Consider the following 218,515-nt stretch of genomic DNA (forward strand, 5'->3'; position numbering starts at 1 on the left):
GAAATAGTCTTTTAATAAAAGAGAGGCTCCGTGATCGCAAGCAGGTACTTTCTCCCACCTTCCGGAGGCATATTTTCCCCACTTCTCCCCCCCAGAAACTAGTGGAGAATGGTTCCGCCCGAAGCGGCAGAACGCTGGGCAGCGGGGGCCAAAGGGCAATGCGCCTGCGCAGGGGCCGGGCGGTCGCTACGATAAATTACCATAAACTTTTATAAAGAGATGGTGTGAGATGGGAGGCGTTGTGACGCTCACTCGCTCGCAGGCTCTGCAGAAAGGGCTTCCTCAACCAGCCGTGCCGTAGCCAGCTTCAACAGGGCCCAGTGCCGGGTCCGGCACCTGGGTCACGACACCCCCCTGCAGCGCTACAGGCCTGGGGCAGAGTGGCTGGAGAGCTGCCTGGGGGAAAAGGACCTGGGGGTGTTGGTCGACAGCCAGCTGAATATGAGCCAGCAGCGTGCCCAGGTGGCCAAGAAGGCCAACAGCATCCTGGCCTGTATCAGGAACAGTGTGGCCAGCAGGAGTAGGGAAGTGATGGTCCCCCTGTATTCGGCACCAGTGAGGCCCCACCTCAATTATTGTGTTCAGTTTTGGGCCCCTCACTACAAGAGGGACATTGAGGTGCTGGAGTGGGTCCAGAGAAGGGCAATGAAGCTGGTGAGGGGTCTGGAGAACAAGTCTTATGAGGAGCAGCTGAGGGAGCTGGGGTTGTTCAGCCTGGAGAAAAGGAGGCTGAGGGGAGACCTTATCACTCTCTACAACTACCTGAAAGGAGGGTGTAGGGAGGTGGGGGTTGGTCTCCCAAGTAACAGGACAAAAGGAAGTGGCCTCCAGTTGCACCAGGGAAGGTTTAGACTGGATATTAGGAAAAATTTCTTCACCAAAACAGTTGTCAAGCATTGTGACAGGCTGCCCAGGGAAGCGTTTGAGTCGCCGTCCCTGGAGGTATTTAAAAGACATGTAGATGTGGTGCTGAGCGATGTGATTTAGTGGTAGCCTGGCAGTGCTAGGTTAACGGTTGGACTCGATCTTAAAAGTCTCTTCCAACCAAAATGGTTCTATGATTCTAGTGTCACCTCTGACACACACCTTTGCGATCTGGCTCCACACAAGCTCACATCCAGGCTGAATTTGAAAGCTGAGATGTAAATAATGTGTTTGTATTAATAGTGTTTCACCATATCTGAGTTCTTATTTCTTGTGATGTGACATTCTAGCTGTATAAATTATACCAATGCCATGTAGCATGCCTGTGCACAAACACACTCCTTAAAAAAAGTATGCTTGGTATTTTAGGAATATGATGTAAACCATTCTGTTACATTTCGAAAAGAAAGTGTAAAACACAGAAGGGAGCAGTTTCTTCCATGTGCATATAGACAATTAAAGCAGTAACAACTATGGAAAGGTTGTTACTGAAAATTAAGAAATAATTAACCACGTTATGTGTGTATATGTATGCAGCTAAATGTATATGTGTATTTGAGTGGATTTCATTGTTTTCCAGTAGGTGTCACTAAAGCTTCAAAAAACCCCCAGATTTTCAGTGTTCTGGCGATTTTTTTCTAAAGTCTTGCATGTTTACCATCAAGTTTCATCATATCACTCTCATGGAAGCACATAAACTAATCTGGTCTGCTCCATCAGTTGAAATGACTCCTGTGCTCAAATTATTCCTGTACATATCTGCGCAAAGGCTAGACCTTCCTTTCCCCTTCCTTCCTAAAGGTACATGGCAGGTACCTTCCATCTGACGGTTGTAGTACACACCTCGTGGTACAGGAAGGTTAGCAACCCTTTGACTGCATGCTGTGAATGGGTTTTTCAGGACTGCACCTAACAGGAGCAACTCCCTTCCTATAGTGTGTCTATACTGCAAACCCAGTGTCAGGTGGAATAGCAGAGCTAGCTTTTCACAAGGTGACTAAGAGCAGAATCACCCAACTGTTAAAAATACAGTGCTTAGCATTTATACGTGGGGTAACAAAGTAGATTAGATGCTCCTTATTGCTTCCAGGTCCCTAAAGTAGCTCTGGCATCAGAGAAGTGCAAAATAGTTGTACACAGACTTGGTAACAGGATTGCCCTTGACAGTCCCCTGTGTCTGGAGACCCCCTATCTAATAGTGGTGGTGCTGTCATTCTGTATACCCCAAATCTGGTCTAGGAGCATCAACGTCAGTCTGGAAGTGGGAAAAATTAGCTTTTGCTCTCAGCTCTGTTGCTAATAATCTGTTTCACATGTGCAAGTTAGATTTTACCTGTCCAGTTTTGTAAGTCTCGGGGTTTTCCGTCTTGCTTTAATTCACATCCCCACCCTCTATTTCCTGCTTAGATTCTAAGTGTTTAAGGGGAAGGATCTGTATTATACATTCACACTGTGATTAAAACAACAGACTCCCTTATCACAGAAATTGATAATGTATGCCAACAGCAATACACCTGGAGATTAGCTTTAAGATTGAGGGATTAGCAATAGTAAGTATCATATTGCCTCCTTTGTTGATACCTAAGAGCGAGTCATCTCCTTCCAACTGATTTATGATATATCAGAATTCAAAATCGAGTATTACATGTATGTGAAATGTGAATGAGAGAGTCTCTCAGATGGAGACTCCACTTAAGCTTCTAATTTCATCCAAGCCTTACAAGACCATCGACCCCACTGTACAATCATTGTGTTCTCTGCTGAGACACCGTGCAGTTTAAACTCAGGAAAGAGCACCTACAGAGACTGAGGGGAAGAGCGCTCCGGTCACTTACCTCTTTTTTTATGCTTACAGAAGAGGAATGGTTGGTATTGGAATGGTCTCACTGTTGAAGCAGCCACTTGAAAAATAATATGCTGCAATAATATGCACACGTTTCCTTCACATACTCAACAACTTGCCTTTCATGTGAGGAACTTTTTCTCTTAGTTCTTGCAAAGCGGAAGTTATTACAGAGTAATTAAAAAGCAAAAGTTATTGTCAGTCACTTTGTACTGTTAAAAGATTGGCAGGCATGCTGCAGATTAGGTTGAACCCTCGGCTGTGCACATCAGTTTTGTCCATGTGCAGTAGGTGTAATTTTGTAGCAAATCTGCTGTCAGTGAAAGTGAAGTTAGTGAAAACCACTATCTTGCTGATAAAAAAAAAAAAGGGAAACTTGGAGCATAAATTGGGTCTCTGAACCATTGAACTACAACACTAACTTTGTATTTTTAAAACAGCTATACCTCTTTGAACACACCTCTGCATGAATACACCACCCACAGGAGAGCTACCAGATTTATTTGAAGGACTCCCAAAATTCAAAGGAAGGTTTCAGGAACCTTCCTTCATCTCATTTCCATGAAGAGGGACTTTTAATTTTGTCTCTAGAGGCCGCTTTCCAACAAGTAACAGCTCTCTGAAGTTAACTCAGTTTTACATGTCCATGTACTTGCTAGAGCTTCAAGAACAAAATATTTTCTATAAAGTTTTTCAGAACAATTTTATTGAGGTAATTTTCTTCATTTTATGTTTTTATATATATTCATTCATATATATCTATAATTCAAAGAGCTAAACAGTTGCCTAAGGCATTTGGAACTGTGCACAGCAGAGTATCCTACAGTTCTGTACAACTAGGCAGCAAACATTTTTTTTGCTTGTTAAATAAAAACACCATAAAATAAGCATAATACATGCACTGTATAAAAAAGATAACACATATTCTACTTTTCAGATGACAGTAGTGCAATATATTTGTCTGTGTATATATATAGGTATATACTACAGGACGGATAAAACCCCAAGAAGCAGCTATCATTAATTTGTAACAATTCCAGTTATCTACATTCACAGATGTCAATATACCTATGTAAAAAGCGGTATCAGATCAGCCACTTCTTTGTAGTTACCATATTCAATCACACTGAGTCAAGCTGCCAAAATACAAGTAAATGCATTTTATAATTGTTATGTAAAATACACACTGCATAAACTGAAAAGTTATCAGTATTCTCCACAGCCTCATATCTTTTGAAAATCATTAACCATGTGGAAAGTACATTTTAAAGTACCAGCATTTCTAAGCTGATAATATTTCAGATAGTTTTTTGTATAGTTATCAATAACTATCCAGCACGATGGGCAGTGGGGAAGCAAGTCTTGAATTTTGTTTGCCTTACTTTCCTTATAAATAGGAACATTTAGCGAAAAATCACACAAGTTACTTTGAAAAAATTTGTTTCTATTTTAACTCAAATTAATAGAGACAATAATGTCTAAGAACTGGCCCAGTGCCTGTTAATAGGTGACACTCTCCATTATGTGCTGCAAAATTTTGATTCCAATGAATTCATGTGAAAATTTCATTTCAGGTGATTGTGGCCCGCTTATAGTATATTCAGCTTTTAAGAACCTCCGGACTTCACTGAACCTTCATAAGACCCTACTGGAGCTTCACCGCCTGCGCTGGTGTGGATGGGTTATCAAGCCCTCCTCACTGGAGTCATCTCTCAGAGGTGTCCTTGCAGACTTGATCGGAAGATGCATGTGCACAAGGATTCCTACTGGTGAGTAGTACCTCGCCCCAGCATATTGCAGCTCTGCCAGGGAAATAAACATTCTTGAATGACCAGTGTTTAAGGTACAGTTGGGTCTACAAAGCATGGCGTACTAATATTGCCACGTTTTACGGTTTGAGCAATTGTTCCGTATAAGCTGGGAAGGGACGCAAACTTACTAGCTCCTGAGTGTACAGCAATGTGGTCGCCATGACTCGTGCTTCTACTCGTCGTGACGCTCTTAGCAGGTTATATACTAAACACAATTAAAAACAGAATCAAAAAGAACCCTGCTAAGGCAATAAATACACAGATTCTTAAATTTAGTCCAGAAAATCAATTTTTTGGATTTCCACGCGACAAATCCTTTTGCAATGTTTCAAATGCATTGTGGTTCATTAAGTCTTGAATCTTTAATATTTGAATTTTTAGTTGATCATGTAAAGAACGAATATTTTGTTGCAACGACATGTCAAAAGCACCTTGGAGGTGGCGTTTGACCATTTCCCAGCCACGTAGTGACACATTCCAGTGGAGAGATGTAACACAAAGTCTTCCAGAGTTGTACTCCCAATCACAATACAGAGAAAGACATGTTTTTAACGCATTTTGCCAATCCCCTATCCATATTACTGCTGCTTCTAAGGCTTGTAATTTGGTTAATATTTCTTCATCTATGTGTTCTTGCTTATCAGTGTCATACCTATGGGAGGGGGAGGCAGTCACAGCGCTTCAGGGCGTCCCCTGCATCTTCAAAGTGCACTCATGTCTCTCTCCCTCTCTCCAGGCCAAGACAGCCCCCTTATATCCTGCATCAGATTGAGTGGAAAAGTACAGGCTAGAGTCGCTACATGCATGGCCAGCACATGCAGGGAGTCCCACCAGACTCTCCTGCACTGTATTGAGTAGAAAAGTACAGGCTAGAGTCGCTGCACGCGTGGCCAGCGTATGCAGCGCGTCTCACCAGACTCATGATCCAGCTTTGCTAATAGCAGCTGTCTGATACGTGACTACATTGCTGTACACCCTTCTTGTTATTTACTTCTTTGAAGGTCAGGTTCTCATGGATACATGCATAGTTTTTACAGCAACATATTCTACAACTTGTACAAGGGTATGATGCAAAGCGGCATCTACAACTGATCATATAATGCTTATTAAATAGGGCAGACAGCATACTAAACATAACTAATTCTTCAGTTACGTTAGATAAAGTTTCTCCTACAACCTTAGCAGTCTGGACAGATTCAGTAAGCGCAAAAACGGCTACAAAAGCTGAAGTTAAAATAACAATTGCAGATACTATTGCAAAAATCACGAGAAGTACAAATCATTACAGAATCTTCTTGCTCACAACTTCTATTTGTTGTAGTATTATCTATGGTTAGCTTATGAAGATTTCTGTTTACAAATACAAATCCCATTCACCAGCCCTCAGTATATAACCCAATATACAAAAGAATCCACACGAGACAGAAAAGAGATAAGCATTAAAAACTGAAAGATTAATAAAAATACCCATCCTTAGGTATGCCTGCTTTCCTCGTTGATGGGCTCGACTGGTTCCAGGCCTTCCTTTTCCCGTACTGGACTTGGCTGATGAGCCGGCTTAACGAATTTTGCAGGAATCCAGTATGGACCTGAGGATAAAGACACACAAGCATATCCTCAACCCCATGTTATCAGGGGACTGGTCCTTCCCAGCGCCCCAATTCAAGGTGCTTATAATACACCTTCGGTTGTTCAGGCCATTCAACAGTCCGTCCTAAATGTTGCTCTACTCCTGTGGATGACAAAGAAGACAAGACATGTTTAGAAAATTTAAAACATAAGTTGCTTTATACAATCACTCGTGAGGTGTCATACCTACGGGATTCCCCCTTTTTTGTTTAGCAAGCATGGTTTTTAAAGTATGATGCATACGCTCCACAATTGCTTGCCCAGTCAGGGAATGAGGAATACCGGTGACATGTTTAATGCCCCATGTCTGTAAAGAGGCCTGTACTTTAACGGACACATAAAGTGGTCCATTATCATTTTTTATAATTTTTGGTACTCCCGTGACTGCAATGCATTGCAACCAATGTCGAATAACATCACGAGCTTTCTCTCCTGTATGAGCAGTAGCTACAACAAAGTGAGAAAACGAATCAACTGAAACATGTACATAGCGCAAATGTCCAAATTCCATAACGTGTGTAACATTGGATTGCCAAAGTTCATCAGGTGTAAGCCCTCGCGGGTTAACCCCCACAAATGATGGCAGAGGAGCCAGCTGATGACAATCGGCACAAGTTCGCACAATATCATGTGCTTGTTGTTGTGTTAAAGAAAATTGCTTCCCCGATGCCTTCGCATTTTGATGAAAAAAATCATGCGACATTTTAGCTTGCTGCATAATGTCCGGAGTTGTTACCGACAGAGCGTGATAATCTGCAACTGTATTTCCCTCAGTTAAAGGACCAGGTCTTGAAGTTGGATGGTCGGTGCGTCGGGGACAATTCCGTTTAATATGTCCTTCCTTATCACAAAGGAAGCATTTAACAGCTGCACGGGCTACCGCCATCGGTTGAGCTAAAGCAGTGGCTAACATTTCTGCTTTATGTTGCTCAGAGCCCACGTTTTGATGGGCTCTTATTAGCTCTGATAGAATTTTGGTCTTACTTCGCAACGGCTCCAAAGCGCGCTTGCAATCCACATTAGCATTTTCGGTTCCTAATTGAAACGACAGCAGTTGCTGCGCCCCTTCAGGATCTCCATGCGTTTGGGTAGCAGTCCGCAAGCTGTCTAAGAAGGGAACATAAGGTTTTTGTCCTGGCGCACAGCCGCAAAAGACGTTTCTCTTCTCCCTGCATTGGGAACTCGCCGCAAGGCTCTAACAGCCAGCGGTGTGGCCAGACTAAGAACTCTTCCGTCTAACTGGGCTTGTGCCTGCGCAGTGGCGTATGGCCCTTGTCCCAGCAACTCGTCCAGACCTATATTAATACCTTGAGTAAGATTGTCCATAATTTGAGCGGTGGCAGCGTCACGGTACTCTGTGCCCTGGACTGCAAATTTTGCTGCAGTCAAGATTAACCTCAAAAGAGAACGCCAATCATACACTGTCATTGTACACGAGCCAGCTATGGCATGAATAAGATTCATTGTCAAGGAAGATTGCAATCCGTAACCTCTGGCAGAATTTCTTAACTCTTTAACTAACTCATAATGTAAGTGCTGATATTGAGGAGGTTGGTTAGGTTGGTTTATAGATGCCCGTCTGTAAATTACAGGCATCGCTTGTAACATCTGAACATCTCCCCTGCGCAAAGCCTCCCGCCGACATTCTGACAATATGCTGCAATACCCCGATTCCGGCTGCACACGTATAAGTGGTTGAGAAGAAGGAACAGATGCAGTACCTGGTGCAAATGGAGGAGGGTTAAGAGTGGAGAAGCACAGTAATGACTTTCGTCACTGTTGCTGTAAAATCTCCTCTGCAGTTGGAGCAGATGCAGGCATAGCTTTAATTGGGGTTAAAGGTGGATATAAATCAGGTTCAGTCTCTGGGTTTACTGGACCAGGATCAAAGGGATCTTCTGGCTCTTCGCCTCCCGAATTCTGCTTTTGGTAATGTTCTGCAGGATTGGAAATTTCAGCAGATTCAGGCTCAGGGTCCACAACTGGGGGTCAACAGACTGAGGTTAGGAACCTGGGAGACCTTGTGGTGCCCCTCCAGTAACCCCTTGCAGGGCTTGTTCTGCGGGATGCAGTGTTCGTATGGCAGTGTATACAGTTCGCCAAAGTAATTATTATTCCTTCTGGCAAGGACAAGCGCAGCATCTCCCGCGTTTGCAATTCCTCCCCCACTTTTTGCCAGTGAGCTAAATCATAGGACCCCCCCTTCAGGGAACCATGAGCAGTAATCACGTATCCGTACAAGCAAAGTTACTAATTTGACAGGGGCCACTTTAAAGCCCTGTTCTGTTAAAAGGCGCTGCAGAAGTTTAAGTTGCAATTTCTGTTTTCCAGTAGGTGTTTGTCCCATTTTTAATATCAACCACGGCTGCTCACCTTTTTCGTCCAGAGAACAGTGATGACAGTAATTGCTAGAGAGCTCTCAGTATGAATTCCTCCATCCAGCCGTGGGTACACCACCGTATAATTAGTACTTCATATCTCTGTTCCTTTTAATCCTTGTTCTTTTAAACCCTGTTCGGGCACCATTTGTGGTGTAAGAAGGCACAGACTCCGGCTGTGATAAGCACGAAATCGTTTATTGCTTCTCAAGCCTCAGCTTTTATACCCAAGCTCTAAAACTTATCATGCACCTGCTAGGCAAGCAAACATATATTTCAGATCGCCAACCCAGTTGCCTTATTCAGTTCCCACTAAGATAAGCAGGAAAGGCTGTTTTCTTGTTCCATGTTTATATTGGACCAGTTCCTCTTCATTCCATCCACATCAACATCTGTGTTCCTGTTTCTGTGTGCTCTGTTCACTGTGTCTTTGGCCATACGCAGGCCTCTGCTCGTAGATCTGCCACAATACCTGACAATTTAATGCAAATGTAGGCTTTTAGCTTGGTTTACTTTATCATTAAAGCACTGACAGACATTAAGACATGATCTCATATTCTAGTCTCTACTTAGGATGCCAGCAGTGCTGAGCCAGACCTGTCCTATTGGTGCAGTCTGCCAGGTGACAGCAGAGGTGACAGCGTGGCTCTCCCTACCCTGGCTCCAACCCGCTGCCAGCTCCGGCCCATGAGCGGCTTTCGGTTGATTCACAGTCTGCCAGACTAGGTAGATGTTTTTAGTCTGTGCTGTCTGGATCTTCCTCCCATTTTATGATGATGCAAAATTGTGGCTCAGACTCTATTTATTCTCAGGTTAAGTGACAGCTCTTTTGCAACAAATTCTCTGATGTAGCTGTAGCATTACTAGTCACAGATCTGCGTTTGAAGCGTCTCCACTGGAAACAAAGCAGTAATCTCACCTGGAAGGCGGGGTCTAATTTCCATAACATTCATCCCTTTGTTTCATATATTTCATTTGGTTTTCAAGGAAAAAAAAAAAAGTAAAACAAAGTGGTCATCTGATACATTTTTTACATGTCAACACTGAGGTTGTGGTGCTTCTCTAAGAGCTCAGTGTGGCCAAAGCAGAAGGTGAAGCTGTCCTGCCCCGTACCACATCAGAGGCTGGTAAAGTCCACCACAGCACAGGACATGCAAAACTACATAAATGCTAAAACCATCAAATAAATACAATCTTGTAGACCTACAAATGGCTGTGAACACTTCCAGTGATTTTGAAAAGACTCTGCTCCTGGTCCTACCTTGTTTGAAATCACCAGTCGAAATGGTATTTAGCTTAAATAATGGTTAGTCTTTAGCTGGTTTTTTTTTGGTATTTGTTGAGTCAACACATACATCACAGTTCAAGGATATTCAGATAGATTATTTTTCATTTGAAACAACTAATTTCAGTTACAAGGACTAATATGTATTACCTGAACGAAGACAGAGATGAGAGACATTCTAGAACAATTTCAATTTGTTATGTGAAGAAGAAATTAGGATTTGATTAAGCATCCATTCTTCTGCACCCACAGCAACAAGCTGTGATGCGTGATCCCACTGATAAATGTGATATGTGAGGTAATTTTAGAAACCACTGCTTCAAGCTACTCATTTTCTCTTTGTGTGCCTGTAGACATCTGAGTTCATATCTGACTCTGTGGAACATAGGTATGTGTGTCACATTTGTCGTATGTTGTGGATGACATTTAAATGATTTGTCCAACTTGATAAAAATTAACACGATCCCTTTTCACCAGTTGGACTGTACTATGTGTTGCATGGAAAGTGGTATTTTTAATTTGCCTTTTTTTCTTTTTCCCCTCAAGGATTACTCACTCGGGAGTTTCTCAGGACTTATCCTGATTTTTTCCCTTCTAACAGGCATACAGCAGCATGGGCAGTTAGGTACATGATGTATTATTTCCAACAGGCTGTTGCAGCAACTTGGAGACATTTGAAATCATCAATACAGAGGACTAGGAGAGACAGCAGAAACTGACTTCAGGCAGCTCAGTAAGGTAAAGCAAACTTGCTTCACTGCACATAGTGATATACCAAAATCGTGTTATTTTTTATTGCATGGATAACACTTTACAGCTGTCTTTTTTCTGCCAGTTGATATTTGGAATATAAAAATAGTGTATACAATTTTGTGTGTGGGTACAATACACAATGGACAGTTTATAGTTCTAATTCTTCAAGTATACCACATTTTTACATAACTTCCAATAAAGGCAACTCTTTTTGTCCAGTTACATAAATTTGCTTAAGAAGTTTGCTGTATTGTGGGACAAAGAATGCATCTGAGTACTTATCATCAAAATAATAAGAAATTACATAAGAAATTAAAGATTAGCTCAGCATCTCTATCCAGACTAGTATTCTGCCTCTAGCAATGGCCTGTAGTGAATACTTTAAAAAAAACCCAAACCCAGAAGGACAGGGGAAGCCTAAGTGATACCTCACCTATGTATCCTCATGTCTTACGGCAAAATGCAGCTTGAGGAAGTCTGAGCCAGAAGTCGTGTCCTCATCTTGGTGTTTCAACTCTTAAAACAAGAAGGTGCCACGTGTCTTTCCATCCATGCTCCAGGCCTAATATAGAGAAATGTCTTCTTGCAAAGTAAATTCGTCAGCTTCATCCTGAGAGTTTAGCAACTTTTAGTTTGCTTGTGTAACCGTATGTGCCCTGGTACGTCAGTGGAGCTACTGCCTTATATATAAAGTTTACATAGTCTGATCTTACCTTTGTCCAAGTTATTCAGCCTGTGCAACAGCTATCTTTCTGCCTTTAGTATCTTGGCTGCTTTCAAATGTTCCAAAGTGATTAAGGCAGCACTGAGGTCTATTTAATTGCTCCACTTGTTTCCTTTGAAGTGAAATACTGTGGTTTATACTTCAAAGTCAACACAGTAGGCCTTTATAGGATTTGGACACACATTTCTAAATTTGGCAACAACAACAACAAAAAGTTTAAGCAGTAGAACTATTTATTAAGTACTAGCGTTAAGTTTTAAGTTTACTCTTCAAATTCTAAAAATAAAAATTAGGATTCTACCAGAATTGCTGACAAACCTTAAGTATAATGGCCTGATCATTCCTGTATGATTTAGTGCCAAAGAATACATTTTCACTGTTTCCTTGATGTCAAAGTGGTGTTTCTATATTTATAAAATGATGGGCCTCACAGAAGCTAATCTGTTTTCTGCAAATAGAATCCTAATGGCTCTTATTGATTCCATTAAAAAAGGAAGGTGCTGCTTCCTTTTCTTTGCTACAAGCATGTAGATGGTTATTTTATTTGGTTATTGATATTTTGGGCTCTGTACGTCATTAGATTTTTACTAAAATGTAAGTGATACTAACAGTCATATAAATCTATCTTTTTTAAAAAAGGTTTGTCAATCTCTTTAAAAATAATAGTGCCAGCTGTTGGAAAGCACTCTTCTGTTACTAGAAGTGCTCTTTACTAAAATAATCCACCCCATTTATGCAAACCTGGTCTTGTTGTAGATATCTGTAAAGAGGGAGATCTAATTTTATCCACCAAATTGCCTTCCTGCCTTTAGGCTGACATCTAAAACAACAACCTTCAATTTTATAAATGAAAAACATTCCACAAGAGTCTCTTGCAGGTTCTGAGGTAAAAATCACATCTACACAGATCTTTTATTGCCTGAAAAAGAAATACTTACACTTCATAATTAAAAACTAAACAGGGCACATAAAAGACAAAAATAAATTGTAATATGTACACACATTAGAAAGGATAAATAGCAAATATATTGTAATACTGCATTAAATGTATGCATATGTGAATTCCAGACCCCCCCCCAATGTTGTGTACATTAATTCAAAGGATAAATAAGTGCTAATATAAGACAGAATTTCTTAGTGTAAACAACGCCACAGGCTTTTTAATAGGCCTTTGGGCCAACTTAGAAAAACCATGTATTGCCTTTCACACTCCATACCACTTAATTTTAATAGTACTGTATTCACATGTACAATTTCAAGATAGTATAAAAAATTAGGAATCTATGAAGCATTCTTCACGCTCATCAAAAACAGGCTGCAGACACTCTAAGGATTTTCCATTCACTTTTACAGGACCTATGGCTGAAGACATACTCATTCATCTGTGAGTTCTTCCTCAAAGCAGTGCAAGAGTCCTTAAACATAAAAAGTCACATTAGTAATCACTGCTCAAGCCTACTAGTAGAGACTTTTCTGTCTAGTTTCAATTCTGATTTTGGATTTACACTAGCATGATGTCGAAGTTGTCACCACTGCCTGCCATAGGTGAGAAAGATAATGATCCCTCTGGTTTAAATGGCAAGTGACAGACAGCAAGGAGTGTTTCTAAACATGAAGCATTTCATTGCATTCATAGTGTCACGTTATTTGTCCTTCAAATCCTGTTTATGTATTTATGAGGATCCAGGGTATGTCAACATTAAAAACCAAAAAACATATGACTTGTTCTGTATGGATGTTCAATGTATTTTCTTGAAGCATGCTCATTGGGATTTTAAAAAAGACAGCTGAGTTATACTAGGACTAATTTCTGGCAACTGTATTTACTGGCACCAGGGAAAATTACAGTTCTTCACTAAAGTAATGATGACGTGAGGACTTGTGGCTTGCTGTCTTTCTAAGACAGGCTGCGGCCACCAAAAGAAATACATGCACAGTTGCTCACACTCTGTTTTTTTTTTAAAAAAATACTTCCTACCACTGGCCAAGTGCATCATTAAGCAGTCCCATCCGTTCCACTTTTCTCTGTGGACCGACAATTGAGTCCTTTTCACAATCCCCCCTCTCAGTTACCCTCAGTCTCAACGCTACGAAGTCTGATGAGATCCTGGTAACAGGCTCTCAAGCGATTGTCTTCAGCTCTTCCTGACTTGTGGAGCTCCAATGAACAAGTCCACCAACTTGTTTGTGTGGGCTAGCCACAGAACCGCTGTCTGTCTTAACAATGACAAACACTTCATGTGGGTTCTCCTCCTAGACAAATCATTTGTCCGTTGATAAAGACGAGGGCCACATCCTTTATTAACCTCAGGGTAAGCTGTAGCACACGCTCACACAGTCAAGTCCCAGTGCAATCTCAGGTCATCAGGACGCAATGATTTCCCCAAAGAAAATTGTTACATGAAATATGGGATGCGGTCAAACAGTTATGGACGATGAAACCTGAAATGATAAAACATTAAAAAACTTAGAATTATACTATTTCAACTGACAATGACACTGATCTTCATCCTGCTCTCATAGCTATTTACTTTGGTTGCCTGAAGAGAATTATTCCTGATTTTCCCGGTCTAAGTGGGATTAGAGTCAGCTCCATTATCCCCCGCTGTCTGTCTGTCTCTACTAGAAAACCAAACGGGTCTATGGTGTGGCTTAGGCACTGGCGTATGTCTCTCTGTCCATATCATTAACCTGTTAACTGTGGTCCCTGGCACAGTTTTGCTTGGGTCAACCAGCGCTCTTCCAGATACTGCCTGGCCACGGCTGGGATTAGCACAGGCCAATAGGCAGACTGTGTATGGGGGGACATCACCCTGTTTTGGGATTGGGGGAAGAGGTTAACTGTACGAATTCAAGCTGTGCCAAGCCTTCTGGCCTCAGGGCTGGAGAAAAGTCTCCACTCTGTTTTGTATACCAATATAGATTTAGCCACGTTGCATTTACTATTTGGAGACACTGTAGATAAGTCAGGAAAGCTTTGCTAAACCATAAAATTTAACATTCTTGTTTTTTAATCCTTCCGCAAAATGAGGCTAACAAAAATTTTTGATTTTTTTGAAGTAAGCAACAAATTTTATAGCTCTGCTGGTGCTTTCTTCCTATTAACAGCAGGCAACTGTGGCACATGAAGGCCCAAATACACCTCATTTTTTCTTAGACTTTTAGGTAGGGCATGTACATCACTCCAGATTGCCTGTATGATGGATAGAGAGGTGGGTTGCTCCAAAAGGTGTTGCCAACTTTTTTCTAGAATAAATTAGGAGCCTACAGCAATTGAAATTCTAAATTAGCTTAAATACAGTGAATCCAAGCAAAAGGGTAAGAAGGGCACCAATATCAGGTGTTCAATGTCTCTATCACCAGACTTCTAAATCTCTGTTTAAATGGCTTTAAAAATATATCCATGAAGTAGTAAAAGATGCAACAACTTTAAAAAAGCATAGGTAACGGTGCACCTAACAGAGTACATTTACATAAGTTTTTGTTTGACACATCTTCTCTTAACAGTTCCAGAGAAGAGAAAAGAAAACAAGCCCCACATTACCCCTGTAATGTGGTTCATTACAATACAGGGATGCATTTCTCAAATAAAGGAGGTGTACGCAAAAGCTGACATTCACAAGTACACAGCTCATCTGCTAAGGGAGGGTACAGTGCACTGCAAAAAAGACACAGGGTTTTTGTATTTGTGTAGAACAACAATATCTTGGACTATATCTAGCTTTTCCATTAGAAGCACTTTATAAACTTCTACTAATGTCCTCTTCCCAAACTTTTATTTATTTCTCTATTTTTAGAAACTCAGTTTCTTGGATTCTGTTGTGAAATAACAGACGGGATCAGTCTGAGTTCCTAGGAGTAGAGAAACAGTTCAACTGACAGTCATGACAGTAAACGAAGAACAATGAAAACCAGTGTTTTTCCTTTCCCAATTTTAATATAAAATTTTAACAATTCGAAGATATTGTAAATATTCATTATAATATTAAAGCATCTTATATTGAATATCTAATAATACAAGAAACCATATGCTATAAGCTATTATTGTTTAATAAGCAGCTTCCTTGTCTCATTCTATCACAGAACTTCACGAATCAGTCTGTTAACCAGCTGCCAATGCAAGTGCCTTTTGGTTTGTATTACCTCAGTGATCATCCTTGAAAAAAATTAACAGGTGAGTAATTCATTATCTGGCCAGAAACTTTACCTGTCTTTTTCTTAAAACAAATCATTTTTGTTGTATCAATCCGAATGTAGTGGTGAACTACATGATTTTTAATGAGAGGTCCCGGAGGAAACTGAATCTCTTTTTATTTTCAAAATTGCAATCGACTTAAAACATCTGCATCTAATTAGCTTTTTCTACAGTTACTCTGCTGACTTCTGTGCAGCGGCTCCACAACATGACCAGTAAAAAAAACAGGGTGGAGAAGGAATAGAGAAAGCCTGATTTCCCTCAGGTTGAAATTCTTTCAGGACCATGTATTTATCACAATTTGTCTGTGCCTATTTTTGAATCCATTTTCCAAGGCCATCCTCAGAAAAAAAAAAAATCACTTTTTAACTGGTTTGTCATTCCATTGGGTCCCTGAGATTTTTGGTTCATCTTTCAAGAATCCAATTGTAATCAGTCTCAACTGTTTTCAATTCTCATGAAAAAATAACCAATTCTTTTTGTATGACTCATGCCTATCTGTACTTATGTTTCCATACTGCAGTGCAACTCAAAAAAACGTAACAACATAAGCAGGGGGTTGCACTCCATCTCTCTCAGCACACAGCCAGGTTTCTAATCCTGCTGATTTACCTTCTCTCCCTTGGGATGTCCCATCTTTTTAAAGTAGTATTTTTATGTATTCTGAAAAAGGTATACTACCTACTGCCTAAAGAGAAAATGACATCAGAAGCCAAATGAAAATATACAAATCCATGTTTGAAAAGGACCCTACCCTGGTTCATCTCCTTGTTCAGTTTTGCTGTCTGTGAAACTAGTTTATTTTTTTTTAAATTAATTTATTCATGTCATACATAAATAAATACTACACTGAAGTGGGTTTATAGTATTATAGAAAAATCCATGTTTTGGTGAAAAAAATCACTGAAGTTGTGAAATCAAGCACTGAACTAGGAGATGCCAGAAATCACCAAAAGCCCATCTCCCATGGTGAATTTTCCTTGTGACACTCTCATTAATTAAAGGAGTCACACTCACCTGTGCGGATCCTAAGTTTGATTGAAACAGTAGCAGGAAAAGGAAGGGACAGAGTCATAGCCAATTATTTTTATTTGACTTAACTCCGTGTGTAAGTGAAGACAATAATACTATGTATGCCATGCTGGCTGATCCTAACAGCAAGTTCTGCTCAGCCTTTGTAACTTCAAAAGACACAGATGCCATGGGGATGGCAGAAAGTGCCTCCCTCCTCCTAGGAATAACTGCCAAATTTGAAGTCTTGCTAAAAACTGTGGACACTTCAGAGCTCTTTAAATTGTAATGCTTCAGACAACATCTTGGTGTTATCCAGGACAGAGAATGAAACAAATCCAAATTAAAACATTAGAAGTAGCAAACAAGGAATATTAGAATCTGTCTTTTTCCCCTGAAGCTGCTGCCAGGAGCCTAGAAAGCTCCCCAAAACACTGATAAGCTTTTCTGAAGTTCAACACATCATCTAATTTTCACTTACCAAATGCATCTACAAAAATGTATACTTTCATTACCAAGGGAGTACTGCCAGAGAAGGATATCCCTTTTTTGTGCTTGAGGACTGTTAAATTATATCTGGGACAGATGCTGAGTCCTTTCAAGGGATTGGTTTTTTAGATTTCCCAAAGAATGTTTTTCCCTTTAGCAACTGATCCACTGCAGTCACCTTCACTGCTGTATCAACTACTCAGCTTCAGGGATGGCATCAGCAACACTGGGAATCCCAACACTGGTTCCGGGGTTCAATGGGACTCACAGTAGGAATCTACACAAGGAGCCAGTCATGACACAGCTGCAGAGGACTTGTAGAAAGGCAGAGGGTTAGGGTCATACTCACCTTTCCGACTTATGCAAGAAGAGGGATTCACCTACCTGGTAAATTGCCGACTTTCCTCATGTACTTCCATTTCTGTGCTTTTAAATTCATTCAGTTCTTTCCGTATTGCTGCCTAATAAACAATAATGACATAGGCAACCATAAGAAATAGGAATCTTAAGGAAAGCAAAGAGTCTGAAAGGAACCTAGCCCTACTCTTGCAAGTTCCCTTGCAGTTCCCATTTTCCAGTCTCCCTTACTGTAATCCATAGCTCTCACACATTTCGGATCATCGACATGACTGACTTTTTTCAATTACAGCAATTTGGAGTAGTAATACACTACGAAGAAGCTCAAAGTGTCAAACACCAACAATAAACAATGAAACACCAGATCTACTGCAGTGAGCAAACCAACCCCCTCACTGAAATATGTCACTTGCTACGGAAAAAAATGGGTAAGAGACTGGGTTATCTCGACAGTCACCTGCTGAGTATGCAGCCGCGCGTGGATAACATCTGCGGGGGCAGCCCCCGAGGAGCTGGTGAGTCACGCTGCCTGGACAGGCACTGTACACACAGCAGGGGCCCTGCACCTCCCCACTGGAGACAGGGCTTCAGGAATGCAAGATGAATAGCAGTTTTTAATTGGGATTAGTCACTTGGTTTGATTAGTTTTATGTAAATTTACATGAAACATTTGGACAGTTCAGGCTTGTGTTTTCAGCTGGCAGATACTGAAGAACAGCAGAAATTCAGTGCACTTTGTAAATGCCTTGTTACTTATGTTAAAAGAGTGATAAGCAATTTACTTCATCAAGTAATACATATAATTTCTGAAATATATTCTTATATATATACTACAACGGGCTTTTGTTTCTACCCCATATGCTTTCCTGTGAAATAAAGCGTCAGTTTGTTCTTACTCACTCTTTTCTTTCACCATTTTAAATAAAAGCAGTATCATTTCATTACTCCCTAAAGAAATTTCATCTGGTGTGTGTGCCTTTCAATGCAGAACAGACAAGCAGCAAGATAAAATTATAGCATCACCAGACTGCGGTCTCATAAATGAGAAACTTCATTTTAAGCAGGGGATGGTTCTGTTTAGCCACAACAGCATGCTTGCACAAGGCTGCTGGAATAGCTAGGAAGGAGACAGCTATTTCTGAGCACCAAATGAGCAGCAAAGACACCAGAGCTCCAGCTCCATAATACAGTTATAGTAAAATTTTCTGCTCCCACTGGAATTAGAAAAATGACTTCCCTGGGAAAAAAATGGGCAAGGGAGTTTCCAGGCAACCTGGGGTCTGCCTTTCTTCTGAGGCCAACAAACATGGGGATCACAGAACTAGCCTTGGGCACCTGCTCATCACAAAATCAATTGAGATTAAAAACTGCTACCCTAAAGTAGATAGGAAACTCTACTGTTTTCTGTAGTGCAGTTTACCGTGGTTGAACCTAGGTGAAAGTTGGACCTAAGTGAAAGTTGGACCTAGAACCTCTACTACCTATTATGTGAGGACTAGAGAGAGCTCAGCATCTCCCAGAACCAACAGCTACGAACGCTTCTGGGTACATTTTTAGTGTCTCCACCCTGACTTGATATGAGATTCTCCTCTGATTTTCAGATGAGCTGGCATTAATATTAAAATACAAGCTGAAATAAAATGAGCCCTTCATAGTCTTTAGCTAAAAGACAGTGGGTTCTTGCATGTATCACTTTTCACACCAAGCACATCTCAGGATTTTCATAAAAGCTGTTTCAGACCCAGTGCTAAAAGGGCCAGCACTTTTTGATACATGTATCCTACAGCTTTCCTTTTATGAAGTGGAATAGGAGGAAAATGGAAGAGTATTTTATAGTAATCTTTGACTGATCTGTTTTTTAGAAAAGAATCACGGAATCATTTGTTAGGCAGAGGAACTATTAACTGCAGCGTGTTGGGGACAAACTTCCCAAAAAAGTGTGCTGCATGCATACGGTCAGCTCCTGCACTGGGGCAGTTGTACCCAAGAACCCTTATGAGGATGGAGCATCTTCTGCCTTTTTTCACTTGAATGAATTGCAAAAGTAACTCTTGGTGGCAGCAACGCAGGCTTCTGCCTGCGGAAACCTTGCCTGAATACAGGAAAGATGGGGAGGGACTCTTTATCTGGGATTGTAGCGGTAGGACAAGGGATAATGGTTTTAAACTGAAAGAAGGTAGATATAGATTAGATATTAGGAAGAAATTCTTTACTGTGAGGGTGGTGAGGCACTGGAACAGGTTGCCCAGAGAAGCTGTGGTTGCCCCATCCCTGGAAGTGTTCAAGGCCAGGCTGGATGGGGCTTTGAGCAACTTGGTCTAGTGGGAGGTGTCCCTGCCCATGGCAGGGGGGCTGGAACTAGATGATCTTTAAGGTCCCTTCCAACTCTAACTATTCTATGATTCTATGAATTCCATGGGTTGTGGCCATCTTTGCGAACAGTGTGTGCCTGGTTTAGCAAGGCTCTAAAAATCCAAGAAATTATGGCCTGAACTGCCATAAAGGAGGTAGCAAATATGCTCTTTAATAGGCACCTGAGTGTGTTTTCTTAGCTGCAAGCAGTAGATGCACAGTAGTACCATGACAATCTTGCTGCCTCCAGCAGAAGTCATTTGTGATGCTGGCGTCAAGAGAATGTAAACCAGAGGAAAGCCCCCCAAAAGTGACAGGCGCGAGCATTTTTTTATAATCTACATTCATCCCTTGCCTTGTCTGCGGGAGTTAACCTGGCCCAAGGCTTGTCGGCACGACGGTCGTAATCCGGAGAATCTGTGACCTCCACGTACTCATTAAATCGAAGGATTCTTCTTGCTTGAAGTTCAGCCACTGTAGGCCTCAGGCTGAGCTGTTAGTGGAAGGCAGAAAATAGTATGTTTAATAAGATGAAATAAAATAAAATAAAAGCTGAGGGTATGATGTAATCTCAAGAGAACTTTAATGGTATTTCTAAATAGGGTCACTTTCAGGTGTCTAAAAAAAGGCACCATCCTGGGAGTGCTGCACGGGAATGGGGAAGCAGTGCAACCTAATTTCTTCAATTACAAAAATAGTCTTTGTTGGGCAGGTCACAGAGAATCTTGACAGTTATCCCTGCAATATTAATTGTGACTTTGCAACTGTCACACCATTTACCCCACTAGGCAGTAGGTACATTTTGCGTTAATGATTACACAGTCTGCTGTGTTCAACTAATATATTGAAAATAAGCAGCATTTGGAGGTGCCTGCCTAACTAAAAAAATTAGCTTTGAACATCTAGGGGTCATTATGATGCCAAGTTGTTTCAGTCACCTCAAACAATATTCACTTTAATTAACTAAGGACAATCACATGAAGGAAATTGCATTTTTGCAGAGAAGGGCAGACTAGGCATACGTATGAGAACTTCCCCCATCCTCTCCCAGAATGAGCTCCCAAAGTCAGGGCAGCAGATCCATAACTGCTTTACTTCCAGGGGCAATGAGTGCAATCCCACCTGCAGCAGCCAAGACCACTGATGTGGTTAGAAGAACGGTGAAGGGATTTCTTAGGGCCCACACTGCTTTGCTGCTCTAGGGAAGAGTGGATCTACAGATGTGGCTGCCCTTGAACATACATGACAGCAGTGGTCATGCTTTCAGAGGAAACGTGTCATTTCTCTCCCATGCTAACACGGACAAATCTTAAGCACAGCCAGAACTCTGTATGCTTTTCCAGGTATGTGAAATTGAGTTTCCCCCAAGACAGACTTGGCGTGTACTGCTTTTTAAACAGATTTCTAATCTGGGGGCATGACTGATGGACATTTGCAGTAATGTATGCACATTGATTTTTAGAATAATTCTATAATCTTATATATTCTATAAATCTATGTACACAAATACACAACACAAAAAACATATCATCACCTTTCTACTGAGTCTACGTTTAATTTCTCTTTTGGCTTCCTGTTCTTCTTCTTCATTCTTTTCTGTTTTTAGAAGAGATAAAAAGGAGTGAATATTTAAGTATTATAATGGCACACACTGTATTTCTCTTGGTTGAAAGCTTCAGGACTTCAAGTCCTGGCTTGTGTTTCCTCATATTTCTGGGTGATGCTGCATATGCTGTCTGCTTTTTGGATTTTGTGTGCTCTCATTTCTTTTCCCTATCCTCATTTCCCCCGATTCTGTAGACCTCTCAAGTCACCGTTGTGGCTCAGGAACACAGCAAAGAGTAGATAGTGCCAGTTGTTTTCTTTCTGTGTAACAGCAAATAAGAAGTACCCTGAAAGAGCTGCCTAATGTTTCAATTACTTGTCCCAACATTAAAATCACTCTTGCTCTTACTTCCAACATGCCACCTATTGACTTTAGAGTAAGAGTCTAATTATTCATAAGGGTCAAGAAAAAAGTTTGCTCTGAGTCTCTGAAAGGGGAAGAGGAACAAATGATAAAAAAGAAAAAGAAGAAAGTTACAGTAGGAAAAAGGCGATGCCAGTCCAAGACCTGCTCTGTCCCAACACCAGCCCCAGGTTTCCATCAGCAAGATGCAATCGCACAGGCTTGCTGCCAGGATTAAGTTGGATCTAGTGGTGATGGTGATTTTACTGAGATACTGAAATGTGAATGTAATTTATCGTTTATTAATAGCTTTTCTCTTAAACAGTGAGGAAATGGATGGCCTCTTTCCATAGGGGAACTGTAAGCTGACTAAACCTGAAGAATGGAGAGTTAAAGATTGATCTACATTATAAGAATTTTTATTAATATATCTATCAATAAACAAGTTGAGTGCATTTAAGGACTTATATCTTCAAATGAGAATTCTTTTAATAACATCTTCACCTAACAAAATCAAAAGCTCTCTAGCTGTTTTAGGACAGGTAGATCATTGGTAGGCTTTTGTTTAAACATACAGTCTTTGCAATCAATAGGTGAAGTAACTGAGGTAATTAAACACAAACTATTAATTTGGGGTTCCAGTCACCTGGGAATGGTTTGACATAAAAAAATCTGTCCCTTCATGAACTGAGTTGCTTAAGTCTCAGGAATTCTCCAGCAGCAGACACAGCAGAAAAAATGCAGCTGGATATACACATCACTGCCTTTTCCTTAACTTAGTTTGCAAAATACATTCTTCATTATTCATACCGTGACATTTCTTTGCTATCTAAACCACTGTACCTCCTAAGAAGCAGCAATAAGTTGCCCGATGTAAGAAACAGGGGCTCACACTGCTTGATTCTTACTTTAAGAAACAATTACCAACAGCACCTGAAATACCGTTTTTCTATAGTTTGGGGGAGGATAAAATAACTCAAAAAAGTTGAGCTGGACTTCTAGGAAGGTCGGAGGTTAGCTGCCTATTCCAAGCTGTGAAGCTGCCGCCCTGTGGGCTGAGGACCCAGCATGCAGATGACTGCACGAAGGGATGGCTGGACTTGGGAATCCACCTAGAAATGGGAGATGAGCAAGGCCATCATCTTAGCTGCTGGGCTAAGGGTCCAGGCACGTCCTGGAGCAGGCCATCAAGGAGAGCTGGAAGCCCAGCTTTTGGAGGACAACTCCAACAGGAGGCATCAGGAGCTTCCTTCACTCCTGGACAAAGAAGGTGGGGATCAAAGCCATGGGGAACAGAGAGTCTTCTGCATGAGAGGTCAGGGGGCAGGACGTGGTTTATACATTCAAGTTTAGTTTTATTCAAGGAGGAGACTCAAGAGCTAAAGGAAAGGGACTGAAATCTGGTGGCTGCTGCTCATATACTGAATCTGCTGTTTGACAAACGGCCCTCCGTCTATGGCCTTTAGGTACGCTTGACTCATACCTAAAGCAACTATTTCCCACCTCCAGCCTACTGGGCAAGTGTTGCTTTAAGCTGGGTGTTACAGAAACATTGCCCTGATACAAATTCCTATCAACAGTAACACCTACTATGTATTTTTGGTCTTTTAAGGCAAAAGTTTTGAAAGTTGCCTTAATAAGTTAAGAAGATGTGTGGTGCTAAAAATAATGGGTCTGGTTCTCCTGCTTCCTTCAGGTGGTGTGGAAGATTCCAGCTGGAGGGCCACGTTTTAGCTGCAGGTATGAACTGAATCGCTTGCCCAAACAGGAACACGTTAATGCACGGGAACACACTTCTGACTGCTTTCCACCTTAGAAGCAGATCTCATCTGTGTGATGTGGAGAAAGAAAATATAAACACAGCGTTCCCAGCTGCAAGTCCCCTCCTCAGATGTCCTGCTGCTGCCGTACTGGCAAAGGACGAGCCCAGCAAGCGTCCTTTGCTTGCAGGAGTCTCCAGTTAGACCTCTGCAAAGCTATGGTTTCCCTCCATCCCTGCCTGCAGCTCCTAGGAGGTCAAACTGGGATTTGACTCCTAACTGGAACAATTTTGTTTAGCACCACTTCAAATTAAAACAATCCACCAGTCAAAGCCAAACAAACAGCTTCCCTGGCATCTATACATTACTGCTCCTGCAACTTTTGCCACACTAAATCTGGTCACCTTCTGTTCTGTGGGACGTTTGTTTCATAGCAGAAGGTGAAAAGAGAAGAGAGAAATTGTTCTGCCTGAGGACTGCTCCGTTCTTGACCAGAAAGTACTCCTGGAGCGTAAAACCGAACTTTCCATTGTGTCCCTATGGGATTAGCTATGTTTAGACTTCTCTGTGGGCTTGCTAGGGAAAGAGAGAGAAAAGACAAACAAAGCTCTTGCCTCTTGCAGTGCTCTGGAACACACAAAGCGGTTTCTCTTCCCTGGTTTTACAGGCAAAGATTAATATTCCTTAACTAGCATCAAGAGCTAAACCCTGTTTTTCACAAAGCCATACTGGCAGGCATGCAGGTGCACAGTACAAGACGTTCACTGCCCCTTAGAAATCCAGGAAAAAATACAGATATCTTAATCCGACATTCCTGGAAGAATAAAGTTTCTTTGCCATAATGCAATACTATAAATACTACTGGCTTAAAACCAGTACACGGGAAACCTGTCTTTATTAAAAACACAGGGCTTTATCTATTCCTTCAAGTGGACTCTTGAGTTATCGTAACTTTATTTTAGTGTGGGAAGACTCAGAAGTCTGGATAGTTTTATCCAAATTGTTTTTATATAAATCCCCCTGCAATGTCCTGCGATCGTGCTCAGTCACAGGATTTTCAGTAACTGGTTTATCTGGAAATATTATCAAAACAAAACTTCTTGCAAGACAGATTTCCTCACTAACTGGAAATACAAAAAAAAAAAAAAAGAAAAAAATAGGGACTTTTTCTGAACCTCTTAAAAGATTTGGGCTGAACTTAATCCTGAAAGAAACATTTAGACCTTTACCACTTAATGTAACCTTGAAGTCTGATAAATATTACTCAAAACAATACTTTCCCTTAGCTGCAGTTTACATACATGCAATAATATAACCCCTTCTCCCCATCCACTGCTTAAAAATAGGAGGAAGGAAGCTTTATGAAAGAAATCCCAACTTATTCACAAAAGCTGCCTACAACACCAAAGGCATTTAAGAGATGTAAACATTTTCTAATGATCCACAGGAAGGGAATGTAATAACTTTGATAAATAATATGACTGCCTTAGAGCTAACTTGCACCCTGAAAGGGCTTTGAGTCAGGCCGCCACCACAAACCTCGGCTTGCTTTGGTTCGCTTTGCTTTTTACCCACCACTGTCAATATTTTATATCTCGGTGATGAGCAAAATGCAGTTTTGGATTCTCAACGACGCTGCCATTTTTTTTGTGATTTATAATGCTGCTTCCCAGCCTTCCTTTCTTGCTCTCCTTTGCCTCTTTAAGACAGCCCCCCGTCAGCAGCAGGAGAGGACGGCGGGAGGCATTGAGTGCAAAGCCTGGTACGCTGCCAAAAGCTTAAAGTAAACAAGCTGAAACGGGAGAAGAAATCTATTAACTGCTTTCCAGTCTTGAGCTACTTACTGCAAAATCAGTGAACGGAATAAACAATGGCAAAAGGGATATTAAATACATCGCAGGTTTGTTGCTAGATTAGTTATCTAGAGATTAGCCAGACAGAGAGGGCAGCAAGGAAGCCCAGCTGGTGCTCCCAGCTCAGTGGCGGTATCCTGGCCCACCAAACATGTTTTGGAATTGCCGTCCTCACATAGGCCAGCGTGAGCAGTTTATCATATAAAAAACTGTTCATATTTCAGATTTTATCTTTATTTATCTATGCAGTCTATAGGTTCAGAAATTATAGTCTTAGAAAGTCTGTTCACATTACGAATTGCACAGGAGTCCCTTGAACCTTCTCCTGCACACCATAATGCATGAACTGTAGCTTCACTTTTCGATAAGACATGGCACTATTTGGCTTGTGAGAGCGTAGACAACAGCAGTAGGATTTCATTGGCATGTATGCTTGCCTGAAAGCCAATAATTTCTATGTCTCCTTGATTTGCTGGCCTGAGCAGGTGACAGAGGGATCAGTCCATGGACTTTGTCAGGTAGACAGACCATTTTCTTTCTTCCATTAGCATGCTGTGCACCAGCGTGGCACAGATGAACTCCAACTGTTCCGAATGACTCTTGGAAATAATGGCATTATACCTGCTCTTTCAGTTACATCAAGCATGGAAAGTTCTTATACTTTAAGAATAGATGGGGTTTTGGATTTGTTGCTGTGTGTGAAATGCTTCCACGTGCATTTTCTTCATTTATTTTTTCTACTTAAGCATCAAGTACTAGCTACCCATGCAGAATGAACACAGGGTTGGAGGAGCTGGGCATAACAAATGTTATGGTATCTGCTTAGGTAGCATCCATATTATGGAAAGATTCGTAAAGGAAGACAAAAAATGCCTGTTCTGAAGTGTTTGCCAGCCTAAGAACAAACCCAACATAAGTAAATGGGAGAATAGGTATAGCAGGTAAACATCCATTGGACTTCATTCCTCTGCCCCTGACTATTTGAATTATATACCTAAATTTTTCAAGAGGGATACTGAGGAAGGATTAAATCAATAGGAAGATATTCAGTGAGAACGTCTCATGCAAGTTTCAGTACAGCAGATGTCAGAAGTGGATATGGAGGCCATCAGGCTGAAGTAGTTGGCATATACCTATTCACTTTCTCCTCAACAGTTCACCTTTCCTCTTTCTACTCCACCTTCCAACCTCTGCCCTTATATCCCACCTCTGCCTCCTACTGATATTCCCTCCTCCTCCTCTTCCTCATAAAAATTAGGCGAAAGTTTAAACAGCCTTGAACTACTTCTAAGGGGTATCGAAGTCATTCCTGGTCTTTGGGACCAGCTTCAAGAAGTGGGATTAAGACAAGCAAAATTCAGCATCTTGAATATATGCAATTGTCACAGCTACCGTTACAGGTTAGTATATAGACCTAGCGTTGACACGTTATTTTCTGTAACATAATTTCACTCCAGTTATGGCTCTAACACTAGAGCAACAATGACAGGCTTCCATATGAATCCAACATATGCTCACTTTCTAAGTAAATACTAGCTGAAACCTGAATAAAATACTTACGCTTTAGGATATTTCTTTGCTCCAGCTCTTCAGTTGTAGGCCTCTGGCTAAGTCTCCTGTAAGAACAAAGTGATTGATTTAAAACCAGATCCAAAGAACACATTTTGATTTGCAATACAGCTTAAAAGGTGTTTCTCATATGGCCATGCTATTCTTTGCCATCAGAGGTATTCAACAACACAGGTAATTTCCAGACACAGTTATAATAACTGTGCCTGCAACCACAGTACCGAGGGGCCATTTGTTTTAAAAGGTGTACTATTGCCACTCCAACACATAAATAACTGAGAGTTGCATAACATTACAGAAATTGTACCAGCAAATTAAAATTCCTCATTTACAGGTAGAATTTTATGAACGAGTTCATAAACCCTTTTTGTCCCCTGGCACCATAATTATGATAAATTTTGCTATTGTAAGATTATTCTCAGATATTTTGAATGCAAATCCTATTCTTTTTTTTTCTTTTTTTTTTTAACACAACATAAGCTATGCATTCCCCACTGATTTGTATATACAGTACAACTGGGAATTTTAATTGAAAGTTAATTTTAGTTACCTATATATAACAACTGCCATTAAAAAAAATATCTCGAGACATTAATTTTCTGGTTTGTATAGCGGAGAACATAGTTGATATTCTCTGTGTTTACTAAACGGGTTCACTTGTTCACTCGAGAAAGAGAGCGAGAAAAATTTCATCAATAAAATTAATTTTGCACATGAATAATGAAGGAGTCAGGGAGCAGGAGGAGGATGAGGAGGGCCGAACGCGCACAGGCATGCTCTGTCTGTCAGGAACTACTACTCCGTCCAAGATGGGGATATTCAAGTGCAAGTCCCTGCTAACCAACGTGAGAAAAAGCTTGAACCATGGCATTGATTATTCTGGAGTCACTCTTATTCTCTTCCTCTTTTGAAAAACAAAAACAAAAAAACCCCAGAACCCAGAAGCTCTCAGATCTGTTTCTTGCAGAATTGACATTTTAAGTTTTTTGAGAAATAAAAATACTGTTTTCCAGGCAGTTGTACCACAAAGATCCTGCGCCACACATTGGGCTGCATTTAAAACGTGAACACAGTGTTCTGGATTCTCTTCCTCCACCTCCGCCCAGTGAAACCACATTTACCCCACCGCTGATACCTCACTAGCTTCGTTCCAATCTGATGTCTGATTTCCTGCCTCTCCTCTTCAGATGTACGCTGCAAGATGTTTTTGTCTTCTAATTCTTTCTTAGATGGTCTGTTGCCAAGTTTGATAGCAAGAGTATCCCTGCGACGAATTTTACTTGCCAAAGAGCCTGAGGAAAGGAGGAGAAGGGTAGATTTAGTTCATTCATGCTTAGGTTACAGACACAATCTCTGAGTAAGAACTTTAATACCTCCCCAAAGCAGCCTCGTTCCCACATGCAGGAGAGGAATTTTAATTAACATCAAAAGAAAAAATAGTTTTAGCTCATTTCACAACAATAAAAAAGCTGAAAGGCTTGGATGAAAAAGCTACCAGCCAAATTGATAGAGGAGTTTTACAAACATCACTTGTCATCTCTGAAGTGATGGGATAAAAATGACAAAAGTGTCTTTGAAGTCTGATACATTACAGGTTGGTTTATTTATCTACTTAGTATATTTAGCAACTTGCTGCTCTTTTTCTTCAGCCTTAAATGGTTTAGTCTTGTTCTCTCATCTTTTCCCTCATTCTTTCAATTTTATTTTTTTTTTTATCTAATACCACTTAGTTCTTGTATAGTGCTTTTCATCTTTAACTAATTTGTAAATTAAAGGAAAATATACACTTTAGAAAAGGGCTCTGAGTGCTTGTAAAGTAACCTAGACAGGACCTCCCCGGCACTGAAGCATCTGTTTGTCCATAAAACAGACAGAGAAGGGACAAGGGCCATGCAATTGGGCCAGTGTTAGCTTCATCCAGCTGTGGAAGGAAGAGTATTTTCATCTTTAGTCCTCCCCTTGTGTCTTGATATTCTGACTGAGGGTGCTACATCTGTCCTTGGTTGGCAGGTTTTCATGACATTAGACAGTCTGGGAAGACCACAGGCTCTGAGCTCACTTCTCATCAGCCACCGTGCTGCTGTCTGAATACATGAATTTTTGGTTGCTACCACTTTGGATCATATTCAAACCAAAAGCAGAACTGCAGAAGACTTCAGCTTCTCGATCTAGGAAGAGTGTCTAAGGAAAAATGCATCCATCCAGTGTCAAAGGAAAAAAAGAACCATTCATTTTCCCTCACCCCTCCTTCAGTACACAGCACTTTCGTGTTCAGGTCTTCTTCACTACGCACAGAGAAGCACCTGCTCCTGAACATCTGTGGGCAAGGCTCTCAAGCCATGGTTTGATGGTCATTTTGTTCTGACATAAGGCCACCCTGCAGGTGGTAGGGGTAGGGTTGCCCTCCTCTCTAACCCTGACAGGTTGTTGCTGCCACCTCCTTCACTCCAGCAAAGGTGCGACCATGCGGCAAGCTGGATCAGGGAACTGGTTCTACAGAAAATCAGCCACCACTGCAAAACCAAAAATGAGCGCTGGCCTAAGGAAAAAAGGAACAGCTGGGAGCAGGGATGAGGCAGAAGGCAGGCAGCACAACCCCCTTCGTCAGCAGCAAGGACTTTTGCCAAATGATATATGGTGATGATACAGCCATGACCCCAGATGAAATTTCAAAGCTGTAAACTTAGAAGTAATCCACTGGGATCTGCTCTGTCTGCTAAGGTGCTCCAATGCTTAAAAACGCCCTGATCAAAGAGGAACAAATGACTTTCAGATGGTGAAGCTGCTGACTGATGGGCCTCCTCTGTTGTCCACCCCTGCCTGTTACTCCCACAAGAAACTCTGGGATTTCTAGCGCAATTCAGCTGAAAGCTACACTGGTGCTTTAACAGTAGAGGCTAATTACATGGGCAAACCAAATCAATGGCTTGCTGATGCACTAATGTTGAGACCTTGTTCCATCCTCATGTTCTCCTGAACCTGCTCCTCCCACCTTCACTCCCATCTGTGCAATGCTTGAGCTGCTCCCACCATTGCATGGGCCCCAGCAGGTTTCCCATCACAATTGTCTGGGAGAAGTGGGACACATTTCTCAGTAGTGGTAACATATTAAATCATCTAAAACCACCCCGTGCAGCCATACCCTTCTCTCTTCACTTTGCACTAGCATGGGTCAGGCATGCTCACATAACACAATGTGCAAAAGGTAGCCTGCAACTTCTTGGTGGGATGCCCTGCCAGAGAACCAGATCCTGGAACAGAATCACCCATGGACTGATGTAGCAGCTCCATCCCAAAGTCTTTGCTCTCCTGAAGGCCACAATTTAATGGAGGCAGCGGCACAAAATCCTTCTGGGTGCAGATGTCTTTGGACTGCACCCAACCAGTAAGCTCCAGTTAACAATCTGGATGCAATCACAGCAGCTTACTAGGCTCTCTCAGCCAGCCCAGGCCAAACATGTATATTAGATATACCCAAAGGTGGCCACCCCTTCCCAGTACACCCTTCTTGTCAGGGGCTTACTTTCAGCGCTCGCATTATCATCATCGTCGTCATCATCATCATCTGTGTACAGTATTGGTCCATCAGAGTCTGAGTCACTGCTGTGGCTCTCTCGGCTACTTTCACTCTCAGGAGGGGCAGCAGTGTCAGAAGCCTCCTCCGACGGTTCAGAGTGAGCCTGGTCGGGTGCCTCCGCTTCTTGGTCTTCTTTGGTAGCCAAGCTGTTAATTCAGAAGCAGACACGGCGTCACATTAATGCAAGCAGCACAGAACACAAATGGGAGAAAGGCTGTATAACCACATACGAAAACAAAAGTTCTGTTACTCAAACTTCTCTCTTTCTAAAAAACATACATACATAAAACATATACAAAGTATGTGTATGTATATACATATCTGTATGTATGTACGTTAGGAAAAAAGATGCAAACAGTCTGGGATGACATGCTGCAAAGCCTGTATAAAGAAAAATCCTAATGTCTTTTTTATTTCTTGTGGGATGGGACCAATAGTACATAAAAGCTACTAAGAAGAGAAAAACAACTCATAAAGTTGGGGGTGAGAGGAGCGAGCTGAGGAGTGGATGGGAGTGAAAAGCTTCATGTTCTGGAAGCCTAACTCTGTTTATTGTAAATATAGTTTTACTGCTGTCGAGTCCAAATGTTCATGTCCATCACTGATGAACATGGAAATCAGCAGCAGAGTGCCCTCTGTCTTGGGAAAATCTTTATGTAAAGGAAGGGAAGAGTAAGGAGAGAAGCAGCACAGGAACGTAATGCTGGTACAGAGACACCAGCAAGAATTTAAAGGAAAGTCTCTGGGACACTGGCATCTAGACTAAACTCTCTTGGGTTGTTACGAAAGATGCTGGTTCTCGTGGCAGGGAAAAGACAGATTGATAAGCCAGTTTCTTTTTCGCTGACAACTATTTTGCTTTAAAAATGTACTTATGACTTGCTCTTGACTAGATTTTATACTATCTGACACTTAGACAAGCTATTAGGCAGTGACAGACCGAACACCTACTAACCAAAGCCTGAAACTGTCATTTTCAAGGCTGCAAGTAAATTCAGCTATTGAACCGAGAGCTTTAGCAGTGAGATATTTAATGATATCCCCACAAAAAGTAAAACCCTCTTGTAATTCAGCATCTTTTCTTGTTTGCCTTTATGAGAGGGAAATAAAAATGTTATCAGCTACCAGCTGAACTGCTGACTGCAGTGGTCACAACAAGCCACGCAACGATGCAGGAGGCAGGTTATGAGCAATGACCTTCTGGGGAAACATGAGGTGCTGCAGGTGAATGGCTCAAAGACATTGGCAAAGAACAAATTGTGCTGGGATGCAACGCTGCCCTGGGCCTCCAAGAAAAGGACACAAACTGTTACCAGTCAGCAGAAGAAACAGAAGAGATCCCCACGCACCCAGTGTCCCTTATGAGAAGAAACGTGGCTGCCTTGGCTGCGGGTCTTACCACTGACCCATGACAGCCATAACATCTTACCTTTTTGTGTCTTCTCCACTAGCATCCGGGCCGCTGTCTGGGGCCGTACTGCTCAGGCTTTCGTCTGTGCCATGCTCAGTCTGGAGAAGAGGTCTAGCATCTGATCCGGGGACAGCTGGCCCTGCCACACAGCCGTCTGACACATCTTGGGCGTCTGAGGAGACAGTGGGCTGAGCGGCCGCAGCGGGACAAGGAGGTGGAAGTGGAGGTGGAGGAGGAGCAGCAGTGGGAGGAGGGGGCACGACGAGCTTGCTCGGTTGCTCTGTGTCCTCCATTTCGGAAATCACTATGGAAGGTTGCTGAGGCTCAGGTTTTTCTGCCTTTGCTTCCGACCTGTTGGCTGTGGCACCCGAGGGGGAAGCAGCAGCCCCGTCCGGCGCTGTTCGTGGGGCTGACTGTTTCCCAGGTTTTTTCTTGCCCCTGGGAGTCCCTGATGTGCCCGATTTGCTGGAAGTCTCCTTAGAGGCTTTGGGATGAGATGATGTGGACGAAGGAGATGGTGATGAAGAGGACTTGGAGACTGGTGGTTTTTTTGCATGAGAGGAACTAGCTAAAATAAGGAAAGATAAAGCATTTTACAGTCTTGGCAACTATATTATTTTTGCACTGTTCTTTCTGCACGGTTTCACATGTGCTGATATTTTGAAAATGAAAAAGTCACACTTGATACTTCTACAACCCTTCATCTATACGCCTGAGACGAGTAAATGTTGCAGCTCAAATTTCACCTTTGAGGTGGGAAAAACTGAAACGATGAATACTTGCCCAAGAACAGCAGAGGGGATCAGCCTCACGAATGGGTGAGTTTGATTCTAGCATTCTGCATTGGCCCTTTACAACTTGCCTGGACATCATCGAAAAAGTCCACTACGTGCTTAGTGCCCTGTTTAAAAAAAAAGTGCTACCAGACAGAGAAAGCTGCCCAACCTTTTCTGTAATGTGAATTTTTGGTATAAGCTCTAGGAGAACACCATGATTTTCCCTATGCTTTTCAATAAACACCTCAGGACCATTAAGGATATCAGTTAATTACCTTTCACAATGTTATTGCAAATGGTGTGCTCCTAGTTAATGCCAAGCAGCAGAGGACAGCAAACCAAGATGTACTTGCAGGTCCAGCTGGGCATGTCCATAAAACAGAGGCAGAAACCACTGATCTCACTCTGCACAAATGATCTCCAGAAGGAAGGAGGCACTGGAGGTCTTCATCTTACCAATAATCAACTCAGGTAGCCTTGAAAACGTAGCGACACAAGGTTTTTAGCTGTACAAGCTGGCCAGTGATGTTGTTTTTAATCCTGTGCTACTTACTATATTGAAGCATGTATGTCTCAATGCCCAAGTTTGCAAGAGATTTCAGCTAGCCTGCATGCCCATGTGCATTCCAGTCACATTTCTCATTGCTGTGTTGATGTGCCCATCATCTGGACTGGGAGCTTCAGACTTCTGACTTTCATTTAAAAAGCAATAAAAATGACAACCGTCTTAACGATTCAGTCCTTTTCATCAAAATGCATCCAACTCAAACACTTCTGCTGTAGTAAAAACGCATTAGCCTCAAGAGAACAAATGAAAGCATTATAAAGCTGCACAGCAGCCTTGCGGCTAAGCTTACTGAGTAAAACAGAAAGCTGTAACAGAAATCTGCTGAAAGGCCTACTTTACTTATAAGCATTTAAATAAAAACAAAACCCCAGCAGATTAGGATAGAACCAAAATACAGATACTGGCCATAAAAAGCTCACAATATAAAAATAGCTTTCACAGTGAGACTGTTCTCAGCCTCAAAGAAGATGGAAAATAATTCAGAAGACACGTTACACTGTTCTCTTCTGTAGCTGCGTGTTACGGTTTATAAACATTTAGAGTGCTGTGAGGGCTTTCAGTACATCTGGAAAAATCCACAGAAACTCATGACTTCAGGCAAACCACTGTCCCTCTTTGTGCTGCAAGGTAAGAGTAAAAGGCACAGTACAGAATCCACTGGTAACTGCACTAATCATCCACATCAACTGCAAATCACTGACTTAACTTACCGCCAAAACAAAAGGAAGCAAAGAAATGGTATAGGCAGCAGCTCGTAATTGCAGTGGAAATAGATGGTGGCTCCAACCTGCACATTATTTAGCAGAAACCTTACTGAGTAAGTGGATGGTATTAAGAAAGGGCTCTGGTTCTGATCCAGCAAAGCACTTAAACACAGGCTGGAGGTCAACAGAACCAGTTACATGCTTACACTTAAGAACGCCAACATAATACCAATATACAGCCACGCTATAATTGTTGCTGGGAAAATGTCAAAAGATGTTTGCATTGAAAAAAAACCCCTTGCATTATTCTCAGAACCCTTCTGGACCTGCAATTAGATACAGCAACTTCAAAGACTTCTCCCAGGGAAAATCCCCCCTACACTCTCACGTGGGTCAAAAGTGCTGTTGCTATTGTTGATTTTCACTGGGCTGGCTGACAATTTTCTGTCATGCCTCTTTTTCAGTAGAAGATTTGAATTTTGTTTAAATGAAAAATTTCATGGCTGTTACTTGCCTTTTGGCACAAGTCCATGCTTACGTTTAAGTCCCCCCTTCTCCCAACTCCACTTTTTCAGTTTGGAAACCTGCTGTGGTGCCCTCAGGAGAGCCAGGGCTCTGTTGTTACGCATATTCCTCTTTTCCTTCATGGGACTGGATCACTGGCTGTATCATGTGTTCACTTTCATGAGGATCTGATAAACCTCTTGTACTAAATACTGACCCCATCAGCTCTATTTATTAAGTATTGCCCTTCAAATGAACACAACGTGCCTAATGTTGGAAGAAATTGCCAGTAGAATATGTACTATTTTATATAAGGAATATATTGAAAAATTTCATACCCATATGGTCTCAAGCATCGCATAAAATTTCAGCACGGCTACTAAGAGACAAATCTGGAATCTGAATGTATTTTAATTTAAGAACTGAGATACCTGAGAGCTTGTTACCGACCATTGGTCTAATAATTTCTTTATGTGATGGGTTGTTTTATTTCTGAAAAGTCTGCTGTTATAAGGCTCCTTCACCTGGGAAGAACTGAGTTTTCCAGCTGAATGTGAAATACAAGCAGCAAATTCGGGGCTTTCAAAATATTTATTCTTGTGGTTGTCTGATGTAGTAGGGACAGTTAATACCAAGTTAATGGATATTTTATGGCAAAGTTATTATTGTAACTCTAGCAATGTTTTAAAACAGCCCTCTTCTGTGTGCTTCAAATACAAAACATGCCAAAATGTACAAGCTATGGAGGTTTACTTGGAGAGAAAACTGGAGGGGCTGAAGGGCTTTGAAAGACTGACAGAGGATCGAAAACATAAAGCTTGTATAAGTTGGCCACTGCATATATACAGTCCATTCATCATAATACTGCTTGTGCTCAAATTATATCTGCATGTTTTCATTTTGGTCATAGTCTAAATTACAACCATTCAAACTCAAGATCAGTACTTTGAGAACAGCTACCTATAATCTTTAATCTAGCATCACGGCTGAATTCTGGTTTGAAGGAGTAGTGATAAACACATCTGCTGCGTGCCTGATGGTGGACATTTTCCATTTCCAGTGCGTATTTAGAATCACAGTAAACCATCAACCGGCTCAGGCTGGCCATTTCCAATGACTTATAATTCTTATTTTTCAGCTAAAACAACTGCTACTCAACAGTCTTTAAAGACATCTTCATGATTTTATCCTTTACCTCTTTGAGATCCTGTAATCTTGTCAAATTAATCAGAATAGTACATATTCCCAGCAGAAAGTTACAGCAATACCAAGGTGGCTTTACTTTGGGGCAACTCATACGTTTGGTTTCAGAAGTCACCTTTTTCTTTCCTGCTGAGTCTTCAGCAGTTCTCTGAGTCACACTTGAGCTGGGAATTCAATATATGTGCTTGGTGTTGTGCATAAGTTCATTAAACAGTGATTTGTCCGCTCTCTGGGGTGTTTGCAAACAGCAAAACCAGAGCTCAGCGGGAAGGTAGCTACATCCACGGCATGCCCTTCAGTGACGCTGCTACGTACAAAGGCAGAAGTTATCGTACGACCAAGCCAAGCACCCCCATGCACATGCACCCACCATAACTGGCACTGCCTGTGCAGTACTCACCAGCTTCTCGGTTTGCACTGTGACTTGTTGGCTTGGGCGGTGGGAGAGGAGGCTGCTTAGCAGGAGCCTTTCCCTTTTTTTTAGCATGAGGTGCTTCGTTACTCTTATGGCTGGTGGTGGTGGAAGCGGCAATAGCATTTTTTGGTGGTAGCGGAGCTTTTTTAGATTTAGACTTAGGCTTGGGTAGTGGTGGAGCATGGGGTGCCGGTATTTCTGGGCAGGGATCGGTAGTGCTCTCTATAGATAAGAAAGTGAACAGAAGCCAACTGACACAGACATACGCCACGTACGTTCAACAGCAAGCCTGACAACAAATGACTACTTTTTGCTGCTTGAGCTTTTGGGAATCAGGAGAGACTTCTTCATCTTTTGCCTCTTATTGAAGTATCATTTCAGAAAAGAATTACTGCCCATCTCAATTCAGGTCCTTCTCATGGAAGATTTTTGCCCAGCACTTCTCTCAGTCTCATCTATTCCTGATGTCCAAGGATCATCCTTAACGCTCAGTATCCCCAACCAGACTGCTGGCTGCAAACTGAACAAGGGAAATGTCATTTACTCCTCTAACAAATTCCCTCGGCTTCTTTCCAGCCCTCTGAGATCAACAGGCTATAAAACTCAGATTCATGTGAATCTGAATGTGAACAGAGCCATTCTCTCAGATGCGGGTTCAAATACGGTTATACAGCTGAATTTTTCCCCTGAATTTTTCTCCTAAGCTGCAGATTATTTTGGGTATCTTCCCCAGGGTATTTTTACTCTTCAGAAAAGAGACAAAACTAAATCAAATAGGATATCATTTGCCATGGGAATGCGCTCCTCTCCTGAAAGCTCTTTGGGTGCTGTTACAGGACTGCGCTTTCAAGAATCAGCAGTTCCTTAGTCAACGGGCATTTGGACTGGATCTACATTGTGTTGTGCAATAGGAATGGCTCTGTAGAGTGAAAGAGGCAGCAGTGAGGACCCGATATCCACAAGGTGCAATTCAGGAGACTTGACTTTGGACTAGCTTCAGGCTAGTTCTGTAGATTACACGCCCAGTCGTGGTGGGAGCACAAGTTCCTGAATGCATCTTTTGGCTTAGCTTCACCCAAAAGAAACCTGGCTTGTGTGCTCTGCAAACCAAAGAAGGGTAAGTGGGGATGACCAGCAAATTCACTTCAAAAGTGCAGGCCTAATGCCAAATGTAATGTAGGTGAGCCGTTTATAGTCAACATAAAAATCTGCAACATAATCGCTATGGTTGTAAGACTGGCTGTTCTGAGATGGCAACAGCTAAGGTTCCCACATGGGAATCTTTATCTATTCAATTACACCAATTCTGTGCCCATTTGGTCTCAAGATAGCCTTCCCAAACCTTCCAGAAAAAGGATATTATAAAAGCACACCATGAGAATCATACGGGCTTTATTTGCATCTTACTCAAAACTACAATGGTTGGGGAAGAAAGGAGCCAAGCAAATATTGCAAGGACTCCTAACAGTCTCTTATAACTCAAGAGGAAACCAATTTGTTTTTTGCAGTATGTTCCTATTAGAGCCTCACTCTTACACACATTAAATGTCCGTTCCTGGATCTGGATTTCTGTTCCCTGCTCTCTTCCTTCCCATGTCAATGATTCCCAAGAGATAAGCAGCACCTTTTCACTTTGAGATTAGTAGATGAAAAACATATAATGTGTTGGACAACAATGACATTCTTCATCTCGGAAACAAAGCCTTTTCAACCTCTGGCTTAAGGCTTGTTAACATGAACCTAATGCATCACTTGCAGTTACTAAAACCAACATGCACATATATGTCTCCTCATGAACTGAAGGAATTAATATTAACTGTCCGGTGTCTTCCTCCTTTATTTCCAGCCTACTATAGATGAATATGTTTTTGCTGGTGTTTTGCAAGAAGCATTGCATAGCAACCTTTTACAGCTTTCAAACAGATTCTTTTGAGTACAGATTCTTGTACTGCCTCTTAGTTTTCCAGAGAAAGAATTCTGGACGAGAGAAAGACTTCGGAAGAAGAAAGAAACATACATATTTGTTACATTTTGCTCCCCTCTTTTATAGCAAAAAGCATCTCCTTGTGAAGTTCTACCTACCTTCATTCAAAGTTGAAAAACTGATATAATCCTGGAAAAGCATGACATTTTAAAAGTTTAATTCCACTAATAACGAACATTGCAAGAGAAGGTAAGATTTTGTATTTTGAAGATCTTGAAGCACATGATGATCAGAAACAATTGTGTAAACAATTCTTTGATATACCTTTTACTTATAGGTCCAGCATGCTAAAACTTTATTTACTAATAAGAATGAATTTAAAACTTGTGTACTTATATACCATTACTGTGTTTTGTTTCCAGTCATATTAGTAGACAAAATATCAAAAAGAGAATGTTAACCTAGTAAAAAGAAATACATCATTCACCATATCATAAAGTAATACAGTGCAATTATTTAGAATATCAGTCAATCTACATTAAACTATATAACTGATTATATAATGTGTATTAGAATTTATCTTCTGATTCATGAAAAAAAGTACAAAATATAAGGCTAAATCTTTACTTAGTTGCAAAGAAACACATCTTAGTGACAATCAAATAATTTTCAAATTTGTTTAGAGAAATAACTAAAAGCTATAAATGAAAACCAAAATTGGAACAGTTAATTTTCATCAAAGTTCTTGCTTGTAGACTTCAGTTGTGATTAAAATTGGCAATTTATGTAACATTGATTTTAACCGAAATACCTTGCCATCGCTGGGATATCATCTTTATCCAGGACATCTCTTTTCCATACTGTTATGTACATCATATCAAAGACTGGCAGACTCTTTCTGCACAGCAGCATCCTATCTGCTCAGACAGTTACAGCTCTCTTCGAGCCTTCACTGCCCCTTCATTACGTACATGCCCTTTTCTTGGCCTTGACCAATGAATCTTCTTTTTGCCATAGACATGAGGAAAGCTGTGGTGAAAATGACTGCCTTTGACCATATCATCCCCCTTGGCATCTTATTACCTTTGCTGTTTTCATCTTTGTTAGCTTAATCTTTTTTATCTCATCAGATATAAACTTGACTGCCTTCAGTGTAGTCTCATCCTGCCCAAACTCTTGTTTCTTATTTACTCTTGAGATTTCCAGTTCCTACCTGACCAGTCCATTATAGCAGCTTTTGCCAGCAACAAGCCAGGTTTTGAAGTAGATGCTTTTTATCACTTTTCCTCTGCTGCCCCTCAGGCTTTGTGAACATTCACTGACTGTCCTCCCTCAAATTCCCCTCTGCTGTGATGCCAAAGCCGACAATTTTTAGGTTGCCAGCACTGTGCTTGTTATCCTGCTCTGGTCCCCTCTTGTTTTTTAGTGTCTAACCACAGTGTCCTCTCTTTTACAGCAAGTCCATTGGAACCTTTTTGTGTTTTTCTGCACTTATGTAAGACACTACAATCAATTCCTGGTATATACATAAGTACTGTAGTAATACAAATAACCAATAATGGCAACAGTGGCTTGATCTTGAACAGTGACAGGGATGGTCTGATGTCTGTAAATGGCCCAATATACAACTATGTTGTAATTGTACCTCCCTAGCATGATTCTGCTTGAATATGAACCCTTGGACTTCATGCCTGCTCTTTTTTTTGCATCTTTTGCTGAAACAAGGAGGCATCTGAATCAGTTCAGACCCATCTATTTGTTCAAGCCAACCCCCCAGGTACGTCAGTACCAGCTGCAATGTATTTTTAATGCTGTTGTTTTCCTTAATGTAGACATCTGTTCATCATGAACTGACCTTTTAACAAAAGGTCTCCAAAAGACCATCAGATAGGAATATCTTTTATTCACTGCTGCCTTGATCAAGACATCTGCCGTAAAAGCAATCTGCCTATAAATTACTCTTTAAATAGGAAAGCAAAGCAAATGCTAATGCCTCATTAAGCATTTGGATCAATAATATGCTTATGTTTAGAATAAATTTTCCAAAGGCCAGATTTTCAGGAAAGCTCATTTTGAGACCAGATTTTCTCGTTCACAGAAATTATGATTGGGGCCAGACTCCTAAGAAAGTTGTGTTCTCGTGCAAACACCTAAATGATGGTCAGGGTTACAAAGTGCTCAGTATACAACGGCTCTTGTGGGGACCAATCAAATCTCAAAGACTTTCAGAGAGATGCCAGCGTGCCATATGCACTGGAAAATCAGATGACTCATTTTGGAAGCTAAATGTGGGACCTTTTGCAAACTCTGGACCAAATGGACCTATGAAAATCCTGGGCATAGTTTCAGAAGCCATACACGACTGGGTTGAATAACGCAAGAATTTTTACTTTATTTTTGTGAACTTCTAAGGAACCGAAGGCCAAAGCTTTTCTACCCTAGGACTTTGTCATACAGTACTGGTATTTTTGTTGCTACAGCTAGAGCAGTGACGTGAAGCTAGCTCATGGAAAACCAGTAGTGCTGGAACACGAGCATATAACCTACATCAACTGCAAAGCACCCTTCTCCTGGAAGACAAGCACAACTCAGTGGAATAACACTACGTAAAATGGAAGTTGGAAATAACATATGATTTGTTGTCTTTTGCGGGATGACCTCCTGCTAAATGAAACTCAGTAAGAGTTTTGAATCGTGAGTTTCCTTTCCAGCCTATGCAGAGAGCTGTGTTTTGATTAATCAAAACCCAGAAGCTGTCATTCAGAAACATGGGACACAATGCAAGACAAGCTGTCTTTTGTCTTGTTTTTTGACTCATTGACTGTGCTGATGCAGGTGGTCAACTCATACAAATCCTTTCAAAAACTTCAGACGTAACCAGCTCCATTTTTTGTTCCTGCTATTGCTACTAAAATTCTGTTCAAGAAAAGACCCATTCTAATTGTTAGAAAGCTTCCTTTAATTTCCAGTCTAAATGTATTTCAAGCCACTGTTTATTCCTTTCTACTTGTGCCAGCATTGTCCTTTAGCCATGCTCTCTCCTGGCTATATACCAACTTGTTACAATCATCAAACGCGCTCAGGCTCTCTCAGGCTCTGTTTTGCTAGGCTGAACAAGAACAGCTGTCTCACGATGCTTTTTGCAGCTCTCTCTGCAAGTTTGACTTCATCTTTCTTGAAGATGGATGAGCAGATCTGTACATCTGCAGACTTCCAGATCTTACTCTATGATTTCAACAGCACCGTGTGCAAGAGGTCTTGTAACACAGTGTAGAAAACAGGAGAGAAATGGACATGTGTAATGTCTGATGGAAAGCAACTGTGTTCAGATATTTTACATTGCTTCCAAGATAGAAAAGGAAAAAAACCACTGACTGTCATTTTACATCGCTAACTGTCCAACTTTTGTGTAAAAAGCAAGCTGTTAAATCAAGAAAGAATACCTAAAACATCTTCACTGTCAGCTGCATACCTTTACCATTTCTTGGTCTATGGGAGACTGGGAAAGCAAAAGGCATGTAGGCTTCTACATTCCCTTATACTTTCTGTATAGAGAAGCTCAAATAATTGAATGGTTAGTTCATTAAAATCACATCTACAATCTTATTTCTGGAGCCACATTAGGATATCTTTCTTATAAAAGAAAAAAACAAAAAAGCAGCTTTACAAATCAGGACTTTTCCTCTGCCACTCAACTTTTGTGGGTGAAAGCCTGTGCCTCTCACGTCAGCCTACTGGCACGAGCAGCCTGGCTGACTTTAGTGGACAGGCTCTGCCCAAATACAGCTTTATCTAGAGTAGCTTTCCTTTTAAGAAGATTTGGATTCAGCCTCATTTGCATAGTTCAGGTGATGAATCGAAGATATACTATTCTTAGAAGAACTGGGTTTAGCCAGCAAATAACTCAGCTGGAGTGAGAGATTCTTTGGGAGTCAGGCAAAAAAAAATCCAACCCTTTTATGTACGGTGCTCATATCAATGATCTACAGAGATCATGAGTGTAAGAAGCCAGCTAGGCACACAAGAGGGAAGAAAGTCTGCTTTGTCTCTCACAGTGAGTGGTTTGCAGGATTAGACTTCTCAGAGAAAGCAGGCTCTTGTCCGAGACCCTGGAAGATGAGGGTTACTATCTTAAATTCAACAAGGTTTGTTCCACTTTAGGGAAATAAAGCAAAGGCTTCTGAGAAGAGAGAAAGAAGAAAATTTGACTTTGATGAACATTCCTTGGTAGACAAACTAAAGTGTTGGTCAGCAGCAACGCATGCTCATAAGACCAGAGCTTGCGCCTCCAACCTTCTTTTTTTGTTACCCATGAGAAAAACAAAAGATTAAATTTAATGGCAGATTTAAGGGAGAGCAGGCAAAGTATAGAGGAAACGACCTCTGAACCCAGCATACTAAGACCTGTTTGCCAGCTCTCAGTTTAGAGTTATCCTGGGGGGAAAAAACCTTATGTGCATGTATCCTATAAATTCATTTGGAAACAGGACTAGAAATTTTTTCTTTCACTGAAGGACATGAGAAAACCTGAGAGGATCGGACTTCTGTAAACAGCATAGGAACACTTCAGAAGTTTATGCTCCATGTCACCCGCAGGGCTTGCAACAGAGCTCTGGCTTACTGCAATGCAATTATTTATCAGAGAAGCATCTAACCCACCTGACGGATGGTATGCAAAACAAAACTTACAACTTTTTTCCAGGCAGTATCTTGCTAACAGTCACTGAGCCTTTCACTTCTTCAAGCCCAAGGTAACAATGAAATGTGAAAGTATCTGCCAGAGTCATGAAAAGATTTAGCTTGCTGTGATAAAAATGAGTAAGACCTAAGTTTAAAAACGGAACTCAGATACAAATTCAGGGTTCTCTGGTACATCTGTGTGCTAGAGATATCCTGGGAGGGTGGAGAGGAGAAAAGCAGCTCTGATAAAGTACCAGGAGGTGTTACAACGTGCAGCATGCATGCTGCATCAGCAAGCTACGTCCCTATACATAGGGAGGCAAACAGCAACAATTTTGACACCTATTCTACTGATGTGGCTTTTGGTCTTCTCCAACACTGCTGTAGGGGGCAGGAGGCAGAGAGACTCCTTGGATCCCCTTTGCGAAGCTCATACCCAACCTGCGACCTGGAGCGCTGGGTTCTGCTGAAGCTACTGCAGACAAGCGCCACAGCTCAGGAGCCCTGGCATGATGGAACAGTCCGGTCTGCTGCCCAGACAACCAGGGTGTACTTGGACGTGCCACCTGTCTACTCACTGCTCTCTATCCCTTCCAAGGTGCTCACAGAGAATGGCTACAGTTTAGCTCTTTGTTTTCTGCAAAAGATGGTAGTGACTTTTCTTAGTCAAAACAAAACAAAACAAAAGAATTCAGAACTCAACTCAGGACAAACATAGTGTGAAAAAATGATCTAGGGAAAAGATTTCTCTGATTTCTCATCTGCAAAGCTTTATTCATCAATTACCTGTTTTATGTAAAACTGTCACCAGCTTTTTATTATCCTGCCATAAAGGAGAAATTTCCTTTTAAACACACTGCTTGGATGACTGACATCTCGTCATTACTACAAACAGTAACAGTTACACTATTAAATTGCCAAAGGGAATTTTTTCACCAAATACGAAAGGCACCTGTGAGCTGACAGGCAGCAGATGGGTACATGGTTTATGGAGCTGCCTGGCAGCAGAGGGAACAGCTCTCAGGGGTCGTCGTCTTCACTCGCTTCTGCTTAACTCCTCTTTACATTGCATGGCTGAGCCTATTGTTTGCCCTGTTGATTCTATACTTCTGTGGCTCATGCTGAAACAACTTTTTTCCTTTAACTTCTTTTAACTCCTAACATATTCCACATTCTACCAAGCATTGCTGCCAACTCTCACCATGTTATCACAAGGTGCCTGCATCACTTGTTTTTTTTAAGCTTCCAGCTCCAGTAGTCATCATCATATTTATATGACAAGGCCATTTGCAAGACCTGCTTGAACAAGAGAGCAAGTAAAGACTACCATTATTTCATAAAAGCATTTAAAAATTACCTCGTAACTTTCAGGGGCTGAGAGGCATGTTTTGGGACATTTTGATTCAGCTGGAGTCAGAACTGCAGCACATTGTGCTACCAAACAGCAGGAATTCATCCTGTCTTCAGGTCTTATAAACATGGAAAGTGTATATAACTTCCTGCAAGATTTACACATAAGAGTTCATGACTCTAAAAAGGCTAATGTTAGCCTCACTAAAGATGAATGCCTTGCATCCATTATCCACTATCTCAGTTCTCACGACGGAGGGTTGTGACCTGATACACCAGCACTTTTATGGTCTGAGCAGAAGACAGTGAGGTAGGTCTGATTTCTGCTTCAGGTCTGATTTTGAGGCTCTGTGAGCATTAGCGAACCTCCACTCTGCGGTTGTTAATTCCTCGCTCTGCCAGCAGGTGTAATGCATACCTGCTGCATCTACCGTTAAAAATCATGGAAGATTAATCTGTCGGGTGAGATGCATCTGTGAGATGCAGTGGGCCTTGCTCTTCCACTGAGTTCAACAGACTGGCTCACCTTTTTGCTTAACGTGCTATAAAGTAAAGAATAACTGAAGTGTATTCACAATGACTATGCAGTGAGTTGTACTGGATTTGCACTGTGTAACACTGTTGCTGATGGATGGAATTGATTCTTAACACCTTTTTTGGGGCAGACTATTCCTCTGCAATAAATCTATCCTGTTCCTTTACAGGGGACTCATGGGCAGAAGAACTTATGTTTAGATGTAAGAGGAAAGTATACTTGAAGGGTTTTGCGTCTTCTCTATGTCATATTGACATTCTACGAAGCCTAGAATACAAAGTTTGCTCATTTGTTGTTCTCCTTCTCCCCCCTCCCTATATACTTCATCCTCTGAGAGGGACTGGGGTGATAGCTATAAATTCTTCTGTACTGAGTCTACTCCTGTACAGCAATCATTATTAATTTCTCCCTGTAAGGTCAACACAATATATAGGGAGTGCAGAGTGTAATAAAGCATTTGAAATAGATATTGAACCTTTCCTGCTTCACTGGAGTTCTACATTCTGCAAAGTCAGCTAGAGGGGATTTCAACATAGTTAGAAATGTGTATTTCTAAAAAAATCCTATACCTTAGGAAAAGTTCCAAGACCTGACAGTTCCAAAAAGCTGTATTTAGGGATGCATAAAATAATAAGTGGTCTGATCTAACCCCAAAGTTAACCTGAACCATTTTAAAGGAGTTTTCCACGGCTTTTATAACTCTTTTCCCCTGACCCAATACACATCTGGTTCTAGTTGGCACCAAAAGATAGGCGTATTTAAATGTCATGAAAAAGGCTAATCTTGTATTTCTGTCTTGTTGGGAGACAGGAAGTACTAGAAATCTCACAAGAAAGGCAGTTCTCCTTGGACATTCAGCCACTTTTTACGTAGTCAAGTGATTTACATAGCTCAGAGAAGAATTCAAAGTTCTGTATCAGCCAAACTGACCCTCTCAACCTCCAGAGGCTCATTCATCACTAGGTAGAGGTTGCTAGAAGACACTGGAAAGGCTGCTCAGTCTAACAGCCAGCCATGAAGTTCTTGATCTTTTGTATCCTTGCTCTTTCCTCTAGGAAAATCCAATAAATGGAATAGTATTTAAGAACACACTTTGACAGGGAAAAGAAGTGGTGGATTATTCAAGGGGCTAGAGAAAGAAAACAAAACTGGTCCAAATCTTGTGATTCCACATTAATCTTTACTTTTTTTGTAGTCAAACTCTTGTTACCAAGGTAGATCTGAGTTAATGTAACAAAATGAACATGGTCTTTGGGACTGCTAAATATTTACGCAATTAATCTATAGAAAACCCTATAGTCATAAAGTAGATTGTCCACAAATGACCTAGGTTCGGTTTGTGGTAGTGATATAAGCCCTTGAATGTTTCTGACAAGCTGTACTGCAAGTGTTTAAGATTTAATGAAAACCAACAGGAACGAGCTCCTGAAGTTAATTTCAAAATGATACATGGTTTTTAAGTGGCTTAAACACTTTTGAACTTTCAACCCATGAGCCACTTCTACAATGATATTGCGAGGTGACACATATGCACTTAGTGTCTTCTTCCACAAAAGGAAAACCTGAAACCAAAGCTTGCCCATGTTTACAAGGAAAGGCCCACACTGAATTTAGATATTGAACATCCCTGCACGCATTTTCATGCTCAGACCGTGCTTCTCTTTATGACCTCATTATATCCACAGTAAAAGGCATGCCTACCAGTGACGGAATACTGATGTTTCAGAAGTCTTATCTTCTCGGCAGGTTCTGCTGGCATCCTTGTGGCAGAACAGAACTCACAGCATGTATCAGTGCTAATGGAAGGACATGTTAATGTTTTAAGCAGGCGAAAAACAATTTGTGAAGAATGTGTTCATTTACCTTTTTGATCTTCTTTTTTTCCTTCCAATGCTGATGCTTTCTCTGATAAAGTACCATTATCTCCACTGGCTTTTACCGCATTTTCTTCCTGTATGGTTTCTTCACCAACAGCTATGGTGTGTCCATTTGAAGTTTCAAAATTTACTGTTACGTCACCATCTGAAATGAAAATTAAAAAGCTATTGTTGAGTTTCACTGCTTCCTTAGCATCTATTTGCAACACACAGCATCCCTCTGCTTCCAAGTTTCCATGGAAGCAATGCAGAAAGACTTACTGAAATGTGAATCACCAGGCTGCAGAGCTGCTCTGAAAAGTTAATGCTGTAAAGGAACTTTATACGCTTCCGTGTTCTTTGCGTGGACATCTCTGCAGTAGTGGGCCTGGAAGTGCCCGTTGGTTTTCAGGCCCAGCTTCCTGTCTGTACACATTCGCATCCCGTTCTTTTTTTCTCCCCGCATCTTGGTTTACACAGCAAAGAACTGTGTGCATGGACCACAACGGAGTTGCAACGTGTTCCAACAGGTCCCAAATCTGGACAACTCGGGGGCAGAGTTGCAGGACTACTGTGGTGCACCCCAGTAGGTAAATCAGCCAGGAATTCAGACCGAAGTTCTCAGAATATGTGCCCAGTTAATGAATAAAATAGGTCACAAAGTCATCATCCAGTCTTAAGAACCAAGGCGAGGTCTTCCTGTATCATGTTATCGTACCATTATTGAATTCTGCAAGTCAAATTCTTTCCCAGCTCTGATGATAATTTACTCACTTACCCAGACTACCTCAGCTATGAGGTTGGTTTTTTTCCAATCCTGATAACAACGCCTTTCTCTCCCCTGTTTGTCTCTATATTCCTGAAAAATGCTACATGCTCTTGCTGGCTCAACAGCTCACTCTCTTCCCTTATTTACCGATTTCTGTCCTCTGTTCCATGCATTTTAAAATTGCTGCTGATTTTTTTCTCTGGCCATTTCTAAGGCTTATGTTGCCCACACCCCACCTGAAGTTCATATAAATGATTGCTTTCCGTCTGCAGGATTCTCTTGCTGTCCATCCAAACATTATGCAAATCTACCTGGTGTCTCATCTGGTTCTTCCCATTGATTCTTCATTAATTGTGGTAACTCCACTCTCCTCTTCTCCTCCTCTTCCTTGCTCTATGCTATCAGCTGTGGATATTTGGCTGGTTCCCTGGTTTCAACACAATTATGTAACCTCTCTCCTACCACCTTGGGCTGCTCCATAGGTTAAGCTGATGGTTTCATTCTCACCCACACACTAATTCAACTTGATGTGTAAAAACTAAGTTTTGCCCTCTTTACCTTGTCTTGTTCACTATAGCTGACAGTTGCTCAAGGCTTCTTTCTTAACTTACCGCAACATTCAGGTTCTTCATCTCCTTTCTTCCAGAGGTTCATATATCCATTCTTTCCTCTCTGCCTCCACATGTGGCATTCCCACCTCTTATCCATGTCATGGTTCTGCAAACACCTCCTGCCTCCAAGTGGCACCTTCCACTTGTTTCTTCTTCATCCCATGTGAAACTGTCACTTCTTCACAATTCTTACCTCTCACATTTCAGGGCTCCGTGTAATTTCCCCATCTAACTTTCAGCTCCACGGTCATTCCTTCTAGCTACCTTCAGAGTGCTCAGCCACTGTCTTTTCTGTATCTCTTTTTTTAGCACCTTCAAACCAATCCTGTATTCTTTCGAACTGCTCCTTGAGAACTATAATTTTCATCAGAAAGGACGTACAAAGTGATGAAGGCAACAGGGACTAGATTGATGGCCTTCTTAAGATGGGAGGAAGGGGAGAAAATTGTTCATCTTTACATCCTTTTCTCACTTTACTCAATTTCTGTGAGGGATCCAAAGTCCCGTCCCCTTTTAAGAGTGGAATAGAGGGTCAAAGACACTGATGGTGAAAGCATACACACTTTTAGCACAAATGATAGCATTTATGTTCAGAATGTTTGCAACCAACCTGAAATGTTAACACATTTCATTAACTGTCCCAGGAGTACAAATGCAATTTACAACCATCAACGGACAAACTCACACAGTTCCTCAGTAAAGCGTATAGCAAAAAAATGTAACAAATTCACAGAGGGACAAATCGAGGTATGGAGAGTTTTCATTTCTTGTTTTAAGTCAAAGACAGTGGCAGAGACAAGTTCAGAAGCCAGCTATGCTGAATGCCATAGCTTGGTAATTAGCAAAACACTGTAAAGACAAGTGATGTCACATGTCAACAAACAAGCCCTTTATTTCTAAATATCAATGTGTACGATACTAACCATACACATTGATACGGTCATGATTCTTCAGCTCAGCCAGAGTAACACAATTTCTAGGAGAAAAATATTTTTGGAGATAATGGAGTTCTTAGATTCCTTGATAAAATGATGAATGGTTTAATTTTAAGCTACAGAAAATTATTTCACTCACTTGAATTTTATTTGATCTAGATTTATAGAAGATCAAGAATATTAGAAAGAATACCACTAGTGACATAATCAGATGCAGCACAGAGGTGTTAACCATGGTTTACTCATGCTTTTTGAAACACAAATTCTGGTTAATAGCAGTTACTAAACCTTATAGCATTTTGAAACTTGTGGTGTCTTCCCCACAGCTTTACGGTTGTGCCATTTGTGAATGTGGTCTGTATGATAGCAGCGGGATCTGTACGATCCCAGCAGTGGTACTTTTTGATACCTGAAATGGATGCTACTGATTTGCTTGGGGGTCCCAAAGCCCCTAATTTTTCAACCAAAATTTCTCGTGTTATACTCCAGTTGCTTTAAACACCAGACCTTGACTCAAAAAATAGATTAATCACTACCTTAAAAAATCTGCAAACAATAAGTAGGAACCACAGGAGTCACATGATTTAAAGGGAACATCAAAATACTTAAGGATATGACCAGAAGTCAGATCGTGTACCTATGGCAGGAGCAGTTACAGAACACAAGTCTGTCGACTCCAACTTTAGTTGTTTGTCAGCTGGCCCAAACTATGTCTCACACTCATCAGCTTTGTCTCCTCATACCTATTTATACTATGTGGAAACAATACAATAGTAGCTTTATCATCCGTGTTTACAACTTAGGAGCTAAATTCTCAATGTTATCACCTTGCTCGGGCATTTCCTTCAGCACTCCCCTTCTTATCAGCTCCTCTCTGCTTTGTCTTGTCGAAATCTTCCTTTCCAACACTAAAGAAAAAGCACAGTTAAGAATAGATTTATTCTTGTACTGCTAATGCTTGTGGAAAATGTATTAAAAGTTTATTTTTTTTAAAGAAACCCTGAGAATTTCCTCTGATTCTGCAGGAGAAGTGGTCTGGGTTTTCATGGACGGTCTCTGAAAATATCGTCTCACAATTTCAGGCACAGAAGGGGGAATTCACCAGCCTTCAGCTAAGCAAGGCTCCATGAGGCTTCCTTTACAGCCAATGGAAAAAGTTACTTCCAGAGTGAAACTGAACTCATCCTAGCACAGGCATTTAATACGTAAAAGCACCTCTTTACCATTGACTCGGGTGAGCAGCTCAGCTGGAGATACTTCTGTCTGCTCTGTAGATGTTTTGAGTTGGGAGAGACAAATCCTGCTCAGAGCAAGCAACTCACAGTGTAGCCTTTATGACATGCAAACTGTTTTAAAGGAAACAAAAATAACCTTAAACAGAAGCTAGAAAGTTCTGTTCTTAAAGGAAACAACATCCTCATCCAGGCTGGTTGGCTTTCATGGAAAAAAATGCAGCATCCTGTTTTTTAGGTTAAAAAAAAAGCATACAACACACAAAAAAAAGACTGTGACATGAAACATTTTAATTATTATGTTTATTTCCCGTGGGAAAAATGCTAAATAGTTTTATAGGGAAAAGCATTTAGAGATAGCAAAATAGACTAACCCCCCACTGCACCCCACTGCCAAACCAATACAGTTTTGGTCAGTGATCTGGGAGGCCACTGTAACGATCCACTGAATCATGGTGCACGGTCCCCAGAATGTGAGCACCACTTGCAAAATCCTGTCTTCACTGTTAGGAGAAGTTAATCTCCCATCCTGATTCTGTTTACATATGGACATCAAACCCCAAGTGACATTTGGAGCTCAAGCTGAGGGCATGCGGCAGAGCTTCAGCCGTGCTGGACTTCATCCTATTAATGTTATGGGATAGGGGTATTTATCTCATCAACTAATTCAAACACTCTGGTAATCCAATTACTGGCTAGGGTCAGTCTAATTGCTGTTTGCAGATTAAATGCTGCAAGAAGTATTGTCAACCTCACTTGTGCCAGCCCATTCGGATTGAGCAGCCATACGGTGAAGTGACGGCTCCTGTGAAGGCGCCGAGACGCAGTTTGGTGCTTCTGAGAAATTTACCCTCTGGGCACAGCAGCTGAGAAACGCCTTTCCCGGCAGCAGGTAACCCCGGCTGCTGACTTGCAACCGGGCTGGCTGAACTCCGACGCCTGAAGGCATCCCTGCTCACAGCTTCCCGCTCCCCTTCGCTGCCAGGGGAAGGGGATGGTTGAACAGAAGACGAAGCAGATCCTGCGCTTCCCAGATTTACAGCACCGTGTTTATTTCTCACACTGCAAAGTGTGGGCATTCAGCAAATGCTCCACATGGGATGCACTTCCCTACCAAAAAAGCACCGACTCCCAGCAGAAGAACCAGGGGCAGTAACCATTTTGACCAACCCAGCTCAAGCCAACCATGCCTGGGAGATCAACAGCTCATGAATGCACACAGTACTGGCACAAGAACATATAAGTTGGTCTGCGTTTATATACGCAGGTACTTTGTGGGATTTGTCTGTTAAAGGTCAAACCTTCAAGGCATTCAAAATACATCTGACAGTATAACGGAGCCCGTGAGCGTGGCTGCAGACTCTCTATGTAAGCCACCCTCCTTGGGGAGAGCGTGGGAGCCTCAACGCAGACCAGGTTAGGTTGCCTTGGGTCCCGATCCTAAATCACGCAGGAGCTCTTCCAATTTTTCCCTGTTACTTTTTAAGGTATATGCCTTGCAACTGTGTGTCACACATGTTATTGGCATGGCAAACAAAGCACAGGAGCATGCCCCATTCTTGCAAAGAGTTTTTCATGTAGGTGAATATATATATTCTCTTATTACTTCAGCTTTGAAAGTATAATTTACTTCCTACTATTTTTCCGCTCTGCTTGCTCTTTACATCTGTTTTCTTGGGGACAGTGAAATGAGATGATCTCCCATATATTTATTTGTGGGAGTTAATCCAACACCACTTGAAAACAATGATGCTCTTTCCATTAAGTTCAAAAACATTGAATCAGACCCCCCATCAATGTCTCCCTCTAGTTTTCAGAATGACATATTTTTTCAGTTCTACAACACTGGATTAACATATGTATCAAATTAATTATCATGGAAAATGTTAATTAGCATTAAAAGATATTAACTCTTTACACTTTCACTGGAAGACCTCAAAGCATTTTATTAACATTACATAGGTTTCATAACTTCCCCTTAGACGTAGCTATCTCCATTTCACAGATTAGAAAATTTATGAACAGATAAGAAGCTTAAGCTCCAATCCTTCATCATCTAAAATACTAGCCATGAGTGGTGTTTTTATTTAAACTGATTAAGCTCAGTTAATTCAGCTTGAAAAGATAATTTATTTAAAATATTCTATGGCCCATGGAAAGAACATAAGAAATCATGCTAGTATTCACTATGAGTATCATAACTTTAATTCCTTCAAAGAAAAAGGCAGGATTTTAATTTAAATCAAAGCAACCAAAAATACGTCCCCTTGTTTAAGAGGAATGAGTAGCCTGTCTACTTATGAACCTATACTAACTGCTATATAGCCAGGGTGGACTCATCATTATAATTTATTGCTTATTACAGACTTTGGACCATACAATACATTTCATATTTACACAGTCAGGTATTCGGATTATCAGAGCCCAGTTGCACTGAGCTTTAAGGGTCTCAAACTACCCAGCTGAGCTAATCACATTTGACTACCGTTATGTTTCAATAACCTCTCTTGAAATAAGAGAGTTACAAAGTCAAGCATTTAGAAGTCAGGAAATGTTTGAATGAAGGTTGATGGGTGTGCAGATGGTACAGCTTTTATTTGCTTGTTATATATTTTACCTTTGCCATCCCTGCCTCATTTAGGATACAGACTGCACTGTGTTCAATGAACGGTTTCGTTACCCAAATTTTTAACCTTACCTTTCAACCTGGCGCCCAGACCTCATTTGAGGAACAACCTAAGCCTTCATTCGAATAGAAAACTCTTAGTTTTCCCAATCGTCACTCCAGCAACTAAGTGAACAAAAGACAATATGTTTTTCTCCTTGAAACCCATGTGAGATATGCAAAGGTGTTATCATGAATGTATAGATAGGACATAGCACAGAAAGACTGAGCCATATTATCAAACAAGCTGACATTTAAGTGTTCATTTGAGGTACCTTTCAGGTGTAATTTCCCACATTAAAATTGTAATAAATAAAACAAACAAACAAACAAACGACCCAAAGCATAGGAATTCTAGTTGAATTGCCTACTTCTGGTTCAAAATATCTAATCAATAGAAGTAAAGCTATGAGCACTGGCCATCTGCCACTTAGCTAATGGCTTACACAACTGTAGAAACAGTTATCATCTACCCGAACCACCTGAGATGGGTGTCACTATTTGTCACCTTACAAATAGTTCAGTCTCCTGAGTTCAGCAGAAGGAGAGGACTGTAGTTCGGTGCTTTCACCATTGTCCCATCTGGCATGCTCCCTCCTCTCACCACCTCTGTTGTGACTTCATCATCTAGCTCTTTCTCCTTCACTTGAAGGATTTTAAACTTCTTACCTTTGGTTTCCAGACCTACCTCTCTTCTCTTCCTTCCTCTTCTAGTAGAACTTGCCACAATATGCTACCCATTTGCTTCTCCCATAAAGACCCCTTTGTCTCTCTATGCCTGCTGATCATCATTTTTGCAATCTCTGATCTCTGATTCTTCACTCAGGAGTAGGTGACTAGTACTTTCCTGAACCAAATATATGATAAATACTGTTAGCTGTACCACCATCATGTGTACATTCTTACGCTGAGTGACCAGTGGATCTTAGTACTACAAATCTTTTCTGTATCTAATAATGTGTGTGTATGTGTGTGTATATATATATCTGTGAATATATATATCTTAACGTATCTATATGATATATAGATATATCTATATGATATATAGATATATACGTGTATATACAAAAGTGTGAATATATGTAACATTTCAACATTAACATCAACACATTGTTTATAACGTTAAGCAATAATAAAATGGAAATAATTTCTCCATCTGTATACATGTATGTATTGAGATCAATAACGCAAACAAGTCAGTCCTGACTGTGAGTGTAACTGGTTATCAGTCCTTGCCTGCTGAGGAATGCTGAGGTGAGGAAGGCTCCACTCTCGAACATCATGCTCCAGCAGACTCAAAAAATCCCATGTCAAAATCCTTCCCCTACTGCAGTCAAAAGCAAAGCTTGCCCTGACTTCAGGTGTAACTGTCAGCAAGCGCGTCAATTCATCACACTGTACGCAGCCCTCGTTTACTTGAGTAAATCTTAGTTGTTCAAGGGATCCCACAAACGTTTGTATTTTTAGCCCAATATAAGTAATAGTAACACTAATCATTAGAACAGTTTACCTCAAAAATCAGTTTCCATCCTTCCCTCCCTATCCCCTCCAAAGAGACTGCTTAGTGATATTCCGCAGCTACAAACCTCGGACAATCTTAAACCCCATTCTCTGACTCAGGGAGTGCTATGAGCTTCTGGATGTTCTCCAGTCTTTAGTGTTGGTCTTCCAAGTGAAGCACAAGAGAATTCTGATTTTTAATTTTTCTCTGACTTAGTGAGAGCTAAAATCACCTTCTGCTCCCTGTCTGCACATACTCTTGCAGTGGAGCTTTGAAGCGGCATCTACTTCGTGCCAAGACACAAACTGCTGCCGCCTTTTCCTTCATGGCAAAACACTGCAGAGGGGAGAAACCCTTGAGATGATGCCATCTTCTGTTTGTTTTTACTTAACTTTGAAAGCCCTCTAGGCAGAAAGTATACAACTGGTGCCCAGAGAACAGATTTTCTGAGATACAGCATGGAAAATATGTTGTTGCTAAAGGAAAAAGTTCCATCCATCATTCCCACGTTGGCACAAATACTTCCACATCTAGTCCTCCTTCTTCTTTTGATGTTTGCGGTATTTGCTGTTTACGAACATCTTTCAGTTGCTGGCATAGGAGAGTCACGTGAGATTTTGTCAAAGCACTGCATGGTACATGGTACCCTGGCAAGGCTGTAGCAAGAGCCTATTTCAAAAAGCCTATTGAAAGCCCAGATAAAGCAAGAAAAGCTCTTTCCAATAGCCCACATTCTGTCTGAGAAGAAACTCTTTCTTCAGCTGCACACAGATTTATCAAGTTGTAGCCCTGTTAAGAGAATCGGCAATAAATGTGACAATCGTCATACCATCCCATGGCCTCGGGCCAGGAAATCAGCTTCCTGCATGTAAGATGCACGCACACACACGCACATACACATACCCTGGTCTGTAATGTAAATATATCCCTCATTGAGTAGCCCGAGGAAGAGGATTTCCTGTAGGATTTTTATTTTGTATGGATGTTTTCCCATTTCCTTCTCAAGTTAGATAAGCAAGTTTCTTCGTGCAGTCAGCATGCATCAGGGGAAAACCAAGTAAATGCATCTTCTCAGTCTCTGTTGGTCCTGGATCTGTTTCCTCAAGAAATACAGGGATAACTATTTTTTAATACTTTTTTCTTCCCCCCTGAAACTACCATCTGAGACAGGATGAATGCAATCCAAACTAGTTTTCATTTCAAATTCCAGCCTCACAGGAAGCACATACACAAACGTAAGTCAGTAAGTAAGATTCCATACCTTACATACATGGAGTTTAGAAGCAAATTAATATCTCCCTACAGCTCTGTGGCTTCCTGACGGGGACACAGCCCTCAAGCATGTAAAGACGTACTTTCACTGCAAGCTAACCTGATTAGCACTGAAAAGCTACAGCTTATTCAAGATACAGCTGGGGCTGGCACCCTGTCTGTTTCTGGGATTTTTGGGGATGCAGCCCCTTACAGTTAGTGCTGCAGAACAGTACAATTTATCCCTATTATTCTCTTTAAGGAGATATGTGAGGAGGGCATCTGCATTTCTGGCTAAGACAGAGGAGTAACTGCAGGAGAGCACTGGAAGCTTCCTGGAAGCACTGAAGCTTCGTATGTAGATAGGAGGGCAAACGGCAATAACACCTAAGCAAGACTATGAAGCGTATTTGCCTTGAAGATGTGCTCCAAATCTTTGCTCTGCAGAGACTAATCAGTGCTTAGATACATTCTTCTTTCTCCACATAAAAGCTCTGGGAACTATTCTTCTGGGTTACATCTTAGAGAGTCGCAAGGGGTAAAACTCTCATATGAAATTTAGGGGGAAAATAGTTTGGGAACCTTTTATTTATGTTTAGAACTCTTACAATTCATACTACCCAGGTTTACTTTCTTCCTTTCTCCCTAGCTTAGTGAGCTGGTTTTGAGGTGAATGTCAAGATCTGCAAATATTACAGAACTCAGAGTTTCATTTTAAGGAAAAAACCCAAACCACTAAATATTATCATAGTTGGCGAAAAGCACATAAACTGGGACATAAAAATACAAGCTCATATATCGAATGTACAAAACATTACAAAAGTTTTGAAAATCTGAAATTAATTCCCTATGTCACTATGTTTGTATAATTCCATCCAAATAAATCAAATTTTACAGTGTATCAGGATGGAAAAGCAGAACTTTATTAAAAATAGAGCACATATACTCCTTAGAGAAAAAAAAAAATCTACCGAAAAATGAAAAAAATAAAAAATTCCCAAATTTCCTGTACAACATCTTAAGTTCTGTTCACCAAGACATGCATTGAATTTTGTATATTTACTCTTCACAAACCATATAGTTTATATTATTCAGAGCATTAGAATGGGTTTGTACTTTATTAGCTGGTTTAGGTTATGTTATTAAATATAATAACAGTCTTTCCTGCATAAGAGTTTGAGTATGTACCACAATTCTCTAGTAGAATGCTAGCTAAACAATGAAGTAAAAAATTAAAGGTTTTCAGGGTAATTTAAAAGCCTATATAGAAGATGATACTTCTAGATACACAAGACACATTAAGCACTTAGTGAATCAAGAACGTTAGTTGCTTTTTTGCCCCAAAGGACTGTAGATACAAAGTGTTGTGACTGGACTTAGAGCGGGGACTTCGGTTAGTCAGCTGTTTTCTCCTCCTCCTGCACTGAACTTTTCCCAAACACTGTACCATTTACAGAGATACTTCATTGTGCAGATAATTAACTTCCCCTTTTCAATACATAATTATATAAAATCATGTATTAAATTGACCAAAAGAGCTCCCACTTATATGATCTACAGACTATACTTATCTTTTACTACCTACCCTCCTCTTCTGCCAATTTGTACCGCAAATTCTCGTAACTTTTATGGATTTCTGCTTGCACCCTAGTGCTCTCCATTTTTAAGAAAAGATTGATCACAAAATAAAGCTTTAACTTCGAAAAAAGACAAGGAGGTCTATATTACTCTTTCAGTTTCCAGACCTAAATGGCAGTGCTGCAAAACCACAGCTGAAATGAGAGAAAAAACAGGTTGTCTAAATTTTAAGAAGTTATCCAAAAAAGTGGCTCTGTTTTTCCTCTCTGCTTCAGAGCACTTTATTGATAGCAGTCCAAGTGGTAACCTTCGCAGAAGAGTAAAAACTACTACTTCTTGTTAAATTTTGCTGGATTTGTTTTTAGCTGGATCAGGTTTGTGATCTGCTCTTGGCAAAACTGGTGCCAGTACGCAGGAGGCAGAGGAAGTCAACAGACACAGCTGACAGAACTGGGAAGATAAATTATCACTGGAAAACTAGTTCTGAGGTAGTTACAGTGGACACTGCTTCCCAATAATTACCTCTTTCTTAAGGGTAATAAATGCAGCTATGCATTGAGAGCACACAGTGGCAAAACTGGGCTCGGAATGTAAAACGTTACACAAACCCTGCTGTAGTGTCACCAGTACCTTAGCTCTGATGGTCTACGTGTATGACTGCAGCAAGGTCCGGGGAGAGAGATAACAACCCTTATTACAAACTACCGTAGCTGTATGGCACCTGAAAAAGATATTTTGTGGCTCGAAATTTGTCTGTTTGTATCTATAGTATAATTTTAAAGCTTGATTTTCATTTACTGTTCTGAAATTATTTAATGCTTTCTGTCCATTACACGTACTGCTACGCATCTCCATTTTTCAGGTGCTCACCTTGAGATAAATTGTCCATAATAACTCCATCGGCAGTCAGTGCCAATGGGAACTGTGGGTTCTCCACAGCCCTGAATGGACTTGAGGGACCACACCATCATAAACAAGACAGGCAAATTAAGTACAAGCAAGTAACTAGGAGGCATTTTTGGAAATGTTGACCACCTTAATTTCTTTGTGCCTGAGTTCCTCCTTTTGTAAAATAAATAAAAACACATGCTTTGCTTTGGTATTGTAAGAATTGATGCATCATGCGTGTAAGACTGGATTGAGGCCTCTGAAGAAAGACAGTACAACATAAGAAATACTGTATTTAACATGAATTGTTGAATTCATTGATTTGTAAAAAAATAACTGCAAAATGACACATGCATTATTATTTAATGATATAACAACTTAACACACGCTAATACGTTGTGACAGTTTGGGAAATCTCTGTATACACAGCCTATGAATGGTGATTATTCTGGAGAATTCACTGCATATAAAATCACATACCTGTCCAACAGTAGCTGCAGAACATTCAGGAGTCATTAACTAGAAATAACTTTGCTCTAGCAGTATGATAAAAGTACTGGAGAAGCTGAAGGAAACTGGAAGCAACGAAGGAGATAGCAGAGAGAGGATTTTTTTTTATCGCAGCAGTAGAAGAAATTGTGGGGGTTTTGTTGCAGTCTAACCAGGAAAGTTTAAAAAAAAAAAAAAACAAAACCAAAGAGAGAGACTGAGAGAAGGATTTGAGGATCTCAGAAAGATTGTCCAAAACTTCAGTTGGTATCTGGAGTCATGATGGCATCACAAAAGATGGCTTCTTTTTACCTTTTGTGTAAATAAAGCAAATTTTACAAGTTACACTGCAAAACCATAGAGTTCCTTGCTGTAATTGTCAAGGGTTGCTATGGGTTTAAAATGTCAAGCAGCATACTCCTAGGAGTTCAGGAAAGCCTAGTGAGGATACCTCAGGAGATTCGTTTTGGGTTTGTTGCCTAGAGCCATGGAAAGGGCTTGCACTGTGGTAATGAATCTGAAGAGCTCATAAACACTCCCTGGACTCTGTTTAGGCTCAAGTTTAGAGAAGCGCAACGTCAAATGTCTGAATTCCAAACCATAAGTTTGGGATTTTTCTGGAGAAATCTTGGCCAGAGCTGTGACACACAGAGACACACACACATATATGCAGGGTGGCATTCAGTTTCTTAAACATGGGTGCCTACAGCCACTTGAGGTGCCCCAGGGTTTTGGAGGTGTCTGCACAGGGATGGCAAATACGATGCAGAACCTTCTAGGAGAGTAGACAGGACACCCCAGAGCATCTCAAGTCGCACCAAGCAACTGTGTTTAGCTCAGTGAATCCCAGCCCTCAAACTTCCTCTTTATCAGAAGAAATGTAATTCAATCACAGCATTTTATTTCAGACCATTCTTCAAGCCTTCTCAATGGGGGAGTGAAGGGGCAGAGCAGCCTGTATGAAGGCAGTGGTCGCAAAGCTGATCCTTGTTCTTCTGCTGGGCACGGCCACGTCTGCTTCTCCCCTCTGAACAGACCAAACTTCTGTCCCCATGGGGGCAAGGTACGTTTCACAATCCAAGTCATGGACTATTAGGAGGACGTAGAGACATTTCCAACATATTTGAGGATATGTAACATAAAGCCTAGTGTTTCTTAGTTGAAAGAAGAGAGTACTGTCAACATCAAAAGAATACCATATATAATGTATAGTAAACAAATAAACTGCATATTTTTGGTGATAGGTTCAGGACAGAAGCTGAACAAGCTTAGGTTTTTCCTTGCCAAGGATCGAACTGTTTTTCTGTATGTCAAATACTGTGCCTAAATAATCCCTGCCATCTAACAACCTCCAAGAGCTTTTCAAATACTACTCTGCAAAGCCACCACAGTGTTTTCTACTATTTGCCCCCAAAGGGCCACAGACATACCTGCCGACGTTTCTCTGAATTTGTCACTAGTCTTCTTCTTCCGCCATTTCCAAGGTTTAAAGATTTTGCCAATGGTGGAGAGTTTGCCCTTCCTCTTGAAGGGGGGAGTTTGGGATCCTGGGGCTGGTCCATCCGAGTTAGCAATTGAAGCCTTATCCAAACCATCAACTGTATAAACAAGAAAAATAAAGGTAACTGAAGGATGCAAAACAAAATGGTACCCGACAGCTACACTCCTCCACTACTAGACTGCAACAGGCTGTGTGTGGGCCCACGTGTTTTCTGTTCCAGAAAGCAGCCAAAGGGCACTTGACTGCAGCCCGTGGTCACTAGCCAGTCCCCACCTCAGCTAGCCCTGGGCTTCACTGCTGCTCAGCACCTCAGCTGCAGCAGGCCAGAACTTGCTTCTCGCGACACGCATCTGGCACATCTGCATGTTTCTGCGGTTTTTCACCGCTACTGCAGAGTTTCTTTCAACACATGTTTGGGCGACTTTTTCTTATCTTTGGTAAAGCTGAATAACTAGCTGTCATCATATAGAAAACAAAACCCTTACAATGCAAAAACATAAACTATTTCTTTTGAGTGAAACAAATCATTTCTTAAACAAGCTCTAAAGATAACTGTTCTGGCAGCAGAATGGGAATAGGTCCGTTTGACATCCCTGGTAATCAGTCATTCACAGCACAGCCTGCCGTGAGTCAGGCTTCTTATTAACAAAACGCATTTAACAATAAGCTTCTGGGCTGTAGCCAAAATTTAATGAAGGATTACTTTTCTGCAAAAACATATTGAGTGATATGAAAGCCAATATTTATCATTGATGGCTGTAACATCAAGTTTTGTGAACCAAAATAAGACTCATTCTACAACATGCCATAGCATACAGTTAAAATAAATGTCCCGGAAATTTTCCTAAGGAGTCTACTATTATCTATTTCTATTTAAGAACTGAGGTTTCTTAGAGCCTTCCATTCGTGGTCCTGCAAACACTTCAGATATGCTTAATTTTATTCACGTGAGCAGCTTCACTGAAGTAACTGTGATTACTTACGTACATAAAATTAATCACAGGCTTAAATGTTTGCGGCATAAGGGCTCTGTAATTGCTTTCATTCATCTAAACATTCTAATTATAACCAATTCGGAACAGAGTTTCTGCCATTGTCAACAGTAATCATGATAATCATAGATGATTAAATCAGAAAGTGCTATTCAAAGAAGGAAATATCGCTGTCCCCATTTTACAGATGGAAAATATGAAGCACAGAATTGTTAAGTGCTTAATTTTATGTTTGCCAAATGGCTTCCTGAATCCTGGTCCTGTGTCCTAGCTGCAAAAAAGATACATATTCAGACATATAACATCATGGTGCAATCTTATTATTCTGCTTCTCAGACAAATGGCATTTAATGAGTCCTATATTTGTCCTAGACTTTAGATTGATCCAGGATGCTAAAAAAATATCTTTTCTGTGAGAAAGCTGATGTAATGCAATCAGAGTCCAAGAAACTTTATTTCCAATGTTTTGAAATAAAGTACTGGGAAAAAAGATCCATTGTATAACTTCATTGAAGTCTATGAAGTTAAAACCAGAGATAAATTTGTATGAAAACGATAGCATTTAAATCAATAAATCTGAGTGAGTTATGCCATAAAATTTAACAAATTCTGTACTGTCAGAGAGATGGAAAACTTCTCCAGGGTAAATTACTGTTATTCCGATGCATTGGAATTTAAAGATTTTATTTAAGTATTTTCCTTGTGTATGTTCTGGTCTATAACATGGAGATAAGATGGAAGAAAAGTGCGCAAATGGGCTTTCAATGTAAAACGCCAAGCTTTTGGCAAGGACACAGATACGTCTACCCCTTGCACAAGTACAAAACCCCAGCTTCCTCACTTGTGCATCCTAGAGAATGAAACAGGGCGATCTTTAGGGACACTTAAGCTGCAACTCCCTTAAAACAAACCAGCTGCCACCCTAGAGACCTTGCGAAGCCAGGTGAGAGGTGGGGATGAGAAGACCACCAGAGGCAGCGAGCAGCTCTGCAGAGAGAGAGAGGCGTGGCACAGCAGAAGGACCTCTGTGGGGCTGCCTCACCTGGAATTAGGGATCGCACTTTTGTCTATGCTTACGGTCACTGCCTATGTTGTACAATCCCTTGTGGAATACAGAAGCCTCTGCTGGAAACTGGATCTAAGGGAGAAGTACGTTTACCTGGAAGGTAGTTGCAATTCCAGTTGATATCAGAAGGGGCAAGGGCCACAGCTTGTGGCTGGGGAGAGTCAGCTTAGACGTAAGGAAAACACTTCCCGGAGGTGGGTGGCACAGCACTGGAGCAGGTCTTGGGACATTTTGGAGGTTCAGCCAGGGCTGACCTCACCTACTTTCGGTAACAGTCCTACTCTGAAGAAGGGACTGGACTGAGTGACTTTCCGAGGTCCTTCCCAATCAAGATTCCTGTGGCATTAACGGATGTGTAAAGACATGGTTGCTCTGTGAAATCTGTGCTAGTAAATCCAAAGAATCTTCAGTGAAGTGCTGAAGAAAAGAGACCAGGATCTGATGGCTGAAGAGTTTTGTCCTGGGACAGGAGCCAAGCATTATCTCACTGGCAGAGGCAGCCCATCAGCTCATTAGAGGGAAAGGCTACCCGCTCCTTGGAGGCAGCGGGACAAAACCCATGTTCTTGTCTCCACCAGCTTAGAAAGGCTGGGTTATTGATGTGAAGAGCCTGCACCGTGGTGACAAACAGCACGGTCTTTATAAACATAGCTCTGTTCAAATCCTCTTGGGTCATGGAGTCCAGTCTATTGCAGACAACCACTTTCACAAAAGCCTCATCTAAATTTTTTTTCTCCAGTGCCTACCAGCAGGAATGGAGGATTATGGCTCCAACAGCTCCGCACAGAGAAACATGGATTTGCATCAGTCCCTGCTTTGCCCTCTGCTGAAAATATTTAACTCTGAAATTATGATATTCATCCTAGCTCAAGAAATCTGCCTGCTTCAAAAGAGCTAACATATGAGAAAAGGGATCCATTTAGTGGTGAATAATTCTGCGCAGGAAGACTGTAACTTTTGAAAACAGGATTCAACATTAACTCCTTCCAACAATAGAAGATGAGGAGTTGATTTATCAAAAGAGTTCAACAAGTGCTCACAATTGGGAATTTAATAAACCATTGGCCTTGTACCAGTTCTTTCATTTGAAAAGAGGCCCCAAATATCTATCTGGGAAGGAGGAATAAGCATGGCCAAACACCATAGATTGATTTCAGAAACAACCTAAGATAAAGTAACATTTCTAGAAAAAAAAAGGACTTATTTATATTCAAAAGCAATCATAAGGTAGCACATTTTACCAATTAATAAATTTCCTAGGAAAAAAACAATTTCAGCAATGACATTCCAGAGCGTTTATAGAAAGATCTTTTCAAAAGCTATTACTCCCCATCTTTGAAATACTCAGCAGGAAACTGATGTTTAAGATTTACACTGTTTGCTTTATAGGTCATGTACTGTTCAAGAATAAAGCAGGGTATTTTTCACCTCAGAGAGCTTATGTACCTTCTATTAATCATTATAAATGTTATACATATTCACTGAGATGAAAGGAAACAGCCTTCCAAGATTAGAAGAGCTTGGTCACTTGTGTTATTCTTTTATTTGTACAGTGCCTTCAACTCCTGCCTTCTTCCCACCATCTTCAAAAAGCCCATGAGTCACTTCATCGACTTCAATAAATACCATTATTAAGTTCGACGTTAGGACTTTTGACTATACTACCTGCATAGTTTATGTTATTATATTCCAGTCCTTTGTGCTAGGTGCAGATTTTACACGTGAAGGATAAAAAGTGTACATAAGAAGGATAAGAAGTAAGTATACGAACCACACATGTTGATGTCAGCGAAGAGGAGACCTTGTTGGAAAAGACCAACAACAACGCTGAGACACTGTGAAGCCAAATCATGCCGGCATAGACCATGAGACAGATGAAGGACACAAAAAGGACAGCCTCCCCCCGAGCTTGAGGGCAGCCAGCAAAGATTAGATCCGTGTATGGATGACCCCAACTTTCCTATAAACACCCAAAGATGAAAACGCCTGAACACGTCTTATCCTAGGAAGGCTACTTGCAATAAGCAATGCTGATCTTTGTAGCTGCCGAGGAGACACTTTTCTGCTGTGAGTGAACTCCAGAGACGTGCGGCGGAAGCAGGTGTGTGAGTTCATCACAGTTTTCTTGGGGTATAATACACTTCAGCTCTGAGAACTCATAGTACACTGTCAGCACTGACACACGCTAACACCATCTTCAGGTAAGAACTTATAACTAACTTTACAAAAGCAAAATGCAACAAAAAATTATCCATGAGATCATTTCAAGCAAGCCTAATATAAATTCCTCTGAAGTAAACAGCTGTGATTCTGCTGGTTCTGGACCTTCGATCTGGAACGTGGTAAGACCATTTTTTAAAAGCTTTGACTCAAAGAAAATACATGATCAGAAAGAGGGCTACATTTATGCCGTAAGTTGTTCTGTATTCTTACTTCTGTATATTTTCACTCTTGGCAGTGAAAGTGGAAAGCCAGTAGAAGACCCTAACTTCACAACTGAATACTAGGAGTAATACAAGATATATGGAAAAAAAACCCCACACCACGATGCCCTTATGCTATTCTTTTTCTAGTAGAACCATAGTTTAATAGATAACAGATCAAATTTCCTTGCTTGTAGTTTACAACTAGTAATTTGAATCACTGATTATCTAAAAAAGGTCAAATCTGAGTAATTAAGTAGCTAGCTACAGTAGCAGTACACTTGGAAGATTTTTCTGCAGAAGAATCCTTTACTGAATCTGAATAGTTTTAAGATTCTTTCTCATGTTAGTCCACACTCACATTTAGTCCCACGCACAAAGAGTTTATTAGACAGACTTTGTTGTACTCTAGTAGGGAATATCTTATAAAATTGCTGTTTAATAAGTCTTATCTGAACGATGTTTAAAATGGAGTTTTGTGTTGTGTGGCTTGGCCAACACCACCACATGGTATGAAAAACATGAATCATTTTAATTTAGTCTTACAGAGACTCCAAGCTGATAACAAGTACACTGGAATCAATGCTAATAAATAAAGTTTAATTAGTTTATTCTTGTCACAAACATTCTTGAGATCCTGCAGTAAAAGGCACTTAAGGTGACATCCAAGAAAAGAAACATGGCAGAATTTAGGTGTGTTATGTCAAAAGTTGTGCTCTTGGGAGCATGAGAAACTCTGATCAGATGCTCCCTGACTCTGAAGGTACAGATGCCGTTATTCATGATATTAAAACTATCTGAAACCTCTGACTTGATGTACATAAAACAGCATCCCAGGCAGGAGTTTCACAGCAGAGTGGCTTTGGTGATGAAGTCAGCCTGGGAAGTTTCTTCTCTGCGCTTCCATCTGCTCATTCCTGACCCTAAAAAAATACACCATCCCTTCAGTTGTAAAAATACAACTGTTCACTGGGCTTCATCGCAAGTAGATCTCTGAATGATCCTGACCAAAAATGCCTTCCCCTTTCTGCCCTCTTTCCTTTTTAAAAAGGTTATTTTCAATCTGGGCCACTTCAGTGAATTAGTCTTCAGCACAATCATACGAACACTTGAAGTGTCCGGGCTGGGGGAGGAGCAGACTGTGGCCAGGGGGTGGAAGCCAGTGACTGGGCTGAGCAGGGAGCCTAAATCAGCTTCCCAGCTGCAGCTGGGACATCAGGACACTCCAACCACGAGCCTGGCAGTGCCACACAGCCTGGCACATACCATGTGCCTGAACCTGGGTAGTCCGCAAAATAGGCGTACTGTTGTCTAAAGCATTCACAGGGTAGGTGAAAGACTTGGGTTCCTCCCCCCTTCCCGAACAAACAGTGTTGAAATCTACTATCCTTCCCTTCCCAAAGAAGAACACCCTAACCAGGAGTGAGAGTCATGGTCCTCTGTAGAAAGCAGTTTTGGGGCCATTCATCCATGAGCAAGAGAGAGAATGCCAGGAGGAATGTGACGCTGCACTCGGGTAGCTAAGTTCACTCATTTACAAAGATACGGGAATTCATACACATCATGGGTGATGCAACGTGTATGGAATGGGCCTTCCGCGAGAAAAACAGTTGCTGTACTTTACATGAGAATGTACAATATCACCTGAATCTTTCTTATACTAAAAAAAATAATATTACAGGATTGCAATGCCACTAAACCTTCGGAATGAGTAGTCAGAAGCATTTTTTCTTTCTTCTGTCTCTCTACTCGCCTCACCAGCACCTTCTCCACAAATGACGTAATCTTGCTGGAGCACTGGGATCTATATTTAAGGGATTCTTTCTCATATTGGGGCTAAGTACAAGACGGTATTGGCAGAGCGGTAAATTATCTTCTTTCTCCACCTCTCTGGGTACTGCACCTTTCATGTTTTAGTCCCTTCTCCCACCCACTTGCCTCCCAAGGCTCACCTACCTGCACTGCAGTTCTGCTCTGGATCCTTGGCAAGAAAAGCAAGGCACAGAGTGGCCAGACAAAGCAACGGCCTGCCTCCAGCCTCTCCTCCTCCCCACCGCTGGGGAACACGACTGAGAGGGGAAAAGGCACAGAACCAAGTCCTCCACCCATATTGAGGTAACTAAGGTAGTACTGGCATCCAATACTTTCACTGGCATTGGGTATCTTGCAGTATGACCATGGCATCACTACATCACCCTTAAAGTGTGTGAGGGTAACCTTTTTGTTGTAATAGAGGTGAGTCAGGGCATTGCTGCATCTAACCATAAACGAATTAAGAAACACAACAGAAGATGCAATGGCTTCAGTTCAAAGCTACCTTATGTGTGGATTTGGGTCTGAATGATTTCTACGCTTATTAACTACCAGTTAGTTGGTACAGTTATTTTTTCCCTTCCTCTCACTGCACCAGGCTGCCCTGCAGGGATGTGCTGCAAAAGTCATCTTGGTTTATTGAGACCTCGAAACCTCTTCTGACAGTGTTATGGTTTTCTATACAGTCTTGCCAAAGGGCACAGAGTTGGAAGTCATAATTTTTATGCCAACAAAATCAACACGTTTATGCAGCTGCATATTATCCCCATTTAGCGACAAGAACAATAATTCATCGCCTTGATATAGAGTATGGTGAGCTGGAGCTCACTGGAAAAAAAAAATCAAGACAGTGCATGGTAAAATGTTTGATGTTGCCATTAAAACCCAGAAGTCATTCTGACACTATCAATGTCATTTTCAATAAATCTCTCGAATTCTGTAATGTTATATCGATTTTTCCTGACCAGAACCAGATGGAAAGACAGGTCTTTTTTCTTTCTCCCTTTTTATTTTCTACTTGGAAGGGAAAAAATGCAACTAATCCCCAGTGGATAAACTGACAAATGGGAGAGCTATAATCTACCTCTGAGCAGCACAATGAATTGGCATCTGAATGCTTTCGCCTTGCCATACATCTGGAGTTTAACTTTGGGGAAACTCTGTCATGAGCTAATTGACTTGATTGTGTCTTAATTAAATGAAAGGAAAAAGCTGAAGTTCAGATGTAGGCGGCTGAATGGTAGTTTCCATATGGAACTGCCAATGTTGCAAAATGTTAATTGGACCTCCTGCTGGCGATGAGCTAAACAGGCTGGGCAGCGGGTACTTCAGAGGGATGCTGGCTGCTGCCTTGAAACAGCCGGAGGGGATCTTCCTGGGACAACCACGACAGGAATGGATATGACTGCCCGAATGCCTCCGGGTTTCTACAGGGACACAACACCTTTCGGGTTGTTGGAGTCACGCATGGACCAGCAGTGCCAAAGCCCAGAAAGGGCTTCAGGAGGCTGAACTCTCTAACTCCCAACTTGCCACAAGAAAAATGTGACCTCACTGCATATAGTCAAACACTGCCAGGGGTGGAAAATTCAGCTTTGTAACGTCTGGAGACAAAAGGCCATACTCTGTGATCAGTCCCTGCCTCAGCTCTGCAACAAGCAGAGGTGCTGCCACCCAGGGAAGGAGGGAAGCCTGTGCTCCCCCTGACAGCAGCCACAGAGGTGCCCAGGGCTCCGCGTTTTAGACAAAAAGCCGCGTGGCTCAGAGGAACGCCCAGACACGCTGTCCTCATCTAGACAGCACAGAAGAGGCACGTGAGCAAAGTCCCAAGCAACTGCTGCCTTCCACATGCATTTATTCTTGTTCTCACCTGTACACCTGGGATAACTTGCCTGGAAGAGCTCGTTTAGCCATCTGTCTCTTAGGCAGGAAGCCCTCACCCTGCAAGACACTGGTCCCCAGCGAGCAAGGAGGAGACTTTACCTTGGCTTCCTACTACCTTACTCAAGAAACAGTAAATAAAACAGTGTCAACTCTAGGTCTTGAGATGTGTTTGGTGCTTCACTGGGGTAACGCACAAAGGATCTCTTTGCTTTAGTTACCTTAAGTGTTGCTTTTTCTTTTTTTTTTTTTTTTCTTTCTTTTCTGGTCACAATAATCACATCAACTTAAGTGCTGTTGGTTGTTTTGTCAAGTTACAGGCTATCACATTAGTAACTGCAAGTTGTCTCTTGCTAATGCAACCCAAATGCAGATAACGACTTGTAACATGCAGATTCAGAGTTACTTCACAGTATAGTTTTCACTCCTGTTGTGTTAATTCTACAGAAAAAACCCAAAGTTATGGTTGTAGGGCACTCTGTAGAGACACTGGAAATACCACAGGCAGTAACGGGGCTACCCAGCCTGGCTAAAGTACGCTTCTGATGCAGGAGCCTGTGCAGAGCTCTTGTCTGCTTCATCTGTGCTGGCATGTGAGCTGGGGGCATTCTACAGTGCATCAAGCACTGCAGTTATACCCCCACCATCACACCACCTCTCTTCTCACTTGGTCCTTGTGTCAAAACACACCAGGGATTTGCTTAAGGCCTGAATAAAAATCAGGACCTGACCTTATGCTTGCAATATGCCCACAAGCATGTGTTTGCAAATTAATTATTTACATTTCAGCATCATGCAGTCCTTATTAGAACACCTGCACTACTTCCTCCTCTTCAACCAAATGTTTAAATTCCATCATTTTGGCTTCCTACGAAAGGACTAAGCAAATGCTCAGCAATCCTGTTACACAGGTTTGAAAGTGATCTGGCCAAAAATCTTGCTACCTCCTCTCTGACCTGAACACAGCTGGCTCTGACCAGAAGGAAAGGGATCACAGGTTTAATGCAGGCTACTTATTCCTTTTTTCTCAACTCCAATACTTGAGTGAAAAGCAGCAAATGGAAAACATTTTCCAGATATATGAAGCATCAGGTCAAAGCTCAAATTCTGGTTCCAAGCAACTTCTCCACAACAACAGGGGGAAAAAAAACCCAGGCACAGTAACAGGGATGTGGGAGGACAGAAAAATCAACAACTAAAAGCAGTGTACATAAAAGAGCAACCAAACTACTTTGAACAGCTGAGGACTGAAAATTAATGCTTCTTGTGTCAGAATACTAAGGGATAAATCTTGGAGTACAATGGTATAGATTTATATTTATAGTTTGAAAATCTTTTTGGATAATTTTGTAATTCCACCTTAAGTAAGCTGCACATACTCATCTTCTTAAATTCTGTAATATGTTTAAAACGACTCATCTGAAAACCAGAACTGCAGAACTGGAAATATTTCCTTACTGACTTCTCTTGGTAGAGCCTTAATACAGGGGAGAAAAATAACTATAATAAGTTCACAACAAATATTTTTAGCTACAGGCAAGTGGTAGAACTTCCCAGCAGATAGCGGATAGAAGTGTGAAAATAAACTGAAGTGATTACGTGGCCCCTCTCCTGTGTGGTAATAAACAGGAATTAAAAGGAAACATTTTTGTGGTAATTAATAGGTATGTAATACTGATGCTGAGATAAAACCAGGCCAAGCGTGTCACAGGGAAGCCTTTGGCCCCGTTCGCACTTCTCCAGCTAGTGACAAAGTTACTCTCCATTGGCCCCAAAGGGCCCAGGAAACCCTGGATGCCCTGTCTGAGCACCAGTGATGGCCGCTGAGGAAAGGGAAGGTGGGGGAAGGTTCCTGGTTCTGGCTCCTCCCGACAAGAGAGCCGAGGCGATAGGTATGTCATGTCACTGCCCCACTGGAACGTCCCATCCCCAGTGTTTCCAGGAACTTGACAAGATGAGAAACATAGTCCAGAGGAACCTGGGGAAGGGGAAACCGAAAGACGCAAGGCAAACGCAAACCTTGTTGTCTGGTGCAAACTCTGATGAGCAGCCCCCATACCGTTAGGCTGCTAACTCCCGGCCAGGTCTAGATGCCTACGACTCCTCTTAGGAGCCCGTTTGCCTTCAGAGAGTGAACCAGCCCACTCTCAGATGGCCCCTACTACTTGCTATCTGAGCCAAGTCAAAAACCTAGCAAAAGAGTCAAAGCACGGCCAAAGTTATTCTGGGCTGTTTCTAGCTCCTCTCCTCCCTGTACCTAAGCAAACACAAGCTTGGGGCTGCTTCAGATCTCAGCTGGTTCCTCTGAAGGTGTACATCATCCCAAGGGAGGCTTTTACACCCCTAACAACCCGCCTACACTGCAGCACCGGCTAAGGGACCCAGCTGCTGATCCCTCTCCAATGTCTCTTGGCTGTTCCCTGGTGCACCTGGAAAGACAGAGGTGTTTCCCCGCAGCTCGCTGGATGTGTCCCCAGAAGCCACCACCTCTGTCAGCAGAGGCAGCACGCAGGTACGGCTTGATAGAGGTGTTGCCCACACAAGCAGGTTCCTGGTCATTTCAGCCAGTGTTTTCACACCACCAGGACAGAAACATCAGCTGAACCACCAACCATGCTGGTGACCATTTGTGAGGCTGCACTTTATTGCTGCACTGAGCCAGAAGAAAAATAACCTTTTCCCTAGGCTTTTAAAGCTGAGTCAGTTCCTACTCCTGATAGAGGAGGGTCAGGCAAACAGTTTTGCTGCCCAGGCTGAGCTGGGTGGTGTGCTGTGGAGCTGGGGCAGGAACAGAGCCGGAGGGGGTGGAGGAGAAGTTTGGGAAGAGGTGTAAGACTTCTGCCATGAGGTTTGCACCTGAGCTCACTGCCAGCGGGTGCGAGAGCTGCTCCTCACAGCAGCACACCCCGACCCCTTCACTACATCCAACATTCAAGCAATGATGGCCCAAAGTGCTAACACCGTTACCTGTTTTCCTCTTCTGCATAAAGGGAGCCGGAGAAGGAGGCACACATCTCTCCTCCCCATCCCACCCCATCCCAACTCATTCCAGATCACCCAGCACCCTTGCTAAATACAATTCTCTATAAACATTGCACATGTGCTTTTCCCTTTATTATTACTATCTTTAACCAAATCTTTCACAATTAACGTGTTTATACACCTGAGAACAAGTTTGATTTTGTGGGCTCCCATCCCCACACTTCCTCGTGCTTAAGTTCTTTAGCGAGGAGCTCTTGATCTACAATACAACGTTTACGTACAAAAAAAACCTTAGGAGCAATTTGATCAGTCATGTAATTAAATCCCCCTGTACAGGACAGCCCGGAGCTTGCTCTGCTGCCTTTTTAAAGTGACATTTTCTTTTACACTGTCACCATTTCAACACCTTTTTTTCCTAGTACAGGAAACAGCATATTGCACTTGTCCAAATGTGTGTAAGTCAAACTCGAAGCAAATAGTTTCTTTTTGTGACCCCGTTGGCCTCAGAACCCCACTGGGGAGGTCAAGGACACTTTTAAATCCAACCAGCAAATTTCTCAGTGTTGCTGTCATTGCAAATGTTTGTACAGCTATTAGCTTTGCAGTCTTTGTAGAGAAAACTGTGTTTATTTTTAAAGTTCAGCTTTTTAGCTGCCTTTAAAGTGTTTGTCTTTGTTGCTAGATACCAGCTTGGATAAACAATAATAAAACTCCAACACGCTCAGAAGAAACTATTAATGATTAAACACACTTCCCCTCACTCAAAATGCCAATTTGTCAACTCTAAAACCACAACCTGTAAAAACTGTCCGTATCACTCTGTACCTATAATATCACAATTCTGAACACAGTCTAAGTTGTCTTCTTTGCTATGAGGAAATGGGAGTTGCCGAGTTGCAGCTGACTTTTATTCCGCATCATGTTTCATTACTCTCTCCATCCCCGGCCGCACAGCAAACAGCTGTTTTATTCCCTGCATCTTGTTCTCTATTAGGGCCAGGGTGGGGAAAATCAGGCACAAGCTGACCTATCTGTTGGCCCAGCTGCTCTTCCTTTGCCCATTTAAACTCAGACCCTCAGGTCCATGTGCGATTTGTGACGGGGTTCAGTTATACTTTAAAAACCAGTGTGTTCCCTTTCCTACACAATCAAGAAAAAGTAATTCCACCAAGCCAGCTGGTAGCACCATAAATCACTACAGCAAAACCCAGTGGAATTATAGTACTATCTTTATATAGATTTGAAGGCTGTACTCAAATGAGTTTTGGACTTCAATTTTTCCATGGAATCAGTGTTTACGGAAGCGAGGCACAGATAACCAAAAGGCTTTGGTTGGAACAAATTGCAAATGGAAAGCTGTTCCCCTTCAGCACAGCGCACCGGGATGCTGTGCCAGGAGAGTGCCTGTTCGCGGCGTGCCCTGGGAGTGCAGATGCTCACAGAGGTGAGGCTGGAAACCAGGATCCCACTTCCCTGTGGGAGAGCCAGCAGCGCTCTCCCTTTAGGGCCAGGCACCAGCCCAGGATTAACCAAAGTATCAAGCCCCCCTGGGAGGGAAAAGGGTTAAAGAAAAGGGCTTGGTGAGGCCTTGGGTGGGGAGATGTCTTTTTGTCAGAGAAGGCACTGGGAATAAGCTTCGCTCTTCCAGCAGATTCTTCCCTTAGGGGAAAACAACTACTCTGCAAGAGCATCATCAACATGGCAGATACATAATTGATACCTTCATTTCCCCACTTGCTGGTCTCATGCTGTATTTGAGGTCCTCACTTCTCTGCTCTCTGTTAATAATGAATGACCGCGTTATCGCGGTGCTTAAGAGGGCTGGTCATAGATCAGGACCTCTTTGTGACAAGAGCTGTACAAACAAAATCCATAAAGACCATTCTTGCTCCAGCTCTAAGTATAAAACAAAAGAGAACAGCTTGAACAACAGATTTATGATTTTTCATTGCCACCTGCTCAGCTGTTGCATTTTTAAAAGTTTTTAGCTATTGAAAAGTCCATATGATTTTGTTTGCAGCACGTCCTTTTCTAACACCTCTCTCATTCAGACATTGGCATTGAGCAATCATAAAATATATCTTTGTCATCTGTTGGCTAAAATAAAATGCCAACTTGAACTTCTACATGCCAGTTTAAACTGAATTGTTTTAGCTGGAGCTGGATGCGCATCCCTGGAGCTGTAAAGCAACTACCCGCAGAAGAAATACCAGACCCCATCTTCTCCCTGCCAATCCATTTTAGTGCTATCCTGTCACAGACTAACAGTATTCATTCAGTACTTAGCTTCAGCACGCATCATTAATAAGAGTTTCAAATGGCACTGATGCCTGCTTTCCTGGTGGGGTGGGGGGGCGGGATCTGAGCCCACCCAGCTACAAGAGCCCGCACCAGTCCACTGCCGTGCGGCAACACCTTTCCTCTCCTTTTCCTACTAAGGCAGGCGCAGGTAGGAGTTAGCAGTCACTGCAGCCCAGTGAGAAATTTTAAACCTTCCGGTTACCATTAAGATGTATTCAAGCTTGTCCTGAATCAGATAATATATTGATTTATTTACTTTGTACAAAACCCAACGCAGATGTCAAGAAACATTTAGCCTACTTTAGCCAGACTAATGCCGACAAAGGTCACTCCCGCTGTATGGAACGACACACTTCACTGTATTTCGTATTTTCTTAAAAGACTGGCTTTAAACCCTTAACAAAAACCAGTTTTCATTAATTTTTTTTCTTTTTTCTGGCCTTTAATTACCCAAGGGTCATATAGCCTGGTTTACCTCTGTAGTCATAAGGAGTAATAAAAAAAAGAAATGAAAACACCAAAACGGTTTACTTTAAAAATTGAATGAAATTGACGCCCCTCTCATAATTACTGGGATTTCATTAATTTTACAATTACTTAAAATCTGTGGTGTCTTTGTGAGTGCCATGACCGTGCCAATACAGATGAACTGAACGCAAAAGCTGTGTTTAGCTGTGTGCTTAGAAGTGACATAGTAAGAAACTGATTTTAAAAAAAAAAGGTAGTGCAAAAAGCCCAAATATGGCTGGCAAGCCCTGCACCTATTGCTAGCAACTCCAAGCAGCACTAGAAATTTAAAATCCTCCTAAGTAAAGTATGTACAGCATCAGCGTTCACCAAATTCATCTTTGGCTTTATTTAAGCTCTGTAAAGTTTTCTTTTTTAAACTACTACCAAATGTTTTCCTAGAGAGGGAACATTTTGTGACAGACCGCTCGCCTGTTTCCAGAGGTCCCTGGGAAAGCGAGCCATCCCTTAGGAAAGCCCACAGGAATACTTCAGAAATTCCTGCAGGCAGTTTTTGCCTGTCCCCATGGTTTCTTGTGCTCTCACCCTGGGCTTTCTGCAACTCACGCAGCAGCTGATGCACCCAACAAGGGAGAGAAAGGGCTATTTATCTCCTCATTTAATAATAAGCCGATATGCGGATCGAGTCTCCCACAAAAAAATGAGCAAATGCCGAGTTTCTACTGGCGGTCTTTCCATGGGGGTCTTTCTCCAAGGGTTTGCCCAGAGGCGGGCAGCCTGTCCCAGCAGCCAGGGCTCGCCTGGGTCGCTGCTCAGTGACCCCCAAAATGGCATCGCTGCAGGGATCCAAGGAGGGAAAGGAAAGCAGAGAGCCCATGGAGGATGGATGCTCTCACCCCCATGCCAGCAGGCTGGCAACCAGGGGTGGAACCTAGTCCTCCTGCACTTCTGCGAGGCACAATGCCTTCACAGCCATCCCCCAGCGCTGCTCCGACTGCCTTGTTTGAAGCCCGTTCAGCTCCAACTTGGACCGAAGGAGCGGAAGGCCCTCCTGCAGCTTCTGGCAATTTACCTCCCTCTAGAAAATACCTCCTGGAAAATTCTCTTTGCCATGCTGAACAAAGCTGTTGCGTAACTCCATCTCCAGCAAAACACGCTTTGTATAAGAGCAGGTTTTGAAATAGAAAAAGGTTAATAATTATTCTTTAAAAGAGCGCCTTCAAGCAGCTTACAAACAAATGACGGCAACCTTCCTGAGCTTAGGGGAGTGGTTGTGCCATTTCGGAAATGAAAAGAAGTGATAAAGGGTTCAGTCACTTTTCTTGCCTTGAGAAAGGACTATAATTTTCCCTAAACCTCCCTCCCATTCTTGCAAACATTCAAGTACTCAGCACACATATTTAGCATTCATCATTCAACATATCATAACGTTATATGTCAATCCAGTACCTAAAGGGGGCCTACAGGAAAGATGGGAAGGGACTCTTTATCAGGGAATGGAGCAATAGGATGAGGGGTAATGGTTTTAAACTGAAAGAGGGGAGATTTAGATTAGATATTAGGAAGAAATTCTTTACTGTGAGGGTGGTGAGACACTGGAACAGGCTGCCCAGAGAAGCTGTGGAGGCCCCATCCCTGGAAGTGCTCAAGGCCGGGCTGGATGGGGCTTTGAGCACCCTGGTCTAGTGGGAGGTGCCCCTACCCATGGCAGGGACTAGATGATCTTTAAGGTCCCTTCCAACCCAAACCATTCTATGATTCTATTTTTAGACCCTGCGATCACTTTTCACCCTAGCTGTATGCTGAGCTCTGGAAGGGAGCAGCAATTTTCACCCTGGGGATGGACCCAAAACGGGACCAGTGCATCCCGCCATGCAGCTCCTGCCCCACACAGGTGTTGCTGCACGTGGTGGCCGCTGACCCAATGGCTGCCCAACACAACGGGACTGTCTTCTCCCTTACATGCAGGAAGTACAAAAGGACATCAGTGGCTTGTCATATTGAAGCTTTCACATGCAGTGCTCACACAAGGTAAGGTATTTCAGGGAAAAACCTCAAAACATGACAAAAACATACAGAAGCCACATAACTAAAATTGAAGACTTCCACATTATTCTTTGGTAGGGATTTTCTGTATTTCAATATAGACATATAACACAAGGAATGTAGGTAAGCACAACAGCACAGCCTGACTCAAGTTAAAAGAAATTGCTAGAAAAGCATCATTAACCTTCACTGAATATTTTCTTGTTCTAGAAGGAATAAAATGAAATTAAAACCAATTGTTAACTGGCTCCTGTATAAGAAAAGGAATAATGTACTAAACTTGAACAGTGGAGGTACGTATGATGGAACCAACTCAAAGGTTTTTTGGCACACCTCATGACATTTCATGCTTTTATGAATAGCGGTCACTGGGAACCAGTTCTCTAAGAATTTTCACTTTAACCAAAACTCCTCAGTATCACGTTTGTGAACGCATATATGGCCCATATCAACAGGGTTTGGACAGGCATCAGCATGAAGAAGAGCAGCCCAGCCAAGCACCCAGACGGAGTGGCTTGGAGATGCTGGAGCAGCCTACTGGAGGGTAGGATCCATGGACTGTGCTGGGGTACCAGGGAAAACGGGATCCTATTTCAGGCAACACCACAAACTCTGAAGAGGAGGAAAAACCTTTAGGTGTCATCCCAAAGCTCCCAATCCAAATGGCCTCCTTTCCATTGAGCTCCATCACCGACACTGCCTTCCCGCTCCAGTCAGCCCCTATGCTAACTTTAAACTTCTGTCTTTTAACACACTTGGGAATCAAAGGTTCAAGTGGACTGTTAATTATCTTTCCTCCCAATGCAGAATTCTAATGTATAATTGCAGTGTCTCAAAACCCTGCATGTTAAAAAAAAAAAAAAAAGCCAAAAATGGTAAGTGCAAAGATTGAATTGAAGAAATACACAGAGTAAGACAAAATAAATCTCTCTAGATTTGCAAGCTTTCCCCACATTGACATCTGGGCATGTAAGTAATCCCTTAAACCAGAAAGAATGGGTTCCATGCTGGTATTTTTTTTTATGAGATTGAACTGCCTGGTATTTATTTGTTTTTAAGAAATGGCTAATTTAATTAGCAGTGCTGCACCTTAGGGGGTTAAAAAAACCTGATCTGTGCCACCAGACACCCCTGTGCTGAGGAAAAGACACTGGCGGTCAGTTCTGCCCTGCTGGTGTATATCCCCTGAAACAAGCCTTCAGGGAAAAAACAGGCTGCCAAATATGCTAAACAGTAGCATTCCCAGGCAGGGACGGCCAGGGCGTAAGGCTGTTATCTGCTAAACCACAGGCAGGCAGGGCCTGAGGAGGCTGCTCCCCTCGAAAAGCTAAAGGAAGAGTTAGCCACAGCCACAGGGTTAACTAGCCAGCTGTCTTCAGCTGTATTCCTCCACCACAGTGAACTCACTTAACAAAGGACTGCAATATTTTATTTTGCTTTTGGGTTCATTTCATCTTCTGGGGATGCTTCTTGCAATGTTTTTCTTCTGTGGTTGAGGAAACCCCAAATGCACTGTAGGCTGAGCAAGAGAGAGATGTTTTCTCTACAAACAGATCCCTTCAGGATGGCTGGCTGAAAGGTACAAACACAAAAATCCACGGCCTGACTTGGTTCATTTGTACTTAGTTCCTTGGTCTATGGCGTTTGGGTCTGGCATACTCCATCTGTAGCACGGTGAAGGGATAACAATATTTCTTTATCACACAAGACGCAAACTCTTCCTCATCACGCCAGCATGATAACCCGTGGCCTTTATTCTTCCACACTAACAGATTTTGCTGAATTTGCACTCGAGCAGTTGGGAGAGACTTGTACGTGAGCAGGGCTGAGCTGAGGCGGGGGTAACTTCGTCTAAGGGAAGGGAAGGGAAGCGAAGCATCGGTGGGTGCATCTTCAGGCGCCGCAGCCATTTCCAAACTAATAATCTGTCTGTGCACTACAGCGGGCACTGCTACACACCAAATTTTGTGTCCAGCTTCTGCTAACTAGCGAAACCTGCAGAGTCCCAAACCTTTGCTTAAAATGTATTGAAAATAATGCTTAGCTTTTGGATGCCTTCTAATAGGCTAGCTCTGTGCTCTTAAGGGTTTTTTCATCGTTCATGGATGACGGATATTAAGGTATATTCTTTTTTCCTCCTCTTCTCCTTTCAAAAAGACATGGTGCTAGCGATCCATTACTAACATTAAATACGTTTCTCTTCAACACATTTTTTATTTTGCATTTCAAACTAAGCTACAGAGTTTCCAGGTGTGTTAAATGTTTCAGAAGCAAGCTGTTTCTCTTGCTGGGTCTGGCTGACATATGCCCTCCTCCTCTTCTCCCCCCGCCTCCCTTGCCTCCAGTAGTGATGGGAAAATTAAATCAGCAGGAGGAGCAGTGCCAGGGGGAGTTAAGAGCAAGGTGTTGCTGTAAGTGTCCAAGATACTTGTTTTTTCAGTTTCAGGTCTCTGTGAATTCCACCAAACTTTTCCAACAAAAACTTTCTTCCTCTCTTCAGAGTCGTGTTCACTTTATAACACGGCACAATTACGTGATGTTGTTGTCCAACAAAAGGCTTTAAAAGCCAAAAGTCATGGTCATGTAGTTTCTGCAATGCTTTGTAGTTAACATCTCCCGCCTTCTCCTGCTGGCTCATGTTCTGCTACTCTCCACAACTTTCTCCTCCAACTAAAGTAGAGGCCATTTTTCATTTCTGCTTGGTGCTTGTCCAGCACTTGACAACTTGGCTTTATCCACAGTCTTAGATGTCCATTTTATTGTTCACTCCCTTGCACAGACACAGTCTCTTTCATGTCTCACCATCAGGCCTTATGTATTTCTTCCATACGTCAAAAGCAGCAATATTCAAGTAAGAAATAACAATAGCACCTTCTTCACAAGAAATCGAATCTGGTGTCTTCTTTTATAAGAGTCAGACCAGCTTTCTAAAACTTTTCATTTCAAGAATTTAAGCACAGGAGCTACTCTGCAATTAGTGCAATTGTTTTAAATCACATATGGCTTTTTAATACTAGTATTTTCCTTCTTTTTATCGATCACTTGAATAAATCATCAGAAGAGAACAACCATGCATGGTGGTATAACATGTAGAACAAGAAAATCACTACACCCTCCCCTGTATCAACCTAAAAGAGGCCAGATTAGCAGTGCACTGAGCACTGCTTCACATTTTCAGAACAAGAATATACTTAGCATCCATGCCAAAACCAACACTTCCTTCCCTTCAGAAATGCAATAAATCTATAAAACTCCAAGAAACAAACCAGTAATCTTCAGACACACTGAATGAATTTACAGGAAAGGAAACGCACAGCCAGTTTTGAGTTATTACCAATGAGATAAATTATAACACATTATATATGTATAATTTAAACATGCCCAATTTCTTGGCAATGAACTGTTTGGGGTTTTTTTTCCTCCTTGTAAAGACAACTAGTATCTAAAAATCATTTCCTACCAGCTTATAACAACTTTAAGTGGTTACGTGAGTCAAACTACTTGATTGCATCCCACTGAATCTGTTTCACAAGCACACAATGAGAAGTGTCATTTCTTTGTTGACTCATCAAGGATCTGGGGGAGAAGAGAGCAAAAAAAAGCCCACAGGAGATTAGTTTTCAGCCTGGGTGACTTTATATTGCTTGTTATGACATAAATGCTTCAGGTAAGTTGATCTCTGGCGGTTATAAGTGAGGAAAGCAACTGGGAGAAAAGTCCCTCACTATTCACAGTCACACCACGTTTTTTAATCGAGGTGCTACTGTGTTGGTGAACTTCACTGGTTTGGCGCCCGAGCACTAGAAATCTCCATGCATCCCTTAGACAGTAGAGGGTGGGAGATCTACAAGCCACACTGAGGCTTACCAGGACCTCATGGGCAAATGCTGGCTAGGAGTAAGCATCTCAGGCATCTCGCTCCCTACGGTATCGGCAAAAACTGACTTGGGGCACAGACAGATGTAACCTAGGGCTACAGCATCGTGACTCTTCCATGAACTGCTATGCCTTTTGGCATCCGTGCAACAACACACATTGCCCTATATCAGTATCTGGATACATCAGCAGAGGCCGCAGTTTGCTGAGGATGCAGACACGGACACCGGCACATGGCACTGGCTTCACAGCTCCCGGTTTGAGAAGGAAGACCACCCGTGCATCCGACTGCAGCGGGCTGAGCTGGAGAGCAGAGCCCAGCTCCCATTGCTGTGGTTTGTTTCTTCAACACGCCATCTTCTCCAGCAACAAGCTGCCCTCCCGTGAAGTTTCCTGGGCATTCAGACCCAATTTCACTCATGACAAGTGCCATTTTACTTAGTTTGGCTGGCTACCAAACAGAAGTAGGGATCTGAATCTCCTTCTGTTGTCTGCTCTCGCTCTGCAGCCACGCAGGCAGAAGGCAAGGAGAAGAGCCCTGTCTTCTTCAGCAGAAAAAGTCAAGCAAAATTACAATAATTTTAGTGTGCATCAACAAAGCTTTGGGCTGTAAACCCCTGAAATACAACCAAGGGTGACAAATCCCCAGTCAAGAGTTAATTTTCTGAGCTGAAGCTTCAAGCATTAAAGAAAAATTCCTAAGCCTGGAAAAGAGCCTCTGTGCACCTCTAAGTCTTGTCCGTAATGGCTTAAGTTGGAAACGTAAATTATATGATCGCAGTGAAAACATCAAGTTTCACGGTCTATCACAGTTATTCTAATTGTGCAAATTACCTATGTATCTTAAATCAATAAACATTACAGACTACCTGTTTTTTTCATGAATTATTTCTAGACTATAAACTATGTGATTTGTTTGCGCAGAGCAGTAATAGGCCAGGCTTAAAAGCCCAACCAGCATTTAAGGTCCCTGCACCATTCTTGGACTTTTCCTGGGCAACACATTAAAAACATTCAGATGCAGAAAATACAAAAAAGATTAAATAACACTGAAACAAAGATTGCCCGTCTACACGATGAGGATTTGCTGACAGTTTGGGCAGTTGGTCAGAGTGAAGACATCCCACAACACTAATAAAAAAAGGACATTCTCAAGGGTGAGGGATGCAGGCTGATCTTTGGGAACAGAAACCACGACACTCACACAGTTTCAAATGTTAGGACAGCTGTATCACAGCCCAATTCTGCTTGACAAAACATCACTCTAATTCATATGAAACCAAAGCAGGAATCAGAGAAGAAAAAGGCAACAAATCCCCTGCTGTTTACATCTTTTCATACAAAACTTAATTTTCACAAAGCTATCATTGACACAGAATTCTGTACTAATACTCTGATTGCCAAGTAACAGTGTTATCACAATTTTTAGTATTATACAGAAGAGTATTATCCAACACACACTTAGTCAACCCTTTATCAACACAAAACAGACGGCAAGTCATTATCTTCACATTTTTTTTTCATTTTATGTGCATGCAACCTGACAGCATACCCTAGACTTCCATACAATGGTGAGGCAACCTAGGTCCTCATTTCTCCCTAGCTTTTTTCCCCACTAACACTGATCATCACAGCTGTTCAAAGCAGTGAGAGAACATCAAGGTAAATAAGATCTTCACTTTTGACAGAGACTTTATTTCCAAGTGCCCAAAAACCAAGTCAGGGACAGAAGAAATTAATTCCTATGCAGCGACCTTGTACAAAGCCTGCAAGTAACTCAAGTCTTAAATCAAATTTCCTAATAATGAGCCTCCACATGATGGACAGAGGTAACTGCACTGTCTGTACAGATTGTTAGTCCAAAACACCCTGTGGACTGCAGACAGGCAAGGTTAAATTGATTCACATATCGTACTATCCAGGACAAAACAGGGGAAAAAAACAAACCCAAAAGAGAAGACACTCAGCACTGTAACCCATGTGATTCAGGTCACAGACAGTGAGAAACCAGTCCAGTTCCAGTCACAGACAGTGAGAGACCTTCCTACCTAGTTCCTATTGAACCATTTCTATCATACAACATTGTTGGAAATAGCACATTCGGGAGCCCCACTGTAATTTTACATTTGCCCAAAAATACACTTGACAGTCTAAGGGTTGTAGAGTCCACCTAAGAGGGGATATAAATGACTCCATTTGGTTCTTTGCTTTTGGTTTTGTTCTGGGGGCATAAAATAAAATAAAAAAACTCTCACTGTCTGATTACCATCCCCGCTGATGGCTTGTACTCATATTTTATTTCTCTTCCTTATTTAGTTTTGCACATAATTTTAACATCAATATCTTTGCGTTGCTTGAAACCAGACCTGACTGGTGGCTTTTCACCAGCGTTGGCAAAACTGCATTCTGTTGACCTCAGGGGCACAGACAAAACCGAGCCACCTCTTCCCCGACACACACCTGCACCCTGGCTGCTGTCTCGGCAGGGGCGGCAGCAGCCAGCCTCGCTCTCTGGGATCTGCTGGGAGCAAAATAGACCAGAGCCACCTCTGCCTGTAACTAGAGACATTTTATCATCACCAAACTACCTCCTCTCTTTTTTCTGATGCCTAGCACTGGCCCTGCCCAGACCTACTCGAATGAAAATCCCTCTACCACGTTGTCACGATTCCCATTGGAAAACCCGCATTGGAATCCGCCTTACGTCAACTAGAGAAGGCAATGAATGGATACTTCAGAAATGACTTCTCTAGATGGGACTGAATGGCAGCTGGTTAGAGCATTGCTGCGGATCAGAAGTATTCTTCTAGCCACTGTTGCAATTTGAATACGATGGGCAGAAACAAGTTCTGGAAGCTGGCTCTTTGCTGAAGTATTTTTTTTAAAATCCATCACTGATTGATGCACAGCATTAAGCGCACTCTATTTTTTTAATCATCATCATTATGTTTTAAAACAATACACTAAAATGAAAAATAAATCCAAACCCAGAACTGATTCAGAAGTATTTTTCAGCAATGCTACTGTTTCTTCCTTTTTTAAATCTCAAAAACAAAGCACCAGCATCCAAAATGAGTAAAGGACAACTTTAAGTAGGTAAAAACATACAAAGAAAGATATAAATGTCCCTGCCTTTTCTGCTTTTAATAGGCGGGACTGTGATAAGTCTCAAACACCAACGAGGACTTGGGAGCTCTTTGGTTTCCTCCTGGCTGTGTCTTAGGTGCTGTCCCTCCTCCTTGTGCTCAGTCTTCCCATTTAAATCAACAAATATTATAAAAAAGACTGGAAAGTGTTATGAAATCTGTAATAGAAAACACCACCTAAGGACGAGGCACTATTACCCAGGAGCAGTAAGAAAGCCAAGGAAGAGGATCTAGGAAGGAAGGACAACTGATCCAAAGGGTGGCTGAGATCCATCAGAGTGGGATCAGTTGTCAGTGGGGCTTAGCACAGGGGGCCGAGGAGGAAACGAGATCTGCCATGAGCTTTTAATCTGGGGGAGGTGTCAGGGACGTCATCTGAGAAGACAACTCTACACAAACCCAGCCAGCCCGCAGAGCTCTGCCACGCTGCCCACACTGACCTCCCGGGAGCCAGCTCTTGTCCTCCTTGTGGCAGATGAGGAAGTTGATGATTAACACTGCGAACAGGTGATTAGTGGCTACCAAACACCAGTGCATGAAGGCATCTCAGCCAGCATGCCTGACACGAAAGGTCACGTACCCTGGTAGCTAAGTGAGAAGAATTCCCGGTAACCCTTGAAGCAGCCTCAGCATGGGAAGAGGTGAGACACCAACCTGGGACCTGTTGAGCATTAGGCTTTTATTTTCGCACACACGTCATCCTGCGGTTCACACGCGGTTCCTGTAGTGTGGCTGGTCCTCGTGTCCTTACAGGATCTCTGCTCTCGGCCATGCCCCGTAGCGAAGGCTCAGATTGCAGCCTCCTCTGCAGGGAGTTACCGCTGCAGCTGAGGAGCTCGGTCTGGGCCAACTGGCAGCAACTGCTAAGGCTCTGGCAGACCACACAGTATACGGCAGCACCCATGAGCATGGAAATACATTTCATATTTTACAAACCTGTTATATTTAAAATTTCTTTTCTCTACAGTGATTCATTCCACACACTCACGCTTGGGCCCTCACCAGCAGCACAAATCAGAATGGTTTTGGGTGCCGAGACCTACAGTTTCAGTAGTTGCTGTTACTTTTGATATTTCAGCTCAAGGCACACAAGGATTAATTTTTTTTAAAAGAGTTCTTACAGCTCCCATTAGTAGCAGCCAAACTTGTGGCTACCCATTCTGTCTGAAAACACGGGCTTTTTATGCCTTTGACTAAGTATCTAAAATATCCACTCAATCAGCCCACAGTCTGGGGAAAATTGCCTGCTTAAGTAACCCAAATTCTGGAGCTGTCATAATTGTAGTCCCATCGGACAATGCTGGTAGGATGAGGAAAGAGTTTGCCATGCTCCAGATCCACAAAAACTAAAAAGCTTTGGATGTAAATTTAGCAGCAACTGAAAACAGAGTTCCCTTTGTACTTATAACTCTTCCATAATTTACAAAAGCATAAAGAAGGGAAAAGAAGGAATATGATCCCCAGTGCAGTATTGCAAGGGTTCAGCCTCAAAGTCCTCAATCAATTTAATCCTTGGAAAAAATAAGCAAGATGAGGATCTCTGCCCAGAACCTGCTTGGTGGCTGTGGACAAGTCATTTAGGGCTTCACATCAAATGGGAACTTGACATCTCAGCTCAATATCTCCGCTTTCCACTCTTATAAAGTGCACCGATAACTGAAATGACCAGCTAACAGGTATGTTGTGAGTAGCTCACTGTGCCTGCAAATACTTTGAGATACCCTCCTGTATAGTGCAATGAATGATTTCAAAGTTCTTCCACTTTTGAAAAGAACAGAAGCTGGAGGAGAAAAAACCAACTTCATTTTTTTCTTCATTGACAATTACTACTGTGAGGGCTTGTCTGCACATAGTGGACTAAGTCAGGATGAGAATTTAAAGCTACCTCTGAGTATCTCCATGTCCACCTGCTCAGGAACAGAAGTGCTTGCTCCAGAACAGCACCCTCAGTAAGGCTCACAAGTAGCTACGACCAAAGAGCACTACTGGAATAACTTCTCTTCTGAGACAAGCCATGAAGTTGCTGCACTGATAACCAATTTGTTTGTTTACCAACACCTAGAGCTGCCAAAACAAATATTAGTTTTCCATTTCATTTCAGGATTAAGATAAGGTTGCCTTGTTAAGGCAATTACCATTCCTCTGCACAGACACAGGTGAAGCTGACGTTTCCTTGTCAATGAACAGGAAATCCCATAAAGCCAAGAGAGATGAGAAAGAGCAGTCTGAGAAACGTGCTCACTTCTGACCTACGATAATCATTTCACCAAGTGCCAAGGTCAACAAACAACAGGATCCTACCAGGGGCTGCTTTCATCTCACGGGGGGGAAGCTGGGTGGGAAATGGTTTTCCTGTGCTGTCAAAGCATGTTTTCATGCGCTTGGAAAAACTTTGGGTCTATAATAGGATGAAACACAAGCCTGACAATTTGTGTTCTGTTTCTGTAAAATGTATACGATGAGAGGAGCTCCCACCCACCCCAGAGTAAACAAGCCCATGGATTACGTACTTGGCGCTGCAGGTCAGCACCGGGATCTGATCCCAGTCTTCAACTGGCCCCTCTGAGCACCCTGACCATTGGGGCAGGAGGTTCCCGAGACCTTCCCTTTGCAGCTTGTCCTTCCCCTCCACAGACCCTCTGCTGTGCTCCACAGACTCTATGCTGAACTGACGGACCTCTTCCTAGGAACACCGGCAGATCTGTCTTTACCGCAAGTTTCGTTCTCGACAAGGCATGGCTATTCAAGAAACAACAAAAATCTTTTGCCACCTAACTAGGTCTGCTTTTAAGTGTTACCTTCCCGATATGCCAATCACGCTTCCACTTGAGGACTTGGCCATTTCCCAGTACTGTAGCTGGTACTGAACTACCCGAGAACAAATCCAAAAAGAAAAAAAAAGACTGAAGAAAGTACACAGCTCTGCTGCCTTTTGATGAGCTGTAGATCAGAAAGCAGAAATGATAGCTTTGCACACGATGGCTGATAACCCCCAAAAGCACTGAACTCCAGCCAATGAAGGGGAAGAGAGCAGTTAATCAAGTCCTGCCAGGCGTGGGAAAATCACAGAAGAGGAAGGAAGATGAACAAGGACAGTACTCACTCCTACTTTTCCATGTATCTGTACTGTCTATACTGTCTTCCCAAGCCCCTCTTGTAATCGCTGCTTGTTCACATTTGCTAACAATGACAAATAACAAACCAGCTTTAGAAAATTTATCTAAACAACTGAAAAGCTGGAACCAAGGAAGAGACGGAGCAAAGGATTGCCTGGTGGGTGTCCACAGGCAGCTAAGATGTGCTTTGCTGCCCATCTACCACTCATATTTATGGGAGATGATTAAAGCCCTCATCCTCCTGTCCAAAATACTTCAACACCCACTCACCCGCAGCTGACGGCAAACCCTAACGAGAGAGCATTGCTGCTAAAGAAAGTTACAATGCGGCATGAAAATCCGATTCTTCCTCTCTTTATAGGCACTCTAATCCAACTGGTATGAGCCTACATTTGCCCAGTCGAGAAGGACTTTGAGTTTTATGGTTAGGCCTCAGTCTTGCACTTAACCCAACGGGAAAGTGCCGTGAGGACCTTGGTCTGTGTAAGGATTTCAGTATATGTATTTCCCTTTCCAAGAGTAAAATGTTTCATTTAAAGTAAATCTTAAGAAAAAAAAAAAAACAAAACCTAAAAACACAGGACTTTGGCTGGGGTCTGTACTGAGTATTGTATTATGCATATATTTTATCTCTTCTAACACTCTGTAACTTTCAGGAAAAAACTTTTACTTTTTAGTTTTCTACATCAAACCGCATTCACTGTATCAGTCCAGCCAAAGACCCCACGGTGATTTACTAGCGGTGCCCTCCCCCTGCGCCCAGCCGACAGCCCCCCTGAAGCCTGCAGGGGTAAGAGCAGGGATGAGAGGGCAGGATCTGAGCCCCCGCAGGCTGCCATGGCTGGGGGAAAAAGAGGCAGCAAACAGGCAAGTAACTTCTCACAGCTGCTTTTGTGTGGCTCACTGGGGATCTGAATGCACTATTGATTCCTTCGCACTAAAACAGATTTGTAGCCCCTGCGTGTGCAAAACAGGGATCCCCTTCAACTCTAATCTCTAGCAGCTGTCAAAGACTTAAATGGCTTGTAGTTGGCCGGCATGCCAAAATCAACGAAGATTTTAGGACCCCTTGCCTAAGGGGCAATCCGTCTGAACGGGAGCCGATGGAAGTTATTCTCCTGCCCTGATCAGATCTGGATGGGTCTTCCCAAACTTTGCAATGCATTAAGCATTCAGACCATACCTGCGCAGCAGACTAGAGAAAACAAATGATCGCACACCCAAGAACCCTCGCCACCCAGAAACCTACTTGCATCCATGGTTTGTCGTCAAGGATATATTCTCCTGTTTTCAACAGGGCTGAACGCACAGTGGGACTGCTCTCCTGTGAAACCTTCCGGAGGCACTACTACCAGTGTCTCATCACAAGTGGGGTGCTCTTAAAATGGTGATAACTAGAATTTACTTGGCAATATTGAGGGAGCACCACCATAACTTACATCTTCAGATAACTGTCTCTTATTGCTCCTGATTGAAAATGTTGGTTTCAGTTAGGAAAGAATTCAAGGTGACTTTTTTCTTTTAGCTAAGACTAGAAATCCAGCCTAATTACTGCCCATTAGCGTTCTGCCGAGGGAACACAGGCACCACAGCCCCCTCCCAGGCAAAATACCCTCACAATAGACTTTTGCACATAAGAGCTTGGACACATTTTTGTACAGGAAGTTTAACAAAAACTTCTAACTTGTCCATCTGTTTCCTTACATCTGTTTCCCGATACCTACCTTGGTATAATTCTAATGTGCTGGCTGCTGGGTGAAACCTTCAGCAGGATGGTGAAATTTATTAGAAACGGTCAAATTTCTCTTTCATGCAATGTTTGGCAGGACAAGAAATCATCCAAGACTTGGACTGGGATAGTACGACTGGGAAGTTGTACATAATGGAGCTTTTCTGAAAATGTATGTGTTATTACTAGAACTATTCTTTGAAACACCCATGAAGAAAAGAAAAGGGGAAAAGGAAAGCCTGTGGTGCTGTCTCCTATTTGACAAAACATTCCCACGTTAACAGCAATAAGCAAATTAAGAATACAGCTTAGCCTTCAGAATTAAAGTCTACAACATGGTTCGTTTATATTTTTAAATGGATGCAAAGGAATCAGGCATTGTGGAAAAACATGCGTGCAGTGACATTTTCGCAGGAAACTTCGAACCTCGCTAGAGTTAATTTAGATTCTACATCCTATTATTGTGGGAAGAGACTCACTCTGTTTTGCGGTAACTAAAACACACCGGGTTATCCTAACACACCTCTAAACAGCATTCCCAAGTAGTTCGTACTATCTCCAAAAAGTTAATGTGCAAACAGCTAGGGCTGCTTTATTGGGGGGGGGGGGGGGGGGGGGCGTGGAATTCCGCTCACACGCTATTTATTTATTTTCAATAGGCTGCTTACACATAAAACGTCCCGGAGCCAAAAGCAACCAGATGGGCGGGTTACTGGCCGCGCTGCCGGTCGAGGAGCCAGAGCTCCTTTCCTTCTCCTTTTTCCTTTCCCCTTCCTACTTATTTATTTATTAAAGGGGGAAAACCAGGAGTCTCAACCCCCCGGGGGAGGTGGGAAGGGAGGGGGACACCGCGGAGCCCTTCGCCCGGGCAGCGGCCGTGCCTCCCCCGCCCCCGCCACCATCCCCGCTGCGGTCCGAGGGAACCGGCGGGCGGCGGCAGCGCCCCGGGGAGCCCCGGCTCCGCACCCCGGCACCGGGAGCCGCCGGCACTACTTTTACCTCCCCCCGGGGACCCCCGCCCCCTCCCCGCCGCCGCCGCCCCCCGCCCTCCCTGCACCCCGTCGGTCCCCCGGTACTCACCGCCGGGCGGCTCCGGCAGCGTGGAGACGGAGGTCTGGCCCATGGCTGGGCCGGGAGGCGATCACGCCGCCCGCCGGGCGCGCAGCCTCCGCCGCGGCTGTTCCCGGGGGGGCATCTCACTTTTCGCCGGGGCCGCGCTGCCCGCCGGCTGGCGGGGGGCGGCTGCTCCGGCTGGGGCTGGGGGCCGGCGGCTGCCTGTCATGCTGCCGGGCCGCCGGTCGGCCGCAGCGCAGCCCCTGTCCGTCCGTCCGTCCGTCCGTCCCCCTCCCCGGTTCCCTCCCCCGCCCCGGGGCGCCGCCTCGCCCCCACCCGGCGGCGATGGGTGGGGGGGACGGCGGGGCGCTCCGCCGCTCCCCACCCGTATCGGGGCAGGGGAGGGGGCGTAAAAGTCTTTAATAAATTAAAAAACGGAAAGAAAACCACCCTGAATTACACGGAGTTTGGGAAGGACGGTGCTTAATTGGCGACCTTTCTCACACCGCTACGGTCCCAAGCCCCCGCCCAACCCCGGCCCATTTCCAAAGTCCAAAAGGTCGCTCCAGACGGAACATTATTCCACCCCTTCTCTGCAGGTCCAGGGAAAAACGTGTGGCAGCTGCAGAGAGCAATCCCATCCCCCTGCTCCGAGGCACTTCCCCACTGGGAATGGTTTCCAGGGCTTTGCCACCATCATGAGTGGACGGGGAACACCTGGGCAGGGCAGCTGGTGGGGTCGCAACGAGCCCTTGTTTTGCTAGGACAGGGGTCTGAAGAAGCCCCCAACCCTTGGCTCTCTCACAGGTGCATAATCGAAGACAGGAACCACTTTTAGTTTTGAAAGAAAGATGATAATCTAGGACAGCAGCATCCAGGCAGTGCTCTGCCATCACAAGTGACAAGAAGGGACATAACCAGTTGGACACATTAATGGTGAAGATGGGGAGAAATAGAGATTGTGCATAGCACAAAGGCAAAATGAACAAAGGTTTATTTTTTTTTCTTAATGCATAACCACAATCTAAGCACTGATACAAGGTTAATGCTAGAGCAAACAGATAACTGTTGACAGTGATGCAAAAAAAAAAAAAGCTCAAGTGCGTAATAGCTATTACTACACAGTATCTAGAAACAAGTAGGGACATGCATATGCATCACAGGAGGACACTCAAGGCTTGTCTAAAGAAAACATACTAAAGAACATCTCTTAGCAAGACATATGGTGAAATTACTATGGTTTTGAGTGGCCTGGAAGTCCTAGGGGGGGTTGGATGAAGAGATTTCTGACCTGCTGATCTTAGTATGTGTTGGCACAAGGTGTCGTTTCAGGAGATGGAGAGTTGTGTTAGTGTGGGGCCCATACTCAGGAAGCAAATGGAGTACCACAGATAGCTGCAGCCTGACATCACTCATAGGCAGAAGAGATGTGGTCGTCAGCTAACACATGGTAAATGGAGAAGAATACAACTAATGCTAGTCTTCATGTTTTTTTAATAGAAAATAGGTCTTGGTAAACAGGTCTTTTATTTCCTCGTTTTATATGATTACACATTAAATTGCCAGACGTATGGGCTTGAGCGGAATAGACTTCCACTAGGTACTTGATTTAGTAAGAGGGAAGAAAGCGAGGACAGCAGAAAATTAATAAAGCACAAACAGATGAAGAACTAAATGAAAAGCAGATCAATTGTCCAAGTAGCGCTAACATTTAATGAGGGTGTTTCTGTTGGGGAGCTGCAGGGAGGCTCTTCTGTGTTTTCATCAGCAATCTAGAGAAGTATTATTTCAAACAGCTTTAAAAGACTAAATAAATCACCACCGGCAGCAATTTTAGATGGAGTAAATATTACCAGAGTGATAATGAGGACAAGGCAGTCATAGAGTTATCTGGATTATTTAATAAACTCAGCTCCTTCAAACAAGTTAGTTTTAATAGGGTCAAAAGAAGAAAAAAGTCAGACTTGCAGGATGGAACAACACAGCCTGCAGGGCCAAGGGATGTATCTTAGAAAGCTGTACATGGAGCTGCTCCATGCTTGGAGAAATTCAACGAGAGCTCCTAGTGACCTAGTGCTGGTACAAAAGGGACCTGATATTCCCATACAGATGTGCAAATAGGAAAGGGGTAGGAAGAAATTCCATTACATTGTTACCCCTTTTATCAGGAAAAAAGGCTGTCCCATGTCCAGTGTTGTTGTCCGCCCCTTAAAAAAGACACTAGGGGATGGGAGACAGCTCAAAAGAGATCCACAACATGAGATGGCAAGTGCAGAAAGTGCTCTCCAATAAAAAGCTTGAAGACTGGTGCCGATGCGCTCAGGAAAGACTGATGTGTTGCATTTTAACCTAAGAGTGCCTTTGTATTGCAGCACTCCTGGATGCTCGAACACTGAAGGCAAGGCTCTTTGCCTGGCACCTCCAAATCCCGTACAATGCCCAGAGTTGAAGATGAGGGAGTGGGGCTAATGCGGAGGGACCAGGCTGAATCACGCAGTGGGTGCTAAGGGGAAGGCAGATGGTCTCATGGTCCCTTCTTTAACCCAAAGAAAGGCTTTCAGAGGGGCAGTTTGTTGAATTACTGACTCCTGTCACTTTTTTCTCTGGAGTTTTTTTTTGCATCAATTCCCCACATTTATTTTTCCTACCTTGAAAAATTCTTTTTAAAGGGTTTGTTTTGAGAAACTTGAATTAGCTCTTTGGAGTCACTTGTAAACAGGAACATAAAAGTGTTCCTGTCTGCCTCTGGTAAATCTCATTAATTTTATCAAAGGAATTTGTGTTCCCCTGCTATGTAAAAGCCCAGTTTATGATGCAAAAGTATATATCACCTGCCTGCTGTGATTCTTGCGAGTAATAAACTCCTCAAGGTCAATTAGTAAGCTGATAAAATGGGTATAGTTATCACATCTTCCAGTGCAGTTGTATTAGTTGCCAATTTCTTTTGTTTTGGTTGTTGTGCTTGTTTGGGTTTTTTTCTTCATAAATAAACTGATGGCGGTGACTTTCTTTTATATGTTTTCTCCGCAGCCACCTCATTTTTAAGGGTCCTGTCTTCACACCTCAGCAATGCTTAGTGGTTTGTTGCAGAACTAATTGGATACGGTTACTACTTTAGAAAGTAGGAGGTAGCAGTTCTAGTTGGGAAGATAAATGTTAATTTATAGCACTAACAGATTACAGGCGTCATGTTGTATAGAACATGATAGGCAAAAATAAATACTCTCTCTTGATCCCAAACAGGGAATACTAGTTGAAGACATTAAATAGTACTGGTCCATGCAACAGTTATGTCTCTTTCTGCTTTATTTCCTGCCTAAAAAAGCTAAGGGGCAACGTATGCATTTCAGACTACTCACAATCATTAATGATGAAATTAGAAAACAAAAAAACCACAACACACTTTTCTGCTTAGTGCTGCTTTTTAAGCCATTTGATTTAAGAATTCAGCTTATGACTCACTGGTGGGAGGGAATAAACCCTAAACACTTTCAAAAAGACATCTACCAATGTAACCTGTGAGAGAAACTGGACTGTTGAAAGCAAAGATACATTACCTTTCTCCTACGTAGAGATATATTTATGTAATGGCCTCCACCCAGAAGGGATTCTAGCATCCTACTGACATTCCCATATGAGCATCCACACAAAATACATACATTCAGTATTCAGTTGTCTGTGGACTTTTATTCAGCAGTATGGTATATATATTTTAATCTGTGCAGTAAATTACTTGACATGTTGGTAGTTGGTGTTTAAGACACTTAAAAGTTTAAGGATACGACAATGTTTGATAACAACTGATTCTAGCAGAGATTTCAGATGGCAATTATGTAGATAAAATACATTTTTATTGGGTATATATATATATTTTTTAGGATTTAGATGACTTTATCTATGATGCGTTTGGATCTATATTCCACTTTGCCTTTAAACAACCGATAGGATGAGAAAAATGGACTGCCCAGCAATTTGTAGTTACTATTATAGTTTTCTGGGGTTTCTGGAAATCCACAGTTGCAAGCAAAGCGAAAATGGCCTGGGATGATAAAAGTAGAGAATTTCAGGATTAAAATTTCCACGATCGTTTTAGCTGGGGTTAATCTTGTACTGTAGGAAATGCCACAACACGATGCTAAAACATGAATATGACTTCTACCAGGTGGGGAAGCCGAGGTTCAGCTGATGGGTAGAACAGGTGCCAGTAAGTCGTGCCAGACTGTTCTGAGGCAACATCAGCATCAATGGGGTTCCTGGACCCCGTGTCCCAGTTAGATTTCAGTGTCAGTAGTAACAGTGTGGTTATCCAGCTGCCTCATGCTACGTGCACAGTCCTTCCCTTCTTGTCCCAAGTCATTGTGGTGGGTACTGTAGTGAGTACTGTTAAACAGATACTCTGTTGTCCCTCTAGAACTGAAATGTTCCAACGAGGAAGAATAGCTTCCTCGTGAACTTCAGCGGTGTTTGTAAAACAAGAATATTGCACTTGGCTGGTATGAGATCTCTTCATGGAACAGAATGTAAAACTTCAAGATTGTCCTTAAGTCAGGACGAAATAATACAAATGATAATCTATCATCTCACATATCAAAGAGCAAATTCCTTCCTACCAATAAAGCTTCAAAGACAGCTATATTTCAGTGCGTTTACTATACTGGGACAATGGTTGGCAATAGATGACCTACAACTAGCGGGATGCTGTTGCCCAGTCTTTAGAAATCTGTAGGCTCACGTAAAGTAAAAATGCATTTTAGAAAGGTGAATTTGTATTACTGTTCTTTCAGTAATCGAGATGAATTTATGGCGCTAAATATAACAAAAGCCATGATGAGGGGCTATTATATTTAATCCCAGGATTCATAATGCAGGACCGGCAAATGCGTTCAACCTTATAACAGGAAAAAAATATTACCTGAGTGCTTATCAAGATAAACCAAGAGGATGGCGCTGAGTCCAGAACAGAAATGATCCAGACAAGTCATTTCCTGTGTGGTCCTCCCACCCCCCCACACCCACTCACAACTGCTGTCGGTGCACAGAGCTGCTGGAATCATAGAATCACAGAAAGGTTTAGGTTGGAAGGGACCTTAAAGATCATCGAGTTCCAACCACCCTGACATGGGCAGGGACACCTCCCACTAGACCAGGCTGCTCAAAGATGGAAGAGGAACAGCACCGCGTCCCACAGGCTGCAGAGCGGTATGATTCAGTGAACAAAGCCAAGGTTATAACATGAGCAAGCACAAGCAAGAAGCTAAGTAATATTTTTAGTCATGGGTCATGCTAAGGTTTATAACAATGGCATTGAATTTGTACCTGTCCATAGAGAACTTGCAGTTACAAAGAGGAAGAGTTTGGGGAGGGCACCACCAAAATCCGTTTGCTTAAGACCAGAACATCAGCTGTGGTTGAGCAAAAAGCTAATTCTATTTTCTGGGAATGCAGTTCTTAAACAGGCACTGTCAAAATAAAATCACAGGCCATATTCATGAATTAAACTGGCATTGCATTGGGAATTTAGGCCATTTCCTTTCAACAACCAGGGAATTTTGTAATAACTCTAAATTATTCTCTCGGTTGGAAATATTTAAAAATATTTTTATGTGTCCTTTTTTACTTTTAATGGCTTAGCAATGCTATGCTCTTGCTGGTGTCACCTCCCATTTCCAACACACAAGTACAACACAAAAAAAGGAATGTGAAATGTTCTTATTCAAAAAAAAAAAAAGAGGCTGTTGTCTTTGCAAGTGATCATCACAAGTCCTCCTCCCTCAAAAAACCCCATTGTACCTACTATCCACATAGTAGAATGGAAGACATCTACACAGAATAACTAACTGAGAGGAGCTTCTGCTCAGACTCTGAATTTGGAAGCTAGGGCCAGAGGAGTCAACAGGCGAGTGAGGGCTATTCTAATTAAAACATATAGCAGACATTTCTTGGATGAGATTTGCCTGTTCAGATTAAGGCTGCACTGGGAGACAGGTAGCAAGGCCCTTACCTGTGGAAGATCTAAGGGGCTCAGGGTTGATTAGTATTCAGGTGATCTTGGTTCCTGCTTTGATGTCTGTTCTTATTTATCCCTACCAGCTCTTTGCCATCACAGGTGGGAGAAGAGCACAGCTAGGCAAAGTCATTCCCGGTGATTTGGCACAGACGGGTTTTCTTTCTGCTCACAAATTATCTGCGAGTAGGTTATGCACTTGCAGACTTGTTTGCTACTCTAAATTATTCACTGTAACAGTTTGTAAGCCAATTTTGGACACTGAGAAGCAGGTAAACAATTCATGGCAACCGCAGTTCAATAATTTATTAGCCAGGCTGCGTGCTAGGTGCCCTCAGCCATGGGCTTCTCTTTGTGTTCTCTGGCTCGGGGGTGCCATCTTCACCTAGAGGAAACTTCCACAACAGCTGCACCAATATGATTTTAAAAGGTTAGTAATGAATGCTTATAGATTTACTCATGTGGTTTTATCATCTGATCTGTGACTTTTGTTGTACCCTTTAACTTAATGTTACTCTTGCCTGTGTTAAGTAACTGCTTGGCAAGTTGTTCTAGGAAAGACATCTACGGACTTGAACATTGCAAGTACATTGAACTATCTCCATTTTCATTTTAATAACAGTTTGCGGTTTCTTGTGGTACTGTATGCACTGAGCTTTTAAAGTAACTTACATAATGTGTGCAGTTGAAAGGCAGAAAATAGAAAGTGGTCCCAACACAAACATTTTGGGAGTCACAGAGAGCAGATCTACCCTTTTCCTGCACGTGCTCCTCACCTTCAGAAACTGCCCTGCTCCCCCACTGCGCTTTCTTCTAACATTTCAGTTTCTACACACTTTGTCTCCATCGCAGTTCTATTCCACAATATCTTTCAAGTGTTTTCCTTCCCTAGTGTTCCTTGAAGGCAAATTCTAAAACTTTATATCTCTCTGAGTTCTTTGACTTTTTCTCCATCCCACGCTCGTTGCTAATGTTTGTTCACTTGCGAAGATCTGGAGTCGGTTCTCTTGCTTTGCTTCAGCAAGCCTGGCCTATACAGGAACCTTCCTTTTCTCACAGACCCAGAGTATTTCACTAATTATTTGGGGTATTATTACTTTCACATGTACTCTTTTAAAAGTTGTCGTCTGCCTAAAGACTTATGATATAAGTAGCAGAAGTGGTGTAACCCAGGTTTTGGAGAACTTCTTGTGCAAGGTTATGAAAGGCGAGCAAATGGAAGATTCAGACCCTGATTAATCAAGCTCTTCAGACGCTAACAGTGTTGGGCTTTTTAAATTTGAATTTAGTGAAAATTAATACACTACAAGAAATGTGTGTTTTTTATATCTTGTTGTCTTCTTCTAAGGGCTAAGCATTGTGCAGTTGATGCTGGAAAAAGCTACCTTCTGTCTTTGTTTAAAGCACCGAGCGGAACTGACAGACTGTATCTCATTGTGTCCCTAACCCTGGACAGGATATTCCTGAAAAAAGCTGAAGAACCCCCCAATAGTTGGCATGATGTAATACCCAAAGCCTGTAAGGTCCCACCCTAGTACTTAGTAATTTAAATACTACAGTCCTGGTTTATAATTTAAACTTTAAATTTTCAAAAACTCTTTTGCATGGGTGTGATTGTTAATAACAAGAACTCTCGATGTTAGTGTTGTTCATATGCGATCATTTCCTTTGTGCCTCATACTGACTGCTTGATCCCAGCACCTCCTGTTGCGCTGTGTGTGGCAGCGCTGTGACAGTGCAGGACAGCATTCCCTTTCCAGGCAGAAAATAACCACCAGAAATTTTCCAATCAAGCGCCTGTTTGTCACCAGGTATCAATTTTGTCCAGGGTTCCAGATTCACGATGAAAGACAAAAAGGACTACATAAAAAATTATAAATAGCATTCTGCCTGTCCTAGTTCAAGCCACTGGGGAAGAAGAAAGCAATGGCGTAAAAACGACATGCCAGAGCGTAGAGTTCCTCAAGAGTCAGGTTTCTGCCAGGTTTTCAAAGGCTTTAGCCGCTGCAAGTTCGTATCAGTAGTTACAACAAACAGGGCGGACTGGACCCTTCACTGACACAAGCTGGCGTGTCCCCAGCAGAGAAAATGAAGTAGTTCTGCTAAAAGCAGCTGGAGGTCTCTTCTTACTGCGGGACACCACCTTTCCTCCCTCCACCTCTTCTCTTAAGGCCTGTTGCACCTTTCACTGCATTCACCACGGCAGTGGTCACAGTAGTGGAGCTCCCTAATTCATCATTTCAAGGAACGACTCCCACCACCTGAACCAGCTCCCCTTGGGCTCCTTCCTGGGCTTAATGGCAGCCCCCGGGTGCCTCCTGGCTACTGCTATTGCAGCAAAATCCAATTATCCGGGAGAACTTCTGCATTGTGCAGCAGTGCCTCCTCGCTTCGGAGAAGTCGGACGTGATGCTAGTCCAGCTGCACTAAGCATTTTCCTTAGGAAAACACAGCTTTCTGCTCTTCAGGGCATGTGTGGTGGTTGCTGGCTGCGGCTTTCCCTCTATGGCTCCAAGCTCCTTAATGAATCACTGCTTTTTTGGCACTGAAGCAAAATAAACACATCATTTGGGATGCCTTTGCCAAACGCATGAATACTTAGACCAGGTTTTGAATGATAGCAAGCGAAAGGTTTAATGAAATGTGCAGGCTGTGTAGCTAAAAGTTGCAAAAAAGCCAAATAAAGTGAATCTGAAGGTCACAACGGTACCGTTAGTCCAACAGTCATTCACATCTTGTATATTTTCTAGAACACATGGAGGGGGATTACCACTAGTGTGTGGGCTCCAGCTCTCACCAGGAAAAACCAGTAACAGAAAGCAGCACAGGGGTGCAGGATCACTCATCAGCATGAGCATGACTGTTAGATGCCTACCTCTTTCTTGTCTCTTCCCTTCATTAACCGATTCAACGTAACTACACATAGCACAGCAAATTTTTACACTGATGCTTCCTACTCCACGTAAAGGGGGAACAAAAAGACATCAACAAAAAATTTGGCAGGCACACTGAATGAAGTTTCTCAGTTGCTCGAGCCAGTCGTGTGTACGTACCCTGTTGTGCACTTTGGCTCTTTCAAGAAGTGCCTGAGCCTGTCCATGACTTCCAACACGCTGTTGCTGACTTGAGTGTGAAAGGAGGAAAAAGTTTTGAAAATGTTTGGCACAACGGTTCCTCTAGTTCCTCTCCATTCAATCAGATTTTAGAATGAATTTAAATGTATAGCTAGACTATAATTAGCTCTGAAGGGCAGAAGACCACAGGGGACCGTCTCTTTCCTCTTTAAATGGGCAGCTGTAAAGACGCTATCTTAAATGATCTCCTGAATGCCAGCAAAGTTTGAAACCTGGACCTGTGCCTGATTAACTGCCAAAAATCAGAATAATCTCTGCCTTTGGGCAAATCAAAGCCATTCCCTGCGAAGCCGGTTTACTACAGAAATTTCTAGACCAAAATAGGAGTTTCAGCCTTCAGTTTCATCTCCCTCCGTGTTTCTACTACTCTGAAAATGGGGACCTTTTTTTTACCCTACAGGGAAAATGCATTTTTTCCACTCTCCCATGACTCGAAAACATCTGAAACGTTCTTCCTCCAAACTTAAGAAAAAGAGGGGGGAAAAACTTCACCTTTTGGCAAAGATACAGAATGGAAATTTTTGACTCAAAAGAGGATTTTCGAAATAAAATAAAGTATAAGAAGCATGTGAAAACGAGGGGTTATAATGGAAACTATTTTCTTAGCCAGCTCTAAAGTAAGCACTGCTGTTCCAGAGACACATGGTACTGATGCAAACATTGGTTTGAGGCCAAAACCCCTAGCATGCTGGTGGAATCCGGAAGCACTACAATATTAAATACACCTCAAAATACATGTCAGACATCTCCCCGTGTCTGTTCCACTTACTCTGCACAGCATGACACTATACACTTAATTCATCAGTGTCCGAAGAGTAACAGAATAAGGGGCCAGCGGCGGAGGTGCTCTCCTTGCCGTGGGTCGGATTCTTTCCCTGAATGGTCTTCAGCAAGACCGGGTTTATTATTCCCATTGTGCAAATATTGAGCCAATATCCACTTTCCATCCGCAGCACTTATACAAGCATCTATTGTTACAGTGTGTGAGCACCCCTCACTGGTCCTCGGGAAGTGTTATTATCCCCAAGGTAGGATTTCCACACTTCGTCTGGAGTGATGGGGGAGGGAGGGTGCTATGAAAGGCGCGCAGGCATCCTGCTCAGCTGCAGTCTCCTCGCTGGCAGACTCTTGCTGCCGTCTTTGGTCTGCTTCTTCCAGCTGCTCCAAGGCCTGGGCAGTTTTCTATCATGGAAAACTCCCTTTTTGCACCTACTACGACTACAGCTATGGTGCTTGGCCGGCACCTTTGCTGATTCATTAGAAAAACACACAACCGGTTACAAGTGTCCTCATCAAGGGTGTAAAATCAAACTTCCGCTTCTGTGCAGCCTGATTTTTCTGTGGATTTGAGGCTTTTGATCACAGTTCTTGCCTCGCAATAAAATGCAAACACTGACTGAAATTATTCCCAGGAGCAAGGCTGGTGGAGTGTCCCCCTCTGCCATGTGAATTCTCCAGAGGTTTGACAGGGGAACAGCTCTGTTGGGAACCATCTGGCTGCTGGCTCTGTTGGGGCCGGTCTGGCCGCAGATACCCACGAGCAGTTGCAGAGCACTGACTCAGGCTGGCTCACCTCTGCCAGGTCTGGTGCCAGGTCCCGACAGGGCTCAAGAGCTGTCATTAGAGGCCACTGTAGTAGAGCACTATCGTACAGGCCCGCTTCCCTCGGGAAGGTCATCAGGGAGCGGGGAGGTGGGGACAGAAGAGAAAAAGTCTCCCCCTGGGTCTCCATGCACTGGGCCAACCAGCTTTTTCCTCCCAGAAATGTACCACAGGGGCAGCGTGGCATGGATCAGCTTTGTGGAGCTCACCCAAGCTGCGGCTCCTTGTAAGGGCCAGTGGGTCAATCAGGTGGTGGGGTCCGTGGGGCTCACAAACAGCTGCCATGGGCAAGCAAACGGGGCTGGCAAGGCACGCATCCTGCTCTGCCAGGGAAGAGGAGCCAGCAAAGAGGGTCACAAAAGCTCATGAACACAGATGGGTTTAGTGGATGTTGGCTGTGGTGACTGGGACCTGTGCTTTGGATGTTGTATTGAAAAGGTGTGGCTGGTTCAAAGATACAAGTAGATCCAATTTCATGCTTATGGACACGCCAACCACCTTCCTCCCTCTCCCCTTCACCCCCAAGTTGTTTGGGGGCTTTGTTTTGAACCTTCAGAATCAGGCACGGTCTTTCATTCTCCAAACTGGGTGTAGCTTTCTTCTTAACAGGTTTTACACGCCATCCTTTTCTAAAGCCATCCTTGATGTTGGAAAACATATCACCCTGGTTTAACTTTCATCTTACTGAGTGCACTGTGGATGGGGAGGGTTATAAAGCGTCGGGTTTTGCACCCTTGCCAACGTGCTGTAGGGGAATTCTGATCTAGTAACCTGCTAACACCTCCCTGGAGAAGGCTGTTTCAAATGAGGCAGAAAGCCTGGTGAGATTTACCTCCAGCTCCTCCCATATGCATGGCATTTGTTCTCTTCATGGTCATTGTTTAAATTGAGTGTAAATCAGTGGGTCTGATTTTGCTTTTTAAATTCCCATGTGTCATTTGTTTCCTTGCTGGTGGCCAGGGGAACCGGCATGCTTTAGCTACACTAGTCCTGGGTTGTTTTTTTTGTGCTGATAGTGTTTAGCTCAGGTTCATTCAGTTGCAAAACCCACACATAAGGAAACTAAAACAATTATATGAACTAAAGCAGGAATGCCTTATGGTTCTTGTGAAAAGTGCTTTTACCAAGACTAAACATCAATATTGCACTTTCTCCTGACTACCTGCTTAATATAGCAGATCATTAATGCAGCACATTTAGTTGGTTAAAATGAACAAATTTCATTAAATTAAAATTCAACAGCATTAAAGCCAGATGGGCTGCAGGGCGGGGGGGGGGGGGGGGGAATACAGAGGCTTTTAAAGCTAATGTAAATGTAGTAATATTGTTTTCAGCTACAATCCAATTAGATTGGGCTGACAGAAGCTTCCACAGAAACGTCCAGGAAGATAACTTGTCTGTAAGGAAAATCCATTAAAAATAAATAGTACTTCGGATATTTTCATGGTTCTGTGGCTCACTGAATTACATTCCTGTATAGAAGCCACAAAGCTGATGTGGGAGAGCCAGTAATAAGACCTTTACTGGTATGTTACTTACTGGGAGAAAAATGACTTAATTTTACAGTGTTTATTCTAAGTATTTGACTGTAGAAAAAAAAAAAAAAAAAGACCCAAAAGGACCCATTCCCAAAGGCAGAAAATACACATTTCCAAAAACATGACCTGCCCAGGGAGCCCTCATTGCCTCCCTCCTCAGTCGCCAGCATCATGGGGAGCCAGGCTGCAATGCTAAGCACCCTCTGAAACCCTGGATGGGTGCAAGGAGCAGCCCCATGCCATGCAGGAGTGCCTCCATGAGCACTGCAAATAGCATCCACTGGGTTCTCTGGCTGCAGCACAGATACCTTTGGTTGTGGGGTACGATCCACAAAATACAGCTTGGCATTATGCTCCAGGGTTTTCTGTAAAGCCGCTTAGAGAACTGTGCTATCAGGGGTAGGACTTTCCTCTCGCTGGGGTATGTAAATGCTGGCCTTCTTATCTGGTAGGTCTTAATGGTTTTAAGAAGAGAAGAAAAAGATAACCTACGTAAGACACCCAAACCCACTCCATTTCTCTTTTTAAACAGTTATGCTTTCCAGATAAACTGAGACGGTTCCTTGCATGTTAGCTGTTTACCACAGTAAGTAGTTGTTTTCTCCCCAAACAGTAAACAAAAGTCTACATAAAGTCTCGCCTACACACATGATGTAGCAGGAGGGGGGTGGGGGTGTTCTTAAGCACTCTCAAGCACAGATCCCACTCACTTAAACTCCTAAAATACAACACAAGATATCAAAGTCTTCGTTTTCCCATGAACTGCACAGTAAATATGAGACGCAACCTTGATTCACAGACGGTGATAAAACCCAGTGCCTGTAAATTTATGAATGTAGCTGGCAGTCATTAAGTACATTATGCAGAGGTCAGGTTGATGGTCTCTTATTTGTTTATTCCTCTTATTTAATGATCCATTGCTGGAGACATGCCGAAAACTTTCAGAATGCTTTACAATGTGTTTATGTGACTGAGAAGGGTGTCCTGTGCTTTTCATCCCCATTATCCTGACACGCTGAACATAAATCGGAGAGCAGTATGCAGAATTAGCTTTTGAGGAAAGCACACAGCAGCTCTTTTTTATTTTTCCCAATGTATACAGAGAAAATACTTGTTCCTTTCTGAAGTAGCCCTTAGCAGAGATCACCTTTTGGTTAAGGGATGAAACAGGGCCACCATCATTTTGCGCAGCTGAATTCCACAAAAGCCACATGACTCAGCATGGGACATTACACCTGGATCCAGGCAGACTTCCATTCGATTCCAGACAAAGCGTAGTTAAAATCACATTACGTTGTCAGAGGTCAGATCCCCGCAGCTCAAGCTAATCAAAGTTAATTTTTTCAAAGGTACAGAGACTTAACCCTTGCTCAGCACTCTACTAACTTGAGGTCTCACAAGGCAGGGCATGTCTATGGAAAAGGGATGGATCAGTTTAAGTAAAATTGTTTATAAACTCAGACTTTTAGACTCATGCATATCCATGTATAGATATGCTAAACTGATGCAAGTCAGTTGAATGTTGGCCCAGGTAAAAAAGGTACAAATTTTCTTGTATGGCCAACACCATTGAAAAATTTCTTGGTGCACAGATGTTTGTATTAAAACATCCTACTAATCCTATAAAATTTTTAGAAGTCTGACCAGGAGTTACAGCAGAGAGACCTGGCGCAGTTCAAATCCACGGGCTCAAAAAGGTATAGAAAGGAAGACATATCTGTGAGATCTGTTTACCAGTCTAATAGAAAGAAAATTAAATATCTGAATTTTAATGTGTTCTGTTATTAAACCAGTTGGTGAAAAATTACGGTGCAGGCCACCTACACAAATCTGGCCCTTGCTTATCATGTGATAAATATTAGGTGATTTTATAAATAATTTTCCCCATCAAGTTGACTAAGCAAATACAAGGTAACTGGATCCAAAAGCCACAAGGCATTTTTTGATGGTATAAGTTGTCTGGTAACAGTGGTTAACTAATGGACCATTACATCTTATTAAGAAAAATCCATACCCTTTCTGAAGTTATTTTAGGCTGGTCTTTCTGTTAATTTTTACACTGAATGTAATTTGCCTGACTGCAAGGGCCTTTCTGACTGCAAACCCTTCCAAGTGCCATGATATTATGTACTTCCCAAGTTAACGCTCACTAAAAGCTGAGGCAGTCTAAAAGACAAAAGAAAATCCAGAATATGAGGAGTGTGACCTTCTTCGCAGCCAGAACATTTATGTGCATACGTCATTAGTCTACAGCTAATAGCCTGGTACTGGATTGCCGAAGTGAGACGTCATTCAGCTCATGCCATTCTGGTGCCACTGAAGTCACTCAAATGTATTCCAGTGATAATCAGTTTTATACCCAATATATTACAAACTTCCTGGTGCAGTAAGTAACTGGAATACTTCAGCACATGTGCAGTGATGTGGCCACGTAGGAGCTCTAGGTCTCCTGGTTTTCCCTGCTGAAGTACTTGATCAGCATTTGTATCGGCCCATGCACCACGCTAGGCCTTGGGTTGTATATTTTTCACAAACATGAAAGATCCTATCCCTGTTATAATTGCAATCAAGCTTTTATGAGAGGTCTACTACCAACATCAGACTATGCCCTTTTAGAGAAGAAATTTATGTATATAATTGCCAAATCATAAAATAGCTGAAAAGAAAGCAAGCATCATGTGTCCTCAGGTATCAAACCCATTTCTTCCAGGAAGTTTCCAAGTTTTGAGGGTTTCAGCAAAATTCCCTGTGCTCTGTCTTATCCTATTCACCTTCTTGTGCATTTTTGATAGGCCCTTAAAAAGCTGACACATTTTATTACATCAGAATTCAAGCTAAGAAACCTGAACACATGTTCATGCTTCACTGCTCGCCGGTTATTAGGATAATCTGCAGGAAACAACATAACAATAGGGCATTGTTTGTGAATGTGAGCAAAAGGTTACAACAACACCCTGTACTCAGACCTGACTTCTTGACTCCCATCCCCTTTGCTATGAAGAAAGCACATGTGTGTGGTAGCTATTTTCATCATGGTCAAAGTTTTTTTCTGCCATTCGTTGCAGCCCAGAAGAGGACAAGGTGTAGGAGAAGCACGTTTATCCTGAAAACACCGTGTAGCTGGAACAGCGTGCTCGATGGGATGTGACCAGCTATGGTGTAAAGCAAATCTCGGGCTCCCCATTGTTGCAATATTTGAGTACTTCATGGTACCCAGCAAACAGATCTGCTACAGGCATAATCTAGGAGGTAACAGGAGTGCCATGTGAGAAATTATTCCTTTTCACAGAAACGTGGTTAGATCCACAAATGCTCAGTTCCACAGTCCTCAACCCCCTCCTTCATTGCTGCCCAACCATGCAGGCATCAGAATTACCTGTACATTGAAGCTTTCATCCTTGGCACCTAAATGTCCACTTGGGGGTACCACCACAGCTGTCTGCACCATAGCAGTGCCCTGCTATCACTTCCAATGTTGGATAAATGGTGCCCAGTCCAGACTGTGCTTTTTGAGGAGCCTGTGCCTTTTCAAGTGATACTGGGCTGTCAAAAGAATGCATGTTTGGGGAAAAAAACCTTATCCTCTCTCCTCATGTCTCCATTCCCAAGACACAAGCCTAGACAACACAGCGAAGGGTAGCAACGTACCCTGTCATTTGTGCTGCAGGGGCTTGCTTTCCAGACCAAATCCCACACAAGACTGGCACTCAGATGGAGGGGACCCTTCCTGTTCCATCCACGCAGTAGCCTGGGCAGGACACAGAACAGTTTAGGGAGTCTTGAGTCAATCCTCTTTTCTGCCTGAAGGGATTCATTCCTGCTTCTCCTACCTTCCAACGGCCAAACCAACCAGATCTGTTTGCTGGTATAGTACAAGCATTTGGGGACTTTTGTCCTGCCAGCAGCAATTAGGGGGAAGTGCTGGTGATGCTTTTGCATAGAGAATAAAGCAGTGTTGGCACCTCTCTAGAGTACGGGCATGGGGAACTCTTGTTTCTAGTCCTCCTTCAAAAAAAAAAAAAAAAAAAGTGCTTCAGCATTTTGAGTAGGTACTCGGTAGGACAGGTGAGTGCCCTAATCAGTAGGCTGTATTATCATACACGTAGTCTATTCAAGGCCTAATGAACTGCTCATTATTTTAGGCAGATGCCTAATAATCCTCCCCACAACAGGTTAATCCTCACCACAACCTGTTCTGCTGCCTCCAGCTCTTTTGTCCTAAGGGGCCTCTCCTGGGAGGGGGTGCCCTGTGGTGTTGAATTCCCAGGTGCCACCCAAAGAAAGACATCATAGACTTGGAGAAGAACAGGACCTAAAGGTTCCTCTTGATGTTTTTTTGAAAAATAAAATTTAAGAAAATGGCCTCTTATCGGAGCACAGGGGAGAAGAAAACCACACCACCTGCATAAAGTCATGGTAATGAGACTGGAAAGCGGTCCCTTGCAGTATGAAGAGCAGCACCAGTAATTTCCCTCTTAAACAGCCAGATTCCCAGCCAGGGAAGACAAACCCTTCCTACTAGGCAAAACACCAAAGCTTCTTTTAACCACAGTCTTCCTTGCAGCCCTGTATGAGTTGCAGCTACATTGTCGGGCTGACAGCGACACCGAGGAATGAGGATGGTGCCTGATTTCAGAGACGCTGGAATAAGGCCAAAATCTGCCCTCCGTTGGTGCAAGTGGAGAAAAATGACTTAATTGGTTCTGGCTTACCCCCACCAGCCCCACTCGCTAGTACTTACCACGTAAAAGAAACATGAGTTAGTGCATTGTACAGGAACCCTGGCTGGTGCAGACTCTGGGATGATGAGAAAGAAGTGAGCATCTTTCATTTAGCTACATGTGCACTGAAAAACAGTATAATGGGCATTATTTCAACAAGCTTTTCTCCTGCTGAGAAGGCAGGGTAGCCAGGGCTTGTATGTGTCAGCGTTGCCATACCGTAGTGTCCGACAGGCGGCAATTAAGGCAGATGCAGCTAGCTCCAGTGGAAACAGAGCCTTTATTAAAGCTGGAATGAGGAATTCTGAGTGTTGATTAGGAAGCATCCTGCTAGAGGCTTTCTAACACCTGGGACCCCTGACTTCCAGCCTTTTTAGCAGTCTGTCTGCTTTCAGTTGTGCAATATTGTCTTTCCCTGGTGGTAGTCAATAGTTACTTTCCTTTTCTAACCTGAAATATATTCAGAATCACCCATTACCAGTATTTGCATGTAATATATATATATATATACACACACATAATATATATATATATACACACACACATAATATATATATATACACACATACACACACACGTATACATATATTACAGTTCCCAACAATGTACCTCTGCAGATAGATCTTGGTGATATTTAGTCATAAATGGGAACAGAGAGGTCCAAAACTAGCATTTTTCCAGTAAGAAACGTAAGAGGCAGTTTTCTTCATAGGATTGTTATAATTAGAAAAGTGCAAAGGGATTTTGGGGTGAGGTGCAAAGGGCGTTCAGAATATTAAGAAATTTGCTTTCATCAGTCTTTCATGGTGACTCAGATTGCTTAGTTACAAGGCTTTCCTGAATCCTCTCCAGATTTTCATGTTTCGGGAAAGAAGTGGCACACCAAAGACTACCTAGCATCCCAGCACTTTAATGCTCAAACCAGAGGAAAACAGCATCTTTCAATGTTGCAAATACATTTAAAGAGTGCATTAGCTCTCTGTGACAGAGCTCATCAGATGAACATGTGCTTCCAGCATAATGCTATTATTATGCAAGCATCTTTCGAAATCACTGCTTCTCAACACTGAGCCTCCCAATCTGTAACTATGACCTAATTAATTTCCCCCCGATTATATGGCCTTTCATTTGTCCATACTGAATACACTGTTTTCTTGCCTAAGAATAGTTTTATATTTTCTTGCTAGTCACTGCTAGCAGCACCATAAAGCCTGGAGCAAAGAATCAATTCTTACTGGATACCTATTGAATCACACCTGATGGGTGGCAACGATTCCCAAAATACACTTGTATTTTGAGGCCTGGCACTTAGGCACTGAATAACCATTTGATACAGAACATATTGATTTTGTATCATTTTAGATTCTACACAGCATAACCAAGCCAAACCTCTTCTAATGCAGCAAGGCAGATGTATGAAATAATTCCCTCAAACCTGTTTTTCCTCCAAACCATGTTAATTGGAATTATTTGTATTCAATCTCTCCATTCTTTCTGGCTCAGTCCCTGTATCATCTGTTCCATATTTTCGCCTGGGACTGATGTCAGACTCACCAGCTAATGATTACCACTCTACCTCAGTTACTCCCTTTAAAAATTGCTGCAACACAGGTTAATAATAATTTCTTTAAAATCATGCAGGTCTCTCATGAGGGAGACCAAGAGGGTACATTGTGTGCCCTACCTGGTTACCCTCAGAAGAGGAATGATTCTGAGCCCAGGCAACTCATTGCCTTTCTAGCCCACAAACAGAAGGCCAGAAAGCTCTGCCAGCTCCATCTATGGGCTACAAAACAAATGGCATATCTGTGCCTTTGTGTGGCCAACTGTCTGCAGCTCTTGCGTAGCGCTCTCCCGGCCACTACTATATACTAACACATCTTGCAACAGGCTGTGACCTCTCTGCCTCCCTACCCTACTTGCATCCCTCCTACACTTATAGGAAAGGTCCACCTAGCCCAGCACTCCATCTCCAACAGCGTTCCTGAGCACTGCAGACTTTCCACAGGCTCTGCGCTCTGGGTGAATATCGCCCACGCAGGTCAGTCCTCTGCGTGCTGAGGAGTGCGTTGTTTTGCTTGGGAAACATTTTTGCTCCCATGTGTTTGCAATGCCTCCCGAAGTGCATAAAGAACACGATGCAGCCATGCATAAATATTACGAGGAGACAGCTTGTTCTATAAATGAGCACGTAATGGAATTTGATTTAATGTAGTGTTTGCTGAAATGGGAGGAAAACAATGGGAGCAAAGTGGAAGTGTTGCTATGTTTTATAAGGATGGTAAAAATTTTGGACTAGTCATCTTTGACACAGCAAAATCCGAAATAACTTAGGGACCACATCCCAGCTGTGGGATGTCCTTTTCTACCAGTTGTAAAGAACCTCCAATTTCTGGGCATTTGGGTCTAAGCCAACATGACCAGGGAGCTGGCAAGGAGGGAAATCATGAGGTACATAAAAACTTCCTTTGCTTTTTCTCTCGGCTGAGAAGCAGCCCAGTTTGATACAGGTAAGTGTTCTCTTACCGTTTTGTTTCTGTGTTTCTAGAAACCAAACTGGTGTTAAGATTTTCACCCACTCCCCCTTCCAAATGGGATGAGACAGCCAGTGGATGGCCAGCGGTGGAAGCGGTCTAAACCAGCAATGCATATGCTGTCTTACCAGTGCTAAAACTGAACTCAGAAGACTCAGGCAAACACTGGATTTGAGCACAGCAACCTACTTTCATGGCATCAGCACTGGAGCTCTAGTGCACAGTGCATAGCACAACCAGGGGGAGTACAGAAAATAAGCACTCCAAATTCCTCTGCAAAGCCCCAGGAAAGCTTTGTGGTTGCCAAGCTACTAATATTGTCAAAATACTTGTTTTCCTTTCCTTTTATTTTCTGCCCATAATACGCTGTGACTGTGAAAACAGGCAGAAATAAAAAATAAAAAAAAAAAAGAAGGAAAAGAAACCCCAGTGATACAGGTTCACACTGGGCATTCAGACCAGAGTGGCACCTGAAAGTGGAGAGGGCCACAGGACTTATCAGGACCAATCCAACGTAGTAGCACGCAATAGATGCTTTGCTGTGGGAAACACCACTTTTGCATCCTACAGGCCCTTAGGTGCTTCCTGATAAGCTGTAAAAAGGCAGAGGTGCAAAGGACAAGTGTGGTGTGCCAGAGAGAGAGAAAAGGAGAGCCTGCGGTCACACAGCTCCATCCGCACTCTGCTGAGAAGTTTATTCGTGTTGCTTTTTCAGGCAAGTATACATCAGCCGTTCTTTCACAACGGTGACAGCCCTCTTCTCCATTAGCAGTCTGATCTAGTGCTTGAGGTAGCACTTACTGCTCTGGGAAAAAGCTTAAAGGCAGAGCAAAGGAAAAGGTAGCAAGGCCACAGAACTGTGGCACACCTCGTTTACCCCAAGGGTAGTCTGAAACGGCCGCACAACCTATCTGCATCCAGAAGAGGTGCACAAACTGTTACACTTGGGAGCCATCTGCTCCACCAGATGAAAAAAACTGAACTTGCCCTCAAGTTTTCAAATTTAGATTAAAAAAACCCAAAGAAATCTAGCTGTGATTGCAAGCAGCAATGAGGGAGCTTATCTGAGGGCAATCTTTACCTCAGCCAAGCTTTTCATGTCACTGAACTAGCAAGTCATTGCGTCAGGTAGACAACAGCTGACTGCGTGTTTCTCTGTCACAACAGGAGGGCTGGGAGAAGCAGACTTCACTGATGTGCACGTGGCATTACTAATGGGGAGGAAAAACACTACTCTCAGAAAAGTGCTTTTAAACAGTAGCCGTACAAACTGCCCTCTCACTCAAGCGGCATATCAGTAGCTTCTTTACCCGCAGTGCAGAAGAAAGAGTGAGGCAGGCTACCACCTGAGGGAGGAAGGGAACCCCCCCAACCACTGGGCTGCTTATTCCTCCCTGGGAGGAGTGAATATTTTTGGGTGGGAAGGTGGAAATAACACCGGCTATTCTTCCTCCTTGAGCATTTCAAAATAAGACTCCAAATGGCGCTGAGCAGTATATCTACTTTGCCAATATTATACCTGTCCACTCTACTTTGTAGACAAGTTTCCTGAACTACAGTATTAAAGAATATACATGACACTTATGGAATTCGAGAGTTTCCAACGGTGACAAAAGTGTGTGAAAATGAAGAGCTACATGTACAACTACTCCATCTCCTCTAGTATTCATGTTGAAGAATCAACATGAAGAGCTAAAACAACGAACATTAATAGATGTTCCATTATTTGGACTGGAGGACAATAAAGTAATATTATGTAATGATCATCACCTTCAGATATTGCTGATATTGCAAGGTAAGTTGTTCACCTTGAGGGACCTCAAAATCTTGCTGAAGACTTCATCACAGCTAATTTGGCCCCAGAACTTCCCACATGTAGGTAAGAAAGTATTTTTCCACACTATCTAGACTATCTAACCTCGGAAATTGCCAAGATGCCCTCACACGACACTGTGAAACCTTCTTCTGCTTCTAAACAATACAAGTAATTCATCAGCGTGGATGGCACCTCCAAAACCACGGGCAGGGTTGGGCTCTGAGGCCTGTTTGCACCAATTAACATCACAGTGTTGAAATACCCTCCAGCTAGAAGCAAAAAAAAAAGCTGTGTCCTGAGCTGGATGCCATGCAGATGTAAAACACTGCCTCATCACATCTAACTGGAGCTGGCTAACCAGTCTGGGTGCAGCCATCAGTACTGATGTGACTGCGCTGTTTGTAGGTTCAGATGAATGTCCACCAGGCAAAAGGCACCGCACCATATGAATACACTCAGAGCTACCACAGGGACTTCTGGCACGGCGCTGGTTACACAGAGCAGACGTGGCTTTCAAGGGGAGCCGAAGGAGAAAACAAACACACAAAAAACCCCATTGCTGTGGTTCGTAGGAAAAGTGGGAAGGGCGGACTCTACCATTGCTTCCCATTCCCATTTTTAACCTCAAATCCATCCTTGCTCCTCATTTCTGCTTTACGCCTCCTTTGAAGCCACACAGGCCAAAGTAAACAGCCACTTTGACCTCTTGCAGGCACCACTCAGAGCCTTAAGCTGTTGTGTAGGAAATGCATGTTTATGCCTTACAGGAGCCATATAATATATTACAATCACTGTGCTAAGTGATGCAAACTAGGGAATTTAAAAGTTACATTTGGCAACCTGCCTTTCCTGTGCTCTAATTATTTCTTAATATCCCAATTTAAGGGCAGCATATTGGCCCCAATTTTAAATTGTCTGGCATTTATAAGTTTGTGTCACAGAATGAATGTTAAACAGCTTTCAGATTCTTTATTGAAAACTGCTGATTGTGTATTGCCTGACAAAGCAGAATGTCTCCATTAGAATAATGATTTATTGTAAATAAGGTAGTATTAAGGCTGACTATTCTGGGTATTAAAAATGCATGGAAAAAATCCATTGAAAAAAGTGTTATGTGAGCTGTCATAATTTGCCAGTTTAATATCTTTGTCATTTGCTTTTCTTTTTAAAATGCCAAGAGCAATTAAACCTTATCCCACCACTAGAAGTTGCCAAATTTCACTTGAAATTAAAACAGAATAATGCGTCATGTTAGTTATTTTAATAATATTAAACAACAAAAACGGAAAAGAGAAGAAAAGGAGACTTATATAACAACTGCAGCTACAGACAAAGCAGCTAAAATATATAGGCTGGTTTTGCGATAAGGCGCACACACATGAACTCCAGAGGCTTCCTACATGAACAAACCGTTTCCCTTGACGGTATAGCCATAGTAAAGAATCGCTGGACTATGGTCTAAATGTCAATAAGCAGCTCCCAGCAACATGCATTTTCTGCTGGTTTGAGAGCACCGTATTTTCAGTTCATCTCTCCACACGGTTTCCATGCAAGCCTCCATAACAAAATACCCTTCGCTTTTTGGACCGACGCAAGCCCCAGTGAGAAAGACAGAAGGGACTTGTGAGTCAGCAGGAGCTGGAGCTAGGACGAATCGATCACAACTTTGTTCCCTGTGGAAATACCAGCTGTTGTCATATTTGTGTTTGAATTACATTGTGCTAGGCTTCTCCTAGCAATGGTCAAGCCATGGATGAAAAGATTGTTTCTGGGGTTGACCCCCACTGTGTCTGCCTCTCTACAGAGACATACAATTGCCTTTATCATTACGAAATTGCCTGTTGCTATCTGGAAATACATGTAAAGGGATTCTAACATACAACAAGTTGTGAAATATGCAATCAATCACACTAATTTTTGATGCTGACGTTACAGGAGTGGCGGTGCTGAGCAAACTAAGATTAAGCAAATATTTGACCCTGGCCAGTTTAGCTTCTCCTGGGCCTTTTGCTTTATTTGAAAATTGGATGTTATCAGGGACCTAATTCTGCGCTGAAGTCCATTGTTTGAGCCAGAAGTTCCCAGCAACTCAGTACCCCATTGCTGACAAGTCAGGGTCAAGTTTGTCTCCTCTGGGAGGAAAGCAGCTAACCATAAACATCATCCCTACTTCTGTTCCTTGCAACAAGTCCTGCCACTGGTACCACTTCTCCCACGAGGTGCTTGGAGGTACTGGTACTGGTACCAGTACAAACCACATTAGGTCCTGTCTCCCAGTATCTGCAGAAAAGGCGACAGATTTATTCAAATGAACATGGCTACTTCCTTATTCTGGCATCCCCAGCAGCAAACAGGACATCCCTTCTAGTGCTGAGCCAAGCACAAACAGCTCCTTGGTATGGGATAAATAAGCTGGGTGACCCACCTCCACCACTCTGCCTCTCCACACGGCGCCGGTGGGGGCTGCTTGCTTTGGCCCTGGGCCCCCCCATGCTCACCCAGGGGCTGCTGGTCCCCACCTGCCAGGAGGAGCGGTTAGAGAGCAACTCAGCTGCTTTACTCAGGATTTACTTCTGTCTGCTGGGAGAGGGTTGCTAGGTATTCTTATAGTCCTAAGCTACTTATATTTTCCAATTATACTTTAGGAAGAAGTCTCATAAACGTTTTATGTGAAAATATAAAAAAAAAATTGTTAAACAGTGAGACATAGGAAAAAAAAAAAAAAAAAAGACTTTTTGGTAAAATTCCATCCAGTCTACTTTTAGAGCCCAAAGCAATACCCCTGTAAGTCACCCCATAATTAAGCATCAGATTTCCTACAAGACTCACAGTTAGAGACAATGAACGATGATTAAACAGCAGCAGACTAGATCCTTATTATTAGCCACCTGCTCTTTGGTCATACAACCTTGCTTTCCTCTTTGCAGTTCATTTCCAGCCCCCTCAATTTGGGGTGTTCGAAGCCCCCAGAGCGATTTTCTGATTTTCTCAGAATGATTTGTGCCAGTGCCTCTCTTAATACAACTCTTCTTCCTCCAGACTGCTCCCTCATCCTGTCCTCCAGACTGCTCCCTCATCCTGTCAAATGGCTCCTGGAACTATGGTCTGGGCCTTGCTAGAAGCGTATGGGGAAGCGATACCTGTCAAATTTGGATTTCTACTTCCATACACAACACTTGCTCCTTCACCATAGGTGACAGTGATGATTCATACTCAGAACAGGGGTCTGAGGGCAGTTTGAAAAAAAAAAAACAACAAAACCACACACAACCAGCAGATGCAAAACTTAAGGCACGAACTCAGCACCTGATGGTCTGATGCTTGCTAGCTTTTATCAGAAGACAGAATCAGAACTTATTGGAAAACAAAATCTGTATTACATAGTCTCTCCAAACCAGCTGGTGCTTCTTTAGAGGAAGTACTGTAGGGACTGGAATGGTTGCTTAAAATATCATGAGTGTGTGTAAATGCAGTGCAATGGCAGCATTTCTAGCTGAAGAGAGCCATTTGAAGTAGGGTGAGTGGACCATCTCTACGTTAGAAGATGCTCCATCATTTTAATCCTATGTGGTATTTGGTTACTTCTAGTGCAAGTTCCTATGGAGTTATTCCAGGCTACGTGTATACAGACTTGAAAATAACATTGGAAGCAGCAGCATCACAAGGAAGTTTAATCCTCACAGAAACGTTTTCCAAGATTACAGCTTTATAAGCACACTGTTCCAGCTTCTGGGTGAAGGGGCATAAGCCACGAGTATTATTCTAAAATTACAACAAGAAGAAATGCAACTTTCTAGCAGGCAGTGACCTGTGACACACTCTGGCATCTGCTTCGACCTAGGCCATGAGCGCAAATAGGAGACAAATAAAGCTACACAATGTAGTATAAAAGAGATTATTATTGCTTTGTATTTTATTGGCCACGTGCAAACCATTTTGTGATCTATAGAACACAGCATACCCAATAAAAGTCAGCATGTTATCATTGATAGTCACATTTTGCAAGGACGACGAGTGAACTTATACATAAGAGTGTGGCGGGGAGAAAGGAGATGCTGTTGTCCTGTCCAAAAGAGACAAGGGAGAACAAGAGAAGGAAAAAGCCTAAGAAACATACACAAGTCACTTGGGCAAGGTACCACCAAAGATCAAAACAGAAGTTGACAGCGGGATACAAATGATTTCGCTGCTAGAGTTTGGAGTTGTCACTGAGTCTCAAGGGCTGACAAACCCACAGTTACCCTCCCTTGTCTCCATTGCAAGTGGTTTTGTTTCACTAGGCTTCCAAATTGAGAGGGACAATGCAGGCAGGCTTAAGCCTTAGATGGCCAAAGGATTGCAGAGCCCTTTGTGGGCAACAAGTGAACCTTACAACACACTGCGAGATTGTTATCTCGGCTAATTCTGCACACACATCAGCTGGGCCACTTTAGAGGTTTCTGAACGCTGTGAGTTGATGAGAAAACCAGGGTCATAATCTGAAGCCCACCTCCCAGCTTGCTCTTCTAAAAAAAAAATCTGAATGTTTTTCTCTCTTACATTTTAAAAAGAAGCACCCTGTTTGCCTCAAATTCAGGTGAGAGACTACAGAGTATCTGTAAATTCAAACCTTTAACCAGCATTCAATCCCAGCAGTCTTATATTTAAAGGATGCTAAGTAAATCCTATTCACTTACTGAAAGACAGAAATGACCAGTTACTTCAAAAGCAAGGGAATTACAGTCAGCAAACAGCTTCCTGTGTCTCTTACCCTTCCTGTGACACACGATATCACACAGAAGGCAGCTAAATTGACACTTGCTATTCACCCGGTCCCACAGCATTTCAGGCCTTAAGTTAAATAGTCTTGCTTCAATGAAAACCTCTGAGTTTCACTACTCGTCAAATATGCAGTTCGATGCGCTACTGGATGTTCCTCAGAGACAGGGTAACCAATACACAAGACCTCCAGTCCCTTTAAAATGGATTATTTGCTGGAAGGCATAGCCTGCAGCCACAGCTGTAGAGCCTACATAATTCAGGGTAACAATTAACCACAGCTAGCTCATTACTGCTAAAATAATATTCCAAGTGCAAAGAAGTCGTATAAATCCCCAAGAAAGATGAAACAAGGCCTCCTGATTTTGTTCAATACCAGTATGGTGTGCACGATGGGGCACCTCGCCGTGGTGCCATTCACCCCAATGAGATCCTTCCCCCCAGCTTTCGGCACCTCGCGTTGGCACGCTCCTTGGGAATGAACAAGTGCGTGAGGCCTGTCCACTTTAAGGTGAGACGCCTGCCCAGGCAGGACACGGCTGACTAGGAGCTCTGGGGGAAGGGATGATGCTGACCTCACTCCTTCTTACAGGAAATCCCCCCCAAAAAGCATCACTTGGGAGCACGTCTGTTTCCGCAGCTTCTCTCTTCCTGCTACCGCGAGTTTCTCGCTACTTTTGTATTCCCTTTTTGTTGGTTTGGTTCCCCCCCCCCATGAGTTATTTCCAGCCCTTCCTTGGTTTTTTTTAAAGCCAGTTTTATTACATCATTGCCATCGCCAGGCTTGATGCGTCTGGCCTGAAACAGACGTGTGCGGCAAAGCTGGAGCCCAGGACCTGCCGGTGGAGGCAGGCAGGGGGCTGCTGGCTGCCCTCCCTACCCCTAGCGACAGGCGATCTTCTGGCCAAATACCAGCAGCCAGCCCGTCACAAACAGTTGATGACAAAATAAGCCAAAAAACAAAACAAAACAAAAACCCCCCAACTAGAACTGTCCTGATGTGCCATACACCGATGGATGAATATTTTATTGCTATTCCAGGAAAGGCTTTTAAAGGACCACACGAGACAACGATTATGTGGAGCTGTCTCGGTACACAGATTAAAAATATAAGCAATCTAACATTTAAAGGAGAGGGCATTAATGAAAACATCGTTTCTCAAAACCGTGAAATAGCATGGACCAAGACAGCGAAAAGGTGCACACAGGTGACCTATTAGCAACACTCATCTTTTTAAATAACAGTTTTGTCCGGAAAATTATTTTAATGATGGCACAGAAGATGGGTGATGAATTACAGAGATATTTCTGTTATGCAGAGCCAAAGATGGAGTTTTGCCCAACAATTATCCATGGTCTGACTTTGAAAGTCTCTTTGGCAGCATGATGAATTTAATAACAAAGGCCTGATTCACTGACACTGATAACCAAATTGTTATTTCTAACACTCAGTGGTTGGAACTCGCAGCTGTGCTAATATTCTGCAGTTCTGTATTGCCAGAAATAGCATTTCTTTAGGAAGAATTCAGGCAGGTATCCAGTTTGTATACATTAGCATGTTTACATTTCAACTGGCGAACTGCTGAAGAACAAATTAATTAGGCAGTTAGTTTTATGGTTGCAAATATCCTGCTTCTGCCTGTTTGATCTCCTAAGTGCCCAGATTACACTGTGTGGGTTTTCAAAGGCGCGCTCGCACCCCTGAAGAAGTCAGAGGGCACAGGCCAGATCTACAGAGGTATTCAGCTGCACAGTCCCCATGCTGGCACCCAACTCCATGTGGTTGCAATTAGAGATCAAGAGCCCCAAAAATACTTCTGCGGACCCGGCTGTGCTTACCCAGCTCCCCGTAGGCTCTTTGGAAATGGATGTATTCCCTACACCGCTCAAGGCATGGAAGTGGCTGGGCTCTTGGAAGAGCTGCCGGGAGAAGGGAGCGTGCCCATGTCACGTGTGGGGCTGAAGCTCGCTGGGGTTTTGGACAAAGCTGACCACAGGCAACGAGAAGCTCGCTGGCAACCACAGTGGAAGCTGGAGCATGGCCTTACCTTCTGCCATGACTTCCTCACTAAGGCTTAATTACGTCTGTTGTGGGGTTGGTTTGGGGTTTTTAATTCTCTTTCCAAAAGGGTTAATTTAACTACTTCCAACTGTATATAGATTGCTTTCTGAAAAAATGCAACCCATCAGTCACTGTTTCTGCATGAAAAGTATATAAAATAAGTGAAGTTATTCAGCAAACTGGTGTTATAAGAGGCTTTGAGAGTACTTGGTAAAGTTGTGCAGAGGGCAAAGCCTTACTTATTTTAACTTCCAAATTTTGCAGATAGCAACCAAACCGGAACCTTCCTAAGGCAAAAAAAAATTATATATATATATATACACACATACACACACACAGAGGCAAATCTGTTTCTATGGTTTTCAGATACTAGCTTCCCTCTTCACCCCCCCAAAACTGGCCTTTAAAATAAATATGACTCATTCCAGAACAGATTCTTATAGCTGGATTAAAGTGATAGCTCTGTCAAGACTTCAATAGTATCAGTTGCTGGTGCTGGGGAGTGTAAAAACCTGGAGGAATTAGCAGCTCTGCCTGCCAGGGCATCTCTTGCCCACAGGCGTTCGGTGCCGGAGAACAGGAATCCTTCCCCTCCGACCAGAAAATTCTGCCTCGTCATGGAATATCGAACACAAGACACTATTATTTATTATGTTAAGGCTACTTAAAAGCTAGCAAAAGCGCCAAGTGCAAAGAGTATTCCTAATCTTTTTTATTTCATCAAAATGAACATTATACGAGGACCATGTCAGCTTTTAAGTTCATAGGTACCGGCAATATAATTTTCCATTATGCCAATATTTTAATTTCTGGAAAAACTTTTTTTTTTTGTCTCGGACATGATAGAAATAAAAACAGCAAGACCTTTTAATCTGTTTGTCACACAAGTCGATAGCAATACACTTGAGATGAGATTGACCCGGGCAGCTCAGCAGACATAAGCAAGAGTTTTGCTATTACTATTAAAACAAAAAAACTCACCCACAAAACCCCACAAAAATAAGCTATACATGTAGTAGCACTTTTGAAATCTACTGAAGAATCATTTTCTCACACACTGTAGAGGTGATCATGACTTTTAAGGTCAACATTAGACAAATTTGATGATTTGAGCAGGTTTCAAAGGGCATTGAATCTATTGCAGATCCTGTGCCCTAGTATGTATTGTACTAATACGAATAAATCAGTGAGACATTGACATGTTCAAGTTTTACAGCAGTCAAAGCAACATGCAAAATATCCATCCCAAAAAGCCCTCTTTTTGCTCTGTTTAGTGCTACAATGTAATGCAAAAAGGAAATGCAAATAATGCGTTTCATCACAGATGTAACGCTTGTATTGTGTGCACCTCCTTAGAAACCATGAAGTGCGTTATTTGGCATGAAAATGCATGATCTAAAGTTGGAACATCAAAGAAAACAATAAAAAGTGCAAATATATTCAATATTTTATGTACTAAATATAAAAGAGAGCAAGGCATTATATGGAGAAAATAGAAAAAGCTTAAACTAAGACACATGAGAGAGATGCATTATCTACTTTTCGTTAGCTTTATTAGTTACCTATTGCAATTTGTGAGAGACATTTTCCTATTGAAGTACATGCATTTTCCCTTCCTGCCACATTTCCTGCATATAGCTTCCGAAATAACACTGAAAACCTTAAAAAGCCAGATCCTACATTACAGTTGAGATTCACGTTTCCAGGGAACACAGACTTAAAACAGAAAAAAATCAGACTGTTAAAGGGTTAACAACTTAAGTGTGTCACATTTTACACATAGAAATTTGCTTTAATAAAGGACACTGAAAAGGAAGAAGCCACAAAGGCTAAAGAAACACATCTCCTGCAGCAAGTGAGACAGGATACAAACGAACCCCGTAGCTCTGCTAAGAATGCAGATCTGTTTTATTTCACTTACCAGCATTATCCATTTCCCCCCTTGGTGTTCAAAAAAGCAGAGTTCCCCAGAAAAGCAGCCGGTACGGTCTCGCTCTCGCTAATGAAGCTGGCTGCCCTTCTCCTGGTTATTAGACCTTGCTGGCAGTCAGAGCATACTTCATGCACTGACTGCAGTAGACATCACCAGGAAATTTATATCTCCAAGGATGACAAACAGCCATTAGCTCCATTATAGGCTGATTAAGATTGTGCGAGCCTATCAAGTAGATACTTAAATCCCCCAGGGTTTTACCTCTTCGGGGGGAAAACAAAAGAACTCCAAGCCTATAATATTGAATATACGTTTCTGAAAGGTAAAAGTAACCCTAAGGAGGAAAGGTTTAATGGGTAGGGAGGCAAAACTTTAAATAAAAAAGGGATATATTACAGAGCAAAGGGCTGCGATTTATCAGTGACGCAACAGCAAAAGTTATAAGGAGAAAAAAAAAAGGGGGAGGAATCTATGGCTGAGAAAGTGTTAGGTTAGGTTACAATTTGCAGCCATTAGCTTTGGCTGTGCTTTAAATCCTACAAGTTCTGCACCTGATGTTCCTTATGGTTTGGGGGAAACACAGTAGAAGTGCTTATCTGCAAAAGCAAGTCAATTTATTAACTGCCTGGAGACATTCACTATTATACTGTTTATAGCTGAATGTAAGGAAAGGGTGAAAAGTAACTACAGGGCTTTACTTCTTTTAATGTCAAAGTGAAAACACACTGGATGCTGGAGGGATTAGACTCAACAAAATCTGAATGAGATATGCTGAGATGAACAGGTATTACTCCTAAATTTTCCATACCACCTGAGTTTCTGATGCACGGGCTTTTCCCCCATAGAAGTAAAGAAACAAAACCAGTATAGAGTCCTAAACATTTCCCTTCCCTACACTTCTAGTGTTTCCTCCTTATAAATGAAAAAATATCTTATTTTCAATCTTGCCCCTGGCAGCAGCAGGTGGACAGCTGCTCTGGAGACATTCAAAACCCACCTGGATGTGTTCCTGTGTAACCTGCTCTAGGTGACCCTGCTCTGGCAGGGGGGTTGGACTAGATGATCTCCAGAGGTCCCTTCCAACCCTATGATTCTATGATTCTATGACAGCAGCAGTACATGAAGGGTAGTAGTAAATTTGAGTTCCACCCCCCTTTTTGGCACTGATTTGCTGCGTAACCCAAACCAAGACATTCTGTGCCACAGCATTTACCCAGTGGTGAAAGGGAGACCATTAAACACACTGCCTTTGGTGAAAGAGAATGTCACAAAGTACCGACACTACAGAAATGCCACACAGTATCTTCTCGATATTTTTTTCCTGTCTTTGAAATAATTCACTCAGCTGCTAAAATCCTCTTTATTGCAATGGAAAAGAAATACAGATTTTTGTGTCTGTATTAAATGGAAATGAACCCCCTTCAGCCTCACAGCATCTCATGAGCAACAAAATACATTTTCCATTCATCACCCCTTCATTGCCCCTTTGATCTTATTTGTCCTTTTTAAATGTTGAATAAAACGACAGATGCAGCACTGATCTATTTACACTGATTAAGAAGTGGAGAGAATCAATGGCTGAGAGCTAAAGTCATCAGCAAGAATGGAGAATATCTAGGGCATACTGGATATATTCTGTATTTCCAGAAAGGAAGCGCTTGGAGGGCTGAGGAGAGACTAAAGATTAGAAAACTGTCACACTTCATATTAAGCTTCTATTTATAAGTGGCTTATAAAAAGCTTATAAAAAGTAGACGTTATCATAAGCATGTTGCATTAGTATATGTTACAGATAGCTACAACCACACCAATACAAAGGGTTAAAAATGACTAATAAGGAGCTTATTCGTCTGCTAGATTTTGTATCAGTTAACGACAATTGATTAATATACCAATTTAGGTAATTGGTTAATGTGCATCAGATGAAATCTAGTTGCATAGGAGCACTACAATGGAGGCCACGAGATGGCCACCTGGCAGATGCAACCAGTTTTGTCTAACTCCTCTGTGGGAGGTAGCTGCCTGGACAGTGATGGGTTCCTGGAGAAAAGGAGAGAAAGCGAGGATTCTTGGTGGGTCTTCAAAGCCCCGCAGGTCCTGGAGAGAGCTGCGGGACGTTCTGCAGCAGCAGGAGACTGCTCGGGAGAGAAGAGCAGGGGACTGTGTCTTTGTGCAAGGAGGCTATTGCTTAACTATGGAGCCAAACAAGGGAAAAGCAAGCTGCCTGCGTAAAAGGAAGAGATTCCCTGGTTTGGAGATGGGGCTCTGCAGAGCTGCAAAACCTACAGGTCTGAGCCCGAACAACACTGAGAGATGGTGACAAAACCACCGCAGTGCAGAAGGGCATATGCATATCTTAAATCCTAGCAAGTATGCAAATGTCTTGTGCTGATTAAAGCTAAGGGAGATTGGTTTTGAATCCGATTTGTTTGCTCTAAGTTTCACTTGGGCTGGGAAAGAGGACCTATGCACTTGAACAGGCACCAGGCAATAGTGGAGCTATAGGAAACCAGTACTGACCCCGGTGGCTGAGGATACAGGTGGGCAACAGCCTGTGCCAAAGAGCTCAAGGGAAGACGCAAAGTTGCACCTACTTAGACCTCAGGGAAATGAACGACCCCAGATGGTGACTATTTCTATGCGACAGACAGGTCCTAGTGTGTGCTGTGGCTGAACCCCAGCTGCAGGGCAGATGGGCTTCATGGTGCACTTCAGGGTGCTGGTCTCTCAACCACGCGGATGAGAAGACCTGCAGGAGCATACCACAGCTCCCTTCCTGCCCACGCACGCAAGTTTCCTTCCAAAGAAGCCCTGGAAGTTGGTAATGTGTACCCAGGTCCCATCCTGACATGCAAGTCAGATATAGTCACAGCCTTAGGTCAGGTGAGGATCAGAATTGTAAGGATTGCTAGATTATGGGAAGTCACAATTACAACAGCTTGATAAGCATCGAGTTTGGGTGCTTCATCAGGGCTGTGTGACAGGTAGCAACCTATTAACTATTAAAAGGTAACTATAAATGGAAACTTCATATGATACATGACTTAAATCTCTTCCATTTGAACAGAAAATATCTCACCAGGAACCTACCAAAAAAGAAACTTACAAAATGCATAACTTTTTTTTTTCTTGTACATAATTAGATTATTGCATAGAAATTAACAAATGTGTATGATCAGATGTCATTATTATAGGATTAAAGTGATGTATCCCTGACTGCACACGGGCAAAAGAAAGGTACAGATATTAGGTGGGGTTGAACAGCAGGCCGCAATCTTTATTTAAAAGTTAAATATACATATATTCTAGGCATAAACTTATTTAATTTGTGAGTACAGAGCAACCCCATCACAATCTATAGTTGCATGACACCAAAATAACTCAGTCTGTTTAAGGACAATTTTGGGGAAGGACTGAGATTTTGGGGAAGGACTGAGAAGATTAGGTCTGCACAGGTCCAAAGGTCGCTGTTCCCCTTCCCAAAATCTCATACTCCATCAACTTGCATCCCAGTTTTTTTCAGCTATGAGGTGGTCCTGGCTCACAGTTCATTTTGGTCATAGGCACTTAAGACCTGGCTTCAGTCCCTTGTTCATCCACAGACTTCCTGAACGATTTTGTACAAGCTCCTCCAACATCTGACCTCCTACAGGAACGGCTTGTACCATGCTCCCTCCCTTCAGCTGTGTGAGGGTAAACACACTGGAGGTTGTGCGAGACCCCGGCGGTACAGCGTTAAGAGCCGATGAAGCGTCTAACTCAGATAATCAGTGCCACCTCCTAGAGAAGAAAGCATTATGGGGTGCATTAGAAGCACCGCTAATGACACAGAACCCTAATGATCCCGTTCTTCAATGTACCTGATGTACACAGCCTGCTGCAGTAATGACATTTCACTCCCGGGAAAATCGATGAGGATTCACAGAGGCACAGCAATCTGCCCAGGTAAGAAGCAAATAGAGAAAGCAGGGTAAACAGAGACCCCAGCGCCCAGCCATCAAAACCACCTTGCGTTGACAAACTCGCAGAATTGATGTACAGCTTCAGCTGTGGTGTTTCCAATCATGACAAAGACGCCTAAGAACACATTTAGAAAATGTGAAATCTGGCTCAGCTCAGTACAGATTTGTCACTGCAAAGATCTGACTCCGTAAGATGCCATTTCGGGCAAAATGTTTCACTTCCCTTTCACTGTGTCTGTTTCTTCCCACACAGAAACCACCATGCAGGTGTCTCTGGGAGAAGCTGTACTTGTTTTTAGATGCTGTGGGTTTGTGTAGTCAACGCCAACACTCTAAACACTCTAAATATACAGCTTCATGCAATTCTTCTAAGTATCCACCAAGCCTCAGGGCGATGACCGTGGTGAATACAAGGAATCTGTGGTCCTCCAAAAGATGTATCCTTCTGTGAAGTACACTTCTCTCCACCAGTGGTGGGGCAGTTTCACAGGGAGGGAGGGAAGGATGCTCTGAAGGCATAGGAATGGCAGCAAAAGGTCTGGGCTCTCCTACAGAAAAATCCCAATTTTTCAGTCAGTAACGAAAACTGCCACTTTCTGCAAAAGGATGCTTTATAAACCACACCAAAATCTTTGATTAGTAACACCTCTATAAATACAAAGTTGTTAGATGCACATTTTTCAGGTTTTAGGTATATGAAAACCACCTCTCCTTTGGCACGTTTTTTAAAATTGCTGGGCCAAAGGGAAAGCCTCTTGAGGAAGTGCTGAACCCTATGCATGGAATAGGTTTCCCCGGGTTGGGTCTGAGGGTTCAGCATATGTCAGGACTGACCTCCACCAGAAGCCTTCCCCAAGTCTCAGCAACAATTCCCAGCATCACCAGGAGAAGGTTTTGCCAAACGCCTTTTCCCCACCTCACAGAGGCAGAGGAGTTTGAGAGCAGGACAGTAACAAGTATGCTCTTTCCCTGGGAAGAAGCTACGCTTCAACCTAGAAATATTGTTAATATACCACTGTAAGTGCAGAGGATGCTTAATTTTGCTGAGCAAACAACAGGAGCCTTTGGTTACCCAGGAAGACTTTATCCTTGAAGAGCCCAGCCAGACGCAGAGGTTCTGACTCCTGCGGAAAGCTGCAAAGGGGAGCAGCAACACCACTGAAGTCAACAGATTTAAACCGAGAGAAAACAAGAAGAGAGTGGGATCCAGACAGCAACGGGTGGTCGTTGTAGGTGGGGAGTTTCACAGCACAGATGGGTTTTCAGAGGGAGCAGGAAGGGGCTGGGCATGCGTTGAGAATAGTGCAGAGAGAGTGGCAGGGCTGGGGGAGAGGAGGCTCAGAGGCAGTGGGTGAGGAAAGTGGGGACGCGGGGAGAGGTCAAGAAGGAGGTTTCAGCATTACCGTGAAAAGGGGTGCTCTGTGTGAGATAAAAGCAAGGACAAGAAAAACACCTCTAAATGCTTGATTATTTAAGTAAACTCTATCTTGCTTCTGAATCCCAGCTTGTAGTGAACTCGTATCTAGAAAGAGGTGTGGTATGTGTCCGGTTTGAGAAATAAACGCATGGGTTTTGCCTTTAGTTTTCCCACTGATTCTGCTACGGAGGGAAGCAGCTTTGTACATGCCTAACTGCCTACATAGCCATGGAAATCTTCAGAGGGCTTCTTGGACTTGGATGTGCTTGAATGATTTATGCCATGCCCTGACATGACCAAAAGTAAATATATATTAAATATCTGCTGGTGCCACCACAAGCACAGCTGCACAGCTGGCAAGGGGAGCCTCAGAAACAAGACGTCTAATGGCTTCTAGCATTTTTATGACTATTTAAACCAGCTCAGAACTATTGGCAGGCTGGCTGCCTTCAGAGTACAATTAAATCTACTCAGAGTCAGGTCTAATTGACATGCTGGTAAAAATGCCATAAGTCTCAGACTCATCTGCACTCTCTCCTGCTTCTTAGACAGCCATTACTTCTTTATCGCTTCCCCTTCTTCCCTCACCATGGTCTCTCATGGGCACACGTACACACACAAACTGGGCTGCGGTTAGTCCTCCCTGCTCTTCTCTTACTGGAAGCCAAACTCTCCGAGCCCGTCACATACCAGCTCGTACAGACCCGAGTAGGGCTACAACAGAGGGAAAGTGTATGGATCTGAAACCGCCGCATATCTTCCACTGAACTGCCAAGTCTCTGCTCTCGGGAACAAAACATGCCCTTCTGTTTGCTTTTTACAGTCTCCCAAAATTGGAAATGGCTTGAAAAAGCAAATGGCTACTAAAGGGATTAGGGCTATGATTTGGGAAAGTGCAGAAAAGAGATTTTCCTCTATGTCATAGAAAACTGGATAAGTGTTCTTCTGGGAGAAAGGCTACTGGACCTGGACAGCCATTTACAATCCCTGGCGTGGGAGTTCGTGATTTAATATAACATATTGCTCACGTAAGGGAATTCTGTCAAGCAAACTGAAATAACCTCTCTCCTTTTCTCTTTAAATATCACAAACAAGTGCACTGAAACGAGTCACTATTCCTATGGAAATAGAGATGAGCTCCAACCGAAACCTTACCTCGGAGCATGGCCTTTGCTACCCAGAGTGCCAGGCTAAATTGGGCATAGGAAATAGGGCAAATCAGGGCAAAATAAGACTATTGAGTGAATTGCAATGCAGCAAGCTGATATAATCCTCAGTATTATCTGGTAACAACAAGAAATAGAAAATTTATATCCATATGTACCTTGTGAAATAAAGTCCCAGACTCAAACCCCATTTTACGGGCTGCAGGTTTCCCACACCTGGGCTAGACAATTGCAAAGCCTGTTTATAAAATGTTCTGGCTTTGAAAATCTATGAACATCTTTGAATGTTCTGAAGCCATCACAATAACTGGCTAGATGCAGTATCTGTATTTGGACAGATTTTTCTGTAAAGAGGCAAAACCGAAGTCCTGGATACAAGGCCGGCCAGTTTTGGATCTCCACTCATTTGTCTCTGGCTCAGTCCTACGGTGGCTGGTGGAGCAACAACACGCTCTCGGTGTTCAACTCGAGGATGGCTAACACAAGCAAAAATGCTTCAGCCTTCCATTGCAATGTGAAAAGTGAACACACATTTTGAGTCATAAAGGGTAAGGCACCAAGTAAAACAAAAGGCCTTTTAGTCTGGCAGAGAAAGTTACGGTAAGGAACAAGGCCTGAAAACTGAGAACAGGCAGTTTGAAATAAAAACAGATATCTATTGCAACAGCAAATGGGATTAAGCTATCAAGGCTATCAGTGTTTTTTCTCTCTCTGGAGGTCATCACACGAGGACTGGATGTCTTTCTGGATGACAACAATCCAACGTAAGTTACTGAGCTCAACAAAAGGGTAAATGAGAGTGGTTTAAGGGTTTGTATCACACAACTCAAAACTCGTAACCTCTCTGGCATTAGTGCTATGAATCTGTGTAGAAAGGCCAGTCGTCATTATCCTTGCTGAAATGAAATACCAGACTTTTATCATGCCTTAATGACTGCATATAATAGATTTGCAAAACATTTTACCCTGCTGCTTATCTTGGGACCTTATTCTTACCTTCTGCCCACCACTTTTCCTCTTGTGTGTTCTGTGGTTTTCTCTCTTTAATCTTATGTACAGTAAAAAGAGGGGGAATTTAACCTTACTGAGAGGTATAAACGTAGCTCTTTTTCTGTTTTGCCTTAAAATCGGCTAACGTATAATTCAATGAAGGAACGCTGAGGAAAGTCAATATATTCTGGTCTGAGGATCTGAGGTGACATCCCACTCACAGGGAAGCCAATGGCAAAACTTCCACTTCAGTGGGGCCAGGACTTCATCTCTGGGCATAAAACGTGGTCAGACTTATGTTAAGGATAAGGGAGGTTCTTTGTACATCAGTTTATTTTCAGTGGTACGAGTGAAAATACACAAAGAAAGACTTAAGCAATGGAATAGAAGAGTGCATTTGAGATATTTATTGTCATTTGTCTTAATCCCTCTCTCCCAAGTGAAGTGAAATTTAGGTAAGTGAGAACTAGATAATTACCACTTTAATGTCAAATGCCACCCATAGGAAAGCGATCAAATAAATACTGAGAAAGAAAAAGAAGTCTTTCAAAATCTGAAGGCTAATGAACAACCACTAGTGTGAAGCCATGTGCTGTACATTATGCACTATATATTTAGCCAGACAAACTTGACTGACTCTTTAAAGGTTAGTGTTTTGTAACTTGATCCGTGAGACAGAAATCTGAGCAGACACAAATTCGAAACAACAAGAGGAGACGCTTGACAAGATCCACTACAGACAGGTATAACTTCAGCTTGTTACCTTACTGTCTCTTCCCCTGACGTCCTGCTAGTTATCAGATAGACCTCACTGTTAACCAGTGTTGCTTTTGTACTCCACACTGCACATTAAAAAAGTAAAATCCATCAGCCAGAAGCTACCATTAAATAAAGGAACATTGTTAGGTGCTGCCAGATGTTCTGCAATATTTGGAAAGGAGAATGGCAGGAGAACCTAACTTAAGCAGAGTAAAGGACTCCTATTGAGTGTGTTTTCCCAAATGAGCTTAAAAAATACTTACTTATCTATATTCATATATAAACGTACTCTCTGTATTATTGTACTGGGACTGCATTCTCACTTAATTGAAACTTCATGGAAGGGATTCACTTTAGCCACACATAGTCCAAGTTATGGTATCAATATGAGCAATTGGTATCTGTACAAAATCTGATGGAATTGTACCTCATGTCTTCAAGCTCAGGGTTACTATTACTTCAGTCCCCGAGTTTCCATGGCGTCACAAAGATTACTTTCCCCAAGCTGAATGGGCTGTGTAACAGTGAAGTATGCCCAGCATGCCTAAATGGGCCCATCTATGTCGTGCCGGCAGAGACCCCTGAAACAAAACAGTCACCTTTTTCCCTATGTCTTGCAGTTTCCTGATTCAAAGTGAGACATTTATCAATAAGAACTTCCTCTGCTTGATCAACCTGCTCAAGGGATCCAGCTAGACTAGAATCACAGCTCCAGATGCTGCCAGTACAAGGTGCTCCATGCTTGCACCAAAGGATATTTCTTTTTAATGACTAATAGTCAGAAACTGACTTCGCTTCTCAAGTGCATAGAGTGTGGTGAATTGATTGTCTGTTGTTGTATGTGTAATTTAACTCTCAGTACCCTTGTCAGTCACATGACTGTCTGTGTTCTCTTTGATTTCGGCTAAAGTCTTGTCCTTAACTGCTTTAGGTACCACATAGGGCATCACTTTACCTTGTACAGCTCGATGATTTTCTCAAACCAGCAACAAAACAGATGCTGAAATGCACCTCAGAGGTAATGAAAGGACAGGTATGTTTTAATTCTTATAAAATATATATTTGCCCTGAAAGAGGCTAGTTAACAGCACTAGTTATCTTTATTGTGATTTGATAATGAATGTGTTTGCCAGAACTTACTTGAAAATGCGTGTGACAAATACAGAGCCGAACTGGTACCAGCAAAGCAGATCAGCCAAATTGGCAAGCTGGAGATGTGCCATATGCAGGTGTTGGGAAAATACGCATTAGAGAGAGAGTTTGCTTTTGCTGAATGAACAGACAAGGTAAATATTTTCCAGCTCAGGATGCAACTGTGTCACCATAGGCTGTACTTTCATTAGACCACAGCTGGCCAGTATAGCAGAAGAAAAATGAAACCCCAGAGTCATTTCAGGTAATGATGCTGATAGTTCAGCAGCCCGAACTTTTTATTCTCAGTCAAAACTCTAACAGCGCTCCACTCCAGCATGGAGCCAGGGGGTAAACTACTGTTAATGCAACTTAAAGACTCCCACTGCTGCAAGGTGTATTATGATGAATTCAACAACATGTTATAAATCCGGTTGGAATTGCTTGGATGCTTTCCTCAGAAGCACGCATGTCTGGTGAAGAAAGACAGAGAGACCAGAGAATTTGACTCGAGGAAGCCACAATGAAGCCAGGGAAACTCTGGAAAAAAATCCCAAGAAAAACCTAAGGACCAAACACCAGCTGAAAAAGTCTGAGCTGCGGGCAATGAAATTATGCCCTCTTGTTTGACTCCAACAAAACTTGGTGTACAAACAGAGGAAGAAATCAAAGACATTCCTGTTTCTATAATCAGTTTCTCCTCCTAAGTGAAACAGCACACAAGATTGCGTAAAAGTTCAAAAAGGGGACAAATACGCATGACAAGTTGATTTGTGATATTTCTTTCCTTCCTCAGCTATTACCCCAAATACCCTTTTTATTCTAACATGCCTTTCACCTGGGCATCCATTCCCAGGGTGTCACGCGAGGCAGGTTAATCCCTTTTGCGGCAAACAAGTCAGCACTGTTTTCCTGGGGTGGCAATCAGACGTAAAAAGAACTCCAAAGCGACATTTGTACGGCATTGTTCCTTTTTTTTTTCCCTTTACAATAGCACCCACTTGCAGTCGCAGTGCCTATTTGGTGTGCAATCTAGGATGCTGTTATTAACTTCTGAACACAGGTCTTTATATTGAAGCATCAACAAAGGTGTAGGAGGGGAAATGATGTATCCTGCTTTGTTTCTTTCTAAAAATAACAAAATTTCATCAGGAACATGCTGCTTGAATTTGCCGAGAGAGCATATTTAGAAATGTGGGGAAAGCTGCCCCCTTGAGAGCAATATGAAAAAGCTCATTAAAGCTGTTACAAAAGGCAGTTAGGTATTTTAGAGCTACGCTGCCCTTCTCTTTACGTCGCAGGGTGGTGAAAATGTAAGCTTCTTTGCTTCAATGAGGAAGAGAACATTACAGAAGGACCCTGACAAAAATATATTTGAAATATTCTTTTTACCTACATTATTAATAGTGTTTGAATTATTAAAATGTAATGAATTTGAAATAGCTAATTATTTCACTGCTGCTATCTTTTTCTTTTGCCGCTGAGGTCAGCATGGACAATGGGATTACAATGAAGATTGTTTCCTCTTTTATTCACCATTTTCCATCTTGGTTTTCAAGCACGGGCATACTGTCTTTCAATAATTCCCTTCCTCTAATTTGCTTTCAGTTTAGCAGTGTGGGTATGTGGCACAATGCTATGCATTCTGAACCTCCTAAACCTGCTGCTCTCTCTGGCTGCAGTCTTCAAGTCTGACAGCCCCCAAACTCCCAGCATTTTGGTGAAAACTTGAAATGGTATGTTTCTACGTGGTAGCTTCAGCATTTCTCCAAAGCATTTTTTTCAAACATCTTTATTTTAAATCCTTACAAAACCTTAGCACTGGGCATAAATTACATGACAGTGATTAACCTCTCAAGTACTTTGGAATTTTACCTGGATTTTGATAATACTTTCTTTGTGTGCTGTGGTTATACGAAAACCAGACCTAAGGAGGAGTATGCCAATTGACAGAAAGCTGCATTACCTCTTATATTACCTTATAAGCTTGAACTTGTGAAGAGCGTTTTGACTCCCAGTGCTGTCCTCCCAAGTGCTTACAACTTTCCTGGCTTGGTAATAGTTGAAAATTTTGCAGGGGTATTCTGTAAATCCTACATTCAAATCAAAACTGAAGTATTGAGTAGAACTGGGCCGAGGACTGCCACCCTGCAAGATACTGCTTGAGATGCCCTTTTAGGCTGACAGAAAACTAGTGATAAATATTTTTGAGAGCAATTTGTCAAACTGTTGTACACCCACTTCGTGGAGATTACATCTAGGCCATGTTTCCTTAGCTTATGTCTAAAACACAGTTCTGTGGAACAGTCTCAAAACCTTTTCGATGTCAAAATATATCAAATCAAGATACATCTAGTGTTTTCCTTCACTAGACAACTTAGCCCTCCAACAGTAGAAAATCAAATGGATTTACCACACATTCGCTCTCATTTAGTTACTGACTTTATTGTCTTTTAAGTACTTGCCAATCGTTCAATGTAACTCATTCTGGAACCTTACTGGGGTGAATTTTAGAATCATAGAATCATAGAATCATAGAATTGCTGAGGTTGGAAGGGACCTTTAAGATCATCGAGTCCAACCTTTAACCTACCCTGACAAAAGCCACTTCTAAACCATGTCCCTAAGTGCCCCATCTACCCTTTTTTTAAACACCTCCAGGGATGGTGAATCCACCACCTCCCTGGGCAGCCTATTCCAATGTTTAATAACCCTTTCAGTGAAAAAATGTTTCCTAATATCCAATCTAAACCTCCCCTGACATAACTTGAACCCGTTTCCTCTCGTCCTATCACTTGTCACCAGGGAGAAGAGGTCAGCCCCCATCTCTCTACAACCTCCTTTCAGGTAGTTGTAGAGGGTGATAAGGTCTCCCCTCAGCCTCCTCTTCTCCAGGCTAAACAACCCCAGCTCCCTCAGTCGTTCTTCATAAGGTTTGTCCTCCAGACCCCTCACCAGCTTTGTAGCCCTTCTCTGGACACACTCCAACACCTCAATGTCCCTCTTGTAGTGAGGGGCCCAAAACTGAATGCAGTACTCGAGGTGGAGCCTCACCAGTGCCGAATACAGGGGGATGATCACTTCCCTAGTCCGGCTCACCACACTGTTCCTGATACAGGCTAGGATGCTGTTGGCCTTCTTGGCCACCTGGGCACACTGCTGGCTCATATTCAGCCAGCTGTCAACCAACACCCCCAGGTCCTTTTCTGCCGGGCTGCTTTCGAGCCACTCTGCCCCAATCCTGTAGCACTGCATGGGGTTGTTGTGACCCAAGTGCAGGACCCAGCACTTGGCCTTGAACCTCATACCATTGGTCTCAGCCCATCGGTCCAGCCTGTCCAGATCCCTCTGCAGAGCCAACCTACCCTCAAGCAGATCAACGCGCCCGCCCAGTTTAGTGTTATTTTAGTCTAGCTGGTCTCCACCTTTTTTTATAAAACACCACACTGAGACCAGGACACCACCAAGTAACAGTGATTTGCAAAACACCCTCCCAAAGAACCAAGGTCATCCACCAATGTAGGTGCCCTGGGCCCGTGCAGAAAGCTGAGCTCCTCCACCGTGCAGCAGGGTGCTCTGCTGCACCTCTGCCAGCGTGACCATGGCTTGCTCTGGGAAGACCTACATGGAAACAATAACACAGGTCCAGGTAATTAATTTTCCTGTTTGGCTTTCAGGGATGGAGACAGAGCATGGCATACATACTCGTACCCTCCAGCCAGCCCATCTCCGCCCCCTGCCAGCCGATCCCAGGAAAGGGACCTCCAGACAAAGGATTGTGTTGCTACACCAAAAGGAAAAATCTTCTTCCACATGTGCTGTGGACAATCTGGGCCAAGGCGGCTGCTCGTCTGAGTGAGGGCTGTTGGGGATGGTGGAACCCTACCCAATAAGCACAAGAACCCAGAGAGAGGCCCAGCAAATACAGGGGGAGAAAACAATGTAAGCAAAGCGGTTATGATGAGGACAAAAAAAAAAGTCAGCTAAGGAGGCACAAGCTCTCAAGCTGCTGTCATGTGGTTTACAAGATGACGTGGCAGAGATGAAGCTGATCTAGAAGATTGTACTTGCCCCACACGTTTCAATGAGCCCACGGAAATTAAAGGAACAATCCTGTCAATGCCTGTCCATGTGAGAAATCAGCAGTGCAGCACAGTTGTTCTCTGCACAGTTATAGAAGTCCTATAACATTTTAGAAATGTAACATTTTAGTGACTTTGTATTAAATTTGCCATGCTTCTTCCAGAAAAAAAAGATGATGTTTAAAAATAACTAAGCAAATGACATCAATTTTTGAACTAGACCAGTCCACAAAGAGACTCTCCTACTACAGATTTAACTATCACTTTTCTACTTTATGAAAGAAGTCAAGTGCAATAGGCAGACCTGCTAATGTGCTTAGCCAGAACATGCAGATTCTCTGCTATACATCTCCCACAGGCTTTTACGTCCAAATCAAGAACTAAATTGCTTCAGAAATGTTCTGAACACTAAACCTAAAAGGAAGCATTCAGATACTATGCTGTCCTAAGGCTGCAACAAGCAGTGGAGTAGGCCACCTTATTTATCGCATCTTTAGGTCAACGTTGTATCTGAATCCAAAATAGTTTAGTGCATAATTTTCAAACTGGTAAAATAGAACAACTATGCTTTTCATCCCGACATAAGGATATTATCAACTACACTTTTCAAGACCTGGTTGGAACTACACCGTGCCTTCTCCCCACAGAGTCCAGGAGGTGAAGATCTTCCACCCCCTGCTCTACCAACACAGCCTGCCCCAAAGTTTTCAGAAAGCCTGCAGCAATCCTGGGTATTCTTGAGCCACTGGGGCTGAAACACACCAAGCGTTTCTTGTGGGTGTTGTGGAGTGAGGGAGCTTTGGCTCCTTAGTCTTGCAGATGCTGCAATGGCTGCTTGGGGGTTGTTGGAAGAGTATGACCGCTAGAGGCTTGTACTTGGCTGGGATCTGGCTAATAAGAGCCCTTTTTTAGATAAAGGCCCTTTTTTTTTTTCTCTCTCTCCCCCTGACCTGCCCCTCTGCCCCCCATTATAATCATTTGCACACCTGTGTGGCCAGAATTTCCAGATGTAATTGGCTGGACTTCTGGTTTTGTTTGTACTACTTTAATACCATAATTTTATAGGACGTGGATTACATTCTATAAAATGACACAGTCATTTTTCACTGAGTCACTTTGTCATGATTGTTTCAGGCAGCATTGAATAAATAATTGATAAATGTTTTGATAATTCAGTAAGAGTGCTCTTTTCATGTTTCATTTGGAGGATATGGCATGGGAAAAATGCTTTGAATTACTTTTAGTCATATATCTATGTCTATACTTCTATTATTTCATATAGAAAAAAGTTCTGTTGCACACGTACTAGCATACATGAATGCTTTGATATTATCTTTGATACTTATCAATTGTATTTGAACCACTTAACATTACAGGGGTGTTTTTCATGAAACACAGTCTAAAAGCAAAAACTTAGCCAGGCCCACCTCCTCCAAGAGTAAAGAAAGAAAAAAGGAAAACTGCCACAAAATTGTTTTGAGGTTGGAAAGAATGAGAGATGTCTCTCTTTTAAGCTTCTGGGGAAAACCTTTCTAATGCTGGAGCTTTCAGGCTGGGAGAAGGAATTCCTGTTTTCAGGCTCTTTCAGACCAGTCAAGGGATTCTACATCTGTCCTTGGAGCTGCATACATCCAACCTATATCTCTAGCAGCCTAGGAAAACATCAGTGTAAGTAATACCTAATTCAATGCACAATGCCAATGGAGGTCTACATGTGTATTTCTGAACACATTTTACAGATCCCATTGGGTTTTGTTTTAGAAAAGACTGCTTCAGCTTCAGCTCGTACAAAAATTTTAGTCCAATTATTTTAATGGTTTCTTTTTCAGAAGACTACATAATAAATGAACAGCTCAGCCCGAGAGGCTGCCTTTATGAACTTGCTGTGGACCGGGGTCAAAGCACTCTCTACAAATACTGGAAAACTTGGCTCTAATTAAAGCCGACTTCTCTCGTAATGAATCAATGTCCAGGCGTGCAACAGGCTGCTGGCAAAGAATAAGAGCTTCTATTAAGTTCCCAAACGACACAGACAACAGATCTTGCTCGCCCGCTCCTCAGCGGTTTCTTTGACAGATCAATACAAAACCTGCAAGCCCCGACCAAAGTACAGCAGAATCAATACTACAAGGAGATCCAATTTCACCAGTATGACCGATAGTGCCGAGCTTGCAGCATTACCTTGGCTGAAGGAAGAGCAATGGCTGATAGTAACATTTTGTGATGCTTAAATATACATTTTATGGATTTAAAAAAAAAGGGGGGCAGCTTCAGGAAATGTAAAACACTGCCATGCCATCCCATCCCACTCCAGCTATGTGCTTTTAAAGGCAGCTGAGTTTGCATTTAAAGACACTGAAACTAATGATAAGTCTGCCGTGATTTCACCCGGGAAGGAGCAGAGCCCAGCTGAAACCAGCTCAGGGCAATCTACCAACTCTGCTGCAGGAGGGCTGCTCGCTTCATGTAACCAAACCTAGATTTCAAATCCTCTCCTCTGCGAGCAGGTGGGTGATCCAGGCAGAAATCCGGCGTCGAAGAGATGGTATTTGCAGATCAGCATAACAACCACCCCACCTAGTGTATCAGCCTCACACGGCAGCATCTCCCCGAGACACAAAATCTCTCACCCACCCAGTTTTTTCCCCAGCGGTCCCCTGGCAGTCAGCTCGGCAGCTGGAGAGGTTGTGGTGCCTAAATGAATGGATGGAGGTGATAGATATGGAGGTGCAGCAAATGGGTCAGAAGACCGAGGGGGCATTTGGGAGCAAATGGTACAAGGTGTATCACTGGGCTCAGGGCAAGCTGTTTTTGTGGTGACAAGGCCAGATGCTGCAGTAATCGTCAGGATGCTCTTAGCTCTGAAGTCCCACCAAAAATAACCAGAGTAAGTAAGAGGTAACAAAACAGGAGCTACAAGGGGGTGAATCCTCCTTTATGGGCAGGCAAAACATCCTGTTTTGACTGTATACTGATAAACTTAAGCATCCTCGCAAAAGACAAAAAGCCTGACTTTTCCAACTTTTTCCATTTCCCTCCTCCTGCAGCAGGAAGGCTATCAAAGCTGTTGGGCCTTATAGGAGAGGAAATATCATGAACAAAGGCAAAAGAAAGCTCCATTAGCTTATGCATTCATTACATGGGGGGGGGGGGGAAAGGTTACTCACGTGAGTGAGACTTTCTTCAAGAAGTTACTACATTGCAAACAAATTATTTAAAGCCACCAATCTACTCATTTGCTGTTTTCTGTTGCATAATCTGTATTTTTAGGCTCCTTCACGGACTTGTTGGAAAATCACAACCTATGGACAATTCTCCTCATCTTCACAGCAGGGCAGAGCTGGAACTGGTACCACCATAGGCAGATGGGCTCCTGCCACTGGCCACCATAGGCAGAGGGGCTCCTGTGGTAATTGATGCTAGATGGAGAGCATCCCCACTTTTCCCACACTTGGTGGGCATTGCAGTGTGAAAGAACTGGAGAATAATGATTTTCCCTGAACAGGAATCAAGGGAGCTGAGCCAAAAAGTAGTTTGCTGGAGATAAAGTGGAAGAGACAGATTTTTCTAGATAAAAAATATTTTTCTCTGTTTGTGGACGTAATGGTGGGACTAAAAAAAGCCATCCAAAATTGGAATGAAGTAATTGCTTCTGTTCCTGTTGGGGATCTTTGGCATTTTAAACCCTCTCCATTTTCCTTTGCTAGATGTCCCCCTGCCCTTCCTACTCCTTTTGATACCATAATAAAAGGACTAGCTGCATGGAGGTAGATAATACCACTCACGTCAGAGAAGAAGAGCTAACACACTCCTCACTCCCACTCATGGGCAGAAGAGGTTGTAGCAACTCTGTGCACCGTGGACAATCCCCCCTCTTCCTGTCCTTACCTAAGTAAAAAGGAGCCCAGGCAGAGCTCTCATCTCACAAGAAGACACTCTTGTGTGAAGCTAGACTACCTGGAGACCCCCACGTCATCAAGTGTACCTTCATAGGGCTTTCACAGGAGAAAGGTAGAAGTCGCTGTATAATGTTACCTACTGTGAAATTGCTGTAGATGCTTTCTACTTGCTCCTTGCTTAATTTCCTTTGGAAAACAACCTCACATTTATTTAGATCATTATTGAGCCTGCGCAATCACAAAATATGTTAATGCATCTCACGCCTGCTTACATCAGGATTTTCTTAAGAGGCTGGAACTGAAAAAAAGGCCAGTCTGGTCCCAAAGGGACTTTTGCCTTCCAAAGGACTGTGATATTGAACTTCAGGTCACGTTGTCTTTGCAAAGTGCTGTGAAGAGGGCTTCCTGGGGCAAAAGCTGCAGTGATGTGTTTCAGCCTGAGCCAAAGCCCTTTGAAGTCAATAGCAACATTGCCAGCCACAAGTGTACAATTAATGAATCAAGCCTCTGGAAATATGAGGATGACATAGAAAGCGTATCATAACTTCATTTAAAATAATAATAATAATAAAAAACCAGTAAAATTCTCTGTCTCTTTCTCTTTCTCCTAATTTCAGAATGCCCGGGCATAACAGGATCATGTTTTCAGAAGTTTTCAACACCAAAGAAGGCCGTCAACCATTGAAAAAAAGAAGAACCATGCAGCTGAGAACGTGACTATAAGAGCCAAACCAAAACAGTATTAAACACTGGAAACTAACAGTGAAATCACAAAGCCCAGAAACACTGCATTAGACTTCAGTGGCAGTGTACTGCTGCCTTTCAAAGGTGCACAGCAGCTGCAGGTGAAGCTCAGGTGGGTGGCAGTCACAGCAATGGCTTGGATGGACCACACTGGCATAGCCCCAGCTGCGTGCTCCGTTGAAGAATGCTTGCTCTGCTCAAAGTGCTGGATCTCCTCCTTTTTCTCAAAGCCAATGCATTTTCTGAGGGATAAAAATGCCCGTGTGAACTACTAACACTGAACCAAATACGCTGAAATGGGAGGAAAAATGTTGGAACAGACTGGAAGGGGAAAGGAAGTGGGTACCCGACCCTCCGTGGCAATATCAAAACACAGTGACCAAAACCTGCTTCCCTGTTTGGAGCGAGGGTCCGCGTGGCCAGCCTTCAGCTTTCAGCCTTTCTCTTGGAGGTGCTTGATAGCTACCAATGGTTCCTGATGGCTACCCATGGGTTCCTTCCTTCCCTGTGACTGTGTACTTGTACTTTCTAGCAGAGAAAGCAACGCTCCACCTGTCTGATAGCTAGATGCTTATATTTCAATGGTTCAGAAAAAATGGCATTTAAATGAACTGGACTGAACTGAAAGTGGTTAATTATTTTTTTCATATATACACACATCATCACAGCCAAGAATCTATCAAAGCCTATGGACAGGGCATACCTGATATCCTCTTATTCCTTGCATGTCATGAATTCTTAACAGAAGAAACCATTCTGTAATTTTACATGTAAAATATGCACCCTTACTAAAAATTGCCCTACAGTTCCATGGCAGAATATTTCAATGCCCGCTATCCATGCGACTCAGTCATTGTTCAGTGCTGTTACAGAAATTCCTGGGCTCAGAGTAACCCACTTAGGGACATTACATCCCTCAGAGCAGCACGGAGGGAAGATACTCCATTAGAAGACAAGCAAGGAGATTTGGTTCCCTGAACCACACCAGCCTTTACTGCTGGAGTCTTCAGTGTCAGAGTGGGTCCCATTGACACCTGGCATCTATGAAATGCCACTGAACCCAGCTTCTGATTTTTCCTTGGTGTAATTATTACACTGGCCGAATTACTTTCAAAGTGATCCCAAATTGCCGCAAAACATGAAAGCCACTCTTACAACAATTCCATTTCTAAAAGATTAAGATCCCATTAACAAATGGAGATTAGGGACTACAGAAAAGTGTGCATATTTTGGTAGCTTTTATTGATGTTTAAAAGGATTAGAATCAGAAATCATTCACATGTATTTTTAAAACTCGGGTTCTTCTTAAAATGTGCATATTTTGAAGCATCTAATCCTGAGTTTCAGGGGGATGTGTATTTGCCATTCACAGAGCTCTTTATGGATTTTTTTCCCTCTCTCCCATTACTATGATAATCAATGTTTGTGTAAAAACATTTTGGATCAAATCTCATTTGCTTCATACGTGATACGCATGCAGTTTAGTTTTCTGGGATTTATTTCCTCTATGGGGTATATATAACTGAGACAAATTCACTGGAGAAGGAGTATGGAGTTCTAATAAGTACTAGAATTCCTTTCACTAATTAGTGCCTGAATTAAAATCTCCTTGGCATTATTTCTTTTAAAATAGCAATGGGCTTAGAAGGCAGACAAAACTTGTTTATTCAATGAACTTCTCACTGTCAAGACTCCATTGCCTAGAATTCATCTAAATATTCACCTAAACTCATCTAAATGAATGGGTCCAGAAAAGGGCCGTGAAGATGATCCGAGGGCTGGAGCACTTCTCCTGTGAGGACAGGCTGAGAGAGCTGGGGTTGTTCAGCCTGGAGAAGAGAAGGCTCCAGGGGGACCTTATTGCAGACTTCCAGTATCTGAAGGGAGCCTACAGGAAAGCTGGGGAGGGGCCGTTTGCAGGGGCATGTAGCAATAGGACAAGGGGCAATGGCTTTAAACTAGAGCAGGGTAGGTTTAGGTCAGACATGAGGAAGAAGTTCTTTGCAATGAGGGTGGTGAGACACTGGAACTGGTTGCCCAGAGAGGTGGTGAAGGCCCCATCCCTGGAGACATTCAAGGCTTGATGAGGCTCTGAGCAACCTGATCTAGTTGAAGATGTCCCTCCTTACTGCAGGGGTGTTGGACTAGATGACCTTTAAAGGTCCCTTCCAACCCAACACATTCTATGATTCTAAATGTGTATTTATCTTAAGCATAGGGTAAGAGTGAGTGTAACACAACTCCTCTTCAAAATACTGAGGGAGAATTTCCTTTGATTTTGCCCTTTCATTTCACTTATCTTATTGTCAGTTATTTCTTTGCTGCTTGGGAGAATTCACTCCCATCTCTTTCACTTCCCTCTGCTTTTAAAGAAGGTGGGGAGGACACCCTGCCGCAGATGGGGAGACATAGATGTGCCCCTGGACAAAAAGCAAGATCCATCTTTATCTCCTTAGCCCAGTGTGTCTGGTCTGGTGCAGATGGATGGCTTGTACGCTCCGTCCTGTGTCCCCCACTGTCATTCCTGACTTGGCCGAAACACAAATCATCAAAAAATCCACAACTGCAAAAGCCCCTGCTCATTGCCACTGCAAAACCGTTTCTTTTCACATACTTTTAATGCGTTTCCAGCTCTGGTGTTAAGTGCTTCCGGCAGGGTAGCTTTCACTGTTCCTCCTGGGAGACTATTCCCCAGCCCAATAAATCTCACTCCCAAGAAACCTCTTTTACACATGTCCCCTCCTGTGCTTGCAGCACTTTTCCAATCTTGGCCTAGAACAAGCGGAACAAATATCTTTTTCCCCACAGAGTTTACACAATAATGCAATAAAGTTGCAAAAGCTATGTGCTCCGCCGAGTTACTTTCACTTGCCAGGAATTTATGTGATACCAACTTGTGTGTTGCTTGCAATAGATAATTTCTAGTTTTAATAAATTACAACAATTCCACTCAAGTTCAAAACCATCCAAAACAGACAATATTATTACAAACTTCATAGAAGACATAAAAAAAGAAGTGTAGAAAATCTTCACTTAAACTGGTGACACCAAGACTACGTCTGATGGGTTTTTCTCCCCCTGAATTCAGACTGGTTACAGATGTCTTGCCAGCACTCACTCTGTCGCTGATGTTTCCTTTCTCTTCTTAAAAGTCCAGCAACTGCATTATTTTGGATGTTGTAAAAAAAGTGCTTTCGTTTGCATTTTACCTAACACAGCTTGAATTAAGAGTGATTTCAAGTATCACCTAACCTGATATTAGGTGATTACCTTGCTGTTTCATGATAGTGTGCCACCATCCCTCACCCAAGAATGGGCAAATCTGCGGAGCTGCCTGCCTCCTGGTGCTGCCTCCGCGGCAGGCACCGAGTGGAAGGCTTTATTTGTCCTCATGGAAGCTGCAAGGGGAGGAACTTTCTTCCAGGGTCTGGTGATGATCAGGAGAGTTCTTTGACGCAGAGCCAAAAAAAGGGCCGGCAGCACAGCCGAAGCCCCAAGCTCACCCCAAAGCCTTTCACCACTAGATCTAAAAGAAAGTCGTTCACTCTGCTGTTTCCCTCCAGGTCTGGCACATCCTGTGCTGCAAGGGTGTAGCGTTCAGATGCTGTTTCTGATAGACCACTAAATGCACAGGCTGTAGTACAATGCGCTCGTGTATCACGTCCCCAGTGATAAACATCCGTACCACAGAGTGAAATGGCTTGTGAACCAAAATCACCTAGAAAATCATATATACATTCACCAGTCCACCTTGTGAAGATCGCATTAGGCAAGTCCCAAGCTGACTTACAAATAAGAGAAAACTCAGAAAATTACTGCATCGGTCCTTTGGAAATCTTCCCCCAAAATAATTTTTGCTATTTGCAGATCAAAAGCTATTGTTTATCTCAACTTCCAAAGAATAAGGCAAAATTCATAGCAGACGTGTTTCCAAAGACTTAAATAGCTGGGTGGCAGCATATTTTTTGGATTTGCTATTCACTAAAATAAACACGGTGTGAAATATTGCCATTTGGTTTTGTTTGCAGCAAGGCGTAACAGGAAGACTTCGTAATTTTTTTTAAACATTCAGGGCTCAAAAGTCAATAGTCTGGAAGAAAGACGCCGTGCCCCCGGGGAGCTGCAACTCGCCCTCTCGGCTCACTCCTAAGGATACAGAGTTGAGAGAAACACAGAGAGAGGTGCCTATAGCCCAGGTAAGGAAAGCAGCGTGCCATGCTTCATCCTTGGGGCTGGAGCAGTTCATATCATGGCTGGGGATGTCCACTGCTCCCCGTTGGATTACACTTGCTCTGGCTGTGTAAGTAAAACAATTTATTTCTAATCCAACCCTTCTGAGCTTGCCAAAACTTCTTTTAATCAGGAAAAAAAAATCAGAATGATGTCTTGTAGATGCTGCCTTTTCGTGCTGCACTTTGATAGCTTTTTTCAGATAAACAGTTCTCTGTTTCATCGGTGGTTTAAACCACTAACATTAACCATCAGCCCTGACACTGGGCAACAGCGGAGATAAATAAAAAAGTGGCAAGCAAATGACTGCTAATTATCCTTTCACTCACAAAGTTTAAATAGAGCTGCCTGTGTTTGAACACAAAAAAGGCCTGCAATTAGGACACATTCAACTGCAAACTCACCCCAACCCCTTCTTTACTGGGCTTGAAGCTGATACAAAACAATACCTCAACACCAATTCCACTTGGTGCCTGTAATTTTCTTGTGTACTTGAGTGTATATTAGTCACAGACATATCTTAAAAGCTGTGATTCTCCCCCAAAAGTGGAAAATCAAGCACACGGGCTCTGAAGGGGGAGCTTTGCTCCATGTGCTTTTTAGGGTCTGGTTCTATGAAATACGCAACATCCTTATTCTTTCAAGAAGGCATTAAAGAATGCGATATCCAGTGATTTAGCCATGACAAAGCAAAGTGGTGGTGGTTACACTTGCCCTGTATAGGTGGATGGGGTCCCTCAAAATAACTACATTTCTGTGCCAGGAGAATTCTGACATGTCTCTGCTGACTTCGTTCCTGTTCCTCCTCCCCAAATTACATGAAAAAACCAAACTCATATGAAATTTTCATACGTTGAAAAATTCTAAAAGCCGTAGACTAACTTTTGAAGTTATAATTTACCATTTTCAAATTTTGCCAGATATTTGTCCGGAAAATGCAGAAATGTGCCTGAAATCAGGATTGTTTCTACAAAAAAGTGGATTTTCACAAAACTCTTATTTCATCAGGATGTATTCATATTCAAATAAACCTTAGCTAACTTAACAACTTTAAATAATGTAAAGATTGCGCGGGACTTCAGCCTTTCTTGATCCTCACCACTGTGCAAAGCTTTATCTTAAAAAGGCTCTGAAGCACTCCTCCTCCATTCCTAACATTGAGCAACCCTTTTCAGTTAATTTTTAGGAGATCTTCTTTTCTCTTCCTAATGAATTCTTAAAACTGAACAAATCTCTGCTCTGCCTGTACAAACTCTGACCTTTATCTTCCCGTGACAGTCAGAAAATAAACTTAATGTTTGCAGGCTCTTAGTCTGTTCACATCTCCTTCTCTGGGGAGCCTCCCACATCTGGGAAGCACCGGAGTGCATCAGACTAGAGTGGGTAGGACAGAACTTCACACGTACCCAGCCAGACATAGACATCAAAAGTGGTATGTAGCTTATCGACACAATATAAATGAGATTTATTGGAAGCTGTGGAGAAGACAGAAGTTAGTAGGGGAGAAGGGAGTGAGAGAGTGGTGAGAAAGTGGAAGGAAGAGAGAGATGATCACCTTTTATTTCCAGTACCGTTTGGATAGGAATGACTTGGGTAAAGGTGACAAAACTGAGCTACCAACTGATGCATCCAACTAACAGAAATAGCGTGTGGTACTGTGCAACTGGCCAAATTTCCCAAGTGGGAGCCAACAAAATCTGTGCGCAAGACTGAAGTCATGTCTGAAGTTGAAGGGGAAGGAAAAGTAACTGCTTTTAATAGGAGTCCACTCACAGAATCAGAGAATCACAGAATGGTAGGGGTTGGAAGGGACCTCTGGAGATCATCTAGTCCAACCCCCCTGCCAGAGCAGGGTCACCTTAGAGCAGGTTGCACAGGAACACATCCAGGCGGGTTTTGAATGTCTCCAGAGTTGGAGACTCCACCACCTCTCTGGGCAGCCTGTTCCAGTGCTCTGCCACCCTCAAAGGAAAGAAGTTCCTCCTCATGTTTAGGTGGAACTTCCTATGCTCAAGTTTGTGCCTGTTACCCCTTGTCGGGTCACTGGGCGCTGCTGAAAAGAGCCTGGCCCCATCCTCCTGACACCCCCCCTTTAAGTATTTATAAACATTGACAAGATCCCCCCTCAGTTTTCTCTTTTCCAGAATGAAAAGATCCAAGTCCCCCAGCCTTTCTTCATAAGAGAGATGTTCCAGTCCCCTAATCATAGTGTAAATTGTGCAAATGTTAAAAAATGCAGCGTGAGCTGTAAAAGACATGTTTAATTAAAAATAATGAGTAGATGCTGCATTTTCTGAAAAATAAGACATTTTGTAAAAAATATGATCATTATTTCAAAGAGGAGCCTTTTACACACTGTGTTTTAGCATGTGAAGAGTTGCCACGCTGCCGTCTCCAGTAGAACACTTCCTCTTCCACATTTCCCTCCCAGCCTCCTGCTGTTCAGCCCTCTACTTCTCTGAATGTGGCCAAGCGGTTTTAACAACAACATGAGAAATGGGAAGGGCGATCCAGAATGTGCCAGAAATATATAAGAAACATGAGAGAGAAGAGAGAGGGTAAGAAAGTGTCTTACCACCAAAGCATGCAGTGGTTTAAGCTGCTCTTTTATCTCAACTTCGTTATAAAATCTCTACTTTAGAGCACGGCAGACTTATAAAGCGTAGCAGCTTTGAAGCTCCAGGCTTTATTAAAGCCGTGCTAAATATTTATCCTAAATACTTGGTACTGATAAAATTGACTAATAGTTCACTGCTTCCACCTTTCAAAACTCAAAAAACCTAACAATACTAAAGGCACTCGTAGAATTCATGCAACACAACATCTTGAAAGTCCTATTCTGCATCAAAACTGCCTGATGGGGAGCGAGTTTTCTCAGCTCACCACGGAGGGAAGTGCTGACTGCCTACAAACTCTGCTTGTATTTCAGGAAGATCGCAGTGCTTTCCACATAAATGAAAAGCAAGAGTCAAGAGCGCCCCTTGTTGTGGTGGGTTTTAAGACTGACAATTTCAAAGATAAAGTGAAAAGTGATTGAACTCGGAACACTGAAGTCAGGATTTTCTGTTTTCTTCTACACATTTTTCCTTTTGTGCCACTTGGTTTGTACCTGAGAAAAACTAACTTCTGCATCTGTTAAAAATAGTAACATGCTGGGGGGTGGGGGCTGGGGTGGTGGTGAAGAAGAAGAAAAGATTACCGCCGAAGATATCTTTGCCTTATGCTAAAGCACATTCAATGAGAACTACTAAAACTTCAGAAGCAAGACTAATAATGGTGTTACTGAAAATTGAAATCCTACAGGAATTCTGGCTCTGAAAAAATTCTGACTTCAGAAAGCAAAAATAAATAAAAATGTAACCTCTTCACCAATCTTTTAAAACCCTGCCAACTATCCCCAGGCCTTTGACCTTAAATAGTGCCTGCTTTTTCATGAAATAACGTCAAAAAAGGCAGGAGGCAGAGTGTGGAGAAGAAAGATAAATTATTTATGTTAATAATGGATTTGACTGACGAAACGTTTAGGTTTTAAAACCAAAACAAATGCTTTTTTGGAACAAGCTGTCTACATTCAGCAAGTAAAGGAGTAAAAAGTCTTCTTCAGCTACTCTTTAGATCACTTCTTCAGGCTTCATGCTTACCGTGCGGTCTGACGTTAAATGGTTACTTGCTAGAAGCCACACATCAGCAGGAAGTGCTAAATGCCAAAGGGCCTTGAGAAACTAAAACACACACAGTAGCAAAACGCTGAACAGATTGCACAGTCAGCTACTGATTAGTTGCTGCAAATATGCATTAAATCGTATGCCGTGAATGTTTGCAGTCTGATTTCTACATAGCCAACCATGAACATTATTACCACATTTAGAAAATACTTTTTTTTTTTTTAAATTCTGAGCACAAGTCTGAATATTTGATTGTAAAGTTGTTGTCCCAGAAACTGGGTCATGTGTAAATGACACATATTATACATGGCTTGTATTTGCAAACAAACATTGTAGTGTTCCCCCTTTCACACATAATCAGGCTGGGCTAATACCAAGAAGTTACCCCAGTTATTCTGTAAGAGTTGGTGTGAAATAATGACTTTTAGTGCGGTATAAAACAGGCGGATTCTTATTTCATATGCATTATAGTACAAATTCATATTAAAAATGGCTGACTATATTTGGCACACACTTCTTCCCTGCACACTCATCTAATCTTATAAACTAAACCAGTTTTCAGACAGACTTAGTCAATGTATGCAGTACAAAGCGTTATAAGATTCCAGGATTTTTCCTCAGCACCCTTCTGAAAGCACAAGTTCCATATAAAGATGAACAGAATGGGATTTAACATTACGGGATGATGGTCTAAGCACATTTCCAGATTATTACAAGGAAGTAGATGCTTCAATTCTATAAGCATATGTCAAATTGCATATGGGTATTCTTGCTGCCTCTTCCTGACAGTTTAAATTTTCAAATTGATGGAAAAAATATTAATGTGGACTTGGGGACAGGATGCATTGTCTCTTGGAAATGACACAGCTCTATCAAATCCATTTTCTAAATCCCTCTAAATGATTATTTTTCTTAACTGCTACTATAGTTTTCTACCCCAAATTATCTACCTTAGGCTTCTTGCAAAATTTCGTACTCTCATTTTTGTTTTAAAGAATTCCTGCTTGATACAATGGAGAATCATGTTTTCCCATAACTCCCATATTTTCATATAATGTACCAAAACCAAATGCTTTAGTTATGAATGTTCTTCCACATCATGAGGCTGCTCCCTCCTCACCCCCATTTGATGAGTGAAAACCACCGTCTTTCTAACTGCCGTCCCAAAGCACATCTGATGCCTTCTTCACAAATTCTGAACTCAACTTCCGTAGACCTTGGTAGGACTCTTGCTTGATGTATATGGAAATTAGTTCCAAGAAACTGGAATCTGTAGCCATTTTGGGAAATACGAGTACAAGCGCAGAGGGAAATACAGGCAAACCTTACCCTACCCACCCTAAATCTACCTTTTTCCCTAGATTCCATGCCCTCAGATTATCAAGTCAATGTCTAGAGTAAGAGTATTTTGGGTTTCACTCTTTCTAGATTCTCAGATACCTTCAGTGGTCAAAACCACCTCCTTTGCATCACCCAGAAAGTTTGTCTGTTAAGAAGAGAATTTGACACTTGTTAAGTTTGCAAAGTCGAGCACTCTAATCATGAAAAGCTCAAGGAAGTCCAAAAATTATCAATTTTCTTCTTTTCCAACATCAGCCACTCTGATGCTCTGATCACTACATGAAAGCTTCCCCAGTTCTTCACTTAATTGGGGGATTTTAAGCCATCTTTTCACCCACCCTCTTCTGGAGTCAGCAGCAGATGGCATCATAGCTGTTACTCATTATCATTTTGAATAAATTAACCTGTGAAGGACCAGTTTGCTAGCCAAAAAATCCCCACATCCTGGGATGTACAAGTTTTGAGGCAGGACTGTCATTTGCACTCAGCCTTTCACTCTCTGCTGCAACCCAAAATCAGGAGTATAGCCTGAGGTATTGACCAATTGCTGTCTGAATTCTCAGGTAGGTGTTTTTTTTTTTTTCCTGTGCTATCAGACAGGCATGAAAAAAAGCGTGAAAGGAACAGAAACATGCGTGAGGAGCTCACCTCTCTACCTGAAAGGTGCGCTTCTTAGCAGTGGAACAAATTACCTGAAACTTCTGCATCTTGCTAAAGAGCAAGACCTCGAGAGGAACTGCAACATTATGATAGCGCCAATCCCAGAGTGGAGAAATAGGTGGTTTTTTGACTTCTGGTATGAGCAGTAAAGTTCCCTTTTCACCAAGATGTACCTCACCACAAACCTCACCAATTTCGGAACAAAATGCAAGGCTGTATTACAGCAAAAACCACAACACTAAAAAGAGAGCAAACTGAAAATTGTCTACGTGGACATGCAGATAAAGAATGGCCACCGCAGTAGCTGAGGTTGGTACCTTGGGGCTGTCGCGAACAGGATTGCCGGCAGCGATTCGCATCCGGAGCACGAAGGCAGCCAATATGAAATAGCAACCTCCCCCTCCCTCCTGCAACCCGGGGCTCGCCTCTCGTGCTGAGCTGCCCTCAGCCACGTAGCCACCAAACCTAGATCTTCGAGAAGTTCTGGGAAAGCACTTGAACAGGGTCTTTGTTTCAAATGCAGCTCCGTCCCCATCTATGCTGAGCAAATCAAGAAACTCGGCTAACTTGATACACATTTAAGGTGGGTTTAAATCTAGTCACTAAACATGGAAGGCTGCTTAAAAGTATGTAATTCAAGCAGCTTTCTTCAAGTGTCTCTGGTGTTGCTCTGAAATTTTAGGAGAATATGTTTTTCTCCAACAATCTCCTTGAGATGCTCTGGCAAACTAACCCATTGTCAGGTGGGGCGTACCACAATGTTGAAGCGATGCACAGGCTATGTCTGCCACAGAGGCTCTGAACTTCACTGGCATTACACTTTTTCAGGGTCTAAATCAAAAGACTAGATTGTGCCATCCTTACTCAGGATGAGGATCACCTTATTCTTCCCAGGGTCTTACCAGAAGAAAGAGTTGGAAGGTAAAGACGTGATAAAATGATGGGTGAGGTGACAGCCCTGAGAGGAAAGTTAAGTAATCTACCACTAACCCTAAAAGAAAAGGCCAGCTTTAAGAAGAAGAAAAAACTGAAAATAAACTGTCCCCACAAACTGGACCGCAGCTGATGAAGTGAGATGCTGTAAAGTGATACCAGGAAGTTGCTACTTGCAGCATCCGATAATGGCAGAGGAAGGAGTGGGGGTAAGAAAGAACAGGCAGCATAAACACAGGGACCACCCGACCAGCCTTGAGATACATACAGTACCGATCTAGGATAACAAACAGATGCATTTTATGAGCCGCTGCCAAAGCTGCTTTTAGAAAGGCTATTATGTTTCCCTTGGCTTGAAGGGTCTCTACACATACTGCCTCCTAACAAATCCTGCATTGAGAAGGCAGGTGGTAAAATAAATGACAGCGTGAGCTGTCTATAGGGGTACCAACCCATCGCTGATGGAGCGTGAGGAGACAATATCGTCTTGTCAGCACAACTGGCCTCGGGATCTAGAAAACGAAGGCAAATGTGCAGCAGAAACTGCAACTTGTGACTTCAACAAATGAATCACTCCAGGAACAAGCAAACATTTTGCAGGTTATTTAAAATGCAAATTGTTCTTTTCTGAATGGAGCAGCTGGAGCACAGGTAACATCTGATGTAAATGAGTGACCTACTTTAAATTAAGCAAATGGTGCAGCTAGAGAAAGAGGTAGAAGCAAAAATAATAATAGGGCTCATACTGTTTCTCTAAGTGCTTCACCTTTCTGTCCTCATTACGGTTGTTCTCCAGGTTAGTGGGGGAATGAAAAAGCAGGTTATTTTAATGGCATCTCAGTATAAAACCAATTCTCTAACCACCACATTAAAAATTAAACAGCTTTGCATCTTTAATGCATACTTTCCTTCTTAAAGATGGTATCAACAGTTGTGTGGCAGCATGTATTTTTGTTATGCCCAATGAGCAGCTGGAAAAAAAATACAGGAAGCAGCGATGGAGAAAATACAGAATGAAAGAAAAGATGTCGAAAAAATAAAAACCAGAGAAAGCAACTCTTGTCACTTGCTGGCAGGAAGCACATCCTCAAAATTAAAAGAAAAAACCAAGTAGGGCAACTGGGAGGCCTAAATTTTGAGTGTCATAAGCTACAAATAAAGGCACGATTTAAAAATACCATCATTTTACCTCCACTGGATTTCCCAGTCTCTTCTAACGAGCCATTAGTAGTCTTTGTAGTTAAACTAACAGCCAATATAGTCTAACATTGACATAGTCTCAATCTTGTCAACCTCTGTGGTGATCCCTCTGCAGCCCAGTTAAGACACCTTGCGTACACATCAAGTCATAGGACATTGTTCATGAGCACTCTTCCAGACAGTTCTGAAATACACCTTACACCTAGAAGTAATCCTTTCTGATTTGGACAAACTACTGGACCCTCCTCCCTGTCCCAAATGTCCTTCAATGTAACTTCTAAGTAGACACAGAAAAAGGTAGAGCAGAAAATGATGCAGAAAATGTCACATTAAGTTGTTTTTGCTTGCAGCCTCTGGCCCTACAAGTTGAATCTACTTGCTTCTATGTGACTAAGCAAGTTTTCTCTCCCTCTCTCCTCATCAGGCAGGCAGAGCCATATATTTGAGCTTCCCCTAGCAAATGGTCTGCTTCATCTTAAGACTCCCTGAGGAGCAAACGTAACAGGACACTGTGGTCCATTGCAGACCCAACCACGTGCTGCCTTGTCCTACTTGTGCTGCAGCAGAGAAGGTCCCTCGGTGCACTCTGGAGCTTCCCTGATGGCACTGTGGTTCACAGATACCTCTGTGAAGAAGAGTGTACGAATGCATCCAAAATACCTACATTGCCAGGCACGTATGTGCCTACGGTCTTGTTTTAGTCAATAGAGCAGGGCTGATTTGCAACCGGGAGAGCACACATTTTCAAAATGTGCTCAGCTGTATGGAGACCAGAATTTCATTTTCCTTAATACCCGACCTCAGGAAACAGCCTGAGTAAAGAATAGCCCAACTGAGTATATGTTTATTTTACTTTGGCCACTTTCAAATATCCACACTGTAAACTAGGACTCTCACTTCCTCTCATTTTACACAGCACAGCTACTCCAAATCCTGCAGGAAGCCTACTCTGTCCCAAAGGGCCAGCTTCTACCCCCAGATCATCCCATGTGCACTTGCAGTGGTTACCTCCTGAAGGAGGATGGTGGGATACTAACTCACACCTTTTTTTTGCCTCACCCGTTAATGAAGAACCTGAAGGAGATATAAGTGTAAAATCTTACCATGCAATTGAAGTGTAATGTGTGAAGCGGCAGGATGAGGAGTTTTGATGTCCCTGCAATACACCCTGAAGCCTTTCTGGGGCTTTTCTGCCCTTGCAGTCAGAGATGCTTCAGAGAATGGATGGGTACCTACAACTTTACTGGGATTCATTTAAACCTGAAAACACAGGTATGAACAGCAGGTAACGTGACAAACATCAACTCGTTTGTTTACTGGCGTTCATTTAAACCTGTGAACATGAGTACGAAAAGCTGGGAACCTGATGAACATCATCTTGAGGGGCAGATAAGCACCCCGTAAACCAGGGTCCCACACTTTGAGAGAAGACAGTCCCAGGTCAGGGAGGGCGGGACAGGGTGCGGAGGAGGATGTCTTTTCCCAAATTCCCCAGTTCAGCTCGGCTCGGGGAGGGGGGTGGCTCGGACACAGGGACCCTCCCCTCCCTCCCCCTTACCTGAGCCTCCCACGTTGGACCGGAGCAGGCAGGGTCTCCGGGAGGAGGAGAAGGAGGAGATGTCGCTTTGGGAGCGGCCGCGGTGACCGGGCAAGGACCAGGAAGGCAGCGATGCTCCCCCGATGCTCCCCGGCCTCTCAGCCATCGCCGCCGGGGAGCCGAGAGGGGCAGGGAGGGGAGGAGAGGAGGGAAAGAGGCGGCGAGGGAGGGGAAAGGCAAAGTTTGCGGGGGAAGAGCCGCCCCTCCACTCCGACCGCCCCGCCGGAACGGGGCCGCCCCGCCGGGACGGCCACGGGGACTCTGAGTCTGTCGGAGCCTAAATTTTGTGTTTGCACAGGGGCAAAGCAAGGGAAGGGAGGGGGGGGTGGTCCCCCGCGTCCCCTCCCTCCGTGCATGTGAACACACACCACCCCCCCCTCGCCCCGGGGTGTCTTCATGCTCCCCGCTCTCCTCATTTCCAACTCTCGGGGAAAAAAAAAAAAAAAAGAGAATCAGTTAAAAAAGAGGCGGGCACCCAACGCCACCACTTCTGTTTTGTGTAAGAGGGTGCCCTCCCTCCTCCCCCCGGCCCGTCCCCGGCAAAACCGGGAGGCTGCACAAGGCACGGCACCCCTTGCAGCCCAGCCGGGAGGGCGATGAGTCAAATCTCCCGCTCCCCTCCCCTTCTTCTTCGTCTTTCTTTAGGTTTGGGTTCCAGGCAAGAGGTTTTTCACCAGATTTACAACCGTGTGACTCAACGTTTTGGGAGGCAGTCAGTCCTCCTGCCTTTCAGATCAGAAGCGGGAGTCACACCGACTTTGGCCAAAGCAAAATCAAGCCCCGTGGTTTCGTTTTCTGGTGCTTGTTTTACAGATACGCTTTTACAACATGATTCATCTTTAAAAGGAGACTTTATGTTTTCACCGCTTCTTACAGGCAAATCATTTTATATTCTGACTTGAATTAAATCCTTGCTGCCCTGAAGCCACTGGCACAATAGCAAAGATAGACAGGACTTCACTCTATTTTTAACATATCTAGGGCCACATTGTCTAGCTATGAAACATGAAAGTCCCGTTGAGACTGTATGAAAACATTTCAGCATCTCCTGCTCCCTGGGTCTGAATCAAAGCCTACGGAGTCTGAAAAAACATCCATGTGAAATTAAGTTTCACGGCCTCTGCTTCCCACCAAGCAATCAAATGCCTCCTCCTCAAGCCCCATGCAGCTCCCCAGGCATGGTGGTTTTGCAGTCCTCCCGGCAGTCATACAGCTCAGGCACCCTGCGCTTTTGTCCAAGCAATCCATCTGGTGCGTGAGTCTCGTATGTCAGCCATTAGTCAGGTCAAAAGGTCTTTTCTGCTCAGCATCTCCCAGGGAATTGCCTTCATCATTTCCTCTCCTGCCTCCCTCGGCTGACAGACCAGCCTGCTCCTTCCCAAGCTGCAGAGAGCTTTCCCAAGCGGGACTGTGCTGTGAGAGCAAGAGGCAGGGGCTTCTCCTTGTGAGGCGCAGCAGTGAGACTCACACTTACACAGCCTCCTGCAGGGGCCCGCTGGCTCCAGTGTCGCGCAGGCAGGCACGCCATGCCCAGGTTTAGAGAGTTTCCTGCAGTTGCAGACACCTGTCTGGCATTATTCACGAAGTCTTACAAGGTACTATTTTTATTATTTACCCTTTGCATCATTACAGATGTGACTGCGCACTGAGGATCTTTTCCCTCACTGGAGATTTCAGTAGCTGTGCCTGTGTGGGCTGGTGACCTTTTCTGAACCTGTTTACACCTTAATCAGAAGTGTACTCACGACTGCCATTTACCGAACTGTTTCCTACTTTTTTTTTTTTTTTAATTTAAAGGATGTGATAAAATTCATTAAATGAAATACAGTTCCTGCTCCAAATCTCACCAAATTCGATGTCAGGTCACTGATGTCAGTGGGCTTTGGGTCAGACCCTGAGCTTTTTTTAAATGATTTTTTTTCTTTCAAAGCATTTTAAGCCACACACAGAGCAGTTGTAACTTTGGCGTGCTCTACAGAATAAGCTTCAGAGAGTCTACTTCAAAATTCCCACACGAAGGAGCTGCTCGGTGTCTGCAGTCCTTTGGTGTGATCAAAAAGAAAAGGAGAACATGAAGAAATCCAAAGATAAACTAGATAAGACACCATAGCACGAGGTCAAAGGCGTTTAAGGATTCCTTTTGAGAACCCAAGTGACATCTAAAGGGGTGAAGGTAAAAGAAGACATAGAGAAAGTAGGTCAACATTGAATGCAAAGGAGATATGAAGAGGCTCCTATTGTGATATCAAGTGCTTTTGTAAATCAGAGTAATGTGACAGTCAGTCAGAAAGAATGATACCATGGAAGTCACAATGCTTTTTATCAGCCTTTAACTTCATACACTCATCAAAGTATATAAATGAAAATATTAAAAAATTATGTACTTCTCATTTTCACAGCCCTTTAGATATTTTTGGATGAAATGTAACAGCTGTAGTTAATAGCTCTGGAAACTGAAATTCTGTTTCCATAGAACAGCACTAAAATACACATCCTTCCCAGGCGGAGAGAGATTAATTCAGTTGTCTGCTCATTCATTTTTAACTGTGCTGATGAGATTGCCAAAGAAATTTCCATTCGTGGCGATGATTTTGAAAGTTGGTATTTGCTGATCAAACACAATTATTTCATAAAGGCCATCCAACGGCCGCTAGGGTCTGATGCAAAAATACACAATTTGGGCATCAGGAGAGACAGGAGAAGCACCAGCATAGGCTACAGAGATGCTGGAAGATTCATCTTTGGAAGGACGTGCCACCCATGACTCACCCTCAGCACATCTCGTGAAGTGAGGCACCTTCAGCATGGGCATCCTCCGAAGCTATTCCAATGGTCAAGGAAACATCACCTTGACAGGGTTCGGGCCACTGCTCTATCCCGGCAGCCACCGCATACTGGTAGGGCTGAAAGGAGCTGCAGAGACATGAGACACAAATCTTATGAGGAGCGGCTGAGGGAGCTGGGGTTGTTCAGCCTGGAGAAAAGGAGGCTGAGGGGAGACCTTCTCGCTCTCTACAACTACCTGAAAGGAGGGTGTAGGGAGGTGGGGTCGGTCTCTTCTCCCAAGTAACAAGTGATAGAACAAGAGGAAATGGCCTCAATTTGTGCCAGGGGAGGTTTAGTTTGGATATTAGTAAAATTTCTTCACTGAAAGGGTAATCAAACATTGGAACAGGCTGCCCAGGGAAGTGGTGGAATCTTCATCCCTGGAGGTAATTAAAAGACAGGCAGACATGGTGCTGAGGGACATGGTTTAGTGATGGTTTTTGTCAGAGTTACGTTGATGGTTGGACTCGACGATCTTAGAGGACCCTTCCAACCTAGGCGATCCTATGATTCTATGAGCGCTACACCCCGTCCCGCTCGGGAAGGGACGACGGGTTCCTGGTTGGACGCAGGCGGGGAGGGAAATACCGGAGCCCTTCACGAGCAGGCGGCAGAGGCGGGCGGCATTTTGGCCTCAGGGCGGCGGGGAGAGCCCGCGCCCGAGCCCGCCCCCAGCCCGCCCTCAGGAGCTCCTCCCCGCATTCCGCCGCCATGTCGGGTCCGCCCGGCCGCGCCGCGGTCTTGCTGTTCCTGGGGCTGCCCGGGCTGCTGTCGGCGGGCGGCGGCGGGGGGCAGCCCAGCTACGAGCCCACCTGGGGCTCGCTGGACGCCCGGCCGCTGCCCGCCTGGTTTGACGAGGCGAAGTTTGGCGTCTTCATCCACTGGGGCGTGTTCTCGGTGCCCAGCTTCGGCAGCGAGTGGTTCTGGTGAGCTCCGCGGCCTGGCCCCGGCCCTGGCCTCCGCCCTCGCCGGCCGCTGCGACCTGCCCTGCCCGGCTCGGCCCGGCCTGGCCCCGCAGCCCCCTCAGGCCCCGGTCGCGGCTGCCGTGGGGCAGCTGGGAGGGTGGGAGCGAGACGGCTGCTGCGGATGGGCGATACCAGCCATCTGGGGGAGAGAGCGGCTCTTTGGGCAGGCGGGGTTGGGCTTGGTGTCCCCCCAAAGAGGTGTCTGGGTGTGAAGCCCCGCTGGAGATGCACCCTGGAGCTGAGGCTTGTGGGGAGAGGCGTTATCCCACCTGAGGCCGGACAGGGAGACCATGGACTTTATGATGCCATTTACGAAGGAAGCAGAGGTTGATGTGCTTCTGGTACGTCTGACCATCTGCCTGCCCAGCCCTAAAACCCTTGAATACCTTGGCTAAGGTGAACCAAGCTGAGCAGAGAGCTCGCAGTGCTGAAAGATGTGCTTTCCACAGCGCTGGTGAAGGAGGCGGTTGGTTGAGTGGCAGAGGGAGGCCTCTCGGGAGCCAGGATGAAGGGATGGATGAAGGGGTGCTCCCCAGGCCCTGTGAGGACAGATGGAGAAGCCTTGAGCAGCTCTTGCCGGAGCGCTGCGGTACTGTCTGTAAGGAACACAGGAGTCCATCGCTCCCTCCATCTCTGCCTTTGCTCGGCAAACTGCCTGCACTTTTCTTGTGCACGTTTTGTGCTGTTGATGGTTTTCTTCTTAGTATTTTTATTAAAGAGTACTTTCTGCTTAAAAGAACCTAAAGCTTTGATCCTTCAAATAATTTTAATTCAAAGGCTGAATAAAACCTTTGGTTTGTGAGTGTTCACTGGTTCAGGCCCTTTGGCTGTAAGCGTTTTTTTGCTGTCTTCTTTCCATGCTCTACCAAATTCTTCCTGTATGACTTCAAGGGAGTCACATTGTCATTTACAATATGAAGATAAGAGCAGCTCTGTGGCGTGGCTATTCTAAACCATAAATGCAATGTTTTTAATGGAAACCAACATTGATATAAACAAACCACCGTTTTCTGACAATATTTAGTCTGTTCTTTTCAGAGTTATGTTCAAGGGTTTAATCAGTTTTTTTAATGTTTATTAATAAATTGCCTTCCCGTGGAGGGTGGAGAGGAAGCTAGCTTTGGTTTCAAGCTTTACTCTGAGAGCTGTGCGCCGATAGTGGTGCACAGATTCAGGATCAAGCGTTTCTGTGTTGTTGTTGTTCTAAAAAGACTCCAAAACACCCTAATGTAGTTCATGAAGTTGTTTTCTTATATTCCTGTAGCCTCCCATCCTTAGGCGTATGTGGCAGCATGTGCAGTCAGCTGATTGAGATCCTGTGTTAGCAGCTTCAAATGGAAGGTCATAAACTCTGATATCACCCAGCCTGTCCTCCTTCCCTCAGAGCTGCACAACCTTGGTCAGGATGTTTCTACACTCTAATCATGTCAGAGTAGAAGTGCTCATGTTAGCAAAAAATGTCACAAAGGGAGAGAAGCAAGGATGTTACCTGTTTTGTTATGCCATTACATACTTTAAAATCAGTTGTTGGGTTTTTTTCCCAGGCTCTTTCAATGAGGAAGGCTTTGTCAGCCTCTTTCTTCCAGATTTTTTCCCTGTTGGCTGCCAGAAATCGTGTTTGTTTATGCTGAAGTCTGTTTGGGAAAGTTGCAACAGTATCCATAGCTTACTGTGATCTTAAGGAACAGAGGTCAAAGTCCAGCTCAGGACAGGGGAGAGAAACACATTTCAAGCATTCAGATTCCAGCCTGTTTTATTCCTTCACTTTCACTTTGTTTTCATTTGTGTCTAAATTTGCCAACAGGATTTTTGCTGCTTGCCTTCATTCATAGAAAGGTGAATGGTTTCTGATCCTTTTCCTGTAACTATCAGCAGGTACAATGTACGTTGTTGTTAGAAGGTCTCCAGCATGTTCATGCAGTAAGGACTGTTGTGTGCTGTTTCTGGAGCTCCTATTTCATTGCTAGGTAGGGGAGGGGGGGAGCAGGTTGAAAATAAATAGTGCTCTATTGGTGATTTGGGACCTCTGCACATGACGAGAGTGTGAGACCAGCTTCATTCAGATCACAGAGCAGACTAGGCCAGTTGGAATAGTGACAGTACTGGTCAGTGTCATGGGGAAGCACAGGGTAGAAACCATCCCTGTCTTTTCTAGATGGGATGCAAAAAGAGATCCGCAGCTTATTTTTCCTTCTAGTTCCTAAATCTGTGTGCGCTGGTATGTAGGTAGATGTGTGCCTGCATGCTAGAGCCTGTGATGGAGGTGCATTTGTAAGTGTGTGGGGTTCTTGCAGAGGCAGGTTGTTGTGGGATGCCTTTGCTTCAAAGCTTCAGGTGCGCAGCGGCTGCAGCCACAGCTCTCTCCTGCTCTGGGATCACTGGCATCCACTTACACGTCAGGTCACCCAGCTGCGTTTGGCATAGAGGACTCTGGACCAGCAGAGAGGTAAAGCCGCTGGCCCACATGTTTGTGGGTTGCAGGAGTTGCAACATAGGGACAGGGCAGAGACGCCGATGGCTGATGTGTGACACTTGAGGAGGATGAGTCCATAAAAAGTGCATTCCTCGTGCCAGCTGAGCTGCTTGCATGGACGGTCTGTCTACCTGTGCTCTCTAGTACGGTTTCAGGATTTGGGTACTAAACAAGACTGGCATTTTTCCATTCTCAAAGTGTAGCTGCCTTGTGACATTGCTTGAAATGAAATCCTGGGACCTTTCCAAAATGGAGTGCTTGAAAGATGTAGAGCGTGGGGAAAGAGGACAGAGAAATGGAAATATTTGATAATTAATACTATTCTGAAGCAGTTCTGTCTTATTGACAGTGTTACGTACCTCCAGTGCCTGTGCCTCTCAGTGTGAAAACAAATAGGAGCTGATGATTTCAATTCTTCTTGTCTAAAAATACATCAGCAGACATGTTTTGCTGTATATTTTGTAGGTGGTACTGGCAGAAGGAAAAGAGAGCGCCCTATGTGAAATTTATGGAGGCAAATTACCCACCTGGGTTCAGTTATGAAGATTTTGGGCCACTGTTTACAGCAGAATTCTTTGATCCCAACCAGTGGGCAGATATTCTGAAGGCTTCAGGGGCAAAATATGTTGTCTTAACTTCAAAACATCATGAAGGTAAGTGGAAGATTTGTGAATGTTAGTAACTGTTGCATTTCTGTCAACAGAAGAAAAATCCAGGTGACTTTCCTGCCTGCTAAGAGTGGTAGAGAAAGCCAGGCAGCCTTATCTGCCCCAACCCAACAAAAGAGGAAACAAACCACCCAAGAAATGTGCTTGCGTTTTCCTGACTCTTACACAAAACCTATGGCCATGAAGCTTGCATAGGAGGAAAAATAGATTGTGCCATTGTTCTGTTGCTGTAGGTAAGACAGCCTGAAGTGGTGGGGGCAGCTGAGCTTCCTACAGTAACCATAGTTTATTTTTTATTGTCGTGTAATTTATCGCTCAAAGAACCACAAAAGTGAATTCTGCACTGTTTAACATATGGAGAGTTGCTGTGTATAGGCAGTTAATGCACTCTGTAGGTTTCTCCAAGGAATTTAGGAGGATGTTCCAGGAGTCAGTTTCAGAGTTAGAAATGTACGTAGGGTGTAACTTTTCCTGATGCAGTGCATAGAAGCCAAAACCTCAAACAAGGTCTGAAACTTCACAGGCATGATTGATTTTTGGCACTGTAATTATAAAATGCTTTGTAGGGAAAAGTAAAGAAAAAGAAAGTGATTGGAAGGAAATATGGTAGCAAATAAAGTACAAAATACTAAGATGCATTATGACAGTACACCTAGAGAATGTTGTTGGTCTTTGGGGAGATGTGAGTTCAAGACTGGCAACTCTAACTTGAGAATATTAATCTCAGCTCTGACACACATAAAATCTTGATCTTGATGATGCCCATGGTGTAATTCCTAGTGACTTCAAAAGAACCATGATTCATTTAGTCTGTCCCGTACCCTGCCTTGGGCACGAATTTTTAGCTTGTTTGTCTAGTTGATACAGTTACATGTATCCAGTTCACAAAAAGATTGCAAAATTTATTAGGGAATGAGTATGAAGCAGTTTGAAGGTGAGAGTGGTCTAAGTCTGGAGTGCAGTAGTACTTCTAAGTGCTTGTGCTGGATTGCTGAACGTCTGAAATGTTAAATCCCTCCTGATATTTAATGCCGATATTTTAAAAGCTGTTTTAGGAGTTTTTGCACTCTGCTTATATATGTGTACCGAGTAGTTGATTGAGCTGTTATAAATGTCAGGACAAATGAAAAGTGAACATTTGCATAAGATCTAAACACAAAGGAAGGAGAGTAGTCTTTGGATGCAAATGGTAGCTTGTGTATTCCGCAACTGAGAAAGCATTTTATCTTCCAATTGTTGAATGTGTATTCACAGTTCACATTTGATACATTCAGTGGAAATGTAGATGCCTCAAAAGTTGCTGTATTTTTGGTTAATTTAACTGGGACATATGAATGGCGTGAATAATTAAGGAGAAGGAGTAATTATCCTAAGCAGTACAGAACTGGAGAATTGAATGTTTTTTTTATATATATATATATATATAAATGCATATGTGTCTGAATAAAAAAACCACATAAACATAACATCAGAACATCATGCCAGATATGACTACTATCATGCACAAACAGATTATAGGCATACTTTATACCATGATAACAATATTATTACGTATATGATTTTTATTATTTTATATCTGCTTTTTGCAACATACTTGCAGACTACTTTCCAGAAGGAGGAACTATAAGTTCCTCTCCTCTGCTTCCCTTTCTTATCCTTTGGTTTTTTCTCTTTCTAGGCTTTACTCTGTGGGGGTCTAAATATTCTTGGAACTGGAATGCTGTTGATGTGGGACCAAAACGAGATCTTGTGGCTGAACTAGCAACATCTGTTAGAAACAGGACTGACTTGCATTTTGGGTTATATCACTCCCTGTTCGAGTGGTTTAATCCTCTCTTCCTCGAGGATGCCACCAATGTCTTTAAGACAAGAAAGTTTCCAACCAGTAAGTCATTACCAGAACTCTATGAACTTGTGACCAAGTACCAACCAGAAATAATTTGGTCTGATGGGGATGGAAATGCGCCAGATACTTACTGGAACAGCACCGGTTTTTTGGCTTGGCTGTATAATGACAGGTACATAATGATGCTGGTTTACCTCCTTATCTGAAATCGTGCTCTGTGTCTACTTTGTCTCGTTTTCTGTATGTTTTGTTGAACCTGTTACACCTACTTACGAGGACTTAACTAAGTATTATTTTCCTGAAATACAGGATCCAGGTCTTCCCTAAAACTATCAAAGCTTGCTTTAGAAAAAAGACTTGTTTCATACTTTTTTTAACCACATTTGCAAGTTAATCAATTAAGATGGTATTGGCTATTCTACCCGATTATCTTCTTCCCTAAGTATTGTCTGCTGCACAGACAAACAGGATAGCAGGATAATTTGAGAATATGGGTGTGTTGTTGTCATTGCAGATTGAACATCTGGCAGTGGATATGAAGTGCAGGCTGCTTTCTGGCAGACCTCCTGTGAAAGGCTGCAGCATGTTTCCCTAAGAAATGCTGAGAACAGGATTTCTGAAATTGCACTTAATCCAATTGTAATAAATTAAGAATTCTGAAGTCATCCCAAATATTATTTTCTGGGAGGGATGTGTGTGGGAAGGGCTTCCGCTGGCTGTGACTGTGTTTTTTAGAATAAAAATCTTAAAATTTCTCTGTTTCTAGTCCAGTCCGGGACACAGTTGTGACCAATGACCGCTGGGGAGTTGGCAGCATCTGTACGCATGGCGGCTTCTACACGTGCAGTGACCGGTATAACCCCGGACACCTCCTGCCTCACAAGTGGGAGAACTGTATGACTATTGACAAGAAGTCGTGGGGGTACAGGAGGAACGCACAGCTTGACGATTACCTCACAATTGAGGACTTGGTGAAGGTACAGTGGGACAAAGGAGTTGCCTGCAGCTTCTGATTCTCCCTCCTGATTATTATATTATGCTATATAACATTTCAATTATATATCTATTTTAATAAAAATATTATTTTAATTGATTAATGAATTGATGAAATAATAAAGCATTTTGTTTGTTTAGAGCCTTACAGTGGCAGAATGGAGTATCCATATAGTTCTTACTAATTTTATAGAAATGATTAAGAGAAAAATTATCTAGTAAAAATGCAGTCAGTTTCTTTAGAAGCTGTTTCCCCAGTGAGTAACTGGCCAAATATTGATCTGGATAGACTCATAATTACCTTTTCTGCTAAGTTTTTCTAGTAATTGCACCTCCAAATTGATGAGAAGCAGTTTCACAGTTCCTGTGTAGGAACTCCTGACTGAAGGCTATATCTTTTCCCCCTTCTACCTAGAAACAGTTTATAAGTCTTAATTGTCTTTTTACCTTGTAGCGAGAAGCTTTCCTTTCATCCCACTTCCTTTAGAGAAAATAAAACACAACACACGTATTACAGACATACAGATAAACACTAGCAGATGCAGACAGACGGTGTTAATAGAACATTGACTCCCTTTGCTAGTCTAAGGTATTAATCTTCAAATCTTTTTTTTAGGAAAACTGAATGAAAGGAAGACTGATCGATCTTTCAGATAAATGCATTTAATAGCAAAATTCACCTAGTGAGTTATTGTTGCTTAGTACTTAGTTGTTAGTTGCTTATTGTTGCTTAGTGGTTAGTACTGTCCTTGCAAAAGATAATTTCAAATTGAAGTAACCTCTTTGCAGGGGCAGAAGGTTTAAATTCACTCAGTAGCCTGTCTCCAGCTGTCTGTTCCTCAGACTTGTGCATCTCAGTCCGTGATCTCTGGAGGGCAGTGTGGATGTGAACACAAATATTAAGGGACCCTGTAGAAGGCTTCCTCATGTTTTACAGCTTTCTCTGTAAAATAGGGAGAGCATCAGAGGAAGGAGGAGGAAGTTGTTTCTCTCAGCTTCAATAAAAATGAAGTGGCATCTATTAGCCTTATTCTCCTCTTGTGTAGAGAAATCACCTATCTGTTCTATCAGTAAAACCCTCATGAAATTCCTGCAGAAGTTGAAATGTTAGAAAGGTGTAGCATCTGATTCTAGTGTCAGACATATTGGTGCAAAAACGTATTTTGGGCTGGTTTTTGCCGTAAAAATTTGACAGCAGAGCTTGGTTTTATGGAAGCTTAAATTTAGCATTGACTGTTGGGAATACCCCCAAAATCTAACTGTGCAGCAATAACAGAATTTGTTCAGTTCATCGTTCTGAAGCAGTGTGCCTGGCGTTAGAAATAACTTCAAATATATGATTTCATTAGCCCTGACCATATGTTCTGTGTATGTGTTTAAAAACATTTCAGCAACTTGTAGAAACAGTGTCTTGTGGAGGAAATCTCTTGATGAATATCGGGCCCACTCACGATGGTCGCATCGCTGTTATATTTGAGGAACGCCTGAGGCAGATGGGTGCCTGGCTGAAAGTCAACGGAGAAGCCATCTATGGAACGAAACCATGGAAAGCACAGAACGACACGGTCACACCAGGAGTGTGGTAAGGCTGCTCAATCTGTGTAGGCTGCCTAAAGCAGTAGCAGCAGCGTATGTGAATTTTTGAAATTCTTAATGACTTGATGCTACGGCAATCACCAGCTTAGTTTCTGTGCTGTGAAGAAATTAACCCTTTTATCAGTTTAAGTAACTGCACGTAAAAGTGTGTCTAAAACTGTAGGTAGAGAATGGATCTCAGAGACCGTAGTTTTGGGATGATGCTGACGCTGAAGGGAAGGTTGCCAGCATTTCCTTAGTGATCTTGTGCTTCTTAGTGTAGCTGGCTACAGAAACTATTAAAAAAAATATATAAATCTAGAAATATAAAACTGTTATGGAGTCTGTATCTGTACAAAGGAATATTTGGTGTCACTGTTCAGAGAGAAAGAGGGGAGAGAAAGAAAATAGATATCAGTCTAGCATATTCTGCGTTTCTTCTTAAGGTAGTAACGCCAGGGAAGAGCAATTGTATGGTCACTAAATTAAGCCAGAATTCCAGAGACGGACTCTCCTCTGCTTTTGTGCCTCACAGCTGCTGTAACCCCTCACTGATCCATCAGGATTTTGGTCTTGACCCTCTTCTCTGCCTCTTTTTACTTCTGTTCCCAGTAAGATTTGGGTATCTGGCTTTAGCCTTGAAATGCTGATCTGTTGACTGTTTAGTAAAACCACTTCTAAGAGCAGTAAAAAATTGTAGCTAAATGAAGGAAGGAGGAAGGAATTTTTCAGGTGTATGCCACAAGATTTCCAAGGACATGCTGTAGATAAATGTCTGCTGAAATTCAATTTTTTAAAAAAAAATAGCTATGCAAGGTGGAATCTTTGTTGTCGCACATACTGCCGTTAAATTTTTTTTAGTGGAATGTCTGTATGTTTGTGTCTAACCCACAATTATCTGTTAATGATTCCCAGTGTCCTGCAAGTATTTTTTTCCTAGATGGCTGAACAGCGGTGAGCTATTACATGCTTGCTAAAGTTACTACAGATGTTTACCTCTAAATTCAGTTCTTTAATAGTCTCTACTACCTCTAGTTTTTTGGAACATGTATTCAAGGAACAGTACTTTATTGAAGGGTGTAAACCATCTGAAAAGATGGTTCCGTGTGTGAAAATGTAACTAATGCTGACTTGTCAAATCTGTTTTTCCAGTCTTGAAAGCACTCTATGTATTGCTTCAGAAAAAATTTCCAAGGAAGAACTGACATGCATTTCCTGTTTCCAACCAGGTACACTTTCATCCCTAAAGAAGGCAAAGTCAATGCTATCTTCCTTAACTGGCCAGTCTCTGGGACGCTGGAACTTGGTGAGCCACAGGCTAAGCTTGGAGAAACACAGGTAAAAGACCCTCCTCCCCCACCACGTTCCCACTCCCCCCGCCCCCTTTAGATCAGTGAAACACAGTGCAAGAAACGAACATTCGCTGAAGGAAAACACCTCAAGGATTTGTCATGTTCCATCAGTGTTTATTTTAGTTTCTGGCATCTTTGGGAATGCATAGCTCTTAGGACATTGGAAGAGACCCAGAAAAATGTTTGTTTTCATTCTGGGACCTCCTTGTCACAGTCCTCCCAGTGGGATGTTTCTTCTCCAGCAAAGTTAGACTGAATTGTTGCTGGGATATGTTTTAGCTTACAAACTAAGGATCATAAAAAGAGGCCAAGCAGCAGGAAAAAAAACCCTGCCGCCCCTCCCGTTTCCTGCGTAGACTCTAACTCAGCATGACCTTTCTTTATAAATATCCCTCCTCATGACTGTGGTGATATTGTATTTGCTGTAATAACGATGCAGCAGTTTCAAGGCAAAGCCTTGCACAAAGGGGACGCGCACAGAGGTTGTCGTTGCCCAGGTGTGCTAAAAAGTAAGTCAGTGTGACCCTAGGTGTGTGTTTTAGAGCAAGCAGTGGTCAGAAGTTGAGGACACTGATACCACAGCTACACTAGTAAGTAAGTAGCGTAACCCAGTGGAAGCAGATTTATAGAGCAGAGCAGCTGCTGCTCAGGACTTGACATCCATACTGTGCGTTCAAGGTGAGGATTCACTTTGGCTTAGCTAGTCCTGGTCTCATGCATTGGATGTCCTCTAGCTGCTGAAACGCATTACATGTGTTTGTGGACTGTCACTTCTAGTCTGGTTCCATATGAAAATGATCTCAGTGCCAAGACGGCTCTGTGATAAGGAAGACAGGGTCATTTCTGAAATTATATAGATGCATCTTGAATTTTATGGAGGCATCTGGACTGTATGTGCACAAGAGAATAACATTCCTCAGGGGTAGAGACTGGTCTTCAGCTGCTCCCTGAAGCTGCTCCACTATTTTTACCAGGTGGCACGAGTGTCGTGCCATAAAAACCTATTTGTGTGTTTTTAGTGGAGAGGTTCTTCAGGTCAGCTTTGCTGTGAGATATCTGGCTGCACTCATTGCACAAACATTGCTTGCTCGCTCAAGACTACAGGTTCCACCATGGGAAACAGGCGATACAAAGTTATGTACTGTGGTACCTGGATCCCTGCTTAGACCCACATGCCTTCCAAAATACTTCTGAAATGTGTTTATGTACCTCTTACAGCCCTAAACACTTCTCAAGACCCAACATCACCAGCCTTATTACTTACATATCTACTTTGCAAGTATTTTTCTACTACTTTTAATAATTGTTTTATCATTCAATTGGTTAATAAGTGTCATTTAAGGATAACTGGATAGTAAAGTAGTATGGAACAACATTTCTTTTGTCAACAGTGCAATTACATGCACTTTGAAAAGGCACTGTTCTAATTATAGTGTGTGTTTCTATCTCAGGTGAAGCTGGTTGGCTACGAGGAACTGCTGAAATGGGTTGCACTGGGAGAAAAGGGAATCGTAATAGCTCTACCTCAATTAACTCCTCAGCAACTGCCATGTCAGTGGGGCTGGACTCTGCAACTGACTGACGTGAACTGAGCCATACACTGCTGGAGCCTTGGCTAGTAGGGAACGCGGATGTTTTGCCCAGTTTCTGGGTGTTATTAGTTTCTAACTCTTATTTGCTTGATGGAGAAACAGCAATAGTTTCACTTTTTTATGAAAGGTGGGCTGTTATTAAAGGATGGAATGGAATGACTCTAACGTGAAATCTAGCACTTGATAGTTGAATCTCCGTGTACAATTTGTTTCTCTGAACTAGTGTGAACATGGTTAAGGCTGACTCTTGTTTACAGACATTGTTTTTACAGTTACCAGGGTGCCTCCTGTAGACTATTAAACAAAACATATGCTTCAATGACTAACTTTTTTTAAAAAGAGCAATAGTCAGGAGTGGCTAGGGATCCTCAGCTTTGGCAGAGAGACAACATTTAAAGCAGAGGGTGGACTGCAGCCAACTTGAAAAATTCCCAAACTCATCACGTCCCACGTGTAGGGACAGACCCACAGCGTGAACCTTGCAAAGAGGGGGAGGTACATGACAACAAAAAGCATTAGTTGTTTCAGTGTAAAGACCAAAGGCTTATTTTTCCGGAGTAATGTTAACTATTACTAAATTGAAAGAATAAATTCAACTTAGTATATCAAGATTTTAAGTGATGGGCCAAATGAGATCATTGCCCTTCTTGCTAGTAATGTTAATACACACACGAATCTTACATTAAAATATTTTATTACAATACAGACAATTGGGCTCAAAATTAATACAAATTAAGATAAAATATTTACAAGTTAATGTGTACAGTGTAGCTGTTTGAACAGCATAAATGAGAACTTCTAAAAATCCACATTCCTTTAGTATTAAGTAACAGAGAGAGCACCCCTCCTCAGCTTGTTCAAGAGGAACACGCATCAGTTGGCAAAGACTTTCTGAAGAATGAGACTCTTTGGAATAATATTTGTAAAGTTAAGGAAAAAGAGTTTTCCTTTATGAAAAGAAAAATTTAGGAGACGCAGCAGCCTTATTTCATTCTGCTACTCTGTGCTATTCTTAGATCACTATCATTAGTTTTTTTCCAAAACTTCTACACCCCAGGCAAATAACTTACTGTAATACTGCCACCAGATGCCTTTCAGATGCAATAAAAATAATGAATTATGGAAGAGTTTAACCACTTTTTTTAATAGAAAAGTCTTTACATACAATGATTCTTTCAACAAGAATATTTTTAATGGGTGTTTGAAACAGAATTCTATTAGAACAAATACGGCCTCACTCTCACTTTTTTTTTTCAGAATGTTCCTTCTGCTGGTCTACCACTCCTACACCATTATAAAATTAACCCAAGTCTCATCAGTAGTCACAAGGGATTCGTTATAAATACACAATCTATTCCTATAAATGTGCAGTTCATTTCTCTAGTTGCTGAGGGGTACTAAAAGCTTCATAAACATTAGCAGCAAAATCTTTCACTTGTTCCATCATCAACAGGTCCTGAAAGAAATTTAAAGAATAAATTTGCTTAATCAAACACGTCCACCACTATTCTGGTTTTGCTGCAGTACAGAATTCATCGTGAGAAAAGCTCCTGGCACTCCCACAGAGAGGCAACTCAAATGTCTTGCTTTAGAAAGGTTTATGGGCAGAACTGCAAGTAGAACCGCTTCAAGAGACATTTTTGTGCTTCTGCGTAGTTTAGCAGAGGGAAGACATTCTAGAAAAATAGCATATTTTTGAAAGATACAAGTTTACAAAAAGTTAAAGTTATGCCAATTGTTTCTACTTTTTTTTTTAAAGCCAATGAAGAGAAACAGAATGAAGTACATTATTAAAAAGAAATATACAACATTCATTTCAAAGTTTTCCTTGGGGCATATTAAACAAGCAAGATTCTTACCTGAACAAAGTGACTAGGTGTTTCACTGCATACCGAATGGATCTGTCCATTTATTATTGGAATTATCTTGGCTAAAGGAAGACTGACACTGGAAAGACTAGAAAAAAAAACCAAAAAAATACTGATCTAGATCTGCCTCTGACATTCGTAAAGCCACTAAACTCTTGATTATTACCGTTCTAAATAATTACTACTTCAAGAGTAAGAGTTGAAAGACTGCAAACTAAAATGCACAGATGAACTTTTTTCCCCCTTATCAAGTCTTTCATTGAACAGAGAAGTACCAAAGCAAATTTCAGTTGTTGTTCCTATTGCACACAGTCTCACCCTTGCTTCTCATGCAAGAGAAATAATGGTTTAGCCAGAGTCTTTACCTGTGTGTATGTAAACAGTTACTAGAAGTGTCACTCTACAATCTCACACTATTTCAAACTCTAAACCAGGCTTCGGACAGCCAAACTCTAGCTTTTGGGATAGTTTAAGTGATGTAAATAGTATATATTTAAATAAAAACATTACTCTCTGAGAGCCATCAGTTATTAAACATCCATAAAAACAGTTATTATTCAAGGTTTTAATTTTAATATATTAGAAAGCGTATTTCAAGGATTTGAACTCGGCTTTTGGATTTGTAACACTCTCACTGCACTGTTTAAAACCAAAGTTAACTTCAGAGGAAAAGCTATTTTTAAGCAGCCCTCTAGGAAAAGCCAGAAGATCCAGAACGTTAGTATCTTTTTTTCAGCATACCAGCAAAGAATCTAAAGCTCTGCAGGTGCTTCGGCTACGTGTATTTGGAGAATCATGGCAACACCCACCTTTGTTGGGAACTCTGGCAACTGAGGGTCAGGGTCTGAGGCGTACAGAGCTGATCTGCCAACTGCAGGGGAACACTAGCCTGCCAACGCCGCCGCAGCGGGGGCACTGCGGCACCTCTTTCAGTAGTCACCCCTGGCAGGGTAAAGCCTCCTGAGCTAGAAAGGCAGTATGCTTGTACAGCGTTCGGGCTAAAAGTGGAAGGTATAGCTCTTCTGATTTCTATTTCTAGATCTGCAAGTAACGGCAAAGATACCTCTAGCAATTTCCTGGGTGGGAGGAAATATGCAATACTCCTCAATGTCTACTTGACCGAAGTGAGGAGACCACATTTATTCTTGAAAAGCAAGAAGCAGAATTATTTCCAGCACGAGAACTTCAAGGAGGCAGGAAAATCTATAGTCTTTTTTGGAAAGCATTATTCACCCAAGAACTACAACAAAAGAAAACACTTACCTATTTACAGAGCCATTCTGAGAGACGTCCTGTTCAGTAGGTCTAAAAAACTCTGCCATATTGTCCAGCAGTCGACTGAATCCTCTATTTAAACACGTGCCCAAAACTGTACTGAAGTCTGGACTGAAAAAAAAAAAAATAAAAATTAAGTGGTTTGATTCCTGGGATTTATTTTTCCAAACGAGAAAAAACCCTGCAAGTATTGAGCGCAACAGATGTCCCTCCCATAAGGGAAGGTGTATGGCCCAGACGAAGGCCCTTAGCGCAGCCACCTCATGAAAGACCAGCTCCCCCGTAACTCCACAGCAAACCAATCAACAAGCTACACTCTACCCTGCAGTTACAAAAAACCAGCTGAATCTGAAGCATTCCTCACTCCTCTTTCTTACTAAGCAATAACACGGAAGTGACTTAGCTCATCCTTAAAAAGCCCCAGATCTCCAGCAGCTAAATTATAAGAATAGTTTGGCATTTGGCTCAATTCCCTCCTAGTCAACGTTTATTACAGAAGCCTCACTGGGGTAGCTCTCTGGTAAAAGGACGCATACAACCATGCTCAAAACCATGCATTAAAAATAAATTCTGATAAGCCAAAACTGGTGTTCATTTTATTAAAGCAAGTAAATCCAAGAAAATGACTCTCAATTTACCCTGCTTTAGCAGAAGAGAAGTACTCCTCTGTTCCTGCATAACTACAGAAAAGGTGAGGTCTGATAAGGGGGTCTGACTGGGAAGGACATCCTGGGCATCTTGTTAAGGCAGGATTATTTCTTATAAATGAGTTTCAGAGCTCTCAAATTTTGAAAATCCCAGCCTACAAGCAGTGAATATAAAAATATAATGCAGCAGAGCAGTCACATTTCACAAATTGAAGTTGACAGCTTTTTATATGAAAGTAATGGTCTTACATACGCAATAGTTGTGAGGAGCTTAATATGAAGAGAGGATATTTATACCTTTCTAGCATATCTCTAGTTTCATTAAGTAATTTAATTGTAGCAATGTCTCTTTCTGTGAGTCCACAGGCCTAGAAAAAGTAAAGACAGACACTATTTATTAAGAAATCCATTGGCAACCACAAGAATAAGAGTAGAAATAAGAGAGTTTTGTATCATGGAATTAAGATGTGTAAGTCAAATCTATTTAAAAGAGAAGATGTAGAGTAAATCAGATGCTTTATAATTTGTGTTCTAATTTCCCTTTTAAATGGTCACTGTAGGATTTTTTTTTTTAACTAATAGCAGGAAATACCAGACTAATTGAGCAAAGTATTTTTCCACTTCTGACCTCCAAAGCAGAAACAAACCCTGCGTATCAGCTTAAGTTAAAGGAATAAGTGCATGTAGCCACATGGTAAAGCCCAACTTTCTTCTTTATAATAGTCTAACACCAAGTTAAAAATAAGTTTTCTCCAAGCTGTGGTGTGGATGGTGACAAACACCTTTAGAAAATTGAGGAAATTAATGTTACAAGTGAGATGAGATACACCTTTCTCTTGACTCCTGTTCATTTTCCAGCCCAAAGACAACGGTCTGCACCAAAATGCTCCGAGTGTCCATGATGTTTGCTGGCACACAGGTGCAAGGTAACACAGTTTGCCTTAGGGCTGAGTTAAGCTGCACTGTGTTACAGCACGTGTCACAGGCTAAAAGCAATAATCTTGGTTTTGATTTCTGATTTATTGAGTTATGACGGACGAGCCATCACCATTTCTTAAAGATACAGATGCCATGGTACAACTTGCACCCTTCCTCCCCAAAACAAACAAACAACACAGAATGGAAAAAGGTAGATAAATGAAAGAAACTGAAACAAGTACCTGGCTAGCCAAGGGGTTTTCTTCATCTGGCATCAGATAATGACATAAGGGAGAGTAAGATTCAATCTGATCTGAATCTTTATGTTCCACTGCTTTCCTGATATCTTTAAGTTTCTGTTCCAGCTCCAGAAGAGATAGGGTGTGCTTAAGGGAAATACTGGGAAAGAAAAAGACTGCAGCGTTGATTGCAAAATGAGTAATAATGCTTTGTCCTCCTACCGATAATACAAGTAACACGATCCCAATCTGCTACATTGGTTTGCACTGGCAGACAGCCTGCTAGAATAAAAAAGTTGTTTAGGAAAAAGCCAGTACGCCTTCCTTTTTATTTTTTTTCCTCTCCTCCTTTTGGAGTCTAAAAAAACTCATTGTTTCGGGAAGAGTCATCATGATAAAAAACTTACAAGCTAACCATAGAGAAATATAGACTCTTACCTTCCAAAAACTTTATGCACAGCTGCTTTAACAATAGTTATTAACTCGGTCAGTCCTAGAAGGAGGAAAGTGTCAAAATTATTCTAATGCTTTTCTTAATTCTAGAAAAAAGTGAATTTTATAAGTACAGTTAGCTCATAATAAACACCATACCATCTCCTAAAAGGTGCTGAATACTTGATAAATATTGCTGCTGAACTTCAGGGGGAGCTAGTGGTGTCTATGGCGAAAAAGAAAACACACAACAGTTCTGTGACATGTCAACAGCAGAGAGCAATGCAATAATCATTTCAAACCAGTTGCGACCAATTTCCTTAATGTTTATAATACCCCACAGCAGCTGGATTCCCCTATTCTCACACAACTCCATAGCTTCTGACGCTCTTCCTGCCATTAACCCATGGATCTTCCCATAAGTCTGCTGGCATTCTCTTCACCTACTATACAGATCTCTCTCCCATCTTCAGTGGTGCAGAAAAGTTCATCACTTTTCATTCATATATAGGGAAGCCTTTTAAAAAAACTGCACTGCAGGTGAAACTAGACCCTCCACCACCCCAAAAATTAAACCTAGTGGAATAGGGTATTTATGCTCAACCCCAACAAAAGCCAATCTGACAGAAAAGCAGCTTTCAGGAACTGAGACAGGATCCCAGTTTGCTCCAGCGGAGTGCCTTAGAGTTGGTCCCGTCAACCCACTTCTCTACTGTAAAAGCAACAGAAAGGAAAATTGTTTCTAGTCCAAGCTTATCTTGCCCTTTTTAAAAAAGCTCTTCCAGGTTTTACAAAGTGAAGCATGGCCTCCATCAACCCCTGCCTCCCTAATGGAAGCTTTTCTCAGACCTGCCTTGATATGCTGTTCCTTGACCCTGAGCAGGAGCTATCACAGAACCAAAGTTTGTATCCATTATTTTTAGATGAGCCATCCAACAATTTGCAGATCTTACTCTGTACAACAGGTACTTGCTTCCTGTGCAATTGAGCTATTTTTATTGAGCAGTGATAAGACACACTATATAAACCAAAACCAAGTTTTCTACCTTGCTTGGCCCCACCAACAGACATTTAAGGTAGATGGGCTTTTGGAGTTAAACAAAATAGTCCAGATTTCAAAGACAACATTTTCCTTCTTTAATCCTGTGAAAATTTAACTGGGGGAATTAATGTATGTGCTAGGATGACCCAAGCATTTATACACATCTGCAGATGTATCTTGGATCATTCACCCAGTGTTACTGTTTGACAAAAAATTAATGAAAGCAAAGAAATTATTTTATGTTGGTGTTTAGATATGAAGCAATACGAATGCAGAGAAAAGGTATTCTTCTATATTGCTAGTATTTTGTTAAGCAAGGAGCATTCCCAAATCATCCACATTTAGAGGCTATTAAAACACATCAATGTGCCTTACTTCCAGTAATGCATCCACATCTCCCACTCTTGTAAGAGCTCTTGCTTTCATTCTCACACTCCTAAGTATGCTCTTTTTATCTCTCACTAAATAATCCTGTCATTTCCAAGAAAGTGGAAGTTTAACCTTTGAAACAAACCAAGAAACTTACTGTGCCGTTTTTGCAGAGTGCAGCATTATCTAGGTAGATGTAACCGCCAATAATGTTTAACTGGACTCGCAAAAGAACTACTAGCATACAGGTACTATATACAGCTACAATGCTTCTTGTGAAACCTTGAGAAGAGACAACAAAATAATTTCAAAGTCAAAGAAATAAGGGTGAGTCAAGGAGGGAGAGTGCTCTCCAAGACTCAAGAAATGCTCATGATTTTTAAATACAGTCACATTTCTCTCATTGGTTGTCATAACCCACGTTTTCACAACACATGCCCAAGATGGTCGTGAGTCTAATATCTGCTGCAGCTACACCTAAAGTGTCCCATTTAAGGTCCTATATTGATATAATTTTGCACATTACACAAGTTATTTTTGGAAAAAAATAAAAGTTATACAAGTTGCTCCAGAAGGAAAACGGATGTACTGACAAATCATCTTTCTTCATTAGACCAGGAAATACACACAGTACGTCAGCCCTCGTCATGCAATTAAGACACAGAAGGCGTAACAGCAGCTTGGGAAAAAAGTTACCTACGGCAGGAGCAGCTAATAACTAAAGAAAGAAAATCAAAATGAGCATCAGCTACCAGCCACTAGGCAACAGAGGACGTGTGGAAGAAGTGACATGAAAAAACATGGATGACTGCTGAGTATCAAGGACATGGGAAGAAAGGAGCCGGATCAAAAGCAGGATCTGTAAAGGTGCGGTGAAAAGGAGAAACAAAACTAAAAGGAAGGAAAGACAAAACCAGGGAGGTGGTAGGGATAACAAATGGTACCACGGAATCAAAAGCAGTAAAAAAAAAAAAAGCTCAATAGTATTTCACTACATAATTATCTGACTTCACTGTTCTTCCTTCCTTTCCACTGCTTCCACCAGCCAATAAGTAAAGATGAACTAAAGGGCTCATAGCCACGGCTGTGGTGGCTATCTCAAACAGGCTGGGAAGTTGCTGGCCACGTCAGGGCTGGCCTACAGTTCTGACTGACGCCTTCTGTTAGGTTCAGCACAGAATTTTCTGAAAAACTGGTCTGATTTTTCTGTGATGGCACAGAAAGTTCTCACAAAGTTTTCTGGAGCAGGGTACCATGAAGGCCAATAGAATTCTTCAGCTTCGCCTCTGAGCTCCTAACCTCCCTCAGGGCTATGAAACATCCTTTCATGAGGAGTTTTTTTGCGGGGGAGGGGGGGGGGGGTGGGGGGGTGGGGGCGGAGGGGGTTGGGGGGCGGGGCAGGGAAGAGGTTTTCCATGTAGTGTGTTGCACTATCTTCATATCTGCTGAAACAACAAGCCAGTGTAAAGTGTGCATTTTAAAGGGTGTGAAAGACATTTAAAATTTATGCCAAATATTATACAGATGGAATCTTTCGTTTCCACTTACTTATTATCTTTAAATCCTCCCATATTTCTAACTTGTTTGCTGGCCTGTAGAAAAATAAATGGAAATATTAAACATTAAAATGTATATTTTCCTTAGAAATTAATAAATACGTTAAATGAAACAGTGCTGTAGGGTGAGCTCATTTAACTACTATGTAATATTCAGATCGGATTCATGTCTACATTGATTTGCCTCGTCCAAGAAAGCAGTATATAAACAACATGCTATGAAATCACAGATAAGATATTCAAACTTTAATGTATAAGTGTAGTATTTAGTCATGTCAATTATACACTTATATTATCAATTTTGAGTTACTACACTAAGCAGTCAGAAAAAGCCCACTGATGATACAAAGTCTTTTCTGGGGCCTTGCTCCTTTATATATTTAATATAGAGCCCAGTTGAGTAGGGCTTCCTGTATCCACAAGCAGCAGAGGATCAGAATTTCTATATCCTACTTTCTTGAAAGACTATCATTGCCTGACATGGCTTTAAAGTTCAAATGTGGTCACCAAAAACCAAAGAGATCATGACTGTCTGTGGAGAAGTAGTCTTGCATCATCCACACACAAATGCAAGGTGGTCTTCCTTCTTCTGTTGAGGCATGTTTGCTTTTTTGACCTAAACAATTCCTAAAATCTTATATATTCTCTGGTCAAAAGAGCAAAACTGTAGATTGCATAGATACACCTGAACAGCCTAAGGTACACTGCATGTTTATAACTGCTGCCCACAGGTGATGTTAGCAATATAGCAGCAGTGGCACCGATAAGAGAAGGCTAGCCATCCAAAAACTTTCATCAGCCATTCTCGCCTGTTATGCACTCACTGTCTGTAAAGAATGGCTACTGTATCTCTACTGTGAAAGAAATAATTTATGAAAGTCACTTAGAGAAACATTTGGTAATTTCTTAGGATCAGAATTAACACAAATATTTAGGGCAGATAGTTCAGATTAACCTATGCTTAGACTTTACAACAACCTATTTTATAAAAAATACTACACTTCTCACTAGAAATCATTTCTCTTTATAGGCACAACTTAACATTGAGGAATGTTTTGATCTGTCTGGAACAAACACATGCACTTTGGCATTAGTTTGACCATTATATCACTTATATAAACAATGAATTTTTAGCTGACCACTATGAAATACCACAAATGAACTATTAAGTCTACAACTCCAAAAATAAAGAGATAGACTAAAGAAAGGATAGCTGGAAGAGATACAAGGATCCATGGCACATAAAAAACCCAGTTTACACACTTCTCTTTGCAAGCTAAATCAACAGTTTTAAAAAGCTATTCTAAAGCAAAACAAAGGAAAGACTGTTAAAAAAAAAATCACAGTGATATTTCTATAGATAAAACACATAAGAGGACTCAAAACCACGTTTGTTATTTACGAGTGGTAAGTTTTCCATGCCAACTGAAGAGAGAAAGAGAAGCCAATACATCAACATCAGCCAACTACATTTGCACCTGTTATGTCAAAACATTTTCTAGAGCTCATGCTTACCGAGTTTCTCCTCACAACATAAGGCAACAGCCAGGTAACAATTTAACGCTGCAAGTATTAAGCCTAACAGTGGAAATGGATTTTTCACTGCTGTAATTTACTAAGACTCAGCTGCTATTCAAAACTCCGCTTCTATTTCACATTTATTTATTTAGAAAACCATTATCTGCTATGGAAGCAAAATGCGATGCAAACAAAAAGATACAGGTTTGAAATAAAGCTGAGTGCTCAATAGGTGGGAGACACGCAACATCTGCAAGGCTACAGCAGCAGGGACTTCGCCCCATCTCAGTCAATCGCATTGCTTTGCAAAGAGGAGGTCAGGCAGAGCAAGAACATCCGTCGTCTTGTGTGCTGCTCCCTCTTTACAAGTTTCTCTGGAAGACTGAAGACTTTGACACCCTCAACCTACCACTGGCCACCCCAAATTACTAAAATGATGTAAAAAGGTTTTGCATTTTAGGAAGTGAACGGATTTTATGTTAAAGGAGTTTACCTAAGCCATAACACAATCTGTGACATATGCTAACACAGATGCATAACATGTTAACTCATAACATAGATTGTGTGAGAAAAAGAATACATCGTCAGGGACCTTAAGAAAGGTAAATCTCCATGTCTAGTTTTTTGTACATTCAACAACAATGGCACTCACTCAAAGGCCTGAAGTAATTTAATACATCTTCTCAAATCAAAGCGGAAAGAAAACAAATCCCAACGTCCATGTGTAGCACGAGAATGCAGAGCTTCTTCAAAGACTCACTTTAAAGTGGAAAGAGCCCTGATGGCTCATTCTGTGATCCGTGTGTTCCCAACCCCTCCTCTAGCTTTTTAGTTCAAGAAGTTCAAGCCTCTAGCTAAAACTTCCTCAGCATAAGGCAAAAAAGGAAGCATTAAGACACAAACTCCATGGTAAGATACACTCTGAATGGACATCCATGCTTACAGGGTATTGCATGTAACCGCCATTTAAAAAAAATTATTTGTTTTCAGAAATGCATAACAATAATATCAAAAACTCTCATTTCTATTTTCACTGGGATTATAGGAATTCAGAAGTGCGTCACGGTACTCGTAAACTGTTTCAACTAGTCAAACCAGTCAGAGATACCAGATGTATTTTGATAAAAGAACGCACGCTACAAACTAATGCATTACACGTCTTCAAGGACAACACAGGATTACAGGCCTTTGTAGACTATTTTGCTGCACAGTCCAGAGGGCAAATCTGGTGATCCACAAGATCTCTTGTTCATTCAGGTTAATTTTTCATTGAGTAAAACTCTTATTATGAAAAATACATTAAGAACTCCATTAAAATTAACTTTTCCTAATTTCTTGTTGTTTAGGGTAAATAATATTCAATTACAGTTGCAAATTCTCAGATAATCTGTTATAAAAACATTGTTCAGGCTGTAATTCCCACTTTAAATATCACATTCTGTTGCCTTGTTGTGGGAGGTTTTTTGACTGAAAAAAGACAATGACTGGATAGGTAGCCTATTAAATACTGGTCAGCTGAAGTTATAGCTATATAAATAAGCCAGTGGGAGGAAAACTAGAAAGGCAGTCTAGAGTGAGTCAGAAACACTGTGTTAACTGCCTACATAACACTTTTACTCTGTGCCAAATGCCAAGCATCTTACTCTACTTTTAAGGTATGCTATTATGCACTTTATGTATTTAAAAATATGCTATTTGTTCCTGCAGTTATAAGGAAATCAAAGGTGTTTTCTAACAGGGATGCATTCCTTTTAATGTATGACATGCCCCTAATTGTTCTACTTAAAAAAAAAAAAATACTTCTCATTTCTTACATCCATTTGCAATCTCATCTCGGATACTCTCCACTACTATTCAAGTCTGACCGTGATAAGATTGTTACATTTTCACAAACACAATATCAACAATTCAGTCAAGATACTCCGTTGTGTTTAAAAGAGGACTAGATCCTGTAAATAATTTATCTGCCTATCTTATAAGCACTTCATCAAAAACCATGGCTCTCACTGCAGCATCTTAAAGGAACTATTATTTCTTGTAATGTTTGGAAAATGCCAGCCATACCTATCAAAGGACATCTAATATGACACAAAATATCTACATGGTGATTTCAAAATAGTTTAACGCTAGTGACTCAATGGGACACAAAACCAACATCCTGCACGGTCTCTACATTATAAATATATAATTTGAAAACCACCTTATCTTGTGATCAAAACAAGTCATCTTTAACACAATTAACAAAACAGTCTTACCTGTTTTTAAGAAGGGATGTGAGACTCTCGGAATTTAACTGATGCATTAAGGCATCCCTCAATGTTGGAAGCATTGACAGCACTGTTATTAAGAGAAAAAAACAACAAAACAAAACAGAAAAATAATCTGTCAAAGTAAAAAAAAGTCACCATAAACCTATCCCCAGCTCTCAACCGCTGCTGTACAATGTAAATCTCATTGCTCAAGAGGAAAAGCTGGGAGGACAAGCAAAACAGGAAAACAGAAAACCCTGGGAGTACTCAGAAGTGCAATTACCCGCGTGCCTCTTGTGAGCTTGTGCATGGTGCTGCCCTAACGTGGCTACATGTCTTTGTCGGCTCTAGCTGCAAATGTGTACTCACATCCTGCATATACGTGCCTTCAACTCCTCATAAGAAAATCTGCTGAAAATCTACACTATTGCATTTCTCCAAATGAGAAGAAAAAGATCTGAGGTTTGGGTTTTTTTTCGCAACAAGAGAACCAGAGAAAGGTACGTTTTAAACAAAAGAAAGCTCATGGGAAAAAAAATCCTTTACTTTCAGAACATTCAGTGTCCAATCTGCTGCTATACGACGGGAACAGGAAATGGAAAACAAGCATGCACAGAACAGGGAAAATACTATCAACAAAATATGAAAAATCTTGACAAGAATGCATGCTGACAGGCAGAAGGTACTTCATAAAATGAAGGGCAAAGAAAAATTTAGTCCTTGCAGTAAAATCAATCCCAGCACTAGAAAATGAAAAGACGAAAACCAAATAGCAGGGTATTTCACGTCAGGGTAAACAGAGTACACAGAAAAAATTTGCAGCCACCCAAGAACAAATTTCAACAGGAGAAAAAAAAAAATGCTGCCCAGTCTGTTTTATAGGAATAGTTTTGAATGGCCTGTATTTACAGGAATGACAAGAATTTTGTTAAACTCCAGTGTACCATCTCCTCTCCAAAAATTTGAAGACCAGTGCTGTAATATAAACATTTCCCCTTTTTGGTCCGCAGCTAGTCAGGTACCTTTTAACTGCTGCAATGTAGGGAACTAGTGGTCTGATGTGCTGCCTATTTTTTAACAAAAGTTACCCACCAAGCTCTCTGCGTAGCTTACTAACAGTGTGCTATAATGAATAAAACAATCCTGCTGTAAATTCAGTACTGTTTGAGTCTGGGTGCTGTTTCACACCTCAATACCACATACAGTTTAGGGCAATATACAAATGGTCTTCAAGTGCCAAAAAACTATAATTTACACATACATTTGTATGCATTATCGATGTATGTGTTCAAACCAAGGGTAAAGATGACCCTTAGAAATCCCTTCAATCTTCTTTTCTTCAGATTCTGTCTTTATTATGCAAAACAACTCTATTTATCCACTAGTATTTAATTAAGGTTTTGAATTCCCCTACATCTCTTATTCTTCTTCCACTCTGTCAATATATAGTATAAACCCCAAATAATTCCACCTATCAAGAACATTAGCCAGTTCCTTATCTTACCTGTCATATTGCATGTCCTCTGATTACTTTCAAAATGGTACTGCCTTCGCGCTTGGGCAATGTATTCAGCTGCCTCTCGTTCTTGGATTTCTCTGATTTTCTTCTGCCCATATTTTCCCAGTAAATAGACTCCTACAGAGAGAATTTCATATTACAAGCTGCTTTAAAAATGTGAGGAAGGCCCCTCCAGCCCCTTTCTTTGATTTTAAACCATAAGGCTGCATAGCGTTTTTCGGGGGATACATGGGTCTTGAGTATTTTAATACTGGTTGACAAAGTAATACTCAGAAATAATGTTTTCAAAATTAAAGTGTCAAGGGTAACGACTTAAATCAGTATAAGAAACTGTTCTGAGAAGAGACATCTTGCCTTTCAAAGAAGGCATTTTTGGTACTACTGCAACGTGAACAACTAGTACTGAAGAGACTGAAGCAAAAATGTAGGGGTAACAAAAACAAAGAATAGAGAAAAGAAACTGAAATGCACAGGTCTGGAGATGGATGAAAATTTATTTTTTTAAAAAAGATATCTTTATAAAATTAGTAGAAGTTACAGACAAAACTTGAGTCTTAAAAATCATATAGGACAAAAATGTTACAGACCAACACTTCCTTCATTTGGTCCTGAAACTTGTCCATAGGAAGAACCTCAGCTTCAGTGGGGCTTGACTGTGGCTGTCATTTCTTATTATGCCTGGTTCCTACTCTCTAGCCCCAATCTTCTACCCTTGAGGATATGATCGTTCCTTTATGAATCTCTGTTTCCACAAAGACCCACCAAAAATGTTTTTTCCCAGCTAACATACTGAAACAGCAACAACTTCTTTAGTATTAGCAAATAATTTTTGAACACAAGATTTTTCCAATCATTTTATTCCACCACATTTTTCATGTTACATTCACACATTTTCACTTGTCCAAATGACCACTGTTGTTTATCCCCTCGCCCAGTAAATCCTTTAACTTCAGGGTTTGTAGCAGAAAAGTCATAAGTATAAAAAAAAGACTCTTCCTGAATGTACACAGGACACATGCAAACAATTCAAGAAGAATCATGTGCATGCCCTTGAGTGATACGCTGGAGTAGCACCTTTATAATTAAGATTGAGACAGCTAATTGCTTGATACTTCATTGTTAAAGCTGTGTGATTACTCTGTACGAAGAACTGCTGTGCCTCCTGAGGGTCCAAAGTTGCATTAGCAGTCACCCAGGTTTAACAAGACACTTCCAGAAAAAACACTTGTCTAAAATGATGTAACACCAGCTACTTACTAGTCTTATCCTATCCCCTTCCCCTGAACCAAGCTGTAACTTTCACCCATCATTAACTGATGTTAGTCACTCCAGTACCATCTTCATCTTTGGGAATGCAATGCATTAGAAGTTATCCAAGGTAAATGTTCCACCATCCACATGGCTTAAGCAAAAACAAATGAACAACAAAAAAGACTGGATGTCAGTAGCAGACTGCCTCTGTTACTTGTCCTTGTTGTCAGCTTTGTGACAATGAATTTCTGCCCACTAGTCACTCGCGCCTGAATGCGGCATCACAGCCTCTGCAAGTCTCCAGCTTACGGGACATTTCAAGGCGCCGCCAGCCTGGGAGTCAGTCTGCATGTGTGTTCACCTTTTACTTTAGAACTACCTTGTCTATCTATATTGATATGCGATGTAGCACTAATTCGGAAGACCTGAAAATAACACAGACTTTTAAGTCCAGACTGAATGCATCACATGAAAGCACTGTCACTTGGAAGCCAGACCACAGAAAGCCACATCCCAAGAGCTGTCATGTCAAGTCAGCTAAGGTATCTATAGAAACAAAACTGACATTTTGAAAATCCCTGTTGTTACAAATAAGCAAAGTGAACACCAAATTTTTACAATAGCTAATAGAACTCAATTTTACCTCTCTGTATGGGATAGGAGTTCTGCAAAAAGTGGCAGCAGCAACATTTTACTCATGCCTAATTAGCTAAACTGTTGTATAGATCCAACACCATACTGAATCGTTCCCATATGTTCTGTGCAAAACGAGGAATTAAGAAAATTCAGCAATAATAAGACTACCCAAAAGATAATTGCTATGTAAACCTTTTTCTGCCTTTCTGCCTTCATTAAAATGTAAACTATACAATAGTTCCAACACTTCTGATTCACAGAGAGTTCAGAAACAGTTGAGTGGTACAAACTAGGACTACATCAGCTGATTCCAGAACCTTCAGGTACAGGAACCTCAGTAAGGATCTCAAACTACAATTTGTACTGCTTTAAAATTGATCTACAAAGTGAAATGTATTTACATGTGTATTGGTTGTCTGTGCTGGTTTTGGCTGGGCTAGTGTTAATTTTCTTCATAGCAGCTGGTACAGGGCTGTGTTTTGGATTTGTGCTGAAAAGAATGTTGATAATACAGAAATGTTTTCGTTATTGCTGAGCAGTGCTTAAACGAAGTCAAGGCCTTTTCTGCTCCTCACACCACCCCACCAGCGAGCAGGCTGGGGGTGAACAAGAAGTTAGGAGGGGACATAGGTGGCACAGCTGACCCCAACTGGACGAAGGGATGTTCCATACCATATGACATCATGCTCAGCAATAAAACTAAGAGGGATGTTGGTGGGGGGGGGCACTGCTCAGGGGCTTGTTGGGCATTGGCCATTTTGTGGTGAGCAATTGTCTTCATTTGCATCACATTTTCTTTTTTTGTTATTTATTCCCCTAGCTCTTTTCCTTGCAATTTTTATTATTATTATTCCTTTTTTAAAGCATTATAATGTTTTTATCTCAACGCATGAGTTTTCTCACTTTTACCCTTCCAATTCTCTCCCTCATCCCACCACAGAGCGGGTGGGCAGTGTGACTGGGCAGTTGTGTGGTGCTTAGTTGCTGGCCGGGCTTAAACTACAACACTGTCCTACAACATGGAACACCCAGGGTCTACAATACCCATATCCTGTGGAAGCAACACTTTAATTCATCTGTTAACAGTGAATTAAGGTAAATATGCTTTAATTTGTCTGTGTAGCCCTCTTCTGTGGTACTGCAAAGGCTCTTCCCATCTAAATGTAAGTAATGGAAGTAGCTTACAAAATCTGTGGGCTCTTACATATTTATGCCAATGGCACTGAACAGGTAGGATATTTCTCACATGATGCAAGTTATGGCTTACCCTCAGCCCTTGCCTTTCTCTCAGCCTTTACTCTCACTACCATAATTCCCTCAGGAAAAAAAAAAATCAAGGGAAAATTTTCAGTTTTAAGAATTTCATTAGGTAGAAACTGTGCCAATATACAGAAGCCTGCATCCTTCCAGAACACCGACAGCTCTGTAAGTTGTGGTTTGTCCTTATGTACATGCAAGCCATGCATCAAATAACCATACACCTGTTCCATTATGGTTGAAAACCATATTCAAAATAAAAAGGCACTAAAGACATTCTCTTGGCACAGCTGAGTCCCACTAAAACCTATTTAACACCCCTGCACTCACTCACAAACCAAGACAACTTTCTTTGCTAAGCCTGTCTAGACTTCTGAACTGAAATGCACTTTCTGCAAGCCAAAGGTTGCAACAGACAAAATTAAGCAATAATTCATTCACCACTGAAATCAGAACTATACATTGCAGACACACCCTGAACTTGCTCTCCCACTGCAACAAGAGAATTTCAACAGTGAATCATTTTGTAACATCCATTGAAGTCTACCTTGAACACCGAGCACAGAGAGAAACCACTTTAAGGTAAATCTATCTATCCAGTAAGAACAAGTGAACATAACACGTCCTTGCAGCTCTGTCATGTTAACTCTCTCTCTATTTTAAATATTTCTAGTGAGTTTGATCCCAGAGTACTAGATTTTGCTTGCTTAAAGAGATTTAAGTCTTCTTAGTAAATAAATTGCTTTATATTACTAAAAGAACAGACTTCTGAAGAAAGAGGCTGTACAGGGTCTTTGCTAAGTTGAGGTCTTCTCAACCCTGCTCTATGGTTAAGGGAAAGTTACACCTATTACAGTTGCTTTTCCCTCAATTTTAGCTCTTATTTATTAGTTTTGTATCTTCATAAGCAGAAAAATCTGTTGCAGTGTTGGGATTGACAGAAATTACACTAATAATGACAGTCACTGATAACACAGAAGGCATCCATGTCAGTAAACAGAGGAAAGGCTACCAACCAACTCAGATTCTGGTGCAATAATTCTTCAGTAACATAACACTGATACGACACTGTAGCAGTAATAATGTGGAGACTACTCTGCACTGTCTAAAGAATCATTAAATATTCACATTAATCTCTGACCATGTGCCAGTAAAAGACTTAAAATCATTAAACCCTGTGATGTCCCATTTCCCTTGTTACATCCTGGTTCCCAGAAAATGCACCTACAGCTCTTTAAAAAAAAACAAACACCAGAGAGATGTAGATTTCAGTCTCTGCTATTAAAGCAGCAGATTTGGATGCTTTTCTTAAAACATTCAGCCACTTTCAAATATTCTTCGAGTCTTCATGTAAAAGCAGCGATGTAAAGTTGCATTCTACCTTTCCATATCAGGCAGTATTTTATGGAGGAGAGTCCTTTGTGGATCTCGGAGCTCTGATTCATTGGTGGTGGCATTACCATAGCTCCTGGAGTTATTTTAAGGTCTGATCCATAACTAATACGTAGATGGCCAAAGCACTCAAGATTCAGTTGCTGAACAACTGTAGTGCAGCACTCCGCAGTAAATCCCTCCATCTCCAAGGCTGCCCTAAAATACCATGATGCATGTTGCAGCTGGTGGCAGCTAATGATGTTCTCCTGCTTGCAGATGCCCTGATTAACTACAGAGTCTCAAATACAAAAAAGCAATTCTCTACAGAGTCCTCAAATACAACACAGCCTGAGGAAGCAGGTGCTTGATCCATGCTACAGACAATGACAGTATAGTTCAATATTTTCAGTGACAAGTTGAAATGCAAGAGAATGCAAGAAGTTGAAATACAAGAGAAGCACCTTGGTGTTTTTTTGACTGGTCGTACCTTAAATGACTATATTTTAGTCCCTGATGATCTTTTTTTAAAGTGTACTTCATCCAGTCAGTAGCATTTTAGTGAAAGTGACACTAAGCTGTACATAAACACCAATCAAAAGAAAAAAAGCCGCAAATTCAGTGATGTTAGGATTGTTTGCAGGCTGGCAGAGGGCTGTTTATACATGATGAATTTAGGGTTTCAGGCTATGAGGACTACCAAGAGCCACAAGCTCCCCAGTATTTCCTTTCCTATTTGGACATCGATCCATATTTAATAGCTGAAACCAGGATAACTGATGTTTTTACTATTCCCATTTGTCCCCCACCACTCTCACAAAGACAGCTGAAGGGGAGGGGGAACAGCTTGCAGGTTACAGTCTGGTATGTTAAAGTAAATCTGGTGGGTTTTTAAGTGTGGTGGCTCAGAAACCGGTAAACATTACGTTCCCCTGTACTTGATGAGTCAGAAAACCTGCAGGTGAAAGGGTGAAGCGGTCTGACTTCAGTAACCATCATCTAACCTATCATTGTGTATTAATTGGTGCTCTTTGGAAAAGTACAGAAGGAATTCATGCTGAAAGGATGCAAAGGACACAACAAGCAAGGCAAATCACAAGTATATACAATTCACCTTCACAAGAGACCTCACCTAAACAGAAGACAAAACGCTTAACTGATCAGGCAAATTCCAGTGGATATAAACAAATACAAACTTTCCTTAGCAACTCTGTAATGTTTAATTCTGCACCATTTGCATAAGATATAAGTAAATGTGATGACTGATCATGCAAAGACATGGCTGTATCTTTGGAGGAGCATCTAATCTCCAGCTGCACAGACACACACTTTGTTATTAAACAGAGAGGCAGATCCAAGACGTTACTTTAAATCCGACTACAAATAACCCTATAATAACTCCAAGGAAAGGAGGAGCTTACCAGACCCTACAAGTTATACAAGAGCCTTAAGGGAGAAAGAACAGCTTGAATAATTAATGTAAACCCTCCTCTCCAGTAAAGTTTTGTGTCCGCAGTTGGTTGATATTTGACAATTTACCTCAACGCCGGAGTCACTTTTAAAAGCACAGGCTTTCAGCCTCCCTCCTAAAAGTAGTAACACAAACGTCAGCCACGCTTTGAAACAACGTTTAACCGTGCAAACCCCCACCAACACCCGCCGTAAGAGCCCCCGGGGCGACCTGACTCCCCGCGTTTGGGTCCTTAGGGGACGATGTGTGTATTTTCCTCCGTGCCGACGGGGTCCCCCCCCGCCACCGCTCTCTCCCCAAGGCGGTGGGCGGCCGCTTCTTGGTGCCACCAGCGAGGCGCGGGGCCGCTCCAGGCCGCCGCGGAGCTCCCTGCGCCACAGCCCGCCGCCCGCAGCGCCGGCGAGGCGGGGAGGAGGCCGGCCGGGCCCCGCGGTACCGTCGGGCCGGTCCCGCCAGCGGCCGGCAACGGGCTCGCCCGGCGGCCGACGAGCTTCCGTGACAGCGGGGAACCCGAGCGACCACCGGGGGAGGGCCGGTCGGGCTCAGCGGCCGCCTCCCCGGAGGGAAGCGAGAGCGCTTCAGCGGGGAGGCCCCGAGGCCGGCTCGGCGCCGAGCCCCGCTATCACCCACCGCCGCCGCCCCTCGGCCTGGCTGCCGGGTACTCACCGCCGAGGAAGGTGCCGAGGACGAGGCACTTCTTCTTGTGCCGCTTGAGGAAACTCCAGAGGGACCGGAGCATCCTGCGCGCCCGGCCGCCCCTCGCCTCTCCGCGTCGGCGGAAGGGGCGGTGGCAGCAGCGGCACCGCCCGCGGTACCCGGCCGCCCGACCCCCCGGAAACAACGCCCGCGCTCCGCTGGTGCCGGCCATGGCGGAGGAGGAGGAGGCGGCGGTGCTGGCCTGGATGGACCAGGCCCTTGACGTGGTCAGTGCGGGCGGAGGGGGTGCTCCCGCCGGCCCCCGAGCGTGAGGGGTGTGGGCGGGCGGGCGGGCGGGCTCCGCTCTCCCGCCGCGGAGTGGGGGGAAGCCTCGGGGGAGGCCTGAGGGGAGCCCCGCGGCAGGCGGGCCGCGGCCTCCCTCGCGGCAGCGCCGAGGGGGCGGGAGGACGGGGCTTCGTTAAAGCCTGTCTCGTTTGTTTGTCCGTCCGTCCGTCCTGTAGGCTAAAGAGGCTCTGGAGAACGGGGAGGTTCCCGTCGGTTGCCTGGTGGTGTACAACGGGGAGGTCATCGGCAGGGGCAGGAACGAGGTCAACGAGACGAAGAACGTGAGTTGGGGCCAGGCTCGGTCTTACCCCCCCCCCCGGCACCGGCGGGGCGGATAATAGGCTCATTTTGGAAGGGGCAGGGGTAATACAAGAAACTGGGGAGTTGCGTAGAGTTACAGAATGTGCAGGCTGACAAAAACCTCACCTCTAGTTTACAGAAGTTGTTCTTCTAAAAGTTGTTCTTTCTAAAATAAAACATTGCCTGTAAATTTGAGACGTGATGCTGCAATTTTAGACATCAAATTAGATCTTATACATGCTGAGAGACCCATTAAAGCCAACAGGGATTTTGTGCAACTGGAAGTTTTGTATAAATGGATCTGATTGCAGGATCTGGCTGTAACTTGTATTAGATGTCTCCAATATGAAAATATAACGAAAGGTGGAAATGAGGTTTTTAACCTCAAAAATGTAACAATAAAAAAAAGATCATTATACTAACTTGTGCTATAGGATAATCCATAACATATTAAAATGATTCTAATACAACTCAAGAAAGGCAGATGACAGAGAAGCTAGGTATCTCAAGTTAAATCAGTGTAAACACTGTGGGAAAGTAGAGACTTGGGAAAATTGTGCCAGAGATATTAATGCTGTGTAAAAATCACATGGGCAAAACATACCTGACAAGACCGGTAACTAAATCAGAATCAACTTAAAAATATTAGGGAAGCTTTTGGACTTTCTTTTTTGTGTGTGAACATCAGGATTACCTGAAGGAATGTGCTTAAATCCAAGCAGTCTGGTGTAAAAAATTTGTCTGCATTTTGGAAACAGTAAGCTGTTAATATCTTTGAAAGACAGTCCTTTTTTCAATTTCTGTTTAGCTCAAGTTTCAGTTCTTTTGTGGCTTAATTTTCATAAATCCTTATATTGCACGATTGGAAATGCCAGATACTCAGTGCTTCTAAATTTTGTATCAGCTACTTAATTGCTCCACATAGTCTAAAAGAAAATGTGAGCATGAAAGAGGCACTTACTGGGAAATCTGAATGCAGGAAATTGTTTTCAGTTTTCTCCTAACAATTTCTGGCATTATTTAAGAACCATCCTGGGAAAAAAAACCCACCCTCTTGAACCGTCAAGGCAGCTCCAGCAGACATTGTAAATTTGTCAAGGTCCTAACTAATTTCTCATCCCACCTCACATTGGAGGACTTCTCCAGGACATTATTCCTCAGGTGGCTAGAAAACATCTGATTTCCAGTTTTAAACTTTTTATGGTCCATTTATATCTCTGTGTTCTTGTGCCAGCATCATCCTTTATTTTACATAGTTTGGAGGTATTTAAAGTCATATTCCCTTTTGGCTTTTGTTTTTCCCCGTTTTCCCCAAATCAGCTATTTAATCTCCTCTCAGAACACAGGCTTTCTTTCTGTGCTCATTCTAATAATTCTTGTATACATCCATTCCAGCTTTGTTTCATCTTTTTGAATTCACTTAACCAGAACTGTATGCTTTATTCCAGATGGACTTTCTCTTGTGCCTTGTTTGATAACCATAATACTTCCCACTCTTCCTGGAAATAAGTCCACCCATCTTTTCTGGAGCTGCCTTGGTCTTTAATGCTGTTTTGTTATTCTTCTTTTGCTGTTTTTGGTTTTTTACTCCCATCTGTAAGGCCATCCACTTCTTGAGTGATACTCTGACCTTGTGTCTTCTGATAATGTCGTTCATCACATGAAAGACATCACATTGTGTTTCTCCAGTTAATACCAATTTCATGACTGAAAACATTCAAGCAAAATTATCTTTGAGCATCTTTGCTAATTAGTTCCCTCTGGAAGAGTATTTCCCCTTTCAGTGCAACTTCTTCTCTTTGCCTGCTCACCTTACATTTCTTGTGCTATGCTGTTGTCCCCAGACTGACAATAATTTCATGTGTTGTGCTGTGCCAGGTGCTTTGTAGAAGTTCAGGGAGATGAGACTGGTGTTTCTCTTGCCTAGAAAAAAACGTTTGTCAAAGAAAGTTACTAGGTTAATTTACTGTCAGCTATCTTATGTAAATCCACGTTGTATTCTATTTCATTTCCCTTTTATAGACTAGTCCTGTAATATTACCTTAAAAGTTTGTTATGGTGCATGTTTTGCTGTTGAGACTATCCTGGATCTGTAGATGTCAGGTTTATATGTCCTTCCTATTTTTCGTTACAGTGACTCTATTTGCTCTGACAGGTTTCAGTCACGTGATATATATATATATATATATATCAAAAACATTGCTATGGGATTGTCATCCTCATGCACAAGTTCTTAGTATTTTTTCTGATGATCTGTCAACTTCGGGTTTTGCCCCTCATTTCTCTTCCATGCCCTAGGCAATTTCATCATTTCAGCATTGTAATTCTTTATGACTTATGCTGTAATTTCTGCTTCCGTACTCATATCTTTTGACCATAGTCTCCACGTCATTTTTATTGAAAAGGAAAAATATTAATTTTGTTTTGGAATAGTACTAAGGTCACTGTAGTAGTTCTAAGTCCTTTTTCACATGTTTTGTCTCAAGACATTTTTACTTTTTATGCAATTTGTTCTGCAACGTTGACATTTGATGATTCTTCCTTTAGTCTTTGCTATTGGCTTTTTTCACTCCTTGCAAACTTTCTTTCCACTTTTAAAAATTGATCATTTATCCAGATAGATGTGTAGTCCTTCCCTACAATTTTGCCCTTGCTCAGGAATCAACTTGCCACTAGGCTTTGTGTCAAATAAATTCCCTGTCTTCTCCTTAAGTATGTCCCTGCGTCCTCTGATCTAACTGACTGGAGTTAGGAGCAGGTAGTGTCTTCTTTATGCTCTCTTTCATTCTGCTCCTAAACTGCTCGCTTTGGCAAAAAGATTTAGTTGTTGAAAGCTGTCTGATTTTTTTTTTTTCAACCTGTCTCCTGTCACCCTGCATACTTTATTTCTGCCCTGCATGTCCATCACAGAACACATTAATGTCAGATGCTGCTTCTTACTCTGTGGAAGTTATTTACAAAATTATTGATCATCATCGCATTCTGCTGGAAGAAGTTGCTGTTGGACGAAGGGAGTTTGTATACAGCTGTGTTTGTTTTATTTTTTTAGGAGCATGGCTGTGGCATCAGCATTTCAGAATAGTTAGGCATGTCATTACTTGTATTCATTGGGCAACAGTGCAACAAATGTCTGTGTAAGACATTAGTTTTCAACAGCCTGGCAATAACAGTCACAAGCTTGTGCCAGTACTGCGTTCCCTCTGGCAGCTCCCACACTTGCTTGTTCACAGTCTTGCCTCACACCAACCTGAAAATTTTATTGCTTAAGATGTATGTGACCCTTCCAACTAGAACTCTTTTTTTTTTTTTTTTTTTTCCCGCATCTTTATTCCCATGTGTGTGTGATGGTGTGCTTCCCCCCACCCTGACCTGACCTTTTCCCATAACCCTGCTCAAGCGATAACCACCAGTGTTGGTCGTGATGGATGTGTCTGGTCGTGATGGATGTGTCTGGTCATGATGGCTGCATCTGGCTCAAAGTGGGTTTAGGGAAGACAGATAACAACGCAACAGCCAATGGCTAATTTATGGCAATGTGCCCACCTAACCACAGTGCTGGTCAATGTCCAACTTGAGCCAAATTTGGAAGAAACGAGTATCTGCAGTCGGTATGTAAATATGACTATGAGTCCATCATCTTACCCCCACAAATAGTGAGCAGCCCAAGAGCCCTTTGAGCCCTCCTGCATGGCAGTGGGCTGCACACCAGAATCTCCCCTTGAGTTAGGGATGCCTCTCAAGATTACTCTTTGACGTTGAGAGACTCCTTATCACATCAGATACTCAGTAAGTGAATTGGGAATAAGCCCTCTGAAACTTTGAAATCTTAGCTAAGTGATATAAAGGACTGATTGCGCCTATAAAATCCTTTAGACATAAACCGTTGACCAAATCTGGAACTAAGTTAGGATCCATCCGCCCCTAGACACCTCTAAGGGCAGGAGTTCAGAACGCAAGGGGGTCCTCTCTGAACCTCGTGACTCAATGGAAGGGGCTCCATAACAGTTTTGTCTGACCCTATCCTAAATAATCAAGTGTACCTTGCCATCAAATCTTGTTAAACCACTGTCACATTTACCATTGAACTTTGTTAACTTTATATCAATAAAATATATTCCTGCTTCTCTCTTGCGAGTGACGTGTGTCCCTCCATCTGCTACAGTGTGATGCAATCATTCGCTTCCCACTGAAATCCTGTCTGACTTAGGTCCTTTGTTGATACATGCAGACTTCTCCTCTGTTACCTCCTGTTGGGTTATTGTAGCATGTGTTTTTTCCCAGACGATCTTGCAAGAACAGTACATGATATTTGAAAATGAAGTACTGTTTGCACTTTTAAATTACTAATGAAGCCACAAGATAATATAGAACTTTGAGCTTTGGCCCCCTTTACTCTTACTTGTTAATTCTTGTCTAAGATTTAGAAGGTAAGCTTTTCAGGGCAGTGATGGTATCTTTATTTGTCTATAAAACATTTGCCACGGTTTGGGGCACTATTTTAAGGCTTTGTCAAGGTTTTTTCCCCACTGACGTCAGCTTCAAATACTTTCTTCTTGGAACATCATTTGCCATTCTGTAACAATTCTCTTTTTGCCTTGTGACTTTCACCTGCTTTTGTTTTTTTGGCTTTAAAATAACATGTAAGATAGTGTAAGTTAAAAAACTGTAGGGGTTTATAGAAGCTTATGAATTGAGTCAGTGACTCAAAATGAAAATAATCTTTTTTGTATGTTATTTTACACACAGCAAGTCAATAAAAAAGGCTATTTAGTCATAGCTCAATACAAAACAACCTAGAAGGTCGGTTTTTCCCCCATATCTTCTCTTTAAGAGGGACCTTTAGCAGGTGCTTAAGGAAGGAGCTCAAGAAACAAGGAGAGAGTAGTGTAAACCTTCCTCTTGCACGTCCTTTCCAGTTCTGAAAGTGAGTAGTTTATGGACTTCCAGAGCCCAGGACTGTATCTGGATCGTTGTTTCTGATAGCTGTCTGTGCACATATCCTTCATGAATTTGTCTAAACCTTTTTTGAACTCATTTATGGTTTTGGCTTCCATAGCATCCTGTGGCAATGAGTTCCACAATTTAATTATGTGCTTTGTGAAAGAGTACTTCCTTTTGTTTGTTTAAAATCTGCTGCCTGATAATTTCATTGGCTGTCCGCTTGTTATGAGAAATAATAAATTACAATTTACTGGTTGCTTTTCCACATTTTTCTTCATTTTTATAAACCTCTACCATAGTCATCTTAACTTGGAAAACTAATGACTGCATCTGGGGACTTAAGAACCATAGTCTAGTTAGGGTCTGTATGGAGACTGTCCTGTAATTTGGATAATCCTTTCTCACCCTGTGGTGAATTTGTCCTGGTGTTCCCATGTCTTCGTGAGGTGAGACGAACAAACCAGTATGTGTTACTTAACACGTGGATGCACTGAGGTGTAGTAATATTCTATATTAGTGTAATCCTTTCTGCATAGCTGGCTTCTATGACCACAGAAGCCAATATGACTTACAGCAGCCGCATGGCTTTTCTCAGCTTGTACTCCCAAGATCAGCAGAGCCCTAAAAGCTACTCAATGTTCGCAGTATAAAGCAGTGTCATAGGTTAGAGGCATGTTTTCCTCCGGTAATGAAGGCTTATTGGTTACGTGCTTTCAATTCGTGCTCAGGAGTCAAGAAAGCCAATATGGTATTCATGTCTCTTCTGATCTGAGGGCACAAAACTAGAATAGCCACAACTTAACACTTGTGAGTTACAGTAGCTGTAGGTGTTCTGAGGCATGTTGTGCTGGAGGATGTTGTGCTTTCTGTCTCCCTAAGTTGTGTGCACTGAGATTTCAGCTGATGTCATCTCATTTATTCAACTAGGGAACCTTCATGGCAACATTTCACTAGTAGCTCTGGAGGAATCACGTCTGCATGTTGATTCAGATCCACGTTTTTATTCCGAGTGGGTTCATTGCCGTGTTAGTTCAGATCACAAGTGGACTCATGACATAAATTTCTCGATTGTGTCTGCTTACTGTGCTTTGGTTTGTGTCTCAGAGATGTCTTCCTTTCAGATGAAACTATACGGAAAAGATGCACTCAGGGAGCATACCTAACGCACCCCAGCTGTTGCTGGGATTATACTGTTCATGGGACTGAACCGGAGCTAGGCCTGTGTGCGCTCCCCTGAATTGGTGTTGAGTCCTCAGCACTGTTTTGCGCTACTCCTCTTGTGCTGCACTATTTGCTAATGTAGGCATAGGCAGCATAGATCTCTATAGGAGTTTTAAAACGTTTTTAAACAGTATTAAACCCACGTATTGTACAGCATCTCACAGTTATCCCCACAGACCTTCATAGTGCTGAAACGTTAACCCAAGTTCATGTATTGAGAGGAAGTTATCTGAAGTCACATACAGACATATGTAGCAGAGGTACAAGTATAATTTGGATTGATTAAGTCTTAGTCTAATGCCTACGTCAAAAACATCCTTTTTCCAGAATAGATTAAAAGGAAAATACTAACAGCCTTAATGCAAATAAGCATCAGGCTTTGTAACTGGAGAGTCCTTTCATAACTAGTACTTTGTGATATTTTTGCTGTGACTTTTATTGGCAAAACACACTGCTGCAGACGTTCCAGAGCCATACTGGGACATTACTGTTGTTTTTGTCTCTCTGCAATTAAGGTCAACGCTGCTTCTGTTCCGGCTTTTGTGCCATCCTGTTGCTGTGACCTCTGAGGTACTCATCATTCAGTCGTCTTGGATTAAAAAAAGAGAAATCAATATTCTTCTGTCTTTTTGTAATCAGGCATATGCTGCAATCCCTGCCTATTACTTGAGGGATTTACTGTACATGTATGCATTCCCAGGCAGCATTAAACCTGAATGCAAACTGAAACGAGTGCGTCTACACAGTAGGCCAAGCAGTTCCAGAAACATACCGAAATTACTGCATACTCACAGCATATTCATTCCATGCAGGCACGGTAACATTGTGAGAGGGAGGAAGAGGTACCAGCTAGGAGCAGTTCCTTAATATTTCCCGAGAAAGTAACCCAGCCTGCATTCTTGCCCTTGGAAGAACAGTGAGCTAGATGAGTTGTTCTACTGGGCTTTGTGTGTCCCTTAAGCCTCCAGAGCTTTCATGTCTTGTCTTACTATGCTGGCACGACAGAGAGAGGAGAACTTCTGAGCGAAAAGCCTAGCAACCATCTGCCTAAGAACAGGTAGAAGAAAAAACTGGTTTGCACTTGTGGATTGAGGTTGAATATGTTCTTTCTTGGGCTGAGTATTTCTTCCGCAGTTTGGCCTGCAAGAGATTTCTTCTGCAGCTTGAACCAGCAAAGGGGTGTACTAAAAAGAGTCTTCTCAAGAAAGCATTACATTACTTCTTTAACAAAAGTGAAAATAATTGCATTATTAATAAATTAGATGTTAGGCCATCGTGTCTTTGGCTTGAAAGAATAATTTTATGACATTGCATTTTATTTAATTTGTATCTGTACAAGTGAGAAGTTTAAAGCTGTGAATCAATGCGAACTTTAAGAAAACATTTGTTTTTATCTCCTAGGCTACTCGACATGCAGAAATGGTAGCAATTGATCGGGTCCTTGACTGGTGCAAGCAACACAACAGAGATTATACAGAAGTGTTTCCACAAACAGTATTGTACGTAACTGTAGAGCCTTGCATCATGTGTGCAGCTGCCGTGCGCTTGATGAGTATCCTTTCGTGCTTATTTGTGCTGGGAAACCATATGGCAAAATGTTACTCTTTTGGCAGTGAGCCCACAGGGAAGGGCTTGACACTGTCAGGCAAAGCCATCAGGGGTACCACCTTAATGGTGTGAGAGTCTGCACCCACCTCCATTTACTGCTTGGGAAATAGTGAGAGACTCAAGAATGAAAGAGAAATGGTGCAATTATGACAAACAGTGATTTCTTTTAGGGATGTAAAAATACATTTTAGAGATATCTGTTATTATGTAAAATGAGGTAATCTCAGTTCAGTGTTTGATTTTGAACAATGGCTTCGTATGCCTCTTTTGAGTTTTGCGCTTCTTTTCTGAGGAAGGCTGGATGTCCATCTTCAGCAATACATCTTACCTTACTCGGAAGTAAGTTCTCATTTTATGAGGAAGGAATTGTAGTGCAAACTAATTTAGTGTGAAAGGCACAAGCACATTTTAGTGAAATTTAATGACTCCTTAAATCAGGCTACTTTACTTCCTGCTTGCTTTTCGCTTTAACTTAATACCTTAACTCATTCACATAAATTCCACGGGTCATATATGGTTGCCGAAATGAGCGATTTGGAGGCTGCGGCTCAGTTTTGAGCATCTCATCTGATGATATGGTAGACACTGGAGAACCATTTGAAGTAAGCTATAAAATGTTTTCCTTTGTTTTTCAGCTAGGGTACTGTGCCTAGCTTCATTACCACGCTTCGAGAATGTTATGCACTAGTTTAAGAGAACTCAGATGAACGATGATCAGAAGTCAAGTAAACCTGACTTTACAAGAAAATTATGTAAAAAAATTAAGGCCTTAAATTAAGGAGAGTTGAGGGAAAGCCTGATGACAGTCTTAAAATACTTAAAAGGATGCATGGAAGAGGAAAGGAAAGAATTATACTCGTGGAACAAGGTAAGGAATAAATATATCTAAAAGATGTGGAATACTTAGGAAAGTAAGTGCATGCTGCAGGAAGAGATGAGGGAAAATTTATTTTAAGCAGCAGAATGTACAAACACATAATCCTTAAAGATCAAGTAACAGCAACTTACTAAGTTACTGTTTTTTAGCTGAGACACTGGAAACGATTGTATTTTTGCTCCCAGTCTATCCATATATGAGGTAAAATGCATTAGCTTAGATCTACTTCATATAGATGAAATCCCAAAATAAATACGGACTGCAAAAGTAGCAGAGGAGATTGAGTTTAGATATCAGGAAACTTTCTGAACAGTAAGGATACTGAAGAACTGGGACAGACCGTCTGGGGAGAATGAGGCATCTTTGTCATTTAAGAAAGGCTGGACGAGCATTCAGTGGAGGTACAGAATACATAAACTTCAATGTTTTACAGCATTACACTAGTATACCTATACATACATATAGATAGGGAGTATTTATAGCATTATATTTATTAGATTATACATAGTTGATCTGCCTTATACAAGGATACTGATTAGGGTTCTTAGATTTCTTTTCCACACTTAACATTTATGATTTGATGGATGTAAAAAATAAGTAGTATATATCAGCACTGTAAATAAGCACTGTAAATAAGCACCAAAAGCTCAAGGCTCAGAAAGAATTTTAGTCAGCAAGATGATACTGTTTGTCAGTCCAGTGTAAAAATATCAAGCACCTTTCTGTCGAGGTGTTTGTGAGACTAGCATCTGAATTAATTTGTATAGTCAGTACTGGAAGAGTGTTAATTTGCTAACATTGGCATGTGGCATTTTAATTTTTCTGTGTGTTCAGAAGAAAGGAAGGATGAGATTCTTGCTACTAGAAATCCTTCCTTTGTTTCTGTAGGAAACTGCAGGGGGATGTATAGGTGTAATTCATTATTTCCCAGTGTGAGTGGAAATCTCTTAAGTGTTAGCAACATTTAAACACTTTGTCATTAATATTCAGGGCCTGGAAAAATACTTTAGAAGGACTAAAAAGGTCTGAGAGGTGACTGTTAGGAATAAAGAATAGGTGTGTGGACATATGTTGTCTGGTGGGAATCTTATCTACAAATACCTAGGCGTATGTCTCTTACACTTCCAAGTGCTTGAAGAGTATATGAATAAGAAAGAGATTGGAGATTTAGGTTACTAAGAAAGTTTGTTTGCCTAATTTCAAGTTATTAGGGAAATTATTTACTCTGCTAAGCCTCAACATAGTATTTTTCAAATGTATGAGGTATTCAGCCTGAAAAGGAGATTTTCTGACCCCCAAATAGTTGAAGGTACATGTTAAATCAGTGGAATAGACAGCACAGTTGTTTACAATTATTCTGCACTTAAGGCATTGTTGTGAAGCATAGAATATGTTATTCTCAGATGTGCTCATGACCATCTTTCTAATTTGAACAGTGTGTTTCTGGCTATCGTGCCAAAGAAGCAGTGGAAATGTTAAAAGCTTTCTACAGACAAGAAAATCCCAATGGTAGGTTTCACATTAATGGATCCATTTTGATCCCAACCTAATTTAAAAGAATGCTGGCACTGGTATTACTGTAATTCACTTCTGATGTTTTTTCTCCCTTTCTGTTTCTTCTTGGCAGCACCAAAATCCAAAGTACGGAAAAAGGACCATCGAAATTAGCGCTACACTGGTGGGGGACAGAAACTTACCAAAAAATGATACGTGAAGGTTTCAAGCATCCTTCTTTTTTAAAATGTACAGTCCAATTAAACTATGTCTAATGTTCTGTACAGAGTTTTTACTAATAGGAAACTACCTGTTCCTGCATTTCTATGTATGTGATTTCCTGTTATCATACATGACCAAGCAGAAGAATAAGTGGCTGTTTTTTAGAAAGAGGAAAATTTATGGCTCAAGTTCACTTGTTTACAGACAGATGGATCCATTAAAATGATGCCATTCTGGACAGCACATTCTAGAATATTTTCTTTCTGTCTGTCTGTGGAGAAGCATCTTGCTTTTCAATAGTAAATGTTTGCTTAGGCAAATCCGAGTAAATCTCTTGGAAAGTTACATTTGTAAGACCTTCACAACCCTTGTGTGTATATTTAATTAAAAAGCATAAAAGGAATTGTACAGTCCTTGAAGATTTGAGATAAGACCATTGTAGTGGTTCTTCATTGTTTTTTACACCCCCTCTCGCATAAGCCAAATTCTCAAACATAACTCCTGAAAGTCACATACATAGGTAGACAGGTGTATATGCAGAATCACGTCTCAGATTGTGTGCGCTATTGCTAATAAGCGTAAGCAAGCATCACCTGCCTGCGCAGTATCCTGTCCGCTCCTCTTACGAATGCTAGCATAGGAAATGTTTTATTGTTAAGACTCCACTAAGAAGTCGAAGTTGTGCTCAGCTACTAAATTATAGTGAGTGAGATGAGCAGATACATGTGAAAGCCAGATGATTAAATTGGTAATAGTACGAAGAAAATATCTTTGAGCTGTTTATCTTTTCGTAATGCTGGTTGGTTTTGTCATTTCCACGCACTTTGCTTGCCCATGCAGTAATTTATAATCCAGAAGAGGGCCTTACAGTTCCACTAATGAATTAAGAATACAAGTACAGTTCAATCTTGATTATATGCCTCTTAGAGGATGCTTGTCTTAAGCATGAAACTGTTTGTAGTTTATTCGGCTGGTATTCAGAAATTTGAGAAATGCCTTAACTTTTTTTTAATGTAAACGAGTGATTAGAATTCTATGACTATAAAACCTCTTTTTTTAAAGAGCATTAAAAGCATTACTTTGTCACCATTGCTCCTGATAGCTTAGAATTTGTGTTTTGTTTATTTACTTAATGTTTACACAGTGACATGGGTAAGAAGCTTTTTACCATAATAGCTATTTTCAGAGTTTAGAAATTGTGTTCCTTTAACTTAAGCCCTTTAACTGACGCCTGTGCCCTTCCCTGTTCTCCTGACTATTACAGCGCTCTTGGAATCTTTTCCTTTCCGTAAGCAGAAGTTATGACTGTGTTTGTAGATTTCATCAGCTTTGGAGCTGCAAAGGCTTATGAACCAGGCAGCTAAGCTGGACAAGCTATTTAGGAAAAGACCATTTTTAATGACTGCGATGGCTTTATTGGAAAGAGACAGTCACACCTGTGCTTATGGTATTTGGTTGGTGATATAAGAAAGCTATTTATCTACACAGATACATACATGCAGTTCTCAACTTTGACCTTGAAGAAGTCACTGAAGCCCAAATTAAAGGAAGATGTTCGACTTTTGGCTTGTCACTGACACCTGTGACAGTAGGAATTGGAGCCTACGTATTGTTTTGGACCAGAACTTAAACCGCTGGGCACCCACTTTTCTGCTGTTTAAGAACACTTTCCTTCCCTTTCCTTTCTTTCAAAGAAGAATGTTGTTAGGATTTGGGTAGCGTGACAGTAGGAGCCATGTAAATAAGTAGAAAGATTACTGGTAGTAGGACAAAACACGCTTTAAAAGCTGTGTCCAATTCTGCAGTCCTTAAAAGTGGAACAGAAATATTTTGTAACAGCAATCGGTGGTAACCTATCACTTAGAAAATAGTTCTAGTTTCTTACAAAAAGTCCTGCTCAAAGCCAAAGGAGACTGAAGAGGGTGACAAAGATAAAAATTTCTCTTAAGAGTGATCGAGGGTAACAATGTGCATCTTAGAAAAGGGACATGAAAGGAATGGCATAGCAAGCTAAAACCTATTGTGTTACAGGAAGGGTATAAAAGATGTTTCTGTTTACTACATACTGTAACGTGTGAGCAAAAAAATCCCTGTCTAGTATTGAGGTACATTTAGATGCGTGGGTTTTTTTTAAAGAATAATAATTAGCTTGGGGAGCAAACTGCTAAAAGATTAGGCAGAAAGCAAAAATGCAGCCCATTATCCTTAAAATCCTATTACTTATGGAAGAACAAATGCCGGTATGCAGGTATTTTTATAAAAGAAAGAAATTAACTCGTGTTTGAAGACAAGCTGCTCATCGGAGCCGTGGCACGACATCTTGTCAGCTGCCGTGCACGCGGCCATCTCCTCCTCTCTCCCCCCAGGCACTGCTTCCTCCCTCCCTGCAAAGGGCCAGGCTCCCACCTCGGTGGCAGCAGGAGCCCACGGGGGCTGGTCCTGTTGGCCTCCACTTGCCACTGCCCTCAGAGGTGTGCCTGGGGCAGTTGTCCCTGTCTCATGTGCTGCAGCTCTTCCTAACCATGAGTTTTGAGTTTTTCAGCACTGTTTAGAGTTGCATTCACAAGCTTGAGTGCTTGACAAGAAATTATGGAGACCCTGGGCAGGAGCCTGGGCTCAGGCTCGGAGAAACATCTCCATGGCTAAGCGCAACACGGGCTGGAAGAAGGCAGGAGGCAGCCAGGATAGTTATAACCCGATGAGCTGAGCAGTTTCAGCGCTCCAGATCAGAAAATGAACTTAACGAGAAAGGGAATTGGCAGATACAGAAAGAAGAATGTCAGAAAAAAAGGACTGACCCAATCTTGGAACACTTATTCAGCATGGAGACGACAGTTGCTCATGGCTGCGGAGCATCGGCTTGGTTTCTAACTGTTGCTACCAAACAAAATCCTGCAGCAGCCCATGCCTGAGGCACCCCGGGAATCAAGAGCTGGTGGGTTGCGCAGCCTGCAAGAAGTGTTGGCTGTCTGCTTGCTGGGGACACTGGTCTCGGGCACACTAAAAGAGTGTCAAAAGCAACAACTTTAATTGTTACTGCCACCTGGAAGGCTCAGAGCAGCAGCTTATAAATGACGCTATTCATTTTCACAGCGTTTTTAGTTATTTTTATCTATTTGTGTCTAGGTTGCCACATAGCAGGCCTCAAGAGCAGCAGTAAATATATTCAACTGGTTTATTTAAAGAAGTTTAAAAGCTTCGCATCACCATTTTCCCCTTGCTGCTTGATAAATAAATACGTAGGCTTCAGCGTTACGTTTACCTTGGACTGCATTTTTGCCAGTTCATCACAGGCAAACATGATTTTATTTCAGCCTGTGGTTTGCTTGTCAATATTCTGACATCAAAATATATCGAAGCAGTTAGGAGGGCAAGGAAGCAAAACAACACGGCTTTGTCTCTGCTAAACCGATTACAATTGACAATCCAAGGCTATAATAAATATGTCTTGTGACTCGCACACTAGAGGAGAGCCTGAATTTAAATTATAGCTTTGGGTTTTGAAATGCTCACGGATCCATTCCATTCCCGTTAAGAGCGTCTTCCGCTCTGCAAAATTAAGTGATATCTTTACATGGCAGTTTAATTTAATTAATTTATTTTTCGATATGTGTGTTTATGGAGTTTCTCCATTAAGCTCTTGAAACGTCTGTAGGTCCTATGCGTTAATGTAAGTGCGCCATGGCCTATAATTACCTTTGGCAGGCTTAGGGCACTGATAAAAAGATTATATTTTTAAAAACTAAAGTCTTCAAACTTCCCCGGTGCTTGGCAGGAAATCTATTTCTGTGTTTTATTTGGAGCAAGGCTGGGGAGCCTGCAGCCAACAACTCCAGTGTAGGCAGCAACTGCTACATTTTGGAAGAAAATACATTTGACGCTAAATGAGAGCAGGGGAGAGGAAGACAATTAGTGCGAGAGTACTAGAAGCAGCTGTTTATTTGTTTTGCCTTGTGGCTGCCAATATATACTCTTATCGTTAAAGTCCATCTAGAAACGGGGTATTTTCTATGAAATTACTTTGCAAAACATGGGTCTTTGTCTTTTTAAGGGGCTGCCCCAAAGTGAGTTTATCTTCCTTTTTCACAATAGCTCTGCGCTCGCCAAGAATGCCGGATTCTCCCCTTGCCGCCTCCTCCCTCCTTTCTAAAAATGAACTTTTCAGGGAAATAAGGAATTCAGAGAAGTTTGAAGGAGAGCAGATGGCCAACAGTGATCCAATAGGATGTAAAACTTCGGTTAGGTAGTCGCTTGGCAGGCAAGTACAAGTGAGCCCGTGATGTTTCCATAGTGATGTTTTCACATGGTGTCTTCCTTTTGTCTTTTAAAAAAACCTAAGTGATTAAAAAAAAAAAGGAGGGGGGATAAAATAAAATGAAGGGCCTCTGTAGACCTGAACATTTAGTGGGGTATAATTAACTCTGCCCTTCCCAGGGGCAGTGACTTGGGCTCCTTGCTGCTTTCTGGCCGAAGAGTGATGCACCGACCGCAGCTACAGTCACACTCGGCTGCTGTGACGCTTGTGGGGGCCACCCGTGTGGCTGGAGAAAGCAGGGACAGCTTCTGAAATTTAGAGATGACTCAGATCGTAGCACTCTTGGAGGGGGAATTGCTCGGGCGCTCATTTTCGTGGTGTCAGGATTTCACATTTATGCATGGGGGAAGGTTTGCCGTGGCACTTCTCTAACGTTCAGAGCTTTCTCTACACACGAGGAGGCAGCGTAATAAAAATTGACGCTTCCCATGACTTTGATTCCTACTTTCTCTTTTGAAGTCTGAGAGGTAGCCATTACAGTCACATTAATTTGTGAGGATATAAACAACTGCCATTATCTGTGCAGCCACATTGTGCAAGAGAAACAAGATCTGTAGGGAGAGGCAGAATCTTTTATTAAGCCAAATGATACAGTCGGAAAAAACAGGCAAGCTTTTCAACAACCAGCTGTAGGGACGCCGAGTTCAAAAGCTTACCAGCTTTTTCCACACACCTAAAGGAAGTAGAACAAAAATAAGTACCTGCTTGTGTATACCTTGTCCCTGCAAACCTTGCTTTTCTTGAAAAAAATTCTGGGCAAATTTGACTATCAGGTGGTTTGAGCAGAAGAAGAGGTTGTAGGAGACTGGACTCGTGGTAAACTCTGCTCCCAACTCCCCAGCAGACCCCTCCGCTGCCTCTGCGCAGACGTGTCAGCACGGGTGCCAGCACTTCACGAGGACCCAACCCAATTTTCCCTTCCCAAAGGCCTCCCAGCGAGGTGCCGAATGCAGCAGCTCATTTACCGAGCCCCTCACCCTCCAGCAGGGAGACTCTCCCGAGGAGAAGCAGCCTCCCCGCAGGAGTGCTGTGGGGCAGGGGGAGGGTTCTCCACATTACCTGCGGTTTATGAACCCCAGCACCAACTCCCCTGAATGCTGTGGTTCAGGCAAATATGTCATAGAATCTTAGAACTGCCTAGGTTGGAAGGGACCTTTGAGATCATCTAGTCCAGCCATCAACCTAAGACTGACAAAAACCATCACTAAACCATATTGCTAAGCAGTCAGTTTAGCCTGGGAACAAAGTTACCCAGCTGCCCTTCTGTGTTCTGCCCTTACCGGTACACTCAGAGCTCCCTGGCGAGGAAACCCTCTGCTTGTGTAGTGCCCAGCCTGCTATTACGAAGCCTGACCCTGGAGACAGCAAATGCTTTTTTTTTTTTTTAAGAAATTCATAGAATCATAGGATGGTTTGGGTTGGGAGGGACCTTAAAGATCACCTAGTTCCAACCCCCCTGCCATGGGCAGGGACACCTCCCACTAGACCAGGCTGCTCAAAGCCCCATCCAGCCTGGCCTTGAACACTTCCAGGGACGGGGCATCCACAGCCTCCCTGGGCAACCTGTGCCAGTGCCTCACCACCCTCACAGTAAAGAATTTCTTCCTAATATCTAATCTAAATCTCCCCTCTTTCAGTTTAAAACCGTTACCCTTTGTCCTATCGCTCCATTCCCTGATAAATAGTCCCTCCCCATCTTTCCTGTAGGCCCCCTTTAGGTACTGGAAGGCTGCTATAAGGTCTCCCTGGAACATTTTCTTGCTCTCTGCAACTTCTTTCCAGTCATGCTGTGCAGCACTTGTACTGGCAGCACCGGCAGCAGCCTGAATGAATCATTCAAAACTATACCTGTTTAGCGCACTTTTTAACATTTAAATGTGTTTATCCTGTCAGGGAGCTCCATCAGGATGCTTGAGCTGGCAGTGACAACAGGGAGGGCTGAAAGATCTCAGCCACGGTTGCAACAAAACCTTGATCACTGACAACGTAGGGCACATCAGTAGCATTTCTACCACAGGGAAGATCTGGCAACTTTGGTGTGGGCAGCTACAGCTCAGGGAGTTTCAGCCTATGGGTTTACCTCTAGATTTACAGAGTCCTTGCAGTACCACAGAGGGCAGCGTGACAATGGCATTGCAATGGGTTGGAGCTGGACCAAGTCGAGTAGCTCAGACTCTTTCCCATCTTTACCTTAACCCTGTGCCGCGGGTGTTTCCCCAGTGCTCGCTCACTTCACCGTGTTGTACTGAAAGTTTATTTAGTCTTAGGTAGGCTGAGTCTCTAATTCTCCTGTCCACCCTGCGGCAGAGCCACCGAGTGCTCCCATTTGGAGCCAGCTGCCTGTTCATTTCAGACCACCGTCGGGCACAGCTATTCAGCGGCCATCAGCACTTGTCCCTGCGCGGAGGCTGCGCTTACAAACCTAACTCCAGGGTATCTTTGTGTCTGGCCCTGTGCCGAGCTCAGCCCAGCTGTACCAAGGAGTGTGCCTCCCTATCGATCTCAACTGGCATTTTTTCATTTTGCACCCTCTTTTCTCTCCTGCTGCCCCCAAAAGCAGCGAGGAGCTGCGCTGCGAAGCTGAGGAGCAACAGCCGCGAGGAGCCTCTGCCCTCCTGCCTTTCTGCTGCTCCAGCAAGAGTAACGCCAGCTACCACGAAGGAATAACCCACAAGAAGCCTAATGAAACAGCAATCTGGCATTAAGATGCGTATATAGTTGCCATTTGTTAAATTGACAGATGACATTTGGAACATGCAGTCCCTATTCATTTTTTAAAGCTAAATACTCTCTTGAAATAAAGTCTTTGCCATTAGTCTTAAAGCTGATCTCCAGCCCAGACAGGGCCAGCTGTGCTTTTACACATTTCTGGGCACAAGGTCAGATTCCTAGCAGCTATAAGATTTCTTTTGTAATCAACCGGACAATTAATGAACAATAGACAATTACCTGCCTCCCAGATTACCTTGGGCTCTACCTTTTTTTTTTCCCCTGATACCTTTCTAAGTAGAACTCTATAAAAGAAAAAAAACCAACAGAGTTTTGACAAACAGCTTTTAATCAGCTTCAATTTCATCATCTGCTACCTAGCCCCACTCGTCTACATTTTCATGTATCTACAATAACAGGGTGCCAAAGGGAAGCTCCAAAGCCCCAAACACCTTCAACAATAAAGTTTATTCATGAGCAACAAAGACTGAGCTTTCTTAGAGACAAATACCTCAGACATTATATTTTAGGAGCAGAGTGTGAGGGGACTCAGCTCATCCAACTCAAAAACACAGAATTCATGGTAAAGACATGATATTCGTTTACACCTTCAAGTTGCTGTCAACACTTTCAATAGCATACTTATGACATAACTTCCATTTCCATCTCCAGGAATATTCAGAAGAAACAGGTGCCCAAACTTTATCAAAGTTGTAGTCTTAGACAAGTACTTGGCTGTTACCTCGTATGCTGCTTCATCAGCGTTATTGATAAGAGTCCAGAGAACTCATCTGACTGTTGTTTATTTAATGTCTTTTCAAAGTCATTCCATTTTAACACCAGGATATCACTAGGATGCTATGCTGCCACTTCAGCTTTTTTTTCTTTTCCCCCCACATAAAAGAGCAAAAATTAAGCCTTCCAATATGCAGAAAAGTTGGTAACTAGATGGCTACCATTGACTGAACGGAGGGAAGCACCTTCCATGGGTGTACCAGGCACAAGCATAGTTTCATCTCACGTCCTTTCAATGACTAAACCAAGGTTGGCGAAAGGTAAAATCTCCTGACAGATGCTTTCTCCAGCAGCGAAGGCAAGAGCAGCGTGGCCAGAAACCCTCTCACTCCGCAGCAGATATGCCAGGAGTCATAGCCACATGGGAGCCACAAGAGGAGCAAGAGCCTGCAGAATGTTTGAGTCACAGGGACACTTGCTTTCTTTAAGTTTTAAAAAAAATAAATTCTTAAATGATTTACATATGAATTGCTTCTAATGAGGACACACAAGCTCAGTTTTCCAGCAGACTTTCAACAAGGCCAAAATTAAGGATACAATTACATGGCAGAATACGAGACTGAGATCCTCATGGTTTTTATGTCAACAGTGAAGTCAGCCACTGCTGGTGGGTGGGAAGCAGCTCTCTTTAGGGATGTTGAGCTGGTTGATTTTCTGATTACTTCAGAGAATTTTAAAAATAGCAAATTATAATAACAGGCCTATAGACTCTGTTCGCAGCTTTCTGATTAATGTGAACATCAAGATACATGCTAAGTTCTCGTCCGTAAGGTATGCTGTTCAGACATTTTCTAGATGCTATTTTAACCTGTGTCTTCTGAGTCACATTAGTCAAAAGAATTGGCCTGTAATTTAATTATTGCAAATGGTGCATCAGCGAGTTATTTCCTAGGAAAGAGAGTTAAGAAAACCCAACACTGCAATTAATGCTGAAATGGAACCCTTTTGCTTTGGCCTTTCGAAAATTTTTCCATATGACGGGAGCCAAGTGAGACTGAAAGAGTTTAGAAAATTCTATTAGAAAGTCATCTTCACCCAGAGCTTTCCCAGAGACTAGAGGTTTTATGACTCCTTTTTATTTCTTCCTCTGCTTTGGGACTACCTAACTGTTCCCTAATTTCCTGCAGAATTATAGGTATTTCCAATTTGCTTAAGAGACCTTGACTCTGTTCAGCTGTGCAAATGACTCAGATTAGGTTAAGGATTTTAGAACTCAAAAGAGATGTCCTTAAGGCCCACGGGGTTTGTAGCTTGTACGACGGATGACCATGCACAGGAATCGCATAACACCCTGTGCTTGCTTTCCTTCCTGAACTGTACTGCCAGCAGCTCCCAGACATTTCCTCATGGCTCTTAATTTCTGTTTTTCTACTATTTTTTAAGCAAAGGATTCTCCACTTTTGCTTCCCATAGAAATTTAAGTACAACGCAGTTGTGCATCTGAGTCCCATTACGCAAGAGACCCTCACTCTATTGCCTCTTCATAACCACGCAGCTTGATAATTTAGAACAGTAACTCTTAGGACTTGAGCACATTAATCAGCAAAATCATCAGCATAAAGGGTTCTCGGTGGGATTCAGAGACTCTTCCAAACTGAGGCAAGGAGCCTGGAAAGGTTTTAAAGCCCTGTTATGTCCAAAAGCACCATAAGGTGAAGAGAGATACCAAGTTCTGTGATCCACCCCTCCAACCTTCCTTCTACACCATCATTTTTCAACTCCACTGTGTACCTTGTGGGTACTTTGGGCCATGAACCCTCCACAGATGAAGAGCAGGCCTTGCTGCACCTGCTGGTGGGCTAAAATATAGTCTGCCCATGCTCAAGTCATCCGGACCACCTTGGACATGCACACATTAAGGTGTCAAGCGTGCCTGCACTTTTCCCTTCAGAGATCTCCGGAACATAGCCTGCAGCCGTGCAGTGTAGGTGCCATAAGCTGTGCAGATAGCACGCAAGGTGGGAGCTTTTCAATGGACTTAAGACCCTTCTTACAGACAGTTGACCATTCTGTGTGTGAGGACTTTGCCACTTAGCATCCTGGCTGAACTAGGCTACCATTGCCTTAACACTTTCCAAGTAGTGCCCTCCAAGGATAGTATTTCATGCGATCCATGAAACCCCCACGTGATATTTTGATTTGGCCTATTAAAGTGCGCTTGTCTTCCGCCTGACAAAAAAAAAAAAAAAAAGGTCAGAAATAGAGGGGAATAGGAAAAAAATGGCGCAGAAAGGAAAAATTCAAATAAACATGAAAGGTATGGCAAGTCAGAGTGCCAGAAATGCAAAATGCTAATATGCAACGTGATTAAAGCCTTGATCCTGTGAAATGTGTAGGGCACACAGGGGAGCCTATTTTACTTACAAGGAAAGAAAACAGTCCTATTTCCAATACATTTATCTTCTAACTTCCTTTTGCTAAAAACATGTTTGTTTTTGAATTAATTACTTCTGGAAAAGGGGAGAGAAATGGGTGTGGTGGATTCGGAGGAAAAATAAATACTCTGAGTTTGAGCTAATTTTAAAAAATGACCCATGCACCACAGAACATGCCGGAGACCTCGTTTCTGCTCTTCAGCTGTTTTTGGAGGCTGAAGGAGAACAAATGGACTGAACTGATTCTACCATCCATAGCAGTTTGTGACAGAAGTTCTGTACCCTTTGAGAGAGCAAGACAAAACAGGAAATGTAATCCTAATGAGCCACACAATCTACACACTCCATTTTTTTCTGCTTGATCTTTGCAGTAGTTGATCTTTAATACATGCTGTATATAAAGCCTGGCGCCTGGCATGCCAAAGCTTGGGACTGCACTGGATGCAATCTTGCTCCCGTGGGAGAGCTAGCTGTCGAAACCTCTTTCTAGTAGACTCTGCTCTCCACCACTTCTAGCCACTTTCTAGAAATCAGTGGACTGATGCTTGTGTTGGCAGGTGGCTTCACTACTCCAGCTAGACTCACAGTGGGAAACCCTACCAGCTGTAAAAATCCCTTCTCTATACTCACCTTCCCCTTCCCTCTCCCCCTAGAAGTCCTGCTGGCTCAATCTATCTATATCCCACTGGAGTCAGACTGTATTTATTGGGCTGCACACCCCTGCTCCCTACAGTGACTGTACAGCAACCATGCTGGGCTTCGGTGATCATACTGCGCTTGATCTGCCCAGCGTACACAAGCTCAGAGCCTCAAAGGTCCTCTCCACCACAGGACACGTGTGTTAAAACTAAACACGTGAGATGTACTGAGAGCCATTCAGATTTGTGCTTGACTGATGGAGCAGATGTACCTTTTATTTCCAGGGTACGTATTTTCAGTGGGTCCCAACCGGCCACAGTTTTCAGATCCTTTGGCTGTTCCTGTGTTGCAATACAATAAGCGAAGGCAGATGTTCCAGTTCTCAGTGTCTTTGCCTGGAGAGATACAAATCACATCGTAGGTATTATTTCTTCATACGTTGTGTCATTTGCTGAACAATTAAGTGTGCGTTGCTGAAGGATTAATAAGTGAGCCGAGGCTACAGAACAAAATACAACTCCGCGGCAAGATGACAATGCAATTCTTTAATACTGTAATAGTATTCTATGTAAAACCAGCTGATGTAAAATGATGCAAAATCAATCCCATGCTAAATTGTGTTTTCCCCTTCAGTCCTTTTAAACTTTAAAAAGAAAAAAAAAGTGGGAAAGATACCAACAGCCCATAAATAATCTCTAAATAACGTGTTACAGACTGATGATAAGTGGCACTCTCACAAACCCATATTTATATTAAAAAACCTCATATGTATACATTATATAGACTATCAATTATAACAGCTGAAAGCAAAATAAATGTGATGAATATATATCTACTTTACTACCCATTACATCTCACCTCTGTGAGAAAATAGTATTTTTATTCCAAGCTATATATCTTATAAAATTAACACAAGCTATATGTTTTAGCCATATCAAAATCTAAATACCTACATCCAAGACACGTGCAATTACGCAGAAGTGTATTATAAACTATACACAAATGAGTAGTAAACCACTAGTTTTTCATAGAGCTCCACAGAGAAAAGACCCATCACAGATACTTTGGCAGGTAAATGAATAGGTTCATCCTTGCAAAACTGCACTTCTTTCAATAAACATGGCTCTGGGGTGTGATTTGGGGCAGTATCTTCACAATACACAACAGCTAAACACTAAGACCACTGGGACCCAGAGCAGGTCAAAAAGCAGCCAGCCAGTTCCGAGGTTTTCACTTTTGTCTATCATCTCTTGGAAAGCTGCTCGGGGGGCAATGGCTGCTGGTCCCCTCCCAGCCCCCAGGGTGGTACCACAAAAAGCCTGTCTCCGCGGCCAGCACTGGCTCCACCGGCCACGGCTTGAGAGGACCGAATAAACCACCCTCCCCTTCCCTCCCCTCCCTGTGGAGCATGTTGATCCCCTGGCTCTATGGAAAATGCTTGGCTGTTGCTAGCACAGCAATTACGCTGCAGGAAAACTTGCTTCCAAATAATTTAGTCTTTATTTACTCGGGGGAAAAAAAAAAAGCTAAAAGGTGAAAGCTAATGAGGTACTGGAACTGGAATTATTTTACAGTAATAAAATACTTTGCATGTTTCTAAGGGCACAACATCATGCACAGATCCACAGAGAGTCCTTCAGAGCAAGCTTTCCTGAGGACCCTGCACTTCTACACATAACCGGGTGGTGGGAAAGCTGCTACATCAGCTTCTCCCATCGCACTGAGAAGGCAGGGCACAAGTTAATTGAAAAGACGAGGCACAGCTTGGGCAACTGAGGAAGGCGAACAAGTGGAGAAAGCAACTAAGTGCCCTTTCTTTCTATGTTAACTTTACACATGAAGTATTTTTATAATGGTTTTTAAACCTAAAGTTGAAACTATTCCGTATTCCAGCTCTATGGTCCCACGATTTATCTAGTTCACAAAGTTCCTGGTGCCCTTCTCATATATGTGTAATGTTTCTCCTTTGGCTGCTTTTTAAATTAGTATATTTATGTATAAATAAGCTAAACCAGGAGATGCCTCACTGTGTAACTGGCAAACTGCACTGTGGGGCAAGAGTGCTTGCCAAGTTGTAGCAGGAGCACGGATCACGATCAAGACATCATGATAGCACCTAGGAAAGGAATGATGCAATGCAGAGCTCGAGGCTTCACTTCTTGCCTCTGCCGCTGACCCACGCAGACAGACAGGGCGAGAACTGCTCTGTGTCCCCGTTTGCTCCTCTAAGTTACAGCACGCTCAGAAATACATCAGCTGGGGAGTTTGAGGCTAAACTCATCTAAACCAATTTTGATTCCTTCCATCATGTCTCTCATTAAGTGTAAAGTGCCTCCGGGGAAAGGCAGCTGATTAAACAGATTCTTCTGTGACATAATGAATTTACAAAACTCCTCCGGTTTCGCTGGGGATGTTTGGGGAAAGATATCTTCAGCCACCGAGAGCAGAGTCCACCAAGAGGGAGAATCACTCCATTTCCTCTGCCAGGGGGCCCGACAGATCTTCCCCGCCTGCTCTGGGGGCTGAAAGGAGATGTCTGCTGAGTGCTGGGAGGGAGAGGAGAAGGGGCAGGGACGCAGACATCCATCCATCCATCCATCCAGGGCACCAGCACAGCAGCCCACTGCGCCCACGCTGAAGCGTGCAGGTCACAGCCTCCTTGCTTCCCTCGGCAATCACAGCCCAGCCCCGCCAGCTTCCCCACGCAGCTCCTGAGCTACAGCCCCAAGGCAAAGCTCTCGGAGGCAAGCTCTGCCCATAGAGAGGTATTGCCTCCAGGAAAGGAGTACGAGGCTTTTTTCCAGCGTACAGATCCTGTTTTTAATGTGACTCAGCTCTGCAAAGTCCATACGGATGACACGGGCTGCGCTTTATTAGCAGTTAGGTTAATGTTTGGAAATAAAAAGACTGATGGTTTTATCTGTTTAATCATTTGGTGCTGCCAAGAGCGACCATAAGCACAGCCCAACGGTGCATGAAGAGAGTACAGCCTGACATTCATTTCCCACCACTAAAATCCAAACATTAGCATACAAGTTGCTTAGCAGGCTGGCAGGGGCAGGCAGCCAGGAGCGCAGCTATTGGAGTGACTCAATGATCATAATTTTTCTTCATGGAGATTTTCAGCCTCCTCGCAATGGAAGGAAATAGGGATGGATGAGGTGGGCTGATTTCAAAGTTTGGCAGTTCATTTGTGTTTGCCCAGCTTTCCCGTGCCCTCAGCTGAACCAGGCTACAGAGCTAAAAGACTCCTCTAGTTTTTCCCCTATAATTTTTCACTTGTGTGCTGGAGTCTCTCCCTCCCCACCCCTCTTTTTTCTTACATCTCCTCTTCTCAGGGACATTCTTTAGCAAACAGTAGCTGCAATGCGGATTCACCACATGTAACCAGGCGATGCTACTGACCTGCCATATGCAGCCAGCAGCAGCTATAGCAATTCATCACTGAGAAGAGATTAGATGGCTAGCTCTCGCGGGCAGCTGGCACCCAGACAACACTGGATGTGGCAGATGCCATCAGTGCAAAGAGCAGAATAAGAGACAAAAGGAGCCAACAGACACAAGGATGTTGTCTTAACAGACGATAGCTACCTCAGCTAGTGTTTATCACCATTTATCACTAAATAAGTGCAGCTGTTAGACTCATTGAGCCTTTGAAACGTACGCAGAGCGGAATTTGGCGATTTTTGGCTGAGTTACACAGAACACCTCTCCTTCTGTACACAAAGTCAAGGGGGAGAGAAGCCACTGGAACAATCACAGTGGAATTGCACTCCAAGCAAAGCTTCCTCGGATGTGCAAACACACGCCATACCCACTTCTGGAAAGGTGCGGGCTGTGCACATAATGGTCCAGCTGGACCAACAATTCTAACGAGTAACTATTGTCCTGTTGTAAGAGCACTGCAGAGCTTATAACCAGCCACATAAAGTGCATTTTGTAAAAGCTTCTTAGCCCCTCACAGGTGGGTTGTCATGTAGGGGACTGACTGACCACATTAAACAAGACAAAGCTTCTGCTGGGCTGGCAGACCTGAAACACAAGGACTCGAGACCCTTAAAGCTTCTGCAATTGCCTACATCTAGTGTCTTTCTCCTATTTTTACTCTGTTGGTATCTACTCTTTCCAATCAAAGGGGCAGTAGCAGCAACACCTCTTCTTGATCACCTTCTCACATGTCTGTGACATTTCCAAGAGAGAAGATGGTGGCAGGAGCTGCCCATGGGTTTAACATGTCAGCTCAACACTTCAAATCCTTTTTCCTCTGCCAGAACTATGCTGTTTGCTAGCATAAAAATAAGCAGAGTCTGAGCTCTGCCTACTCTCCTTGCCTTTCCTCATATACTTACCAGAAAAATAGCTGGAGCAAAACTCCCACACGTTGCACAAGATCCAGAATCATGCAGCCCTAAAACAGGCTTTTTCCTGTCCCAAGTCTATGCTAGAATTTAACACTTGCAAGATTATAGCACCTTTAGAGCAGGGGAGGTAGGGGGGAAAATCCAAACAAACCTGAACACACCCAAAATGTGCTGCCACTTCCATAACTGGCAGAATCCCACAGCGCTAAGCTAAAATAAAATAAAAAAAAATAATCTTACCACCACCTCTTTAACCCCAGCCTCAAGGCAACCTCTACTCCACAACTACCTAATTTCCCTCCAGCTTCACATTTTCAGCCTTGCCATCCTAATGAGAAACCTTTGCCAGCTGGATCCAGCTCCCAAAGCAATCTCCGTAATGAGGACAGGCACCTGGGGACCTACCTGCTTGGCTCAGGGGGAAAATTTGATTTGTTTTTCCAATCCCCCATACTGCAGAGTCCTTTGAGGCCATGATAAGGGAATGCCAGACCACCTGGCAGCAGAGCAGATGAAGAGGGAGGGGACTGATGAAGAGCTGAGATGTGGGTGGGAGCTAGGGTGGGAGGGAAGTGTTAGAATCATAGAATCATTGATGTTGGAAAACATCTTTAAGATCATCAAGTCCAACTATTAACTTAACACTACCAAGTCCACCACTAAACCATGTCCCCCAGCACCACATCCTTTAAATACCTCCAGGGATGGTGCCTCAACCACTTCCCTGGGCACCCTGTTCCAATGCTTGATAACCCTTCCAGTGAAAAAGTTTTTCCTAATATTCAATCTAAACCTCCCATAGCACAAATTGATCCCATTTCCTCTTGTTCTATCGCTTGTTACTTGAGAGAAGAGACAGACCCCCACCTTGCTACAGCCTCCTTTCAGGTAGTTGTAGAGAGTGATAAGGTCTCCCCTCAGCCTCCTTTTCTCCAGGCTGAACAACCCCAGTTCTCTCAGCCTCACAAGACTTGTTCTTTAAACCTTTCACCAGCTTCATTGCTCTTCTTTGAATGTGCTCCAGCGCCTCAGTGTCTTTCTTGTTGTGAGGGGCCCAAAACTCAACACAGTATTCAAGGTGGGGCCTCACCAGTACTGAGTACAGGGGGACCATCACTTCCCTACTCCTGCTGGCCACACTGTTCCTGATACAGGCCAGGATGCTGTTGGCCTTCTTGGCCACCTGGGCACGCTGCTGGCTCATATTCAGCCGGCTGTCGACCAACACCCCCAGGTCCTTTTCCCCCAGGCAGCTCTCCAGCCACTCTTCCCCAGGCCTGTAGCGCTGCAGGGGGGTGTTGTGACCCAGGTGCAGGCCTTAGCACTTGGCCTTGTTGAACCTCATACCATTGGCTTCAGCCCATGGATCCAGCTGGTCCAGATCCCTCTGTAGAGCTTTCCTACCATTAAGCAGACCAACACTCCTGCCCAACTTGGTGTCATCTGCAAACTTGCTGAGGGTGCACTCAATCCCCTTGTGCAGATCATTGATAAAGATACTGAATAGAACTGGCCCCAATACTGGGCCCTGGGGAACACCACTCCCTGTCCCTGCCTTCCAGCTCAGGGGTCTGGGTACCCCGAGAACAACTGTTCTTACTATTAAAGACTGCGGCAAAGAAGGCATTAATTACCTCAGCCTTTTCCTCACCCTTTGTCACTACCTTTCCCCCTGCATCTAATAAAGGATGGCGATTCTCCTTAGCCCTCCTTTTGTTGCTAATGTATTTATAGAAACATTTTTATTGTCTTTTACAGCAGTAGCCAGATTAAGTTCCAGTTGGGCTTTGGCTCTTCTAATTTTCTCCCTGCATAACCTCACAATCTCCTCGTAGTCCTCCTGAGTGGCCTGCCCCTTCTTCCAAAGGTCATAAACTCTCCTTTTTTTCCTGAGTTCCAGCCAAAGCTCTCTGTTCAGCAAGGCCGGTCTTCTTCCCTGCTGGCTCATCTTACAGCACATGGGGATGGCCTGCTCCTGCACCTTTAAGATTTCCTTCTTGAAGAATGTCCAGCCTTCCTGGACTGCCTCCCAAGGGACTCTGTCAACCAGTCTCCTAAATTGGTTGAAGTCTGCCCTCCCAAAGCCCAATGCAGCAGCTCTGCTGAGCTGACCCCGCTCCTTACTTCTCCAAGAATTGAAAACTCTTATCATTTTGTGATCACTGTGCCCAAGATGGCCTCCAACCATCACATCACCCACTAGTCCTTCTCTGTTCACACAGAACAGGCCCAGCAGGGTGTCTTCCCTAGTTGGCTCCCTCACCAGCTGTGTCAGGAAGTTATCTTCCACACAATCCAGGAACATCCTAGACTGTTTCCTCTCTGCTGTGTTGTATTTCCATGAGAACACAGGCTAGCGATTGTGAGACTTCTCCCAGCTGCTTATAGAATATTTTGTCTGCCTCTTCATCCTGATTGGGTGGTCTACAACAGATTCCCACCATGATATCTGCCTTCTTGGCCTTCCCCCTGATTCTTACCCATAAACATTCAACACTATCGCCACCATCATTAAGGTCTAGACAATCAAAACACTCCCTAACATACTGGGCTACCCCACCACCTCTCCTTCCTTGCCTGTCCCCTCTGATCAGAGCCCTGGGATATGAGCACCCAGCTTTCATCCCAAACCTGAGAAGAGCGTGTAGCGTGCTGGTGCACATCTGGCGAAACTGCCTTTTTGTTTTATAGCTTTGTTTCTTTACTATGCCTTTCCCCCCCCGTTTTGTTTGCTGTGTTTCAGTCACAGTTAGTTGGGAACGGGAGGCTTCACTTTCTCATGAAGTTACTGTTCAGTCAAAGCCCAACTTTAAAAATACATTTTCTAAATATGCACTATTCACTCTTGTCCTCAGTGATTTGATTGGCAGAAATAAGAGCTGCAAAAGCGGATCTTGTCAGTCATTCTTAAGCCTTCCTTAATATGGAAACAATCACTTGCCATTTCAACCGTATTTTTAAAGGGGCACAGTGTGCTTAATAAGATGCACACACCTGCAGTCTCAGCCTCTTTCCATTTTCTGGTAAAAAATTATTTGTGGGGACTGCAGGTGTGCACGAGCGCGATAACAGATCCTTCCAGGTGGCACCTGAAAACCCATCCTGGCCTATTTTGTGTCATTTTCTGTGAATGCACCACAGGTATGTGTACCTCTGCATGTACTTTCCATGCTGCAGACACCCACGGGCATGCCTCGGGGCGTCTGTCCCATGAAATCCAGAGGAGGAGCATGTGCCGGTGCGCAGGGGAGGCACTACACCCTGCAGCACCTCGCGCCTGGGGGAAGCGGAGGGCACAGGCATTTGCTCTGTTACAGGTCACGTTGGCTCTGTGGCAGAAGGTGGGCTCAACACGGAGGAGATGTTGCTATTTGCTATTTTTATGCTCGGCTTGCTTTCTTTAGGAAGCCCAGCAGAGGATTAGGGTTTATTCACACATGGTCGTCACGTGTGTGTTGTGGACACAGACCCCGTGTCATGCAGTGCACACTCATTTCAGACCTGTCTTTCAGAAGCAGCAAGCACCCGTGGCACTGGCTGTACTCTGAGGGACACGGAGACATTCAGCAACTTTACAAGAAGACCAAGGAAGCCTGATGCTGGGGTCCCAAATTATGTTTGGAGAATGGTTCCACAAGAAGGGAAACACTTCTCTTTCATTAAAAGACCTCCTAAGAATTAAACTAGAATTATTCTATGGTAAATTTAGCTACAGCATTTCTGGGACAGGATGTCCAGAGAACAAGCATCCTTCATCTTATCACCAGAAGGTCTCAATTCTGACCTGAAACACAAATTTGGTGCCAGGTGTAGTACTGTGTTTGTGGTCTGTTGCAAATGCCAGCCAGAGAAGGAATGTGTTGCTCTATGGCACGCAAGTAAAAAGCACACAGCTAAGTTCAGCTGCATTGGCCTTTGCTGGGAAAGGAAATAATTATTCTATTTGTTTTGCTTCCAAGATGGGAAAAGCAAATGTCTTTCTCACCTCAGTGAGAGGAAAAATCACATCCACTATGGTTAAGGTGAACTCCTTTTTACTGAGCAGCATGACAACCTTCCAATTTGAACACTTTTTATTTTTTTGGCTGCTACCTTCTGTTGTTGTTTTTTGTTCTTCAATGTGGTTTATCCTTGAGAGATAAAGGGGCCTCATGCATGAACATCTTGGGATGTTTCCTACAAAATGACAAATCTCATAAATAAAAGGAACGGGCAGAGAAAAAGTGAAGCTCATTTCAAACATGCTTTTAGAGGAGCTGATTCTACTGCAATCTGGAGGCAAATACTTGGCCATACAGGAAAAAAACAAAACATCTTACAATGAGCCATGCCAGTCTGTCACCAGGAGTGGGCAGGGTGGTCCTTCCTTAGGGGCCTGTGGTGATTCTTCTCTTGGAGGCTGTGAGCTGTGATACTGCCGAGGCTGCTGCTTTCATTTGTTTGCTTTTACAGCGAGCATGCTGCGGCTGAGATCATTTTTTCCAAGGCACAGATACACCTTCTGGAAAGCCAGTGGCCAGATGAGCATTTTGATGTTTGTGTCCCGTGATCAAGGGCAGGGCTTTGGGAGAAAAACAGGAGCACAGCAGATGTGTGGACCGGGAATCCCCCCAGCCCTGCTGCTTTCTGACTCACTGCATGACCTTTTAGGGGACCCTCCTTCATTTTTCAGCTACTGGAGGCTATGACACAAATTTCTTGACGTGCGGCATGGCTTCCTCTGACCGAAGGCCCTGTGAAAGGGCAGCCCTTTGGCACAGCTCGTGGATGAGTTCCCCTCCTCCCCTCAGCTCCAGTGACAGCAACCTGCGTCCCCGCATTACTTCTTGGCCTCAGTCCCCTCGCAGTAAGGCGATCCACAAAGCGAACATTAGAAGGTGTTTTCTGGGCCAAGGACTTTCCCTTGGTGGGTTCCAGAAAGGCCTGTCTGCTTCTCTCAGGGCTGCTGTTACCTCCATCCGGCTTCCACAGCCGAGTGCAGTCCCCAGTGTGAGCCGGCACTCGCTGCCCCGGCAGCATTTCATTCTGGCTGCGGTACTTCGATCAATCAAAGCAAATCATAGAATCATGTAATTATCTAGGTTGGAAGGGACCTTTAAGATCATCAGGTCCAACCGTTATTTACCACTACCAAGCCCACCACTAAACCGTGTCCCTCAGCACCACATCTACACGTCTTCTAAATACCTCCAGCGATGGTGATTCCACCACTTCCCTGGGCAGCCTGTTCCAATGTTTGATAACCCTTCTGGTGAAGAAACTTTTTCCTAATATCCAATCTAAATCAAGGGCAGGTCAAAGCAAGGCACCATGTGGATTTTCTTGTCCGGCTCATGTCTTACCCCTGGCCACGCGCCGGACAAATTCCTCCTCAGCCCGCGTTGCTTTCTTAGCAGTTTTTGCTCTGACCACGGTCAGGGGAGGAAACTGAACAGAAAAGAGATGTGTTATGCGTAAGTCCCAAACCTTGTCTGTCCGGGGAAGGACTCTACGGCAGGACCACAGTCGAGGTGCAGCCCCGTTTCCTCCCTGGAAGTGGGGTTGGGATCCCGGCTCAGCTGGAGGGGCAGGGGCCGCAGCTGGCGGGTCCGACGTACCGCTCGAGCTGCTGTACCGGGCACGCGGTGGGTGAGTTAAGGACATACTTTCAGCCTTAATTCTGAGTTTCCTAGGTTTTGTCAGTTTAAGCCAGATTCCTAATGTTATTTTAATGCAGTTGTTTTGTGTGTGAATAATATGCTCTCCATGCCAAACCACAAGCCCTGGAACTAATATCTCATAAAAATGCCTAGAGTCCAAAGCTAATAGCTGTTATTCAGCTGATCGAGTGATGCCTAAAAAGTTACAGATTAACGCTGTTCCCCAGGGGAAGGTAAAATTAAACTTGACTGCTGATGGGGCTGGGTGCTGTTTTGCGCAGTGCCCGAGCCTGGGCTGGGGGATGCAGCTGGCTGCAGGCCCTGGTTGCCCCGTGGCAGGGCTCAGTGCCATGAATTCACGTGGTGAGTGCCATCCGGGTTCTACCTGGGGTCCTGGCAGGCAGAGGTTTGGGAGGTTGTGATGGATTTTCATCAGTTTTCCTTTAAAAAAGCCCCTGCCCTTCCAGCAACACCCCACCCAGCCATGGGTGACTACAGCTCACCCTCGGCCAGCCCTGCTGCTGTGGGCAGTGATTCAGGGGACACCGAAAAGGCCAGGGTAGGGGGGGAACGGTCACTTGCTTCCCAGGCCGGCGGTGTCTGGGTGAGTGGGGCTGTGCTGAGGTCAGGTCCCGGGACGCTGCCAGCCTGGCACGGTGGGCAGGAGCTGGCACTGGTGACACTGAGGGGGTAGGTGCCCCTTCCCCTCGCAGCCAGCGCCGGAGGGTTCAGCCGGGGCATCGGTGACCTGCAGGGGACGTGGAGGGGACCGGTGATGGGGGCGAAGCCGTCCCTTCACGCTCCTTCCAGGCGGGGAAATGGAGCCACAGGATGTCAGTGCAGCCTGTGCGAATGCCACGCTTGCCGAAAGAAACGGCCGTCTCCTCTCAAGAGCACACAGGAAGATCTCTTTCCCAGAACTTCTTATTTAGGAAACTCGCATCACAGCAGCAAGGCAGAATGCTTATTTGGGAATAAGAAAATGAAACATGGCCCCAAGTCGGTGCTTGCGTGTGGGTACCGCAGCAGAACATTTGGGGACGCAGCAGAGGCGGCTGCTGGCTCGCAGCATCAGACGCCGAGCTGGATGTTCTCTGCCTGTGTCCTCCAATACTGGCTGTGGAGTTGTGAGGTATCGATTATTTTCCTGTTACAACACAAAGGGATTAGCTAGATTACCTTCTGCGGAGGTGAGAAAGAAATGTGTCATGTAGACTGCTTATTTTGCTCTAATTGGATTCACACCCTCTTTCTGAATAAACCTCATTTTACTCCAGCTCTTGTGGTTTTTCATGGCCGTGAATGCTGAGGAGCTCTTCCAGGGGCAGACAAGTGATTCCCGGCTTCAGTGGGGAAAGCAAAGGGATGCCACAGTCGCTAGAGGCCAGCAGCCTGCAAACAGCATGGCCGAGAAAGCTCTCGTGGTCACATCCCAGATGATGTTTTCATGATCACCAACACCTTACGGCAGCATGAAGTAAAAGCCCCTCTTTGAACAGAGAAATCTAAGCTTTTCGGTCCTTCTGGACACGACGGCCACACCTGCTCAGGGGAAGC

General features: G+C 42.6%; 4 protein-coding genes across 11 annotated transcripts; 2 read left to right on the forward strand and 2 right to left on the reverse strand.

Annotated features, from left to right (window-relative positions):
• Positions 1-12,219: 12,219 nt before the first annotated feature.
• PHACTR2 (phosphatase and actin regulator 2) lies at positions 12,220-150,710 on the reverse strand. Of its 6 annotated transcripts, none has more exons than XM_063329431.1 (13): positions 150,535-150,708; positions 59,734-59,901; positions 49,527-49,607; positions 46,392-46,550; positions 36,025-36,261; positions 31,888-32,437; positions 30,405-30,604; positions 28,017-28,173; positions 26,873-26,928; positions 21,286-21,347; positions 20,107-20,244; positions 17,427-17,503; positions 12,220-13,789 (listed from the first exon to the last, which is right to left on the reverse strand). In XM_063329431.1, exons 1-13 carry the CDS (start codon positions 150,677-150,679, stop codon positions 13,774-13,776), a joined length of 2,046 nt encoding a protein of 681 aa, XP_063185501.1. In that variant the 5' UTR covers positions 150,680-150,708; the 3' UTR covers positions 12,220-13,773. The 6 variants fall into 6 exon arrangements, 5 of the variants coding, with proteins under 5 accessions (XP_063185501.1, XP_063185504.1, XP_063185503.1 ...); XM_063329434.1 differs by lacking the exon at positions 150,535-150,708 and adding an exon at positions 118,786-119,191; XM_063329433.1 differs by lacking the exon at positions 150,535-150,708 and adding an exon at positions 88,723-89,116.
• A 3,391-nt stretch (positions 150,711-154,101) lies between these two features.
• On the forward strand, positions 154,102-165,182 carry FUCA2 (alpha-L-fucosidase 2). 2 transcript variants are annotated; one of them, XM_063329436.1, is made up of 7 exons: positions 154,102-154,325; positions 157,303-157,490; positions 159,184-159,523; positions 160,118-160,328; positions 161,736-161,926; positions 163,149-163,257; positions 164,723-165,182. In XM_063329436.1, the coding sequence occupies exons 1-7, from the start codon at positions 154,111-154,113 to the stop codon at positions 164,861-164,863; spliced, it is 1,395 nt and encodes a 464-aa protein (XP_063185506.1). In that variant the 5' UTR covers positions 154,102-154,110; the 3' UTR covers positions 164,864-165,182. The 2 variants fall into 2 exon arrangements, with proteins under 2 accessions (XP_063185506.1, XP_063185507.1); XM_063329437.1 differs by lacking the exon at positions 154,102-154,325 and adding an exon at positions 154,349-154,705.
• PEX3 (peroxisomal biogenesis factor 3) lies at positions 161,019-185,299 on the reverse strand. Of its 2 annotated transcripts, none has more exons than XM_063329440.1 (12): positions 185,148-185,299; positions 178,481-178,612; positions 176,983-177,064; positions 173,202-173,245; positions 171,811-171,935; positions 170,402-170,468; positions 170,249-170,303; positions 169,814-169,970; positions 168,951-169,021; positions 167,995-168,117; positions 166,723-166,819; positions 161,019-161,287 (listed from the first exon to the last, which is right to left on the reverse strand). In XM_063329440.1, exons 1-12 carry the CDS (start codon positions 185,218-185,220, stop codon positions 161,276-161,278), a joined length of 1,038 nt encoding a protein of 345 aa, XP_063185510.1. In that variant the 5' UTR covers positions 185,221-185,299; the 3' UTR covers positions 161,019-161,275. The 2 variants fall into 2 exon arrangements, with proteins under 2 accessions (XP_063185510.1, XP_063185509.1); XM_063329439.1 differs by lacking the exon at positions 161,019-161,287 and adding an exon at positions 165,636-166,319.
• A 47-nt stretch (positions 185,300-185,346) lies between these two features.
• Positions 185,347-197,224, forward strand: ADAT2 (adenosine deaminase tRNA specific 2). Its single transcript, XM_063329441.1, has 6 exons — positions 185,347-185,404; positions 185,639-185,743; positions 193,326-193,476; positions 194,028-194,134; positions 195,846-195,918; positions 196,037-197,224. Exons 1-6 carry the CDS (start codon positions 185,348-185,350, stop codon positions 196,075-196,077), a joined length of 534 nt encoding a protein of 177 aa, XP_063185511.1. The 5' UTR covers position 185,347; the 3' UTR covers positions 196,078-197,224.
• Positions 197,225-218,515: the final 21,291 nt, after the last annotated feature.

Source organism: Chroicocephalus ridibundus, chromosome 3, assembly GCF_963924245.1.
Source record: "Chroicocephalus ridibundus chromosome 3, bChrRid1.1, whole genome shotgun sequence".
NCBI classification, from domain to species: domain Eukaryota; kingdom Metazoa; phylum Chordata; class Aves; order Charadriiformes; family Laridae; genus Chroicocephalus; species Chroicocephalus ridibundus.

Excerpts from the sequence above, each read along its gene's own strand:
- FUCA2 (XM_063329436.1), top strand. The coding sequence starts at position 154,111 with ATGTCGGGTCCGCCCGGCCGCGCCGCGGTCTTGCTGTTCCTGGGGCTG. Across the intron at positions 159,524-160,117 it reads GCTTGGCTGTATAATGACAG|TCCAGTCCGGGACACAGTTG; the intron begins GTACATAATGAT and ends CTCTGTTTCTAG. Across the intron at positions 163,258-164,722 it reads CTAAGCTTGGAGAAACACAG|GTGAAGCTGGTTGGCTACGA; the intron begins GTAAAAGACCCT and ends TTTCTATCTCAG.
- PHACTR2 (XM_063329431.1), bottom strand. The coding sequence starts at position 150,679 with ATGGCTGAGAGGCCGGGGAGCATCGGGGGAGCATCGCTGCCTTCCTGG. Across the intron at positions 32,438-36,024 it reads CAGTGCAAACCGAGAAGCTG|CTAGTTCCTCTCATGCAAAA; the intron begins GTGAGTACTGCA and ends TCCTTATTTTAG. Across the intron at positions 28,174-30,404 it reads TGATAATGCGAGCGCTGAAA|GCTCTTTGGCAAGTAAAATT; the intron begins GTAAGCCCCTGA and ends TCCTTTCCTCAG.
- PEX3 (XM_063329439.1), bottom strand. The coding sequence starts at position 185,220 with ATGCTCCGGTCCCTCTGGAGTTTCCTCAAGCGGCACAAGAAGAAGTGC. Across the intron at positions 177,065-178,480 it reads GAGGACATGCAATATGACAG|TGCTGTCAATGCTTCCAACA; the intron begins GTAAGATAAGGA and ends TCTTAATAACAG. Across the intron at positions 169,971-170,248 it reads GTGCATAAAGTTTTTGGAAG|TATTTCCCTTAAGCACACCC; the intron begins GTAAGAGTCTAT and ends TTTCTTTCCCAG.
- ADAT2 (XM_063329441.1), top strand. The coding sequence starts at position 185,348 with ATGGCGGAGGAGGAGGAGGCGGCGGTGCTGGCCTGGATGGACCAGGCC. Across the intron at positions 185,744-193,325 it reads AGGTCAACGAGACGAAGAAC|GCTACTCGACATGCAGAAAT; the intron begins GTGAGTTGGGGC and ends TTTATCTCCTAG. Across the intron at positions 194,135-195,845 it reads ACACTGGAGAACCATTTGAA|TGTGTTTCTGGCTATCGTGC; the intron begins GTAAGCTATAAA and ends TAATTTGAACAG.